This window comes from Aquarana catesbeiana, linkage group LG03, assembly GCF_042186555.1.
Source record: "Aquarana catesbeiana isolate 2022-GZ linkage group LG03, ASM4218655v1, whole genome shotgun sequence".
NCBI classification, from domain to species: domain Eukaryota; kingdom Metazoa; phylum Chordata; class Amphibia; order Anura; family Ranidae; genus Aquarana; species Aquarana catesbeiana.
In genome coordinates this window covers 323621829-323910186 of record NC_133326.1, presented here as the reverse complement: position 1 = coordinate 323910186, position 288358 = coordinate 323621829, and the positions used below count along the sequence as shown (strand labels likewise).

Here is a 288358-nt window from a genome sequence, read left to right as displayed (position 1 = left end):
GGTCCCGCACGAGGAAAGATTCAAAGGATTTTACTCAAACCTATTCACTGTGCCAAAACCAAATGGGGAAGTAAGGCCCATTTTGGACCTCAAGGCTCTCAACTTTTTTGTGGACGTCCGATCTTTCTGTATGGAGTCGGTTCGTTCAGTAATAAGATCCCTGAGAAAGGGAGACTATCTGGCGTCCATAGATATCAAGGACGGGTACCTTCATGTGCCAATCTTCGGTCCTCACCAAAGGTTCCTACGCTTCGCTGTAGAGGGCAGTCATTTCCAGTTTGTGGCACTGCCCTTCGGTCTTGCCACGGCTCCCAGGGTCTTCACAAACATTCTGGCCCCAGTATTGGCTTCCCTAAGATCTCAGGGGGTTTCCATAATAGGATATCTGGACGATCTACTTCTAAGGGAATGCTCTCGCCATATGCTAGTTCGAAACGTTTCAAGAACAGTACGGGTTTTACAACGCCTAGGTTGAGTACTGAATGTGGACAAGTCAGCTCTTTGTCCAACCCAAGCCTTGGTATATCTGGGTCTGGTCTTGGACACCGCTCAAGAAAGAGTGTTTCTTCCGCCCTTAAAGGTCGCCTCTATAGTGGAACTTGTACAGAAGGTGAAGAAAGAACCAGCACCTTCTGTTCGGCTGTGCATGAGGTTATTGGGCAAGATGGTGTCGGCTTTCAGCGCAGTGCCATATGCACAGTTTCACTCCAGAATGTTTCAGAGCAGTGTCCTGAAGGCCTGGGACAAGTCTGCTCGAACCTTGGATCAGCCCATGGTGCTATCTCCACAGGTTCTATGCAGCCTCTCTTGGTGGTTAAAAACCAGCAACTTAAGAAAAGGGAAGTCTTTACCACCAGTGACCTGGAAAGTTGTGACCATGGACGCCAGTCTTCTCAGTTGGGGAGCAGTCCTAGAGGAAACATCCGTTCAAGGAATATGGTCCCAGACAGAGAGGACTCTGCCCATCAATCTCTTGGAGATCCGGGCAGCTCGTCTGGCCCTGCGATTCTGGACGTCCAGGTTGCAGGGTTTTCCTGTCAGAGTTCAGTCCGACAACGCCACAGTAGTGGCATATATCAACCACGAGGGAGGTACCAGGAGTCGGGCAGCCCAAAGAGAAGTAAATTATATACTAACCTGGGCAGAAGAAAATGTGCCGTTTCTGTCGGCAGTGTTTATCCCGGGGGTGGACAATTGGCAGGCGGATTTCCTAAGTCGCCAGAAATTGTTACCAGGGGAATGGGCCCTGCATCCCGAAGTTTTTCTGCAGATTTGCCAATATTGGGGGACCCCAGATGTGGATCTCCTGGCATCCAGATTCAATTCCAAACTAGACAGGTTTGTATCCAGGACCAAGGATCCGCTTGCCGTCGGGACAGATGCGTTAGTGGTTCCTTGGGATCAGTTTTCCCTGATATATGCCTTCCCTCCGATCCAGATTCTGCCGCACTTACTACGCAGGATACGGGAGGGATGGAAACCGGTGATCTTAGTGGCCCCAGCGTGGCCCAGGAGGTCATGGTACTCGGAGATTGTGAAATTGGCAGTAGGGGACCTGTTGGTCCTTCCTTGCCACCCAGACCTGTTGTCTCAAGGGCCCATATTCCATCCTTCTTTACGGTTGCTGAATTTGATGGCCTGGCTATTGAGACCAGGCTATTGAAAGATCGTGGTGTTATGGGTTCAGTCTTGTCCACTTTGATAAACGCTAGAAAGTCAGTTTCTAGAGCTATCTATTATAGAGTATGGAAGTCATACATTTCTTGGTGTGAGAAGAGGAAATGGAACCCTCGTAGGTATACGATTGGAAGAGTTCTCGCCTTTCTCCAAACAGGAGTAGACTTGCAGCTCGCTTTAGGGACAATTAAGGGACAGATTTCGGCCTTATCGTTTTTTTTCCAAAGACCAATTGCATCCCATTCCTTGATGTGAACCTTTGTCAAAGGAGTAACACACTTGAGGCCACCGCTTAAACCACCTTTGTGTCCTTGGGACCTAAATGTGGTACTGTCAGCCTTACAGAGTCAGCCCTTTGAACCTATTAGGCATATTCCTTTTGTCCTATTGACCAGGAAATTAACTTTTCTAATTGCTATAACTTCGGCTAGAAGGGTGTCAGAATTGGCCGCCCTTTCTTGCAAAGAACCTTTCATGGTTTTTTATCAGGATAGGGTGGTCATGCATCCTCGTCCAGATTTTCTACCAAAGGTAGTTTCCAAATTTCATCTGAACCAGGATATCATTTTACCTTCCTTTTTTCCTAACCCTAAAACTAGGGAGGAAAGGTCGCTTCACTCACTGGATGTGGTGAGAGCGATAAAGGTTTACTTGGAAATGTCAGCTCCCTTTCGAAAAACTGACTGTTTTTTTATCTTGCCTGAGGGTCCTAAAAGAGGACAGCCGGCAACAAGTTCATCCATATCCAGATGGATTCGCCAGACTATAGTCCAGGCGTATGGATTAAAGCGCAGGGTTCCACCCCGGGATTTAAGAGCACACTCCACTAGAGGGGTTAGTGCATCATGGGCAGTACGCCGGCAGGTGTCTATGGCTCAGGTTTGCAAAGCAGCCGTTTGGTTTTCAGTTCATACGTTCACCAGGTTTTACCAGGTGGATGTGAGATCCCAAAATGAGATTGGTTTTGGCCACAGCGTGTTGCAGGCAGCTTTATAGTCTCAGGTCCGTTGGGCTTAGGGATAATGTGTCCCCCCCCTCAGATGCATTGCTTTAGGACATCCCACATAGTTATTATTATGGTGCTCTGTGTCCCGTGATGTACGATAAAGAAAAATGGATTTTTAAAACAGCTTACCTGTAAAATCCTTTTATTGGAGTACATCACGGGACACAGAGGTCCCTCCCCTCTTTTTGGGATCGTCATTGCTTGCTACAAAACTGAGGTCCTTCCGGTGTGGGAGGGGTTATATGGGAGGAACCGTCTTACTATTGGTTGCCAGTGTCCAATCACCTAAAGGTAAGCGTAGAACCCACATAGTTATTATTATGGTGCTCTGTGTCCCGTGATGTACTCCAAGAAAAGGATTTTACAGGTAAGTTGTTTTAAAAATCCATTTTTTTCAAGGCACTGTATATAATCCCCCTATGGGAAGCACATTACATCAAATAGTAGACACAACAGCACATTACGATGTAAGTCCCTGGTGCCAAACCTGTGGCCCTTTGGCACTTTTTGTGCAACCCTTGGGGTTCTCTGCAATAATAATATGTGTTCCCCTTTTGGTGATTCCGGCAGTCTCTTAATATGTGACCAGTCAATGACTGTCTCCTGAAGCCTGTTCCTAGTCTCCAACAATTCATGCTGACAGTTTCTCACAGTCTCCTGCAGCATGTCTGCATTCTCTGACCATCTCTTGTGTCATGTCTGCAGTCTCTGATCATCACTTGTATCATGTCTGCAGTCTTTGACCATCTCCTGTATCATATCTGCAGTCTCTGACCATTTCTTTTATCATGTCTGCAGTCTCTGACCATCTCTTGTATCATGTCTTCAGTCCCTGACTCTCTTGTATCATGTCTTCAGTTTCTGACTATCTCTTGTATCATGTCTATGGCTTCTGACTATATCTTGTATCATGACTGCAGTTTATGATGTGTGTCTTCTGTCTCTGACACTGAACCCTTAGATGATGTCAGGGGCCGCACTTGAGGCCCACTGTATCAGGAAATTTGACCACCATTGCTGTAAGTTAAAAACACAAATTACATTTTAGGCACTGCCCACACGCTGTAGCTAACAATCAGAAAGAGAAACATCAAATGTATAGCCTGCTATTATGCAACTCTGCTGAAAAATTTTATCTTGACTGTATTTCTTTTCTTGGAGTTTAATGTTTATAGCTTATCTATCATGACAGGATTTTGAAAGAACTAGTGGTGGTTTGCAGCCAAACTCCATGCTTTCTATGGAAGCAAAAAGGATTTATTACAGATCTGAGAAGAGTTAGTTATGAGTTATGCTAGCCTCGCCCAAGCCATAGACGTAATAGAGACTAGCTGCTCATTTACATAGCATCATAACTAAGGTGTCAGCAATGTAAACACGTATCTTAGGATGAGCTTCTCTGGACTAGTAAAAATAATTAGCTAGCGCTCCATCACAGCAGTTTCCAGGCTCCTCTCATTCTTTATTATCTTAATAAAAGAACAAGACTTTCTGTACTATCAATTTTCACTTTGGTTTGCTGCGTTATTTTTTTTTTTCAGATCCGCATCTACATTTCCCTTTAGACTAGGATAAAATTAATGTAACTTGATTGTAAAAGCTACTTAGAGAAGATGCTTATTTTGTTTATGCCTCTGTTCTTCGTACTCCAGATTCTCTGAGCAGAAAAAAACAGACAAATTTTAGAATGTGCCATACAGTCTGGTCAGACCATGGATAGAGCAAGTACTACATCTGCTAAATTCCTGCTCTACTGACCTCTCCAGCAGTAAATGGGCTACCTGGATACATGTTTCTCCTGTCAAGAACAACAATGTAAGGCTAATTTGAATACGCTAGAAGTGCTGTAAAGCGGAACTGTGCTGAAGGAACGTTGGACTCAGGAGCTCTTACCATAATGTGATGTATGCACAGCATACTTGCATATTATGGCAGACCTGCTTTTTAGTTTGTTCTACTCCAGCACTGGCAGGTCTTTGCTCTCAACGCATAGCTGCCGTCTTCTCATCTGCTTGTTCCCCATCTGATGTCTTTCTTTTTGTTCTCCATTGGGCAGCCATTGATGATGTAGCTCGCTCTTGTGCACTGGCGTTACATTATCCTGGTAACCAGCTATATTTATCAGCATCTCTCAGATGTAAAGGTTTTACACTGCACTGTGAATAAAACAAGGAGAGAGTTCCTTGGCAGCAAAGACATTACAAGTCTCTTCTTAAAGCAGAATTAAAATATATACCGATATACCGTATTTATCGGCGTAAAACACGCACCCCAAGATTAGGAGGGAAGCTTAAGGAAAAAAACTTTTAGGAGGGAAGTTTAAGGAAAAAAAACTTACATTTTAAATGTCCATCAATGCAGCCATATCAGTGTCCATCTGCAGCCTTGCCCATCATTGCAGAATGATCAGTGTCCATCTGCAGCCTTGCCCATCATTGCAGAAGTCTTGAGTGCATTGATCTGCATTTTACTATTGAAGTCAAATGTAATCTAAGCAAAAAGCATCCAAAATCCATGTCATTACATCATATGCTAACACATGCCTGCTGATGTCTACATGTAGGATTGTTAGGCTCATGTCACCATGGAGAGGCATTCCCATGCCTTTTGTAGAAATGCATGATCGTTTTTAAATGTTGCTGCCGAGATAGAGAGAGCCCGATGTCCTGTGTACTCGGCTCCTCTCGCAGTCCCGCCCAGTCCCACCCCTTGGCTCGGCTCCTATGATGGACACAACATGGGTCCAAAAGCGGGACGTAAATGCTAGGAGGCAGGACTGGGCGTGACTGCGAGTGGAGCCAAGTGGAGCTGAGCCTAAAATGAAACACGCTAAGTATTACCTGCAAAGAAGATTTTAGGTCATGGGTGCTAAACCTGTGGCCCTCCAGTTGTTGCGAAACTATAAATTCCACAAGTCATTGCAAGGCTGACAGTTACAAGCATGACTCTTAAAGGCAGAGGCATGATGAGACTTGTAGTTCTGCAACAGCAGGAGGGCCACAGGTTGAGTACCCATGCTTAGGTGATTACTTTTCCTGCTGTTGTAGTACTACTGATAAATCATCCACTAAAGAATCTTCTGAAACCAGCACTTCCTAGAGTTTCAGTTTCTTGGTCCCCCTGCGGTATCCTGTGGTTCCTTCTGCTGACCATTGTGCCACTACAGGACACCATAGTGATAAAGTGGTCAGTGAATTGAACCACCAGGAGCAGCCAGATCTGACACTTTTGGAAGTGTAAGTTTTTGGAGACTCTTCAATGAGCAATGTGAATGTTGATTTCGTCATTATTATATAAGGTAATATTTAGGTTTGGAAAGGCAAAGTTCGACCTTAAATACAAGTGGATATTTTTTTTACCATAAATATATTCAAATCTGCACTTACAAAAGGTATGTTTTATTATTTTGATGTATTAGAGAGCAATGGATATTTCTTTCTGTTTATCTTTTGTCTTGCATTTCCCTACGGTCAGAAAGCAACACAATCTTCCAATAGGAAGAGCAACTGGTCCGGCTTTGAATTTAAAGTGGCACTAAACTCTGGTTTAAAAAGACAAATTTTTAGGTCAAAAATCTCAAAAGACCACCAAAAATATTTCTGCACTAAAGTGTAATATCTTACTTAAAAACTGTACCTATAAATCACCCAGATACCCACAGTGATTTATAAACATATATACACAAATGATAGTGAAAGGTTAAACAGTACTACAAGTGTACAGTACATACAGTATATTCAAACAGTGAAAAAAATCATGCAATGAAAATAATTAGTCCATATACCACAAACATGTAGTGAAACAAATCATCCAATGAAAATAATTAGTCCATATGCCGCAAACAGATGAGATAAGTAGTGTAAAGGAGAGTTCAAATTCTTTTCAGGATAGTAATGGACTCCACTGAATGGAAAGCCAAGTGAAAAAGTTGGAAAATACACCATGCATGCCTGCCCTCCACCACAAAATAAGCCTCTTACCGGATGGTTAAGATCCCCAGTTACAGAGATCACACACGCATACAGAACAACCGACCGCTTCGGGTGTCTCCAAGCTAAGCCAATATGGTTCAATGGGTCCCGGCATGTAATGTTCACAAATATAGTAGCCTCAACCCCGAATCCAATCCAATCCGACTCACACAGCCAAAGGAAATAAAAATAGGACGCACATAGCGTGAATACCGTTAATGTACATTTATTGTTAAAAACAAAGAAAGGTAGTTACATTATTCAAGTCAATCATATGCAGTCAGGTAACAGAAAGCCTCGCTGACAGCTGGCATCGGTGGGCATATGACATCACAGGTTTATAGCCCCGCTGGGCAGGGCTACGAACCTGTGACGTCATACCCACGACGATTACATGCATGTAATTTAGTCATTTGCATGTTGTATAATACCTGGGCAATCCTGCACTGTAAACTGACCATGTTAATCATAGCTGCCTATCCATGATAGTGTGCTCAGTTTGCGTGAACCAGGAATAATTCCTTTTGTTAGCTTTCAACACACAGCATATTTGTGGACTGAGGGGTGTCATCCTCTCAGAATTTGTGCTAGTAGAAGGGATGGGGCAGTGGTATTTGTGCTAGGGAGGGAGAGGATTTATGCTAAGATAGGGAGAGAATTTTTCATAGGATGAGGGATTGGGGAGGTTGTGTTAATCGGTGGGGTAGGGAGGTATGTTGTGTTAGAAGGGGGAATTTGGGGGTTGGGGAGAATTATGCAAGGAGGGGGGGATTTGGAGGGGGGGCGATTTGTGCCTGTAGGGTGGACTGCGAGGGGGATTTGCTCTAGGACAGCAGGATTTGGTGGAAGAGGATTTGTTCTAGAAGGGAGGATTGGGAGGTGGATTTATTCTGGGAAAGGGAGATTGTGGGGGAAGAGGATTTGTTCTAGGAGGGGGGATGATTTGTGCTAGATTGGGGGGTAAGAGGATTTGTGCTAGGAGGATGCACTTAGTTACATAGTAGGTGAGGTTGAAAAGAGACAAGTCCATCAAGTCCAACCTATGTGTGTGATTATATGTCAGTATTACATTGTATATCCCTGTATGTTGTGGTCGTTCAGGTGCTTATCTAATAGTTTTTTTAAACTATTCGATGCCCCCCGCTGAAACCACCACCTGTGGAAGGGAATTCCACATCCTTGCCGCTCTTACAGTAAAGAACCCTCTACGCAGTTTAAGGTTAAAGCTCTTTTCTTCTAATCTTAATGAGTGCCTTGTGTCTTATTAAACTCCCTTCCACAAAAAAGTTTTATCCCTATTGTGGAGTTACCAGTACGGTATTTGTAAATTGAAATCATATCCCCTCTCAAGCGTCTCTTCTCCAGAGAGAATAAGTTCAGTGCTCGCAACCTTTCCTCATAACTAATATCCTCCACACCCTTTATTAGCTTTGTTGCCCTTCTTTGTACTCCCTCCATTTCCAATACATCCTTCCTGAGGACTGGTGACCAGCACTGGACAGCATTCTCCAGGTGAGGCCGGAACAAAGTCTTGTAGAGTGGGAGAATTATCACTTTATCCCTGGAGTTTATCCCCTTTTTAACCACTTGCCACCCGCCGGCCATCATATGACGGCCAGGTGGCGCGGCTTTTGTTCTGGGTGGGTGTCATATGACGTCCGCCCATGTAAACAGGACATGTGCGCAATCGTGTGTGCGCAGCCCTGTACCTTCGAGGGCAGCGTGTCACGGAGACACCACTCGCCACCGAGGAGGGTGAACAGCCATTGGGCATATAAACAATCAATGCAAAATCTGAAACTGTAAATCAGTAGCAAACATACATCAAAGCAGCGCTCCTGTCAATTAATAAATAACCGACTGGCAAGTATATGATAACTACCACATATGCAAAAAAAGGTAAAACAGGTGAGAAGATGTGAATAGTGGTAAGTGAACAGTCTCTAATGGACACAGATGGGATATACAGCTGATAGTTGATGAGTGCACCTTTCACCAAATATTCTTCCACCTCGTGCTCCACACACCCCCAAGGGGTTAAAACTCAAAGGTTATCAGGCCTCTATCCGCATCCTGCGGTATGTTAAATCTGGGTGTCTTTGCAAGATCCTCCGAAATCCAGGGACATGGAAAAAGAGACTCCACATAGTCTAGCTCCGTTTCACCATTTATTAAATAATTTGATAAAAAATATATCCAATGTTCGGTAACACAGTGCCAGTTTCAAAAGTGATCATATAGCTCAAGGTCGGTTCTAGGTGAGCTGCAAGCCAATTCACTTTCCCCAAAAGCTAAAAATTAAAAAGGGCAGAGAGTGCTTCGGTGGAGATCGTGATGATCTCGGGTGTTCAGCACTTCCTCCTTCTGGTTTCAACTCTCCAGATCCTGGAACGCACAGCATCAATGACGTCATTTCCGGTCGCCATAAGATCACGCCCTGACGCGTTTCGGCATTACGACTTTGTCAAAGGGCGTGGTCTTACAGCGCGGCGTCCCGGTATTTATCTGTAAAGAATGTGATTGGGAGTAACCCATTACATGCCTACCACCACTCGTTCCTTGCGGTGCACAACAGTAGCGGTTTTGATACTATTCAAGAAGATATAATACTAACACCTTAATACCAGCCGACATTCAGTTATAGATCATTACAATCTTAACCAATATCCTATCGTTACTGGTACAAAATCGATAGAAGATCATCTGTATTCAAAACTGGGATTAATATAAAATATGAGACATTTAATCAGTTATAATAAACCCATATTAGTTATGAATCTCTATAGTATTAATAGACTTATAAAAACAATATCAGCAAGCTGGGCATAGCTGTTTACCACGTGATCGGCCGCGATGAATTCAGATGGTACCGCCCCATTTTGCACGGCGCATGCGCGGCAGTGCATTGGTGGCGGCGTGTTCCCGGTAACACTGCTTGTCACAGAATGCTGGTAAACAGCCATTGGTTGGCAGCTGTTTACCACGTGATCGGCTGTGATCCTTTCACAGCCGATCACTAAATGTAAACACAGAGCGGTAACGAGATGTTACGAGAGATGTTACCAGATGTTACCGGTATTTGTAAATTGAAATCATATCCCCTCTCAAGCGTCTCTTCTCCAGAGAGAATAAGTTGAGTGCTCGCAACCTTTCTTCATAACTAATATCCTCCAGACCCTTTACTAGCTTTGTTGTCCTTCTTTGTACTCCCTTGGGTGGATCTAGTGGCGCGGGATTTTTTGGCTGGGCGGTGGGGTTGTGTCGCGGTGGGTAAGCTCACTTGCTGGTTGCTGCCTAGCTTACCAGTGCACATCAATGCCGACCACTAAACTGACCTACCTACCTGACATACATCCACTGACCTACCTGACACACATTGACCTACCCGACATACATACACTGACCTACCTGACACACACTGACTTACCTGACATACACTAACCTAATGTGCACATCAATGCAGCCTCACTGTGCCCATAATCGTAGCCTCACTGTGCCCAAAATCGCAGCCTCACTGTGCCCATTAATGCAGCCTCACTGTGCCCATTAATGCAGCCTCACTGTGCCCATAATCGCAGCCTCACTGTGCTCATAATCGCAGTCTCATTCTGCCCATAATTGCAGCTTCACTGTGCCCAAAATCGCAGCCTCACTGTGCCCATAATTGCAGCCTAACTGTGCCATCAATGCAGCCTCAATGTGCCCATAATCACAGCCTGACTGCCCAAAATCGCAGCCTCACTGTGCCCATCAATGCAGCCTCAATGTGCCCATAATTGCAACCTCACTGTGCCCATCAATGCAGCCTCACTGTGTCCATAATCGCAGCCTCACTGTGCCCAAAATCACTGCCTCACTGTGCCCAAAATAGCAGCCTCGCTGTGCCTATCAATGCAGCCTCAATATGCCAATAATTGCAGCCTCACTGTGCCCAAAATCACAGCCTCACTATGCCCATTATTGCAGCCTCAATGTGCCCATAATCGCAGCCTCACTTTGCCCATCAGTGCAGCCTCACTGTGCCCATCAATGGAGCCTCACTGTGCCCATAATCACAGCCTCACTGTGCCCAAAATTGCAGCCTCACTGTGCCCAAAATCGCAGCCTCACCGTGCCCATAATTGCAGCCTCAATGTGCACATCAATGCAGCCTCAATGTTCCCATAATCGCAGCCTCACTGTGCCCAAAATCACAGCCTCACTGTGCCCATAATTGCAGACTCAATGTGCCCATAATCGCAGCCTAACTGTGCCCATAATAGCAGCCTCACTGTGCCCATAAATGCAGCCTCAATGTGCCATAATCACAGCCTCACTGTGCCCATCAGTGCAGCCTCACTGTGCCCATGATCGCAGCCTCACTGTTCCCAAAATTGCAGCATCACTGTGCCCATCAATGCAGCCTCAATGTGCCCATAATTGCAGCCTGACTGCCCAAAATGGCAGCCTCACTGTGCCCAAAAGCGCAGCCTCAATGTGCCCATCAATGTGGCCTCACTGTACTTATGAATGCAGACTCACCATAGCCTGCTCTTGATCACATACACAGTGGACATCTCCTGCTGTGTGTCATGGAGCTGGGTCTGTGTGTTGTCAGCGGCGCTGTAGCAAGGTCCCCCCCCCTAGACCGGCTCGTGTGATAGGCGGAAAACAGATTCAATCTACTATCACACCAGCCAGTCTAGGGGGACCTTGTAACAGCACCGCTGACAACACACAGACCCAGCTCTGTGACACACAGCGCTCCCGCTGTGTGTAACAAAAAAGAGGAGAAGGCGGAAGCGCTGCAGCCTGCAGCCACAGATCAAAGCGGCCCCAGGGCAAGCGGCCTACCGGGAAATTTCCCGGTATCCCGGTAGGTCAGTCCGGCCCTGCACATGCTGACCTACACTGGCCCACATACACTGACCTACCTGACATACACTGACCTACCTGACATACATATACTGACCTACCTGACACACACTGACCTACACAACATATATACACTGACCTACCTGACATACATACACTGACCTACCTACCTGACATACACACACTGACCTACCTGACATATACACACTGACTGACCTACCTGACCAGGAGGGGACATACTTCATGTGTCCAGGTCTTGCAGCAGCAGCTCAGCCATGGTGCTGGTGTGCGAGGCAGCCAGAGGAGAGCCACCCGGCCGAGCGGGGATCAATGTGGCACGGCGGCTGCATTGTAAATACCGCCTTCTGGAGCCTTCTTCCTGTTCCAGTCACAGTGAGATGGGAGAGGACTGAGGTTGGAGGAGTGCAGGCTCTGGGAGGCACCAGGGATGCTGCTCAGGGTGGCGGCGGCGGTGTCTTTTCTCTCTCTCTCTCTCTCCCTCCTGGGCTCTTACCGGCTGCCAGGCCTCCCCCTCCATGTTTGATCCTGCTGCTCTGCACTCCATGCCGCCACCGGACCAGCAGGGGGATGCTCCAGTCCAGGAGTCACAGGCCAGGCCCCACAAGCACTAGCGCAGAGGAGGAGGCAGTACAATCCTCCTTCTCTTTGAATGCTGGGCAGTGTGGGCACAGTGGGCAGGAAGGAAGTTGCGGCCGTGAGGTTACTGGTTGGTCTAGGACCTGTCACAGTTCATCTGAGTACCTGAGTACCTGTCACAGTCCATTTGAGTACCTGAGTACCTATCAAAGTCCATCTGAGTACCTGAGTACCTGTCACAGTTCATCTGAGTACCCGAGTACCTGTCACAGTCCATCTGAATACCCGAGTACCTGAGTACCTGTCACAGTTCATCTGAGTACCTGAGTAACTGTCACAGTTCATCTGAGTACCCAAGTACCTGTCACAGTCCATCTGAGTACCTAAGTACCTGTCACAGTTCACCGCCCTTCAGAGTACCCGAATACCAGTCACCAGTCACCAGCCCATCAGAGTACCCGAGTACCTATCTGTACCCCATCAGAGTACCCGAGTACCTGTCACCAGGCCATCAGAGTACCCGAGTACCTGTCACCAGCCCATCAGAGTACCCGAGTACCTGTCACCAGCCCATCAGAGTACCCAAGTACCTGTCACCAGCCCATCAGAGTAAGTGAGTACCTGTCACCAGCCCATCAGAGTAACCGAGTACCTGTCACCAGCCCATCAGAGTACCCGAGTACCTGTCGCCAGCCCATCTGAGTAACCGAGTACCTGTCGCCAGCCCATCTGAGTAACCAAGTACCTGTCACCAACCCATCAGAGTACCCGAGTACCTGTCTGCAGCTATAGTAACCGAGTACCTGTCTCCAGCCCACACCTCATAGAATATATGTTGGGGTGTTTGCTTTCCAAAATGGTGTCATTTTGTGGGTAATTCCATTGTCCTGGTGCTCCAAGACCTTTAAAAGTGTGATAGGTAGGAATGAAATGAGATGTGTAATTTATGCTCCTAGAACGCCTGAAGGTACTACTTCAATGTTGGGCCTCTGTATGTGGCCAGGCTGTGTAAAAGTCTCACACATGTGGTATCGCCATACTCGGGAAGAGTAGCAGAATGTTTTTGTGGGTGTAATTTTTGCTATATACAGTGGGGCAAAAAAGTATTTAGTCAGCCACCAATTGTGCAAGTTCTCCCACTTAAAAAGATGAGAGAGGCCTGTATTTGTCATCATAGGTATACCTCAACTATGAGAGACAAAATGTGAAAACAAATCCAGACAATCACATTGTCTGATTTTTGAAATAATTTATTTGCAAATCATGGTGGAAAATAAGTATTTTGTCAATATCAAAAGTTCATCTCAATACTTTGTTATATATCCTTTGTTGGCAATGATAGAGGTCAAACGTTTTCTGTAAGTCTTCAGAAGGTTGTCACACACTGTTGCTGGTATGTTGGCCCATTCCTCCATGCAGGTCTCCTCTAGAGCAGTGATGTTTTGGGGCTGTCGCTGGGCAACACTGACTTTCAACTCCCTCCAAAGGTTTTCTATGGGGTTGAGATCTGGAGACTGGCTAGGCCACTCCAGGACCTTGAAATGCTTCTTACGAAGCCACTCCTTCGTTGCCAGGGCGGTGTGTTTGGGATCATTGTCATGCTGAAAGACCCAGCCACGTTTCATCTTCAATGCCCTTGCTGATGGGAGGAGGTTTGCACTCAAAATCCCATGATACATGGCCCCATTCATTCTTTCATGTACACGGATCAGTCGTCCTGTTCCCTTTGCAGAGAAACATGCTTCACAGTAGGTATGGTGTTCTTTGGTTGCAACTCAGCAATCTCTCTCCTCCAAACAAGATAAGTTGTGTTTCTACCAAACAGTTCTACTTTGGTTTCATCTGACCATATGACATTCTCCCAATCCTCTTCTGGATCATCCAAATGCTCACTAGCAAACCTCAGATGAGCCAGGACATGTACTGGCTTAAGCAGGGGGACACGTCTGGCACTGCAGGATCTGAGTTCCTGGATGGGTAGTGTGTTACTGATGGTAGCCTTTGTTACGTTGGTCCCAGCTCTCTGCAGGTCATTCACTAGGTCCCCCCGTGTGGTTCAGGGATTTTTGCTTACCGTTCTTGTGATCATTTTGACCCCACAGGGTGAGATCTTGCGTAGAGCCCCAGATCCAGGGAGATTATCAGTGGTCTTGTATGTCTTCCATCTTCTTATTGCTCCCACAGTTGATTTCTTCACACCAAGCTGCTTGCCAATTGCAGATTCAGTCTTCCCAGCCTGGTGACAGCTCTTCGGTCTTCACTATAGTGGAGTTTGGAGTGTGACTGTTTGAGGTTGTGGACAGGTGTCTTTTATACTGATAACAAGTTCAAACAGGTGCCATTAATACAGGTAATGAGTGGAGGACAGAGGAGCCTCTTAAAGAAGAAGATACAGGTCTGTGAGAGACAGAAATCTTGCTTGTTTGTAGGTGACCAAATACTTATTTTCCACCATAATTTGCAAATAAATTATTTCAAAAATCAGACAATGTGGTTGTCTTGATTTGTTTCCACATTTTGTCTCTCATAGTTGAGGTATACCTATGATGACAATTACAGGCCTCTCTCATCTTTTTAAGTGGGAGAACTTGCACAATTAGTGGCTGACTAAATACGTTTTTGCCCCACTGTACATGCTATGTGATAGAAATATCTTATAAATTGACAACTGTGTGTACAAAAAATGCGTTTTCATGTTTTTACACATTTTCCAAAAACTTCTGGAAAAAAATGAAACCGTTCAAAAGACTCATTATGCCTAATAGATTATAGGTTGCTTTCCAAAATAGGGTCAATTTGTGGGCAATTCCATTGTCCTGTTGCTCCAGGGCCTTCAAAAGTGTAATAGGTGGTTGAGAAATGAGATGTGTCATTTATGCTGGTAGAACGCCTGAAGGTGCTACTTCAATGTTGGACCTTTGTATGTGGCCAGGCTGTGTAAAAGTCTCACACATGTGGTATCGCCATACTCGGGAAGAGTAGTAGAATGTATTTTGGGGTGTAATTTGTTGTATGCATATGCTGTGTGTGAGAAATAACCTGATAATATGACAATTTTGTAAAAAAAAAAAAAAAATCTTCATTTTGCAAAGAATTGTGGGAAAAAAATTACAACTTAAAAAAACTCACCATGCTACTTACTTAATACCTTGGAATATCTACTTTCTAAAAAGGGGTCATTTGGGGGGTATTTGTACTTTCCTGACTTGTTAGTCTCAAGAAATGAGATACATCTGATGTACTGAAGGCCTGATCAGATGTGATCAATTTTCAGTGATTGGCACCATAGTTTGTAGACTCTATAACTTTCACAAAGACCAAATAATATACACTAATTGGGTTATTTTTACCAAAGCTATGTAGCAGTATAAATTTTGGCCAAAATTTATGAAGAAAAATTACTAATTTGCAAAATTTTATGACAGAAACAAAGAAAAGGGCATTTTTTTCACAAAATTTACGTTTTTTTTTTTATTTATAGCACAAAAAATAAAAAACCCACTAGTGATTAAATACCACCAAAAGAAAGCTTTATTTGTGTTAAAAAAAAGGACGCAAATTTCATATGGGTACAGTGTTGCATGACTGAGTAATTGTCATTCAAAGTGTGAGAGCGCTGAAAGCTGAAAATTGGTCTGGGCAGGAAAGGGGTGTAAGTGCCCTGTATTGAGGTGGTTAATGCATGCCAATATTCTGTTTGCTTTGTTAGCAGCAGCTTGGCATTGCATGCCATTGCTGAGCCTATTATCTACTAGGACCCCCAGGTCCTTTTCCATCCTAAATTCCCCCAGAGGTTCACCCCAAAGTGAGTACATTGCATTCATATTTTTGCCACCCAAATGCAATATTTTACATTTTCTACATTAAACCTCATTTTCCATGTAGTTGCCCACCCCATTCATTTGTTCAGATCTTCTTACAAGGTTTCCACATCCTGTGGAGAAGTTATTGCCCTGCTTAGCGACGTCCGCAAATACATAGGGGTGACCTAGCAGTAGTCCCCAGATGGAAAGTGCTCACTGGGACAACCGTTGGTAGAAAGCAGGAGCCAACCACTGTTTATCCCCCCCACGAGATGCACGTATGATGCCGCCAGCTCTGAGCCCTATGTATATGGAGATTTATGGGTACCTACCTGGTATATAGTCCCATCTTGGGTGTTCAAAACACCAGATTACAACACATTACAACCATATACATTAAACGATAATCCTAGGAGTCATCGAAAACAACTTGTTTAAAGGGCTGTTTTGGCTCATGTTGATCCAAATGCTCTAGTTTGCTTTAAGAAGCTATAACTCGTGTCCGCCCCACAGACGTCTTGATGCCACTAACATTTCGCCATATGTTGATAATATGATACTCAACCTACGGGTCTTGAAGAAGCTACGCAATTCAGCGAAACACATTGACCCTTGGAGGATTAAGGTACCTGTACACCTCAAGCTTATATGATATAAGTGCAATAGAAGGTGTTGGAGGGGTTACTGTATCATATTATAGTACATTTTATTCATGTTATTATATCAGAATGTCATTTTTTTAAAACCTCATTTGAACTTTTAAATGTAAATAAAATTATACTTTTATCTAAATGATTTTTGACTCATGTCATGTCATTAAAGTCCAGTACTAGCAGGGTATATCACTGCAACCCCTTTTGTACTATAGCCTGAAGAACTGAAAAAAAAATCCCCCCCAAAAAAATCACACAGTTACTTATGTTTCAATAATTTACACTCTGTACATTGCCAGATTATAAACATTATATACATTTGAGAAAAAAGCATATACAGTATCTCACAAAAGTGAATACACCCCTCGCATTTTTGTAAATATTTTATTATAACTTTTCATATGACAACACTGAAGAAATTACACTTTGCTACAATGTAAAGTAGTGAGTGTACAGCTTGTATAACAGTGTAAATTTGCTGTCCTCTCAAAATAACTCAACACACAGCCATTAATGTCTAAACCGCTGGCAACAAAAGTGAGTACACCCCTAAGTGAAAATGTCCAAATTGGCCACAATTAGCCATTTTCCCTCCCCGGTGTCACTTGATTTGTTAGTGTTACAAGGTCTCAGGTGTTAATGGGGAGCGGGTGTGTTAAATTTGGTGTTATTGCTCTCACTCTCTCATACTGGTCACTAGAAGTTCAACATGGCACCTCATGGCAAAGAACTCTCTGAGGATCTGAAAAAAAGAATTGTTGCTCTACATGAAGATGGCTTAGGCTATAAGAAGATTGCCAAGGCCCCGAAACTGAGCTGCAGCATGGTGGCCAAGACCATGCAGCAGTTTAACAGGACAGGTTCCACTCAGAACAGGCCTTACCATGGTCGACCAAAGAAGCTGAGTGCACGCGCTCAGCATCATATCCAGAGGTTGTCTTTGGAAAATAGATGTATGAGTGCTGCCAGCATTGCTGCAGAGGTTGAAGGGGTGTGGGGGTCAGCCTGTCAGTGCTCAGATCATATGCCGCACACTGCATCAAATGTGTTTGCATGGCTGTCATCCCAGAATGAAGCCTCTTCTAAAGATGATGCGCAAAAAAGCAAACAGTTTGCTGAAGACAAGCAGACTAAGAACATGAATTACTGGAACCGTGTCCTGTGGTCTGATGAGACCAAGATAAACTTATTTGGTTCAGATGGTGTCAAGCGTGTGGGGCGGCAACCAGTTAAGGAGTACAAAGACAAGTGTGTCTTGCCTACAGTCAAGCATGGTGGTGGGAGTGTCATGGTCTGGGGCTGCATGAGTGCTGCCGGCACTGGGCAGCTACAGATCATTGAGGGAACCATAAATGCCAACATTACAGTGACATACTGAAGCAGAGCATGATACCCTCCCTTCGGAGACTGGGCTGCAGGGCAATATTCCAGCATGATAACAACCCCAAACACACCTCCAAGATGACCACTGCCTTGCTAAAGAAGATGCACGTAAAGGTGAAGGACTGGCCAAGCATGTTTCAGACCTAAACGCTATTGAGCATCTATGTGGCATCCTCAAACGGAAGGTGAAGGAGCGCAAGGTCTCTAACATCCACCAGCTTTGTGATGTCATCATGGGGGAGTGGAAGAGGACTCCAGTGGTAACCTATGAAGCTCTGGTGAACTCCATGCCCAAGAGGGTTAAGGTAGTGCTGGAAAATAATGGTGGCCACACAAAATATTGACACTTTGGGTCCAATTTGGACATTTTCACTTAGGGGTGTACTCACCTTTGTTGCCAGCGGTTTAGACATTAATGGCTGTGTGTTGAGTTATTTTGAGGGGACAGCAAATTTACACTGTTATACAAGCTGTACACTCACACTCACTGCATTGTAGCAAAGTGTCATTTCTTCAGTGTTATCACATGAAAAGATATAATAAAATATTTACAAAAAAAGTGAGCGTACTCACTTTTGTGAGATACTGTAGGTCTAATAATGTTGATCCAGGAAAGTTGATTATGCAAAGTTCCATATTGCAGATGACATAATATAAGAACATTTCAGTAAGATTTGTACAGAGAACAAATGTTAACATTAGATCAGATGGGGAAAATCGTAAACCATTTCCATGAATTGTTCTCTATAAAGATCATCTGCAGGCACGACACAATCTACATTTATACAATCACGGGTGAGAGTGATTCATGATCACCCGCTAGCAGCCAGTTAGATGATCACTAATATAATCTTTTATTTCCCCATGTGTTTATGCATTGCGAATATACTGAGCGTTTCCTTGCTGCTAGTTAGGTTTAGGCAATAATCCATATACACCATTTTCTAAGTCACTGCTCTTCCTGTCTTTAATCCACACAACAAAAAGACATAACTCACCAGAAGCAAAGCTTGTTTGCCAGGGATTTAAACTAAAAGAAGGATGGAAGGGCCTGTTATGGACTAAATTAAACTAGCAATAAGGAATGTACATTTGAGGTTTTAAAGCTCAACCCAATGCATTCATGCAGATAACATTATGTTAAAAAAAAATGTATATACAGTGGGGACGGAAAGTATTCAGGCCCCCTTAAATTTTGCACTCTTTGTTATATTGCAACCATTTTCTAAAATCATTTAAGTTCATTTTTTTCCTCATTAATGTACACACAGCATCCCATATTGACAGAAAAACACAGAATTATTGACATTTTTGCAGATTTATTAAAAAAGAAAAACTGAAATATCACATGGTTCTAAGTATTCAGACCCTTTGCTCCGTATTTAGTAGAAGCACCCTTTTGATCTAATACAGCCATGAGTCTTTTTGGGAAAGATGCAACAAGTTTTTCACACCTGGATTTGGGGATCCTCTGTCATTCATCCTTGCAGATACTCTCCAGTTCTGTCAGGTTGGATGGTAAACGTTGGTGGACAGACATTTTTAGGTCTCTCCAGAGATGCTCAATTGGGTTTAAGTCAGGGCTCTGGCTGGGCCATTCAAGAACAGTCACGGAGTTGTTGTGAAGCCACTCCTTTGTTATTTTAGCTGTGTGCTTATGGTCATTGTCTTGTTGGAAGAGAAACCTTCGGCCCAGTCTGAGGTCCTGAGCACTGTGGAGAAGGTTTTCGTCCAGGATATGCCTGTACTTGGCCACATTCATCTTTCCCTCGATTGCAACCAGTCATCCTGTCCCTGCAGATGAAAAACACCCCCACAGCATGATGCTGCCACCACCATGCTTCACTGTTGGGACTGTATTGGACAGGTGATGAGCAGTGCCTGGTTTTCTCCACACATACCGCTTAGAATTAAGGCCTAAAAGTTCTATCTTGGTCTCATCAGACCAGAAAATCTTATTTCTCACCATCTTGGAGTCCTTCAGGTGTTTTTTAGCAAACTCCATGCAGGCTTTCATTTGTCTTGCACTGAGGAGGGGCTTCCGTCGGGCCATTCTGCCATAAAGCCCCGACTGGTGGAGGGCTGCAGTGATGGTTGACTTTCCACAACCTTCTCTCATCTCCTGACTGCATCTCTGGGGCTCAGCCACAGTGATCTTTGGGTTCTTCTTTACCTCTCTCACCAAGGCTCTTCTCCACCGATAGCTCAGTTTGGCCGGACGGCCAGCTCTAGGAAGGGTTCTGGTCACCCCAAACGTCTTCCATTTAAGGATTATGGAGGCCACTGTGCTCTTAGGAACCTTAAGTGCAGCAGAATTTTTTTGTAACCTTGGCCAGATCTGTGCCTTGCCACAATTCTGTCTCTGAGCTCTTCAGGCAGTTCCTTTGACCTCATGATTCTCATTTGCTCTGACATGCACTGTGCAGGTGTGTGGCTTTCCTAATCAAGTCCAATCAGTGTGATCAAACACAGCTGGACTCAAATGAAGGTGTAGAACCATCTCAAGGATGATCAGAAGAAATGGACAGCACCAGAGTTAAAAATATGAGTGTCACAGCAGGGTCTGAATACTTAGGACCATGTGATATTTCAGTTTTTCTTTTTTAATAAATCTCCAAAAATATCAACAATTCTGTGTTTTTCTGTCAATATGGCGTGCTGTGTGTACATTAATGAGGAAAAAAATGAACTTAAATGATTTTAGCAAATGGCTGCAATATAACAAAGAGTGAAAATTGAAGGGGGTCTGAATACTTTCCGTCCCCACTGTGTGTGTATATATATATATATATATATATATATATATATATATATATATATACACATACATACATACATACATACACAGTATCTCACAAAAGTGAGTACACCCCTCACATTTGTGTAAATATTTTATTATATCTTTTCATGTGACAACACTGAGGAAATGACACTTTGCTATAATGTAAAGTAGTGAGTGTACAGCTTGTATAACAGTGTAAATTTGCTGTCCTTTCAAAATAACTCAACACACAGCCATTAATGTCTAAACCGCTGGCAATAAAAGTGAGTACACCCCTAAGTAAAAATGTCCAATATGGGCCCAAAGTGGCAATATTTTTTGTGGCCACCATTATTTTCCAGCACTGTCTTAACCCTCTTGGGCCATGGAGTTCACCAGAGCTTCACAGGTTGCCACTGGTGTCCTCTTCCACTCTTCCATGATGACATCATGGAGCTGGTGGATGTTAGAGACCTTGCGCTCCCCCACGCCCTGTTTGAGGATGCCCCTCAGATGCTCAATAGGGTTTAGATCTGGAGACATGCTTGGCCAGTCCATCACCTTTACCCTCAACTTCTTTAGCAAGGCAGTGGTCATCTTGGAGGTGTGTTTGGGGTAGTTATGTTGGAATACTGCCCTGCGGCCCAGTCTCCGAAGGGAGGGGATCATGCTCTGCTTCAGTAGGTCACAGTACATGTTACCATTCATGGTTCCCTCAATGAACTGTAGCTCCCCAGTCCTGGGCACTCATGCAGCCCCAGACCATGACACTCCCACTACCGTGCTTGACTGTAGGCAAGACATACTTGTCTTTGTACTCTTTGTAATTTGGCAGAACACACAAACACACGAACACCATCAAAGTCTATGGGACACGAACATTAAAAATCAAATGTGCTCATTTTAACCACTTCAATACAGGGCATTTTCACCCCCTTCCTGCCCAGGCCAATTTTCAGCTTTCAGCGTCATACTTTGAATGACAATTGCTCGGTCATTCTACATTGTACCCAAATTAAATTTTGATCATTTTTTTTCCCCACAAATAGAGCTTTCTTTTGGTGGTATTTGATCACTTCTGCGTTTTTTATTTTTTGCGCTATAAACACAATATTTATTACTTTTTGCTATAATAAATATCCCAATTTAAAAAAAAAAAAAATTTTTCCCTCAATTTAGGCTGATATGTATTCTTCTACATGTTTTTGGTAAAAAAAAAAATCCCAATAAGCGTATATTGATTGGTTTGCACAAAAGTTATACCGTCTACAAAATAGGGGATAGATGTCATTTTTATTATTCTTTTTTATTTTTACTACTAATGGCGGCGGTCTGTGATTTTTATCATGACTATGACATTGCAGCGGACAGATCAGACACTTTTGACACTATTTTGGGACCATTAACATTTATAAAGCGACCAGTGCTACAAAAATGCACTGATTACTGTATAAATGTGACTGGCAGGGAAGGGGTTAACACTAGGGGGCGCTGAAGGGGTTAAATGTGTGGAGTGATTCTAACTGTGGGGGGAGGGGACTGATGAGGGGAGGAGACCGATCGGTGTTCCTCTGTACAAGGAACACACGATCAGTTCTCCTCTCCCCTGACAGGACGTGGATCTGTGTGATGAGCAATCGCGGCCGCCGGGCACACGCGTCGGGTCCCCAGTGATGCGGCGTGCGCGCGCTCTCCACAATGCCGGGAAGCCGAGGACGTCATATTATGCCTGCCCGGAGGGACGAAGGGTTCCTGCCTCCGTCATTTTACAATATGGCGGTAGGGAACTGGTTAAAGGCCTATATGCAAGTTATTGTCATAAAAAGTGTTTGGGACAAGTCTTTTATTAAAAGATAAAAAAATAAAAATGTCCAGTGATGTCCATTCTTCTTTTATCACGCCGCCCGGCGAGCCGAAAAAAAATTAAAAAGAAAACCCGCACGGGAGGCTCCCGCCAAGTGACGCTTCCCATTGGTGACAGCTGTTATAAAGCTGAGGGCGGGGCCACCCGGTGACGTAAACGGGTGACCCCGCCCCCTCTGACACCATCGCTGGACATTTTTATTTTTTTATCTTTTAATAAAGGACTTGTCCCAAGCTGTCTCTTGTCTTTTTTACGATATTTGACAACTTTGGTTTTGAAATGGTAGAGGTACAATGTACCCCGTTACCAATTCACATAGGGGGGAGGCCAGGATCTGGGGGTCCCCTTGTTAAAGGAGGCTTCCAGATTCCGATAAGCCCCCGTACGCATACCCCCACAACCACCGGTCAAGGGTTGTGGGAATGAGGCACTTGTCCCCATCAACATGGGGACAAGGTGCTTTGGGATCAGACTCCAAAACACCCTCCCCATGTTGAGGGCATGTGGCTTGGTACGGTTCAGGAGAGGGGGCGCTCTCTTGTCCCCCCCTCTTTTCCTGCGGCCTGCCAGGTTGCATGCTCGGATAAGGGTCCAGTATGGATTTTGGGGGGACCCATACGCCATTTTTTAAAAATTTTGGCACAGTGTTCCCCTTAAAATCCATACCAGACCTGAAGGGTCTGGTATGGATTTTGGGGGGGACCTCTACGCCTTTTTTTTTTTTTTTTTTTTACATTTGGCACAGGGTTCCCCTTAATTTCCATACCAGACCTGAAGGGCCTGGCATGGATTTTGGGGGGACCCCCACGCACTTTTTTTTGAACATTTTTGGTTCGGGGTTCCCCTTAATATTCATACCAGACACAAAGGGCCTGGTAATGGACTAGGGGGGGACCCCATGCTGTTTTTTTCAATGAGTTTTATCTATATTGCCGAGACCCGACAATTCATTACAGCCGCGATCAGTTTTAAATGACAATTTTTCCTTTAGAAATTTTGCCTGAGTCATTTTGCTGCAGTACTATTCTAAACACGGGAAAAATGCACCACTTTACAGGTATACTATAGACACCCCCCGGGCATGATATTTAAAGGAATATTTCATTTTTATTGTTTCACTTTAAGCATTAAAAAAATCACTGCTCTCGAAAAAACATCCGTTTTTTTAAAAATGTTTTGCATTGATACATGTCCCCTGGGGAAGGACCCAGGTCCCCAAACACTTTTTATGACAATAACTTGCATATAAGCCTTTAAAATGAGCACTTTTGATTTTTCATGTTAATGTCCCATAGACTTTAACAGTGTTCCGGTGGTTTTCGAATTTGCCCCGAACACCACATATTGGTTAGTGTTCGCCCGAACATCCGAACAACCAAAGTTCGGCCTGAATGTATGCTCGGGCCAAACCGTTCGCCCATCCCTACTTCTCACCTGGTTGCTGCCACACATGCTTGACACCATGTGAACCAAATAAGTTTATCTTGGTCTCATCAGACCACAGGACATGGTTCCAATAATCCATGTCCTTAGTCTACTTGTCTTCAGCAAACTGTTTGCGGGCTTTCTTGTGCATCATCTTTGGAAGAGGATTTCTTCTGGGTCGACAGCCATGCAGACCAATTTGATGCGGTGTGCGGCATATGGTCTGAGCACTGACAGGCTGACCCCCCCACCCTTTCAACTTCTGCAGCAATGCTGGCAGCACTCATAAGCCTATTTCCCAAAGACAACCTCTGGATATGATGCTGAGCATGTGCACTCAACTTCTTTGGTCAACCATGGTGAGGCCTGCTCTGAGTGGAACCTGTTCTGTTAAACCGCTGTATGGTCTTGTCCACTGTGCTGCAGCCCAGTTTCAGGGTCTTGGCAATCTTCTTATAGCCTAGGCCATCTTTATGTAGAGCAACAATTCTTTTTTTCAGATCCTCAGAGAGTTCTTTGCCATGAGGTGCCATGTTGAACTTCCAGTAACCAGTATGAGACAGTGAGAGCGATAACACCAAATTTAACACACCCGATCCACATTCACACCTGAGACCTTGTAACACCAATGAGTCACATGAAACCGGGGAGGGAAAATGGCTAATTGGGCCCAATTTGGACATTTTCAGTTAGGGGTGTACTCACTTTTGTTGCCAGCAGTTTAGACATTAATGGTGTGTTGAGTTATTTTGAGGGGACAGCAAAATGAAACTGTTATACACTCACCACTTTACATTGTAGCAAAGTGTCATTTCTGAAACTGTGTGTGTGTATATACAGTGGAGAAAGTATTCGTCCCCCTTGAACTTTTCAACCTTTTGCCACATTTCAGGCTTCAAACATAAAGATATAAAATTTTTATTTTTTGTGAAGAATCACCAACAAGTGGGACACAATTGTGAAGTGGAACGAAATCTTTTGGATTTTTGAAACTTTTTTAACTAATAAAAAAATGAAAAGTGGGGCGTGCAAAATTATTCGGCCCCCTTGCGTTAATACTTTGTAGAGCCACCTTTTGCTGCGATTACAGCTGCTTGGGGTATGTCTCTATCAGTTTTGCACATCGAGAGACTGAAATTCTTGCCCATTCTTCCTTGCAAAACAGCTCGAGCTCAGTGAGGTTGGATGGAGAGCGTTTGTGAACAGCAGTTTTCAGCTCTTTCCACAGATTCTCGATTGGATTCAGGTCTGGACTTTGACTTGGCCATTCTAACACCTGGATACGTTTATTTGTGAACCATTCCTTTGTAGATTTTGCTGTATGTTTGGGATCATTGTCTTGTTGGAAGATAAATCTCCGTCCCAGTTTCAGGTCTTTTGCAGACTCCAACAGGTTTTCATCCAGAATGGTCCTGTATTTGGCTGCATCCATCTTCCCCTCAATTTTAACCATCTTCCCTGCCCCTGCTGAAGAAAAGCAGGCCCAAACCATGATGCTGCCACCACCATGTTTGACAGTGGGGATGGTGTGTTGAGTGTGATGAGCTGTGTTGCTTTTACGCCAAACATAGCGTTTTGCACTGTGGCCAAAAAGTTCGATTTTGGTTTCATCGGACCAGAGCACCTTCTTCCACATGTTTGGTGTGTCTCCCAGGTGGCTTGTGGCAAACTTTAGACAAGACTTTTTATGGATATCTTTGAGAAATGGCTTTCTTCTTGCCACTCTTCCATAAAGGCCAGATTTGTGCAGTGTACGGCTGATTGTTGTCCTATGGACAGACTCTCCCACCTCAGCTGTAGTTCTCTGCAGTTCATCCACAGTGATCATGGGCCTCTTGTCTGCATCTCTGATCAGTCTTCTCCTTGTCTGAGCTGAAAGTTTAGAGGCACAGCCAGGTCTTGGTAGATTTGCAGTGGTCTGATACTCCTTCCATTTCAAAATGATTGCTTGCACAGTGCTCCTTGGGATGTTTAAAGCTTGGAAAATCTTTTTGTATCCAAATCTGGCTTTAAACTTCTCCACAACAGTATTACGGACCTGCCTGGTGTGTTCCTTGGTCTTCATGATGCTCTCTGCGCTTTCAACAGAACCCTGAGACTATCACAGAGCAGGTGCATTTATACAGAGACTTGATTACACACAGGTGGATTCTATTTATCACCATTAGTCATTTAGGACAACATTGGATCATTCAGAGATCCTCGCTGAACTTCTGGAGTGAGTTTGCTGCACTGAAAGTAAAGGGGCCGAATAATTTTGCACGCACCACTTTTCAGTTTTTTAATTGCTAAAAAAGTTTAAAATATCCAATAGATTTCGTTCCACTTCACAATTGTGTCCCACTTGTTGGTGATTCTTCACAAAAAATTAAAATTTTATATCTTTATGTTTGAAGCCTGAAATGTGTGCCTTTAACCAATATTTTGTTTTATTAAGGGCTGCTACATTTTACATTGCCCATTTTTTTTTTTTTAGGTGACAACATGTTTTTTTCTGCAATTTTAATGAATTAACAGTTGATTTCAATTACAGAGAACAGATTAATTAATGATTTTATGTAGTGTAACTTGACCTTTGATTCCTAAAGGAACAACCCATCAGGTTATCAATAGTTAAGTTCATTAAATCTCCTACAAATCAGGATGGAAACAATAATTAAACAACTAATTACTCTTAGATTGTACATCTACTATTACGCTTACAGTCTGACGTTCAATGTAATGAAAACATTTGCAAATATAATTGCACTATAGAAAACTTTTTTAAAATGATCCTTTACCATGAGAAGCAATAAATTGTGCCTAACTTAAACATTCTAATTATGTCTATTCTTTGTTCATTAACATAAAGAAAAATTCTGTCATTATAAATAAGGGGATTCTGAAGCCTATATGTCATGTCTATTAGGGATGATCTGAAAGTACCTCGATTCAGTCTGAGGTGGATTCAGCGGGTGTTATTGAAGTTCAGGTGCCAAATCCAAAACCCAGTGAAGTCAATAGGAGTTGATTTGAAAAAAATATAAAAAATGGACGTTTTCTTTGCTAATATGCAAGAGAGGCTAATTTTTTTAAAATTCTGTGTGTTGGGGAGCAGCGATTTTAATAGTGCTTAAAGGGCAATATTGAAAATGTCTTTAATATTTAAATTTACTCCAATCCCTTCCAATAAGAAATGTGCATGTGCAGCACCCTCCTACTTAGACCTCATGCACACTGGATTTTTTTACAGCTGCTTTTACAACAGCGTTTTTTTTTTTCTCGGCCTCTAAATGCCCCTCCATGTTAGTCTATGCGTCTATTTAGTGGCAAAAGCTTTTAGAGGATTTTAGAGGCAGGAAAAAAAAAATCACTGCCAGTGGTCCAGGAGAAGCAGTTTGGGCAGAAAAAATGCTTGACGCTACTAGAAGCTGCTAAATGTGCCTAAACACTAATGCTTGAGTATTAATTTATTTCAATGGCCAGAATAAATTCTTTATTCTGGCCAATAAAATTAATTAACACCCAACAGCTTGAAGCCTGTAAAAGCTCCTAAAAGCTTTAGGCTGGGTTCATACTTAACCAAATTGGATGCGGGGATAATTTGCATGGCAGGAGACTGTAACCAGCTGCTCAATGGAGCTGGTTCACACATCTCCAGGGTGGCTGTGGAGCAGTTTGCACAGGGGTCCTGTGCATCTTTGACTCAGTTTGAGGTCCAAATTCAGGCAAAAATTCGGGCCCGATTCGTCCCTGAAACGGAGAACAGGGACGCACCGGACCCCTGCTGTGGGCCACATCCGATTTTAGTGTGGACCCAGCCTGAGACACTTTTACAAGTGTAGCGGTACCCCCGTGAGGGCTGCTAATAGACTCTGTACCCCACTGATTACCTCGACTCTGCAAATCCTCCATTAGCTCTGACACCCTGGGTTCAGTCATCTTACCAACTGTATAAGTAAATAGAGACTCACACAATATTAAAGAAACATTTCAAGTATGTTTACTGTATTAATGTGAACACAAAATAGGTATATTTCAACTTTGTCAGATAGTAAGAAAACACTCTTACACACAAATATTTTATTTATACTTATCAAAAAGGCAATATAATGGTGCAAAGTTCCTTTAACTGTAAATTAACACAAATATTAACCCAATCACAGAAACCTATGTGAACAGGTTAAAGGGGGAGTCCGGCGACCAATCTTTTTTTTTTTTTTTTTTTTTTTTTAAGTCATTGAGACACTTTGCTAATCCCAAAATAATACTCACAGTTTGGGTGTAATATTTCCGCCTCTGTCTGTTTTTGTACTGAAGAATAACTTAAAAAATGTGATGCTGGCTGTTTCCATCTTGCTTGTGGGCATGTGAAGCCCACAAGCATTGATTTCCGGGATGTGGTGAATGCTGTTCATTCACAGCTTGTTCATGCGCATGTTCATTGTTTCTGCACTGAATCTTGGGAAGCCTGACACTAAGCTCCCAGGAGACAGTTCGGCGCCGGGGAAAGGCAATAAACACGCCTACTCCCATGGGAGGAGAGACAGGAAGTGCCACAATAAAGTACAATATAAAGGTCTTTACAGCGATTAAAAAAAATTTAATGCGGCATTTGAACATCTATGCAATTAACTGAAGGGGGTAAGATTAAGTTAAAAATTTGAGTGGAACCCCGCTTTAATGGACAACTGGCACTATATCTTCTGTATAATAAAAACCCAAGATAGAGTCAAAGCTGCGCTCAGATCTAAAATTATAAACAGACAATTGTGAAAAAGAGAGAAAAAAAAGAGAGAAAAAAGCTGCCAGCACCTACAAAAGTCCCGTATCTGACTCCTAAAATATGATAAACAAAAAAGTGCAGCGCTATATATATAAATGTTACATAGGAAAACATATAATTGAGAACCCACCAAGTGACATCATATCAATCAATCAATGCATAAGTAAAATCAATCAAGCAAAAAGACAAAAACTTTTGTTCACAAATGCATGTGAAAAAAAATATATAATATAAAACAATATATGTGATAGTCCAAAAACGTATTATAGTCCATCAACAGAGAAGGAAAAAACCCTCATCCAGGGGAGGTGTGATGAGAAATAGATGATCCACCAAGGAGTGTGTAAATAAGGTCTGCTTACCAAACAGCGATGACTGCTATTACAGCAGTCTCGCCCAGCATAGGGATTATGGTCTCCCAAAACCACAGGTGCAGAGCGGGACCAGTAACTTTAACAATGTTTAGGTGCCCCTAAGCGGTCACCAAGCTAATACAGCAGTGTATGTGGAGAGCGGAGTCTCAATCTGTCCTAGTGTCTCCTCACAGCGGTGTGCGTTCCAAGCCTCACACCCATATGATCGAACGCGGTAGGAAAGTCCCCAGCAGCCTCTACGCGTTTTTCGCAACAGGGTTTGCGTCATCAGGAAGCCCTGATGACGCAAACCCTGTTGCGAAAAACGCGTAGAGGCTGCTGGGGACTTTCCTACCGCGTTCGATCATATGGGTGTGAGGCTTGGAACGCACACCGCTGTGAGGAGACACTAGGACAGATTGAGACTCCGCTCTCCACATACACTGCTGTATTAGCTTGGTGACCGCTTAGGGGCACCTAAACATTGTTAAAGTTACTGGTCCCGCTCTGCACCTGTGGTTTTGGGAGACCATAATCCCTATGCTGGGCGAGACTGCTGTAATAGCAGTCATCGCTGTTTGGTAAGCAGACCTTATTTACACACTCCTTGGTGGATCATCTATTTCTCATCACACCTCCCCTGGATGAGGGTTTTTTCCTTCTCTGTTGATGGACTATAATACGTTTTTGGACTATCACATATATTGTTTTATATTATATATTTTTTTTCACATGCATTTGTGAACAAAAGTTTTTGTCTTTTTGCTTGATTGATTTTACTTATGCATTGATTGATTGATATGATGTCACTTGGTGGGTTCTCAATTATATGTTTTCCTATGTAACATTTATATATATAGCGCTGCACTTTTTTGTTTATCACTATATCTTCTGTGTCAGGTTTCTCCCTTCTGCCTCCTCAACTCACACGCCATTAAATCTTGCACAATATAAAGAAACATAAAGACTATTATATTCAAATTGGCTGCCTTTAGATGAAGTCCAATGCAACTAAAGTAAAAAAGGAAAAAAGGATAATAAAAGGGTAAAAGGGTATTCCTTGAAATACAGAGGTCTTCAGCTAGCCTCTTTGTGTTGTAATTAAAGTAATCCTTGATAACAGGGTGTAGCAAATTTGGCAGAACTTTAGGTTATCCTTGTTGAGTTGTAACTTCCTTTGATATGATCCTAATGGTGTTATCCAGTATAGCTACTAGAATCAATAATGTGAACTGGGCATAGATGTCTGCTTTCAGTGTTTCATTATAACATAAGATCTAACTTTAGTGGGACTACAAGTACCACCAGCTGAACTGTGTGAATGATGTTTGAAAGGAGTGTCTTTAACAATAAGAAGGGCTATGCCTGCTCACCACTCTGGAACTCAGATACAGTTGGCAAACAATGCAGATGATGAGAAGATTCTAACAGGAACTCTCTCTCTTTCTCTGTATCCTGGCTCTGGGAAATGGCGCCCGCTGCAGCCCATTGGGATCTGAATTGCAGGCGTCTCTGGATGACCTGGAACACCCTCTGGTCCGCTGCAAGGAAGAAACTATGCTGTCCGCAAAGGTCCCTCTGGGTATAGCTGTCTGGCTCCCCGCTGTGTAGGCCGCAAATCATCAGCAACTCACTGTCACACAGACCTCCTGCCGGCAAACGGCATCCCGAGAGGCTGATATAGGACACGCCAGCCCCTTTTATACCCTTTCCCAGCAATCTGTTCTGCCCACTCAGCATTCTGTTAATTGTAGTTCAGATCAGACCTGCTGGCATAGTCACTTCAGCATTCTTAACGACATATCCCATGATGCTTTGCTCTGAATCCTATCAAAGGAAAAAGGAAATTGACACATAGAGTCCAGCAAACACTAGAGGGAGCCAACCTCACGTTAATAACACAGAAATTGTCTCTATATTGTAGGCATAATAGCCAGCCCTGACTACACAAGCATCAGGCATTTTTTCTGCAAAAACACTGCTGGCTTCTAGGAGAATTTAAAAACATCCTGTGTGCATGAGGCCTAAGGCTGCTAGGTAAATTTAGTGTTGGCTTCTGCTGTAATCACAGGAGCAGTGATTGTTTGGTTTGGTTTGCTCAGAGCCTCACAGGCTGAGAGTTTGATTACTTTCCCCGACCTCTAGAAGTTTCTAAAGCTAAGGGCGGGAGGATTTAAATTTCCAATCTGAATATTCATCAGGGCCTAGCTAATCACTGGAGAGGTGTGCCAAGATGGAGATAGGTTGCTGTTAAATAGTCTGGAGCCCTGAGGAAATTGTCTTTGCCCCCCTGTGGGGATGGATCTGTGAGCTCAGAGGAGAAGGGCTGCCAGCCCCTAAATGGACTAAATGCTGAACCACTTTGCAACCTATGGACTGTCTATGTACCAGGATCTAGTGAGTAAAGCCTTTACTTGTGCTTATACTACATCATGGTCCCCAACCATGAACCGTGGACTGTTTCATCCTCCCTTTACCTGTGCTTATACTACTACATGGTCCCCAGCCATGAACTGTGGACTGTTTTAGTCTGCCTATACTAGTGCTACAGCTTCTAAGCAGGAAGTGTCCTCTGCTAGCAATACATTCCATTTTGGAGTATACTGCATCACCCCAAATCCCCTCTCAAGTTTCTACTAGCTAAAAAAACTTCCAAAAGACAACCCCTAGACTGATTAATGAGCTGGAGTGATTGGACTGTTGCTGTGTGCTTGGCTGCCTCTGCACTGTTGGGGAAAGAACCTGTCTAATCTAAAGCAGCTCCTTCTGCTCTAGCTTTACATGTCTGTGGCTTGTCCTTTACCTGCCTGTGAAGTGGAGCATGTTTAAATTGCTGGTAAATTGCAGCGACAGCTTACTATGCTTCAGTTATGAATGAACAGTGAGTGTTCATTCAGGAGGGAGGGACTGGTAAATATTACATATTTACTGGCCCACTCTGCTCTGCATCCTGAAACAATCCAATCGTCTGTCCATATAAAAGAGGCTTGAACCAGTAAATTGAGTATAGAAAGATATGCGTACAAAAAAAAAATAATGAAAAAAGTCACAACAAGAGAATGTAAACATTTGAAGTAATTCACCAATAACAGGGCATTGGCGACTTGAAACAAACTTGTGATTTGATCATGCAGGGCATTAGCTTTGTTTTATTGGTTCTCCCACAAGCAGCACATACTCACTATTCATTTGCTTTCTTGCCACTACATTTAGCAGCAGAGGGCAAAGAAAATGCCCAGTAATTCTATATAGGGATGTGCACTCAATCTCTTCCTCTCATCTGACAATGCTGGTGCTAAGGTCTGACTAGAGAGAGTGACCAGAGCTTACACTGTGCTTTCATTACTGGCTTCTTACAGCTGAAAGGAGCAGTGCGGAAGTGAAGGAAAGGCAAGTATGTACTGCCTTGTCATGTCCTCCTATCTTCCTAGTTTCATTTTAAAATGTCCCTGTCACTACAGAGAGTTGTGGAAAGAGGAGGTATAGGAACCTGTCAGAGGGACTGAAGTTCTTGTGAAGGTTGAGGCAAAGAACAGAGGACCCATCCTATCCCCTGGCTTCTACAGGGTAGCGCTACATAAGTATGTAGCATGTATATATACTTATGTAGCGCTACCCCATAGAAGCCAGGTGATAGGATGGGTCCTCTGTTCTTTGCCTCAACCTTCTTAAGAACTTCAGCCCCTCTGACAGGTCCCTATACCTCCTCTTTCCACAGCTCTTTGTAGTGACAGGGACCTTTTAAAATGAAACTAGGAAGATAGCTCGGCAAATAATTGACAACCAGTTAAGTGGCTCTCCATTGTCAAAATCGGTGTGCTGGCAGCTGGGCCAAAGCCTAATAGCATGCAGCTTCTCTAGAAGACCCAGCTACTGTGGGAAGCATCCCCCCAATTGCTACCAGAGTACTTCTGTTCTAGTGTGGCAGCACTTCTTTGTGCCATGGATTCCTCCAGATGTTCACCTGTGTAACCAGAGCTACCCTGGGCGTCACTGTGAGGAGTTTATGAGGATATGCACAATTATGTGTTCTGAACTGTTTTACTGAAGTAATGATTCTCAGCTTGACTTATTTTGGAGTCCTTTAGAGGCCATGCTATGCAACATCATGTTACCCTGATTGAACCACAGAGACATTGCTGCAAAGAGTCCCATATGTGCAGCTTTCATAATCTGTAATGCTCTCCAGTGTACAGTGCCTTGAAAAAGTATTCATTCCCTTTGAAATTTTCCACATTTTGTCATGTCACAACCAAAAACGTAAATGTATTTTATTGAGATTCTATGTGATACAACACAAAGTGGAACATAATTGTGAAGTGAAAGGAAAATCATAAATGGTTTTCAAATTTCTTTACAAATAACTATGTGAAAAGTGTGGTTTGCATTTGTATTCAGCCCCCTTTACTCTGATACCCCTAACTAAAATCTAGTGGAACCAATTGCCTTCAGAAGTGTCCAAATTTGTAAACAGAGTCCACCTGTGTGTAATTTAATCTCAGTATAAATACAGCTGTTCTGCAAAGCCCTCAGAGGTTTGTTAGAGAACCTCAGTGAACAAACAGCATCATGAAGGCCAAGGAACACACCAGACAAGTCAGGGGTAAAGTTGTGGAGAAGTTTAAAGCAGGGTTAGGTTACAAAAAAATATCCCAAGCTTTGAACATCTCACAGAGCACTGTTCAATCCATCATCCGAAAATGGGAACAGTATGGCATAACTGCAAACCTACCAAGACATGGCCGTCCACCTAAACTGACAGGCCGGGCAAGGAGAGCATTAATCAGAGAAGCAGCCAAGGGGCCCATGATAATTCTGGAGGAGATGCAGAGATCCACCGCTCAGGTGGGAGAATCTGTCCACAGAACAACTATTAGTCATGCGCTCCACAAATCTGGCCTTTATGGAAGAGTGGCAAGAAGAAAGCCATTGTTGAAAGAACGCCATAAGGAGTCCCATTTGCAGTTTGCGAGAAGCCATGTGGGGGACACAGCAAACATTTGGAAGAAGGTGCTTTGGTATGATGAAACCAAAATTATTTTTTTTGGCCTAAAAGCAAAACGCTATGTGTGGCAGAAAACTAACATTGCACATCACCCTGAACACACTATCCCCACCATGAAACATGGTGGTGGCAGCATCATGTTGTGGGAATGCTTTTATTCAGCAGGGAAAGGCAAGCTGGTGTAATGCTTCAGGCAGTGAACTATGTTGGATTGTGTGGATCACAGCTTCGGAAATCTATGAATACTATATTCTTAACAGTTAACTTTAACCTTAACAGCTATCAGGTAGGAAGACTCAGATAAGTTTGGAAATACAATCGTTTTTTTTTTAGAGTGGTAATACACAGCCACGACGGGGAGCTTTAGAGGCAACTTAAGCTTAGTAGCACTACACAGGGATAAAGTTTATAGGAAACGTAAAGATACTTGCAGTAAGTGGATTCCTGGAGATGGGGTCACCCAGTGGCTTCTTGAGAGATGTACTGGTCTCCTATGTGGAAAGAAACAAGTAAGGTTTTCTTTGGGCAAAGTAAGTAGACTGTGGGTAGGGCAGAGGAGAGTCTCTGACTACTAGAGAGGAAGGGGCTCTGTCCAGCCCAACAAGTGGAAGTTGGAGGGGCTCTGTCCAGCCCAAAATTGAGGTGGAAGACGGGGTTCTATCTGGCCCAAAAGTGAGATGATAGTCGGGGCTCTGCAGGAGAAATGTCGGAGCCTCCAGTGGAGGGATAAAGACATTACAGGAGAAATGTCGGAGCCTCCAGTGGAGGGATAAAGACATTACAGGAGAGATGTCGGAGCCTCCAGTGGAGGAATAAGGACATTACAGCTGGTCACAGTTGATGGGAAAATGGACGGAGCCAAATACAGGGCAATCTTAGAAGAAAACCTCTGCAAAAGACTTGAGACTAGGGCGGAGGTTCACCTTCCAGCAGGACTACAAAACTAAACATACAGCCAAAGCTACAATGGAATGGTTTAGATCAAAGCATATTCATGTGTTAGAATTGCCTAGTCAAAGTCCAGACCTAAATCCAGATGAGAATCCATGGCAAGACTTGAAAATTGCTGTTCATAGACACACAGACGCTCTACATCCAATCTGACAGTGCTTGAGCTATTTTGCAAAGAAGAATGGGCAAAAATGTCACTCTCCTAAATGTGCAAAGCTGGTAGAGACATCCCCAAAAAGACTTGCAGCTGTAATTGCAGTGAAAGGTGGTTCTACAAAGTAATGACTCAGGGAGGCTGAATACAAATGCATGCCAAACTTTTCACATATTTATTTGTAAAAAATTTTGAAAACCATTTATCATTTTCATCCCACTTCACAATTATGTGCCACTATGTATTGATCTATCACATAAAATCCCAACAAAATAGATTTACGTTTTTGGTTGTAACATGACAAAATGTGGAAAATTTCAAGGGGTATGAATACTTTTTCAAGGCACTGTATACATACTCTTTGCCATCCTGAACCCATTTTATATTATTGTTTCCAACTTTGCACTTGTTTAGTAAACTGCAAGTTCCAGTTCTTCTCATTGGATCATTCTGCTGATGACGAGATGCGTGACATGAAAAAGCGAATGGAATTTAATACAACTTATCTCTATGCTGACCACTTAGGGGTAATTCATCATGAAGCTTGCATTAGTATTATGCTTTCAGCTTTCCCACTTCACTTCATTAAAAATAAAAAAAACTCTAGTATTGTATTAGACTTATTAAATGTGCATACATAGCAAGTGGTGACTATTCTGTCACACTAATGGCTTTAAAGCTAAACTCCAGTCCCACAGGCTTTTCTTCTATACTGAAATTGTTAACTCTGATTTCAATGCACACCCTGAACTTCTCACAGTGTCTTTTAGAAGCCGAAATGTATTAAATAGAACCTGCCTCATTTCCTGGCTGCAGAATGTCAAGAATCATTAAGGCCATTCCAGGATTGGTCCAATGGAACAAAATTGGTATCATAGGTTTTATCGTTATAATTATTCAGATAATGTATATCAGTTCTTTCAATCATGGAAGCTTAGCATCGCATGTGGGTGTTACCCAGGGTGCTCTCCATGCAAATGCATTCTTCCAGATTGGCATCTACACATCAAGGCATTTTGCATAGCTCTAAAAAGCCAGCCCACTGCTTGCATCATGGCTGAGGACTATTGAGAACTGGGGCAAGATACTTAGATGTTTTCAGTAAGCTACTGTATACACAGCAATATGCCTACCCCTTCCACATGCTATGAACTGCCTGCATTGCATAGAGGAGCACAGAGACATAGTGATGGCATCACTGGGTCTAAGATAATCAGAGCAAGAAAATGTCACCATGGATCTCCAAAATGAGTCCAAAGCTTTATCCAGCTATCACATCATTACAGCAAATAGCAACATTTCGGAGTCTCACAGGACCCCTTCATCAGGCATGTGACCATGATCATCACATGCCTGATGAAGGGGTCCTGCAATGCTCCAAAACATTGCTATTTGTTTTAACTATGTGATCGCTGAATAAATCTTTGGACCCATTCTGGAGATCCATTGTGTGCTGGTGACATTTTCTTGCACTGACTATTTACAGTTCCAGCAGGTGGTCGCTTCAGCACCCACTTACGGTACTCAGGATACATGAGTACACCCCTTTTGAAAAGTAAGATTTAATCAATATCTCAATGAACACAAGAAGAAAATTTTGACAAAACTGAGTCTTATAGAACATTTGTTTAGCTCATTACATGAAAGGTTAATAATATAATATTTTATATGAAGTAAAAATAGAGAAGGGGGATTGTTGTGGTGCTTACAGATAATAATGGAAACCATTTATTTAAAAAAGTATATAATTTTAATGAGAATAAAGTTAAAACAAAACAGGGCCACTTTGTTCACAGATAATCAACATTTCATAGTGAGGGTGGACATTTGGCGAATATTCAGCTCTGACAAAGGTTTCATTTTCGTATAGAAGCCTGACATGTTTCACCTATTAGCTTCATCAGGGGATATACAAATCAAGAAAAAATGTAAAACTGTACAGACATACAAAAGGAAATGAAATAAGTACAAAATATACAAAACATATAAATGTCAAAGAATATAAAGGTATACATCTCTTGCCAATGTCCGCCCCTAGGGAAGGTGAACCTACCGCGCCAGACCTCCTGGAGGTAACCACTGCCAAGGGGAACCAGCTGACCCAAAGGAAAGGAGCCCTGTGTGGCCACAGAAGACACACTCATGTGGTGCCATTGCTGCCAGCATGAAATGGGAAGGGGTTTTCTTTGTTAAGTAATTCCCTTTTATAATCAAGTGTTTGCTGGACACCTGGTTAATCAATAATTAGACTCACCTTATAATTAGGATTTTGTTTTGTAAAGTTTAGCTTTGCTCCTAAGACTTTCATTGGGGTGTATTGATTTTTGCAACATGGTCTTGAATGAATTTGTTAGGAAAAATACTTTTTTGTGTGTGCAAATTAACAAATCTTGGTTGCAATTAATGGCCTGAGTTTGTTGTAGTGTAGTGTCCCATAGAAAATGTTGATTCTGAAAAGAAAGCAAAGGATTTCTGACAAATCTGTTGGAGTGCACTCATTTATGCTGAGCACTGTATATATATATATGGTGTAGTTGGTAGCAATCTCGCCTAGCAGTAAAAATGGTTCGAATCCCAACCATGACAATACCTGCTTGGAGTTTGCATGTTCTCCCTGTGCCTGCGTGGGTTTCCTCGGGGTACTCCGATTTTCTCTCACACTCCAAAGACATGCTGATAGGTAAATTGGCTTCTGTCTAAATTGGCCCTATGAATGTGAGTTAGGGACCTTAGATTGTAAGCTCCTTGAGGGTAGGGACTGATGTGAATATACAATGTATATGTAAAGTGCTTGGTAATTCGGCGACGCTATATAAGTACCTTAAATAATAATCATTTCTACAGAATTGTGTGTGTGTTGGGTCTAAAATAAGGTAAGAAGGGAGAATTGAAATTTGATTAGTATGCTGATGTGGGGGGAGTGAGAAACTAGGAAGATCAAAATATAAGAAGATTAAACTTTAGCTTTAACCTGACCAGCAGTGGCTGCAATTGGAGGTTAGAGATAGCACAGAATTTTTACATATGTGTGACAGGGTTAAACCACACAGAAGAAAGTAGTTCTGCTTTTGCTGTTCAAATGGTATTATCGGCAAGTTAATGAACAGGTTTGTATCAGTTCAGGGTTTATAAAGAGATACAGTGCTGTTTAATGTAATCCCTTGTTTTCAAAAGAGGCCAATTAAACATTGCTTTGTAGAGCTTTGCTGGTCCCCAGTGCTGTGCTTGGGCTTAGGTTATTGTTTTCTAGCATTAGTCCTCAAGGAACCGTAGCAAACCAGGTTTTAAGACATCTGTGCACCAGTGGATCTGTGTATATCCCAATTCACTTATGACACTCTGTCAATATGAAGAAAACATTGTGCCTATAATACATTGAGGACAGTGCCAACCCCTTCTAGATGGCACAGTACACTGTCACGGAAGAGTAGACCTGAAAATCCTAGTGTAGGCATTCATCTGATATGAATTCCGTTCCATAGTATCACAGGCATGTTGAAGTCATCAGGTTGTATCCTTGTAATTATATGAAAAACATCTACAGATTCCCAATATTTACCATATATAAATCACATAATTTTATTTAAATTTATATCATGTGTTAGATAATATTAGTAAAGTCGGCCAGATATTCAATTGAAGCTGAATGTAAGTACATGATCTGACCATTTCTTGGCCAGCTTGGGACAGAAATATGCATACAAGTATTAAGCAAGCATCCATATCTATACAGTAAAGCCAAGAAATTCCAGCCTGACCAGTTGACCTCTTCCTGAGAACAATCAGCCAGAGGTGTCTAATAAGATTTCAAGGTGCCCATAGACATAGCAATTGTTGCCAGGTTGGATCTAATTCGGATTGAGAGATGACAAAAGGCTGCTATCAAGACAGATTTACATACTCATGCTAGTTGTATTTAAAAATAAATGTAGATGTTTTTAAAGTAATGCGAGACTATATTTTTGTATATATATCAGACAAGTTCAGCTTTGAACTACATACCATTCACAATCTTTTTATCTTCTAGTGTTCACTACCAAATATCTTGACTGCAGCAGGGATCAATGCCTGTCACATCACATCTACTGAAAACTAAGCATTTATTAGCTGGCATATAGAACATCCTAAGGCTATCTTAGAATTCAATACTTACTATAAGAATATGTAAGAAGAACAATGTGTAGAGCAGTGACAGGAAATGACTCATATCAACCAATTAAAAATAGCATATACATACCTTACTTAAAGCTGACCCCCTTCCATTTAAAAAATGCCAGCACTGTAAAAAAAAAAAAAAACATTGATAAACAATTGCAATTACATATGTCTTTGGGCCTTTTTGTTTACATTTAGACATTTTTACACTGCTTCACTACATACTGTGTATGTGCGAGAAAAAACGCATGTGCCCTTGTCTCATGCATGTAGCCTACAACATCATATTCATTTGTCAAAAAAAAAAAAAATCTTCCGCAGAGATCCTGCGTGATCTGTTTTTACACCAACAGCTGAGTGTAATGTCATGCAACGAATGCACAAGATGAGGCACATGGCGCCATGTGATTCCTCTTGTGCATGCACAGTAAAAGTTTATTAACAAGATCTGACCTCAACCCAATCGAACACCTTTGCATGAATTAGAGTGAAGACGGCAAGCCAGGCCTTCTCATCCAACATCAGTGCCTGACCTCACAAATGTGCTTCTGGAAGAATGATCAAACATTCCCATAGACACACTCCTAAACCTTGTGGACAGCCTTCCCAGAAGAGTTGAAGCTGTTATAGCTGCAAAGGGTGGGCCAACTTAATATTGAACCCTATTGACTATGTCATTAAAGTTCATGTGCAAGTAAAGGCAGGTGTCCCCATACTTTTGATAATATAGTGTATATCAGGGGTAGTGAATTAAAACATTTTTGGGCCGAGGTCTGAATCACAAGTCTGTGCCATGAAAGATTGTACGTGTCTACTTTCCTTTTATTGGGCGCAAGTCGCACTCTCTGGCTCTTTGTTTACCGTTTCCTCCACACACTCTGCTGATACTCTGTAAATGTCCCCAATAGTGTTCCCCCTTACATTGGGTGCCCCTACCAGAGTAATTCATTACATTGGGTGCCCCCATCAGACTACCCCCATAAATCAGTTGCCACGTCAGAGTATCCTCTTATGTCAGGTGTCCCCATCAGAGTGCCCCCTTATAGCAGGTATTCCCATCAGAGTGCCCTCTTACATCAGGTTTCTTCATCAGAAGGCCCCCTTAAATCTGGTGTCTCCCATCAGTGTGTCTCATTACATCATTTGTCCCCATCAGAGTGCCCCCTTACATTAAGTGCCGTCATCAGAGTGCCCCTTTACAGCAGGTGTCTCCACAACATCAGGTGTGCCCATCAGAGTGCTCCTTTACATTAGGTGTGCCCATCAGAGTGCCCCTTTACATCAGGCATCCCCATCACAGTGCGACCTTACATCAGGTGTTCCCATCAGAGTGCCCCTATACATCAGGTGTCCCCATTAGCATGTCCCCTTAACATAATATGTGCCCATCAGCATGCCCCTTTAACATAAAATGTGCCCATCAGCATGCCCCTTATTTTATGTTAAGGGGCACGCTGATGGGTACATTTACGTTAAGGGGTATGCTAATGGGCACATTTTGTTGTGCCCATCAGAGTCCTGCTTAACATAAAATGTGCCCAGAAACATGCCCCTTAACATAAAATATGCCCATCAGAGTGAGTGCCCCTTAACATAAAATATGCCCATCAGGATGAACCTTAACATAAAATAAGGGGCATGCTGATGGGCACATTTTATGTTAAGGGGCACTCTGATGGGCATATTTAATGTTAAGGGGCACTCTGAAGGGCACATTTTATGTTACGGGGCATGCTGATGGGCACAACAAAATGTGCCCATCAATGTGCCCCTTATTTTATATTAAGGGGCACATTGATGGGCACATTTTGTTGTGCCCATCAGAGTGAACCTTACATTAAATGTGACCATCAGTGTGCCCCTTAAGAGAAAATGTGCCCATCAGTGTTCCCCTTATAAGAAAATGTGCCCATCATCGTGCCCCTGTAAACACCACACATACCTTGTGGCAGGCAGGGATTGGGAGGTAACAAGCTGCAGGGGGCAGGAGCTGCGTCGGAGTCTTGCTGAAGGGGGCGGGCGTGCATATCACATCATACCTCGCAGATCCTGGCTCTCACTCAACGATAACAACCAGCAGGGGGCGTTGGAATTCACGTGACGTCACAGCTAACCTCACGGCCAGATAGTAAGCAGCAGGGGGCGGGGCACACACGTGACGTCATTGGTTGCAGGGCACCCGCGGTCCCAGCAACCAATGACTGCTGAGCGGAGGAGTGGGGATGTGGTGCTTTACACTGGCGGCCTGGCGGTCCGTACAGGAGCGTCGCTCGGTCAGTGTGTGGACCGCCATTTAGTGACAGCTGGTGTATATCATGCAACTGTATTTTGTTTGTTATTTTTTAAATTCTCTAAATGTCTTATTCCTGCAGTGCTGTTATGTGGTCACATGATCTTTCCCTGTTCTTTGGTATCTGCAGGGAAAGATCTTTGGGAGGGGCTTCTGTTACTCTGTTGATGTATGCTTTCTACAGTGTGAGTCTGTGTCTGGCTAGCCCTGATTGGTGCTGTTCCGGTCACATGACTAAAAAAACTGTTTCAGAAGAGCAATCAGATATGCTTCTGTTGTCTTGTTTTCACCACTGCATTTTCTACATTTTTGGATGAAGGGGAAAACAATATTATACAATGTTATAAAAATATTCTTCGCCGTCATTAGGGTTGAGCAGCCTATTTGAGTTTTGTGGCCTTATAGCCAGCCCCTGGCTCCTCCAAAGGACCACTTAGTGCATTTTCAACTTTGTTTTTGTGAAAAAGATGTTAAAAATAGCAGCGTTAACTATGGTAGCTGAGAAGCTTACATATACATCAGCAGTAATAATATTGAAAAATAAGCCAAAAAAGCTTATTCGCTGGTCCACTTTTTGTGCTACCAGCTGGGACTCACTGTTTAAGCTGACCTTCATCCAATAAAATAACTTTTTCTCTAATGGTTCCGCTTTATTACAGAATTGAAAAACATTTTATTGTTTTCAGAAACATTCAGTACCCTTTATTTTTTGCAGTACATCTGCTTCCTGGCCCTGGCAAGAATTACGTAGGGACCCCCACTGCTTCTGTCACACATTACATGAGATTCCCTGCATATGCACACATGACAAGGTTTTCTGCCAGGCATCTGAAAACTAGTAGAGACCTACAGCATGTCTGCGCAATTGCAGGGCATTCTCACACATGTGTAGGGATGAGCCGAACACCCCCCTGTTCGGTTCGCACCAGAACATGCGAACAGGAAAAAAGTTCGTTCGAACACGCGAACACCGTTAAAGTCTATGGGACACGAACATGAATAATCAAAAGTGCTAATTTTAAAGGCTAATATGCAAGTTATTGTCATAAAAAGTGTTTGGGGACCCGGGTCCTGCCCCAGGGGACATGGATCAATGCAAAAAAAAGTTTTAAAAACGGACGTTTTTTCGGGAGCAGTGATTTTAATAATGCTTAAAGTCAAACAATAAAAGTGTAATATCCCTTTAAATTTCGTACCTGGGGGGTGTCTATAGTATGCCTGTAAAGGGGCGCATGTTTCCTGTGTTTAGAACAGTCTGACAGCAAAATGACATTTTGAAGGAAAAAACTCATTTAAAACTACCCGCGGCTATTGCATTGCCGACAATACACATAGAAGTTCATTGATAAAAACGGCATGGGAATTCCCCAAAGGGGAACCCCGAACCAAAATTAAAAAAAAAAAAATGACGTGGGAGTCCCCCTAAATTCCATACCAGGCCCTTCAGGTCTGGTATGGATATTAAGGGGAACCCCGGCCAAAATTAAAAAAAAAAAATGACGTGGGGTTCCCCCTAAATTCCATACCAGACCCTTCAGGTCTGGTATGGATTTTAAGGGGAACCCCGCGCCCAAAAAAAAAAAAAAAAAACGGCGTGGGGTCCCCCCAAAAATCCATACCAGACCCTTATCTGAGCACGCAACCTGGCAGGCCGCAGGAAAAGAGGGGGGGACGAGAGTGCGGCCCCCCCCCCTCCTGAACCGTACCAGGCCACATGCCCTCAACATTGGGAGGGTGCTTTGGGGTAGCCCCCCAAAACACCTTGTCCCCATGTTGATGAGGACAAGGGCCTCATCCCCACAACCCTGGCCGGTGGTTGTGGGGGTCTGCGGGCGGGGGGCTTATCGGAATCTGGAAGCCCCCTTTAACAAGGGGACCCCCAGATCCCGGCCCCCCCCCTGTGTGAAATGGTAAGGGGGTACAAAAGTACCCCTACCATTTCACTAAAAAACTGTCAAAAATGTTAAAAATGACAAGAGACAGTTTTTGACAATTCCTTTATTTAAATACTTCTTCTTTCTTCTATCTTCCTTCATCTTCTGGTTCTTCTGGTTCTTCTGGCTCTTCTGGTTCTTCCTCCGGCGTTCTCGTCCAGCATCTCCTCCGCTGCGTCTTCTATCTTCTTCTCCTCGGGCCGCTCCGCACCCATGGCATGGGGGGAGGCTCCCGCTCTTCTCTTCTTCTTCATCTTCTTCTCTTTTTCTCTTCTTCTCTTCTTCATTTTCTTCTCCGGGCCGCTCCGCATCCATGCTGGCATGAAGGGAGGCTCCCGCTGTGTGACGGCGCTCCTCGTCTGACAGTTCTTAAATAACGGGGGGCGGGGCCACCCGGTGACCCCGCCCCTCTGACGCACGGGACATGACGGGACTTCCCTGTGGCATTCCCCGTGACGTCACAGGGAAGTCCCGTCAAGTCACCGTGCGTCAGAGGGGGGCGGGGTCACCGGGTGGCCCCGCCCCCCGTTATTTAAGAACTGTCAGACGAGGAGCGCCGTCACACAGCGGGAGCCTCCCGCCATGCTAGCATGTGTGAGGAGCGGCCCGGAGAAGAAAATGAAGAAGAGAAGAAAAGAAGAATAGAAGAAGATGAAGAAGAAGAGAAGAGCGGGAGCCTCCCCCCATGCCATGGGTGCGGAGCGGCCCGAGGAGAAGAAGATAGAAGACGCCGCGGAGGAGATGCTGGACGAGAACGCCGGAGGAAGAACCAGAAGAGCCAGAAGAACCAGGAGAACCAGAAGATGAAGGAAGATAGAAGAAAGAAGAAGTATTTAAATAAAGGAATTGTCAAAAACTGTCTCTTGTCATTTTTAACATTTTTGACAGTTTTTTAGTGAAATGGTAGGGGTACATTTGTACCCCCTTACCATTTCACACAGGGGGGGGGCCGGGATCTGGGGGTCCCCTTGTTAAAGGGGGCTTCCAGATTCCGATAAGCCCCCCGCCCGCAGACCCCCACAACCACCGGCCAGGGTTGTGGGGATGAGGCCCTTGTCCTCATCAACATGGGGACAAGGTGTTTTGGGGGGCTACCCCAAAGCACCCTCCCAATGTTGAGGGCATGTGGCCTGGTATGGTTCAGGAGGGGGGGGGGCCGCACTCTCGTCCCCCCCTCTTTTCCTGCGGCCTGCCAGGTTGCGTGCTCGGATAAGGGTCTGGTATGGATTTTTGGGGGGACCCCACGCCGTTTTTTTTTTTTTTTTTTTTTGGCGCGGGGTTCCCCTTTAGGGGGAACCCCACGTCATTTTTTTTTTTTTAATTTTGGCCGGGGTTCCCCTTAATATCCATACCAGACCTGAAGGGCCTGGTATGGAATTTAGGGGGACTCCCACGTCATTTTTTTTTTTTAATTGTGGTTCGGGGTTCCCCTTTGGGGAATTCCCATGCCGTTTTTATCAATGAACTTCTATGTGTATTGTCGGCAATGCAATAGCCGCGGGTAGTTTTAAATGAGTTTTTTCCTTCAAAATGTCATTTTGCTGTCAGACTGTTCTAAACACAGGAAACATGCGCCCCTTTACAGGCATACTATAGACACCCCCCAGGTACGAAATTTAAAGGGATGTTACACTTTTATTGTTTGACTTTAAGCATTATTAAAATCACTGCTCCTGAAAAAACGGACGTTTTTAAAACTTTTTTTTGCATTGATCCATGTCCCCTGGGGCAGGACCTGGGTCCCCAAACACTTTTTATGACAATAACTTGCATATTAGCCTTTAAAATTAGCACTTTTGATTTCTCCCATAGACTTTTAAAGGGTGTTCCGCGGCATTCGAATTTGCCGCGAACACCCCAAATTGTTCGCTGTTCGGCGAACTTGCGAACAGCCAATGTTCGAGTCGAACATGAGTTCGACTCGAACTCGAAGCTCATCCCTACACATGTGCACACATGCCGCAGGCCTCTACATGGTTCCAAATGACAAAGGCATGTTTGCGCATGTGTACAAATCCCCTGAATGTGCATAGACATGCCAAAGGTCCCTTCCAGGTCCCAAATACCTAGCAGAGACCTGCAGCGCATGGACAGGATATTCAAAGATGGCAGCAAACAAGAGCAGTGGAGTAGAATATCACCAGGATAAAGTTCTTCTATAGGGCCCTTTTAGATGGACGACGTGCATTCCAATCAACAGAGGATCTGTGAACAGGCCCTCTGCTAAATTAAAGCAGAATGGAACAGATGTCACTATTGTGGCATCCACGTCCATTCATCTTGCAATTGAGGGAACAACAAAGCTTAAAATGATTTTAAAGGCAGAAGATTTTTTTATCTTAACGCATTCTATGTGTAGCACCCTGGTTCTGAACAGGGCTGCTAAAAAATCCAGTTGTGCTAGGTGGTAACTAGCCTGGCTAATTGGTAGTCTTTGATCCACTGATTTCTGTCCTAAGTCTCAGTTTAACGTGTGGTCTCTCTTCTGTCATTAGGTGGCACTGTTGCCTTTGGCATTAAGATGATGGATTACAGTGAATTCAGATGATGGATAAATAAGTTGTCTCAGTCAATCAGCAGGAGTTTCTTTTGGCCACTGTGCATGCTTAGATAGGCTATTTATTTGGCAGGAGTCAGGTGATCAGGGTTCTTCCCAACCAGGGCTGTGGCCTGAGTCAATGTGTGTCAAACAGCTCCTGACTGCTAGGCCTGAAGCCCGAGGCCTATCCAGGAGTCCAACCGGTTCCTAGGTTTATATGAGGCCTATCCAGTAGGTCAGGGTTCCCCAAAGGAGGGGCAACAAAGGTTAAGCCTGAAGCCTGGGGCGGAACTGCGTGTGTTAAAGGCTCAGCCCGAGGGGAGCCTGTTCATTGCCAGAGGTAAAGGAGAAGCAGTTGCCAGGATGACCACTCCTGTTACCAGAGGCAAGTTTGGAAGGGATGAAGTTCTGAAGGAGTACTAGAGTAGCTGCTTCACTAGCCGGGGATGATGAAGTAAGTGTGAAAGCTTTAGTGGAGACTCATCCAGGAATACAACTGATAGCTGTGAGTGAAGCTGAAGGGATCCATCAGGTAGCTGAGAGTCCAAGAAGTCTAGTGAGAGACAGCAAGCTGAGCTTAAGGATCTACAGTGGGATACTGTGAAGTAATCTGGAAGATCTACAGGGGGATACTGTGAGTTAAACTGGAAGATCTACAGTAGGATACAGTGAGAGAAGTTGTTGCTATAGGAGACGGCAGTTGCTACAAGATACAGATTGCTGCATTCAGCTAAAAGGCCCTTTATCTGTATTGCTGTCTGTGTAATTCTATTTTTGTTTAGGGAGTTAGTGCATTTGCCTAAGGGTGTCCTGAGCTCTAACCTTTTCTCCCACCATTCCCGATAAGAGAAATATAACTCATTTTTATAAAAAGGGACTGGCGCCCAATCTTTTCACCTTGCACCACACCCACTATGCCTAGTAACCTGCACCCTAAGGAGGAATGTCAGTTCTCCCTGGCTCTGGGGGACACCATCAGGCCCTTGGAAGTCTGGGAGACCGCTACATATGCATTAAGATAAAAAGCCTTCTGTGTGCAGCAGCCCCCCTCAACCCCCCTAATACTTACCCAAGCCCCATCTCAGTCCAGCGATGTCCACGAATGCCTCATTTGGCCGGGACTCTCCCTCCTGGTTGGCTGAGACACAGCAGCACTGTCAATCCAGCTCAGTTAGCCAATGAGGAGAGAGGAGGCGGGGCTGAATCGTGGCTCCGTGTCTGAATGGATACACGGAGCTGCTTCTCAGGTGCCCCCATAGCAAGCTACTTGCTGTGGGGGCATTGAACAGGAGGGAGGGGCCATGATCTCCAGCCAGGGAACTGAGTAGAGGAGGATCTGGGCTGCCCTGTGCAAAACCACTGCACAGAGCAGGTAAGTATGACATGTTTGTTATTTTAATAGAAAAAAAAAAAAGAGACTTTACAATCACTTTAACATACCCATAATAGATATACAGTGGTAAAGTATTCAGACCCCCTTAAATTTTTCACTCTTTGTTATATTGCAGCCATTTGCTAAAATCATTTAAGCTATTTTTTTTCCCTCATTAATGTACACACAGCACCCCATATTGACAAAAAAAACACAGAATTGTTGACATTTTTGCAGATTTATTAAAAAAAGAAAAACTGAAATATCACATGGTCCTAAGTATTCAGATCCTTTGCTCAGTATTTAGTAGAAGCACCCTTTTGATCTAATACAGCCATGAGTCTTTTTGGGAAAGATGCAACGCGTTTTTCACACCTGGATTTGGGGATCCTCTGCAGATCCTCTCCAGTTCTGTCAGGTTGGATGGTGAACGTTAGTGGACAACCATTTTTAGGTCTCTCCAGAGATGCTCAATTGGGTTTAAGTCACGGCTCTGGCTGAGCCATTCAAGAACAGTCACGGAGTTGTTGTGAAGCCACTCCTTCTTTTAGCTGTGTGCTTAGGGTCATTGTCTTGTTGGAAGGTAAACCTTCGGCCCAGTCTGAGGTCCTGAGCACTCTGGAGAAGTTTTTCATCCAGGATATCCCTGTACTTGGCCGCATTCATCTTTCCCTCGATTGCAACCAGTCGTCCTGTCCCAGCAGCTGAAAACCACCCCCACAGCATGATGCTGCCACCACCATGCTTCACTGTTGGGACTGTATTGGACAGGTGATGAGCAGTGCCTGGTTTTCTCCACACATACCGCTTAGCATTAAGGCCAAAAAGTTCAATCTTGGTCTCATCAGACCAGAGAATCTTATTTCTTACCATCTTGGAGTCCTTCAGGTGTTTTTTTAGCAAACTCCATGCAGGCTGTGTCTTGCACTGAGGAGAGGCTTCTGTCGGGCCACTCTGCCATAAAGACCTGACTGGTGGAGGGCTGCAGTGATGGCTGGCTTTCTACAACTTTCTCCCATCTCCCGACTGCATCTCTGGAGCTCAGCCACAGTGATCTTTGGGTTCTTCTTTACCTCTCTCACCAAGGCTCTTCTCCCCCCAATAGCTCAGTTTGGCCGGACGGCCAGCTCTAGGAAGGGTTCTGGTCATCCCAAACGTCTTTCATTTAAGGATTATGGAGGCCACTGTGGTCTTAGGAACCTTAAGTGCAACAGAAATTTTTTTGTAACATTGGCCAGATATGTGTTCCTTAGCCACAATTCTGTCTCTGAGCTCTTCAGGCAGTTCCTTTGACCTCATGATTCTCATTTGCTCTGACATGCACTGTGAGCTGTAAGGTCTTATATAGACAGGTGTGTGGCTTTCCTAATCAAGTTCAATCAGTATAATCAAACACAGCTGGACTCAAATGAAGGTGTAGAACCATCTCAAGGATGATCAGAAGAAATGGACAGCACCAGAGTTAAATATATGAGTGTCACAGCAAAGGGTCTGAATACTTAGGACCATGTGATATTTCAGTTTTTCTTTTTTAATAAATCTGCAAAAATGTCAACAATTCTGTGTTTTTCTGTCAATATGGGGTGCTGTGTGTACATTAATGAGGAAAAAAATGAACTTAAATGATTTTAGCAAATGGCTGCAATATAACAGAGTGAAAAATTTAAGGGGGTCTGAATACTTTCCGTCCCCATTGTAAGGGCAAGCAGATGTAAACAGACATGCATCTGTTTACATTATTTTGCCTCTAGTCTGTCACATTTAGGCTGCTTTCACACTGAGGCACTGTAGTGCAAAAATTGGCTCCTGCATAGCGCCTGTGAAGAGCCTCTCCTCTCACTCCAATGTGAAAGCCCGAGTGCTTTCACACTGGAGCGGTGCGCTTGCAGGATGATAAAAAAAGTCCTGCAAGCAGCATCTTTGCAGTGCTGTAGGAGCAGTGTTTACACCACTCCTAAAGCTCCCCTGCCCATTGAAATCAATGGGCAGCGCCACGGAACCGCTGTCAAAGTCCTGCTGCAGCAGCGCTTTGCCGGCGGTTTTAAACCTTTTCGTCCGCTGCGGGGATTAAAAGCGCCCCGCTAGCGGCCGAATAGCGCTGCTAAAACAACGGTAAAGCGCCGCTAAAAATAGCGGCGCTTTATCGCTGACGCCTCCAAAGCCTCAGTGTGAAAGCACGCTTAGGTCCAAAAAAACTGAAAAGGACACAAACCTTCTCGCTCCTATTTCTTTCTTTCCAATTTTTTTTTTTTTTAAACATCCGATTACCTTGGAAGTAAACAGACGCACATTTGTTTACATCCAGATGCCTAAAGACTTAAAAAAAACTGACAGGTAGATCTAATCAGAGAGGCTGCCTGAAAGGGGCCTTAAATATTATGTATTTGTTATGATCTAGACCAGCATTTCTCAACCTTTTTTCAAACTAGGCACCCTTTAAAATTTTGCACAATCTTAAGGCACCCCATTCTAAAATGTAAAAAACAAAACTAACAGTTTTACATAAGGCAGCAACATCAACATACGCTGGACACCCAACGTCAGAGGTGATTTATTTTTAAAAAACACCTTTGCACACTGGTACTGACTAGTATTCCAATGTTTCTCTTCCTCACTTAACTAATGTGACCTCAGTGCTGACAGAGAGGGGCAGGGGTGGGGCAAACAAGGATGTCCTCAGGTGCCCAATGTCCTCCTTATCAACTGATGACATAATTTGTTGTTAGGACGTCAGCAGCTAGAAGGTTGTAATGGTGCACAGTGACAACTTGTGGCTTTGTGTAACTAAAAGGCAGGCTTCATCCACCTGCTGGCTTGTATACAATTTTTGTGCAATTTTTAGACACTTTACCAAGGCACCCCTGAAGAAACCTGAAAACACCCCAGGCTGCCTGGACACCTTGATTGAAAAAGACTGATTTAGGCTGTTGCTAATCTGCATGTTTTCCAATCAACAGTAGTGTCTTTATTTCCACCTATACGTTTTTGATGAATGTGGTACAGACAGATGAAAATTTCATTCAGAGGAATAAATGTTAACCTCTGCTGCCAAGTTATTAGTGTGGAATGTATAGCCCATGTTATTATCAGCATGAAACATTAGCTATAGATCTTGGTCAGTCCAAGGGTTAATCAAGCAATATTCTTCCACAAAGAGCGAGTCATTAGAACAATCCTTTGTGAACAGAAAACCTCCTACATGCCTTCACACCATGCCCCCCCTTCCCCTTTTATCAGCTGTAATTCTATGGAAGGATTCTGGGCTGCAGTCCGAATCCTTTGCGTGGCCTCCTGTAACACAGCGGGGACGCAGGCACCATTACCTGCCCTGTAAAAGCTTCTTTGCAGTTCTACATTACAGCTTTCTGTGAAGTACTATTAGAGCAGAGAGGCACCCACTGAGAGACCATTTTACTGGAGAAGGTAAGTCTAAAGTAAAAGGGGGCAAAGTGGCAACCCCATAATTCCTGCTGGTTTAGAGGACAGAAAAAGAAGCATGGATCTAGCCAAAGAGAGGGAGAGGGGAAGAGAAGCAATATGAATGGCTGTAGAGACCTCTGCAGTCTGAGAAAGTCATGCACCAGAAAACCTTGAGAGATGGATGTGTTATTCTATTGCATGTCCACATAACATAGTGGAGTAATGTACTCTTTGAGGGATCAATACAGTTATAAATGCTGTAATAATGGAAGGACAAAAAGGGAGAGGGATGAGGAGTGCATTATGGGCATATGTGGCTATCTCACAATTAATGATAGGGTATTAATGATTATTAATGTCCGTTGACATAAAAGGAATTCACTTATGCAGAGAACTGTAGCTCACACTGGCTTGCCACCTATTTAAAAAAAAAAAAAAAAAAAGAAACCATCATGCTTTCACAGCTAAGCTCTTCTTATGCGTTAACCATTTTTTTACTAGTATGGTTCGCATATCTTGGTAACACGCACACAAATATTTACTGCAGAAAATACAATCTTTCTTTTCAGTTTATTTTCATTCAAATGTACTGCCTGACCCTCGTCTTTTCTGCCTGCCAGCGATATAGATCCTGTATTCATTTTTCTCATTCCATGGATCAGGAATTGAAAGCAAATATAGGTGACTAATAAAGTCAGATGGTGAACTCCTAGATCTAAATGCTAATAGGGTGACATTTAGTTTGTTAAAGCACACTATTTCTTTTCATGAAATACTGTTTCATCTTTTTTTTTGCTCTTTTTTGCCTCTTAGGGATGCTGATCCTCTCCAGCTTCTTTTAGTCACTTCCAGTCTACATGCAGTTGCTTCAGTCTAGGCTGCAAATCATTGGGCTGGACCAGCTTCTTGATGGCGACCGCACAGCCATTTGTAGTCTCAAACAGAGATGGATGTCACAGAGTGACAAAGATGGAGCACAATTGTGAGACAGTTGTCAACCCATAACAGGAAGTGCTTGAAAAAAGGGCCTTCATTGCAGGATCACAATGAAAGCTACCGATTTAAATGGATTGAAAAGAATATAAGTCTAATTAACCACTTCAATACCAGGCACTTAGACACCTTCCCGTCCAGGCCAATTTTCAGCTTTCAGCGCTGTCGCAATTTGAATGACAATTGCGCAGTCATCCATCATTGTACCCAAACAAATTTTTTATCATTTTGTTCCCACAAATAGAGCTTTCTTTTGGTGGTATTTGATCACCTCTGCGGTTTTTATTTTTTGTGCAACAAATCAAAGAAGACCGAAAATTTTTGAAAAAAAACAAGTTTTTATTTGTTTCTGTTAAATTTTTTTGTAAATAAGTAAGTTTTCTCCTTCAATGATGGGCACTGATATGGCTGCACTGACGGGCACTGATACAGCGGCACTGATGGGCACCGATGAGGTGGCACCAATGAGGTGGCACTGATGAGGTGGCACTGACGGGCACTGATGATGGGCACTGATAGGTGGCACTGGTATGCGGCACTGATGGGCACTCATAGGTGGCACCGACAGGCACTCATAGGCGGCACTGATGGGCACTCATAGGCGGCACTGATGGGCACTCGTAGGTGGCATTGATTGGTACATATGGGTGGCACTGATGGGTACTTATGGGTGGCACTGATTTGTGGCACTGATGGGCACTGATAGGTGGGCACTGATGGGCACTGACAGGTGGCACCGATGGGCAATGACAGGTGGCACTGATAAAACATTGGGGGCATTGCTGGGCAAATCTTGGACATAATGGTGCCAATCAGTGCCCATTTGTGGGCACTTATTGACACAGATTGGGCACATGTGGATGGCCATGGGGTACATACCTGGCCACCCACATGTTGCCCATTCCCTGGTGGTCCTAGTGGCGATCCCTGGTGGTCCAGTGTGGTGATCTGAGGAGGGGCTTGTCAGGAAAGGGTCCATTCGCTGGTAAGTTATATTATTTGGCATGCAGTACTGGGGTCCACCAGCAGGTGTCTCCTGGCAGTGTTGAACTGTCAGGAGAATATTTCCCTGCTGGTGTCCTGTCATCTTTTGGCTGCAGTACTGATGTCCACCAGCGGATGGATCCTGGCAGTAGGGGGCAGACAACACTCCCTGCGCTCAGGTGTAACTTGAAGCCAATTAGTCAGCCCTATAAATACCCGGCGAGCCCTCACTTGCTCGCCTTGGTATCTCTCTCTCTCCCTGCACTCTAACCTTGCTGCCCGTTACTTTGACCTTGAGCCTGCATCTGCCTTGTCCTGACCTGACCTAATCTTATCCCATCCCTATCCTGAGCCTATCCCCTCTGTTCCTGGTTACCTTGGATCCCTGCCCTGTATCCCATCCATCCACCCTCTTCCTGTCCTGCTGGTTTGATCTCCCTGTGTATGACCTTGGCCTGGCTTTGTTTACGATTACGGTATCTCCATTTCCTTGTATATATTGTTGTTTGTAGTGGGTTTGTTGTATTGGTTTTGCACTGTTTATATTTCTTTTACTTGTCACTTATTTATTAAACACCATTATTTCACTTATATGTGTTTTGGGTTTCCTCTGTGCAGTCCACACAGTTTGGTCAATTAGATTCTCTGACAGTATACCAAGGCCATCCCTGACCAGACGTGGCTGCATTGAGGAAACCATCCTGGTTTATCGGGTCTGCTAATATGGATTTCGATGAAATCCTTTATTATTCTCTGCTAGCAGAAGAGGATGGTGAATATTGTCGCCAGATTTTAAAAGGGTGGACTAGTGACAGGCTGATGGAAACTATCCGATCAGCTCATTCCCTAGTGGATCAGGGGTATATGTCTTTTGAAGATGTTCAGCCCCTGATCCAGTTATGTGCAAAACCAGCCCTGTCATGCATTCCCGAGGGAAGTGATGATTTTTCACCCCCCTTCAATTATGGCCAAGTTGAATCCCTGGTTTGGTTGTTAGAGGATGATCCAGCCTATTTTATGGAACATTATTCCAACTGTTCACAGCAAGTGTTGTCTAATTGCATCCAGTCAGTGCAATCCTTGATTAGTCAGGCTGTGTGTGAATCAGCGTTTGTTCAACCTGTGCTGCAGGTATGGTCAGATCTCCTGTCTTTTGCTAAGCCACAATACTCCAGCCCTGCCATTAATCCTCTGTCTCCCCAAAAATGTATCTCCCCGTCGCCTATGGCAACCTCAGCTACAGCCCAGTTTATCAAACCCCCTACCAAATACTACTACCCAGTCTCCAAGTGTAGCACCTATCCCGCCTTCAATCCACCTGTCTCTTCTCCTCCACCTGTAACAGTCCCACAAAACCCCTCTCTAGCTACAGTTCCTTGGTCTTCCTTCGATCCAGCTACTTTCTTTTCTTTCAGCCCTGCACCTACATACAAGGCTGCACGGGCTAAACCAAAAAAGAAACAAAAATTCTTTCCTACCCACACGATCCTGCCAGTAACCCAACTTGCTTCCACACCAACTAACCCACCTGATTCTGTCAAACCAGTGCCTGCTACCGAGCCTGATGCGCCAGTGTCTTCTACGCAACCTGTTGTGCCAATGCCTGTGCCTGCTGTCCAGTTTGATGTCCCTGCCTTCCAGTCTGGTGTGCCCACCTTCCAGTCTGATGCACCCGCTCTCCAGTCTAATGCACCTGCAATCCAGTCCGATATGCCTGCCTTCCAGCCGGATGTCTTGAAGCTTGCCTTCCAGCCTGAAGTCCCGGTGCCCGCTTTTCAGTCTGTGCCCCCTCCCCAGTCTGATGTCTTCACGCCTGCCTCCCAGCCTGATGCCCCGAAGCTTGCTTTTCAGCCTGATGTCTTGGTCCCTGCCTTCCAGCTTGATGTCCCTGCCTTCCAACTTGATGTCCCTGCCTTCCAACTTGATGTCCCTGCCTTCCAACTTGATGTCCCTGCCTTCCAGTCTGGTGTGCCCACCTTCCAGTCTGGTGTGCCCACCTTCCAGTCTGACGCACCCGCTCTCCAGTCTAATGCACCTGCTATCCAGTCTGATATGCCTGCCTTCCAGTCGGAAGTCTTGAAGCTTGCCTTCCAGCCCGAAATCCCAGTGTCCATGTTCCAGTCTGACGCCCCAGCGACTATTGACCAGTCTGATGTACCTGCTGTTCTGCCCGATGTGCCAGCGCCTGTGTCTGCTGCCCAGTCTAAAGTTCCAGCACCCGCTGCCTGGTCTGATGTCTCGGTGCCGGCTTTCCAGTCCGCTTTCCAGCCTGATGTGCCAGTGTTTACGACTCAGCCAGTTGTGCCAATGCCTGTGTCCGCTGCCCAGTTTGAGGTCCCAGTGCCTGCTGCTCAGCCCAAAATCCCAGTGTCCATGTTCCAGTCTGACGCTCCAGCGACTACTGACCAGTCCGATGTACCTGTTCCGCCTGTTGTGCCAGTACCTGTTGTTCTGCCTGATGTGCCCACTGTTCAGCCTGATGAGCCTGCTTTCCGGTTTCATGTGTCCATCCTCCAGCCTGATATCCTGGTACCTGTCTTCCAGCCTGATGTCGTGATGTTGGTATCCCAGCCTGAGGTTTCGGTGCCCGTGTCTCCGCCTGAAGTTTCGGTGCCCGTGTTTCAGCCTGGAGTTTTGGTGCCCGTGTCTCAGCTTGCTGAATCGGTGCCCGTTACCCAGTCTGTTGAATCGGTGCCCGTTACCCGGTCCGCTGAACTGGTGCCCGTTACCCAGTCTGCTATACCGAAGTCCGTCACTTGGCCTGTCAAGCCAGTATCCGTTATCCGGCTTGCCAAACCAGTGCCCGGTGTCCAGCTCGCTGAGTCGGGGCCTGTTACCCAGCCCACTGGGCCAGGGTCCGTTACCCAGCTTGCTGAGCCGGTGCCTGTAATCTGGCCTGCCCTTACGGTGCTCGCTGTTCGGCCCAATGTTCCAGAGCCTGCTGCCCAGCTCGATGACCCGGAGCCTGCTGCCCAGCTCGATGACCCGGAGCTTGCTGCCCAGCTCGATGACCCGGAGCTTGCTGCCCAGCTCGATGACCCGGAGCCTGTTGCCCAGCTCGATGACCCGGAGCCTGCTGCCCAGCTCGATGACCCGGAGCCTGCTGCCCAGCTCGATGACCCGGAGCCTGCTGCCCAGCTCGATGACCCGGAGCCTGCTGCCCAGCTCGATGACCCGGAGCCTGCTGCCCAGCTCGATGACCCGGAGCCTGCTGCCCAGCTCGATGACCCGGAGCCTGCTGCCCAGCTCGATGACCCGGAGCCTGCTGCCCAGCTCGATGACCCGGAGCCTGCTGCCCAGCTCGATGACCCGGAGCCTGCTGCCCAGCTCGATGACCCGGAGCCTGCTGCCCAGCTCGATGACCCGGAGCCTGCTGCCCAGCTCGATGACCCGGAGCCTGCTGCCCAGCTCGATGACCCGGAGCCTGCTGCCCAGCTCGATGACCCGGAGCCTGCTGCCCAGCTCGATGACCCGGAGCCTCCTGCCCAACTCGATGACCCGGAGCCTGCTGCCCAGCTCGGCTTGTTCCTGTCTGCTGCCCAGCTCGGCTTGTTCCTGTCTGCTGCCCAGCTCAAGTTGTTCCTGTCTGCGGCCCAGCTCAAGTTGTTCCTGTCTGCTGCCCAGCTCAAGTTGTTCCTGTCTGCTGCCCAGCTCAAGTTGTTCCTGTCTGCTGCCCAGCTCAAGTTGTTCCTGTCTGCTGCCCAGCTCAAGTTGTTCCTGTCTGCTGCCCAGCTCAAGTTGTTCCTGTCTGCTGCCCAGCTCAAGTTGTTCCTGTCTGCTGCCCAGCTCAAGTTGTTCCTGTCTGCTGCCCAGCTCAAGTTGTTCCTGTCTGCTGCCCAGCTCAAGTTGTTCCTGTCTGCTGCCCAGCTCAAGTTGTTCCTGTCTGCTGCCCAGCTCAAGTTGTTCCTGTCTGCTGCCCAGCTCAAGTTGTTCCTGTCTGCTGCCCAGCTCAAGTTGTTCCTGTCTGCTGCCCAGCTCAAGTTGTTCCTGTCTGCTGCCCAGCTCAAGTTGTTCCTGTCTGCTGCCCAGCTCAAGTTGTCCCTGTCGTCTGCTGCCCAGCTCAAGTTGTCCCTGTCGTCTGCTGCCCAGCTCAAGTTGTCCCTGTCGTCTGCTGCCCAGCTCAAGTTGTCCCTGTCGTCTGCTGCCCAGCTCAAGTGTTTCCTGTCGTCTGCTGCCCAGCTCAAGTGTTTCCTGTCGTCTGCTGCCCAGCTCAAGTGTTTCCTGTCGTCTGCTGCCCAGCTCAAGTGTTTCCTGTCGTCTGCTGCCCAGCTCAAGTGTTTCCTGTCGTCTGCTGCCCAGCTCAAGTGTTTCCTGTCGTCTGCTGCCCAGCTCAAGTGGTTCCTGTCGTCTGCTGCCCAGCTCAAGTGGTTCCTGTCGTCTGCTGCCCAGCTCAAGTGGTTCCTGTCGTCTGCTGCCCAGCTCAAGTGGTTCCTGTCGTCTGCTGCCCAGCTCAAGTGGTTCCTGTCGTCTGCTGCCCAGCTCAAGTGGTTCCTGTCGTCTGCTGCCCAGCTCAAGTGGTTCCTGTCGTCTGCTGCCCAGCTCAAGTGGTTCCTGTCGTCTGCTGCCCAGCTCAAGTGGTCCCTGTCGTCTGCTGCCCAGCTCAAGTTGTCCCTGTCGTCTGCTGCCCAGCTCAAGTGTTTCCTGTCGTCTGCTGCCCAGCTCAAGTGTTTCCTGTCGTCTGCTGCCCAGCTCAAGTGTTTCCTGTCGTCTGCTGCCCAGCTCAAGTGTTTCCTGTCGTCTGCTGCCCAGCTCAAGTGTTTCCTGTCGTCTGCTGCCCAGCTTGAGTGGTTCCTGTCGTCTGCTGCCCAGCTTGAGTGGTTCCTGTCGTCTGCTGCCCAGCTTAATGACTCTGACATGCCAGCCGTCTGCCCAGATGTGCCTGATGACCAGCCTGACATACCTTCCTCCACCATTCTGCCTGATGCCATAGACCATGGACAATTAAGACCAGTTGGAGCGTCCGGAGGCCGCTCCTTTAGGGAGGGGTACTGTCAGGAAAGGGTCCATTCGCTGGTAAGTTATATTATTTGGCATGCAGTACTGGGGTCCACCAGCAGGTGTCTCCTGGCAGTGTTGAACTGTCAGGAGAATATTTCCCTGCTGGTGTCCTGTCATCTTTTGGCTGCAGTACTGATGTCCACCAGCGGATGGATCCTGGCAGTAGGGGGCAGACAACACTCCCTGCGCTCAGGTGTAACTTGAAGCCAATTAGTCAGCCCTATAAATACCCGGCGAGCCCTCACTTGCTCGCCTTGGTATCTCTCTCTCTCTCCCTGCACTCTAACCTTGCTGCCCGTTACTTTGACCTTGAGCCTGCATCTGCCTTGTCCTGACCTGACCTAATCTTATCCCATCCCTATCCTGAGCCTATCCCCTCTGTTCCTGGTTACCTTGGATCCCTGCCCTGTATCCCATCCATCCACCCTCTTCCTGTCCTGCTGGTTTGATCTCCCTGTGTATGACCTTGGCCTGGCTTTGTTTACGATTACGGTATCTCCATTTCCTTGTATATATTGTTGTTTGTAGTGGGTTTGTTGTATTGGTTTTGCACTGTTTATATTTCTTTTACTTGTCACTTATTTATTAAACACCATTATTTCACTTATATGTGTTTTGGGTTTCCTCTGTGCAGTCCACACAGTTTGGTCAATTAGATTCTCTGACAGGGCTGCGCTGATAAACAATGAGCGCAGACCCCCCCTGCCAGGAGAGCCGCCGATCGGCTCTCCTCTACTCGCGTCTGTCAGACACGAGTGAGGAAGAGCCGATCAATGGCTCTTCCCATTGACAGCGTGATCAGCCGTGATTGGACACGGCTGATCACGTGGTAAAGAGCCTCCGCTGGAGGCTCTTTACCAAGATCGGTGTAGCGGTGTGTCAGGCTGACACACCGCTCCGCCGATCGCCGCGATGTGCGCCCCCGGGGGCGTGCGGCGGCATGTTATCCTGCTGGACGTCATATGACGTCCAGTCAGGATAACAGAACCACTTCCCGGACGTCAATCCGCTATAGGGTGGGCGGGAAGTGGTTAAAGTGTTACTAAACCCACAACAGTAAAATCAGTGTTTATATAAAGCATGCTTGTTATACTCACTGTTGAACCTAAGGGATTAATCCTCTGCATTGTATAAAAAGATTGTTTGATCCTGTCTTCTCTGATCCTCCCCTTTTTCCACAGTTCCCAATCTACTGATAGTACAGAGCCTTGGGGGCAAGCTGCACATGCAGCTAGAGAGTTTTTTGTTTTGTTTTCTCTTGGGAGAGTGCATGTAATAAGCACGGGGCCAATCAGCACTGTCCAGACAGAGGTTCAGGGGTCCTGCAGCCTCATAGGACAATCAGAGGAGAATGAAAACTCCTCTTACAAGTTTTAACCAGACACTGATAGATGTCACAAGACTGCTCTAACTGCTGATGAGAAAATGCATTTAGCATTTCTATATTTACTAAAATAATTGCATTTCCATGTTCTGTGCATTGTGGGAGACCAGATATAGTGAATGCAGGGTCCTGGGTTTAGTACATCACTTTAATTTATGAGACTAAAACATGAGTACTTTAAATATGACACCTAAACAAATGTGAAGAAGCCACAGGAACTGAGAGGTTTTGTGCAGCGCTACGTGTAAATTGCATCCCCTCGTTAATGGTCTTCAACATGGGCAGCACAGTGGCTATTTGGTTAGCAGCACTAGGGTCGTTGGTTCAAATCCCATTAACAGCACTACCTGCCTAGATTTTGCATGTTCTCTCTGTGCTTGCGTGGGTTTCCTCCCATAAGCTAAAGACATGCTAGTAGGTTAATTGGCTCCTGTCTAAACTGGTCCTGGTATGTGTATGTATGAATGTGAGTTAGGTACCTTAGATTGTAAGCTCCATGAGCGACTGATGTGAATGTACAATATATATGTAAAGCGCTGCAGAAATTGACCTCACTATAAAAGTGCCTGTAATAAATAAAGGTTTAGAGTAAATACTCTATCCTAGGGCTTGACAATCTACCCACTGATCATGTGATGGAAAATTGTGTGCCCATCACTTCTGAGCAGAGTTGGGTGAAGTCCTAGGCTCCTCCTTAGTGCTGATATGTCATATAATACAGCTGAAAGCAGTCCTGGGAGGATTTCCCTCACTCTTTTGGGGGAACCACTGCATCTGAGATCCGGGGGGGGGGATTTTACAAGGGGAGGGGAGAACTTGTGCAATGGGCGATTTTAGCTTAGGGGGTAGATGTTTGTACTGGAGGGGGAGATAATTTTGCTTGTGGGTGGGAGATGTAAGTTATTCTTGATCTCGGCACTGTGTGTTACGTAGTACCGAACTCTGTGTTACTTACTACTAACCCCTTCAGTCTGCATTATATAATACTAAAGTCCTCGGTATTTATCATTCACCCCTGCACTTTGCGTTGTTTACTCCTGACCTCTGAACTCTGATTTACTTATTACTGTCTCCTGAACTCTATTACTTAACTCTTCAAACCTTACTTTTTGAAAGGGCCTTGCTAGATTATCTCTTAAAAAAAAAAAGACCCTGGCAATTTTTCATCTCTTCCATGTTGTTCAGTTGAGATCCCCACCTGTCCTGGGTTGCCTCTCCCTGCCCTATCCTGTATATGTGATATTGCTGCCTTCAGATTATTTACTCAAATTAAATTCCTTTTGGCAGAAATAGCTCCGCCTTTTATAAATGGATTCTCTTTCCTTCAGCTTCATAATGGCTGCAGACAACCAATGCCTCTATCTTCATTAAAGCTGAGTTCCACCCCATGTTAGAAGTTCAGCCCCCGGCGTTGTTGATCACAGTCCCATTATTGTTCGGAACGTTTTTTTTTGTAAAGCATATCACCTTTTTTGGTCAGTAAGTAGCTCCACTTCCTCTGTGCCTCGCCGGACGCCGGTTGGTTCTTGGGATATATGTGTCATTAAGCCCTGGAGTCAATGGGCATCTTCCACTTCAATGAGTGTCCTGTGCTTTGTACCCACTGCGCATGTGCAAGATTGGGAGGTGCATGTTAGGTAGCCAGCAGCACTGTATCCCGGAAGAAGCTACGAGCGGGCTTCAGATGCCCACACTGAAGATGGGAGTATTCTTGTTACAGAGATTACTGTGAGTACATTGCATAACTATACAACAAAAAAAGACTACATTTACAACATATACCGGAATGGATTTCATAATCTGCGACTATTGCAGCAGTGTTTTTTTAGAGGAAAAAAAAACCTGACTGGAACTCCGCTTTAAGCAAGAACCAATGATTATTCAATATATGTCTAATACCATAGAGTTTCAAATCAATGTTTCTTTATGATAACTATTTCTCTCCATATGTGTTCTTACATGATGAATTAAATTGACCCTCTTACTTGCCTTTATATATGGCCTTCTAGTGTTATTACAAATATAGGGGTACATGTACTAAAACTGGTGCACTCAGAATCTGATCCAGCTGTACATGGTAGCCATTCAGCGTCTAACTTAATTTTGATCAATTAATCTTTGACAGTAAAACCTGGCAGCTCATTGGTTTCTATGGAGAGCTGCACCAGATTTTGCACCATGCAGTTTTAGTAAATAACCCCCACTGTGTTGATGAACAAATAACTTTTGTAATTTTATAGTCTTCTGCTGATTTGTGCTATTTCTTGGAATTGTAAATCATTGGCCAATAGGCATTTCCTTAAAAAGGAATTTCAGACGGCTACTTACTTTTACCATCTAAGATGCCATTGGTTCTCTAGCAAAAACTCAATAAGTTTATCTAGTATTGATGGTACACACCCATGTCGATTAATTGTAATTAACTGTAAATTATTTAAATTATGGTTAAAAATGTGATGAATCCAGAAGTAGGTCATTACTAACTGACCAAAATATCAATATGTCATCTATGTACCCATTCCAGGCTAAAATGTGGCACAGGAACATAAATGCCTCCTCTGTTGCATGAAATCAATCAATCCAATTCTTACTATGTACAGGCTGGCTATGAATTGAGCATAATTTGTGCCTATGAGACATCCCTGAACCTTGTTGAAGTGGGAGGACCCAAGCATGAATGTGTCATGAGTTAGCAAAAACCAGCAACTGCAGTCCTAGGTTGTATCAGCTTTGGTTTTAGAATTCCAAGTCACTGACCTAAAACATTGACATATAAGTACTAAAGCCATAGGGTCAGTATACTGCCAGGAAACTAGATTTGCAAAAAAATTCAGTAATTAAAGTCTATATAGTTATCTCAGTTCAGATTTCCTATCATAAAATCAAAATCTAGACTATATATTGAATGTCATTCCACAAGAGGAAGCCACATGTAATAGAGGTAAAGTATAAATGTTACATCAATATGTGAGGTTTACATCATTCAGACATGTTTATTGTTCTACATCTGTTGGCTATGACTAATGTTGTTTACCACTCGCTGCCTTGCTGCAGTAAGCTTTGTAAAGAGCATTACCCAACTTATGGAACATAATATTTAAAGCGTATATGTTGTAAAATAAATATAGTTGTCACCGAATGCAGGTTAAAAAAGTCAATCCCCAAAGAAGCGTACAACACTGAGTCTATAAGAACAAAATGTGCAGGACAGTTTAAACAAGCACACAACTTGTGTATTCAGTTATTCTCTTAACTGTTTTAGACCTTGCATAATAACATACAGGTCATCTGGCCTGGACCACCAGAGACAAAGCAAGAGCCAACCTCCACCTTGCAGGCTAATTATTATTAAACATTCTGTAGGCGCAAAGATAAGAACTCCAGAATTCTGCATACTGCGTAAAGCATGACCAGTGTAGATCAGATGTCCCCAACTTTCCTTTTTCCTGCCTGACCATAAGTACTCACCCCTTCTCATTACCTAGATTAATAAGACCAGACATGAAATGGAGTACAAACGGCCATAGCAGCCTTTTTATTAACCAAAACACTTATTGAAATAACATTCTTTACATCAACATCTGAAACCTAAATAAACAGTCCTCAGGCCTGTTGGTCTGTGACGGCAACCCCAACATTCCAAAACATGTTCCACTGCGGGACCTTTACCATAAGGCCTCCATCCGTGAACACCAGCTTGGAGACAACCCCACTACATGCAGTGCAACCTTTACCGTATGCTAACTGGAATCCACCAGAGGGGCACATACCACTGATTAGTCCCCCACACTTCCATCTCGTAAGTAATTTCTTACACCGTCACAGACCAATCTACCGCCACTGCCCATAAGGGTGACACCTTACCCTTAAGGGCCCCTCCACATCTCCAAGGCATGTTGAATCCCATCCTGCAAACCCAGGGACCACAAATCTATCCCCACCACCGATAGATGATAGATAGATAGACTCCATCCCCACTTAGGTACATCCTGGTATCAGATTATGATCTGATAATTCGCCCTATGGCGAATTACCCTGCCCCCATTTCTCATTAAAAAATCGGCCCACCGCTTTATTGATTTTAATTCGAGTCTTGTTGAGTCTTGTAACTGACCTTGCCATGCGCCAAGTCATCAATACCAGCATATCGGGGAATGCCGTACGGAGCCACAGGAAATCTAACTTGATGTCCATAATAGGCTCCCTACTAGAACGAATCCCCAGATCATTCCTTCCAACGTGGAGCACTATAATGTCGGGTGACCTGTCAAGGCATGCAAAACAATGTACCTCCGCCATCACCCTGTTCCACATCATCCCTGGTACGCGTAGCCAGCGAATACATGCCTCCCTCCTGGAAATACGTAGCTGTCTGCCATCCGGCCTAACATCAGCTCGCCTGGCCCCCCAAAATACATATGAGTGGCCCAAAATCCAGACGAGGCGTGTCTGCACTCCATCTGAAAGAAAAGAACGAGAACCACAGGATAACACAAAAACACCATGAATACTCACCCACAAGCAAGAACCACTACGACCCTTCCCCCCCATGATCCTAATTGGTTAACAAATGCGGGTGAATGTAGGTACGAAATCTCCTTGAGTCCCACCTACCAATCCTCCTCACAGATGCCTCGTCCAGCCCACACCAAGCGGCCTCCGTGGCCGCCCTGATACGGAAGCAGTGCGAGGCATACTGTTTTTCTTCCAGACCCGCCACCTGAAGACTCTTCCTGAATATTGCAATGAACTGAAACTTGGACAACAGTGACCCATCCCTGTGTAACAGAAAGGGCCCTGCCACACCCGGGAGCGCATCCAAAGATTCCCGTACAACCCCCACCGGACACACCATGGAACCCGGCAGTTGAAACAGCTGTACCCATGCGCCCTTGCCAGTCTGGTCCGTCTGTGACCTGCGTAGCAAAACCTGCACCCTGTCCTTCTCCCGTATCACATACCTCACCAAGATTCCCCCGGAACCTTCCAAGAAGGACTGACCAGCTCACTTATCCAGAATGCCCCAAAAATTGCCAAGGAAAAAGCCGCTTTAAACAAGGATACCTCATACCTGGAAGTACAGATGGTGCCCAATTGCACAAAAATGGCCTGCAAGATAGCAAAGGACACGGGCCACCTAGCATCCTTGCATGTATGCAACTTCCAATACCCCTTTAAAGCTTGTCGGACCCAAAAACCTTTTGTAAAATCAACCCCGCCCCAATTTAAAGAAAAAGGCCAAGGCCGCCAGTTTCCGCTCAATGACAGACACTGACACGCCCCACTCCAGGTTCCTGGAAACGAAGTAAAGGACCAGCAGCCTTACCTCCGAATCCTCCCGAATCCCTTCTGCATTCCTCACCAACTCCAACCATTTCTGCCATACCTTGGTATATGCCACCCACGTGGCCTCACTCACAGACCTTCTGATCCATCCAGTGACGGCTCCAAGGCAATCTCCCACAACCAACCCAGACAAGGAACCCCCCGTTGTTCCGCCGCTGGTGCCAGCTCTCGGAACCTGTCCCACTGAAACCAATCCCCAGGAGGTGTACAGCATACAGAAAAATATTCATCTGCAGGCAGCTCAGCACCATGTTGTGCAGCAGTCGTATCACAGGTTTGCGACAACGCTGAGATGCAGTTAATGACTTGCACCACACCCAGTTTTTTCGCAATTCAACCAAAGTTTCAAATTCCTAAATGATTCATCCCAGATTTCCATCACCAGCACTACCGGAAAAAGCTCCAGGAACACCAGATTACGAAGGAACCCCACGTCTGACCATGAACCCGGCAAAGGTTCCGTGCTCCAGTTACCCTGGTAGATTGCCCCATAACCTGTTGACCCTGCAGCATCCGTAAACAGCTCCAAATCAAAATTACTCACCGGTCCGGACATCCAAACCGATCTACCATTATAGCGTTCCAAAAACATGTGCCACACTCGCAAATCTTCCCGATGTTCCCTAGTGAGATGAATAAAATGTGTAGGGGACCTAATCTCTGCGTCGCTGCCGACAGCCGTTGGCAAAACACCCTGCCCATAGGAATAACGTGACATGCAAAGTTAAACTTTCCCCCCTATCCCCCAAATCTCCATCTTGAGTGCCAACAATTTATCCTCTGGCAAGCCCAGGAAACTGAGCATGGTCGTCGGACCCTCCGTCTTGTCCTCAGCCAAAGGAATACCAAAACTCCCCGCAATGTGCCGCAACGTAGATAAAAGGATCACAAACACATTAGAAGCCAGCGGCCCATGAAAACAAAATCATCCAAATAATGAATGACAGAATTCACCCCCGACAGATCTTGAACCACCCATTCTACAAAAGAACTGAATGTTTCGAACAGAGCGCAGGGAATGGAACAGCCCATGGGCAAACAGCAATCGACATAAAGTTCATCCTGCCAACAGCACCCTAACAAAACTATCAGGATGAACTGGGAGCAGACGAAAGGCAGACTTAATGTTAGATTTTGCCATTAAAGCCCCTTTGCCGTAGCGGCGAACCCAGCTCACCGCTGCGTCAAAATAAGTATACGACACCAAACACGCTTCCGTATCGATTGCATCATTAACAGAACCTCCCTTCGGGAAGGATAGGTGAACAGGTTTGGTTCCTTCTTAGGCACCACCCCAAGTGGCGAGACCACTAGTTCTGGCAGCGGCTTCACTGCAAAAGGCATCTCGTTGTATTGCCAACATATGCCCCATTTTTTTTTGACCGGTTGTACAGTGGATGCTGCACCACCACCCCCCCCCCCAGGAAAAAACTGATTAGGGGCCCGTGCCGAGGACATGAGCTGCATCCAGAAGCTAATGTCCTTGTAGTCCCAGTGAAGGGATGGTTAAACTTCTCTAACGGCAGTAAGGAAAAGATCTCCACATATTCACTCTTGCAAATCCTTTCTCAAACTTCCTGTTTTAAATGCACCCCCAACGGATCTTCAAAAGCATACATAAACTTTACATTTTGCCGCATCAGCTAACCGCACTGCATCCGTTTCTCCTGAGACCTCCTGCAACGATCCTGTCTTCTCAGGCACCACACTAGCTTCCCCTGATGCCAAAGGCGACACAGAAATCCCTGTAGTTACCGGGGCTACCACCGGGACTGAAGGGGAGGAGTGGGCACAGCACCGGACCCTGGACTAGCCCCATCTAACACTGCCCCTCCACCCGGCTGGAACCAAGGGGACACCTGCGGGGACTGTAACCCTGTTCCCCCCACAAAATGCTGCATGAGATCCTGCAGTCCTCCTAGCAAATTGCGCAGCTGTGCATCTGTACCGGAAGTGGCAGGTGTATAACCTGCCCCTTGCGGACCAGCCGCCAAGCCCCCAGCCTGTGGTGCGGCCCTGACATCCATCGAATCCCCCCATGCCTCACAGCCAACAACCCACCCAATGCAGCATTAAAAGAGGTAGTAGACAAAGAGGCAGATTAACCTCGCTGACCAGGGGAGCCCCAAACAGCTGCCGATTCCGAATCCACCGGTGGTTCCGAGACTTTTCCTCCTCAGAGCATGACAGCTCTCCCTCGGACCGCTCCTGGAAGTTGCTGCTCCTCCACTCTTGGCACCCCAGGCATGGAGGGCCTGGAGGGCCTGGATATCGAGGACCTGTGCCAGTGTTGGCCTCTTCTTGCAGCACTGGATCCGCCCCTGCATGGCTTCTGAGTTGTTCCACCCTTCCGTTGCCCCCGGAAACCACCGGTGCTCTCTTGTAGCTTCTACCCCTTCTGCCTCCTACAGGGGGAACTGGCCTGGTGTTGGAGCCGCCAACCACATCTGGTGATGGCCCGGCAGCTGTGGCTGATCGTCTCCCTCACAGGGACCCCCCCTGCTGCTGCGTCAGAGGGGACGGAGTCCGCTGGCTCCCGACAGTGACGTCGAGCGGGCGAGGAGTTTGAACGTGACCCACCACCTTGCTTGTAGAGCTCCACCTCCGATGAGGATTCCATCCAGGTGATCCACCTGCTGCAGCCGATGGTGGCCCAGCAGGTGTGCCTGACGGGTCCCGCATGGGGCTCCTGACCTGGCGCAAAGCTTGGGGGGATGTACCCGCACGTGGAAGTTCCTGCCCCCCGCCCCTGACCCGAATTCCTGATCCTCTATCAGGGACGCTACCTAAGTAGCCACTCTGGTCCCCTTGTGGCAGCAGCCGCCCACAGCTGGGCCAAAATCCTGTCCACCTCTGCCATAGCTGTTGATTTTTTAGCAGCATGTAAAACTGCCTGCTTCTTCCCCTGCTGACCCTCCACTAATGCCGAGAGCCCCGCCTCTCCCTTAAGTAAACTAACAGACCCCTCCTTTTCCTGCTTTTCTCAGCCAATCCGCTCTCCTTCCTGCTACTACAACTTTAATTTCCTTAACCCATTCATTTCCATTACATTCCTATCGCTCCGGGCCTCACTATATGGCTGTGTGCACGAGGACTAAAGCTGTACTAAGGCTGGAGATAAAGTTACGCTTGCAATAGGTTCCTCTTACTGTAAGGGCCAAATGCTAATTTTGTCAAGTATGGGAAATACTTACCTTATGTCTCACTCTCACAGGTTTCCTTTTCTTCATAAAACCAGTCCTATGGAGCCGCCCCTCTTCGCTGCCCATCTGGTTGCAGCTCTCCTACATTATTACATACATGAGGATGCTGAGAGGATGCTGGGAGCCCACCCTGAGGACTAAGGTAAATATAGTAAATGTTATTTATCATCTTATTGTTCAAAGGAGCATTTACAGTAACCCTTGCTTCCAAGATCCAGATCTGAACCCAGGACCTCTGCTTTGTCTGGCTGTGGCTCTATTCGTGGTGTCATCTGAAATGCTGGATAGCTTTCTATGTCTTTGTCAATAAATATTTACACTTTTTATGAGCAATCACCGGAGTGCGGATCATCTTTTCCTCATTTCCCTACTCAGCCAGCGACTGTGGAACGAGCACATCTCTGCTTTCTATGTGATGTATGGGTAGTAGCACTGACTTTTTTGTTTATATTCTGAGCTTTCTATGTAGTCCTGTGGACATTCCTTCTTTATACCTTGTCTCTGCTGAATGTTAAACTCTTTACTCCTCCCATGAACTTCCTATTTAAGCCATACCTTTGCATTTCCTGTTTGCCAAATTATTGTGCTCTCTCCAGCCAATATCATGCCCCTTGTGTTCCTGCTACGGTCCTTATCTTTGCTAGCACTCAATACCGACCCTTGGCTTGTTCATTCACTATACTTCTGCCTGATCCCAGCCAGCTACTACTCTTTCCTGACCTTTTGGCTTGTATGTTTCTGCTTGTTCCCTATATGCTTCATCTGCTACCTTACCCCTGCTTGTTTCCTGGAGGGCGATCCAGAGGGTTGTGATCTGGCATTAGCTTGCAGCGAAATGCATGTCTCCTTTCAGGAGCTCTGTTGAAGTGCTTATACCCCATGCATTGGGTGAGCCGGTGTTTTCCGCCAGGGGCATCTGCTTGTGTATTTATCCAGCTGATTACTGCATGAACCTCTCTACTGTTACAGCCACTGGCCTCCGATCCTAACTCCAGGCCATGACACTTGCAATGTAGAGGGTGACCCACTGCAAGGGTAATGTTTTTCTCCAACTCCAAGTTCATCATTAAGAGTTAAGCGTCACCAGCTAGCCACCAAAAAAGTAGGACCCTCATCTTTTTAACTTTTTTAGCATTATGTTTTCTAATTACAACACAATCTGGCATTCACACTCTACATTTTTCATTCGTTACATTTTTGATTACCATGTGGTGTGTGTTTGTATCACAATAACTGTCTCTATCCCTATTAAACATGGCATAGTTTCAATGAGGATAACAGTTTCTCACACCAAAAAGCTTTGGACTTTCTGTTGTGCATACAGTGTTTTGTACCATATAAATGTATGCAGTGCTTGTGGCCCTCCTTGAATCTAATATGGCTTAGTTAAAAAAATAATATCAGCTAATAAAATAAGCAGTTACTGCCACTACTGTGCAATTATGAGTGCATGGAATACACATTATTGCACAATTAGAATGGGAAAGGGGGGGGGGGCAGTATATTGAATAAGCATATATAAAAAAAGACACAAAGGCCTCTCTGTATCCATGAATACATCATTGACTATATATTTTTATGCAAGCAGACTTATAATTATTATTATTATACAGGATTTATATAGTGCCAACACTTTGCGCAGCACTTTACAATGTAGGGAGACACTACACCAACAGTACAATTCAAAACAAGAGGGTTAGAGGAGCCCTGCTCCTGCAAGCTTACAATCTAAGAGGGAGGGGCTGGTGAAACTAAAGGTAGGGACTGTGAGGGATGAACTCATGAGGCGAGTAGAAGATTTGGTTGTTAGCTGGAGGCAGGATAGGCCTCCCTGAAGAGATGAGTTTTCAGGGATCACCTAAAAGTGGACAGAGTAGGAGATAACTGGACAGATTGGGGTAGTGAATTCCAGAGGATGGGAGAGGCTCTGGAGGAGTCCTGGAGACGAGCATGGGAGGAGGAGACACGGGAGCTAGAGAGCAGAAGGTCTTGGGAGAAGCGGAGAGGACGGTTTGGGTGATATTTGGAGATAAGATTGGTGATGTAGCTCGGGGCAGAATTGTGAATGGCTTTGTATGTTATTGTTAATGTTTTGAATTTTATTTGTTGGACAATGGGAAGCCAGTGGAGAGATTGGCAGAGAGGAGTGGCAGACACTGAACAGTTGGTAAGGTGGATGAGTCTGGCAGCGGCATTCATGAAAGACTGAAGAAGGGATAGCTTGCAGAGAGGTAATTAAACTGGTATCAGCCTTTTGCAATCCCGGTAGAGCAGAGCCTGGACTAAGGGAGACAGAAGCAGCCAGTTAACTATACTGCAGTGCTCATGTGAGAACGAGTGATATGCTGATGGGAGAAGAGAGTTCAGTGACAGAGAGTTCAGCTCATCAGACTGCAACTTCTCCTTTCAATGTCCAGTCACAGGTTGGGAGAGGGACAAGACCTTTAAGTGTTACTTAAGTGCAGCAGAGAATAATCATATTGTTTTCCCCTACAGACAAAGCAGTAAAACTCAGGAGAGAATAGACATACTGTAAATACAAATGATTTGTCAGGTAAAACAGTTCATAATGGCCTTGAGTTCTGTTTTAAAGACAGACCCACTTTGAAATAGAAACTGGCTTCAAATAATGGCAACAACAACCATATAATAGGGGTATTATAGCATGAGGAATAAAGGGATTTAAAAGCCTGATGGCCCCATGTCAGAGGATAACACCACTGTCTCAGGCACACAGACAGCTCACTCGCTAAAGCCAAGACGTAGATAGATACAGAGGTAGCTCAGCGGAACCTCATCACCACGTTCCTGTAGATGAATGTTTTTGTCTAGCTTTCCTTGCTGCAGAGATATAAATCAGAGCAGCGATCCAGCTACGCCGCTTCTGAAGAAAACAACCGTCTCACAGAGTATGTACTTGTGTAAAGGGGAAGGAGGTTATATGCAAATAATCTTTATAACACTACTCTTGTACATGGCAGTGTTACAAGTGTAATAAATCCACAACTGAGATGCTGGCAGACTGCTATTTCTCATACATACACATTGGCTTATTTAATAAGGAAGTGCAAAGAGCAATGATGATGTGTAAAGGGTCACTGCATCCAGTCACATTCTGCTGTGTTCAACGTAGTGCAATTAAAATAAATACAAGCGATTACTGTTTGCTATGGTTGCATTTTAACGCAACGTACTGCAACGCACCTTTGCATAACCTTGTGGTGTGAACGAGGCACATAGAAAACCATTATGCCCTTGCAGTGACCTGCGTTGATCCAGTGCGGATAAATGCAGGTCACTGCACATTATGTGAATGAACCCTATAAATTTACTGCACCTATTGCATTATACAGTAAATAACCATAGCAACCAGATTTCCCTTTTGGGTCCAGAGCAGTTAGGACAACAAAAGATTATTTCTGATTTTGCACCTCTGGGTTAACAGACTCTCCACAATGTCCTTTTCCTAATTAAATAAATGAAAATAGGGATTTGGGGCATTAGGGGTATGTAAATAAAGTATAAAGGCCTCTTCTATTTCTACACACATGTATGTATTTATACACAGTCTTTGCAGCGGTCTTTAGCTTTTGTTCATTGCTCCGGAATTTGGGAGCTCAGTCTGTGAATATTAAACAGCTGTAATTATTAGCAACGCTAATATATGTGAGCCTGAGTCAGCTGGGTGCTGCAGTGTCAGGAACAGAGAGGGGAACAGATGCAACGTGCTAAAATTCTCCACATCCGTTAATTGTGAAATGGAGAGAAAAAAAAAAAAATTGAAGACAGGAAAAAAAAAAAAAAATCTGGAAGGTTGTAGATCTGTGACAGGATCCTCCTTCCTAAACTGACTTCAGGCACGTTTTCCTTATAGCTGCCTCTTTTTTGGATGGTAATACATGACTGCCTCCACTGGTCATTACAGCATTAAATAAAATCTTGCAAACTGACCTGACATTCACCGGGAACATTAGCGATGTCCAGATATCCAAGGTTCATACTTTTTCCAGTTACTAAAGTGGGGTATAGAAGAGACAGTGAGCAGCAGGGGTCCAGGGCTGTGAGAGACCACACAACTATTTCATTGAGATTTATGGGTATAAAATCTAAGTCAAAGAATATAAGGATGGAGGTGTAAAACTAAATCACTTTCTTATTATTTGTTTACAATTACTTGATCAATTTAAATATCTTGTATATCAGTTGGTTCAATAGGTGAATTAACAAACGTGATTGTTTCACTAAACAATACAAAACCCTGGGACTTTTTAGGTACCAGTACACAATACTCATTTATAAAATTCATAATTTTATCAAATGCTTACATATATCTACAGGGATGTCTAAATGGGGTTTAATTAATAAAGCTGAAGAGTGCAAAATCAGACTCACTTCTGCATAGAAACTAATCAGCTTTCAGGTTTTATTGGCAACACTTAACCACTTGCCGACCGCTGCAGGCCGATATACGTCGGCACAATGGCAGCGGTGGGCAAATGGGCGTACCTGTACGTCCCCTAACCACTTCCCTACCCAGCCATAGACATATGACGTCCACAGATGGGATCTCCCATCCTGGGTGGACGTCATATCACGGCCTGGGACTCCCGGCCGTCTAGGGGGTGCGCGTGCGCCCGCCGCGTTGCTCGGGACCAGGTGCGTGTGCCGGGCACCTGCGATTGCCCGTTAACCGGCCCGGACCGTGGATCTGTGTGTGTAAACACACAGATCCACGTCCTGTCGGTAGTGAGGAGAGCAATCTGTGTTCCTAGTACAGCGGAACACTGATTGGTCTCCTCCCCTTGTATGTCCCCGCCCCCTACAGTTAGAAACACTCCCTTAGGAAACATATTTAACCCCTTGTGTCCCCCTAGTGGTTAACCCCTTCACTGCCTGTCACATTTACACAGTAATCAATGCAATTTTATAGCATTGATCGCTGTATAAATGTGAATGGTCCCAAAAATGTGTCAAAAGTGTCCGATGTGTCCGCCATAATGTCGCAGTCACGAAAAAAAATCGCGATCGCCGCTAAAAAAAATAAATAAATACAAAATACATTTTTTTTTAAAAAATGCCATAAATCTATCCCGTATTTTGTAGACACTATAACTTTTGCGCAAACCAATCAATATACGCTTATTGTGATTTTTTTTACCAAAAATATGTAGAAGAATACGTATCGGCCGAAACTGAGGAAAAAATTTGTTTTTTTTTTTTTTAAATTGGGATATTTATTATAGCAAAAAGTAAAAAATATTGTGTTTTTTTCAAAATTGTCGCTCTTCTTTTGTTTATAGCAGAAAAAATAAAAACCGCAGAGGTGATCAAATACCACCAAAAGAAAGCTATTTTTGTGGGGAAAAAGGAACGTCAATTTTTTTTGGGTACAACGTCGTACGACCGCGCAATTGTCGTCTAAAGTGCGACAGCGCTGAAAACTAAAAATTGGCCTGGGAAGGAAGGGGGTGAAAATGCCCTGTATTGAACCGGTTAAGAGGACGACAGCAGGCACGCGTACAGCGGGACAGTGCCCGCGGGACCGGCGGACTCGATGTCCGCCAGTCTCCCGGCGATCGTGTCACGGAGCCGCAGAACAGGGAAGTGTCTATGTAAACAAGGCTTTTCCCTGTTCTGGCTTGTGTCATGACAGAGATCACTGCTCCCTGTCATTGGGAGCAGTGATCGCTGTCATGTGAGTTGAAGCCCATCCCCCCCAGTTAGAATCACTCCCTAGGACACACTTAACCCCTTCACTACCAGTGTCATTTACATAGCAATCAGTGCGTTTTTATAGCACTGATTGCTGTATAAATGACAATGGTCCCAAAATAGTGTCAAAAGTGTCCGATGTGTCCGCGATAATGTCGCAGTCCCGATAAAAATCGTAGATCGCCGCCATTACAGGTAGTTCCCAAGTTCCGAACATCCAAGTTACGAACGACTCCTACTTACAAACGGCCTCAAATGCCGGCCACTTGTGCTCCACTCTGGTCCTGGATACCTTTTGAGCACCTCCGGACACATCCCACACTGCCGTACTACGCCCCAGATAACATAACAAGCGCCCGGAACATCCCACATCCATGCACAGGCGGCACTTACACTTATGAACACAGTGTTCCAACCGGAAGTTACACCTACAAGTGCGACTTACGAACAACTTCGACTTACGAACAAACCTACAGTCTTTATTGTGTTCGTAACTCGGGGACTGCCTGTACTAATAAAAACAAATTAAAAATGCCATAAAACTATCCCCTATTTTGTAGACGCTATAACTTTTGCGCAAACCAATCAATATACGCTTATTGCGATTTTTTTTTAGAAGTGAGCCTGATTATGCACTCTCCAGCTTTAGTAAATAAACCCCAATGTGTCTTCTATATACACAGTGAGGGAGAAAAAAAAATGATTCTTGGCACATTTCATGGACTTTCATCAGCCATTTCCTCAGGAGATTAACAGGGTAAGCTCTATTTACCGTATGACATCACTGCCCAGACACATCATGTGCTGGCGCTGACCGATCAGAACTTCCCTGTTCTGTCCCAGCATTTCTAGGGAAAGAAGAGGATAAACAGAACAGTTCCCAGTCAGCAGGTAGAAAGAAAAAAGTGGACCTGATTTAATGTGGATTTGGTACTCCCCGCTGTGTTATTGTATTCTGACAGTGAGGAGACTCCCCAAAAAGTCAGAATGCACAGATCAGCACTATAGCTTATTGCTTGTGCTGTTGATCAAGCAAAAATCTACCAAAAGGTTGGTTGAACAGAGGTCGATCGGTACAGTGTCCACAAGTGGATTGAAATTTGTCGTCCGGTCCTTGCTCAACCGACCGATTTTTGATCTATGTATGGCAGTTTAAGTCCACCTTTTAGTTTTTTCTGAAAAGGTGAACTTACACTTTATGGCAGCCAACACAGTACAGTATATATGTTGTGGAGCCTTGAGTTTTGTGACAATGTGCGCTGAAACGCATTAATTAATGTGCAATGCATTATCAAACTGCATGGCAATGTGTTGATTTGCAGTGCCATTCATTGTGAATGGCACCCCAGTGCATTGTACAGTATAACCCAAGTGAGAACTGACACCGACTAAGGACCAGAGAAGCTTGTGTAGCAATAACTCACGGTGGAGCTGCTGGTTTAAGCGGGCCTGTCCTCTTTGCTCTGCACCCTTCCTAAATTGTTCACTCCCCTTGACACAACTGTAGTGCAGTGTTGAAACAATATGAGCATTAACTTTAACCCACAATATACACTTACAATTAGGATTACCTGGGTGCTGGTAGCTCCACCTGTAGGAGAAATGACAACATTGCACACAAACTTCAATAATGACCAAAAATAACTTTTTTCTTTGAGTAAGTAATATATTTATATAAAGAGTTATTTCAATGAATATACTATCACACCAACGTAGTGTGATAGTACAAGAAATGATTATGACAATCAATAACAATCACAGAAATGTATATATTGGTATGAATCTATACCCGGGAGCTCCCCCTGCTCTAGACCTTAAAGTCACTATACTAAAATGCAGGGCCCTGCAATGAAAAAGGTAGTCCAGACATCTTCAGTCTTCGCTAGCTTTTATAATTGTAATCCGCAAAGGGTTCCTCCTGGGTGTTGCGCAGTGTAGTATAACACACTAAAACAATTGTAATCCAACAGAGTGACTAGGTGTCTTTATATGAAGAAACAAACATCTAACATCCGCTCTTGAACACTGAAGTCTATTCAGATGTAATGCTCTCGGACTTAACTTGTTCCGTGGGACTATCAGTCCCAGCAACACTCTGTACAGTTCTAAAGATGTGTGTATAATACTCAAATAAACTTCTGGGTGTCAACCCTCTCACCACACAGAATCTAAGCAGGTGGATGTCTCCGGTTCAGCAGTTCTCAGTTCCGTATGGAGGCACCACCACGCCGTCACACTGTTCCGTTCACAAACGACCAGGAGTCCTCGGTTATCTCCCCACAGGTCTTCCGGAACAATCATGTCTCTTGTCCAGCCCACTGCGATGCGATGGCAGGACACTACGGCTGCTCTGCTCCTTCGCCAGGTAGGACGCAACCCTGTGGGACACACACACCCACAGAATTCTGCTGGCAGGCCACGCGTCCCAGGAACAAGAGACCTAAGATGGCCGCTCCTTACCCTTTTATATCCTCCCACAATGCAGTTCAGTTTTCACCTTGTCCAGGAGCATTGTGGGTGGGTCAGAGCTAAAGTTCCGAAGTAAACAATGAATCACTTCCATGTCATTTCACTTAGTCATGAAACGTAAACGTATTGTACTTTCTCAATTGTCCACAAGATGGTACTAACACAACCTATGTACTGTATAATACACATAGAGCTAGAAACAAAGGTTATCAGCGCTACATACTCCCCCTGCTTTAAATCTTTGGTCCCCAAAGATATTTAAGACCTTGTTCCTGCTACACATCTTAGCCTTTAACCGAGTGCACAGGACCGACAGAGGAGCCTCCCACCAATTCTCAGGTGTTGGAAAGCTACTCTGTGTACCCACAGCTGTCACCTTAGCATCAGATACAGATGTGTCAAGGGGTGAAACAGGGCTCTCATTGTCCAGATGACTGAGGAGGAACTAGGCTCATCAATGTTCCCTTTGCTGGTAATCTTGGTTGTTTCAGAACACTCTCCCAAGGTATCGTATGTTAGTCTCTTGGGTGGGCGAATGTTCCTCTTTTCCCTGGTGTGTCCCCTATTTCTGGCTGGACACCACTTTCTTCTACTTCAGTGGGAGATAAACACTCTTCAGCTCTTCCAGACAATGGCACAAACTCTGGAGCTTCTGGCCTGAGGGCCTCACTACTCTCCTAGGCTGTGGGTGATGAAACACTCGCTTCAGTTTCGGGTATATTAGATGACCACAACCAGCTAATGTCCATCTCTCTCTCCTCACTGTCTCCAGTTGCTGAAGTCCCAGACTGGGACCTAGTTACAGGTCGTTGTACATCCTCTGATGTAGATGATAACTCCTCCTCGGGGATTATCCTGACTGCATCAGTGAGAGGCAAAAGGTGATTCCGATGACAGGTCTTAGTTGGTCCAGCACTTCCTTCTGGCCTGATTTCAAATACTGGGAGTCCTGGGAGCTGTTTACATACAACGTATGGCTGTGATCTCCAGCGATTCGCCAACTTGTGTTTCCCAGGAATACCCAAATAACTTAATAGGACTCGATCACCTGGTTGAAGATCTTGGATCCTCACTTTGAGATCAAAGTTTCTTTTATTTCTACTCCCTCTGCTTTCTAACATAGTCCGGGCCTTCTCATAGGCAACTTTCAGACTCTTTCTCAGCCTATTTGCATATCCTCGATGAGAAGCCTCCGAGGTGTGATCCAGAGAAGTTCCAAAAGCTAGATCCACTGGTAACCTAGCCTCACGCCCAAACATCAGCCGATAAGGTGAATATCTGGTGACGTCACTCTTGGTGCTGTTATATGCATGCACCAAAGAGGCAATATGCTTACTCCAGTTAGGCTTTTGTTCAGAGGTTAGTGTCCCTAACATATTAAGAAGAGTTCTATTAAACCTCTCCGGCTGAGGGTCTCCTTGCGGATGATAGGGTGTATTTCTGGACTTTTGAATTCCTAATAGATCCAGCAACCTCCTGATGAGTGTACTCTCAAAGTCTCTTCCTTGATCTGAGTGTATCCTCTGTGGTAAGCCGTAATGGACGAAGAACTTCTCTACTAATGTCTTTGCCACTGTAACGGCCTTCTGATCTTTCGTGGAGAAAGCTTGAGCATATCTGGTAAAATGGTTTGTGACTACCAGAATATTTCCTTGCCCACTCAAGTCAGACTCTAGACACAGGAAGTCTATGCAAACTAGATCCATGGGGCCTTGGCTTGATAAATGTCCCATTGGGACTGCCCGTTGTGGCAGCGTCTTTCTCTGGATACACCTATGGCAGGAGTGACAGTAACTCTCCACTTCTTTCTTCATGTAAGGCCAGTAGAATCTATCTCTTATCAACTGCAGAGTTCTTTCTGACCCCAAATGCCCATGACAATCATGCAGAGTGATTAACACTGTCTCTCTGTGCTTCTCTGGCAGCAACAGTTGCCACTTCTCCTCCGGATCTTCAGAGGGGCCCCTTGGGTAGACCACCCCTTGCAACAACTGCAACCGATCCCACTCTTTGTGTAACAACAGAGCTTCTTTTCGGGTGCTTTTCAAAAGTAGATCAGGGTGTTTACCCTCTAGAGCTTCCAATACCAAGCTGCAGAGTGGATCCTCTTGTTGATCTTTCCTAAGATCTTTCCTTGATAATTTAGGTAAACCCTCTGCAGCAATCTGGGAGACATTGCAGTAATACCTGGGTACTCCTGCCGTAGTCACTCCAATCTCTTCAGCTCTGGCTCCACCTTTCTCCTGCTTTACTGCTCCTTCACAAAGGGCTCTTACCCCATCGGGGGGCAAGTTGAGTCCAGTCCTCCTGTGAGCTCAGGGGACTGTGGGGTCTTCTTGACAGCGCATCTGCATCTCTGTTGCCCACTCCCGGTCTGTATTTCAGGCTGAAAGGGAATGTTGAGAGAGCAGCCAACCACCTATGGCCTGTGGCGTCCAATTTTGCGGTGGTTAATAAGTATGTGAGGGGTTTGTTATCTGTTCTAACTACAAATTCGGCACCATACAGATAATCTCTCAGCTTGTCCACTACAACCCACTTCAAGGCCAGAAACTCAAGCTTATGAGTTGGGTAGTTCTTCTCAGCAGGAGACAAGCTTCGGCTCACATAAGCAACAGGCCTTAATTGTCCATTGTGATCCTGATAGAGCACTCTGCCCAGCCCATCTCAGCTGGCATCCACATGCAGTTCATAGGGCTTGGTAGGCTCCGCATAAGCTAATACTGGAGCAGTTGTAAGACTCTTCTTCAATAGACTGAATGTCTCTTCACATTCTTGGGTCCACTGATCCATAATAGATTCCTTTTTCTTCCGAGGCCCTTCTTTTTGTCTCCCAAGTTTCTCCGAATCCACATCGGCCTCTTCCTGATTCTTCAGTAGTTCTGTAAGTGGGTGAGCTATCTTTGCGAACCCCTCCACAAACCTCCATTAGTAGGAGCAGAATCCTAGGAATGACCTGAGCTCAGTCACATTCGTGGGTCTTGGCCAAGAGGTAACAGCTTCCAATTTCTCAGGGTCAGTTGCTATCCCTTCTTCAGACACAATGTGCTCCAGATAGTTCACTGAAGATTGGCAGAATTGACACTTCTCCATTGAAAGTTTCAAACCCTCTTCATGTAACCTCTTTAGAACTTTTTCCAGTCGCTCTTCATGCTCTTCAATAGTTCGGCCAAACACAATGATATCGTCTAAGTATACTAAGACCTCAATCAAATTCATGTCACCTACTGTCTTCTCCATGAGCCGCTGTAAAGTTGCTGGGGCCCCAGACAGAACTTGTGGCATCCGGTTTAATTCATAGAACCCCGCGGGGGTGATGAAAGCAGTCTTCTCCTTATCCTCAGGACTCATGGGGATCTGATAATAGCCACTCTTCAGATCTAATACACTGAACCACTTCGCCCCTGACAGGCTCTGTAGGGCATCTTCTATACGGGGGGTATTGTATTGATCAGGAATGGCCCACCGGTTCAGAGTCCTGTAGTCGATACACAGCCGGAGTGACCCATTTTTCTTCCTCACCACCACTATCGGAGAGGCGTATGGACTCCTGGACTCTTTGTTAATCCCAGTCCTCTTCAGCTCAGCAAGCTGTTCTCGGAGGTCTTCAAGATCTCCCAGCGGGATCCTCCTGACCCTTTCCCAGAAAGGTTTGTCTTCCTCCAACCGGATCTTGTGCTCTGCACTCTTGGCATACCCCACATCAAACTCGCTTTTAGAGAAAACTTCCTTCCATCTCATGAGCTGGGCTTTGGCCCTCTCCATCCATGCAGGCGTAAGGGAGGTGTTTTTCGGGTAAAAATTCTCTATGGGAATCTCCTCTTCTGGCCCCTTTTTCACATCTCTCAGTGAAACCGGGGTTACTTGATTCACCTGCCCAAGTAGCATTCTTGCTGGTATCTTCATAGGCAAGGCTGTCGTGTTCCGAACACTGACTGAGACTCTCCCCCTGCTTCTCTTAAGCGCCTTAGTGGATAACACTTTTGGGAGTATCTCAAGACCCACATCTTCTTCCTGAGTGTCCGTCTCTAAGACAATAAAAGGACCAGGTTGTCTCCAACTCAACTTGACAGAGGCTCTCATGCATACCACTTCACCCGGTTGTAGCAGTTCTTCATTTCGGTCCAAACGCCAAACTTTTCCCACCCCTTCTGGTGGGGCCTTTTGTTTGTGTACTATATTCCTGTACACTTGGGTTAGCATGGGATGCATCTTCACGGCCGGAGCACTTCCCTTCTGTACAAGCGGTGTCAGGAGTCTTCTGACCAGATCGGTATTCGTTCCGATAATAAGGGAACTTTTATGAGACCCAGGGGGTCAGGGACACACAACCGCCAGGGTGTCGAAAGTCTCTGCCTTCCCAGCCACACTTGGGTCGAAGGTGAGTTTTATAGGGATATATCCCTCATAAAGGAAAGTTCTGGGTATCTAGACCCCATATCTCCAATTCTTCCAACTTTTGCAGGGGCAGATGCTGGAGATACTTCATGTAGAAATCTTTGTATAATAAGGTCACTTGAGCTCTGGTATCCAATAGTGCCTTAGCGTAGATTCCTTCTACCTGGATTGGGATAATCAGAGAGGGTCCCACTAAGTTGTGGGGAAATTCACCCTGGGTTTTCGGCTTTTTCTGCCTACTAGAACGTATCTTGACTCTTCACTTCCACGAACGTCCACTCAACTTCATTCCTCCCTTTACTCTCAGAACTTTGGGAACTTGGGTTTCGTTGGGGTTGACGACAGTTACAGGGCGCCCAGCTGACTCCTTCACTGGGGCCCTTTGAAGTTTTCCGCCGGCTTTTGGCATTGTACTGCTGCGCTTGGACTTGTGCACACGCTTCCAAAATGCCCAACTCCTCCACAGTTGAAACAAAGTCTAGATCTGCTTCTGAAGGTGGAATTTGATACTTTCTTAAATTTTTCTGTTCCTTCATTGGGCGAAATTGGGGGTCTCGTGGTCAGTAAAGCCATCATTTCCATCAACTGAGCTACCTGAGTCTTAGGAAGCTCAATCTGGGGATCATCCTCCATCACATTCACTGTTCGGACTCCAACAGTGTGCTTTGGTTCTTGAAGGTTCTCCTTCTTCCTTTCCAGAATGGCTTCTTCCTCCCGTGCAATCCGAATTAGATCTGGGTACTTTAATATACCTCCATCTTGGCGAGTTCTTAACTGGAGGGTGATGGGGTCCAAAGGCTGGGCACCCCTTAAGACCTGTTTGGCTCGAATTTCATCTACTTTACAAGGATCTAGTCCCTTCTTCAGTAATATCTGATGAATGACCTTGTCCAGCCGTCTCATATAGTCCGACAACTTCTCTCCAGCTACCTGATAGGTGTGTTCTAATTGGTAAATTAGGTCGGAAACCTTTTCAGTACTTCCAAACACATCTTGCAGGATATCTAAGCAGTCTTGGTCTACACAGTTCTGTTTGCTGAGCTTTAGATTTCGAATGGCCTCGGAAGCAGGCCCTTTGAGACTCTCAGTAATCCGCTGTTTCTTCTGAGTTTCAGGGATGTCCCACTCATCCAATACCTGCGTGGTCTGCTCCAACCATTCTTCAAAGGTATCTTCTCTTTTGGGTACAGGCCGTTGACCCGAGAAGATGCCCAGTTTTCAGTACCCAGTCCCTGAATAAGTTGGGTTCCCTTTTTGACATTGGGACACCAAATTTCCCAGGGCTGTGATGAGTTCTGGCTCAATTGCAGCCGGCGCTGACTGTGATGGAACCTTGATTCCTGTGGAACTCATGGGTGGGTCAGGTGGAATTTGGTCTTGTCAGCGAGTTCAACACTTGCACCCTTGAAATTTTCCGGAACTCCCTTCCTCCATTCCAATAATGCAGAGGTGCGGAATGCCTCATGATCAGGCCTTACTGCGACCACTTTGGCTCTTTGTCCTGGGGATAGTGTTTTTACCACTTGGTTGATGTGTTCCTTCTCCCAGATATCTCCCCAGAGTTCCATGGCCACGCTCGCTTCTGAGCGGACACCTTCCGCCTCACACCACTGTGCCACAGTGGGGGGATCCATTTTAGGGTTCTTAAGAGGGTGCTTAGCTCTAGAGCGACAGTGATCCCGGACGAGCCCCCACATGTAGCAATAACTCACGGTGGAGCTGCTGGTTTAAGCGGGCCTGTCCTCTTTACTCTACACCCTTCTTAAATTGTTCACTCCCCTTGACACAACTGTAGTGCAGTGTTGAAACAATATGAGCATTAACTTTAACCCACAATATACACTTACAATTAGGATTACCTCTACCTTGGTGCTGGTAGCTCCACCTGTAGGAGAAATGACAACACTGCACACAAACTTCAATAATGACCAAAAATAACTTCTTTCTTTGAGTAAGTAATATATTTATATAAAGAGTTATTTCAATTAATATACTATCACACCAACGTAGTATGATAGTACAAGAAATGATTATGACAATCAATAACAATCACAGAAATGTATATGTATATATTGGTATGAATCTATACCCGGGAGCTCCCCCTGCTCTAGACCTTAAAGTCACTATACTAAAATGCAGGGCCCTGCAATGAAAAAGATAGTCCAGACATCTTCAGTCTTCGCTAGCTTTTATAATTGTAATCCGCAAAGGGTTCCTCCTGGGTGTTGCGCAGTGTAGTATAACACACTAAAACAATTGTAATCCAACAGGATGACTAAGGGGCCTTTATTTGAAGAAACAAACATCTAACATCCGCTCTTGAACACTGAAGTCTATTCGGATGTAATGCTCTCCGACTTAACTTGTTCCGTGGGACTATCAGTCCCGGCAACACTCTGTACAGTTCTAAAGATGTGTGTGTAATACTCAAATAAACTTCTGGGTGTCAACCCTCTCACCACACAAAATCCAAGCAGGTGGATATCTCCAGTTCAGCAGTTCTCAGTTCCGTATGGAGGCACTACCACGCCGTCACACTGTTCCATTCACAAACGACCAGGAGTCCTTGGTTATCTCCCCACGGGTCTTCTGGAACAATCATGTCTCTTGTCCAGCCCACTGCAATGCGATGGCAGGACACTACAGCTGCTCTGCTCCTTCACAAGGTAGGCCGCAACCCTGTGGGACACACACACCCACAGAATTCTGCTGGCAGGCCACGCGTCCCAGGAACAAGAGACCTAAGATGGCCGCTCCTTACCCTTTTATATCCTCCCACAATGCAGTTCAGTTTTCACCTTGTCCAGGAGCATTGTGGGTGGGTCAGAGCTAAAGTTCTGAAGTAAACAATGAATCACTTCCATGTCATTTCACTTAGTCATGAAACGTAAAGGTATTGTACTTTCTCAATTGTCCACAAGATGGCACTAACACAACCTATGTACTGTATAATACACATAGAGCTAGAAACAAAGGTTATCGGTGCTAAACTTGTAACATATTTTCCATGTCTATGTGGCTTCTGGTATACTTCAAATGGGATTTGATATGGGATCTTTCAGCAATGAATAAATAAAATAAAAAATGTAGCGCATAATGAATAAGTGTGTAATCAAAGACACAGAAATTCCTTGTTTGTACTTCTATCTAAAAAAAAGTAGTAGCGAAACATCAGCCAAATGGCATGTGTTAAACATAAAGTCACTCAATAAATATACATATGAGGGATATAATGTCCCAATGCACAAAAATATGGATGTGCTTCAGAGGGTGATGGTGTTCAAATAGTTGGCAGAAGTTTGACTTCACAAAGAAAGGACACATCAACCAGATGAGACGATCATGGAAAGGATGGTGTGTAAAAAAACTCTTACCAGATCCCGTGGATTCCCGTTTCAGCGACAGGGAATCGCATGAGCAGTGTGCCTCCAAGGGCGTGGAAAGGGACGTCCTGTCACTCCAATCCTCTAGGCTGGACTCTGCATGGATCTCCGGGGACCACCAGGTAGGGCCAATTTATCATCCTCCATGTTGCCCGCTCTCTTTATTTCATTGTGATCAGGTTTTTACTGTAAAAAGTTTTTTTAGAAATAAAAAACACCCCTCTTTTATCTGCACCATGTGGAGGCATATTTTTTCTCTCCACACACCTTCGGAATGAGGTCAAGTGTTTACTACAGCTCCACAAGTGTTGCCTTTGTTCGTCTGACCCACATCCTGGTTGCCTGCCGTGAGGACCTACCTGGTGGTCTCCTGGTGAGATCCATGCAGAGTCCAGCCTAGAGGGAGTGACAGGACGTCCCTTTCCACGCCCTTGGAGGCACACTGTTCATGCGATTCCCTGTCGCTGACACAGGAATCCACGGGATCTGGTAAGAGTTTTTTACACACCATCCTTTCCATGATCGTCTCATCTGGTTGATGTGTCCATTCTTTGTGAAGTCAAACTTCTGCCAACTATTTGAACACCATCATCCTCTGGAGCACATCCATATTTTTGTGCATTGGGACATTATATCCCTCATATGTATATTTATTGAGTGACTTTATGTTTAACACATGCCATTTGGCTGATGTTTCACTACTACTTTTTTCATATAGAAGTACAAACAAGGAATTTCTTTGTCTTTGATTACACACTTATTCATTATACGCTACATTTTTTATTTTATTTATTCATTGTTTTTGTCAGACTGTATGTAGCTGCTTCCCCTGTTTTCACTTGTTAGCGCAGTGTTTCCCATGCACCTTTTTCATCTTTCAGCAATGGTCTCTTTCGGTTCACTCTTCCATAAAACCCAGCATTGTGGTCCATCCAAATTATAATAATTGCATAGACAAATTCTCAAATTTCAGATCGCTGACATTCGTTGTTTGCTTGCTTGTCTGATAAATTATTTTCTTACTCAATTACTAAGATTCATTAGATGGATTTCTTAAAACAAAATCACAGGTGTGCCATATTTCTTACTTTTTTTTCTATTGGATTTAGCCGTTTCTTTTAACCCAATCCTGGTCCCTTATTTTTTTAGAACCTTATCCAGTTTTTGTTTAAATAGCTCATTGGTCCGCAGCTTGCTAGTTAAAATGGGGTTTCCAGGAAAAAAAAGTATATTTACTTTAAAAACACTTTGCTTCCATGTATTATGTGACTTTTTAAAGCAATTAGTTGCACTAGAGCAGTGATGGCCAACCATGGCACCTCAGATGTTTTGGAACTACATTTCCCATGATGCTCAACTAGACAGCAGAGTACATGAGCAAAGTGGAAGCAAAGAGCATTATTAAAGGTTTCAAATTATATATTTATAGTGCTACCCCCAAAGAAGCCTCCTGGCAATTTGGGCTCTCTCTGCTGCGCCTCGACTCCAAGAACACCTTCAGCCTCTCTGACACACCTGGTTGAATGAAAGTTACTGCAAGCACTTATAAGAATACGAGTATAGATACCTTTAACTTGGCTGTGAATTAGCACCAGGAAATAGACACACGACTATCTAGTGGTAAATTAACTCAATGTATTGGTGCGGGTTATAATAAATGAATAATAAATAAATAAATAAATAAATGAGCAATGAACACACAGAAGGCAGGTTAAGACAGTCCATTAGATCGATGTTTCTCAACTCCAGTCCCCAAGGTGCCCCAACAGGTCATGTTTTCAGGATTTCCCTCAGATGAAACAGCTGTGGTAATTACTAAGGCAGTGAAACTGATCAAATCACCTGTGCAAAATTATGGAGAGCCTGAAAACATGACCTGTGGGGGAGCCCTGAGGACTGCAGTTTGCAGTTGAGAAACACTGCACTAGACAGTATAATCACTATGCCAAGATAACTCTATTCTAAGTTATGTACCACTAGACTGGAATCAACACATAAATCAGCAAAGTCAGCAATAAATGGTGCATATAAGCATTAACTGTAAAATGTACAGTATAATAATACAGTTACCAGTCTAGAGTACATTCTAGGAGAATGGCTAGAATATGTTGCAACATCCACTGAGAGGTACCTCTTAGCATAAGCAATAGGTAAATGTCTCTGTGTAGCAGCTGTAAAGGAGCAGTCTTTCATCCGAACTCTTCAGCTGGCTAGCATTGGGGCCCAGTTGTACCACTAGTGCACATGAGAATAGTGCCAGTCAAGCCTGCAGGCAGCAATAAGGTCACTAGATGACTATATGGTCAGTTTCTAAATAGCTCATTATCTCTAGCAACAGATCGTAAATCCCCACAGCAGCAGATTAACAGCCCCAGAGATATTGAAGCTCACCATCCAGTCACACACAGCAATTAGTTCAACTCTCTGCTACGTACACAGCTTGTGTTTCTATTTTGCACATAATTAACTAATTTTTTTATTTGGGTTGCGCATCTATTTTCTCACATTACCCAGTGACCTAAAACCCAGCTAAATACATTTAACCACTAGACATCCGCGCTATGGCCGAATGACGGCCACAGCGCGGACCTGCATTCCCGGGAGGACGTCATATGACGTCCTCCCCTGTGCACGCTCCCTGCGCGCGCCCTGCAGGGCGCGCGCCGGGCGCGCTGTGATCACCGAGTCACTGAGACTCGGCTGATCACCGATCTGAGTAAGGGGCCGGTCCTGGCCCCTTACCATGTGATCAGCTGTCAGCCAATGACAGCTGATCACATGATGTAAACAGGAAGATCGGTAATCGTTTTTTTTTTACTCGCGCTGACAGCGCGAGTAGAGAAAAAAGCCGATCACCGGCTCAGATGTCAGGGACATCGGTCCCGAAGTGGAAGCACAACACATTCCTCATCAGTGCCACCCAAAAGTGCCACCTAACAGTGCCCACAGTGCCACCTAACAGTGCCCACAGTGCCACCTAACAGTGCCCACAGTGCCACCTATCAATGCCAACAAGTGCCACCTATCAATGCCCACAAGTGCCACCTACCAATGCCCACCTGTAGTGCCAATCAGTGCCACCTGTCAGTGCTGCCCATCACTGCCACCCAACAGTGCCCATCACTGCCACCCATCAGTGCCCATCACTGCCACCTATCAGTGCCCATCACTGCCGCCTCATCAACGTACATCAATGAAGAAGAAAAAGTACCCGTTAAAAATTTTTTATAACAAAATATAAAAAAATTTTTTTTTTTTTTTTTTTTAAAAATTCAGGTTTTTACATTTTTTTAACAAAAAGTAAAAACCGCAGAGGTGATCAAATACCACCAAAAGAAAGCTCTATTTGTGGGAAAAAAATGATAAAAATTTCATTTGGGTACAGCGTTGTATGACCGCGCAATTGTCATTCAAAATGCGTTAGCGCTGAAAGCTAAAAATTGGTCTGGATAGGAGGGGGGTTTAAGTGCCCTGTAAGCAAGTGGTTAAATTCCAGAATTTACTAGTAAAAAATGGAGGTGAATACTTTTTTAGGGCACTGCATACTAGCGGTATTAAAAATCAATGTAATGACTTTAGTTGATACAGAATGGAATCAAATGTTTTGTTTGCTGGGAGTACAGGTTTAATGGTAGATAAAAATAAATAAAATGTAAACTTTTGTAGCGGTGCCCCCGTGGGGTCGCTGTGTGTTTCAGCATCCACACATCACCCTGCTGGTCAGACATCCATCCATTTTAGGCACACTTTCTCCAGTCAATGAACAGTCTCTTGCTTGTTTTTGTTGTTTTTATTAGGGGATTAAACTTGAATGGGGAAAAGGGACATGGGATGCCCAAATGATAAATCTTTCTTAGTAGAATAAAGGTAGTTGAATCCAAATTGACAGTCTCTGCTACTTCATATCTCCTCCAGCACACTACTTGAGATCACTTGCTTGCCTCTTACTGTGCAATTCTAGATTCCTGTCACCGTTAGCACATGGCTAGGCCTCACTCTAAATAAGTCCTAACATGTTCCTAGTAGCCATTTTAGATGAAGAAGATAATTGTGCTAACTGATCCTTGGTGGACTACTGATCCCAGCACGTCCTATGCAAATCCTGCCAACCTTCCTGGCTGCAGCGACTTGACTTCAACAACACCACAGTCTCTCCCTCTGGCTCCACATTCAATCCTGGCATGTCTCTCCCAGAGCTTCTCACTCACCAACCTTCGCATGGATCCCTCCTGAATGACTTTCCTGGCCATGCTCCCCGCTGTCTTCCTCCTGCTCCTGTTCCAGGACACCTCTCAATGACCGTGTAAAGAGAGGCTTCCTCCCAGCTCCCGAGCTCCAGGCCCGAGGTCATCCCCTCCCCCCAGAAAGGGGGTCCCTCAAGGGCCAACACAGCCTAACACGCCATCACCTCAGTTCTTCCACCCGACAATTGGGGATTGGTCAGGGCTCCTAAATACACCCCATCTCACTCCAACCCCCAGCCCTGCCTCTTTTCCAGAACCTTCTCACTGGAAACAGAGGAGGCGCCAGAGAGCTGAAGCACATGTCAGTCACCTGCTGCTGCGCTAAACCACTCCCTTGCCCCCAGATCAAAAACAAACAGGCCTAGCTCACAGCTAGGCCTGCATAAATTTACCTGCACTGGCAGTAAAAACACAAACACTACTCTATCACCTACCTAAGGTAGAGGGTGCTACACTTTGAAAGCATTATATCTTTGTCAGGAATAATTATAAAACTTGCATTCTATTCGTTTTTAATAGTCATTGGAAGGTAACTGTTACCCAAATTTTTCTTTATTGCTACTCAAAAGTATTCTCCAGTACCAATGAATTAAATACATAGGAAAAAAAATCAACAGACAAATACATTGTACATATCTGAAAACTCATTACAGCATACTTTCCGACAGTCCAGAGTATAAAATGAACAAACTACAAATGACTCGATCTCAGTAAATCCTACACTATGCTCAGCGTACAGCCTAAGCACAGAAGCTGAATATATTCAAGTGATGCTCAAACCACTTTAATACATTTTAAATGCCATGCAGCCATTTGGAAGCCAGACATTTTGTACCCGACCCGCACTTTAATGCGAACATAGCAGCAGTTGAACTTCCCATACTATATTTCCATAATACATATAAAACCAATTACTTTCCTTTTATATTGGTGACCTTGTAAATAAATGTGCTGATATTGTCTCACTGTAATGCCCCGTACACACGGTCGGACTTTGTTCGGACTAGGATTTTTTCCGACGGATGTTGGCTCAAACTTGTCTTGCATACACACGGTCACACAAAGTTGTCGGAAAATCCAATCGTTCTAAACGCGGTGACGTAAAACACGTACGTCGGGACTATAAACGGGGCAGTGGCCAATAGCTTTCATCTCTTTATTTATTCTGAGCATGTGTGGCACTTTGTCCGTCGGATTTGTGTACACACGATCGGAATTTCCGACAACGGATTTTGTTGTCGGAAAATTTTATATCCTGCTCTCAAACTTTGTGTGTTGGAAAATCCGATGGAAAATGTGTGATGGAGCCTACACACGGTCGGAATTTCCGACAACAAGGTCCTATCACACATTTTCCATCGGAAAATCCGACCGTGTGTACGGGGCATTAGTGTAATATGAACCACTTAACATCAGATTATAAATTGCTGTTAGAGCATTTTTTTTGCATCAATTAGTTGGGTTTAATGTTGGAAGATGGTATAAATGGTCCTGGTACTTGATATAAAGGGAATTTTTTAGAATACAAATATCTGTTTTGCCATCTTCTTTATCTATGACTGTGCCAGAAGAAAAAAAAATCCCCTTTGTTTGTGTGCATGACTGCGATAACCTTATGGACTATGATGAATAGCTCAATGTACCCTGTATAACGTTCTGTGGTGTACAGTAATTTTATCAAACAAGTTTCCAAGTGGCAGTCCAAATATGCTAAACTGGTCTCTGCACATGATTATAAATAACACAAGGAGCAGTCTAATAAGTATAGCAGTCCAATGTTATAACAGTGCTAGTGTTGGATAATATTCAGTGTCCAACTCCACATTCAACGTATGATGATATGACAATCGAATCCTAGATGTTTGGTGATCCTAGATAACAGTCAGTAAGTGCACCCGACATGGACTCCCAGTCTTCACCACGTGAGGCACACTTCCCCCAAGGGGATAACACTCACTAGAACGTTCAAAGAAATCAGCCTTCATTGATATCATTTGACCAGATTCCAATCGACAGCTCAAGAGGTTATTGTATGATGTACTCCAAATGGGATCATAAAATGCAAGAAACACCAACATAGCGTAACCCTATTTTATTAAAAGATTCCCCCAATACAAAGTAGCCCTCCTTCCTATATACGTACAATAAAAAACTGTCCATGAAACATAATAACGAATCAAGTGTAGTCACCGTTCTGCTGTCCCCCATCCGCCTGTGTAATCTACACGGCGTTTGGATTTACTTCCTGGTCGGGATCAGCTGCTGGTGGAACGCACTCATCACTTCTGGATTAGCTGTGGTAGTCACGCCCTTACATGTTTCGTCATATCCAACTTCAACAGAGGGCGTGACTACACAGCATTATGGCAAGGATTATATAGTACCACCTCCTGATTCATTGGTCCGCCATGCATGATTTATTTCCACTAGTAGGTGCATACCAGCGTAGCTTTATACGGCACAGCTGACCAGCCAGAAACAAGAGAGCGGGACAATCACCCACGCTGCACAGTACAATAAATATACATTCACATTTTAAAATAACAATACGTTGCTTTCATAGCAGCCTTTCTATGTCATACGTATTGACACTATAGTCTATCATAAAATACATATAACCTTATCAATAAAAATAAAGACCTTTTAGCTACGAATGCATAATGTAGATAAAACACTTAAAGAAAATAAATTTTCCCACGCTGCACAGTACAATAAATATACATTTACATTTTAAAATAACAATACGTTGCTTTCATAGCAGCCTTTCTATGTCATACGTATTGACACTATAGTCTATCATAAAATACATATAACCTTATCAATAAAAATAAAGACCTTTTAGCTACGAATGCATAATGTAGATAAAACACTTAAAGAAAATAAATTTAAAAAATAGAAAAAACATATTAAAAAAAAGGGGAAGATGTAATGCTGTAAATAAATAGAATACAGCATAAGATCTTTACTTAAGCGCTTCCCGACCACATCACGCAGATATACTGCGGCAGAAGGGCAGGTACAGGCAGATTAACATACCTGTACGTTGCCCTTTAAGAGGCGGCTTGCGGGCAGGTGCGCCCGGCAGGAGCCCCGTGACCATGATCGGGGGTCCCGTGGACTCAATGTCCGCAGGGATATCCACAATCGTCTCACAGTGAGGAAGAACGGGGAGATGCTAATGTAAACAAGCATCTCCCCGTTCTGCCTAATGACACTCTCAATGATCACAGCTCCCTGTAATCGGAAGCGGTGATCAGTGTAGTGTCACACACAGCCTCTCCCCCCCAGTTAGAATCACTCCCTAGGACACACTTAACCTCTACAGCACCACCTAGTGGTTAACCCCTACACTGCCAGTCACATTTACACAGTAATCAATGCATTTTTAACTCACTGATCGCTGTATAAATGTGAATGGTCCCAAAATCGCACCAAAATTATCCGACATGTCCGCCATAATGTTGCAATTACGATAAAAATCGCCGATCGCCACCATTACTAGTAAAAAAATAAATTATCAATAAAAATGCCATAAAACTATCCCCTATTTTGTAGACGCTATAACTTTTGCGCAAACCAATCAATAAATGCTTATTGAGATTTTTTTTTACCAAAAATATGTAGAAGAATACGTATCGGCCTAAACTGAGGAAAAAAAATGTTTTTTTATATTTTTTGGGGATATTTATTATAGCAAAAAGTAAAAAATAATGCTTTTTTTCAAAATTGTCGCTATTTTTTTGTTTATAGCGCAAAAAATAAAAAACACAGAGGTGATCAAATACCACCAAAAAGAATGTCAATTCAGTTTGGAAACCATGTCGCACGACCGCGCAATTGTCAGTTAAAGCAACGCAGTGCCGAATCGCAAAAAGTGCTCTGGTCTTTGGCCAGCCAAATGGTCCAGGGCTTAAGTGGTTAATATTAAATCAATTCATCAGCAAAAGTCTCATGATTATTTCCAGGATTACACAGTGAATGAGTGTAAGCAACCAAACTACATATATCTCAAATAGAAGATTATATTGATTAAATTTATATTTCTCTTATATTAAATATAAATATATAAAAATCCACATAACATTTATCTATAAAAATTGGATTAAAATCATTATATATTATAGACAATCTTAAAAATGTCTTAAAAATGCAAAAATGGAGCACAGTAAGTAATTAATAGGCGCTTAAAAAACAATTAATATCGAGGTCCACATTTAATCCTTTGGGCGATAAAGTGTCAGTAAGGAAAATCCATTCTGTCTCTCGTTTCGATAATTCTCTGACAATATTTGACCCTCTCCATATTGGTTTAAGGTGATCGATTCCCCAGAATTTTAACCCAGAAGGGTCTTGTTTATGAAATAATTTAAAGTGTACTGAGACATTATGGTCTTTAAAACCTATTTTGATATTTGCCACATGTTCTGCAATTCTGATTTTTAAGGCTCTTTTTATGCAACCTATATACATTAATTTACATGGGCACTCTAGAGCAAACACCACATGTGAGGTATTACACGTGATAAATTCTTTAATGGGAAACTGATAAAACTTTCTAAAGCTCTCATTGGTCTTTTAACTTCCCTACATGCCATCTTTATCCCTAAAGGAGGGAGGTCTAGTGGGTGGATCTAAAACTTTTTTGACTAATCACCAACATTTGGAGCCTTCCTGTAGATAAACCTATGATTGATTGGTAGAACTGGTTTTAACACTTTATCTAGGAGTAGTACATGCCAGTGGGTCCTGAAGATATGCTCAACTTCTCTAAATTGGACATGATATCCTGAGATAAAGTTCCACTCCTGGCTATTTACATCCTGGGGGGGACCTTATCTCTTAGACACTCTTCTCTCAATACCATTGAGAGGTCTTCTATTATTTTCTCTAAGTTTCCTTCTTTATAACCCTTTTCCACAATCTTTTTTAAGATCTTTGCCTGGGTATTATAATCTACATCATTGGAACAATTTCGCCTGATCCTCATTTGCCCTTTGGGTATATTTTTTAACCACATAGGGCGATGTCCACTCTGAGTGGGAAGGTAGCTGTTAGAGTCTGTTGGTTTAAAATATACTTGTGTTCCCAATTTATCATCCCATCTGTATATATTAACATCCAGGAAGTGAATAGTATGCTGATTATATTCACTAGTAAGTCTGATGTTACAGTTATTGGCATTACGTTTGTCCAGGAAATTTGTGAGAGATGGTTTTGATCCTACCCAGATGAAAAAAAGGTCATCTATATATATCTTCTATATAGGATCAGTTCTTCCCTCTCTACAGAGAAAATGGTTTCATCTTCCCACTCTCCCATAAAGAGATTCGCTATACTCTGTGCGAATTTCGCCCTCATGGCCACGCCTTTTTTCTGTGAGTAAAAATTGCTGTTATACCAAAAGTAGTTGTGGCTTAAACAAAATCGAAGGCATTTCGAAGGAAGATTTTTTCTCATTCAGAATGTTGTCCCTCTTACACAGTGCCCAATTCAATGATAACAAAGCATCGTCATGCTGTATTATTTGTGTAGAGGGGCGCAACATCTGCAGTAACCAGATATACCTCACTCTTGCCAGTTAGATCTATTCCGTCCAGAAGTTGTAAAAGTTTTTTTGTCCTTCAGATATGCTTTCGTTTGCGTCACACTTTTCTGGAGGAATTGGTCCAAATATTGTCCCAGCCATACTGCTACTACTACTGCTTGGTACTAGAAATTTCTTCTCTTTGATAGACAGTACTCTTTTGTCAGGATTACTACCCCTCCCCCTTTATCTGCAGGTCTTACGATGATATCTTTTCCTTTTTCCAACATCTCGATCCCTTCTTTGATATGGTGGGGGTTCACACTTTTTTGGTATTATCTGCTCTAATTCTCTCAAAACTAAACCTTTGAACACATCTAGGTGTTGGTTAGCTCCATTTAAAGGATTAAAAAGTGATTTGTTTCGCAACCCACTATCTACAGATGCCGATGAAATATTAGTTACTGGATGGGAATTTTTGTTCAAAAAGTATTTTTTCATGTTTAGCCTCCTCATGTATTTATGTACAATAAAGACGTCAAATTTACTTATTCGTTTTTTAAACCACATTTTAAACCCAGATGTAAAATGTTGGTTTCTTTATGGGTCAGTGTAACATTACTCAAATTGAATATGCCACTCAGTCCAGTTCCCTCCCTTTTTTTGGAGCCTTCATCCGGCCCTACAGCCCCTGACTCTTCTCTCCTTGGGCCTAGTTTCTGGGTTCTGTCTCTCTTCCAATGGGGCTGTTCTCTCCATTGTTGTTCTCTGTATACCGGTGTCTGTTGGTAATGTGTGGGGGGGCCTCCCTCTGTGGGGAAAGGCACCCCGACCCCTCTTCTGCCATCCCCTCCCTTTCTCTAAAAAAGGACGGGGTGATTGGTATCTTTCTCTGTTTTCATATTCCCATAAAGGGTCATACCTGTTATAGACTGGCAGGTGATACTGATTGTTAGGGGGCAGATAGTGTTGGGAATTAGTTTGTCCTCCTCTTACCGCCCTCCCTCTACCATAATTAGTATCATTCCTGAGAGGTGTAGAGTGGCCTGTCAGGGGATAAGTAGATACTTCAACCCTCTGATTTTCCACTATAGGGGGACCTCGATTCCTAGACTGCTGCGGCCTCACCTCATTATTCTCCCTCTGGGTGTTCTCCATACTATTATCTTTATTATTCATGTCTCTGGACTCCGCACATGCCTCAAGTATACATGCTCAAATTTAGAGATTAAAAAATGTAAACAGAACATTTCATATTCCTGATATGTGCCTGCTGTACCATGCTCTTGTAAGAAAATGTATCTGTTCTCTTTGTATTACTTCCTTTGTGTGAAAATACCTGGTGATCCTGACAGTCCCTCCGCCTTCCTATGATAAACTGACCACACTGGGCATGAGAGCACAGCAGTGCTGACAACTCAGTCTGCTCTCCTCTAATGATCAGACTTGTCCTGACACGGACCCCCCTGCACAGCTATTCACTGGGAAGATTAGTGTGCTGCTGTTTCTCCTCTTCCAGCTGTGTGTGTGTGTGTGTATGTATATTTACACATATATACACAAAACGTACACACACACACACACACGGGCATTTTAAGCCCCACATTTTAAATTCACGGTAGGCTCTTATCTGACATCCTTATTAGTAAAATGAAATAGAAACAAAGAAAAAGAATGGGACTTTAAATGAGGCTTATTGTTGCAAAAATTAGTGTATGAAATAAATATATGATATAACCTTTATTGTATCAAAAACAATTCCGTGGTCTAGAAATGCATGATAACGTTTTCAAAACATACATAACCATATACAAAGGCTGATATTTTGGTAAAAATATACCATAAACACATACACTGTATACAATGATGATACATAATTATACATATTTATAACTGAGTACATGCAATATAAAAGCCAAACTGTCTTGGCATCACATGAATAGAAAAACTCTACGTGTTTCGTGAATCACATTCAGGAGTATGGATGCAAAAATTAATTCACTGCAAGTACAGAAAAATCATAAAAATATAAATATAATAAACCCTTCATAAAAATGAGGGAGGGAAAACTTTCTGAACGATACAAAAAAGTTCCCTTAGGGAGTATTTGGATATACTAATACTTATAGATCAGCCCAAGAACTAAACTGGCTCATGTGAGGATGAAGGAAGTGGGAGAGGGGGTCTCCATCACATGCCCAGCCCGGAGCTGAGGCAGGAAACCCAAAACCAAGTCAAGGGGTCAGCTCGTAGGCAGGTTAGGTCATCACAATGCAATCCCAGAGAGAATAGATGATCTAATAACAATCTGCACCAATCTGGAAGATAATGTATAAATTTATTGTAAGGATGTGCGTTGTGTATATAAAATGTATAAAAATAAAAAATTGAAAAAATGAAAAAAATCTGAAATAAAATTATAAATGTAAAAAAAATAAAAAAAACCCTAAGCAGGAAATGAGAAAAATGTGTGAGTGGAGTCAAAAAGGACTCCTGCCTATCTTGCACGTGTAAAGGTAGGTAGGCCCCTGCCTTACATAGTTAGTGGTAGACAGCGCCCCCCTAATCTACATGCAGGGTGTTGGACAGATGGATTTCAATGGGTTATTTTTTTGAAGCACATGATTAGAGCCTGAGGCTCTAAATGGCTTTAAAAAAGGGGGGCTCTGGGCGCAGAGCATTGCTCCCTGAGCCCACCCAGTTGTGTCACAATAGCGAATTAATATTCGTTATTGTCTTCCTGATTCTCTTTCTGGCCAATCGGGAAGTTGGTCCTGAGAACCGATTGGCCGGGAGTCTTTGGACTCCCGGCCAATCAGGTCTCGGAACCCACTCTCAGTTCCTGTTCAGCCTGGAGGAGAAGCCCCGGCTCTTCCCTGAGCTGGAGCGAGGAGCAGCAGCAGCCCTACCCCTCGTCCTTGATCCTCGTAGGTAAGGCCGCCTTCCCGTCTGTCGCCCGCCAGGGGGGGGTGTTGCCGGATGCGGAGGTGCAAGGGAGGGGGTTTTATTTGCCGCCTACCCCCCCAAAGAATATTGAGCACCAGCCACCACTGGTGGTAGATCTAAAGGTGATCATACAGTATATGTTCATCTACAGACCCCTCCAACCATCTGTTTCTTAAACTGTAGATGTGCATATTCTCTTGGGCAGTTGTGCATCTGTGCCTTTTGCTTTTTCTATCTTGTATCCCTTTTGTTCTCTTCTTTCAAGACATTAGTGGGCAACTTTGTATGAAATATCTACAGTTTCTCTGTGGATAAATCTCAGTGTCACTGATCTGCAGCCATCTACATGCATGTATTCCAGTTACCATCAGAAAGGCAGCCATAAGAAATGCTATTCAGCTGTGACCACAAAGGACAATTTAGATGGATAGGGACAATGTACTTCTAAATAATGATGCAGCGCACCCTCTTTGAAAACAAAAAAATTGTGATCAAATCCTATTTAGTGTAAATAACCTGTGTGTGGAATGGATACACACACACACATATACAAAACTTCACATCAACAATGCAGTGAACATTAATATTAGCAGTCCACATCCTCATTAAAAATATAATAGCGATGATATTGAAATATAGACCCAAAATGGCGTGTCCACATCACGATCTCCTCCACTGCATGCTCAAATATTGCAATGTATCCACAAAGCCATGCAAGTGTATCCCACCACCTTCACCTCAAGTTTTGGACCTAAGAACATACGTTGTTAGGTCTAATGCATTTATTCCCCCTTGGGATATGAATATGGTGGTCCCCCTCTTCATAGATGTCCTTATGGGATAGTACTTTCCTTGGTGGTGGTGAGTGATAGGTATCTCTTTAAGAGATGCTCAGCCTCTATTCCTCAGCTCCCTGACACTTAAATGAACAAAGGTTGGCCTCCCATAGTGTAGTATATTATAAAATACCAGGGTTATTGAAAGAAATGCACTTAAATTAAAACAGACGGTATTAAAACTATTTGTGCAGCCGCAATCCAAACACTTTGGCGGCTGTTGGCATCACCTGGCTCCTCCCACACGTTACATCACTGTCCTTGTGACTTCTTCATGGAAAACTGGGAGTGACAGGGAGCTGAGGAACAATGTACTGTTATCCTTTAACAGGAAGTGACTGAACATGGATCTTTATGGCAGGATCACTAGATAATATTTTAATAAAAAACTGCCAAATTAAAAAATTAAAAAGATATTTAGTGTATACAAGGGTGAGTGACCACCCTATATATATTAGTAAAATGTGTATTCATCAGACATGTGTATGGTGATGTTTAAAAATCACAATAGTCATATAGAGCGTGAATTCCAGTTATCACAATAATCACATACGACATAAATTCCAATTATTATAAATAATGTCCAAAATGTGATGAAAAACTCATTGCCAGCAGCACTGTAATATGCATAATAAGAGGAAAACATATGTGAATCCTTAGATTGAGCAGGTAATCCTCATACATTCGAACTCCACACGGAAATGAAGGGGTAAATGCACTTACCAGAAGGGATGGACACTCTCACCGTACGGCGGGGTGTCATACAGGCTTACGGATCTATAGATCCCAGGGATGTTTGTTGGAAGCTTGCTGGAGGGTGCTGGTGATGGATCCCAGTAAATACATCTGAGGCAGCCTCTGGAACAGGGTGGTCTGTATATCCTTGGATGGATGGATGGATGCATTGGTTCCCCTCTTGGAACACACAGATGACCAAACGATACAGTTCTCACCCCATCAAATGAAATCTGTCACTCTGACTTCTGTCCTAGATCCGTAAGCCTGTATGACACCCCACCGTACAGTGAGAGTGTCCATCCCTTCTGGTAAGCGCATTTACCCCTTCATTTCCATGTGGAGTTCGAATGTATGAGGATTACCTGCTCAATCTAAGGATTCATATATGGTTTCCTCTTGTTATGCCTATTACAGTGCTGCTGGCAATGAGTTTTTCATCACATTTTGGACATTATTTATAATAATTGGAATTTATGTCGTATGTGATTATTGTGATAACTGGAATTCACGCTCTATATGACTATTGTGATTCTTAAACATCACCATACACATGTCTGATGAATACACATTTACTAATGTATATATAGGGTGGTCACTCACCCTTGTATACACTAAATATCTGTTATATTTCACCTAGCGCTGCATTTTATTATTTTTCAAATTTTTACACGGTTACTACACTGGTGATGCTGGCGGCTATTACACTTTAAAAAATTTTTAGTAGCGCAACATTATTCCTGTTTTTTGTTTAAAAAATTAAAAAGGACTTTTGAAATACTTTAACATAGCGGTTTATATATTTTGTTTATTATTAGGACATTGAAGAAATGGCTGGTAAAAATGAGGCTTTGCAGTCTTGCATGAAAAATAAATTATAATTTTAAGCATTAATAACCATATGCATCATTAGTTATGGCTTGACAATATTTTCAAAACATAAAGACATTTCAGTGATTACAAACATTTGAATGCTTGTAATTGTACAGTGTATTAAAATGTGTGCATGTATTATGCTTGTACTGATAATAATAATAAAAAAATAATCTTCATTAACTAACCTTTGTTTTGTGGACGAAACAAAATGCCATTCAAAATCACTTAGGGTGCTTTCACACTGCTCGGTTGAAAAAAAAAAAAAAAGCATTAAAAACGCATATGCATTTTTGATGCATTTCCGGGGTGCCTAACTCCCAGCATGCACCTGTGAAACATGGACGTATGACTCAAAACATTCACCAAAAATGCAAACTGCGTTTTTTACGTGTTTTCTATTCATTTCAATAGTGAATTACGTTTTTGGGGAGGTTTTGAAAAGCGCACCAAAGATGCAGCATGTAGGAATTTTCAAAATGTATCGCACCTATCACAGCACAGAGGTGTGAAGAGTCCCATAGGATTTAAAAAGGAAATATTTTTATTGTGTTTTTAGCAATTTAAAAACGCAGCAAAAAAAACACACCACTGTGAAAGCAGCCTTATGATGAGTAGCATAATGTTAGACATTATGATGTAACTTACTAATCTAGTTGGACCGCATAAAAGCTTTTCATTTCATACATCTTTTTTTTTTGGTGTTTATACTTGTGTTACCTATTACGATCTCTGCTTTTGTTACATATATTCATTCCATCATTACAACTGGATGAGCATTCATTGATTTGCCCGGATGAATAGAATTAGCAATGTCTCTTGATTCCCAGGTAGAACAATTAAATTATGTCACTGCTACTAGACCATATTTGTATCACAGTTTTAATCAGTACAACCAGCTTGAAACATCTGCTCCAAAGTGGCACCTTTTTAAAAACCGCTTACAGTGAATAATGCTAAAACAGACATTTAATAACGAAGTTAGGAACGCTGATGCCAGTACTAATCAACCAGCTTTCATAATTTAAAAAAAAAAAAAAGGGACTATTTCCTATCATGTTAAAAAAAAAAAATAAGGACTCTGTTCTTGGCAAAAGCTGTCATTTTTTTTCTCCCGTTTTTTTTTTTGAAATTTCCTCCAAAAAGAGTCGTTTTAAACCCTGGTAAGCATTACTATAAGGCCCTCGGGCACCAAAAGCCAGAAATCCATGTGTCACATGCCTGGTGGTGGGGCCTGATGTGCAGAGGTAGGTTTCTCTGGCTCAGGAGCCCTGGTAAGGTAACAGAGTGCCAGAGCACAGAGTGGCACGAGTGCCTGAGAAGTCTTCCTCTGGTGGGTGCTGGCTGTGCATCCCAGAGGCAGCAGGGATGGTGGACTGACTGTATAATCACTAGCAGATAAATTGGACAGAGAGTGAGGCTTAGGTTAGTAGGCACATATAGGCACATATACAGGAACAAAGTCCATAAGCAGAGGCAGGCAGTCCAGGTCAGCAACTAGCAGGCAGATCAGGTGCAGATGGCAAGCAGAAGAGTAGTCAGGAGTCAGGCCAGGGTTGGTAACAGTAGGCAGATAATCAGAAGGAGCAGGCAGAAGTGTAATCCAACGGCAGGTCAGGGGCCAGCGCAGGGGGTATTCAGGCAAGGTTTGGAATAGGATCAGGTCAGCAGTAGAGGATCAAACGCAAGAACGGGTAGTAGATCACACAGGGAACGTAGTAGACCAAATGGCAAGAACCTATTGCAACAGTCCAGTTTAAACTGCTTACCTGGCACCTGTGCGCACCCGCAGATCAAATACGATCAAGATCGCTGTGGTTCTGCACCTGCTCTTTTTCTAACACCGTGGGGTTTTTATTTCACCGATTAGGTTTTACTTTTTTTCAGAGAATGACCTAGAACAGTACAAGCAAAACCATTTATGAACTGGCTCCGTGTCACTTCTGTCAAAACTAGAACTGAGGTTAAGTAATGAAAAGTATTCAGAACAATGGCCTTTGCTAGTTACACGCATAGTTGCCAACATCTGAAAATAGCTAGAATGGAAATCTTGAATGAGACAAATGCAGTGTGACCCGTAACCAAAAATGACAGGTGGTGCTCAAGGCTCCACCAGGTCCCCTTGCATGCAAAGCCACTGGGGACAAGGACAGATCTTGTCCCAGCTCTAAATTCCAGTAGAGAAAGAGTCCTAAAGGTTGCACAGAGCTTAATCTCCTTAATGCTCCAGGGGTGGACTAAAATGTGTTGGTGGGGCGGCCTGGTTGGAGCCTATGCTGAGGCGATCATACCTTTTCACAGGGTTCTGCTGTAAGGTCTGACCTTTAGGATTATTTTTCTCTACTGAAAAATGCAGTGTGCTATACACATACACACACAGCCACAATAATAAACCCCCAACATTAGAGTCAATGGCCAAAAAAGTAACGCCCAGCATTGCTGTTAATGACCGCAATAATAACCCCTAGCATTGGCGACAATGGGATCAAATATAACCCCTAGCATTGGAGTCAGTGGGATCAAAAACAACCCCTAGCATTGGTGTCAGTGGGATCAAAAACAACCTCTAGCATTGGTGTCAGTGGGATCAAAAACAACCTCTAGCATTGGTGTCAGTGGGATCAAAAACAACCCCGAGCATTGGTGTCATTGACATCACTTCTAAACCCCCAGTACTGGTGACAGTGGCTGTATTACCAAACCCCCTATAATGGTTGTCGGTGGCAGGGCTATTAAACTCGACCCGTTGAATTGGAATTCAGTGGTTTCACTTATCTGATTACACACTCCGCTTCTCCCTGATGACGTCAGGACCATACGATAGTTTAACAGTTTGGTGTTGATCAATCTGCCTGATAGTATCAGATTTATTTCTGTGCCAGGTGCTGGAACACAGAAAGCACTCCAGCACCCAGATGCCATTCAGCTAAATGCCAAGTTTACTAGATCCTGCAGGACAATGCAGGGATTTTGGACACAGTCAGTGACTGGAGCCATGTCACAAAAGTGCTACAGATCACTGTCATTACAGTTTCCTGCATCATGCATAGAATCTCTAGCTAATCCTGTAGCATTTCCGCAGTCCAACAGCGTTCTCTAATATTACATATACTAAATATAATGTGTGGCCCTTTCTTCACAATGAGACTATTCTGTGATCTGCTGCAAGGAAAAAAAAAAGTACTGTACTATATATAAAACCAAAGAACTCAAACAACTGTTAAAAATGCAGCAACTGCAACCCAAGCAGATGCTTTAGGATTACTTTTAAGCATACAGTGATATTTTCATCCAGGTAAAAATTGCATTTCAGAAGAAACTTTCATTTACTACCCTGAGAGACAATCTGGTTATCAGGAACATCTTCGATTAACCCAAGGAAATCGATGGGGTCTGTAGTGATCAATATGTCTCACTGGCTTCGAAAAAAGACACAAAGTACAAAAGTAGAGCATCTCTTTTATACTGTGGAAGGGTAGTTGTTTTATTTTCTTTTAGACAGACTCTGTAATGTTCTGTTAAATTATAGAGAGAAGCCTAGATTCACTATCATCTCAGACAAATAAGATGCTTTGTAAAGGCTTTTGCTGAAAGAACACCTGCATACAGAAAAAAGTTTTAAGTGTTACATTTTAACAACACTTCCATAGACATTGTAATGCTAGCCATTTTTTTCTGGATAAAATGTGGAACCTTGTTTTGAATTTTATTATTGTTCCCCTCATTTCCCTAAAACTGGCTAGACTTTGTTGTTCAGCCCCACTGGCTTAAAACAGTAAAATCAGTCTGTATATGCAGCAAAGCATGCTGGTTATACTCACCGTGGAACCTAAGGGGTAATCCTCTGAATTGTGTAAAAAGGCTGTTTGAACTGGTCTTCTCTGATCCTCCCCTTCTTCCACTGTCCCCAATTCATCTCCTGATAAGATAGAACCTTTGAAATCACTCTTCACATGTTCAGTTTGGTGTGCATTGCTAGAAAGTTTTGTTTTGTTCTTAGGAGGGTACACGTGATTGGCACAGAGCCAATCAGCACTTTCCAGACAGAGGGCCAATCAGCACTGTCCAGACAGAGGGCCAGGGGTCCTGCAGTCTCATAGGACAGTCAGAGTAGAATGAAAACTCCTCCTACAAGCTTTAACCAGACGCTGATTGAAGTCACAAGACTGCTATATACTGCTGATGAGAAAAGATATTTAGCAGTTTATATTTACTAAAACTATTGCATTTCCATGTTCTTTGTACTGTGGGAGACCAGATATAGTGAATGCAGAGTCCTGGGTTTAGTAACACTTTAATTGGAAAATCTGAAAACTGCTAAACAGCATGGATGGAGGAAGCTTCTGCTGCTGGCTATTGGATTTTGACAAGTGGCACCTGCAGATGCTCCCTGAAACATCAGTCTCACAGAACTCTCACCTCATATAATAAAGTAAATCGCATCAGTATGTAGGTTGAAATCTCCACCTCAACCTACTTACTGATGCGATTTACTTTATTATATGAGGTGAGAGTTCTGTGAGACTGATGTTTCAGGAAGCAATCTGTGAAGTTATCTATGGACATTTATGGTCACCACATTTATGGTCCCCCACTCTACGAATCCCCATTTCTCCTGTAGTACCTATTCTCCTTGGAAGAAAAACACTGATCGATTTTTTTTTTTTTTTGAAAATTGTCCTATGCACATGTTTATTTATCATCACTTCATTGCAGGATTTTGTACACGAATTGGACACTTGGTATTTTTTTTGCACAATTTTTGTGCTCTTTTGTGGAGCTATCACTACTTGCACTTTAATGCCCCGTACACATGGTCGGACTTTGTTCGGACATTCCGACAACAAAATCCTAGAATTTTTTCCGACGGATGTTGGCTCAAACTTGTCTTGCATACACACGGTCACACAAAGTTGTCGGAAAATCCGATCGTTCTGAACGCGGTGACGTAAAACACGTACGTCAGGACAATAAACAGGGCGGTGACCAATAGCTTTCATCTCTTTATTTATTCTGAGCATGCGTGGCACTTTGTCCGTCGGATTTGTGTACACACGATCGGAATTTCCGACAACGGATTTTGTTGTCAGAAATTTTTATATCCTGCTCTCAAACTTTGTGTGTCGGAAAATCCGATGGAAAATGTATGATGGAGCCCACACACGGTCAGAATTTCCGACAACAAGGTCCTATCACACATTTTCCGTCGGAAAATCCAACCGTGTGTACGGAGCATTAGACTTTGGCACTTATAAACACTCCATTTGAGAATTGCACTTATACCTTTTTTATATTGCACTTTATGAGTTTGAATGATTATTTTTAATTCTGTGTGAGATCACTTTATATATGCTTGATTTTTGTGTACTGTGAACATTATTAGGTTTTGCTTCAGGTTTATTTATTTATTCTTTTCATCATTTTCTTTGTGTTTAGGTAGATGTACCTATTACCCTTAGTAGCGCGAGGGACACTTTGAGACCTGCAGATGCTGCATCCCCTGTTGGCTTACAATTTTTCATCTGACCTTTATTTTCACATAGAGGGATGTTGGGTGGGAGGGTGCTGACAGGGCCATCCATAGCTCAAATTACTAGCCAGTTCATCAGGAACTATGATGTGTTCCATGCTTGGCCAGCTGTTGTCCGGGTCAACAAAAGTCCAGTAAAATTTAACCACTTCATTCTCTTGTTTTGTCTTGCTCCACAGAAGATTTATTTTAAAGATGTACAGGCGTACATAGATAAACAGACATCCAAGAATTCACCTTGACTTGTTTCTCACATATGCAGAGGCAAGAAAAGTAGACTTTACTGCCCAACCGCCATGCCTATACATTTAAGGTGGCCTGAGGTTGTGTGTTGAGATCATGGTCACTGCACACTCCCAGAACAATGAGATTCCCCGAAGCTAGCAGAACAGGATCATGTAACCACTCAGAGCCAGTCATGGGGGGGGGTCCCATGATATAGAAGCCGCCTCCCAAAACTCCCTAAAGGGCCACTGGCGTGAAGGAGTTAATCATAAGAATAATGTAGATCTAGCTGTCAGCTAGCAGGAAACGATGGGGAAAAAAAAATTTACCTTATAATTAAAGAACAAGTCCTTTTTCATGGAAAAAAAAAAAATTGCAAATAAAAAAATAATATAGCATATACAATTGCGACACAAGTCATATTGTAATTGAAGGTTACTAAAAATTACCTTTCCTTTTCATTCTGCAGCTCTGTTTTTTTCTGTAAAATGCAATGCAATATGGCTACCTGGAGGCGTTCTGTACACAGATGTTGTACAGAACTCCCCCTGAAAATGTAATTTCCTGCTTGTGTGATTGGTTCACCGATTTTCCCAGAAGTCTGCACTAAGATACTAATCAGATTTTTGGCACCTCCTGCCAGGGGCGTATCCGGGGTGGACAACGTGGCAATCACACCCCCCCCCCCCCCCCCGAGTGGCAATTGCACCCCCCGAGAAATTAGATGTGGGCAAGAGAGCGGGCGGGTGAGAGTGGGCGACCCCGCGTTGTGCAAAGATCGGTTTCCCCAACAAAATCTGTTTCCCCTGGCTCTCGGTCTCGACTGAGATCGGAACTCCGCCTCTCCAGACCTCTGCACTGCTGCTCCTCCTACTCTCCCCCGAATGCTAATCATCCTTCTACCGTCCCGCCCCTGTGTATTCGGGGGAGAGTAGGAGGAGCAGCGGTGCAGAGGGCTAGAGGGGCGGAGTTCCGATCTCACCTGAGACCGAGAGCCAGGGGAAACAGATTTTATAGGGGAATCGACATCATCTCTCACTGCCCGCCCTCACTGTGCAGGCAGCTGCAGGCAGCAGAGAGATTACATCATCTCTCTGCTGCCTGACTCTGGGACACAGCAAAAAGACAATCCCCACCTTAGCAGCAAGTGACAGTCCGCAACTTGTGGCAGGTGACGTGGCAAGTGACAGTCCACAACTTGTGGCAAGTGACAGTCCGCGACTTGTGGCAGGTGACAGTCCGCAATGTGTGGCAGGTGACGTGGCAACTGACAATCTGCAACCTGTAGCAGGTGACGTGGCAAGTGACAATCCGCAACGTGGCAGGTGACGTGGCAAGTGAAAATCCACAACATGTGGCAGGTGACGTGGCAAGTGACAATCTGAATCTGGCAGCAGGCAAGTGACAACCAGCAACGTGTGGCAGGTGACGTGGCAAACGACAATCCACAACCTGTGGCAGGTGACGTGGCAAGTGACAATCTACATCTGGTGGCAGGCAACGGTGGCAAGCTACACCACGCTCAGGGCTCCCATTGATCCTGCATTATGGAGAGTTGAACTATTTCATTTTATATAACAATGTAATAATAAACGAATGCGCTTCAATCATCCTGACACCATATAAACTATGATGCCAGGATGATTGAAGTGCCAACACCAGCCACTGCCCCGAAAAATTGCCTGCAAAAAAACTTCTTTTCTGACAGTGACTAGACTCTGGATCCACCCCTGCCTCCTGCAACAAAAATGTCAATTTTGGTGAGATGCTCCCAAACGGGACTCTCGTCTAGAGGGATGCAAAGACTGCTAATTTCCTCATTAGAGCCCTGCAGGTGCAGCAGCTGCTTGAGCATTATAAAACCACTCCCATACAGATTCACTTTGCACATGGACACATACAGACATCTAGTTCTTTAGCGTAACAAAAGGTTTGGAATCTGTAACAAAGTTTGATAAAATCCTTGCAATGTACACAGATTACCCAGACAGAGAATTTTTTTTTTTCTCAACAAAAGTTAGAGAAACGTTAAAGAGTTACAGTGCAGCTGAAATGATCATAATAATAGATGTTTCATTTATAAGTATCGAGAGTTCAAAGAACAAATACAATTAAAATCATTTACAAATCAAATACAAGTTACTTTATCCGCTTCCCGACCAGCCGTTGCAGTTATACTGCTGCAGGTTAGCTCCCCTGGGCGAGCCGTCGTAGCTGTACATCGGCTCTTTAAGACGCTGTAGCAGATGCGCACCTGCAGCATGTCCCCCGAGCCGATATGCGTGCCCGGCGGGCGTGATGACTACCGGTCACCTGCGATCACTCGGGACAGAGCGAGAATCGGGATCTGTGTGTGTAAACACACAAATCCCGGTTCTGTCAGGGGAGAGGAGACAGATCGTGTGTTCGTACTAAGTAGGAACAACGATCTCTCTCCTCTAGTCAGCCACATTCCCCCCACAGTTAGAACACATCTAAGGAACACAGTTAACCCCTTGATCGCCCCCTAGTGTTAACCCCTTCCCTGCCAGTGACATTTATACAGTAATCAGTAGCTATTTTTAGCTCTGATCGCTGTATAAATGTCACTGGTCCCAAAAAAGTGTCAAAAGTGTCCGATGTGTCCGTCGCAATGTTGCAGTCCCCATAAAAAAAATAAAAAAATAAAAAAATCGCAGATCACTGACATTACTAGTAAAGAAAAATAATAATAAAAATGACATAAATCTATTTTGTAGGTGCTATAACTTTTGTGCAAACCAATCAATATACGCTTATTGCGAATTTTTTTTTTACCAAAAATATGTAGAAGAATACATATTGGCCTAAACTGATGAAGAAATTTTTTTTTTTTTTACTATTTTTTTGGATATTTATTATAGCAAAAAGCACAAAATATTGTGTTTTTTTCAAAATTGGCACTCTTTTTTTTGCTTATAGCGCAAAAAATAAAAACCGCAGAGGCGATCAAATACCCCCAAAAGAAAGCTTCATTTGTGGGGAACAAATAACATAAATTTTGTTTGGGTACAGCATCAAACGACTGCGCAATTGTCAGTTAAATCGACGCAGTGCTGTATTGCAAAATATGGCCTAGTCAGGAAGTGGGCAAATCCTTCCGGGGCTGAAGTGGTTAAACAACAATCATTTTTCTTTCCCTATTTTAAATGTTAACGCCTAAAACAAAGCAACAGACTGATAGCAAAGCTCTTAAATAGAAGAACACATTTATGGGACAAATTGTACAATATCAGAGGCCTTATGGAGACCCCTAGTGACCAAATACCTTTATTACACTTGATGTACACAACCGTTGAACCCTCAACACCAAAATGAGTCTCAAAATACACCCACAAATCTTCCTTGTTAATTTCTGGAACTCCCTAGAGAGATTATTTATTAATAATTTAATAATAATAATAATAATAATAGTCACATTCAGAGTTTAACCCCAAATGGTCTCGGATCTCCATTTTTAATATCCAAAGTGCCTCTCTGAATATCTAAATTGTGGTGAAGAGGTGTTATGTCAACTCCTTACTGCCCTTTTTAACCCCTAAAAGCTTGCACCACTGTTGTGGTATGGCCCCATCCACTTGAATGGATTGTGTTCAGTGGGGATGTCTATACACTCATACTGCTGCCTTTGAAGTTTGAGAGGGCAGGGGTGAAAAAAACAAAACGCTGTTCAACTGTTTTTACTGCTCCCCAACTGCAAATGTGAACGAGGCCTCACGGCATTTCACAAAAGCATCTCCCCCATGAATGTGAGTGGTGACTCTTTCTATGCTTTGTACTAAAACCAAATTGATATCTGCATTATGCTCTTGGGCAAAATGTTTTGCTGCATCCCATACATTCACAAGCTTTTAAATAAGATATTATTTCTTGTATCACAATTTACACTATATATTGCCGTTTTCTCAATTTTTGTCCAGTAGTGGCAGTACTAAAACATTTAGTGGCAGTAAAATGGTCACAGCATTGGCATAATTTATCACCACATTTACAGGTGCATCTCAAAAAAATTTGAATATCGCTCTTCCTCGCCGAGTCTGTGGTGAATTTACAAGGTGTCCATCGCCAACATCTAAAACTCCACAATGGGAAAGGAAAAGACACACATCAACATCATTGCCATTGGATACGTAGATTCTGGCAAGTCCACAACAACTGGGCATCTCATCTGCAAATGTGGTGGGATCGACAAGCGTACCATCAAAAAATTTGAGAAGGAAGCTGCTGAGATGGGAAAGGGCTCCTTCAAATATGCTTGGGTGTTGGACAAACTGAAGGCTGAGCGTGAACGTGGTATTACCATCGACATTTCCCTGTGGAAATTTGAGACCAGCAGGTACTATGTCATCATTATTGATGCCCCTGGCCAGAGACTTCATCAAGAACATGATCACTGGTACTTCTCAGGCTGACTGCGCCGTGCTTATTGTTGCTTCTGGTGTTGGTGAGTTTGAGGCTGGTATCTCAAAGAATGGACAAACTCGTGAACATGCTCTTCTGGCCTACACTCTGGGTGTGAAGCAGCTTATCGTTGGAGTTAAAAAAATGGATTTCACTGAGCCACCATACAGCCAGAAGAGATACGAGAAAATTGTAAAGGAAGTCAGCACTTACATCAAGAAAATTGGTTACGACCTAGATACCGTTGCCTTTGTGCCCATCTCTGGTTGGAACGGTGACAACATGCTGGAACCCAGTATCAACATGCCATGGTTCAAGAGATGGAGCATCACCCACAAAGAGGGAAAAGGCAGTGGAACCACTCTGCTGGAAGCTCTTGATAGCATTCTGCCTCCTAGCCACCCCACTGACAAGCCTCTTCGTCTGCCTCTGCAGGCCGTGTACAAGATTTGTGGTATTGGTACAGTACCAGTTGGTCGTGTTGAAACTGGTCTCCTGAAACCAGGTATGGTGATTACCTTTGCTCCAGTCAGTGTAACAACTGAAGTCAAGTCTATGGAAATGCACCATGAAGCTTTGACCGAGGCTTGTCCCAGTGACAATGTTGGTTTCAACGTAAAGAACGTTTCCGTTAAGGATATCCGTCGTGGTAACGTTGCTGGTGATAGCAAGAATGACCCACCATTGGAAGCTGGTCAATTCACTTCACAGGTCATTATCCTGAGCCACTCAGGACAGATCAGTGCTGGCTATGCACCTGTGCTGGATTGCCATATTGCTCACATTGCCTGCAAGTTTGCAGAGCTGAAGGAGAAAATCGTCCGTCGTTCTGGCAAGAAATTGGAAGAAAATCCCAAGTCCCTGAAATCTGGCGATGCTGCCATCATTGATATGGTCCCTGGTAAGCCCATGTGTGTGGAGAGCTTCTCTGACTATCCTCCCCTTGGTCGCTATACTGTGCGTGACATGAGGCAGACTGTTGCTCTTGGTGTCATCAAGGCTGTCGAAAAGAAGGCAGCAGGTACTGGCAAGGTCACAAAGTCTGCTCAGAAGGCCCAGAAAACTAAATGAATATTTCAACAATCCAGCACCACCTCAGTCCTAACCAGCGGTGGAAGATCGGTCTCAGAACTGTTTGTCTCAATTGGCCATTTAAGTTTAATAGTAAAAGACTGGCTAATGATAATGCATCGTAAAAGCTTCGGAAGCAAAGGAATATTTTGTGGACCTTTTGTTTGTGCCAGTTTTAAGTTAGTAGTGTTTTTAAATCAGTAATTTTTAAGCGGGAACAATTTGACCAAAAACCTGTCACCAAATTTTTTGAGACCATTAAACAAAGTTAATGAGAAAAAAAAATGAATATCAACAAGTTAATTTAATTCAGTAATTCAATTCAAAAAGTGAAACTCATATTGATTCATTGCACATAGTGATATATTTCAAGAATTTCTTTCTTTTAATAGTGATAATTATGGCTTACAGCTAGTGAAGACCCAAAATACAGCATCTCAGAAAATTAGAATGTTACATAAGACCAATTAAAAAAAAAAAAAAAATTAATACAGAAATGTTGGCTTACTGAAAAGTATGTCCATGCACAGTATAGTATAGTATACACTCAATACTTGGTCGGGGCTACTTTTGCATGAATTACCGCATAAATGCGGAGTTGCATTGAGGCAATCAGTTAGTGGCACTGCTGAGGTGTAATGGAAGCCCAGGTTTCTTTGATAGTGGCCTTCAGCTTGTCTGCATTGTTGGGTCTGGTGTCTCTCATCTTCCTCTTGATAATATCCCACAAATTCTCTATGGGGTTTAGGCCAGCAAGTTTGCTGGCTAGTCAAGCACAGTAATACCATGATCATTAAACCAGATATTGGTACTTTTGGCTGTGTGGGCAGGTGCCAAGTCCTGCTGGAAAATGAAATCAGCATCTCCATAAATCTGGTCAGCAGAAGGAAGCATGAAGTGCTCTAGAATTTCCTAGTAGAGGGCTGCGCTGACTTTGGATAACACACAGTGGACCACCACCAGCAGATGACATGCTCCCCAAATCATCACTGACTATGGAAACCTTGTCTCTGGTTCAGGAGTGGCTTGACCCAAGGAATGCAACAGTTGTAGCTAATGTCCTGGATATGTCTGTGTGTGGTGGCTCTTGAAGCTCTGACACCAGCCGTAGTCCACTCCTTGTGAATCTCCCCTTGCTTCACAATCCTCTCAAGGCTGCGGTTATCCCTGTTGCTTGTGCACCTTTTTCTACCACACTTTTTCCTTGCACTCAACTTTCCATTAATATACTTGGATACAGTACTCTGTGAACAGCCAGCTTCTTTAGCAATGGCCTTTTGTGACTTACTCTCCTTGTGGAGGGTGTCTGTCAGACTTCCACGTACCTGACCAATAAGCCCGATACAACAGGGGAGGGTTCAAGGCCCCTGGTAGTATAAACAGGAGGCACAGGAGCACAAAGTGGTATGAGAGCCTGGCGGGTGACTTGCGGAAGTAGAGGCCCAGGATCTTGATGCAAGTGGGTTGGAGATCACTAGTCAGCTGGAGCACAGGCAGCAGATGCAGAGCAGGAGCTGAGCAGGCAGGTCCAGTCACAGGCAGAGTTGGCAAACAGGCGGGCAGCACAGTACAAAGGAGCAGGCAGGTTCAGAGTCCAGGTCACAGGCAGAGTTGGCAACAGGCAGGTAGCACAGTACAAAGGAGCAGGCAGGTTCAGAGTCCAGGTCACAGGCAGAGTTGGCAACAGATGGGCAGCGTAGTACAAAGGAGCAGGCAGGTTCTAGGTCAAGGAAAGGCCGGGGGCAGATTCAAGCAGAAGACAGAGTATCCAATGGACAAGCCGGGTAGTAAGGAGATCAGACGTCAGACAGGTTACCGGTAACACAGATACCAGAAGCTGCAGATCGGACAGCACCGAGCAAAGTGCACAGGCAGCTTAAATAGGGCGATTGGCGCCAAGCGCCGTGCACGCCGATGCGCACAGGCACGCGCACACATGCACGCACGCACCCACACAATAGTGCGCATGGACGCGCACCGCAGCACCCTAGGGTTCATGGCACTGAGCCTATTCTGGGAACCTCTCTGACAGTGTTAATGTTGTCTTCTGGACGCCTGTCAAATCAGCAGTCTTCCCCATGATTGTGTAACCTACTGAACCAGACAGAGGCCATTTAAAGGCTCAGGAAACCTTTACAGGTGTTTTGAGTTAATTAGCTAATTAGAGTGTGATGCCATGGGGTTGATTTAAAAAAGGCAATTCCACTTTGCACTACAAGTGCATTTGGAAGTGCAGTCGCTTTAGATCTGAGGGGAAGATCTGAAATGAAGGGAAGCTCTGCTGATTTTATCATCCAATCACGTACAAGCAAAAATCATGTTTGCTATTCCAAGTGCACTTGCAGTGCAAAGTGGATTTGCCTTTAGTAAATAAACCCCCATGAGTCTACAATATTGAACTTTTTCACAATATTCTAATTTTCTGGAGATAATGAATTTGGGGTTTTCACTAGCTGTAGGCCATAATCATCACAATTAAAAGAAATGGTTGAACTATATCGCTATATAATATATGAGTTTCACTTTAAGAATTTAATTACTGGAATAAATTAACTTTTTGATGATATTCTAATTTTTTGAGATGAACTTTTATGTGGTGTGGGTGTCTGCACTAAACTAGGTGCCAAGGTTATTGGCTTTCCTCGCAACCATTTTTACACCATTTAAAAATACATTAATGTACTCCGGATTCCTACAACGTGCCGAGGAATGTTTTTATATCTATAATTCTATTTATTCAAATTCCTACAAAGAGTGGAAAACATTGTAGAACCAATCTCTTTTCCTGGTTTTTAATTCTACCATCAGCCTTACTAATGAGACATTTATGTTGAATATTAAGGGCAAGGTTATATGTTATTTTTACCAATCACAGGGTATAACCTTTATTTTAAAATTCCAACTTCAAGTGAGAGCCTGCAATTTAAAATCAAATGTTTTACTACAATTTCTTCTAAGAGGAAGATATTGTCTAACCAGTACTCTCCTAATTATTAGTTCTTTTGTGTCATGAAGTGTTATGCAAGAAGGGTGTTTCCAGCTTTCATTCCTGTACAAAGTTGTCTCCACACTCTGGGAGTCATCATGTCCACAGAAGGTTACATACAAAAACATGTTGACAGAGTTACTTGTACATCCTGTGAAATGCAAATTCATTTAAGTATTATTTAAGGTATAACTAAAGGAAAAAACTTTTTTCTAGTTTTGGATAGAGTGGAGAGGACTTAGAACACACGTCAGGTTTTTGTTGCTGTCTGTGCCCCTATTAGGGAGATTCACCCTCTTTGTTTGTCCAGTTTACCATTATCATTTGAAGTAGAAGAAAATTCTAAATTTTGGGTTGTCCCCAGAAAATAAATGGGGGGACACTAGTTCTGGTGACCTGGGGGGCACCAAGGGATTCTGTTAACTTTCAGGTGTTTCCTCTCACTTTCTGTTTTTGCTATGGGACAGGAAGAGAAAGTAAATCTCCCCGATGGGCAAAAAATAAATAAAATCTGACGGGTTATAACTCTCCCTTACTTTATCCAAAATTTTTTAAAAAAGTTTTTATTTTAGCTCTACTTTAAATATTACAAAAAGATATCCATCACCAAACAAAATCACCTCAAACTATAACAAAATCATCAGAATGGTGAAATAAATATTAAATTTGTGCTCTAAATGGATTGTTGCCAAAAATAAAGTGATGTTCCAGAAACCCTCATAAAAAATGACCAAAAATAGGTGAAAAGGGAGCATAGAATCTGTAAATAATATTTTCAAAATAAAACTGATGTGTTTAAAGATACTGAAAGTAGAACTTAAAGCTGCTAAACCCAGGACCCTGCATTCACTATATCTGGATTCCCATGGTACACAGAACATGGAAATGTAATTATTTTAGTAACTATAAACTGCTAAACACCTTTTCTCATCAGCAGTATATAGCAGCCTTATTACTTCTATGGTTAAAACTTGTAGGAGGAGTTTTCTTTCTGCTCTGACTTTCCTATGAAGTTGCATGACCCCTGACCCTCTGTCTGGACAGTGTTGATTGGCCCTGTGCTCATCACATGCACCCTCCCAAGGAGAAAAAACCCTAGCAATACACACCAAACTGAGCATGTGCAGAGTGACTCCAAAGCTCTGTACTATCAGGAGATGGATTGTGGACAGTAAAAGAAGGGGAGGATCAGAGAAGACAGGATCAAACTGCCTTTTTACACAATGCGGAGGATTAAGCCATTAGGTTCCATGGTGAGTATAACAAGCATGATTTACTGCATATACAGACTGATTTTACTGTTGTGAGTTTAATAACACTTTAAAGGCAAAACTTTTGTTTTCATTTTGGATAACCCTGTGTCCCATTGGGGAGATTGCCCTTTGCTTCCTGTCCCATAACCAAAACAGGGAAGGAGAGGAAATCCCCCCAAAGTGAGGGATTTTCTTTTTCTTTCAGCAAAAACGGTAAACAGGACAAATAGAGAGAATGAATATCCCCAACAGGGGCAAAGACTGCAATTAAAACCTAATATAGTTAGCACACATATTGACCTCAGCATTTTAATGGGGTCCTTTTCCAAGAGCAATGCACAAATACGCAGAGAAAACCATTACACACTGATGTTTTGGGTCAAGGCAGACCCCTTTCTTAAAGTGACAGACAGAAATAAATATTTGCCTTTAGTTATGTTTTAACAACTTGTAGACTGGCCACTGCATTAAAATGGCCAGTCCTCTCCCTTATTGTACTGAGAGTATGTACCTGTATGTCCTTGTTTGTTTACATGCATGCTGCGTGTGCACAATGCCAATGCTCTTGCTGTCATTGGACAGAAGATAGTATCAGCTGAAGGCACAGTTGTACACAAAAGAGAAAGGAGGATTTAATGAAAATCAATTTCTTTAATCCTTCAGGCACAGTCATTTAATTGCAATCAGCAATGCTGGAAACACTGGTGCTGGCTGCAATCAGCAAAGCTGGAAATATAGGCACTAGCTGTATTGCAGCCAGCAACTGTGCTTATAGCATCGCTAATAGCAGCCAGCACCAGCGTTGCAGCTTCACAATAATGTGGTCATTTTTTTACAATGTGGCGTTTCTAATGTCCTGGTACTTCAGGGCCTTTGAAAATGAAAATGTGATTTGGTCTGGAAATCAAATGTTTAATTTATGCCTCTCAAAAGCCTGAAGGTGCTTCTAATGCTGCGTACACACGACTGGTTTTGCCGTTGGAATAAACCTTGATTGTTTCTCCGACAGAACTCCGACGGAATTCCATTCAAGCGGTCTTGCCTACACACGGTCAACCCAAAGTCCGACCGTCAAGAACGCGGTGACGTTCAGCACGTACGACGGGACTAGAAAAAGGGAGTTCAATAGCCAGTAGCCAATAGCTTCCGTCTTGTACTTGCTTTAGAGCATGCGTCGTTTTTGGTCCATCGGAACAGCATACAGACGATCGGTTTTCCCGATAGGAATTGGTTCCATTGGAAATATTTAGAACATGTTTCATTTCTAGGTCCATCAGAATTTTCGAAAAAAAAAAGACCGATCAGGCCTACACACGATCGGAATAGACGATGAAAAGCTTCCGTCGGACTTTTTCTGTCGGACATTCTGCTCGTGTGTAAGCGGCTTTAGATTTTGGTCCCAAAGCTAGGCAAGAAAAGTATTCCCATACTCCGGGGGAGTGTCAGAATGTGTTTTGGGGTGTATTTGTAAGCATGTCTATGTGACGTTTGAAAAATATCCTATTAAAGTGACATTTGTGTAAAAATAAAAAAAAAATAAAAAAAAGTGTTAATTTTCTTAAAATGTGACAAAAAAAAAAAAAAAAAAAGGAGATCTTCAAAAGACGCACCATGGCTCTTAGAAAATACCTTGGGGTATCTGCTTTCCAAAATGTGGTAATATTGCAGGTGTTTCTACTGTCCTGCAACTTCAGGGTCTCCACCAATGTAATAGGTAGTTAGGAAATAAATGTGTAATTTATGCCCCTTGCAAACCTGGGGGTGCTCCTTGGATTTTGGGCTCCTCTATGCAGGCTGCAAAAAAAAGTCTCATACACGTGATGTGTGTGTGAAAAATAACTTGTTAAAATGTCAACTTTGTGTAAAAAACATGAAATGAACATATTTATAGCGCGTGTGTGTGTGTGTGTGTGTGTGTGTGTGTGTGTGTGTGTGTATCTAGTTTTACTTTTTTTTGTCATTTTTAAAAAAAAATTTCAAAAAAATCTTCAAAAAAACTTATCATGCCTCATACTATATACTGTACCTTGAAGTGTCTGTCATTTTGGCATGTTTATACTGTCCTAGCATTTTAGGTTAATTGCTTGAGTTCTGACTCTCTTCTATTTGTTGTTGACAGTGTCTCTATTAGTTGTGCCCTCCCAACAAAAAGAGATATGAAGAAATGCGATCAGGATATCAGGGTTCATAAATTGTAGTTATATCTACCATAGTTTGTAGACTATAAATTTGCACACAGTCTAAATATTATACACTTTTTTTTTTTACCAAATAAATGTAGCAGTATACTCACCAGCCACATTATTAGGTACACCTGTTCAATTGCTTGGTAACACAAATTGCTAATCAGCCAATCACATGGCAGCAACTCAATGCATTTAGACATCAAGACATGGTGAAGATGACTTGGTGTCAAACCAGGCATCAAAATAGGGAAGAAAGGGGATTTAAGTGACTTTGGATGTAGCATGGTTGTTGGGGCCAAACGGGCTGGTCTGAGTATTTCAAAAACTGCTGATCTACTGGTATTTTCAAGTACAACCATCCCTAGGGTTTACAGGGAATCATGGAAAAAAAAGGAAATATTCAGTGAGCGGCAGTTGTGAGAAGGAAAATGCCTTGTTGATGTCCGAGATGATAGAAAGGCAACAGTAACTCAAAAATCCACTCGTTACCACCAAGGTATGCAGAATACCATCTCTGAACGCACAACACATCAAACCTTGAAGAAGATGGGCTACAGCAACAGGAGACAACACCGGGTGCTACTTACCGTCAGCTAAGAACAGAAACTGAGGCTACAATTCGCAAAGGCTCAGTAAAATTTGACAATAGAAGAATGGAAAATGTTGCCTTGTCTGATAAATCTTGATTTCAGCTGTGACATTCAGATGGTAGGGTCAGAATTTGGCGTAAACAACACGAAAGCATGGATCCATCCTGCCTTGTATCACCGGCTCAAGCTGGTGGTGGTGGTGTAATGGTGTGGGGGATATTTTCTTGGCACACTTTGGGCCCCTTAGTATCAATTGAGCATTGTTTAAACCCCACAGCCTACCTGAGTATTGTTGCTGACCATGTCCATCCCTTTATGACTACAGTACTTTCCACATTACAATAGCTGTTCTGCCACTTAAAATCATCAATTTTAGAAAGGAACAGATTTTCTCTCTCACATAACTGAGTAACCCCATTAAGGTTTCTTTGAAGTCTGTTTCTGTGCATGGCTGTACATCTTCACTATAAATCTTACAGTCAGGCAAGACAAAACTGAAATAGAGCAGTTTTCTTTTATTGGAATTTTTGTGTGGAACATACTAGAACCAGGCAAGGTCCAAAAGCGGTGATCCTTAAAAGGTGGGGTATGTAAAGCAGGATGACTTGTCACTGAGACAAAATGATTGGAAATTCGAATTTTACCTTTTGTCGCACAAACAGAAGGGGGAGGGGGCTTACTGAGGCACCTGTTTCAGGACAACTGTCTTAACCACTTCAGCCCCGGACCATTCTGCTGCCTAAAGACCAGAGGACTTTTTCCAATTTGGCACTGCGTCGCTTTAACTGCTAATTGCGCGGTCATGCAATGCTGTACCCAAACGAAATTTGCATCCTTTTCTTCCCACAAATAGAGCTTTCTTTTGATGGTATATGATCACCTTTGCCATTTTTATTTTTTGCGCTATAAACGGAAAAAGACCGAAAATTTTGAAAAAAATTGATATTTTCTACTTTTTGTTATAAAAAAAATCCAATAAACTCAATTTTAGTCATACATTTAGGCCAAAATGTATTCGGCCACATGTCTTTGGTAAAAAAAATGTCAATAAGCGTATATATTTATTGGTTTGCGCAAAAGTCATAGCGCCTACAAACTAGGGTACATTTTCTGGAATTTACACAGCCTTTAAATTTATGACTGCGTATGTAATTTCTTGAGGTGCTAAAATGGCAGGGCAGTACAAAACCCCCACAAATGACCCCATTTTGGAAAGTAGACACCCCAAGGAAATTGCTGAGAGGCATGTTGAGCCCATTGAATATTAATTTTCTTTGTCCCAAGTGATTGAATAATGACTAAAAAAAAAAAAAAAAATTACAAAACGTTGTCACTACATGATATATTGCTCACACAGGCCATGGGCATATGTGGAATTGCACCCCAAAATATATTCAGCTGCTTCTCCTGAGTACGGGGATACCACATGTGTGGGACTTTTTGGGAGCCTAGCCGCGTACGGGGCCCCGAAAACCAATCATTGCCTTCAGGATTTCTAAGGGCGTAAATTTTTGATTTTACTCCTCACTACCTATCACAGTTTTGAAGGCCATAAAATGCCCAGATGGCATAACCCCCCCCCCCCCAAATGACCCCATTTTGGAAAGTAGACACCCCAAGCTATTTGCTTTGAGGCATGTTGAGTCCATGGAATAATTTATATTTTGACACAAAATGCGGGAAAGTGACAAATTTTATTTTTTTTTTGCACAAAGTTGTCACTAAATGATATATTGCTCACACAGGCCATGGGCATATGTGGAATTGCACCCCAAAATACATTTAGCTACCTCTCCTGAGTATGGGGATACCACATGTGTGGGACTTTTTAGGAGCCTAGCCGCGTACGGGGCCCCGAAAACCAATCACCGCCTTCAGGATTTCTAAGGGTGTAAATTTTTGATTTCACTCTTCACTGCCTATCACAGTTTCGGAGGTCATGGAGTGCCCAGGTGGCACAAACCCCCCCAAATGACCCCATTTTGGAAAGTAGACACCCCAAGCTATTTGCTGAGAGGCATGGTGAGTATTTTGCAGCTCTCATTTGTTTTTGAAAATGAAGAAAGACAAGAAATTTTTTTTTTTTTTTTTTTTTTTTTCAATTTTCAAAACTTTGTGACAAAAAGTGAGGTCTGCAAAACTTTTAAAACTGTAACCGATTCCAGGTTCAGGTCTCTCAAAATGCGATGGCATCTTGGGAGACCCTGTGAAAGTGTGCCTAGTCTGTGCAATGCTGTACCCTACGCTAATACTCAACTAGTGTATGGTAGCGTTCAAAACATTCACCAATGCAAAGACCAGGATTGTCAGGATAGGAGGGACAATAACACCGGGGTGTCACACCTATATCCGCGCTTGCTGTAGACATGACATCTTTTTTTGGGGGGTTCGTTGGGGTAGGGGTACTCGGGAGGGACATAAAAATGCCTCTCATGCAGCCGACTGCATTTGGTTGGGGATGTGAATGGGGGAAGTACGGGTGCTGCAAAAGTGGTGGGTTCCCAATTAGGATTGGCGAATGCAGCAGGAAGGGCATTATGGGCACGACGGGCCTGTTTGTCTTCTTCTTGGTGGCAGCGGGGACACTACTTGTGCTTGCCACCTCACCAGCTTGAACTGCACTTATGGGACTCGCCACGTCACCAAGTGTTACTGCAGTGCTGGTTTGACTACAACCGGGGTGTACTAGGCCGCTGGTGCTTGCCAGTTCACCAAAACGCTACCAAAAAAACTGTTAGTGATCGCAGGGATCAGGCCTGACTCTGCGAACGCTGCAGTTATGCGTTTAGTGTTTTATAAGTGACAGTGATCGATCGATACTGCACTTGGGTGGGCTGGGCAGGGCCGGCGGAGGGGCAAAACGCAGGTGCTAGCAGGTATCTGGGCTGATCCCACTAACACTGCGTTTTTGGGAACCCTAAACTGCTGGGGACGCTAGTATAGATCTGATCGGATCAGATATTGATCCGTTCAGATACTATACCACTAAGGGAGGTGTACGGTGCGTGCGTGGGTGTTAGTGGTACTGGCGCTAACCTGACGCTGCCTGGGGCTGGTGCTTGCCAGTTCACCAAAATGCTACAAAAAAAAAACTGTTAGCGATCACAGGGATCAGGCCTGACTCTGCGAACGCTGCAGTTATGCGGTTAGTGTTTTGTAAGTGACAGTGATCGATCGATACTGCACTTGGGGTGGACTGGGCTGGGCCGGGCGGAGGGGCAAAACCCAGGTGCTAGCAGGTATCTGGGCTGATCCCGCTAACACTGCGTTTTTGGGAACCCTAAACTGCTGGGGACGCTAGTATAGATCTGATCGGATCAGATATTGATCCGTACAGATACTATACCACTAAGGGAGGCGTATGCTGCGTGCGTGGGTGTTAGCGGTACTGGCGCTAACCTGATACTGCCTGGTGCGACGCATATCACCGTCGGGCGATCAGGGGGCTAAACCTTTTAGATAATAAACGGCGGGTGCCCTGACACTATAAAAAATAAAAAAACTAACCAGCGTCACCCGTAACAGTTATACGGTGATCAGTGGTAAAAGGGTTAACTAGGGGTAAATCAAGGGGTTAAAACATTTATTAGATAGTATATGGTGGTCCCTGATGCTATAAAACACTGATGGCGAACCTAAATATTTATCTCACTAACTAGCATCACCAGCGACACTAATACAGCGATCAGAAAAATTATCGCTTAGCGACACTGGCGACGGGGGGTGATCAAGGGGTTAAAACTTTATTAGGGGGGGTTAGTGGGGTATCCTAGACCTAAAGGGGGCTAACAATAACTGCCCTACCACACTAACTGTCACAAACTGACACCATGCAGTAATCAGAAAAAAAAAAAAATAAAACTGCTTGGTGTCAGTGTGACAGGGGGGGGGAGGGGTGATCGGGGGGTGTAAAGTGTGCCTGGCATGTTCTACTGTATGTGTGTGTGTTTTCACTCACATTTCAGCCTTCTCTCCTTGGCGCCGGAACGAAAACTGCCGAGCCGAGGAGAGATGACATCACATCCTCTGCCTCTGTGTACTACACAGAGGCAGGGGAAGATTCCAATTGGCTGGGAGCGATCGCGAGGGGGGGGGCCATGAATGGATGGCCTCCCCCTCATCTCTGATCGCTGTCAAAACAAAGCCGAACGCCTCGGGCAATCACGTACCAGGTACGTGATTTTGCCTGCCTGTGCCATTTTGCTGACGTATATCAGCGTAAGGCGGTCGTCAAGTGGTTAAAAAGTGGAACTAAACCCATCAATTTAACAGTTTCCCCAAAACTGTTCCGTTCGAGGTATGCTGTGATTAATAATTGCCACAGATGCTTGTTCTCGCAACCAAGCTGTCAAGCCATTAAATGGCTAGTGTCATAATCGATCACATGTGCAGCCCCATGGCAATTGCAGATCAAACCGAGGCCAAGATGGCAGCTTTCTTGGCTGTAAAGGATAAGAGGGTGGATTTGCTGCTTCACTGATGTCACTGGCAAGCTATAGCAACTTCTCCCCTTTCACATCCTGGGCCTGCAGGGACAGTCTCCTTGATAAAAGCGAAAGTGAAAAAAGCATTTCATTTATTTTGTGTTACAAAATTTACAGAGTATTAACATTGTATGCCTCATTATACCCTGCATTAAAAACAAAAAACAAAAAAAAAATGACAGTCATCCCCTAGCAGCCAGATTCCATCTATATATGGGCAGGCTGATTGTACCAAGTTGATTGATTAACTTGGGTACAACGAGCCTGTCGGAATTTTAATGCGAATATTGCCAGCGGCTATAGCCGATAGCAATATTCACTGCACGTTCCCCCCCCCCCCATGGTTGCAGGAAAGAAAATTGCACCATCTATGGGCATCTTAAGGCCACCTAGCAGCAAAGTTTATACAAAAGAAATATATAATTATATTATATCTATCTCTCTCTATAATATTTATATATATATATATATATATATATATATATATATATATATATACATACATACATACATACATACACACACACACACAGTAGTAGGATTTCATATTAACCAATATATATTTTGTTATTCATATTAATTTGCATATGTTTTGATAATATATTATTCATATTATTATTATTATTATTATTATATAGTTGTGGTTTTATCAATATTATTATTCAATAAGTAAAGCAATAGTTATTAATCTCTTTATTAATGTATACTATGTTTTCCATAGACATAGAAAGTCTTCATTTTTAAATGTTGAACTTTAGATGACCTCTCTGCTTCTTTCTGATATTTTTTATAAGATAGTTTACTGGGTGAAAGTTCATTAGGATAGTTCATTTTTAGTTTTTTAAGTAAGCAATAATAGAAAAGAAAACACTTGACAGCAGATTAATTACAGCCTGATAAGATAAGAACATCTTATACAGGTGGTTTAGAAATAATTATGTGGAATATGGGAAAGATATGTACAGTACATTAATTAAGTTCGACAGGGTCAAAGAAAGGTCTGCTTGTGCCCTCATTAAAACTGTTAAAATAAATTGAATAAGGAAATACTGATATGCAAGTATATATTAATAATTAGACAATATTGAGTAAAGTAATTGGCTTTGTATAAAATATATTTCTATGTGTGTGTGTGTATAATATATATATATATATATATATATATATATATATATATATATATATATATATATATTTATTTATTTATTATGTAGATGATGCAGTACTTTTTTGTGAAACCCATATATGTATACATGCGCATAGGATTGTATAGTGAAAAACATTAAGACATAACACATTTGGTGGGGTTATTGAAAGTTAATTCTCCCAAAGTCGTAAATCTGTTATCCTTGAAGTTCTGAAGTCTTATCAGAATGAGGAGGGTTGATTTAACGCAGCTGGGTGTCATACTGTCTCTACACAGGTGTTTTTAATTGGACAAAACCAGTTATAAATCACTTTAATGAACATATAGGAATTCTGGGAATGAATAGGTTTGTCTGGTTGTAGAACAGGTGTCAGATTTATGGATGGTTAAATTGACGTAGATCTTAGCGACCAATCATATCTAGGAGAGATGGCTAAGATAAGGCTTGTAAAAAGGGTATATAAATGCAAGTTTTACAATTGTTAGATAGACAAGTCAGATAGGAGCTCATAAGGCTAAACTCTATGTATGCTGCCCTATTGCACGGGTCATAGAGGTTAGGGCCAATGGGCAAATATCTGTCCTTTTATTGTAACTTCTCTCCTGCATCACTGAAGTCCTGCCTGGCTCGATACGTTATTATTCTACTTCAACACACACACACACACACACACACATATATATATATATATATACAGTATCTCACAAAAGTGAATACACCCCTCACATTTTTGAAAATATTTTATTCTATCTTTTCATGTGACAACACTGAAGAAATGACACTTTGCTACAATGTAAAGTAGTGAGTCTACAGCTTGTATAACAGTGTAAATTTGCCGTCCCCTCAAAATAACTCAACACACAGCCATTATTGTCTAAAGCACTAGCAACAAAAGTGAGTACACGCCTAAGTGAAAATGTCCAAATTGGGCCCAAAGTGTCAATTTTGTGTGGCCACCATTATTTCCCAGCACTGCCTTAACCCTTTTGGGCATGGAGTTCACCAGAGCTTCACAGGTTGCCACTGGAGTCCTCTTCCACTCCTCCATGACATCACGGAGTTGGTGGATGTTAGAGACCTTGCACTCCTCCACCTTCTGTTTGAGGATGCCCCACAGATGCTCAATAGGGTTCAGGTCTGGAGACATGCTTGGCCAGTCCATCACCTTTACCCTCAGCTTCTGGCAAGGCTGTGGTTGTCTTGGAGGTGTGTTTGGGGTCGTTATGTTGGAATACTGCCCTGTGGCCCAGTCTCTGAAGCGAGGGGATCATGTTCTGCTTCAGTATGTCACGGTACATGTTCGTATTCATGGTTCCCTCAATGAACTTTAGCTCCCCAGTGCTGGCAGCACTCATGCAGCCCCAGACCATGACACTCCCACCACCATGCTTGACTGTAGGCAAGACACACTTGTCTTTGTACGCCTCACCTGGTTGCCGTGACACAATCTTGACACCATCTGAACCAAATAAGTTTATCTTGGTCTCATCAGACCACAGGATATGGTTCCAGTAATCCATGTCCTTAGTCTGCTTGTCTTCAGCAAACTGTTTGCAGGCTTTCTTGTGCATCAGCTTTAGAAGAAGCTTCCTTCTGGGACAACACCATGCAGACCAATTTGATGCAGTGCGCAGTGTATGGTCCGAGCACTGACAGGCTGACCCCCCACCCCTTCACCCTCTGCAGCAACGCTGGCAGCACTCATACGTCTATTTCTGGTGTCGGCGAGTGGCAGGCACAGTTGGGAGAACTGGGAGAGACATGCCAGAGAGGACTGGGAGCATGCAGTTGGAAAAGGATGTAGAGCCAGCAGGAGAGACTGATGTTACTGGCAAAGTCGGGCTGCTGCAGCTGGGAGAGCTGTCAGGGTCTGCAAAGTGCAGACTGGGATCAGTAGTCCACCAAAAAGGTCAGCTAGCACTAAAGAAATTTTCTATTTTTGTTGCTGCACTAAAGGGGTCCGTGGTTTGCTAAGGCCTGGCTGAAACCAGAGTTAGGCCAAACCATTTGCTAGCTGAGACTGACGAACTGTGCTGGAGGGAAATGGAGAGATAGTCTGCAAGTGTTGTGCAGAAGGAGAATATCTGAATTGTTCCATACCATGCAAGAATCATTTTCTGGGCATCCCGTGAATTCCTTTACCCTATCCAAGTTCCAATCCCTCAATAAAATACAAAAACAAAGCTGATAGACTTGTTCATGGTCTTGAAGTGTCTGGAAGTGAATGCCAGGCTGGGCAGCGTGACAGGTTGGCCACAATCTCTCAGCAGCCCCTACCGGGATACCGCTACATTTGGGGGCTTGTCCGGGACCACCTGTTCACGGGTAACCTGCCAGTCGTTGCCCCTAGTAACTGAGGTTGACCGAGCCGGGGAACTCTGCTTTGTTCCGCCACCATTGAGGATTGAACTCTGGGGAAGGACTTGTGTGCACTGCCTATTGTTTCAGTGCTGTAACAAGTGCCATTGTCCATAGCAACCAACAAAAACTATTTATAGTAGCTGCTTACCCAGTCGCCCCAAACGGTGCTGGGATGGACACCTGTACTAATCCTGAAATTCAGGAACTGTATACTATGTACTGTGTACTAATCCTGCAATTCAGGAACTGTGTACTATGTGCTGTCGTCCATAGCAACCATGCCAGGTAACCGCACCTATGGATTACAAATACGTCCAGCATTCTGCTATTACTGGGCGTTTCACTGTAGATTACAAATATGTCCGGCATTCTGCTAATGCTGGACATCTTGAACTTTTGCTCCAAACTCCTGCTCAAGGCAGTAAAGTAAGCCCAAGAATGTCTACTGTTGCCCAGGGTGATTGGAAGTAGCCTGTGGGTACCTGCGAGCAGGACTATGTTATATCAGTTCTCTACAGGGAGGCATTGGCTACCATCTTTCTTGTTGCTATCGGCAACCACCGGACATTCATCAACACTCAGTTGCTTAGGCATGGCTGGTGCCAGGCAACATGCCTGGACAAGTCCTGCTAGCATCAGCATTCCTGCAAACTTCAATTCATCTAACAAGGGGTTACAGCAGCATGCCCAGGGAGGAATTGCCTTATCAGTTCTATTGGCGCCAGCTCGGCTGGAAGTGAGGGGGTGGTGCCACGCCCTGGAGGAGACCAAAAGTTTCCTGCTAGCAGCAGACACATCAAGGCAGCGGAAGATGGTGGAGGGTGGTCGACTATTGCCCACTCTACAGTTGTTGCCTGATTCGCAGGAGCGGGCTCTGGTGGACACTGGCGTCCAGCTGGAGCCTCGCGGAAGGCTCGCCTTGGGAGTGATTGATGGAGCAGAGCAATTCTGCCTGCTCTGTCCAGAGTGCCAGTGTCCGACCGCGGTGGTCACTGCTTGGGCCCGGTGCAGTCATTGTCGGGAGCCACTCACCCGGCTGGGACCCATCCAGCAGGAGCCACAGTATTAAAACGTAGACCTGCCAACATAATCCTGTAAACTGCAGCCGCAGAAAAACCAGAAGGCCAGAGAAGGCCTAGGATCACCCTCTAAAAGGGAAGTTACAGCCTGGCGACTCCTCCGTGAAAGCAGGGGACATTAGCAGGGAAGAGACTGCGGTCACCTGTAGCCTGGCCAGGGACCTGGTGACTGAGTACTACAGTACAGGAGCCAGATGCAGCCCCTGAAGAGCCGGCTAGCTCTAAGTCCCTTGCGATACCCATCGGGAAGGAGCCATTGCTGGAGGTGGGTGCGCCTCCAGGTGAGCTGGATGCGGTAAACGAGGGCCAGGTCATTGTTTGGGGTTCCCCCAGAGTGCAAGCCGAATTTGGGTCCCTGGAATGGCTGGCGGAGTGGTCGTCCCCCTGTGAGAGTTCCGAAAAGGAGTGGGAGACTGGGAAATCCCAAGTCCTTGAGGCAGGAGATGGATCAGAACCAGCAGTGGGATGTGATCAAGCTGCAGGAACCCTGACAAGCAGCAGGCAACTCTTTATGAACAGGCCCTCCATCACCCAGACCAGGGCGCCCACCTACCGGCAGTGGGTCATCCAGGCCCCGAATGCCTGCGTCCTGCCAGGAAAAGGGAATCCGAGGGAGCTGCCCAGATTCTCCCGATTCCAGCCGGAAGTACAGCAGAGGGTAGCCTTGGAGTGGGGCCTGGACTTCCCCTATGTTCCTCCCTAGATCATGGACGTCATAGAGAACTCCCGGGGAGGATGGGAGGACGACCCAATCTGGGACTATCAAAACATAGCCAAAGTTTAGTAACCGGAACGGATAGTCAGCAAGCCAGAAGTCAGGGATCAATGTAGTGGAACAGCAAGCAGGATCTGGAGCCAGAAGGAATGTCAGCAAAGCAAGTCTTGAACAGGATCGCAGGAGATGGTTTCTGTGAGGATGACCAGGTGAAGGTAGAGCTCCTCTGGACTGGACAGCTTAAGTAGGCAGGACTGATGAGCAGGATATCATCAACAGCTGAGTAACTTGTGGAGAGATAGGAGCTTTCAATTAGCCGACAGCTGAGCAGCCAGCTCAGAGAAGGAAGGGCTGAGCCCTGCCCTGACAGATAGATATTCGGGAAGAATGGAGGCTTGGTCGGGCCATCTACAAGGATTGACTGCTCGTGTTCAAGGTGGGTCTGTCTCTGCAGAGCCACTCGGTCCCCAGGGAAAGAGCAGAAGGGGACTGGCAGAGATTGCCCAATCCCCATTTCTATCCTTAGGAGCTAAGCTACATGAACTGCAGGAGAGACAGACTGTGCTCATTTCTTTCTTTCCCTGACTTGCAGTAACAAACTAGCCTGCCACCCTATGTACCCGATAGAGGAACTGGCTGTCGCAAGGACATCTGGGGTGAAGTTTGTTCTCAACTAACCCTTCGGAACCTGTTTGTTTGGGGAGGGGCTCCTCCCATCAAGAATTCCAGAGAGGACTGATCCTTTTCTTGTACATATGTTTTTTTGACAGAACAAGACAAGAACAAGACAAGAGAAATGTATGTGCTTTGTTGCTTCAATATTTCTGTGTGGCAGGATGCTAACCCCCTTCCAACAGAAACCATGTACGGTGTGAAGAGTAGGTTGCTGTGTTTTATGTTCTCTTTCAGGAATCCATGGGATTGGACGGCTGTCTATCCCCTCCGGCTGGAGTCAAGTTTCCTCTGTTATTTTCTGCAGGCAGAGTATCCCTCCTCAGGGAGAGATGCTCTGGCTAAAAAAAAAAAAAAAAATTATTGTACAAAAACCAAATGCCTTTATCTTTCTACGGATATTTATTTGTACACGTGTTTCCCCTTTCCAAGTTCTTGCCCTTCTCCCCTGCAATTTGTCTTATGGGATGCCTTTGCTTCTGGGCCATTTTTTTTTCAAAATTCTTCAGCTAAGGGACCAGCTGATTTCTGGTGAGTGTAGCACCCTCTACTTAGGTAGGTGCTAGAGTTGAGATTTTTGTCAGTGCAGGTAAATTTAGGCATTGAATCTCCAATAGTCAAAATCACTCACAAGAAAGATTGAATATTATCGATCTATCATCGCACACACTCGCACCAATAGAACAGGTTTTGTCTTTGAGTTTATCCTATTGTCCAAGTAAAAGTACAGTACTGAAAAAGTACTGATAGGTTTCAAACGGTTAAAGATATAAATTTGTTTGATAGTTATTTAAAATTATGCCTTCAAAACAAAATTAAAAAAAAAAAAGGAAGAAGCGGCACCGAACCTTAGAGCAGCTGACTTTGGGGCGATCCGAGACCTAAATCTGCTGCTACAGGAAAGTAACAGCATCTGGAAGCATGACTTGGATAGTGAGGAGGATGATGAAGAAATTTCAAATGTAGTCCAACACCCAAAAAAAATAAAAAAATAAGAGGAAATCAAACTTCTTCTATTGAATCAATGCCCCACTCTAGCACTATTTGCGAGACAGACAACAAGGGAGATAGAAAATATGAGGAATGATAATTCCACAAAAAATTTGAGTTCCGAAACAAAATCTGGCACTTAAATCCTTGGAAAACAATTCCACAGCCTGTGGGGGGATTGGAATAAGATTCTACTCCAGCTCAAGATGCGATGGATTAGATTTCTTAATGCCACTACACAGCCGGGCCTCAATGAATGAGAGAGTTTTAGACCCTTTTTTTAGCCCCCATTCACACCTATGTGAATTAGATGCGGCTTACACCGCATCTAATTCGCAGGACATTTTAAAATACATTCATATGAATGCATCTGGTTCACATATGTGCGTTGCATTCACGCTGCGCATTGCACAAAAAACGTATGCGTTTTCTGGGCATTGCGGTGCGAATTACGAGCTCCTTATCTTCTATGCTTCTTCATATGCTTCGCAGATGCATTGCATTCTGAACATGAATTTTCTCCTTCTCCTCACTACACCTCCCCCTCTCCCTGCTCTCTGATCCTGAGCTAAAACGCAGATGAACCTTTGAACAGCAGATTTTTATCTCCCCAGTGAAACCTGAGCTTCAATTCGCACCGCACATGTGTGAACCCAGGCTTAGGGTTTCTGTTCCGGAAAAAACTGACTAATTCTTATACAAAATGATCAGTTTCTTTATTTCATGTACACATCTTGATGCTCTGTATTTTTCACTTTCATTCTTTTTCTTGTTCCTTGTTTCCTATTGACAATGCTACCATGGTTTGGTGGATGAGGTTGAGTGAGGTTCTGGATAGGATTTCCATTCCTCATCTTGCATGCTTATTCTCCATCTTTGGATTGATGGTTTAGATTAAGATGGTACGTTATTGGGTCAATCTTTAATATATTTATACATAATGTTCCACATTTGGGCATGTATAAATTATGTTTGGCAAATTACATTGCAAAAAAATAATTTGTAATAGCAGGGGCACTGCTAACTGTGTATAAGAGACCTGTAATTCCATTGAGATTTGGTTTATTTTTTCTTTCAATGATTTTGTAAATTGGGTATGTTTCACCCTCCCCTATGTCTGTATACACAGGAATTTTTTCTTCCCGTTTATCTCCATTATGGCCGCCTCCCTGGTCTCCGGATATTGTCATCCTGGAGGCTTACCCGTGCATGCGCAGTACATTAGGAACACCGGCAATTCTAACCGGCGCCATTCCTTCCTCACATTTGCAGGGCATGGATTCCTACAGATGTGGAGCCATGCTACATACCCCAGGACCACCAGCATCGCATTGGTATTTGAATACAGCCATCATCTGCACATTGAATCTATCTTTTAAATGCAAGATTGAAAAAGGGTTCATACAAGCAAGTTCAATTTTTGAATTCAGGTAGTTATTGGGCCAATGTTTTGGTGAACATCAAGTAGGTTGACCCAGTATCCCATGGAATAGATACAAATTATCTTCCTAGGGATTTTTTCATCATTTTTTTCTTGTTTTGTTTTCCTTTCCTCTCTATAGTGCACATTTTTATTCCCCTTTGGAGGTAATGTGAAGCTGGTGGCCGATTGGTCCCTGAATTTGGTGAAGAGTATTGATATATTGACATATGGTTATCTTGTCACCTCAAGGAGTGCTCTTGTTAAAAAAACAAAAACAAACATTGTAAGTGTGTATACACGAGTATGGATAATCGTTTATGCTTATGTGTATATTGCAGATGTAATTCCATATATTCGTATACAATATTTGTTTTTTAATTTAAACAGTTTTTTCAGAAGTCGTATTTCCTGAAGATTTGCTTATATTTGCATATTTCGAAACGCATTGGAGATCTCCACCTACTTTCTCTAATCATAATCCACCGATGAAGAAACAGCAATTAGCTGGGGACTACCACTTCATGTTTAGATCCTAAATGTTTATGTAATGTGATGTTTTGTATTTCCAATTTGGAATTACATTCAGATTTGAATACATGCACTTTCAGCCCATATCCTTATATAACTATAGCTTGAATATGTTTTGGTAAATACTTGAAAAACAAAAAAATAAAATGAGATATATCTTTAAATCTACACACACACACACACACACACACACACACACAATATAAATTGCTGAATATGCAACAAAAAATATATAAACCACCCTGTGAGAAGTGTGAAAAATAGAAGAACAAATAGTCTATAATAAAATCTTCCAGTATTTAAAACTCTATGTGATATCTTCTTAAAACTTCCACCACACCACTATGTGACAGTGATTCCTCTCCCTTCCGATAGCGCACTCACCAGCTTCCAATGCCTTACACTTCCGTGCTTGGCAATAGCGCTTTTACCCATACACACACACACACACACACACACACACACACAAAGGGGTTAAGTGAATTCCAGACTCCAGCCGTGAACATCAATCAGGATCTCTCCACATGAAAATAATAAAGTGCTCCAGATAGTGTAATAACGTAAAACTAGTTTAATTAAAACACTACAACATCTTCACTCATTAAATTCACATTAAGCAAAATGCATAAACAGCGAAAAGTGAAAACACAGCATTCCTTCAAGCAAATGATAACAGCAGTATGTGGTGGTCACGGCGGACCCGAGGTATGCAGAAAACAGATTCGCTTTCACCCGCCCCTCAGGCTCAAGACTAGTCTTCACTTCCTAGTGCAGTGTGCAGTGTGCAGTGTCAAACGTTACACGTGATTGCCGTACAGCCACTCCCCGGCATGTTTCGTCATATCGACTCAATCATGGAATTTGGCTGTACAGCACAGCAATCACACCACTTGAATAAATGAATGAATGAGTGACTTGTATAGCGCTACCTATGCGAACTGAATCGCCTCAGGGCGCTTTTTGCTGCCAGTGTCCATCTGCGGTATAGCGCGGTCCTTTACCCCGTAGAGTCCCGACGCGCTTACAAACACATGCACATATTTTTGGCCACTTTTTAGACAGGATCTAATTAACCTACCAGCATGTCTTATATCCGACTATTGATTTACTGGCGGAAGTGATTGTACAGCGCATGCGCACACCTCGTGTCCCCACGCTCCAAATACCCCTTATTGGAACATGGGGACACGAGGTGTGCGCATGCGCTGTACACTCCCACACTTAACCCCTTCACTGCCAGTGTCATTTACACAGTAATCAATGCATTTTTATAGCACTGATCGCTGTATGGTCCCAAAATAGTGTCAAAAGGGTTCGATCTGTCTGCCAAAATGTCGCAGTCCCAATAAAAATCGCAGATCGCCGCCATTACTAATAAAAAAAAATTAATAAAAAAATGCTATAACTCTATCCCCTATTTTGTAGAGGCTATAAATTTTGCGCAAACCAATCAATATATGCTTATTGCAATTTTTTTTTTACCAAAAATATGTAGAGAATACATATTGACCTAAACTGAGGAAAAAAATTTTTTTTTTATATATCTTTGGGGGACATAGCAAAAAGTAAAAAAATATTGCTTTTTTTTTCAAAATTGTCGCTCTTTTTTTGTTTATAGCGCAGAAAATAAAAACCGCAGAAGCAATCAAATACCGCCAAAAGAAAGCTCTATTTGTGGGAAAAAAAAGGACGTCAATTTTGTTTGGGTACAACGTTGCACGACAGCGCAATTGTCAGTTAAAGCGATGCAGTGCCGAATCGCAAAAAGTGCTCTGGTCCGGAAGGGGGTAAATCCTTCTGGGCCTGAAGTGGTTAAATGATAGAGAGAATATCAACCAAAAAACACATGATACAAATGTTATAAATTGAGTTGCAGTTCAGAGAGTAAAATAAGTATTTGATTCCCAGACTGCCTCCCACAGTCTAGCTACAGTATGTGCTCATGTGGTACACAGATTAATCCTGTCAATTTAAGAAGGTGCTCCTAATGACAACTTATTGTGTGTATAAAAGACACCTGTTCACAGAATCTCTTTCATCCATTCAAATCCACCATCATGGGCAAGACCAAAGAGCTGTCAAAGGACATCAGGGACAAGATTGTGGACACACCTGCTCACCTGTCAGATGAGACCAAAATTGAGCTCTTTGGCATTAACTTGACTCACTGTGTTTGGTGGAAGAAAAATGCTGACTATGACCCAAAGAACACCATCCCTGAGGTGGAAACATTATGCTTTGGGGCGGTTTCTCTGCTAAAAAGGTACAGGCTGACTTTTCCACATTGAGGGGCCACTATTGTAAAATCTTGGATGAGAACCTTCTTCCCTTAGCCAGAACACTGAAGAGGAGTTTTGCTGGAAGACCCATCCACGGCAATGACCCAAAACATACTGCCAAGGCAACAAAGGAATGGCTCAAGAAGAAGCACATTAAGGTCATGGAGTCGCCTAGTCAGTCTCCAGACCTTAGTTCTATAGGAAATGTATGGTGGGAGCTGAAACTTCGAGTTGCCAAGAGACAGCAAAGAATCCTTAAGGATTTAGAGAAGATATTTAAAGACAAGTGGACCAAAACCCTTCCTGAGATGTGTGCAAACCTGGTAACCCACTATAAGAAAGGTTTTATCTCTGTGCTTGCCAACAAAGGTTTCTCCATCAAGTACCAAGTCATGTTTTACTTGGGGATCAAAATACTTATTTTACTCAGTAAACTAACTCAATTTATAACATTTGTATCGTGAGTTTTTTTGCTGGATTTTTGGTTGATATCCTGTCCCTATCATTTAAAATACACCTATGATAACAATTATAGACCCTTCATTTCTTTGTAAGTGGGCAAACTTACAAAATCTGCAGGGGATCAAATAATTATTTTCTCCACTATATGTATTTTAGTTACTATAGGCACTTAACCATTCAGACAAGCCAAGAGCCATATAAAACTATAAATAATAGTAGCTACAATATTGAATATTCAAGCACTTCCATGCGATAAAACAGTCATTAATACAAATATCAAACTACTGAATAAAAAAAAATAAATAAATAATAATCACTATATGTAGCATTTGCAAATTATGGGTTTTATGTCACAAATCAATGCTATATATATATATATATATATATATATATATATATATATATATATATATACACGTGTATCTCATACACACTGGTGTGGTAGTATCTAAGCCCAAAGAACAAAAATGTAATAAACTGCAGAATACCAGTTCTCCCCCCCACCCCACCCCCGTTTTCATTTGGTGGTCCAGTCATTAACATGTTCCTATGGGTGATTACACTTACTCACTGTACTGTATCTATATCCAGCAGCCTACAACAAAGAGTGTATTAAAGCGGAATTAAAGGCTTTTAAAAACAGACTGCAAGCAGGCAGGCTAATGTCTCAGAAGAGACATGTAATGGGGGTGATTTACTAAAACCGATGCACACAGAATCTGGTGCAGCTGTGCATAGCAACCAATCAGCTTCTAGGTTTTATTGTCAAAGCTTAAATTAACAAGCTTAAGTTAGAACCTGATTGGTTACTATGCACAGACTCTGTACACCAGTTTTCTTAAAATTCCCCCAGTGATAAAATACATCTACCAGGCTGCTTATTTATTTATTTATTTCAGGTACTTATATAGCGCTGTCAATTTACGCAGCGCTTTACATATACATTGTACATTCACATCAGTCCCTACCCTCAAGGAGCTTCCAATCTAAGGTCCCTAACTCACATTCATACATACTAGGGACAATTTAGACAGGAACCAATTAACCTACCAGCATGTCTTTGGAGTGGTTGCTTGCAGTGTTCTGCAGCATGCGCAGCTCAGGTACGTCAGCCGCAATGTCCCAGTGTGCCAGGATGACTGACTACTGCACATGTGTGGGAGTTACATCATCCTGGGGTGGCCAATGGAGATATCCAAAGACCAGCATTCAGGGAGAAGACACTTACCTCGGCTCTAATGGTTCAGGGCTCTCATAAGTTTAGTCCTGCCTTAAGACCAGTGTTCATTTTGGCAGCAAATCTCGATTTAGTTTTAGTCTTAGGACTAAAATGGCATTTTAGTTTTAGTCCCAGTTTAGTCTACTGCAATTGTTTTAGTTTTAGTTGTATTTAGTGGATTAATTCTCCAGTACATTTTAGTCTACTAAAATGCTCTACATTTTAGTTGACTAAAATCTGCAGTAAATTTTAGTCATCTAAAATCTGATGGGTGTAGTTAAATTGTAATGCATTATTTAAGCATTTCTCTACAATTTCCAAACTCATTATATACTGCTGGAGTAAAAAATTGAATATGTTATTTATGGTATTGAGGTTTTAGTCTTAGGCTTTTGACTAAAATGGCCTTTTAGTTTTAATCCCAATTTAGTCTTTTGACTAAAATGCCATTTTAGTTTTAGTCGTGTTTTAGTCATCTCAGTTGTTTTAGTTTTAGTCGTATTTTAGTCGCCTAAAATGGTATTGTTAGTCGACTAAAATGTTTTATGTCGACTAACACTGCTTAAGACTACAGAACACCAACCCCTCTCATCTAAATACCATGGGAAGGAGTTGTTTTACAGTACATAGATGTAGATAAAAAACCTATAAACCATGCGCTTACTCCAAAAAAGTCATAGATGTAAGCAGCTAACACAACAAATAGAACATTTGTAATAAATCATATATAACCAAGTGTAGCGCTAAAAAATGAGAAAGAAAATATTGCTATACCACATATAATAGCAAAATGAATTGTGAAAAGATAGTGTTTTGTATACTTTGTGAACATTCATACATATAGAACACTTATGTTATAAAGCCTTAGGGTCACCAAAAGTGATAACAGGATGTAAAAATGGCAATAAAGTCCAAAACTGAATGTGCAGATACGGTGAACATAAATTTTTCAATGGTGATAAATTCCAAAACATATACTCGTGAGAGATTTCTGTATGTAATCCAACATGTGCTGACAGACCCTTGTGCGAAACCGCCACCTAGGATGACTGGAGGCTTACCAGAAAGTTGGGACCCACCTAGCATACGCTATATGGGTCAAACAGGCTTGGATTGCTCACTGGCAATGAAGGTAGGGAACCAAGGGCTGGTGAATGGTGAAGTTGTAACGTTGCTATCCCAAAGAGGTCTTCTTCATATGGAAGCTCGGACACCAACGGACATTACCCACATGTAATGAAGAAGGGGCTCATAGCGTAATTCCGTAAACCATAAAAAATTTATTAAAAGGAAAAACACTTACATTTCAGAATAAAAAGCGCTTGCAAGTAAAATGGCGACAGTGGAGTCCTCCCGACGCGTTTCGTCATACAAGACATAGATGTAGACAGGGTCCATTTTGTTGCCCATTTAAGTGCATTGTGCTTTTAAAATCCTTCCCGGAATTAAGGCGATTTGATTTCCTTCCTGGCAGGTTATCTTAAATAGTTCAGGCAGAACTTAGGTCAAGTTGTGCTGGCTATGGGAAGAAGGAGAGCCATGGGAGAAAGCATAATTTATGGACAGATTAATTCTTTCCACTCCCCCTTGAGAGCGCTCCCCTGAAGCCGGGCACAAGAGGTACATTACCACACTTAAAGGAGTTGTAAAGGCAGAAGGTTTTTTTATCTCAATGCATTCTATGCATTAAGATAAAGAACTTTCTGTGTGTAGCAGCCCCCCTACTTACTTGAGCCCCATCTCTCTCCAGCGATGTCCATGAATGTCCAAACCCTCCGGGACACTCCTCCTGATTGACTGAGACACATCAGTGGTGCCACTGTTTGACAGCCGCGGGAGCCAATGTCAGTCAGCCAATCAGGGGAGAGAGGGGCCGGGTCGGGCTCGGTGTCTGAATTGACACAGGGAGCTGTGACTAGGCTCCATTGCCCCCATAGAAAGCTACTGACTGAGGGCACTCTATAGGGGGGAGGGTCCAGGAGCAGAAGAGAGGGACCCAAGAAGAGGAGGATCCAGGCTGCTCTGTGCAAAACCACTGCACAGAGGAGATAATACAAGTTTCTTATTTTTTTTAAAAGAGCCTTTACAATCACTTTAAAGAGACAACCACTTCAATACCCGCCTATAGTAAAATGACGTCCTCTACTTTGTGGGGTGATATCTGAATGATGCCTGCAGCTAGATGCATCATTCAGATATCATTCTTTTCAGCCGCCGATTCTGTGCATGATAAGAACGATCATAGCGGCAGTGCCACCGCTTGATCGTTCTTATAGGCGACGCCATCCGGTGCTTCTCTGGGCTCTCCCGTGCCATCGGGGGCCCGGAGAATGAATCGGCCGGCGCCGGATGTTGACGATAGAGATGACTGGTGAACAGATGGTCACCAGTCATCTCTATGACCGTGGGAGGCCCGGGCGCGTCGTTATAACGTCATGCCTGGGTACCCGGAAATAACCGAAGCCGCAATCGGTGAATTTTTTTTTCCGATCTCATGCTTTCCAGCCTAGAGGAGAGATGTGGGGTCTTATTGACCCCACATCTCTCCATAAAGAGGACCTGCCACATAGATTCATATTACAAGGGATGTTTACATTCCTTGTAATAGGAATAAAAGTAATCAAAAAAAAAAAAGTTAAAAAAAGTGTAAAAATAAAAAAAATGAAGTAAAAAAAATAAATAAAATAATAAAAAAAAAATAAATAAAATAATAAAAAAAAAAAATTAAAACGCCCCTGTCCCCGGTAGCTCGCGCTCAGAAGCGAACGCACACGTAAGTCCCGCCCACATATGTAAACGCCGCTCAAACCACACATGTGAGGTATCGCCGCGTGCGTTAGGGCGTGTGCAACAATTTTAGCACTAGACCTCTTCTGTAACTCTAAACTGGTAACCTGTAAAAAATTTTAAAGCGTCGCCTATGGAGATTTTTAAGTAATGAAGTTTGGCGCCATTCCATGATTGTGCGCAATTTTAAAGCGTGACATGTTAGGTATCTATTTACTCGGCGTAACATCATCTTTCACATTATACAAAAAAATTGGGCTGACTTTATTGTTTTGTTATTTTTTAATTCATGAAACCGTTTGTTTTCCAAAAAAAAAGGCGTTTGAAAAATTATTGCGCAAATACCATGTGAGATAAAAAGTTGCAATGACCGCCATTTTATTCCCTAGGTTGTCTGCTAAAAAAAACATATATAATGTTTGGGGGTTCTGAGTAATTTTCTAGCAAAAAAATTATGATTTTTACATGAAGTAGAGAAGTGCCAGAATAGGCCAGGTATTGAAGCGGTTTAACCTAAAGAAAGGTGCAAACCATGGTGGGCTGAGGTGATTTTAACCACTTTATTGTTATACTGTTATAAAATTGTGGTGGACCAAGCCTCTAGCTGCTTCATGTGTCTGAAGTGGATTCCAGTAACCTTGCTGCTGAGTACCTGTCATGTACCTGTTTGGAGGCTGAGGTGACAAGTGGGCTCCCTTTGCAGCTGAGTTCAGAGTACCCCTGAAGGTGGTGACAGAGGGTGCCATGCCCAAAGAAGCATGGGTTGCCGATGGTTGAGCTACTTGATGGTTCCAGATCAGAGGACACCCTAGAGCAGAGAAGTAGACAAAGCAGATGAGTCTCTGGAAGAAATGGTGGATCTTGACAGATGGGTAGAGCAGGAAGCAAAGTCAGAAGCCAGAGCCAGGGGTCAAACAAAGGAAGCCAATTAGGAGGGATACAAGAACAAGTCAGGGATAAGCCGGGCCAGTAAAGGGTATTCAAGCAGAAGCATGGCACAGGATACAAAGGCTGACAATAATCCAGCAATTGATCAGGAGGACTGCCGTCCTTATAAAGGTCACTGGATGCCGGCAATTATATATGCCAGGTCTTCTCCAAATTCATTCCTGACAGTACCAGGAAGCACCATGTTAACCTAAGCTAGATAGTGCATCCCTTAGAAAAACCCACTTGGTGAAGAAGAATCCCAGTGTATACAACAATATTGAAAACCTGGTCTAGCTGTGGGCCAGTGGTGGATAGGAAGAGAGAGTTGCTATGCTGGAACTACAAGCAACCCTCAGACATTAAGTACCTGATATCCCCCACCCGAAAACATGTTTTTGTCAAGAGACCAGGAGCTTGGTCAGTAGGATTTACAGTTTAGCTCCACGTCACTAGCACACCATGCATGTGGATGGCAGACAGATTCATAAATCTGCAAAAGCACTGGTTGGTACTCGTGGCCGATGTGGGAACCCTGTGTGCTTAGCGGGTCCCATGGAATGAGTAGTGGCCACTTCTGGTGTGAACGGGTGGCCCCACCCACATGGAGAACCGGGTAGGGTTGATAACACTAAATTATAGAACAGCATCAGAAGAAAAGTTACAAATTCCATGAAGTTTGGCAGAACAACAGGTATTTGTGTGAGCTTATCAAACAGTTATAGCAACACAGGTTAAAAGGGAGCAATAAGTTATTATCGGGATTTATATACACCAAGTATTTCTAAGGAGCACTGATGTAAATGGGGAAAATTTACTCGATGACAGGAATGTATTTTTTACAATTTTTTTTTAAATACAAGAAATAAGGAATAAGGAATAAGCACAGAAACAAATTGTACTAAACATCCAATTTCCTCTGTTCCATAATGTCAGTCTCAACAGCCCATGATAAATAAACTGATGGACCATTGCTAATTAAACATTCCACACACCAGGAAATATGTTATCTTTCAGCAAAGAGAGAGCAAACAAGCCATTTCAGGAACACTAGAAGGTCTAAAAAATAATAATTTTAAAAACTGTTAAATAAAACAAGATGCCTGACTGGTAATTTGTCTTTCTTGAAATGTATGAACTCCAAGGCAAATGCCCACCAACCAAGAGAGGTTTTAAATATGCATTTGTTGCTGAAGTCAGTCACAGTGCTCTCAGCAGGGTATACAATTAGCATAATTGTAAGTAATAAAATGAAAATTGAATTCAGATTAAGAAAAAAAAATGTTAAAGCTATTTACCACAAAACATTTCTATGAAATCAATAAACTTTGCCCAACAGTAAGTGGCCACGTTTCCCAATCAAGGGTACATTCCTTATGCCACTGTTGGCGTATTCAGACAAATTAACTATTTTTAAGCATACATATTTTACCACTTACTACAGCTGTAAGGCGATTTTTCATATTTTCTATGTACAGGACAGTGTAGGTATTTATAAATGCAACAACTGTTTTTTGTGCCCTAAATACAGCATTTTCAACAGGCTCCCTGCCAGCGCCTATATCAGCCAAAGTGAAATAATTTCCTTACACAAATTCGGCTAAATTAACAATAGTTTGATTCAATTATCAGCCAGATATTGACCTCCCAAGCATTTTATTAAATTACAAGGCTGCCGTTTACTTTTTTTTTGTGTATTGAGGCGCATTGTGTTAAGGCATCCTCTTTTTTTAGTAATCAATTACTGCACCACAATGCAAGAGGAGAAAAAAATATCTGCCATTTTTGTCAATGCAGTGCACCACAACACACAGCATTCGCCTCTGCATTGTGGTATGTTATAGCACAAAACAATGAATGACAACAGACACAGAATGCATTTTTTGAAGTGTAATAATGTGCAAAAAATTTTTCTTTTCAATGCACACAGATGTATGAATGGGCCCGACTATGTGCATAAGGCTCCGTTCACACTTGTGTGACTTTTAATGCAACTTTGGATAAATGACAAGTGGCAGCTTATTGTTTTCAATGGCCCCTGTTCAGATCTATGTGACTTAAAGTTACAGGGGCTTTGAAGGTTCCTGCACTACTTTGATCTGACTTGAGTGCCATAGAATGAGTGTAAAGTTGCATCAAAGTCGCATTCCAAATTTGCACTGGAAATCGTGCAACTTTGGAGTTGCACAAGTAAATGGAACCAATTTAACAGAATTCATTATAGCAGTCAATCAACATGTAACATGTTCCAGCAGCTAATCCCAAAATATGCTACAGTGAAAACTCTAACAGTCTAACTCTAACATTAGCAGTGCTAAGAAACTGCAGCAAACAGCTGTAGTAATTGTGTCCAGATTTTGATACATGTATCGTAAGTCCAACATCCATATGAACTTTGGATGATGGACTTATGATACATGTATCAAAATCTGGACACAATTATTACAGCTGTTTGCTGCAATTTCTTAGCGCTGCTAATGTTAGAGTTATCACTTATGTTGTTTGTATTAACAACAGCGCTGGGGGAGGTACCATTCATTTACATTTGATTATCTCTCATTGATTAGATGTTCCAGCAGCTGCACCCCCCCCACCCCACGACAGAGCGTAGGGGATCTTCTCCCCCTGCCGCTGTCACGATTTAAAAATAACACGGCTATGTCCACGTCATTCAGTTTCCTGTAAATGCACAAACTACAACTACCATTGTGGCTGATTGCTTGTAGTTCTGACTGGGAGGTTGCTAATGAGCAGCCTCATTCCACCAGCCTAAACACATTTCGCCCCTCCCACAGGGCATCTTCAGAGTCTCTGAAGAGGACTTGCGAGAGGGGGTGAAACGTGTTAGGCGGAGACAAGCCATGACTTCATATCTGACTGGTGGAATGCACGCTGGTGCGTGACTTCTGGTCCGGCGTTCCTAATGCTTTTACTGAGTATTTTAAATTGAAGTATAACCAATTTGAACATTTTCACAATAAAAACGTAATTACGCTAATTACGCTATGTGGGCACTTCTTGCCATTCCTTCTATTATATGAGAATCCAACAACCCTCTGATTCCTGGCGATGCAGTGGAGGAGCAATTGATCAAAGGGAATACAAATCCCAGCGATCCCAAGAGATTCCTCACAAAGGCGCTTTTGACTCTTTACAGCATATAGGAGTCCACAGCTGTCAGCAAGAACACAGGAGGGAAGCACCGCACAGTGACTTTGGCACTAAGGCTGGGTTTACACTGCAGCATGCTCTGGCACATAGCAGGGGTCCGGTGCGTCTCCATTTACTGTTTCAGGTCCGATTTCAGCCCAAAAAGATGCACGGGACTCCTGTGCAATTCGAACAGGAGCCACTGTGGAGATGTGTGAAGTGGTCACAATCTCCTGCTATGCAAACCCAACCTTATTTATTTGGAAAAATTTGCACAACTTCACTATAGATGGCACAATCGTTTGAACTTTATTTTTAATATTGTTTAAAGCTGAATGAATTATATAGGGCAGTGCTTTGAGCTATAACATTTTGTTTCTTTTGACAAGAAGGGGATATCCCCCATCTCAGTAGCAGCCTTATTTACACAATGTTTGTGGAGGATTATATTTATTGTGGTTTATGAACGATTTTAAAAATTTGTAGGATTTTGGGGGAGATATAGGAGTAATTTTTGTTTCCAATCCAAGCTTCACTGATCACGGGTGCAATGCTTTCCATGCCCCATAGGTAAAAAAAATAATGCACATTTTTTTTCTTACAAAAATACGTGCATTTATAAATTTTGTCTCCAAAAGGTGAACTTATCCTTTAAATCTACTTGACAAACAGGAAGGAAGCTGAGTGCTTACAATTTGTAACACTCATTGCCAAGTCCAATGTAATTGGGCTGAATTAGTAAAATAGCTGAGATTCTTTATACGAATTGTGCAAATATCCACTTCAATTATCCAATCATGTGCAGACAAACAAGGTAAACAGGAATTTGCTAGATTGGGTAATTGAAGTGAATAATTCCTTTCTTCCTATTGCTTGCTAAAAAAGCTGCATATAACCTATGGTTGAAGACTAAAGATCCTGTCTCCATACTACTTCAAGAAATTGTTTACTGGTAACTCAAATACTTCAGTCCCTTCTCAATACCAATCAAACAGTACAGGACACAGGATTTTAGTCTAACTATGAAACAGCCAAAAGCAGTGCAACCAAGGTTGGGCCACAGTAAATGCCAATCGACCACAGGAACAGGTAAAGAAGGGCCTTGACAGACGCAGAGCAGCTTGTAGCACCTAAAATGGCATCAGGAGGAGCCATTAACATCCACTTGGTAAAACCTAAAACATATCAACTGAAGACCAGGTGACAGCCTTGCACAGATTCCTAATGCTGAAAAGCCCATGAAGCACTAACAGATCTGCTAGCATGCCCCCCTAACAGAGAAGAGAGGCACCTTATCCTTTAGGCCAGGGATCCCCAACAGCTAGACGGCAAAGGCTGCTCTGTCAGTGGTGCAGCGGGCAAGCAGAGAGATGACATCTCTCACTGCCCACCTCGCATCACTGCTGTTCCGCCCTTAAAGCAGGCCCTAGAAGGCTGCTCTTGACAGAGCTGCAGCCATGGGCGAGCAAGCCCCCTAACAGAGAAGATGATTACATCATCTCTCTCTGCCCGCCCTCACTCATGTGGAAGTTTACCCACTCGGGCGCCACGGGTAAAAGGCTGCCTGGTGGCTGGTGACACGCTCAGGGCTCCCACTGATTCTGCATTCTTGGGAGTTGAGCCATTTCATATTGTAATGCATTTATTTACAATATGTGGGTATTTATGTTGGCAGTCATCTTAGAGTAGATATGGAACAAAAAATGAAATATTGATATTTTGATATGACATTTAGCGTTTCACAAGTAATTATTAATATGCCTCCCCATAACTTTTGTTTTTCTTGCAAATTCAGACCAAACAAAAAGGCGGGAATATAAACGATGTTGTATGCCTTTGCAAATGGCAGATTAGACCCAGAGGCCCAGGAGGTCTCAGATCCAGAGTGGTGTAAATGACAACATATATCCCCCCAGCTCGTTCATTGCAAAGAGGGCTTCTAGGCAAGCTTGGGAGTGCAGGGCTCACAACGAAAGGCATTAAAGCATTAAACCTCTGTTTGAAAGTGGATGTCTGAGCAGTAGTAGCCATAGCAGTAGAAGACTTATGCCGTGTACACACGGGCGGACTTTTCGATGGGACGAATCTGTCGGACAATCTGACTGTGTGTGGGCTTCATCGCACCTGCAGCGGAATTTTTCGGTCGAAAATCAGACGGACTTTAGATTTGGAACATGTTTCGAATTGTCCCGACGGACTCGAGTCCGGTCGAAAAATCCGCGCGTCTGTATGCTAGTCCGACGGACGAAAACCGACGCTAGGGCAGCTATGGGCTACTGGCTATGAACTTCCTTATTTTAGTCTGGTCGTACGTCATTACGTACAAATCCGCCGGACTTTGGTGTGATCGTGTGCAGGCAAGTCCGTTCGTTCAAAAGTCTATCAGAAAGACGGTCAGACCTTTGATGCCAAAAAGTCTACCCGTGTGTACACAGCATTAGGCTTTTTGTGTGGCAGGAGTACTCAGACCCCCTCCCTCCCCAAGTAAATTCCTTGAAGAAGTTATAAAGGTATTGCCAAAAATTGGCAGTCACCATCAAAAAGCATGCATGAAAGGAGCTTTTACAAGCATGTCCAGCAAAAAGGTTTTAGCCACAACATCCTGCACATATGCAGAGATCAGGACATTCTAAAGAGTTGGTTTATTAGAACACAATAGCTCAGCAGGGGATAGAACACAATAGCTCAGCAGGGGATATTGCTGTACTAACATCACATAGTTAGTACAGCAGCTCCACCTGAAAGCTTCAGTTTTTTTTTTTTTTTTTCAGCCCACTGGGTTACCAGGCTTTACATGCTCTAGAATGTAAACACAAAATAATGAGGGCACCAGGTGTGTTCCTGGGCTCTATGCATGGGTCTTGTTCAGTTAGAAACAGACAGACAGGGCAGCAATAGCTCTCTGCAGGGCAGAAATTGTTTGAGAACTGAAATGTTAGAATCCAGAATCCAGTACCAGAACAGTGGATTTCTTCTTAAATTCCTTTCCTGTGGATAAATGTCAGCAAAAAGGAGGCACTTAGGAGGAGAAAGCCCTCAAAAATGCACAATTTGTGCATGTATTATGCCCCATACACACGATCGGACATTGATCGGACATTCCGACAACAAAATCCATGGATTTTTTCCGATGGATGTTTTCTCAAACTTGTCTTGCATACACACGGTCACACAAATCTTGTCGGAAATTCCGAACGTCAAGAACGCGGTGACGTACAACACGTATGACGAGCCGAGAAAAATGAAGTTTAATAGCTAGTGCGGCTCTTCTGCTTGATTCTGAGCATGCATGGCACTTTGTGCGTCGGAATGGTGTACACACAATTGGAATTTGCGCGAATGGATTTTGTTGTCGGAAAATTTGAGAACCAGATATTAAATTTTGTGCAACAGAAATTCCGATGGAAACTGTCTGATGGAGTCTACACGGTCACAATTTCCAACAAGCTCCGATCGCACATTCTATGTCGGAAAGTCCGACCGTGTGTACGCGGCCTTAGAGAAATCTTTCTTGGTTTAGCGAGTCTTTATTTTTTTTTTTAGCGCCCACATGGACTTGTTTGAGCTGCTTGTCAAAGACTAGTGCACAAAGATTGGTGTACTAAAACTGGAGAGTGCAAAGCAGGTGCAGCTACGCATAGCAGTCAGGCTTCTAACCTCAGGTTGTTCAATTAAGCTTTGATTTTTATTTTTTTTTTAATAAAAAACACAACACCTGGAAGCTAATTGGTTTCTATGCACAGCTGCACCAGATTTTTAAACTCTCCAGTTTTAGTGAATCAATCCCAGTGTCAATCAGGGCTCATTTGCACTAGGGGTGGGTTGAGATGCACTTTTATCACCACCCCCTTCCAACAGCAGACATGCTTTTACACCCGTAGGCCCCAGCCACTGCAGAGGCTGGGGGGTGTACACCTGGTGGTGCACTTTGCTTAGCAGCAGAGGCAGGAATTATGCCCCTTCTGCTTTTGGGGGATCAGGTGAATAGGGTCACGCTGCATTCAGTCTAGTTGCGGTGTGCTAGTGCAGGGTTAAAAGAGGTTAAAGCTGGAGATGGCGGCAATGACACCTTAACACCTATCAAATGGCAAAGTTATTGTGAAGGAGCCCTGTGTGTCCACAATAGAATGTAATTGGGTCTGAGACTGTAGCTTGTACCTCCAAAACGCAGGGGAAAGAAAATCCTCTGCAGTCTCCTCACTACTTTCCTCCATAAGGAAAGGAGGTTCCGCCTTTGAATCCCGAATAGGATCGAGGGAATAGAGGATGCATAGACTTTCTGCCTTCTGGCCAAGAGTCTAAAAAGTGTTTTCCAAAGAATTCAGACAGTGGCAGAGAAATCTACTTTTATCAGAGTCAAATAGGGAAAGGTGTGTCATAATAGAATATAGAAGTTTTTTTGTTCTGGAGTAATCACTCCAAGTAGTTTGAGTTTCCCATAGGCCATCCACAGAACACATGCTATTTGGCTCTTTTGTTGAAGCTCCTTTGCACCTGTGATCTATCATTACAAAATGAGAGGCGCCACAGTGGGATTCTTATGGAATGGAAGTCAGAATGATGTGGTTTTGCATGTCTGGATACAGGTTCCTGGGGCTGTGCATGCGCTGTGCAAGGGTTAATTGCTTGTTTTGTCTAGAGGCACGTGGAAACATTTACTTAATCCTCCGCTCCCATGGCAGATGGTGTTACATGGCATCAACCCATCCAATACAGGGCTATGGACCCTACACCGTTGGAGCGTGGAACCAGTCTAGCAGCAGGAGTGGAGGTTCAAGTAAGTAAATGATCTTTAGTTATCCTAGACCAAAAATAAGCAATTAACCATTGGAGTGTAAGGTAGCCCCACCGCAAGTTGCCTAGAGTTGGGCTTCAAAGCCAGCAGAATAGCATGGCTCTTAATCTTTTCAAGATACCAGAAATCGCAGCCCACCTGTCTTACATTAAAAAGATAAAATGTATAACTCCTGTGTAACCTATAGGATGGAAATATAGTGCAATACTCCTACTCGCCAAAAATTGAATAAAATTTATGAATAAATGCAATTTAAATAAATAGATAAGACAACTGAACCAATCAGGTGTTCCTGAAAATTAACTGGCTGCTGCCAATACACCAAAACGTGTTCCCACAAAATACTGCAAAGTGAGTAGATAATATTTTATTGTTTTGGCAGTGCTACATCACATATGAAGAGTAAAGTGCAATGATGGGGGGCGTTTCCAGGATGGCGACGGGAGAGGACGCTCAGTAACAGAGCTCCTGGAGTCCAGCCATCTATCCTCACTTTAGCCCGGTGCCAAAGCGGTAAAAGTGTGGAGCAATTGCTCAGGGGATTCGGAGGAAGAACCGGGCCATGCCCAGTAGCAAACCTAGGAGATCCAGGTCAGCAGTGGCAGACTCAAACTGAGCTAAGTCCAGAGGCCAGGCCGCCATTGCAGAGCACATGGCATCCCAGACTGAGGCAGCAGATTCTCCTCTGGCCACAGCGGCTGACCTTGCAACGGCCATGCAGACGATTGCCACAGGTCAGGCCGCGTTGATGGACAAAATTGACCACATCCAGACAAATGTGGGATCTTGACTCCTTCCGCGGCGGGGTGGCGGAGGTGGAGCAGCGGGTCTTGATGGCTGAGGACACAGTGAGGGACCATTCTGGTGATTTGCATTCATTAAAGACCAGAGTGAAAGCCCTGGAAAGCCGTGCAGAGGATGCAGAGAACCGCAACAGACATAACAACCTGCGCATCATCTGCCTCCTGGAGGGAGCTGAAGGTACAGACCCCACTGCCTTTACTGAGCGCCTCCTAAAGGAACTGCTCTCCAGGGCGCGTTTCTCCCCCTTCTTCACCATTGAGAGGGCTCATCATATGCCGGCTATGCCCCCCCCTCGCACTTTCATTTTTAAATTGCTGCACTTTAAGGATAGAGACATAGTTCTGAGGATGGCCAGAGCACTGCAAGAATTGAAATTTGAAAACGCACGGCTAATGATTTTCCTGATTTCTCCATGGAAACCCAGCGCCAGCGAAAGTCGTGCAACACTGTTCGCGCCAAGCTGCAGGCTAAAAGGCATTAAATATAGTATGCTCTTTCCAGCAAGACTGCGGCTGGAAGATGGGGAAACAACCCGCTTCTTTAATTCACCAGCAGAGGCTTCCTCCTGGATAGAGACAGTGCGCAGACACTAAGAATTACCCTTGTTTCTTTTTGGTCTTACATTCCTCCACTCCTGAAATAAACACTTCTCCGGAACAGCAATATTATCAGCTTGCTGAGCAAGATTGACGCACTGACCTGGGGAAGCTCAGCATACAACACTGTGCCTACATCCTTGGGAGGTCCCTTGTATGACGCTGTTGGGAGAGCCTCTGATCCTGGAGGTTCCCCCTACATAAATTTTTTCTCCTTTTTTGTTGTTCCCCCCTTTTTTTCCCCATTTTTTTTTCTCCTGTTTTGATTGCCTGCCCCCCTGTCCTATAGGGATCCTGACATTTACGCCTTTGTTGGTCCTGGGGGGGGGGGGCTGGGGGGATGCTGATGGGTTAAATTGTGTGGAGCTGTAGAGTTTTATACAAAAATATGACTCCCCCTCATTTCTCAGCCTGTCGGGGTCTCTCCCCTCCCCTACATCCCATCTACAATTAATGGTATTTGGCTACCCAGGGGGAGGTGGTGGGGATATGCTGTATACTTCCCGGGCCCCTGCACTCCTGGGTGGGGGTGGTGGGAATATCACTTTGGTACTTCTGCAGATTGACCCCTAACTCATTTCTGTTATGTTCTGTTTGCAACCAAGTTTATGTGCCCCCAGCCTGGCTGGGAGAATGCTCAGGTACTTTATATTCCGGACTCCAATACTCGATCCATGTATACCAGAGGACAGGACTCCGGTGCCTTCTTGCACACTGAACCCCCACAGAGGCCTGTTGCCTCTATCTTCTTTGGGCACAAAGCTCCCTCCGGTTGGGTTGGGGGGTGGTGGGGAATGTTGGGGTTTTGGTTTTTGTTCAGTTTATTCACAACACAGCTTATAAGAGTCAGATTGGCCAATGTACTACATGTCTGATACAATGCATGAAGTTTGATTTACAGGTTAATGTAAATGCTGAGATGGTGGGCGGCCGGCTTTCTAGGGAGATACTCTCCCTTGTTTTTGACGCGGTAACATGGTACTATGTCTCTGATTAAAATGGTGTCCTGGAATACCAGGGGCCTGAACTCTAAGATTAAAAGGTCACTGGTTTTCCAGTTTCTGCAGAGACAGTCTCCTTATATATGCATCCTCCAGGAGACTCACCTGATGGGGGGGAAACTATGAGTCTACGCAGACCATGGGTAGGTCACGTATACCACGCCACATATTCTAACCTTCCAAGGGGAGTGAGTGTGCTGATAAGCAAGTCCCTCCCCTTTCGCTTACTGGCACTGGAAGTGGACCCTGGGGGGCGGTATGTAATCATCCATGCAAATATAATGAGTCTGGAAGTGGTGATCGTGGGGTTGTATGTTCCCCCTCCGGCTTTAGTCTCTTTCCTCTATTATTTGGTCTCTAAAATTTCACAATATGCCACAGACAGCTGCTGGGGGACTTCAACATGGTCCGGGATCCTGGGGCTGATAGAATGTCTCGGTCATCTGGTTCTGCCACTGACCTAAAGGCATGGGCGGAGGCTTTTGACTTTACTGATGTGTGGCGGTGGAAACACCCCCAACTGAGGACATTCACTTGCCACTCAGCCACTTACAAAACTTTCTCTAGGATAGATTTGGTTTATTCTGGGGGCTCTGTCCTTTTTAGGATAAAGGACATCACCATCCTCCCCAGGGGGATCTTGGATCATGCCCCGGTCTCGCTGCAGCTTGAATTGGGGTGTCCAGCTTCGGAGGGTCTGTGGCGACTCGCCAGATTCTGGCTGTCTGACTCGAGGGTAGAAGCTGATATGACGGAGTTTTGGAACACTCAAGACAGGTCTATCCCTGTCCCTGATATCTGGGATGCATTCAAGGTCTGTATGAGGGGTAAATTTCAGGCACACATTAGTAACGTTTGCAAAGGAGCTCGTAAGGAGCTTCAGGAAGCGGAAGCTAAAGCTGGGGCATTAGAGGCTGAGTACGTTGGGAACCATTCCCCTCAGGCATATTCATCCCTTCAGGAAGCCCTCATATGCATATCCACCACAAAAATACATCTCCTCCATCAGAGTCAGAGGATTTTTGAGCAGGGTGAGAGGAGTGGTCGCCTGCTGGCCTGGTTGTCCAGAGAGCACTCCTCCCCAGCGTCTATATGCCGGATTCAGTCTTCTAGTGGGGAAATCCTAACGGATTCTTCCCACATCAATGACCAATTTGCAGCTTACTATCAGGCGCTTTATAGTTCTAGAGCACAATTTACAGAACAGGAATTGCAGGCGTACTTGGAAAAGGTAGATTTGCCATGTCTTAGAGAAACTACCAGGGAGCGGCTGCATAGCCCTCTTACCCTTAAAGAAATCCAGGTGGCGGTAAAGTCTTTGCAGAGTGGGAAGACGCCGGGACCCGATGGGTTTCCGGCGGAATTCTACAAACAATATGCGGACAATCTTCTGACCACATATCGAGAAATCCTGCTGAAGGCCCTTGAGAGTGGTGCCCTCCCCCCCTCTATGTCAGAAGCAGTGGTAGTTGTCCTCCCTAAGCCTGGCAAAGATCCCGAACTGTGTTCTTCATACCGGCCAATATCCCTTTTAAATGTTGACATAAAAATACTTGCTAAGGTGTTGGCCGGTCACTTGAATTCAATAATAACAGCTTTAGTCCACCCTGATCAGTTGGGGTTCATGCCGGGTAGGGGGACAGACAAACATACGCAGACTCCTGCTAAATATATACATTGCTTTAGAGGACAGTCCGGGGGGTGGAAGTGTCCCTGGATGCCGAAAAAGCGTTTGATTCGGTTGAATGGGAGTACCTCTGGGCTGTCCTTCGGAAGTCAGGATTCGGGCCAACATTTATTAAGTGGTTGCAGATGATGTATGCCTCCCCCAAGGCTAAAGTGCGTACTAATAACTCGGTCTAGGGGGATTTCCCGCTGGGCAGAGGTACCAGGCAGGGGTGCCCGCTATCACCTGGGTTGTTTGCCTTGGCAGTGGAGCCCCTGGCATCGAGGATATGGGCAGACCCTGCGAGCCGGGGACTTCAGATGGGAGTGGTGGAGGAGAAAATATCCTTGTATGCGGATGATACAATCCTGTACTTAAATGATATCTCCTCCTCACTCCCGGCTGCCTTGCAACTGGTCATTGAGTTCGGGTCATACTCCAGGGTTAGGGTGAATTAGGGGAAATCTCTGATCTATCCCTTAAACCCGGCTAGGCCTAGACCCCCTATTCAGAGCCAATTAGTTTGGGTGGACAATTTTAAGTACCTTGGGATTCGTATGGGGGGGGGGGGGGGGGGGTGGCTAAGTATATGGAGCTTAATCTAAACCCCCTATTGACACAGTTTTCGAAGCGCTGCATGGAGTGGAGGTCTCTCCCTTTGTCTCCAGTAGGGAGAGTCAACTTGATTAAGATGGCCTATCTCCCAAAGTTCCTGTATCTGTTCAGGAAGAGCCCAATATTAATCCCGGCATCATACTTTAATAAATTTAAATCCATAATCACCTCATTCCTGTGGTTGGGTAAAGTGCCCAGACTGACAATGTCCACACTACAGTTGGCAGTGAGGCAGGGGGGGGTTGGCCCTTCCCAATTTTCAGCATTATTGGGCAGCCATACTGGTAACAGCCCAGTAGTGGTTCTCGCAGCCCAAGGACAACCCAGCAGTGACATTGGAGGCTGCAATTCTAGGATCATATGCTGCACTTAGTAACTTGGTGTGTCGTGGAGTCAAGGCCTCTCCCAATTTGACAACCCTAATGCGTACAATGGTCACAATCTGGCATAGGGCTAGGGCGATTTATCGCTCTCCGGGGAAAATCTCACCTCATACACCCTTGTAGGGCAACTCCAACCTTCCCCACATGCGTAGGGTGCCTGACCCACAGGTGTGGGCAGCTAGGGGTATAGCGGGATTGAAACACTTGGTAACGGAAGATAGGTGGAGTACATTCCCGGAACTTAAAGAAAAATACAAATTACCCAATTGGATGTTCTTTTGCGTTCTACAAGTGAGACATGCGTTCCAACATCAGTTTCCCGGGGATGTTGCCCTGGAGTCAGACCCGGTAGAAAAACTATTGACCACCAAGGTTTTGACAGCACCCCTTTCATCCATTTATTTTCACATATCAACATCCATGCACACAAAACTTACTAAAACATTTGCAAACTGGAAACGGGATCTACCGTCCCTTGAGGAGGAATGGGAGACCTGCATCTCCTCATATGTTTCCAACTGCTACAGACCGCTTCTTGCAAGTAGAATTCTTGCACAGGGCCTATTACATGGCACGTAGACTGGCTGCTATATACCCGGAGAGATCCCCAGCATGTCCTAGATGTGGAGATCCAGAGGGCTCCTTCATACACATGACATGGTCATGTCCCCTATTGCAAGTGTTTTGGGAACAAGTCCTGGCAGATGTTAATCAGGCGGCTGGAACTTCTGTCCCATTGTGCCCCCAGGCCATGCTATTAAATGTGATCACAGACCCTGGTATAGGGAAATATATGAAACTGTTTATAGCATATTCTACCTATTATCCCGGTAGGGAAATTATGCTGAAATTGAGCACACCGCCCACCATCACCAAATGGAGATCCACTCTGAACCTGGTACTACCTTTATATAAGATAACATATTAACAGGAACTGTCCGAGTAAATTCGACAAAATATGGTCCTCATGCATAGACTCCTGGGGATCACTGCCATTGGACGTCTCTCCACCTAGCCCAGAACCTGACCCTTAGCTTGGATGGGCTAAAGCCCTGCAGTGTTCAGGCTGGATCCCTTCTCTTCTCCCCCCCCCCCCCCACCATTTCCCCCTCTTCCCTTTCCCTCCTCCAATATCCTCTATACCCAGTTTAGACTGGTTCACACCCCTTCCCTCCCCCCTTCTGTTCCCCCTTTCCCTGGGGACAAACCTTTCAATATAACTATTTATAACTCACTGGTTCGGGTGAGAGAGTTCTTCTAGTAATGTCCTACTGAATGGAATCTTTGAATCTACTGTAGATGATTGGTAGTTGACAATACAGTCACCTGTAAATAACGTGTATGTAATCGTACTAATTTTATGTACCTATGCATTATGCTGTGAACAATCAGCTTACAATAAACTTACTTCTTGTTAAAAAAAAAAAAAAAAGTGCAATAATACACAATGTGCAAAAAAAAAATTAAGGATTTTTAAAGGAGTATCCAAACTTAAAGTACGGTTATAACCACTGTCAGTTTATTTATTTATTTATTTTTAACGCCATCCCATTGCAGAGTTTTTACACTTCCTGTCTCATAGCCAAATAGGAACTGAGAGCAAATCCCTACAAATTAAAGTGGGGGTTCCACAAAAATTTTGAACAATATCTGTATGTATTCTCTTCCTTGCCTAGATACTGACATGCCGTTTAAAAAAAATGTAATTGCCTTTTATTTTTCTATTCTTCTTTGCACTTCCTGGTTCTCCTCCCCTGGGAGTAGGCGTGTTTCTAGCCTCTCCCAGACTCCTGGGAGCTAGTCTCAGGCTTCCCAGGATGTCACTGAGCATGTGCAGGAACGAGCGGTGAATACTGGGAGCACAGCATTCACCGCATCCAGGAAATAAATGCTTGTGGGCTTCAAATGCCCACAATGAAGATGGAAACCGCCTGCAGTGAATAATATAAGTTTTTCTTTCTGATGAAATCTGACACAGGTGGACATATTACACACAATATGTGAGTATGTAATGCTGAGAAGAAAAGTTTGTGAATTAAAACACACACAACAACGATAGATAGGTGGACCCCCACTTTAAGGGAACGCCTTGGGGACCGCCAGGGCACCAGAACTAGTCATAAACCAGCTACGATCTTGCAAGCAACTGTATCCAATGTAATGATCTAAAAAACAGCAGCTGCTAGAACTTCTCACATGCCCATATTGGTCGGTGTGCATCATAATTGAACAAAACATAAAATGTGCTGCACTTTTGCTCAGTGCAAAATACTATGAAGTAGAATTTCTGCAAACAAGTGATTAAAATGTATCCAGATCCCTCTCTGCATGATTACTCATACCAGTGTAACTATACAACACTGTTACCAATAAACCATATAACTAAAAATACAAAACATATAAAAAGTAATACAAATATATACACACACACACAGTATAAGTGCTTAAAAAAAAAAAAAAAAAAAAAAAAAAGCGTGTGTTGAGATAATGAATAATAGCGTCTCTGATGGAGACATCCAGTGAAGACAATACTATTTAAATTGCCATACGGCTATCCACCAGTGACCCCTTGTGGTTTTCACTTCATTCTCTTTCAGCCGTTTTACGTACTTAACTAAACTGCCAGTGCACCACCTCACTCATGCTCCCACTTTGGATGTGCTCTCACCTGCACAAATGTGATCCCACATTTAAGTGGGGTCAAAGAACGCTTACTAGTCCTACCAGGATTAAGTTTGAATTAACTCCTTGTTCCCCCTCCTTAATGCCACTGCTGTGTCTCATCACATCATGATGGTCTCACCTAGGGTTGCCACATCATCCCTTTAATCCAGGACACACATTATTTAAAACGGGTTCTGTGGCCGATTAAGGTGGTAATTAAACTCACTTGGTGCCTTATCTGCATTAAATCAGCCTCAGAACCTGTGTAATTCATACATGTCCTGGATTAAATGTATGATGTGGTGCCTGCTGCCTCTCCCCTATGTGTTACGCCACTGGGACATGTGGCTTTCTCAGGGAGAAGCCGAGACAAAGGAGTGAAAACCACAAAGGGTCACTGGTGGATAGCCATAACATTTAAATAGGATGGTCTTCACTGGAGGTCACATCAGAGACTGCATTATTTATTCATCATCAACACTATTTTTTTTTTTAGCATTATATACTGTGTATATGATTAACAAGAAGGGATCGGCGCCAATATGTGAATATAATAATCATGAACCAGTGCTAGTCCTAGAACTAGTGCAATACTAATAATAGAATAAAATGAATGAAGAAAAAAAAAAAAAAAAAAAAAAAAAGGGGGCACCAACTGATCACATAAAAATTCCAAAACGGTGTATATTCAAAATAAATGTCCAAAAATGTGAAAGACCAAGAAAATATATTAAAATATAAAATGCCAAAACAAAAAAACTTTGAAAAATCAAATAATGAAATATGAATGATAACAGTCCAATGTATAAACTCCAACACACTGATTTCGTGAAATAAAGCGCTTTATTTATCAAAGTAATGCTCCACTCAAAGTGAGATATACAAATTCGGCCAGCAAGTGACCATCAGGCATGGATAAGAGAAGTATGAAATTCCCTTCAAGCGATAGAAACGGTTATTGTGGTGATCATACCCATCGATTGAAGGGAATTCATACTTATCTTATCCATGCTTGATGGTTACTTGCTGGCCGAATTTGTATATCTCACTTTGAGTGGAGCATTACTTTGATAAATAAAGCGCTTTATTTCACTAAATCAGTGTGTTGGAGTTTAAACATTGGTCTGTTATCATTCATATTTCATTATTTGATTTTTCAAAGTTTTTTTGTTTTGGCATTTTATATTTTAATATACTTTCTTGGTCTCACATTTTTTGGACATTTTGAATATACACTGTTTTGGAATTTTTATGAAATTAATTTATCACTAGATTGATCAGTTAGCGCCCTTTTTTTACATTATACTGTGTATAGATTAGTATTTTATTTATATGGTGTATTAGTAACATTGTTGCAACAGTGTTGTATAGTTACACTGGTGTTCATAATCACTTGTTTGCAGAAATTATACTTCATAGTATCTTGGTAATTTGCACTGGGCAAAAGAAGCACAGCACATTTTAGGTTTTGTTTACCAGAACTAATGTGCCTATTGGAAGATTTCCTTTCTATTACTTTTTTGGAGACAACTCAAAATTTGGGATTTTTTTTTTTTTACTTTCAATATTGGTAACGGACAAATAGGATGGGCGAATCTCCTTAAAAGGCCCCTTTCACACTGGGGCGGGGGCGTTGGCGGTAAAGCGCCACTATTGTAAGCGGCGCTTTACCGTCAGTATGCGAGAAAGGGTTAAAACCACCGCAAAGCGCCTCTGCTGAGGTGCTTTGCCAGCGGTATAGCCGCGCCGTCCCATTGATTTCAATGGGCAGGAGCGGTGAAGGAGCGGTATACACTCTGCTCCTTCACCGCTCCGAAGATGCTAGCAGGACTTTTTTTCCCGTCCTGCTAGCACACCGTTCCAGTGTGAAAGCCCTCGTGCTTTCACACTGGAATTAAAGCAGCGGCACTGTCGGGTCGGTTTGCAGGCGCTATTAGCGCAATAGCACCTGCAAACCGCCCCAGTGTGAAAGGACCCCAACAGAGGCACAGAAAATAAAAACTGACAATATCTCCGCATTTTATTTTTCAAGTTGGGAAAATTAGCAGGTACTGAAAATTTCAGTTAACCTTTAAATGCAATGCTCTTGCAACTTCCTGGGAACCAAACAAAACTTAAAGTGGCGTTCCAGCCTGGGGGGGATAAATACATTTAAAAGTCAGCAGCTACAAATACTGTAGCTGCTGACTTTAAAAATAAAGAAACTTATCTGTCCAGGGAGCCCACAATGTCGGCACACCCCAGGCCGATCCGTCCATCGGCTCCGGGTGCAGACACCCTCACTAAGGGAAACGGGGAATGAAGCCTTGCGGCAAGTTGCACTGTACATTCTGAATGGTTCTGCTGTCTTTTGGGACTGGTGTGTCTCCCTAAAATCGGGTGGAACATGCAACATGTTCCCAAAGGTGAACTTATCCATTAACATTATCTTCTGTGAACAAATACTCTGCCTCCTAGGTTATGGTAAACAAGGGAAGCGGAAGTGTTTTGCAGGCTTAACACTTACTGTATTAGAACTAGACACTGCTGATCCATAGATAAAGCAGTTTGAGTGCTGTCACCCTAGAAAAGACAAAAAGACATGTGCTACTAGCAGGATCACTGGCTAGAAATAAAGGGGGGGGGGGGGCAGAAAACCAATTCAGCCACTGCATCTAAGGACTGGTTAGCTGTAATGCCAAACATGTTTTAGATCGCAGACATTATGGGGTGTATTTCTAAAATATTCACAAAACTCGTTGCCCTGTAAAATTGCAAGCACATTTGTTCTGTGCAAATAGAGGGAAAAAAAAAAATGAGTTATCAGGCCATTTTCTCTTCAGGGTAAAGGTTTTCCATTCATACAGAACAAAGTGAATCAGGCAAATACCACACTATGGCCACTAGTTGAAGCCAACAATCATAAATCAGTATTATTTCCTATGATCATCAGCGCCATCTAGTGGCCATGATGCAGTATTCTCTGGTTGTCTATATTGTGTATTAATAAAAACATTTGAGCTGAAGAAAAAAAAGCCAGTTTTCACCCCCATTTGCATAGCACAAATGTACATGCTGTTTCACATGATGAAAAACTCTGCAAAATGTTTTCTTCTATAGGCAATGACAAGTCGCAAATCTCCCCAATGTCAATTACTTCAGGTTTGGAGGGGGGGGGGGGGTGCCCAACACAACCCACACTTTTGAAATCCTCTTATACAGATCTGTATAGTCAGCTATATGGCACACTGCACCTTCACTTGAACTAGTGAACCTGAACTCTGCCATATTAGGCAAAGTGTCAGCTGTACTGAAATCATCATAAACAGTATGTATAATGGCTAGTATGAGCAAAGTGAAAGGTTGGTTTTTAACAATTCAAATGCACTAGGCCATAATGGATTAGTATTTTCTATCAGAATGGATTTCAGCAAATCCGAGTGAGATGTGAAAATGGCCACATGTCTGAAAACAGCAGTCATGGCACATGACCACATGCATTAATGCTTAGTGAACTGAACCTTATTATTTTGATATTAAACAGGCCAATTGCTCCATACCATTGAAGTTAGTTTTGCATATGGTCATAAAACCCCATATGGTCATAAGTCCTAAACCGTTTAGAAATACAAAACATTTTTTGCTTATTAAAAAAGACTTTATATGAATTTAAATCTTTCAGTAATATGGGTTTCAGTAAACTCCAAAATTACTGCACTTAGTTGTCTCACTTAGTCTTCTTTATGGTTCATGGTTCTGAAAAGACCAGTCTCAAAAAGAAAAAACCTACAGTAGAAGGAGGGAGGCTAGAACTTATTACCAAAATACATTAATTATCCATGGCATATTACAATTCTGTTACTTAGTACAGAAGTATCCAATGCAGATTTACACCTTGGCCAAGCAAGAGTAGTACGCTGGTAAGCAGCTCCCCCCAGTGGTTAAATGCGTTTTACTAGCATAATGCAATTGTATGAGAAATGCAAAGCAACTAATCTGTCAAGCATGATTTTCTTGCTCCAGTAATAGACAAGAAAAAAAAAAAAACACAAAAAAACAAAAAAAAAAAAAAAAAAAACACTCCATAGTAAAGTCTTAGGACTTTATTTGTCAAACAATTTGTACAGTAACATTGCACTGCGATTTCCTGATTATCCTCTGAACTCTGTGCAGCGGTATGAAGTGTGGACGGCTGGAGAGGTGATCGTTCAACTTGTCAGTTAGGACTAGCAAGTCTTGGAACTCGTGCACATTTGAAAACATTCACAATTTTTAGGGACAAAAGAAAGGTATAAAAAAAAAAAAAAAAAACGCAACACACAGCATTTTATTTACTTCTACAGGAAAGCAGAAAAATTGTTGTCCATTGTGGGACACAGGAATTTCAGCTATATAAAAACAATTTACACAGTGCTTTACATGTTGTACATTCACATCAGTCCTGCCCTCAAGGAGCTTACAAGCTAAGGTCCTTACCTCACATTTTTACACATACTGGAGCCAAAATTTGGAAAAAAGAGCCAATTAACCTTCCAGCATGTCTAACATAAGGGAAGAAAAAACAGTACTCAAAGGAAACCCATGCAAGCACTGGAAGAACTTGCAGACTCATTACAGATAGTGTCCCCCAACCAGTATTGAACTGAGTACCTCAGTGCTGTAAGGCAAAAGTGCTAAGCTACTAAACAATCCTTTTTTTCCAGAAAGAAATCACCATGTTAAAACCGCTGCCTGCAGAAGGTTGGGACACTGGTAAATAGAAACATTTTAAGCAACCCTATATAACCCCTTCTCTAGCAAAAAAAAGAAAAAATATTATATTATAATATATATATATATATATATATATATATATATATATATATATATATATATATATATATATATATATATATATATATATATATATATATATATTATATATATATATATATATATATATATATATATATATATATATATATATATATATATATATATATATATACACACCGACAACCAAAAAATAGAGTGGGACCAGTATCGCTTAGAGATCAGCAAGAATACAAATTTTAAATGGCAAGTATAAAAATTGCTTATCCATTGAGGGACACAAGAATTTAGAAACAGTCAAACAGTCAGGGTGTGTAAAAAGGCAGCCCCAACTGTAGTATCCACTGACCGATCCAAGATACTGGCAACCATCTGTAATAGGAGGTACCTTAAGGACCAATGCCCAAATTATCACATAAAAAAAAAGTAGACGTCAGGAGGGGGATCAACCTGGTGAGCCAGACCAGAGATGCCCCAGCCATTGGCAATGACCCTACCTGAGGAACACAGAGCCCAACACCGTGGGAACCCACTAGCAAGCTACCAAAACAGGTGGGTCAATGCAGAACTAGACAAATACCACCATGTGGAAAGAAAGACAAGTATTAAAATAACAGATCCCCAGAAAGGAGTTCGGTCGACTAAAATAGGTTCAAAAAGGAATATTCCAGCTGGTCTATATGAGAAAGCTGAAGCCTTATAATGCTAACCCTTAGAAACCAAAATGATAAGAGAAGAGATTTCCAGGACAGGCAACCAATCTTGCAGCAAGATATCCACAAGACATGAGAGCCCTCGCAGTAGGATATTCTCCATAGATAGCCAAATAACCCCTTAAAATCAAACAAGGTACCCACTCTTCAACTTAGACTGACTGAAAGAAGAAAATTGTGAAAGGAGACACTGGCACTAGGGTAGGCAATAAGAATATTGCAACCCAGACTGGTGCACAAGATACCGGAAGAACAAAGGGAGGAGCAGGGATCCATCCACCTAAATAGCTGTAGGCATCTCTAGGTCTGACAGAGGCACTTTTCAAACCTGCCTACCATGCTCTTGGAAGCATTTGGCCCACGATTACCCACCAAAACATCCTCAGCCAAGGGGCAGGATGCTTAGCCTTGCTTCTGAGAAAATTTACCTGCTTAAGGACAGGAATGAAGGAAGGAATCTGAGGGACTTCCAACTATGCTTCACATCAGCCACTGAGGGGAGGACCCAACTTTAATTGAAAAAAAAAAAAAAAAAAAAAAAAAATCCTATAAAAAGGTCTCCAGATATACACCAATCCCATCAGGGGCCACTGACAGCAGGATCCCTATGTGTTCTACCTGCAGAGAACCCAAGGGAGCACTGGGCCATCTAGTGATGAATACTTCCTGTCACACAGGATATAGACACACATGTGCTGTATCCCCTTCTGTCTATGTGGAGACCCCCAAAAACAGAGGAGGGCTAGATGATGTCTTGCCTTTAAAAAGGAAGACCGTGCAGTCATGTGTAGCACACTTTGCATCATCCAGTGAGGGACTGCCTAACCCACCGAACTTCCTGAGATGAAGGCTCTGAAACACTTAAGTGATGTCCAACAGAGACCAGGCCAAAATACCGCATCTTAGAATCCCCTGAGGAAGCAGAACCAGATTGAAGCCCTAAGCATAGGGATGCACCCACAGGCGATGTCCATACAGAGTGGGGAAACCACACCATGAAGGCTGAAAAGGACTGAGAATCAGAAGGAAAAAACAAAAATACAAACCAAAAAAAAAAAAAAAAGAACCAAACACACACATTGGGAGGGTATTCCTTTGGCACTCTACAAGCCCTGAAAAAGTGAAGGGGGAAGAATTTTCCCCATGCATAAGAAAGAGATCACACTTCTTAAGCAAAGATGTGAGCCAAGAAACCTTGCCTGAAGGTGAGCCACAGCCACCCACACTCACCACCTGAGAAGCCTGATATATTCGATGCTTGTAAATATTAGGCTTACCTGAAGGGTTCTGGAAAACTGACCATCTTTAAAAGCTGGTCATTCCAAATTTGGAGGTGCCTGAAAAAAAAAAAAAAAAAAAAAAAAGGCACTAGGATGGACATAGTCCAGTCAAGCAGCAACAGAAGGCTCTGAAGGAGATCACAAAAGTCCTTATTACAAAAGGGAATAGCAGGAATGGATCCCTGCTGATCTTGTAGGTCAGGAGGTTCCTCAGGAGCGGAGCAATTCTAGGTGTCCAGAGTACAATGAGAGTTTCAGCAGCATCTGAGCATTAACAATCCTGAATGGGAGAGTGTAAATCCATGCAGGGTACCATTCTTTAGGGCCAATTCCTACCAGTATAGAATGAGGGCTCCTGTGAACTAAGGAACTAAGATCAATCTGTGTAGACTGCTGAGAAAAAAAACAAACAAAACACACCGCAAAAGATCACGGTGCAGATAAACACAAACAAACACTCTTGAATGAAAAATGGTAAAGTAACTTGAGCAGGGCATTTCATCAGGATTACCCATCCAATGTAAATTGGGTCACACAGACTGATGTTGAAGACACTTGTTTCTCCATGGCTTTTGTAGTGCACACTTCAGAGGTTACCATTCCTGGAAACATCTCTCCTGTTGTTGGCTACCAAGTGAGAACATCTTCAGCATCTGACTGACATGGAGGGGTATTTCTGATAATCTGCCCTGATCAAGCCACTTTATTGCAGCACTACCATTGTTTATTAAAAGGTGTTATCTACATAATCCAGTGTGCTCAGTTTTGTGTTTGTATTTTGTTTCTTATATGGTCTTTGGACATATTTAGTGCTTCCCAGGACTCACATTTGCCTCGGTACATATGAAAGAGACCTTACTCATCAGAAACGGGGTCAAACCCTAGGCTGTGGACCTGGCTATAACCTAGATGTTTATGGAACGCAAAAGGAAAATTAAAAAAAAAAAAAAAAAAAAAAGTCTGGCTTACATTTTTTTCTGTTAGCCAATGTCCCATCTCCTGTAGGCAACAGTATAACCCAATTGTCAAAGAATTCCTGTGTCCCTTAATGGATGAGAAAGTGTAGTGTTTACTGGCCTAATTTGCAAGACAACCAAGAACAAAATCTGTATAACAAATACAAAAAAAAAAAGTTTGAGCTTTTCCTAGTTTGAGTAGTAGTCACAAGAGGGCAATATTTGATTATTTTCTTGCGTACATTTTTTTGCAAGATGTTCTAAATGGATTGCAAGTGAAGTCATCAAAAGAAAAAAAAAAACCCACAACCTTTTGTCATTCCAACAGTGCATATAAGGTGAGCCCAGTCTAAACACGTTCACATCATTCACAGAGTGAATAACATGGTTACAGCTTACAAAATGGCAGTTTTGACAGGAAATGCAACTCATCTATCTAGGACTCGGTGACAGAGGCCCTATGGCATTGTTCTTAGAGGATTCAAAGTCTACATTCCACTAAAAGGCTACTGCCACTGTTTGTAAAACTGCCTATTACAATTTACATTGGCTACTGAGCTTCAGTTCAAAACCTGCTGCAAATATGAAGGCTCCCGTGGCATCACATATCTGAATAGTTGATTACTTTAGAAAAACAGCTGAAAACCCTTGACATGGGCACAAATCTGAAAAGATAAAAGGGATGCTTATAAAACGGTCAAAATGTTTTGTGCAGAAAAATGGCTGTGTAGATTTAAAATGCAGCATAAAAAAGTACAACCTTGGTCATTGTAAATGGAATGTAGCCTCAAGGTATGGAATGATTAATTTGGTCTATACGACTCACCAGGGAGCTAGGTTGACACATCACACAATCAAAAACACAAAACAAGAAAAAGAAAGAAGGTGTCAAAACAAAAATACTACATATCTCTAAGATATAAAAGGGAACAAAGATTTGTCCAATACAATCAACTGGCCCGTTTTATTGTCAGGCATCCAGGCTTTTCATAAAATATGGTGAACAAACAGCTGGCTGCTAGCAGTTAAGAAAGTTAGGAAAAAAAAAAAAAAAAAAAATTGTAAACAATTTTATCATTAAGATGGCAGTAAATGTTTATATAGAGAGTAAACCATGCAATTACGTTAAGGGGAAACCAAGGCCATTAGGTAAGCACATATTGGGGGGGTGGGGTGGAGTGAAGATCCAAAACTACTCCGTATCTGGGCCGTTCTAGTACAAAGAAATCCACACACAAATGACAATCACCCCCCCACCCAAAAAAAAAAAAAAAAAAAAAAAAAAAAAAAAAAAAAAAAAAGGAGAAAGAAGGGGTGCACATCAGCAGCTCTATTAAATACCAAACTATAAAAGCTGCAACAGCTCCAGTGTTTGACAATCCAGGGTTCAGAGGTGGACACTCCACACCATCCTGGAAGCAGTTTTTATACAAGGAGGAGTCCCTTCCAGATTCATGGCTTAGAAGACATGTCAGGTCCAAATGGGGTGTAGTCTCTCCTGTTTGTTATATAGATATACAATATATTTATAAATATAAATCACTGTCACACTGCCTTTTCTGTATGATACATGCACATATATTACACCTTTGCTTCCAATGCCGGCCCCTCCAAGGAGGGGAGGAAGTTTGGATTTATGTGGGTCTTGTTGCACAGATAGACGTCATTGTTCCCCAATCAGCAGGACAGAACACGCTGCATTTATATCACCTCATCCACACTCAAGAACATTCCAATCAATACTATGAAGTACAAGGAGGTATTCCAGTATCAGTTCATGCTGAGTAGTCTCTGCTGTTACGGTGCAGTCGTGTAAGGCAGGCTACAGTGTCCAGGAGGCTCATGGGCATTCAGGGCAATGTGTCACCAGTTTGCCTTCACAGCTCTAATGTCACTAATTAAATTCTGAGCCAAGCAGATCCCAAAAATCTGAAAAACATGACAAAAGTAAAACAATATTTCATGCAAGTTTTTTTGTTTTTTTTTTTATTAAAAAGTCAAATTATATCCATATTTTCCAAAAATTACCATATACACATCCACTACATAATGGCCCTGTAATCCAATTTAAAGGAAATCCTTTCTTCCCATTTTTCTGTCTCTTGTAACATCTTCCATGAACTTTCAAGCCTTTGCCTCCCCCTCACTTCCATTTGTTTGAAAACAGCCAGTGCATATTAGTTGGGTTCATGTGCATTGCTCTACGCACACTACAAATCGCAGGTCCATAGTCCCCAGTCCATCTGTCTGGAGAGTAAAGAGAAGGTGGCTACATTCCTACGTACAGTGGGACCATGGAGAACAAAGGTAGCTGCCCGCCAACAGAAGTCAGGTCACAGTAGCACAAAAGGAGTTTGGGGATTTGAAGGAAGCCGAGAGCAATAGAAGGTAGATTTGCAAGAAGAAAAAAAAAAAAAAAAAAAAAAAACACAACTTTATACTGTAATAGATTTTCTGCCTTTTTAAAAATCAGAATTTAGTGTCACTTTAATGAGAACCCCACCCAAAAATCAAACTCTTATCTCTTTTGCAAAATTTATAAAACGCCCAACTGAAATTTGCATCTCTGCTTCATAATACTGGTGTTTTAATCCTGGTTGCCTTCTACATAAAGGCCAAGACCTGTCCCCTACTAATAAAGGCACATTTCAAAACTGAACTTGCATAAGATCTAACCATCAGTGTCTGCAAGAGTTTCAAGAAGCCGGTGAAGATTCTAACCAAAAGTTCAAACAAAGTTGAAATAACCAGAATAAAAGCATTTTTTTTTTTTAACCTATGCCTGAAAGCCATCGCCTCACCGGATATGGAGGCAAACTAAGGAGAGAACATGGGTGGAGCTGAACTGCGCTATGTGGACAGAGCTTGGAACAAAGCCTGTACAAGTGCCCCCATAGCAAGCAGTTTGATATGGGAGCACTTGGAGGGAGGAGCCAGGAGCAGCAGTGAGTGGCTCTCCAGAAGAAGATTGGGGCTGCTCTGTGCAAAACTATTGTACAGAAAAACAAGTGTGTTTGTCTTAATAAAAATATTTTTACACTCACTTTAATGCATATAATGCATTAAAGCAGAAGTAAAGTTGTGGGGAAGGGTTGGGACACAACACACAACCTTCTCCCTGCAAGGTAGAGGCATATGAAAAAAAAAACAAAAACAAAAAAAACAAAAAAACAAACAAACAAACTTGCCTTAATCTGGCCATACACCTATAGATTATCTGCAGATTTTCTATGGTTAGATAGAAAATGTGCAACAGATCTCTCCATGTTTGCTAAACTGTGTGGATGGAGGAATCTCCCACTTTTTCCATCTAACCATAGAAAATCTGCAGATAATCTATAGGTGTATGGCCAGCCTTAAAAGCGAAGCACTCCAGAAGCGTTCTGTCACCGCTAACAGGAAAAGGCATACTAGCACATTATGGAAAATGTACCTTGAAACCAAGCCATCCAGTGGCCCGCTGTCGCTGCTGACAGGGCTTCCATCCTTACCCAGCCTTCCTTCTGGCCAAGCCATATCACGCGAAGAAGGAGTCACAGTTTACAGCACTGGACTCTGAAGGAATGGCACAGGTATGCCGTTCCTTCAAAGCATATGCGCCTGTGATGTCACCGGCTGCAGGGACACTGAATGTCTCCTAAATGGTGCACATTTAGGAGATATTCCTTGTACCTACAGGTAAGCTTTATTAGAAGCTTACCTGTAGGTAGAAGTGTCTGGTGGGGGATTTACTGCCACAAAACCTTAAGCCTTTAGAACCACTTTAAAGTCCAGGCAACACCTAACTCGCTGTACTTGCCTGTTCTGCAGTCAATCGGGTCCGGTTTCCAGCGGCAGAAGCTGTGTGCAAGAGAGGACCTACAACGGCTGTGAAATGGAGTCACCCAGAGACTTACTATGGGGCTTCCGTTGTCAGCCGCCTCTCCTGCACCTGCCTCCACACTGAAGCCACCGCTGACAGCTGATGCTGGGACAGACCTGCTCGGCTGCAGAATAGGCAAGTACAGCAATTTTTGCTTTACAGGGCTAGATGTGGCAGAGAGCAGGTTTAGCGTTGGGTTTTGCCTGAACTTCCACTTTAAGACTAGTATCAATATAGACACATACGCAGAGCACCCACAACAGCACCTAGGTGAATATATAGATTGTCCTTTCAATTTGATCCACTGTAACATGCTTTAGACTGAAGCCACTGTAAAATTAAAGGGCTAGAGTTGGGGGGAGGGCGGGGGCTCATTTCAAGGCCTTAAGGGGACCACAAGCAAATGGAGCAGCACACCCCTGACCCAACATAAATGGTTAGCACACCCACTCTGCGCATGGGTGCTACTCATTGCAAGAAGACTGATGTAGGGAAATAACACTTCAATGAACAGATCCTATTACTTGACATCAGCCTCCAAACTGTGTGCAAGGCAGGCACACTTTGACAAGACAGAGCACCAATTACTCAGCTTGATGCAGGGAGATTTGAAAGGGCAGCCAATGGATGCCTACAGTGTCACAGTGCCTTACACCGTTTAGATCTTACTTAAATATTTTCACTTTACCAGAGTGGACAGCATTTCTTAAAATGCATCTGAAGTGTTTTACCTACAGCAACGGCAGGTATGTTGAGAGAGATTGATGTGATGTGAGCACAGATATCAGCAGTCAGAAAATTCACAGGAAAAGTACACCAATGTCTGCACGAACCCCAGTGACTCTGAATGACCGTTCAACACATAGTCAGAACAGAAATAGTCACACGTTTGGTTGGATGCAGCTGTGACTCCCCAGGACACAGGAGGACCAGTGTGACAGCCAGTAGCTATAGTAAGATTTCATGCACAAATAACACTTTAGCAGTCATCGATCATTAACAAGTTTAGAAGAAGGGCCCCGAGATGGACAGTAGAAAAAAAAGGTTTTAGATGTTCAGGTAGTTAACGAGCCATTAAGCTATATTGCCATTTAAAACAAACGTGTCAGAATTCTGACAAATTACTTTCAGTAACATTATGACTGGGTTGTTATAAGCAACTGAAGTTCTACACAAATTATAAACTTCGCCATGAAAAATGTAGCCTATCTTCCCATCTTGTCCTTAATAGGTGGTCCCATTGACCATATGGGAGATTCACGTGCAACTTCAGAAGTCTACATTCTCTGAAGATACTGATCGTTTTTAACCATTTTCTGGCTTCTGCTGAAGTTAGTTTGCTTTGCTTATATAATCACTTTATACAAGACTCAGCTTGAGTTGCTCAAGTCTACTTAAAAACGACTCCAAAAAAAAAAAAAGAACAAGTGCGCATTTTAATAGTGAATGTATGTTTGTAGGAAATCCTTGTTTCATGGTTTTCATAGCCATTATATATCAGTCCAGATAAAAATTTAGTAATATTTATTTGTGCAGGAAAACATTCTGAAGCAGTGCTGTGAAGTCCATTTTCATAACTAATACTTTACTAATCTGAAAAATCGGGCCATAGTCAGGGTCAAGATATAGGCAAACACTTCGGATGCAATTGATATTTCAATATCGTTGCAGCCTTGGTCCACAACCCATGTCACCAAGAAGTCTCCATCCAGCACTGGTGTTTTTACAGAAGGCATGGAGCACTAAAAACCCACAAATAAACCCCTGTACCTGTAGTAACGTCACACACATCTACATCCAGACCAAGATGCCCTGCAAATGGACAGTGAAAAGTAGCCGGGAAACTTTTTTTGTATCAGTTTGAATTTTAGATATCTGCTGCCATCTACTGTGCACTGTTAAAGTAACACTGCCAAAAGCATACATTTTAATTGGTTAGTATGTAAACCGAGTCTTCATTATGTATAAAATTACATTCTATACACAGATAAAAAAAATAAATGCAAACATTTGACCAGAATGGAGGATTTTTCGAATACAAACCTGCAATAATGCAACTGCCACAAAAACTGCAGCTACTATTATTAAGTTGTCTTGTAACCACTTCTCAAACTGGCCCACACATCCCTTGGTGTAAATATAACTCTGCTGCTCCAACTCCTGTTCACAAAGGATAAATAGTTTATTATAAACACAAAACAAAAGCACCAAAAATACAAACTATACTGCTAATGAGTACCACATGTAGAAAAATTGATTTAAAATCAAGACGATTTACAATAAATCACTAGTAAAAATACTTGATTTAAATTTTTAAAGAGCAACTGTCATCTGTCCCGCAGCAGCTCCTTCTGACCCGCTATTCACTCCCCAACAGTCCCATTCACTTTAATGAGATGGCTGGTGATGCAGCAGTGACAAGGTGAGGGATGTGTCAGCAGCAGGTGAGTGGATTCCCATCAACAGGCGCTGCCATGATGGATCTAAAATGACAGGTGCTCTTTAAAATGTAAGGACTCATTCTTGCTGGTAGTGTGAATGCATCAATGCAGTGCATGTTATCTCAGCTTGCAGAACTTGGATTCATTGAATGAGTTTACAAAAAATGTAAGTATTGCAGAATATACAGACTCATGCTACATAAGCTCCATTTCATGTCGAATAAACTAAAATTATAAATCTAAAATTAGAAAACCATCTTCCTAACCCAGTCACCCAGGGCTGAAGAGAATTGTCCCAGACAGAAGCATACCAAGCACCTAATACCAAAATTAGCCATAACTTTATGACCACAAATCGGTTCACTGAACATTGATTAACTCATTACACTGGTTTTCAAAATGTGGTGGAAAACATTAGGCAGCAAGTAAACATGTTGTCCCTGAAGCTGATGGCCAAAAATGGCCATCGCAGTATGAGGGCTGCATAGCCTCAGACCATGCAGGGTACCCATGCTGACTCCTTTCCACAGCCCAAAGTGCCTACATTGAGCATCAGATCTAGACCATGGAGCAATGGACCAAATTTTCATCTGTACCATGTGGATGGCTGGGTGCATGCAAGTGGCTTACCTGGGGCAGAGGAGGCACCAGAACGCAGTATAGGAAAAAGGCAAGCTGGCAGGGCAGAGTGATGCTTTGGGCATTGTTCTGCTGGAAACCTTGGGTCCTGCCATTCATGTGGATGTTACTTTGACACATACCACACCGTAAAAATGGTTCATGAAATAGTTTGAGGAATAAAAGTTTGAGGCGTTGACCTGGTTCCTCAAGTTCTCAATGCAGATCAAGCATCTCTGGGATCTGCTAGAAAAACAAGTCCAATCCGCAGAGGCTTCACCTCAAAACTTAAAGGACTTAAAAGGGTCTGCTACTGGTGACTTGGTGCCAGATACCACAGTATACCTTCAGGAGGTCTCAATGGGTCAGGGCTGTTTTGGCAGCAAAAAGGGGACCTACTCGATATTCGATGGGTGGTCATAAAAAGGTATGGCTGATCGATGTGTATATACGCTGAACCCTAGTCTCAGAAGAGAATGTTTCATCTTTTCTGCAGCCCAATGCTACTGGCAAATGAGCAGATAATGGTAGGCTTATTTTAGCAAGATCATGCTTCACAAAAGATAACAGCCTTGTATAATCTAGTTTCCAGTTTTACCCTGGTAAGAAAGGCCAATAAGCCATTTGACCTAAAAACACATGCAGACCTTCACATAATGAGCAGCCATTTTTGCCAGATCAATTATATCTTTGACAAAAACCTTACCAGCATGCCTCCAAGATACCCGCACTTCTACAATCTTGAGGTAATTAATTGCAAAGTAAAAAGAGCTTCAGAGAGTTCCAAGTATGTTAGATATAAAATGCTAATAGAGATATTTAAAAGCAAGTGCAAAAATACATGGGCATTCAAGCCAATAACTAAAAGGATTGAAAATCATTCCAAGCATGCTTTCAATTCATGATGGCAGTGACAAAAATACTACCAAGAGCCAGCCTTACCAGCTTCAGCCTAACATCGTATCCACACTGAGTGTTGGGAACATCCTCCTGTGGAGAGAAAGAGGATGTATATTTAGAAACACAGCTTGCTTTTTTAACTGCTAGCCCACAGGGTGTAAGCACTGAATATGTGGCACCTCTGGGATACTGATAACATTCCACTTAGCAAAGGAAGCTATAACCAAATGTGCCATGCTACACACAAGAAAATCAGAAGCAGAAATATATACAAAAAAAAAAAAAGCGTGGTATTCCAATACTTTAAAGAATGCAGTCAAACTTCAGTGGTTTCAGTAAACTCTGAAAACATCCCACAACTTGTTTAGTGTTGTATGGCAAGTCCAGATTGGATAAAGTGCAACAGGTGATTTTAAATTCTCAGGAGTCATTCAGGCTGGGTTCACACTGGTACGACAAACGCTCCGACATTGGGAGCTCATGTCACAGGACGTGTGAAAAATCAATGTTTCACCAGCGGGAGCCGTCTTAACTGGTCCGACACAAGTCGGTCCGACTTTGAAAATGCTCCCTGTACTGCTTTGGTCCGACTGATCCTACTTCAGCCCATTGAATATCGCCATATTGACTACGGCGTGCCCCCCCCCCCCCCCAATCCATTCCAGACCCTTATCCGAGTACACAGCCTGGCAGGTCAGGAATGGGGGTGGGGACAAACGAGCACCCCCCCCCCCTCCTGAACCATACCAGTCCACATGCCCTCAACATGTCTTTTTCCCACAAATAGAGCTTTCTTTTGGTGGCATTTGATCACCTCTGTGGTTTTTATTTTTTGCCATATAAAAACAAAACAAATTTTTTACTTTTTTCTAGAATATCCACCAAATAAAAAAAAAAAAAAAAAAAAAAAAGCGAACTGTAATAAGCGTATATAGATTGGCTTGTGCAAAAGTTATAGCGTCTAAAAACTATGGGAAAGATTTATGGCGTTTTAATTTTTTTTACTAGTAATGGCAGTGATCTGCAATTTTTAGCAGTACTGCGATGGACAGATCGGAGACTTGACACATTTTTGGGACAATTGACATTTATTGTGATCAGTGCTATAAAAATGCACCGATTATTGTATAAATGTCACTGGCAGGGAAGGGGTTAACACTAGGGGGTGATGAAGGGATTAACTGTGTTCCCACTGTGTGGGGATGGGACTAACCAGGAGAGATGACAGATCGCGGTCCCTACTTTGTAGGAACACACGATTTGTGTCTTCTCTCCCTTGACAGCACAGGGATTTGTGTGCCCCCCCACCCCAAAAGCACCTTGCCCCCATGTTGATGAGGACAAGGGCCTCTTCCGGACAACCCTGGCTTTTGGTTGTCAGGGTCAGCGGGCAGGGGCTTATCGGAATCTGGAAGCCCTGTTTAAACAAAGGGGCCCCCTGATCCTGCCCCCCCACCCTATGTGAATGAGTATGGGGTACAAAAAAAAAAAAAAAAAAAACCACCACCACACACCACGCAGTACAAAAAGGTTTTTGAAGTAATTTATTAAGACAGGTCTGGCTTCTCTTGCGATTTCTTCTCCCTCCTCTGCTGACGTCTTCCAGCCCCCTCCGGTTCTTCTCGCTCTTTTGCTGGGTCTTCTCCCCCTATTCTTCCAAAATGTTGACTCAATGAGATCTCCCGGTGTAATGCTGGGGCCGCCGTGTGCAATGACTTATATTGGCATGGGGCGGGACCATCCGCTGACATCATACGGAGGCCCCTTTCCTTTTGACGTTATCGCCCATCATGCCCCATGCCACGTCAAGCAAACCAATAGGCTAGGTGATCGTGACTGATTACTCCTCCGCGAGGCATATTGGATACACACGCTGGAAACGATACAGCCTGGTGGTCTCTACACCAATCTCTCTCTCAAGTTTCCTTGACGACAGATAATGATCTCTTCATCATTTTATCGGTTTTCTTTTGTTCTTCTTTGGTGTATTTGTCCTTGATAAACACAATGATGAGACACCTGTACAATACATACCGATGTCTAGTCTGAGTAGGGTTTGATCAGGTATAGTACATACCATGTAAATATCTTATTCTCTCCTTGCTTGTACTCTTTTCCTTTGTTTCTCACACCCTATGCTTACCTGGAATACTCGCTTAAGGTAGCCAATAGGTCATGGTCACCTGTGGTTTTTCCAATAGACTTTAATTAAGAGCTTAATGTGTCTATTTTTACCAATGGCTCGCACATTTTTTACAACCATTAAGCTAATACCATTGTTATGAGCGTAGAGTGCTTCACATAGGAGCCATTCACTTAGGTTTCTCTTTTTTTCTTCATGTCTATTTTATTACTTTTTTGGATCTAGTGATTTTTGTTACTTGTAGTTCTGTTTTTATTTAGATTGTTTTGATTTTTTTTTATATTTTTAATCTATATCTATTATTTAGACTTTCGTTTTTCATCATCATTTTATTTTAATTTTCTGCGCCACCTTTCCCCCCCCCCCCTCTTCTCCCTCCCCCCCCTCTCTACTTTTTTTCCCCCCCATTTTTTGCTTTTGTTCTTTTCATCTTTTTGCTCCCCCCCCCCCTTTTTTTTTTTCCTATTTATCTCCTTTTATTTCAGGTTCTCTCACCTTTTCTCCTATCTTATCACTCTTTAGTCTCTTGCCTTTCCTAGCTTTGCCCCTACACGCTTACACATCTTCTATCACTTTGGTATACCCAATGCGGTGCCGGCCTGACGTCACAGGTTTCCGTGGTGACGAAGGCCCCGCAGGTAGGTGTCCTCCCGTTACCCTGTCACTATGAGCACATGCGCAGCATACGTGGCACGCCGGCGTTACTGAAAGACAATCTAACCGCTGGGTCCTAGTGGCCTGTTCATACTTAAGCCTGTTTAATGTTACAGGGTTACCATTTGTGTAATGATTTTTGGCAGGCATTGACGTTACAGGGTGGGGGCGTTACCATTTTTTTCAGATTTTTGCATGTTCTGATTGGTGGCTGGTGTATTTATATTCTGCTTTGACATGGTTAAACTTCATCACATGCCTGAGGAAGGGACCTGCAGGGCTCCGAAACGTTGCACTTCTCTGTGATGTGATCTCTCTCAATAAAGAAATCTTTGGACGGTGATTGTTGATCCATGGTGTGCTGGCGAATATGTACACTTGCTTGATGGTTGCAGGACCCAGCATTATATGAGCCTTATTTGCCAGGTACGTGTGCAATAGGAATATTGACAAAGTATTTGTGGGGTCATTTGCGTCTTTTATACACACACCTGTATTGACAAGCGTTGCTTTCGTCTGCGGTCCAGTACGTGAAGAAAAAAAAAAAAAAAAAAAAAGCAGTACCTTTCACAAACTGTGCAATAGTGTAAATAGGCTCATTAAAGTACATTCATGTTACTTGCATAGGTGTTTGTTCTGCTCCTAAAAACAGATTTGAGTGCACCCAGTGTACACAAGCCCTAAAAAGCAAACTGCAGCCACATGGCTAAAGTTTAAAAAAAAAAAAAAAAAAAAAAAAACCCACCACAAACACTGCTGTGCTGTAACTTTAGAAATCTGCAGTGTTCACTTCAATGGTTTTAGGAGCCTAGAGCTTGGGGCTTGGAGGAAAGCCTGGTCGAGTGACATGTCCAAGTCCTCCCCACACCGCAAGGGTTAAAATGCTCATGTGAATTTTTTTTACTTCTATTGTAAGATTGATATATGCGGCTCCTTGCCAAGCTGCACGGGGCCAGCTGTCCCACATAGAGACCATCTCTTGTCAGGGTGGGTCAATGCCTGTAGAGTCTCCTTCCAGTTGGCACCACACTATAGTTTTAAAAGGAAGATTAAGAACCCACCCCAAAAAAAAAAAAAAAAAAATTTAAAAAATATTCAACTAGGTACCGTATGTCTTAATCGTCAACATGCAATATCATACTAATCATTTTCCTTCTAGACAAACTTCAAAAAGGCTCATTCACACTTAACCACTCTGTTTTAGTATATTAAATAGATACGGGTTAAAGGATTGCGTTGGGCAGCTCATTCATTACATATGGGCTGCCAACACAAAACAATGAATGAAACCCTTGCAAGAACCTTTTAACAATGCAGCGCACCACATGACACAGCCGATGCATTTTGTAATGCGCTGTGCTGTACAATGTGTTGGGATGCCATACACAATGAATGGCACTTAGAGCAGGTACCTTTCCATGTTTTATGGCAATGAGCATTACCGCGTACAACTCACAAGTGTGAAAATGCATAATATTGAATACAAAATCAACTATGTTCACCAAAAGTGCACTGCTATAAAATTACTGCTATGTGAATCTGTGGATTGAGGATTATACAAAATCCCAGCTATCTGAAATGCTCAGATAAAGAAAATAAAGAATGTGGAGCTTCTTACTGCGGGGTCCTTCACACAGCAGGAAAACGGGACTCCACAGCGCTCTCTGCTTGGATTAGAGTCTGTGCAATTGAAGTAAATATTGAGGTTCCAGTCATTGGGTCCATGAGCACCACAGCAAGACCACTGAAAAAAAAAAAAAAAAAAAAAAGTTATACAAATATAAAGTGCAAGTCAATGTCCACCAACAAACAAAAAAAAAAAAAAAAAGCCACACACTCGGGTCCCTTAGGACAGGGCTTGACAAATTTGCTTGGAATCTAGGAGCCAGCTAAAAAAGTTAGGAGCCAGGTTTTTTTTTTTTTTTTTTTTTTTTAAACGACCGACAATGGTTAATTTTTATATTGAAAATAAAGCTATCTTAAATTTACACGGAGACGACTAGAACGAATGTGACTGCTTTTATTTCCTGCCATGCAGGGACACAAGACCGCCATATCCCCGCTAAGGGTCCAATCAGGTCCGCCTGAAAAACTGACAGGCGAACCTGATCAGACAGCCCGTGTGAAAGGGGCCAAGCAGGGAGATGACAAATAATAAATTCATTTTAATTAACCACTTCCTTCCCGCAGGACGACTATATACGTCCTGTCTTTGAAGAGAAATACCGTTGTTATGGTAGCAGCTAGCTACCATAACCCCAGTATCTTCTTCAAGAGCCGGCGGTTCTCTTTCAGATAAAAGTGGTCTCTGCAGTAGATTCGCAGCGAGATCACTTTTATCGGCGGCAGGCATTTTTTTTTTTTTTTTTTTTTCTTTTTTAATGCAAATATGAGATCTGAGGCCAGATCTCATATTTAAGAGGTCCTGTCATGCTTTTTTTCTATTACAAGTGATTTTTACATTCCTTGTAATAGGAATAAAAGTGACCTTTTTTTTTTTCTAAAAGAACAGTGAAAAAATAAACGTTAAAATGAAAAAATAATAAGAAAAAAAAAATTAAATGTGCCCCATCCCTTGTAATAGAAATAAAAGTGACACTTTTTTTTTTTTTTTTAAACAGTGTAAAAATAAAAAATAAAAAAGTAAAATATATAAGAGAAAAAATAATTTTTTTTAAACGCGCCCCGTCCCGCCGAGCTCGCTTGCAGAAGCGAACGCATATGCGAGTAGCGCCCGCATATGAAAGCGGTGTTCAAACCACACATGTGAGGTATCGCCACGATCGTTAGAGCGAGAGCAATAATTCTAGCCCTAGACCTCCTCTGTAACTCAAAACATGCAACCTGTAGAATTTTTTAAATGTCGCCTATGGAGATTTTAAAGGGTAAAAGTTTGTCGCCATTCCACGAGCGGACGAAATTTTGAAGCGTGACATGTTGGGAATCAATTTACTCGGCGTAACATTATCTTTCACAATATAAAAAAAATTGGGCTAACTTTACTGTTTTCTTATTTTTTTAATTAAAAAAAGTATTTTTTCCCAAAAAAGTGCGCTTGTAAGTCCGCTGCACAAATACGGTGTGACAGAAAGTATTGCAATGACCGCCATTTTATTCTCTAGGGTGTTAGAATAAAAAATATATATAATGTTTTGGGGTTCTAAGTAAAGGGAAGGAGATGAGCAGGCAGTGAAAACAGGTAGGGAAAGCTCCATTAGCATTGGTGGATGTCTTGTCATACCAACGGCCACCACCAGAGGGCACCCGATTGCAGAAGGAACCATAGGACAAGGACTGCAGTAGGCCGCAAAGCCGGGGCCTCAATTACCGGCGCGGCCCAACGCGATCGCGCCGGGAGGGGGGGGGGGGGGTGTCGAACGGACACAGGATACCCCAGCTGTGCCGCCCCAGGCGCCAGGTCGCTAATTCTAGTCGCAAATGCGACCTGGCGCCCGGGGTTTGTCGAGCCCTGCCTTAGGACATACTAGGGTTTCCAGAGAAAGGGAGGGGTGCTGCGCTAACCAGAGGGTCTATACCTCATTAGTTGTGGGATCAAAGGCCTCAGTATAATAGAATACATACACATATAAAATCGCATGAGTTGGAGTATATAAACCGCACTATTCCAGGACCATAACTAGATACATCCAGCCAGCAATTAGGATCCTGTAGAGTCGGCAAGCGGGTACATAGGGACGCAGTAGAGACCCAGGACCTTGCGATTATACAACATACATGCGGTTGACCTAGCACCGCTAGGTAAGGGGCCATTACCTACACTAGCGCATGCTGCATGAAGAAGACACAGAGTGTTTTGTCTGCATAGCATCACCTCACTGTTATATATTGCTGAGTTTGAGCACTTTTTTTTTTGTGCACCATTGATTAGATTCGCCCTGAGTTGCACTTTGTTTTTGTTTTGGACACTTGATATAATTTTTTTGGACACTAGCAAGTATTTTGTCTACTCACTGGATTACCCACACTGAACTTTCATTTTTGCACTTGCAGCAACACGAAGATTTTGGCGATTATGCCTTTCTCATTTTTCATGTGATATATTCTTCTCGTGCAATTTTGTTCTATTTATTTATTGGTCTATAGCACATTGCATTATTTCAGTTTACTTAAGGCACGAGAGCACCAGCACTTTAACATATTGGACATTATTGGACTGAATGAATTTTAGTCAATGTTTTATTGTTTATATTCATCACTTGTTTGGACCATTTTATATATATTGTTTATACTTCTATCACTAACCACCCCTCCCCCCAATTTCTAGATACCACCTTTACCTATGCGTTTTATATACTCCAACTCATGCGATTTTATATGTGTATGTATTCTATTATACTGAGGCCTTTGATCCCACAACTAATGAGTATAGACCCTCTGGTTAGCGCAGCACCCCTCCCTTTCTCTTTTTAATTTTCTTTCTGGGCTTATGTTTGGGCCCTGATTTTGGTGCATGCAGCTGTCCGGGTGTAGATGGTTTATATACCTCTTGAATTGCAGTTAGAAGTCTACACGATTACTACACTTTTTTCCAAATTGGTAGCGCAGGAATAGCTCCCGTTTTTCCATATACTAGGGTTTCCAGCCAGTGATGCTGAATAAAGTAAAAGCGATCTGCTGGATCGCCTTTACAGGTAACAGAGAGGTGCCCCCGCCCTCCGGGCCACTCCCGTTTCAGAGAGCTAGGGATAGAATACACCCCAGATCTCTCCATAAAGAGGACCTATCACGGCCCAAGCCATCACATGCTATCCCTTGTGATAGCAATAAAGTTGATCAAATTAAAAGAGAAGTGTTAAAAAAAAAAAAAAAAAAAAAAAAAAAAAAACTGAGCACACCACCCAATTAAATTTATCTATTACAGGTATGATATTGTCGCAAACATCATAGCAAGAGCAATAATTCTAGCACCAAACCTCCTGTGCAACTCTAAAATGGTAGCCTGAAAAGGCTTTTGAAGAGTCACCTGTAGAGATTTTTAAACACCATAGTTTATCACCATGCCATAGGTGTACACAAATATAAAGTGTGACATGTTATCCATTTACTCCATGTACCATCTTTTCTATTAAACAAAAAAGCGGGATATTGCGTTTGTATGCAAGAAAATTCATTAAAAGTAATCCCCCCCCAAATAAAAAAAAAAAACTTGCATTTGAAAAACTGCTGCGCAAACATTGTGACAAATACAACTACCAACATTTTTTTTCTGTTGGGCCTTTGTTTGTACAAAATATGTTTGTGGGTTTTTTTTTTTTATTTTTTATTTTTTTTACTTAGAACAAACTTAAAAAACCTCCCCTCTGATTTTTACATATATGAGTGGCAGAATTGGCTTGGGTGCTAGTATGTAAAAACAATACACATTTTTGTACCTAGTTGCTACAAAAGTGCATTTCTCCAGAGTTTACACTAGAGGGCAGCAAAGGTGTGGCACTGAACTACATAAATACGGACATTACAGCAATCCAAATTAAAATAGGTGCGGGAAAAAATATGCAACAAGAAGCTGGGACAGTCACTGACAAAGTACAAATACATACTTACATATTCCTGAGCAAAATCAATGAGGTTTTGCAGGTCTATATCATCACGATATGCCTTCACATTGTTGTTAATAAAGAAGTTGAGTTGATCTTTAATCCAGTCCTTAAATACAAAGGCCAGGATCCCTGCAGTCAGCTCAAGGAAAAAGATAAGCCCCAGGAAGACCGAAAACTGCAAAAGTGGAGAAAATAGGTGATCAAAAAAAAGGACCTGGTAACCAATTACTCTGCATTCAAAGCTTTTTACTGTACTTCCAATAGCCAATCATTGGACACCTGTGAAGAACATACATCTGCTTGGATTTTGGGACATGTAAAAGCTGTTGCTCAAAATTAATAGTAAAAAAAAAAAAAAAAAAAACACCCCATCTCACACACACACACAGTACATCTCTACAATACCTGAACATTTCCCAACATTTTCTCGTAAAACACTACAAGTACAAAAATCCCTGTATTTTTCAGAAATGCAGTGTGTTCCTTGAGCTTAGTTTAAAATTTGGGGATGGGTGCCAGTGAAAACAGGCTGTTGAGCTGTGTTTTTACTGTCCACCAACAGCCCACTTAGGTTGTAAAAGGTTCCAGTTTTAATTTTTTGTTTTTATATATTTACCTGCTTTGTGCAATGCTTTTGCACAGAGAAGCCCTGATCCTAGTGTCCCTCCGCCCTGCTGAGTGCCCCCAGAGCAAGCAGCTTGCTCTGGGGGAAAGCGTGCATGCTTGCTTGCTCCTGGGCCACCTGTGTGTGTGTGTCCATGTGACACAGAGAATTGCTCAGGCCCATCCCCCCACTCTTTTCACACTAGCTGTGATTGACAGCAATCAGGAGCCAATAGCTCACACTGCTGTGTCTAGGTCAGTGAGGAGGCAGAGACTTGTGAGAGCTTCTGCTCTTGTGCACATAGCCGTATCGGGAGCTCAAGTTCAGTATAAGGTAAACCTTCAGCCTTTAAAACCACTTTAAGCTACAAACGGAGCCAGACTGGGATGTACCTATGTCGAGGATTTGCGCCGTAGTGGGGTGGGGGAGGTGGGTGAGGAGGTCCGGGAGGCCACTACATATGACTATAGGAGTCAGTGTCTGGAGGACCCAACCCCCTGAAGTATGAGAACTGTGTTGCAACTGTGATCAGAAGAAAAAAAAAAAAAAAAAAAAAGAAGTATAGAATCCACTCCAGATAGCCTTTTACAGGCCAACACATTGTAATCTTGTGTTGTCAACCTTGCCCAGTTCTCCTCTGCTGGACTATAGAATATCTTACCCTTTAATTATGGAGAAGAGGAAAGGAAGAGGTGTTTGAGGCGGTCGATGAGCCAGGAGACTTGGGCAGGGCTGATAACATTGCTTGCAATTTCAGTGCATTATAGGAAATTAGAAGCACACTTGGATTTCTGTCTGATGAACATTATGGAACACACAATTGGATCTCCTATAGTTCCAGGCCAAGATATGCATGTTGTGACCCAGTTGAAGGCCCCTTGTGTAAACACTAAAAACATGTGCACCGGATGTACAATGCATACAAGGCCGTCATTTCCTCTGTTCATTTTTTTCTTAGGTTAGGTTTGTGTAGGCCTCAAACAAATGTAGATTTAATTGCATGTGTTTTCTGCCTTTATTGGCTTCCTTTTCCAATTCTTGTTGTCAGCTGTTGGTATTTTTACCACTGTATTCCTTTTCTTACAGCTTCTAAACAAACAGCTTTCACTGAATAGTCTTTTACAGGTTGTAAAAAAACAGTTTTACAGTTGAAAAACATTTTATTCTTGGGGCCGGATGTACTGTAAGGTTTGTTTAAAGGAGAGAAATAGGAAGCAGTTAGGCTGCATTTACACCTGAGCGTGTTTTTGCTGCAATTTTGTACAGGTCAAAAAGGTCAATGTAAAAAGCAAACACACCAACACATGTTTTAGATACACTAGGGGGTTGATTGATTTACTAAAACTGGAGAGTGCAAGGTCTGGTGCAGCTCTGCATAGAAACCAATCAGCTTCCAGGTTTTATTGTCAAAGCCTAATTGAACAAGCTGAAGTTAGAAGCTGATTGGCTACCATGCACAGCTGCACCAGATTTTGCACCTACCAGTTATAGTAAATCAACCCAGAGGTGTGAATAGGGCCTTATAATCTTGACAGAGGTTCTATAACTTCCACTATACTAGATTTTTTTTTTTTGCTTTGTCCCCACTAATGGAAGAAGGGGTGGAATGGGGTCCTGACAGTTTCTATTGGTAAGGCAGCTTATATAGCCAAGAGTCATTACAAAAAGTATTAACATACTGACAGAGGTTCTTACACTTCCACACTATACAGGTGCTAGAGGACAGTCTTCTGAAGTTGAGTTTGATTACAGCTTTTACAATCAAATCTATACAAAGACACTACATAGGTGAAAAATAATTAAAATACATTAGGGCATGTATGGCTTTTAAGGGAATCTTACATACGATGGCATTTCCCCCAAGTACTTGGCACACATGACATTCTAGCCGGTACTATAAAGAGGCAGAGAATTGAGAAACTCTGCCTTGATACACAATAGGATCATCAGTGGGTGAAACCTATACATTTGGATATTTTGTCTGGGACTTGTATGGAGTACTTTTGCGCAAGTTTTATTTTATTATGGAGGAGCTCTCTCAACTATCCCCCCCCCCCCCCCCCACTGCTATATGCCCATTCTGTGCCGCCAGGACCTATGGAGTCCTGTGTAAGTCACCGCAACATACGCAATCCCACTCTCTACTCTATGGACAACCGTTCGGAGTGCCACACACCATGCCAGAGCAAGATGGACAGTGCAAAAGACTCACCTCTCCTCCTAAGCAGCTTAATTCAAAAGTATGCAAGTTGGTTTGAAAATGTATTTTCCTTAAAATCAGATGTTAAATTATACCTGTGGTTAGGTGTAAGTAGAAATTACCCATCTCTTCAACCTAGGTATAAAGAACTCAAAACTGCAGAATACTTCCAAGTCCTACTTTGGTAACGGAGCTACTTGCACTGCAGTGTTGATGCTAAAAACTATGCAGCAAAGTCCATGCACTTGGTAAAACACACTCTAATCAGAGAACGTGCATACAGGGAACTTTCTTTCTGCAACATGATAAAGAAGAAAGGGTCTGACTGGTTGATGTGGGCAAAATGTGGAAATAGTTATTGAAAGGAACCAGCCGTCCAATGCAAGCCAGGCTGGTTCATTTATCCAAGGATTTGTGACAAATTTTGTGCACACGACAGATACAATTTCCAAACTATTACTCACTGAACATATACACAAGCAAATATTAAATCAGGTACATGCATAAGCTGGGTGATTTTTTGAACAATGGTTATTGAATTTAAAGGCTTAATGCATTTTATAAACCTTTCTGTAGAAAAAAAAAAAAATCTTGAAGGAATGTATCATTTTGCCTTTTAGTGGAGGAAGTCAGAGGTATGAGACTTCTGCCAAGCCTAGATTCATATGCATCCATGACTAGGTACACTGGGTATAGAAAAGAAATCACCTCCACCTTAAAATCAATTTTGCTGCTTTGCAGCCTGAAATGAAAACAGGCGACATTTGTTTTATCCAGCTGTATTTACTCATTGCAAAAAAAATGTGATTTTCTATACCCACTGTATTTGTACATTCAACTTTTTTTGCATTTATCATTGACATACCACTACTCTAGATTCTGAAGTTTTGCCTTTATTTTCCTTTTTCTACACTTTGGGCCAGTTCACACCACATGCAGTCCAGTGCGGTATTTTTTCTGCATCAAAAACGCATGGAAAGTAGGTTATATGGCTTCAAAAAGCATAATTCACACCAGTGCAGTCAGTTCCAGGGCTTTCCAGTAAAAAAAAAAAAAAAAAAAAAAAACCACAAAACACCCCACGCACTGGACTCTATAGTGGAAAAAAATAAAAACACGCATGCAGAAACGCATCCAGAACACGGTTTAGTGGTGTGAGCCAGCCCTTAATGCCTTGTCTTAACTGTGCCTACATATAAACATTAAAGTTCACTTTTCGCTGTAAATTACAATAAAAAAAAAAAAAGAAAAAGAAAAAAAAAGTCGCTTTTTATTAAACATATATTTGTATCTTTGTCTACACTTTGGTAATAGCCGGGCAAGGTTGGTTGAGCTAAAGCTAAGGTTACTATTTATAAAAGACCTAACACAGTAGGGCATTTGGATTTCATATGTCAAACTCAGGCCACAAGTCTATCGAGGTTAACCTAATTAAAATGTTGAAAGTTCAGCCACACCCCTTGATGCATTCCACCTCTATGACGGAGCCCAATCCGGGTAAAAATATGTCAGAGGGCAATGGCCAAAGCTTGAACTTTTACAATTTGAGCAAGTTAACAATTAAACAGAAGTATTGCCTACGTTTGTTAAAGCGTTTGCTAAACAAAAAAAAAAAAAAAAATTTTAAATAAAAAAAATTATTCTTCCTGTTCCCATAAAGCATGTTATACAGCACAGTGCTTGTGTTGTGTAATTTGGCCCCTTCTATCACCTAAAAAACCTGGCTGATTCTACCTGGCTATGTCCTCCCCTTTGTAAACTGACCATGGTGTATCATGACTGCTGAGCCCTGACCCCATGGCCCGTTTAAGTGCCTTCATCATCCGCAGCTTTCCTGTCATCCTCTGTCGTCCTCCCCTCCCCCCCGCCCGCGCGTGCCGCTTGTTCACTCCTGTGTCAGTGCACACCCCCTCCCCTCCTAATGCTGAAGTTTCATTTAATGTTTTATCTCATCCTGTCGAATAATCCTATGTGCCCCTGTGTCTGTTTTATTAAATAAGCCGTTCTTTACCTCATCTCAAAGCGCCGATAGCGTGACGACCCACCGCCTCTCTCCTCCCGACAGCGGGGAATCCTTGGCCATAACCACTGCAGCTATCAGCCGGGGAGAGGAGAGAGCTGACGGGTCACGTTAGCACCGATCGACACTCTGAGTTCAGATAAACGGAGGTTTATTTTAATTAAACCACAGACACAGTGGCACATAGGAACAGACAGGATGGGATAAAGTGGCTTAATAACCACTTGCCTACTGGGCACTTTCACCACGTTCCTGCCCAGGTCAATATTCAGCTTTCAGTTCTGGTACACTTTGAATGACAGTTGCACAGTCATGCAACACTGTACCCAAAGTTTCAGTTTTTTGTGACAAAGCTTTCTATTAGTGGTATTTAATCAATGGCTTTTTTTATTTCTTGCTAAAGAAAAACGAAAAAGAGCCAAAAACCACACCACACTTTACTGTAAATGTTTCTCATGCACCAATGAGGTTGCACTGATGATCAGGACACTGATGATCAGTGTAGATGTCCCCTTGTGCGGACTGACGTTTATCGGCTCTCCTCACGTGCTGTCAGCGTGAGGAAAGGACTGCCGATAACTGGCAAATCCTGTTTACACTGATCAGCTGTGATTGGACACAGCTGGTCACATGGTAAAGAGCTGCTGCGATTGGCCCTCTACCCCAATCTGTAGCTCTAAGCAATCATTTGGCTATTGAGCGGTCATGAAGAGGTTAAAGTGGTTGTAAAGACTGAAGGTTTTTATTTAATCGTCATGCAGGAAGGTAAAAAAAAAAAAAACCCTCGTGTGCTGCGCCCTCCCGAATACTCACCCGAGCCCCTTCTTGACCCAGCAATGTGCACAAGAGCATCAGCTGTCCCAGGACTCCCTCTCATTGGCTGAAACAGACGTGGGAGCCATCGGCTCTGCGCAAAACCACTGCACAGAGCAGGTAAGTATAACTCTCTCTCCCCCCTCCCCCCCTTAAAAAAAATCAATAAATATAAAAGTTGAACCTTTGACACCACTTTAAAGATGGAAAAATGGAAGTGCATTCTATAGGGTGATTGCAGGTTCTCCCTGTAGGACCAGTGTTGTAACCATCAAGTGCACTCCCAACTGCACAGCATCTGTAAGTACAGATGTTCTGAATCACAGGGGGTTTGCATTTTAATCACATCCTCACTCCACCAACAAGTTAAACAATAGCAGCTCCATTATATAGGATTTTCCTAGCTAGTGCTTTGCGTTCTATTAGCAAATCTAATAGGAGTTCTGACAAATCATATTACAGACATGGAAGGATACTAACATGAAACAAATAAAAATGGCTTAAACAAAAACCATGGGTCCACTAACCTAGAAAAGTTATTTTGAAGACCTTCAGAGACAAATAGCTGCAAACAAATGATTTCTGTATATCAATATTTCTGCACCTACACCAACATGTTTGTCCCATTTTTCTTGTGAAAACCACTCCAGTTGACACGGGTTTGAAGGATGCCCTTCAGGACTGCACATTTCAACCCCATACATACATTCAAACATACAAAACATAATCCAGGTCAGGGCTCAGAAGGCCACTTCAGATCAATGTATACTTAAAAAACAAACAAACAAACAAAAAAAAAAAAAACCACACCCCAAACACACACACACACACGTACATTTATATTTTGTGTTTTATTGGGGGAGTTTCTCTGACCACCACTTTTTTTTTTTAATATATAAATACCCAAATTTGGACTATCTTGGTCTGGAGCTCTTCAATTACTGCATGCATTTCTTCCAGAAATCTGCTGGGTTACCCACTGGAGGGTATCCTTGTTGTGAGCAGCCTAACCTGAGGCAGTGAGCTCTGTGATTTAAGTTTGTACAAAGCGATAGGACCAGCTTGCGGTGGCTCTTTTCACCCGTGGGGCTGATGGAGGCTCCGATGTCACTGGATTAACCCTGGCGGCCGAGCGAAAGCTTCAGGCATTTGCGGCCATCTTACAGAGCGCTCACCAAGCCGCAATTACGGTGACGATAGAAGAGCAGGAAACCCCCCACAGGTTATCTACATGGTGCTGTAATGTTAACATTTTGCAGGATAAGGACTCCTCTAAGGTTATCTTTCAGCATCTCTGGGAGTTTTTCTCCTTAAATAGACACTGTTTCAGACCCTTATGTCCTATGGCTATGGTCCGCACATAAAGACTTTATACGAGGCATATGTATCCAGCTAAGCTCCAGGGCTAAGAAACAATAAAACCTCACACTAACCAATCTCTTTTCAGAAATCCACAACCTGAAAATTAATAATAAAGTCACACCCTCCCATTATACATCTGCTTCCCTTGCTAAATTACGAGGGGAACTGCAGACCCACCTCACAGAACAATACGATAAGCACCTTAAACTTAACTTCTATGCAGAATCCAACAAAGCGGGAAAATATCTAGCGAATAGGTAAAAAAAAAAAAAAAAAAAAAACAAACAAACACACAAACACACACAAACACACACCTCAGGCGAGGACTCGCATTTCACATCTCATTCACCCCACTCTCAAACACTAGATAACTAACCCACAGGAAATTGCAAACAAATTTGCTAATTACTCGGGTGCACTATATAACCTCAGCAATGAACCCCAATACCCCCCAGCCTTCTTCATTTAACATGCAACACTTCTGAACCAACTTAAATCCCAACGCTGTCAGATGAGCAACTCCAGGTGCTTATTGCTCCAATTTCTGATTCAGAGATTGCAAAATATCATCCTCTACACCTAATGGCAAATCCCCTGAACCTAATGGTCTGCCAAATGAGTACTACAAAATATGTAGCTCCATCCTCTGTCCATACTTAAATGCAATGTTCACTAAAGCGATTCAAACCTCATTTCTCCCAGAGATGCTGAAGGCTCAGGTGGTAACTTTAGCCAAGCCTGGGAAGGAGCCCACCACCCCTGCCAATTTTCGTCCGATATACAGTGGCTTGCGAAAGTATTCGTCCCCCTTGAACTTTTCAACCTTTTGCCACATTTCAGGCTTCAAACATAAAGATATAAAATTTTTATTTTTTGTGAAGAATCACCAACAAGTGGGACACAATTGTGAAGTGGAACGAAATCTTTTGGATTTTTGAAACTTTTTTAACTAATAAAAAAAATGAAAAGTGGGGCGTGCAAAATTTTTCGGCCCCCTTGCGTTAATACTTTGTAGAGCCACCTTTTCTGCGATTACAGCTGCAAGTCGCTTGGGGTATGTCTATCAGTTTTGCACATCGAGAGACTGAAATTCTTGCCCATTCTTCCTTGCAAAACAGCTCAAGCTCGGTGAGGTTGGATGGAGAGCGTTTGTGAACAGCAGTTTTCAGCGCTTTCCACAGATTCTCGATTGGATTCAGGTCTGGACTTTGACTTGGCCATTCTAACACCTGGATACGTTTATTTGTGAACCATTCCTTTTGTAGATTTTGCTGTATGTTTGGGATCATTGTCTTGTTGGAAGATAAATCTCCGTCCCAGTTTCAGGTCTTTTGCAGACTCCAACAGGTTTTCATCCAGAATGGTCCTGTATTTGGCTGCATTCATCTTCCCCTCAGTTTTAACCATCTTCCCTGTCCCTGCTGAAGAAAAGCAGGCCCAAACCATGATGCTGCCACCACCATGTTTGACAGTGGGGATGGTGTGTTGCGTGTGATGAGCTGTGTTGCTTTTACGCCAAACATATCGTTTTGCATTGTGGCCAAAAAGTTCGATTTTGGTTTCATCGGACCAGAGCACCTTCTTCAACATGTTTGGTGTGTCTCCCAGGTGGCTTGTGGCAAACTTTAGACAAGACTTTTTATGGATATCTTTTGAGAAATGGCTTTCTTCTTGCCACTCTTCCATAAAGGCCAGATTTGTGCAGTGTACGACTGATTGTTGTCCTATGGACAGATTCTCCCACCTCAGCTGTAGTTCTCTGCAGTTCATCCAGAGTGATCATGGGCCTCTTGGCTGCATCTCTGATCAGTCTTCTCCTTGTCTGAGCTGAAAGTTTAGAGGGACAGCCAGGTCTTGGTAGATTTGCAGTGGTCTGATACTCCTTCCATTTCAAAATGATCGCTTGCACAGTGCTCCTTGGGATGTTTAAAGCTTGGGAAATCTTTTTGTATCCAAATCCGGCTTTAAACTTCTCCACAACAGTATTACGGACCTGCCTGGTGTGTTCCTTGGTCTTCGTGATGCTCTCTGCGCTTCCACACAGGTGGATTCTATTTATCACCATCAGTCATTTAGGACAACATTGCATCATTCAGAGATCCTCGCTGAACTTCTGGAGTGAGTTTGCTGCACTGAAAGTAAAAGGGGCAGAATAATTTTGCACGCACCACTTTTCAGTTTTTTAATTGCTAAAAAAGTTTAAAATATCCAATAGATTTTGTTCCACTTCACAATTGTGTCCCACTTGTTGGTAATTCTTCACAAAAAATTAAAATTTTATATCTTTATGTTTGAAGCCTGAAATGTGGCAAAAGGTTGAAAAGTTCAAGGGGGCAGAATACTTTCGCAAGCCACTGTATGAACACGGATGTTAAGGTTTATGCTAAATTCTTGGCCAAACGTCTGATGCTGGTCTTACCCTCCCTGATCAAGAAGGACCAAATGGGTTTTGTCGTAGGAAGACAGACATCGGACGCGACCAGGAGAATCTTGAATGTTACATATCACGCTGAAAAAACACGAACGCCCTCTCTGCTTCTATCAATTGACGCAGAGAAGGCGTTCAATAGGGTGCACTGGTTATACAGGTCTATGGTCCTGGAAAGATTTGGTTTTAGGAGGGCCAATATTGTCTGCTACTCTGGCATTATATTACAATCCCTCCACACAAGTTAATGCCTCTGGTTTATTGTCCTAACCCTTTGGTACATCCAATGGTACCTGACAGGGATGTCCACTGTCCGACGATCTTCAATCTAATGATTGAGCCGCTAGCTGAAGCCATAAGCTCAAACGCACTTATTACAGGTTTCAAATGTCAAGACTCCACTCACAAAATTAATCTCTTTACGGATATTATTCTCCTCTTGACTAACCCTGACCGCTCCCTTCCTCAAGCATTCTGAATCTTAACAGAGTTCAGTCAGTCACATATACTACAAGGTGAATGCCACAAAATCTGTTCCTGGATTTGGGTGTCAAAGAAGCCACAACAACTAGCCTACAATCTCAGTATCCATTCACATGGAGCTCTGAGGGGATCCAGTATCTGGGCATCACCCTCACAGCCACATCAAAATCCTTGGCCCCTACCAATTACAAACCCATAATTTCTAGGATGGAGAAAGCGCTCAAAACGGAAGGCACAATTTGAATTGTCCTGGTACGGCAGGTTGGCGGCTCTGAAGATGAACATACTCCCCAAAATCTTATACATCTTTAGGTCTTTACCAATACCCATCACGAATAAATACTTTACATTCCAGTCGGGTATCATCAGGGAGTTTCTAGGGAAAGGAAAAAGGGCCAGATGTCCATACTCATGTCTGATTAAACATAAATCCATAAGTGGATCAGGTCCAGACCTCAAGGATTACTACTGGCCGGTTATCTTGGACCAGATTAAATACTGGTTCCAGTCTAAGGACGGCCTATTGTGGGTAGAGATGGAATCGACCCTTACCCACAATGGTGATCTCTACTTGCTCCTTTTGAGCGACAGCTGGCGGAAACAAGATCTTATATCTGTACATCGATGCTGGCCTGGAGGTACCTCAACCCCCCCCCCCCCCCCCCAACCAGAACACAGTGAACCTATTCAACCATCACTCCCAATCGATATCTTTGAGATTTTGATCCCCTCACTCTCCACTACCTCCTTGCATCACTATGGTATTTCCAAAGTATCAGATCAACTTCATGGAGACTCCCCTATCCATACGTGAACAGCAAAGGTTCTCATTTTTAGAATGCTCCACCTATTATCCAATACCCCACTCCTAAGCTTAACCTCCATTGCAAAGCCTGGCGCTTCTATAACGAGCCCAATACAAGAGGCATTACCCTCTTTTATTCCATTCTCCAAGACATACTTACCTTCAGTAAATCTAGGGCCATGTCATTATGGGAGAATGATCTCCATATTCCTCTAAACAATGACTAATGAATTTGCATTTTTTTTGTGGTATACTGTATTTGATGATTCTGTACTAGAACTTGTGCAAGGTTTGTACGGTTTCTTTCTAGTTAAACCAATAAAAACCTATTCAGCAAGAAAAAAAAAAAAAAAAAAAAAAAAAAAAAAAAAAGTCAAGTCAGAGGCTACAAGACCTGTAGATTATGACTTTTAAACAGCCACTCACCTGTCCCACAATCCAGCGCTATGCTCACCCCAGCCGTTTTCACTTCCCACCTTCTGTCCCCAGCGCTGGTAGCCTAAAAGTAGTATGGTTTTACCCCCCCCCCCTGCCCAATTAGGCTATGTTTCCACTATTGCGTCCCCAAAGTTGCGCGATTTTTTACCGCGATTTGAAGCAACGCCTGTATCTATGGACCTCAAGTCGCATCAAAGTGGGACCAAAGTAGTGCAGGGACTACTTTGAAGTCGCTGCGACTTGAAGTCGCACAGATATGAACGGTACTCATTGGAAATCATGGGATACAATTTGTCATGCGACTTTTCAGTCCCAAGTCGCATGAAAAGTCGCACTAGTGGAAACATAGCCTTATACTTTGCTATGTGGATGCAGCATCAGTCCGATGCTGCATCTGTCCCCTGGCACCTCTGCGGTGCCTGGACTGATATCAGTGACCTCAGCAGAGAGCAGACTTCAGCCAGCTCTGTGCTGAAAACGGGTCACAGGAGTGCAAAACGAATTGCACTCCTGTTTAGTTTGGATAAGATTGCTAGCTACAAACTACCATCATTAGTGATTTGTTTCAGCAAATGATTGCCCCACTGTAGGCTGCGGTTAAGTTATTAATGCAGTGGTGGCCCCCCAAATTACATGGGTTACATATGCTCATTTAGCTAAAAATAAATGACAAAATACCTTATTCCTCACTACCACAGGTTTCCTCTGCTCTGTGCAAATCATCCCACAAAAGCCACATCAATTTGCTGTCTGACAAGCCGCAGCTCTCAGACATCACAAACAATGTAGGACCAGCAGAACTAGCCCACAACCTGAAAGGATCAGACAGAAGGAAAGTGCTGGCTGCCAGGGAGCGAGATATAGGTAACCATTTGCATGCATTCCCCAACCAAACAAGCATGTAACCATAAGTTCCAACCTATGTGCGATTTTATGTCAGTATTACATTGTATATTCCACATCCTAACCACTCTTAAAGTAAAAAGAACCCCCTACGCAGTTTAAGGTTAAATTGCTTTACTTCTAAAGTTAGTGAATGGCCACGTGGTCTTATTAAAAATTCCCTTTCGTGGAAAAGCTATTGTGGGGTCACCAGTATGGCATTTGTACATTGAAATCATAACCCTCTCAAGCATCTCTTCTTCAGAGAGAATAAAGTTTAGTGCTTGTAATCTTTCCTCATAACTAAAGGTCCTCCAGACCCTTTGTAGTTTTGTTGCCCTTCTCTGGACTCTCTCCAGTTCTAGCACATCCTTCCTGAGGACTGGTGCCCAGAACTGGACAGCATACTCCAGGTGCAGCTGGACCAGGGTCTTGTAGAGTGGGAGAATTATTGCTTTATCTCTTGAGTTAATCCCCTTTTTAAATGCATGCCAATATTCTATTGGCTTTGCTTAGAGCAGCTTGGCATTACATGCTATTGCTGAGCCTGTCATCTACTAGGACCCCCAGGTCCTTTTCCATCCTAGGTTCCCCCAGAGGTTCTCCCCCAGTAGATTGCATTCATATTTTTGCCACCCAAATGCATTATTTTACATTTTTCTAAATTAAAGCTCATTTCAATCCATGAACTCACCCTATGGCCCATGCCAATGGACCTTTCTTTGTACAGTAAACATTTATGGGAAACTGTATCAAATGCTTTTGTAAAATCCAGATACACCACACCTACGGGCCTTCCTTTATCTAGATGGCAGCTCACCTCCTCATAGAAGGTTAATAGATTGGTTTGGAATCAATGGGGAATAAGTACAGTGCTGCTCCAGTGATCTTTATAAAAATGGTTACACAATAAGCAGCTAACACGCCTCTAAGACACAAGTAGAAGTAAGCACACTGTGCCTCGTCATTATAGGGAATTCCATGATCGAAACCCTGCAGGCACCCAGTTCCTCATCATTGACAAATATGTGGCTCCTTGGCGGGGCGGGTCAACCCTTAGGGGGGTCTCCCGTCTGGAGACCTACTGGATTTATGAATTGGGTTCCCATTTTCCGCAAGGTATTAACGTAAAGTGGGACATCAATTCATTTATTAATCAGGCATAGTTATTACATTTATGATCCTCCTTATTTTTATCTATATTTTTATTTGATTTATTTTTTATTTGTAATGTATTTTTTCTGCATACGTTTACATGAGTGTACCATTGTTAGTCAGACCCTTGGTTATTGACACCTATATATTGTGCTAATCTTCAATAGTTCTTATATCTTTAAATTTGATATTTGTCTCCTTCTTGTAAGATTGTCACTATTAGTTCTCCTTATGTGTTGTAATATATAGGATGGAAGGGATGTCCCTTATTGGGAGTGTCACTTTCTATACATATCACTCTTTTTAAATAATGTTTTTAATGAACATTCTGTTAAGCCCATTGCCTTTATCCAGCATTTTATTACTCTATTTTTGCCGGGTATCCAGATCTATGGCATTTGGTTACTGTTATGTGATTGCCCAATTTACATTTACACCACCTCTGCTGACACTTTTGTTTTGCATTGCGAGGTTGCTGAGACTGTTCCGGTCCTCTCTACCCTATCGCGGCTTTCCTCCCTTCATACAGGAAGTATATATGCCGCTGATGTGGACGAGAGGCTTGGCCCTGATATTGGAACGTGGGCGCGCCGCAAGTGACGGAGGCGGGCCACGTTCTTCATGCAAACATATGACGTATGATCCGGGGGCGGGGTGTGACGGCGCCCCGACCTATAGGATCCATTGGTTGAATGTGAGGCTTGGTGCGCTGGCGGACTTCCCTGCGAGGGTTCCGCTATTGCGCACGGCCTCAGTATCTGGCCGAGTTCGGTGGGCGGAGCGCGAGGGTGCTCTAACCTATGCGATCTGGCCGTGCCGAGATGGAGGCTTGGTATTTACCCTGAGCACTTCCGGATCGGCTAGCCACAACATTAGCACCACTTGTGTCTTTATAAGATATAATTTTCGTTTATCCCTGATTCATAAGTTTAGTGTTAGCGGTATAACACCGCTTACTGTATTCTTTATGTTCTATATTTTACATGTACTAACACAAATTTGAGAACCGGAAGTGACATCAGTCGGTCACTTCCTAGGTCAGGACACTCCCAGTGGGGGTCATTTCTGGTTTAAATAGCGGTGGGATAGGGGGGCTCCACACCCCAGATGAAGGCTCGTTAGCCGAAACATGTTGGGTGGACCCCCTATGATCACCGCGTTTGATACAATTTGAGCTGTTTACGATCTTATATCATGTGAGTGTTCCTTTTTATTATTTTAATAAATGCATGTTTTTAAACGATATCATGCCATGTGAGCTTTATTTTTCTCATGGCTTTTAAAAACATCCGGTTGGCCTGTTGAAACGTCTGGACGGTTGAAGCTGTTCAAAGATCTTCCCTTCTCCCCCATTGGAAGTTGCAGATATCCGATGATCCATCTTGCCAGCCCTGGCGGCTAATTAAGCTTTGAGACTTGTAAGACGTATGTCTTTAAGTCCCCTGCTTCCGGTAAGCCTCCTCAGATACTCTGGTAATGGTCCTGTCATAGATTTAGACGCCTCATTTCATTTGGTGCTCCACTTTTTTATCTACCAGAAGCTTTCCATTGCTGTTTTCACCAGTTAACCCTCAGACTTTTGGTGGTGGTTTTTGATTTTTATCAGGAACACATTTTCTAACCTTTATGGACTTTTTTGGTTGATTTTTTATTTTTCTACAATTTGTTCTCGTTCTCCATTTCTTCACCGGTTTATTGTAATCATATTTTGCATGTCATTTTGTAACATACAGTGCACTTTTGATTGTATTGAGTCACTTTTATTTAATTTTGAAGTAATTTTTGTCCACTTGCTGGCCATTGAGAGATGGCTCAAGCCTAATTCACTGTTTTCATACCTTTAATAGATTGGTTTGGCAAGAACGATTCTTCCTGAATCCATGCTGATTACTGCTAAATGATACCGTTGTCATTACTAGAATCTTGTATATAGTCCCTTATGCCCTCCAAGAGCTTGCATACAATTGATGCTCAGCTAACTGGTCTAATTCCCAGGCATGGATCTTGGCCCTTTTTTTAAATATCGGTGTTACATTGGCTTTTCTCCAATAAGCTGGTAGACTGTTCGTAAAAATTAGGAACAATGGTCTGGCAATTACTTGACTGAGTTCCTTAAGGACCCTTGGGTGCAAGCCATCTGGTCCCAGTGACTTATTAATATTAAGTTTTTCAACTCTTCTAATTCTGTCCTGTTAGCCATGAGGGTGCTTCCTGTGACATGCAATGGAGGATAAATATTGCGATCTAACAAAAATATTTCATAATGAGCTAGTATGCAATGCGTACTAGCTCATTATGCCTTTGTCTTTCAGGGGTTATTTATTTTTTGAGTTTACAACCACTAGCAGCAAAAAATGTGATTTTATGAAAAGTACCATGTCACACTGGGGAATTTGCAGCAAATACATACAAGTACATAAATAGAATATTGCTATAAAGAGTGAATAACCATACTTTTATTCTTACTTCATGCGGATTTTTCACTGTAATGTCTGAGTGTGGAGGAACCAACAGAATCTCTACGAGAACGGGGCACACATTGGTTTTACTTAAGTGCAGCTCATTACATGAGGTTAGATGGAAACAATTATAAACTGAAGAAAAAAAAAAAAATAAATGAACTGCTGTTTATTACTACTTTAAACTATGCTTACAGTTAGCGCACAGTTTTTGCACAGCAAGGTAAGATGCACCTCAGGAAGTCCAAGCCACACATTATTGCAATGAAAGATTGAATGGCATGTTGGGAAATCTCCCAGCATGTCCTGGCTTTCCAGGATTAATAGTACTGCACATGTACTGTTGCCGGGCAAGTATCACAGGAGATGGCCCTGTTGCCTTTTTTGCATCATGCATGCAAGCAAAGGCAGACATTTCCCCAACCAATTGTTCCTGGAAAGAAGCCTTATTGTATTATGGAAAGTATCTGGCCACACTTCTATTTCATTCAGTCTGCAGGCTTACAGATTTCTGTATCCATGCTAAACAAGGTAGATGGAGGAATGCTCCCTGCCAGAGATCCTATTCTGACAGATAGCACCAGCAGCATCAGAACACCAAAATAGTAGCTGCATCAGATTAGAAGTGCTGTTCAGATCCACGGCTCAAATTATGTCCTAGCTAATCAGGAACCAGGGGAAATGCCCTCTACGTATGGACAGCTTAAGACAATTCTTTAGTCAAGCACTCTTAAAAAAGGTAAGAAATCATGGGAAGGAAAAAAAAAAAAAAAAAATAGATAAGGACAGGAGGTATAGGAGATAAACATACAAACTTCAGAAGTGAGGTGTTCTCCCGTAGAGCTCCAATGCAGCCTGCGAATCCCAGCACAAACATAACAGCCCCCGTGACCATAAAGAGCCACACAGGGTCAAATCCACTCAGGTCTGTGATGGATGAGATGTTGGAGAGTACTCCCTGTGAACAAAAACAGCCATAATAATATTAATGCTTCTTAAACCAAAGTAAATATATTTTTAAAATTGGGTTCTAGACAGCCTACCCAGGAGTTTTAAAAATAAAGCATAAATCCAACATGGAGCCTGAACCCTTCATAATACCCACAGCGGGTATGACCCAAGATCTCACCAATCAAGCATCCAAAAGACACAAGAAATGGTAAAGTGGCTTGAAGCGAACTGACATGCAGAAAAAAAAAAAAAAAAAAAAAAAAAAAATTAAAATTCCTAGAGAGCTAGACTGCTTTTTTTTTTTTTTTTTTTTTTTTTTTTTTTTTTTTAAATGTTTTGGATAAGAGCTTGCCCTTTATTTCCTGTCCCCGGGATACTACTAGAGGCCATGGAAACATTTTCATTATCTATGGAAAACAGCAACGCTTGTTCCATTCAGGACATCAGGTCTGTCTCTTTACTGTTAGTCTTGGAACGGGATCTGTGAAAAGCCATTCTTTGGATTACAACCAAACCTCTTTCTGGAAAATGCTTTGAGATAGTGTCTCTGGCCTTTAAAATCTTTATTCTTTAGTTCGAACTGGTCAAATAAACAGGGCATCGAACTATTGATTAAACTATTGATGTACACATAGTGAGCTTTTCTTACACAGTTTAGTCTCCTATGGGCTATTGCGTGCCAATCATGGGAACAGACCAGACAATTTGAAGAACTTAAGCACAATCAAAGAAAAAAAATATCCCCAACCTCAGGCCCATGCTGACACAAAAAATAAATAAACAAAAACCACACCCCCTCTCAGTAATGATCACACTGCTTTTTATTGCAACATACAGTGGCATATTGGCCATTTATCCACTCCAAACTACACAAATGGACGGTCTTTTCCCTCTGAGTAATAACTTTGTAACCTCTCCGTATAAAACATGATCTGCGATAAAGTCAACAGCCAGCCTCTTCTTCGTTCCCACCAAAAGATTTACAAAGAGAGTATGCTGTAGTGTGATGAGCTACAGTAGATAGGGCAACTATAACAGTTTCCCACTGAAGCTAAGACTGTCAAAAATTAGAAGAATTTGCTTCAAAAAAAAAAAAAAAAAAAAAAAAAAAAAAAAAAAAAAAGCTGCCTGAATCCAAACCGAAGATGTAATCCAGAAAGTGAACTGGGCAATTTGTGACAAAAAAAATTGTGCACAATGGTAAAACCAAATTTGCAACTAGTAAAGGAACTTGCAACTAGCTTTTGGTCAGAGCAGCTTTATTGTATACAAGATTACACAAAAAGACCCTATAGACCAACTTGACTTTAACGGTACCAGGTGATTAAGTGGCGGTTCACACAGGGGCGGCATGACGTGCAGGTCGCCTCACCGAGGCGACCTGCACACGACTTCTGTATAGCCCCTTCCCGCTGACCGTACACGCAGATGTGCGTACTCCCGGTACCGTTGTTCTATACGGATAGCCGATCGCCTGCTCGAAACAACCGATGCGGCTAAAAGACGCTCGGCTGTTATACCGGAGGAGCGGGAGGGGACGCCCCCCCTCCCGCCGCTCTTACAGGGCCTCCCGTGCGATCGGGAGGCTCAGTGTCCAATCAGTTGCCTCCGGCAGCTTCGTTCCAGCCTTCTCAATGTAAACGCGGAAGCGACATCATGACGTCACTTCCCGTTTACTCGGCTGCCAATGGCACCGAATTTTAAAAAATACACAGTATTCAGAATCGCCGTTTTCGGCGATCTGAATACTTTGAAGTGCGGAGGAGGGATCGGGGGGTCTTTTAGACCCCCGATCCCTCCATAAAGAGTACCTGTCACCACCTATTACTGTCACAAGGGATGTTTACATTCCTTGTGACAGCAATAAAAGTAAAAAAAAAAAAAACCCACACACTTTTTTTAAAACACAATTTATAAGTATAAAAATAAAATTTTTAAAGCGCCCCTGTCCCCGTGAGCTCGCACAGCGAAGAAAACGCATACGGAAGTTGCGCCCGCATATGTAAACGGTGTTCAAATCACACATGTGAGGTATCGCCGCGATCGTCAGAGCGAGAGCAATAATTCTAGCCCTAGACCTCCTCTGTAACTCTAACTCTAACTCCTCAGGCACACTTTTCACCCCCGTCAGTGACACCAATAGCAGTTTTTTTTTTCTGATTGCATTGGTGTCATTTGTGACAGTTATAAGTGGTAGGCCCCTTTAGGTCTAGGGTATCCCCCTAACAACGTTTTAACCCCTTGATCACCCCCCCGTCGCCAGTGTCACTAAGCGATCGTTTATCTGATTGCTGTATTAGTGTGTCACAGGTGACGCTAGTTAGGCAAGTATCTAGGTTCGCCGTCAGGTGTTTATAGCATCAGGGACCCCCATATACTACCTAGTAAAGGTTTTAACCCCCTGATTGCCCCCTAGTTTACCCTTTCACCAGTGATCACCGTATAACTGTTACGGGTGACGCTGTTTTTTTTTTTTTTTTTTAGTGTCAGGGCACCCGCCGTTTATTACCTAATAAAGGTTTAACCCCCCTAATCGCCTGGCGGGTGATACAAGTTTTAGGATCAGATAGGGTCTGCGTCGCCCCAGGCAGCATCTGGTTAGTACCAATACCACGAACACCCATGCACGCAGCATACACCTCCCTTAGTGGTATAGTATCTGAACGGATCAACATCTGATCAGATCTATACTAGCGTCCCCAGCAGTTTAGGGTTCTCAAAAACGCAGTGTTAACGGGATCAGCCCAGATACCTGCTAGCACCTGCTTTTTGCCCCTCTGCCCAGCCCACTATCGATCGATCACTGTCACTTACAGAACACTAAACACATAACTGCAGCGTTCGCAGAGTCAGGCCTGATCCCTGCGATTGCCAACAGTTTTTTGGTAGCATTTTGATACAGTCGCTAACACAGTCAGGAGCTTTTTTACCTGTGAGTCTCACTAGTGTACCACAAAATTTAGAGCCCAAAATGGCAAGTCGAAGGTACAGTAGTCAAGAGGCCTACATGTTTCTGAGCATGACAGATTGACAGATGAGTGACTTCCTCTTCACTAATTCAGGCTCAGAATACGAACCTGTAGACAGCAGCGGCTCCATGACAGATAGTTCTTGTGGCCCCTGCCAAGGTCAGACGTACCAGACCCTAATCTTCTTCTGCTGTGGAGGTGCAAGAACCACAGAGCTCTTGTATGGAGCAGAGAAGTACTAGTGCCACTATTCTTTCTGGTGAACTGGCAAGCACCAGCAGCCTAGTACATCCAGCACTGCAGTAACACTTAGTGACGTGGAGAGTCCCATAAGTGCAGTTCAAGCTGGCAAGCACAAGTTGTGTCCCGCTGCCACCAAGAAAACAAACAGGCCCGTTGTGCCCTTCCTGCTGCATTCGCCAATTCTAATTGGGAACCTACCACTTCTGCAGCACCTGTACTTCCCCCATTCACTGGCCAACCTGGCATTCAGGTGAAAACAGTTGATTTTACGCCACTTGATTTTTATTTGCTGTTTTTTCACCGAAGATCTCTATAGATCTATTGTGGACCGAAGCAATTTGTACACTGGTCAACACATTGCCACTATTCCCCAGTCCTCCCTTGCCAGAGATTGGAAACCAATTACGGTCTCCATATTTAAGATCTTTCTGGGCCTATCCCTCCTCATGGGCATAACCAAAGAGTGAGTTGCGGTCATATTGGCCCACTGACCCAATTCACCATGCCCGTGTTTTCTGCTTCCATGGCCAGGGCACGATACGAGCAGATTTTGCGGTTCATGCACTTCAACAATGAACCCTGTCATCCTCGTGGAGACGCTGGATACGATTGGCTCTACAAAATTCGTCCCCTCGTAAACCACTTCAACCAACGTTTTACAGACTTGTTTACTCCCCATCAAGTTGTCTGCGTTGATGAGTCCCTGATTACGTTTTCTGGCCGCTTGTCATTCAAACAGTACCTTCCCAGCAAGCGTGCCAGATACGAGGTCAAGATGTACAAGCTCTGTGACGTGGCCACAAGCTATACATGTAGTTTTGTGGTTTACGAGGGAAGAGATAGTCACGCAGAGCCGACAAACTGCCCTGACTACATAGGAAGCGCTGGCAAGATTGTGTGGGACTTGGTGTCACCCTTATTGGGAAAGGGGTACCACTTGTACGTGGACAATTACTACATTAAGAGCGTGCCACTTGTCACTTGTTTGATCATCAGATTGGGGCATGTGGCACCGTGCGAGCTAATCGCCGGGGCTTTCCCCAGCGGCTTTCCAGTCTTAGGCTGGGGGAGAGAGCCTGCTTGAAGTGTAATAACTTGCTCGTTGTGAAGTGGAGGGATATTAGGAATGTTTTCGTTCTTACCTCCCTTCATGCAGACACGACTGTCCAAATTACTATGGTGACTGGTGTTGTGGAGAAACCCCTCTATATAACCAAAATATGGGAGGGGTGGACCTCAACGACCAGTTGTTGGCGCCGTACCTAGTTGCCCATAAGGCCAGACGCTGATATAAAAAAAAAAGTGTCTATATACTTATTTCAATTGGCTTTGCTCAACGCTCGTGCTATACAGAGCTTCAGGACAGACTGGATGCTTCCTTAAATTCCAGGAAGAGATCGTCAGAGCCCTTCTGTTTTCCAGACGGTGCTCCACCTCACCTTCCCCAACCAAATGCAGTAAGCCAGCTGCATGAGAGGCATTTTCCTTATATCCTCCCGAGTACCCCTACCCAAAGAGCCCCCCAAAGAAAATGTGTCTGTAGAAAGCGTGGATATAGGCGTGACACTCGCTATTGTCCCTCCTGTCCTGACAATCCTGGTCTTTGCACTGGTGAATGTTTTGAGCGCTACCATACACTAGTTGGGTCTTAGCGTAGGGTACAGAATTGCACAGACTAGGCACACTTTCACAGGGTCTCCCAAGATGCCATCGCATTTTGAGAGACCCGAACCTGGAACCGGTTACAAAAGCTTTTTTTTTTTGTTATAAAACAAACAAACACACACAAAAATAGTTGTCGTTTTATTGTTCCCTCCCCCCCTCTTGCTCTTTTTTACTGTATTCTATTATGCAATGTTTTATTGTTATTATGTTTTATCGTGTTTGCTTTTCAGGTATGTAATTCTTTTATACTTTACTGTTTACTGTGTTTTATTGTTAACCATTTTTTTGTTTTCAGGTACGCCATTCAGCTGCAGCACGGATTTATTCATCGCAACAGCATTTGCTCCCACAATACACAAAGCCATGACTCCAGCGCGCTGTAGGGGGTGATTTTACCAACACAGAAAAAAAAAAAAAAAGTGGTTATACCAGAATGATGCCTGCAGGTTTAGGCATCATCTTGGTATCATTCTTTTCAGCCAGCGGTCAGCTTTCATGTAAAAGCAATCCTAGTGGCTAATTACCCTCTATAATGCTTTTACAAGCATTCCCAACAGGGAACCCGAGAATTCAGCCGGTGATTCGACCAGCTGACCATAGAGCTGATCAGAGACCAGAATGGCTCCAATCATCTCTATGGCCTAAGAAAATCAGAAGCTATAAGCATTTCATAACTTAGATTTCGCCGGATGTAAACAGCGCCATTGGGAAAGCATTTTAATCACACCGATCTTGGTGTGGTCAGATGCTTTGAGGGCAGAGGAAAGATCTAGGGTCTAATTGGGAACCCCTTTTTTTTTTTTTTTTTTTTTTTTTTAAATTGTTATCTCAGGGAATGTAAATGTCCCCTATGATAGCAATAGGTCGTGACAGGTACTTTTTTTTGTTTTTTTTTTTAAAAAAAAAAGAAGGAGTACCTGTCACTACCTATTGCTATCATAGGGGATTACAATTGCACCATGCATGTGAGGCATCACCGCGAGGGTCAGATCGAGGGCAGTAATTTTAGCAGTAGACCTCCTTTGTAAATCTAAAGTGGTAACCTGTAAAGGCTTTTAAAACGTATGTAGCTTGTCACCACTGCACGTTTGTGCGCAATTTTAAAGCATGTCGTGTTTGGTTTCCATGTACTCGGCCCAAGATAATCTTTTTTATTTCATCAAACATTTGGGCAATATAGTGTGTGTGTATATATATATATATATATATATATATATATATATATATATATATATATATATATATATATATATATATATATGGGGGGAGACACTTTTTTTTTGCACAAAGTTGTCACTAAATGATATATTGCTCAAACATGCCATGGGCATATGTGAAATTACACCCCAAAATACATTCTGTTGCTTCTCCTGAGTACAGGGATACCACATGTGAGACTTTTTGGGAACCTAGCCGCGTACGGGACCCCGAAAACCAAGCACCGCCTTCAGGATTTCTAAGGGGGTTGTGCCATCTTAGCATGTTATGGCATTCAAAATCGATAGGTAGTTAGGACTGAAATAAAAAATTTACACCCTTAGAAATCCTGAAGGCGGTGATTAGTTTTCGGGGGCCCGTACGTGGCTAGGCTTCCAAAAAGTCCCACACATGTGGTATCCCTATACTCAGGAGAAGCAGCAAAATGTATTTTGGGGTGCAATTGTGCATATAACCATGGCATGTGTGAGCAATATATCATTTAGTGACAATTTTGTAAATTTTTTTTTTTGCTTTTTGTCATTATTCAATTACTTGGGACAAAAAAAAATAAAATATTCAATGGGCTCAACATGCCTCTCAGCAACTTCCTTGGGGTGTCTACTTTCCAAAATGGGGTCTTTTGGGGGGGGGGGGGGGGGGTTGTACTGCCCTGCCATTTTAGCACCTCAAGAAATGAAATAGGCAGTCAAACTAAAAGCTGTGTACATTCCAGAAAATGTACCCCAGTTTGTAGACGCTATAACTTTTGCGCAAACCAATAAATATACGCTTGACTTTTTACCAAAGACATGTGGCCGAATACATTTTGGCCTAAATGTTTGACTAAAATGGAGTTTTTTTTATAACAAAAAAGTAGAAAAAAAAAAAAAAAAAATTCTCAAAATTTTCGGTCTTTTTCCGTTCATAACGCAAAAAATAAAAAAACCGCAGAGGTGATAAAATACCATCAAAAGAAAGCTCTATTTGTGGGAAAAAAGGACCCAAATTTTGTTTGGGTACAACATTGCATGACCGTGCAATTAGCAGTTAAAGCAATGCAATGCCAAATTGTAAAAAGTGCTCTGGTCAGGAAGGGGGTAAAACCTTCCGGGGCTGAAGTGGTTAAATCAATGACAACAGAAACTACCCAAATGACCCCGATCAAAAGTTTACATATCCCAGTTCTTAATACTGTTTTGCCCCCTTTAACATCAATGACAGCTTGAAGTCTTTTGTGGCATTTGTGGATGAGGCTCTTTATCTTCTCAGATGGTAACTCCTCTTTGCAAAAAGCCTCCAGTTCCTGTAAATTCTTGAGCTGTCTTGCATGAACTGCACGTTCGAGATCTCCCCAGAGTGGCTCAATGATATTGAGGTCAGGAGACTAAACCTTCATTTATTCTGCTGTAGCCAATGACAGGTTGACTTGGCCTTGTGTTTTGGATCATTGTCATGTTGGAACATCCAAGTACGTCCCATGCGCAGCTTCCTAGCTGATGAATGCAAATGTTCCTTCAGTATTTTTTGATGACAAACTGCATTCATCTTGCCATCAATTTTGACCAAATTTCCTGTGCCTTTGTAGCACACATCCCCAAAATATCAGTGATCCACCTCCGTGCGTCACAGTAGGAATGGTGTCCATTTCATCATAGGCCATGTTGACTCCTCCAAATGTAGAGTTTATGGTTGTGTCCAAAAAGCTCCATTTTGGTCTCATCACTCCAAATGAGTGGGTTTGAGGCTTGTCTCTGTGCGGTTTGGCGTATTGTAAGCGGGATACTTTGTGGTGTTTGCGTAGTAATGGCTTTCTTCTGGCAACTCAACCATGCAGCCCATCTTTTTTCAAGTGCCTCCTTATTGTGCATCTTGAAACAGCCACACCACATGTTTTCAGAGAGTCCTGTATTTCAACTGAAGTTATTTGTGAGTTTTTCTTTGCATCCCCAACAATTTTCCTGGCAGTTGTGGCTGAAATATTAGTTGGTCTACCTGACTGTGCTTTGGTTTCAACAGAACCCCTCATTTTCCACTTATTGATTAGACTTTGAACACTGCTGATTGGCATTCTCAATTCCTTGGATATCTTTTTATATCCCTTTCCTGTTTTATACAGTTTCAACTACCTTATCCAGCAGATCCTTTGGCAATTCTTTTGCTTTCCCCATGACTCAAAATCCAGAAATGTCAGTGCAGCACTGGATGAAAGATGTAAGGATCTGTCAGGAGTCCAGAAACTCATTGACCTTTGAACAAACACACTAATTACAAGCAAACAGATCACAGGTGAGGATGGTTACCTTTAACAGCAATTCAAACCCTTGTCAACTTGTATGTATGTTATCAGGCCAAAATCACCAGGGTATGTAAACTTTTGATCAGGGTCATTTGGGTAGTCTGTTGCTACTATGATTTAAAAAGAGTAAACACAGTTGATTAGTGTTTGGCTGAAGCCATTTATTATCAAACATGAGTGAAAGAAAAGTTCGTGCTATCATTCATATTCTCTGAAAAATAGCAAAGAAATCATAAATTCTGCCGGGGTATGTAAACTTATGAGCACAACTGTAAAATCATTTCATAAGGACATAACATAGTTTTTTGGACCGAGTTATATTTATACTCCACAATGTAGAAATGGATCATCAACCCTATTAGGATCGGGTGATGAAGTAGCTTGCTGTGACTTCCAAAAGTTTTAAATCACCTGGTACCGTTAAAGTCCTTAAATTAGTCTAAAGGGTCTTTGTGTAATCTCTTTAATAGGATGTGGTATCAGACATCTATGTCCAAAACGTTAGAGGGCCCTCTGTTCTAGGACTGGAAATTTGGGGGAAGGGAGAGGATTTGTTCTGAGGGGCGATTGGAAGAGGATGTGCTAGGAGGGGTGCTTCCAAAAGAATAGGCTGATATACAGATCCCATCAAGTCTAATCTAGGCAAGCACTTGCGGCGCCACAGAAAACCCAAAATCCAAAAACATATCTAGTGAACTAAGCAGTACATATAAAATCATACAAAATAACACAGGTGATCAAAACCAGTGCAAACACAAGCGTCCAAAAAAACCTTGTAAAAATAAAAGTGCAGTACAATGTAAACAGTGGGATTCATTTACTAAAGCTGGAGAGTGCAAAATCTGGTGCAGCTCTACATAGAGGTCAAATCTTACTTTAACAAGCTGAAGTTAGAAACCAATTGGCTACCATACACAGCTACACCAGATTTTGCACTCTCCAACTGCAATCACAGTAATATATATATTTAATATCTCCCACTTCAAATAAAAGTTCATATGCAAATAGATAAACTAGTTCTCCACCATCCAATCTTAACTGGCTGCAGATCTTCCATACATACACTAGAATGGGCATTCACAAGACGCCAATACTACAATAAAGGTAGCCAAGCTTAAGGATTTGAGTGACTTTGACAAGGGCCAAAATGTCTAGACTGGGTCAGAGGAACTACTAAACTGCAGCTCTTGTGGGATGTTCCCGGTCTACAAGCTCACCTTATGCAGAAAGTGTTTGCTACAGCTTTATGAATTAAAAATAGACTGGTACTTGCCTTCTCTGCCCATGCCCACAATCCAATAGCCAGGAAAGAAGCTCCTAGTAACTAAGAAAAAAAAACAAACAAAAAAAAAAAAAAACACAGATTAGAATATACAACCTACAAACTCTCAAAGCCTAAAATATTATTATGTTACAAAAACATGTCCAAAATATACATTTTAAAATTACAAGATCTTAAATGGATCCAAGCATACTTCTAAAATGCAGTGGGGGGGGGGGGGGGGGGGCTAGAGAAACACACACCACCAACCACACAAAAAAAAAAAAAAAAAAAAAAAAAAAAAAAAGACACCACTGTATGCAGGCAAGGAGTGCTTTTTTTTTTTTTTTTTTTTTTAAACCACTTGCCTACCAGGCCAATTCTGGCATTTCTCTCCTACATGTAAAAATCATCATTTTTTTGCTAGAAAATTACATAGAACCCCCAAACATTATATATGTTTTTTTAGCAAAGACCCTAGAGAATACAATGGCAGTTGTTGCAACTTTTTATCTCACACAGTATTTGCGCAAGAATTTTTCGAACGTGCTTTTTTTTTTTTTTAAAAAAGGCAAAACAGTAAAGTTAGCCCAATGTTTTTGCATATTGTGAAAAGTTACGCTGAGTAAATAGATACCTCACATGTATGGTTTGAACACAGTTTTCATATGTGGGCGGGACTTACGTATGCGTTCGCTTCTGCGTGTGAGCACACAGGGACAGCGGCGCTTAAAGAAAAGTTTTTGTTTATTGTTAATTATATATTTTTTTTTTTTTTTTTTATTTTGACACTTTTTTGGAAAAGATTTGACCCAAGATTTGATACATGGCCCGGCCATCGTCCCTTTGATGCGTTGAAGTTGTCCTGTCCCCTTAGCAGGAAAACACCCCCAAAGCACAAGGTTTCCACCTCAGTGTTTGACAGTGGGGGGATGGTGCTCTTGGGTTCATAGGCAGCATTCCTCCTCCAAACACAGAAACACAGCGAGTTGAGTTGATGCCAAAGAGCTTGATTTTGGTCTCATCTTACCACAACACTTTCACCCAGTTCTCCTCTGAATCATTCAGATGTTCATTAGCAAACCAACCAACGGGCTGTACATGTGCTCTCTTGAGCAGGGGGATCTTGCGGACGCTGCAGGATTTCAGTCCTTCACGGCGTAGTGCGTTATTAATTGTTTTCTTGGAGACTATGCTCCCAGCTGCCTTGAGATCATTGACAAGATTCTCCCATGTAGTTCTGGGCTGATTGCTCACCATTCTCATGATCATTGAAACTTCACGAGATGAGACCTTGCATGGAGTCCCAGACCGAGGGAGCTTGACAGTTATGAGTTTCTTCCATATGCCAAATAATCGCACCAACTGTTGCCACCCTCTCACCAAGCTGTAGCCAATTCCATCCTTGTGTAGGTCTACAATCTTGTCCCTGACATCCTTGGACAGCTCTTTGGTCTTGGCCATGGTGGAGAGATTTGAATCTGATTGCTTCTGTGAACAGGTGTCTTTTTTTTTTTTAGACAACACCTGGGAGCCAGAAATCTTGCCTTTCTGATTGATAGGGGATCAAATACTTATTTCACTCATTAAAATGCAAATAAAATTTATAGTGTTTTTGAAATAAGTTTTTCTGGATTTTTTTCTTCGGTCTCTACTTATTCATAGAAACCTACCATTAAAATTATAGACTGATCATTTGTCAGTGGACAAATGTACAAAATCAGGAGGATCAAATAATTTTCCCCTCACTGTATGGCCAGCCTAAAGATGAATAATGTTCTTGCTACAGATGTAGGCCATTTACAAACCTCATGAAGCCTGCCTGGAAAACTCCCAGGATGTTGCCAAGCAAGGCCTAGTCATTACTGCTCACCTCCACGGAAGTGAGCCCTTCTATTCAAACCCCCTCACATGCTTTCTCTCCCCGATGCAGTAGTTCTGAGCTCAGCATTTGAGAGCTCACTCCGGTGATGGTGGAGGCGAGCAGTAATAACTAGGCCCTGCTTAGCAACGTCCTGGGAGTTTCCAGTGAGGCTTCATGCGGTTTGTAAATGGCCTACACCTATAGCAAGGGCATTATTCATCTTTAGTCGGAACTGAACATTTTTTTTTTTGGAGGGGGGGGGGGGGGGGGTTGATCTACAAAGGCTCCTATTATCTGTATAGGCAGTTTTTGGTAATGGTGAACTTGCCCTTTAAGCACCTTTTTACAGCCAGTGACTGAACAAAGCAGCTGCTGGTCACTGAAAGTCAGCCAGTCTTCTTTTCCCCTCCATCCTGAAAGCATGTCCACAGTTATCACCGCTGGAGAGCAAAGTAAAAAAGGGTGTACTTCCAGAGAGATCCTGAGCAGAGAATTCCCAAACTTGCAAAAAGTTGCTCTTGCACTGTGCTGGAGCGTTTTGTGAGATTTGGGATTCTCAGCATTACTAGGATGCAATGGAAAGATCGTGACACCGATGTAGGCGCACTGCGCTCTCAATGGACAGTGTACCATCAACAGAGAGCAATGTGCAGGAGTGACGTCATTGCGGCTCCGCCAGACGGCGATGGCCCGCAAACCCAGAAGGAAGAGCAGATGAAGAAACCCTGTCAGCAGTAACAGCGTGCCCCTGGAGGTCTTAGTTTTCAGGCAAGTCTTTCATAATGTGCCAGTATGCAATACATACTAGCACATTATGACATTCATTTGCAGGGAGATTTTTTCCCGTTTACTACTGCTTTAAGAGGGAAAGGGGGCACTACATAATAAGCAGAGCTTACCTTTTAGTGCAAGAGTTGCTTTAAAATGTTAATATTTCTTTAAAGCTATAGAAGTAGAAAATTAACTTTTTAAATATTTGCCACCAAGAGTTCAGAAATCTCTCCTCTTCCTCAGTAAAAGAGTTGAACCTGCCTATAACCACTTTCCTGGCTATGTCAATCCAAAAAATAAATAGCAGTTCTTAGATTCTGTATACTTATTCCAGAATGGTTTGTGAATCAAAAGTTGTAACGTAAACTCTCAAATTCACAAGCTGCATTACTTATTTTTAGCAGACAAGCTTTGGGGCCAGACTGTCAGGAGGTAGTCAACCCCCCCCAATAAACAAATATTAAAATAATAAACAACCCAAAACATTTTTAAAAAGATTTTGCATCGTTTAATTCAGCGGATAAAGAATAGCATGTTACAACCTGACCTTTACAGAACAAAAGGCCATAGTTCTCTCACAGTGCAATATTCAGCACTGCACAAAGAATTTACTCCCACAACACTATCACATTCTAAAGATCTTGCTTTCCCTTTTTGTCCTACACAATTGCCCAAAGAAAAAAAAAAAAAAAAAAAAAAACAACCCAACAATGAACACAGTGTAGACATTTTATCAGCTCTGTACAGAAACGGTTAATCCAAAAAGGTAACAAGAAAATTTTTAGTAGTATACCATTAGTCATGCAGTCTCCTAGAACTTTGCATATCACTGTCACAGACTAAAGCCCCAAATGGGGGGGGGGGCCCAGTATCGGCCAGTTCAATAGAAACCGACCGACATTCGGCCCGTGTGTGCAGCAGCTGGTCCGGCTTCAGTCAAAGGGGCATGACCGAAAAAGGTCTGCCGATCGGCATCCAAACAGCACTCTCAGCCAATGTCCTCCAGTCAGAACACAATAGCTCGGGGGGGGGGGGGGGGGGGGGGGGGGGAGAGAAGAGAATCACTGTACTAACATCACATACTTAAGCCTGGTACACATTAAAAATTCTCTCTTCATTCAACCCTGTGGGCCCAACGAAAAAAAAAAACTGAAGAGCTCAGAAGGAGATCCTGTACCAAAATCCAATGTTAGTACAGTGACACCCCCCCAGTCAGCCATTGGCCGAGAACGCTGAGCGGATGCCAATCAGCAACCCTCTTTCGGTCATGCCCCTTCGTCAAAAGCCAGACCGTCTACTGTACACAGGCCAAATGTCGGCTGTTTTCTTTTGACCTGCCTGATGTGTACGGGGATTTAGTACAGGCTTTCCTCCCAAGCGCTTCAGTCTTTTCCGTTCAGCCCACTGAGTGTAAAGAAAAAAAAAAAAAAAAAAAAAAAAAAAAAAAAACACACAAAACAAACTCCTAGCGTGTACTAGGCTTAAAGCGGTTCTGTAGTCATTTTTCGGCCAGTAAATTCCTTACACAGCCCACTTAATTTTTCTTGTCTGGTCATTAGCCTAGGCTTATGACATCATGCACAGCTCTCTTGTAAGAGTTTGCCAGGAAGGAGGAGGGGGTAGGAGTCATAAGAGGGCCAATGAAAGCTGCAGGGCTGCAGAGTTGGGGAGGTGTGCCTCTGTAAAGCCAGGAAGTGAACAGGCAGCAGCTTCAGCTGCCCACAGTTAAAATGGATGCAGCCAGACTTCGTGGAGGGAGATTTCTGCAGCATATTTGGCAAGTACAGAATATATAAACTGTATATAAAATATGAAAAGTGGTTGGAGGGAAGCTTCAGAATGGCAAAAGTTAATTTTTATTACAAATTATGTGAGTAGACTGCAGTTCCCCTTTAAAGCTGGCCATACACTGCAACATTTGTCAGAAAAATTCAGTGAATGTTCTGAATGCTAGAATTTTCAATCGGTGGGATCAAACAGACGTTCGGTTTCAGCCATAGTGACAAGCAAATTCAGAGGAGCAGGATAGAAATTTTGCAAACAAAACTTCTAACAGTGAATGTGACTTGTTAAAAAGTCCATTCACTCCATGCTGGAGAAACTGTGCATTTCACATATTTTGGTCATGCCCAGTGATATACGCCTTTTGGATCACAATCTTTAGATGAAGATCACAAATCCTAGGAATACATATCCCACTATCTGCAGGTTTGGCCATCTTATCCCTGGGTATAGAGTCCATCCCAGCAGCTTCAAGAGTCTACTAAGTGCTAGACTATCAATAGTGAGACATTGGAGGGATCATGCTACGCCCTCTTTAAAAGTGAAGTTGTTAAGATGACCAATACGCACGCCACATAGGAGATAATGTTTGCCTCAGCACAGGGTAAATACTAAATAATGTGTTCCCATTGTAACCTGTGTACTGCATGGTATAAAATAAGAAGTGCTGATTACTAAACATAACTTATACATTCGAGATTTCATTATGAACATTTGAACATCTACTAGTGTATGCTCAGTTTAAGGAACCATAAGAGAGGAGCTACTTCAGGAGGCAAGAGAAAAACAAATTAGGCTGAAAAAAAAAAAAAAAAAAAAAAAAAAAAAAAAAAAAAAAAAAAAAAAAACACACACCACGAGAACAAAACCTTGCACGTGCACCATTATTTTGCATGCTGTCAGTGCCTTTTGGCAGGTCAACACATACTAGGTTGACCACCAGCTGGGGGAAATTTTACCATCCTGAACGCGATTCTTCCGTGTTCAGGAGAGGGAGGTTGAACCTCCCCTAACCGCAGCAACTTCTAAACTTATGTAAAAGCCTATGTGTACATGGACACATGGAGTTTAGGCACTGTGGCAAAAAACGCCAAAAGCTCTTAAACTCATGTTTAAAAGCTGTAGCGCACATAAGCTCCAAGACCCTCAGCCCTAACTGCAAGGAAATGGTTTTGGAAGCATTAAGGCCAATGCTAACTTTATTGTTGTGTGGGTAAATTTCAAACTTCTCCCCAAACACCTGGCACAGGAAGGAAGATCTCCCAAAGTGACACAAAGTAGAGGCCTAACAAGTGCCAAACGATAAAATCTATGCCCAGACCCCTACCCTTAAAAAAGGAGAAACTTTAAAATGGCTCCACTGCTCTGACATGCGGTTCACACAGGGGCGGCACGGCGAGGCGACCTGCAAACAACTTCCGCGGCGACTTGCAAAACGACTTCTGAAGAAGTCTATGCAAGTCACCCCCAAAGTAGTACAGGAACCTTTTTCTAAGTCGGAGCGACTTGCGTCGCTCCTATTAGAACGGTTCCATTGTACAGAACGGGAGGCAACTTGTCAGGCGGCTAGGTCACCTGACAAGTCGCCCGTGTGAACCAGCTTAAGGTATCCATGTTCCACTAGAGATGGCTGCTAGATACAGTGTAAAAAAAAAAAAAAAAAAAAACCCACACAAGGCTCCCAGTTTCACCAGAGTAAAGCTGTTCCACTTGGTTGAACATTCTCAGCTAAATACTTACACAAGTATACAGAAAAGATGGTGCCTAGGCCATTAGGTTATAGATCGCATATAGGCTTAAGCCTAGTACACACAATGAGATCAGATGAACGACTGTCTGTTCTTTTGCATGCTAGTCTCCATCGAAAGGTTACTAAACTACAAAAATTTTTGTATGACAAATAAAAATTCGGATGTATTGGTATTGTATTTTTCGGATAAAAAACAAAAATCATACAAGAAAATATTTTGCGTTTGTCCCTTAGGATAACTTTGGATGAAAAGCTGTGTACTAACGATCAGATTATCGTATGATCACTTTGAAAGTGGTATTTTTTGTACGATATTCTGATCGTGTGTACTAGGCTTTAAACTGCACAACTGATTGTGTCGCAACAGGCACTCTCTGCCTGGGGTAGGATTCCAAAGGCATATCAGGTATTGTAGTTGTACCACACCCAGTCCAAATCTGAACTTCCTTACAGCAGACAGCTACATTACTCAGCATGCCAGAAGGTCAGATGACAGTGGTGTTTAACCTGAAGCACTTACGTTCCTATACCTTTCATATGAAGTGACACACACACACACACACACACACACACACACACACACACACACACACACTACAGGAATGTGTCCAAATACTAAAAAACAAAAATTTGGACTGTCAGTACTTTGTACAACTTTACAAACCATTCAACAAATATGGGACAGTAGGTAGCAGCGCTAAGCCTAATTGTAAATGACAGCGACACCAGTGTTTACAGTGAACAATATCGATACATAAATGTGGAAATTATAAAGGATAGGAGTCCATCTATATATGATAGGCAGTGCTCAAAATAGTTAGCCAAAAAGTGGATTAAATTCAGTTGGTTGGATAAATCCTCCACCGCAACCCCAGTGATGACACCACACAAAATGCTCACTTACCAAAAGGCAAGCTCTATGAGCCTGCGACCTGTAACCGGCCAGGGCCTTTATCCAAAAGGAAACCAAGAAGGCGATTTCTAGGCAAACCCCACGAGGTGGTCCACTTTTTGGCTAACTATTTTGAGCACTGCCTATCATATATAGATGGACCCCTATCCTTTATAATTTCCACATTTATGTATCGATATTGTTCACTGTCATTTACAATTAGGCTTAGCGCTGCTACCTACTATCCCATTTACTTCTGTGTGTATCCCACTTCTAGCAGCTGCTTTTTTAGTTTTATTATAAATTGTTTTTTATAATTTTCTGCATATCAATATTTTTTCTCACCTAAGTCTTAAGAATATTTTATCTACAGCGCGGTAATTTTTACATAACCATTCAACAAATATGCTTCATATCTGAACAGGTGTAAACTTACAAAAACTACACATTTTAACATTTGACTTTAAACCAATGTCTTCCATTCTTCTGCATATAGTTTTGTACCTAAAATATAGCAAACTTTGTTTGGTTCTGTAAATGTTCACTGAGCTTTTGAAGACTTTAAAAATATATGCACACACATCCCCTACCCCCCAATTTCATAAAATAAAGTCCTCTTTTCTCATAATACACTGAGCTCTGAGGAGGACTTATTAAAAGCAGCTTTTGTAGAGCAGTGATGCATGGTGAGGGATGAAGACTTGTAGCATGTAATGTTTAGCCGAGTGTTAGTAGGAGGAGGGGTGAACACTGAGGAGCTATGTATGAAGACTGCTTCACACCAGGGAAAGCCAGAGCTGGGGGTTGCAGGGAAAGATTTCCCACAGTGATTGCAGTCAGTAACCATAGAAACAAACTGCCCTCCCAGCCCATTCTGTTTAGCCTGTATCCACATATCCTCCAAACTCTTACATAAAAGGTGGGTGTAGCCTACAGATCCACCTATGGATAACCAGCACACCAGGCATCAGCCAACTCCCTGCAGTCTAGAAATGTCACTGTCCCCGATACAAGCTCTGTAGAACTGTACACAGCCTCCTAATAAAATGTTGTGCTGGGCATGGTCAAAACACAACTACAGACAGCATATGTGTTTTAGGCTTCAAAAACCATGTAGAAAGAAAGTCACAAACTATCCAAAAGGATTGTCACAACCACAAGACGTGGCACATGTCACACCAATATAATGGGCACACATGAGAGAAAAACAAACCAAACCACAGGTAAACTATACTGGCCAAATAGTTTCAAAATCCTAGACTGGCTAAAAACAACTTATCACATCTGATGGCCAACTGAAGGCAATGTGTGCTTTGGGCATTAGGATGTGCTCACCATCCCTCACTGGGATTTTCCTTTCCTGCTCTCCTGTGCCATCTCTTGTCCACTGGCAACTGGTCCATTAACCACAGGGGGGAGGGGCCTGGGTGGTGGAAGTAGTGGTATCCTCCCATCTCCAGCTAGCCAGGTGGCTTTGAGAGGCTTGTCCTGCTGTTTACACAGGCGGCCAAATATGGAACAACAACAACCTGTATTCAACCACTGCAGCCAATCACATTACGGAGGTCTGACAAGAGGTTCTGAAAAGTTATGGGTATTGTACAACTCTGCTGACAATTTTATCATCCAAATCATCCAATCATGTGCAAGCATAAATGCAGTTTTATTTTCCTTGCACGTCCCCCTCAGATCTACAGCGACTGCACTTCCAAATGCACAATGGATTTGCCATTAATAAATAACCCCAATAGAATGATTAAGCAGCAATTCCTAATTTGTGTGCACCTGATATAGGTTAACCACTTGCTTACTGGGCACTTAAACCCCATTCCTGTCCAGGCCAATTCTCAGCGCTCTAACACTTCGACAATTGCGCTGTCATGCGACACTGTACCCAAATTACATTTTTAGCATTTTTTTTCACACAACTAGAGCTTTCTTTTGGTGTTTTTTTTTTTTAAGCAAAAAATTTCATAGGTTTGTTATAAAATTTTGAGCACAGGTATTTTTACTTCTTCATTGATGTGCGCTGATGAGGCAGCACAGATGGGTGGCAGCACTGATATGCACCTGTAGGCGGCACTGCATAGCCACAGTGCCTCTCCCTGTTCAGGACCAATGTCCCTCCTTCAGAATCCGGTGATCTGCTCCCCCCCCCGGGGGAAAAAAAAAAAAAAAAAAAGCTTACCGATCTTCTGTCATTGGCTGACAGCTGATCAAGTGGTAAGGGGCCAGGATCTCATTGACTCGGTGATCACAAAGCATGCCCTGCAGGCAGCTCATGCACAGGAGGACATCTATTAATTGTGCATCAAGGCCCACACTGTAGCTGTCATTCGGCTATAACATGGACGGGAGGTAGTTAAGATGAACCTTCAGCCGTAAGAACCACTTTAACACATTCTAAGCATGAAATTTAAAAAACCTTGCGTGCAGCAGCCCCCCCAGCACAATCTCGATCTAGCGATGTTGCACGACCGCCGTGGCTGTCCGGGGACTCTCCCTCCCGATTGGCTGAGAAACAGCAGCGGGTGCCACTGGCTCTCGATGCTATTGAGGTCAGTGATCCAATGAGGAAAGAGGAGGCTGGGCCAAGCCGCAGCTCCGCGTCTGAAAGAACACAGAGCAGCGGCTCGGCTCAGGTGCCCCCATAGCAAGCTGCTTGCTGTGGGGGCACTCGGCAGAAGGGAGGGGACAGGGCCCCAAGAAGAGGAGGATCAGGGCTGCTCTGTGCAAAACCACTTCACAGGGAAGGCAAGGATACGTTTTTTTTTTTTTCGCTTGTTTTAAAAATAAGTCTTTAAAAGCAGAGCTTCACTCAAGTGTGGAAGCTCCGCTTGTTCGCAACCTCCTCCAGTCACCCTTGCCACTTTTTTTTTGGGGGGGGGGGGGGGGGGGGCGCAAGATACCTGTAAAACCAGGTACCCATTCCCACCCCCCCTGGTAAGATCGCCACACGATTCGGCGATCTACGAAAATTTGTAAACCACCAGCCACGCATGTCTAAATGTGGCAATCCGCCGACTCCAGAGAGTCTCCCACATATTTCTGGGCTGGCAAACTGTAGATTAGATGTTAGGCAAGTCTTTCGTTAAAGCTGAACTCTAGACTGGCATAAAAAGCAAAAATCGATGCAGTTCTGTAAGCCTCATTAAACTTTGGTTTTTAACTGCAAGGATAGGAAATACAGAATCAGTTCTTATGCCAAGAAGAAGCATGCCGATAGGGAGAGGAAGCAAAATGAGCTCATCGCTATGTCACAGATGGGGCAGTCAGGATGACCTGGGCTAGGTGGAGGTGGGTTTGATGATTTCAGCCATCACTTTTACCACATTTTCAATAAAGGACTTTACAAGAATCCATTTTCCACTTGACCATATAGTCTGCATCCAGAGTCGTGGGTATACTAAGGTATTTGCATAAATGCACTAAATACAACAATGTCTGCCATATCTATGGGTAGTTGTGTGCACTGGTTGGGGAAACATTAACATTTTTTTTATCATATAGCCCCAGGCAATTGTGTGCATGGAACTAAAAGAGGAAAACTAATGAACCCACCACATCTATAGACTTGTAAAGCTGCAGCATACTGTATAACGATTTTTGGTTGCGACACTTTAAAAATGGATTTAACCGTACTCCTAAAAAGGTTATTGTATCCATCCCCCAGTATAATCAATCAACTTGCGTACAACCAGCTAGCCCATACTTAAAAGCAATTGTAATGATTTTTTAAATGAAACTAACATGTTATACTTATCTGCTCTGTACCATGGTTTTGTGCAGAGCAGCCCTAATCCTCCTCTTTTTGGGTCTCCCCACACCACTTGCTATGGGGGCACTTGTGCACGCCCGCTCCCGCATCCTGCTCTGTATATCCTTTGGCACAATGTGGCTCGGCACTGCCCCCTCCCCACTGACTGATTAGCGGCAGCAGGATGATGTGCATGTTGCTGGATTCAAAAAGGGAGAAAAAAAAAAATTAAATAAAATGTATATTTATTTATTATAGATACATCAGTCCGCAATACTCAGCCATGTATTTAGAGCATTGGCAGTTAACACAAAAAGAAGCGGGCTTCCTTATATTTCCTTAAATAACGCATGTGACTTGTACAGACTTTAGTCATGGATTGGGAAAGCCATTAGGACTATGCTGAAAATCTGCAAGCATATTTTAATAGGAGCTCAATTACCTTTTATCAACAGAACTAGAAAATATCTTGAAGATCTAAGAACACTACTCCACATAGCTTCCTCAAATAACTGTAAAAGTAAACCATCAGCTCCAGGCAATTTTTCACAGCAATCACCACTCAGACGATCAGTCTTTTCGCTTCAGACACCTGTACTTGCTTATGCTATGAGCGGGATTTGTTTACATCATTCACCAGAAGTTTTTGTTTTTTTTTTTTTTTTAAAAAGGGGGGGGGGGGGGGTAGAGAGGTAGAATATTACCTTTGTGACAGGTCTTCTAAAGCTGATCTACTTCTTATTTTGTCAGCTCCTCCCCTAGCATGCAACCCAAGACTCAGTGGGGAAATAGTCAAGCAATGAGTCATGCACCTATCTATTGCAAATCTGGCATCAATCATCACATTAAAGTGAACCTGTGATCTGCCCATGCTAGGTACAGCATGTAGCATCCTTAAGGCCGGGTTCACACTGGTCCGACAAACACTCCGACATTGGGAGCTCATGTCGCATGACGTGTGAAATTCAAGGTTTCCCTATGGGAGCCGTCCTAACTGGTCCGACAAGTCGTTCCGACTTTAGAAATGCTCCCTGTACTACTTTGGTCCGACTTTGATCCTACTTCAGCCCATCGACTATCGTTGAAGTCGGATCAAAGTCAGATAACCGTCTCGCATGATCCGACTTCGGCATGCGACTTGTGCAACTTGCCGGCTCCTCCGCTATCTTCTGCAGCTCTTTTGCTAGCGGTGGCCTGGACTTCTGCCTTCTTGTCTTCAACATTGGAAGAAGAGAAGAGGGAAGACGACAAGAAGGCAGAAGTCCAGGCCACCACTAGCAAAAGAGCTGCAGAAGATAGCGGAGGAGCTGGCATAAGATCAGGACACCGGGAGGAGACGCCGGAGAGACCCCCAAAGCTAATTTTTTATTTATTTATTTCATTTCAGGTACTTATATAGCGCCGTCAAAGCGCCTGAAAAGCACCACAACACGGGCGCTTCCAACTCCTTCTTCGGTCGCTAGTGGGTGTTAAAAGCGCACCACTAGCAGAGAGAGAAAAAAAAAAAAAAAAAGAAGGAGGAGGGGTCCTGCCTGCAACGGGGCGCCTTGCCCTTTTTTGGACTGCGGGAGAAAGGTACTATTCCCCCCAGTATTATCTTTTATAATGTCGTCCAGAGTGGCTCCAAATAGCCGCCCACCCTGGAAAGGAAAATCCACCAGAGCCTTAGACGCTTGGTCCGCTCAAGCCAAAGCAGCCAGTGAAGAACCACAGCTGACACGGAGATTTTAGAAAGTAACGGGGGCCGTGTCCAAGGCAGCATCAAACCCTTGCACTAACTGGTCTGGCAGTTCCACACAGACCGGAGAAACTTGCTCATTACCCAACTCAGTAAGTGAACGAAGGGTCGAACCTGCCATTGTAAACATAGACCGAGCGACCGCCTAAGCCTGTTGGCAGGGTCCTTGAAAGAAAAAGGGCCCCTCCACCAGAATCATGGTCGCCTTGTTCAACCTAGATACTGGAGGATCAATGACAGGAGGGGGAAGCCCATTTCTTCAGCAGACTCTCCTCAAAAGGGGCAATGCACCAAAACATAACGCCTTGGGACTGAAAAAGGACCGCTGCGGGCGTTCCCAATCCTTCTAAATAAACCTATCAAAATAAAAGACAGGTAAGGAAACCCCTTAGTGGTGCCCAACTCCGGATGAGAGTCCTCCCCAGAAGCCAGAAGACAGAGAGAGGGTAGGGGATGTTTTTTACCCACCGCACGCCACCTCAACCCGGGAGATGAAGGATTCCAGGACCGTCGGCAAAGCGTCCAGGGGAACAAAGGAAAAGGAAAAGGAAAAGAGGGGAAAGGAAAAAAATAAATACATTTCCGGCTGAAGAGCTGGTACCAGATCATGGCCATAATAGTGGCTGCCATGATCCCAGTATAACCTCTCATGTGTCTTGCATTGAGGAGAGGCTTTCGTCGGGCCACTCTGCCATAAAGCCCCGACTGGTGGAGGGCTGCAGTGAAGGTTGACTTCCTATAACTTTCTCCCATCTCCCGACTGCATCTCTGGAGTTCAGCCACAGTGATCTTTGGGTTCTTTACCTCTCTCACTAAGGCTATTCTCACCCCCCCCCCCCCCCCCCGATAGCTCAGTTTGGGGTTCTGGTCGTCCCAAACATCTTCCATTTAAGGATTATGGAGGCCAATTTTTTTGTAACCTTGGTCAGATCTGTGCCTTGCCACAATTCTGTGTCTGAGCTCTTCGGGCAGTTCCTTTGACCTCATGATTCTCATTTGCTCTGACATGCACTGTAAGGTCTTATATAGACAGGTGTGTGGCTTTCCTAATCAAGTCCAATCAGTATAATCAAACACATCTGGACTCATATGAAGGTGTAGAACCATCTCAAGGATGATCAGAAGAAATGGACAGCACCTGAGTGAAATATGAGTGTCACAGCAAAGGGTGTGAATACTTAGGACCATGTGAGATTTCAGTTTTTCTTTTTAATAAATCTGCAAAAATGTCAACAATTCTGTGTTTTTCTGTCAATATGGGGTGCTGTGTGTACATTAATGAGGGGGAAAAAAAAAAACACCTTAAATGATTTTAGCAAATGGCTGCAGTATAACAGTGAAAATTTTGAGGTCTGAATACTTTCCATCCCCACTGTATATAATGTAATATATTGCAGCTTACCAATCCTTATGTGGTGGCTGTATTCGTTTTCTTAAGTCTCCAAAGGGCCCCTCCCCCCCCACCCCCGTGTTGTCGCCAACAACGTGCAGACACAGATGGAAATGCTTATATACTGTGCTGCACCTACAGAGGAGGACCAGAGGAGGACCAACTGATTTACACATCCCCTCTCATCTCCCTTACATAAGGAGGAGGTGTTGTGAGCTTGGAAATCTGAAGGTTTAAGATTTCAGATAATTACACAGAAATATAAATACATACACACAAAATTTATAAGAAAAATTTAAATTACTTTGGAATATTTTTGAAGTACATGTATAACAGCATTTGCCATTCAGTCTTGCCTTTTTAAAATATTTGCCTGGAGCGTGGCATCGATCATATAGTAGCCTACCAAGCTCAAAGGATCATTTTTAAAATTACTTATGTAAACTTTTTTTGCAACATTTGTAAAAAAAAATAAATATTGCAATTCTATTTAGGTCCTAATCATTTACAATTATGTCTCTCAGCACCCCCACGAAGGAACAGAAAAGCCAATCAGCCAGTGACTACAGCAGCTTTTGTTTTAAGTTTATTAATGGCCCTTGAAGTCAAGCCATCCATATCTGATGCAGCAAAATAAAATGTAACTCTTGTGGGAACGCAAGATAATTCTCTGACCAATGGAACTAGAGAAAGGGGTTTCCATAGAAACTACATACATAACTTCAGCTGAAGGAATGTTTAGAGAAAAAAAAAAAAAAAAAAATCAAAGGCTTTCGGCTAAATCCAGTTATTACTTGGTTGGTGGTTTTATTAGAAGGGTAACTGCTTAGCCTAAGGGGATGTGTGCCGTCAAACATCTGCACATTATATATACACATACAAAAGTGTCATCCTGCTAAGGATCCTCAAGGCAGAACTTTAAAACAAAAAAAAAAAAAAAAAAAAACAACAACTAGAAATGCAAACACTGGAAATAACCATATCCGGATGCATAATAATTGTGAAAATACAGTGGAACCTCGGATTACGAGCATAATCCGTTCCAGGAGAATGCTCGTAATCCAAAGTACTCGCATATCAAAGTGAGTTTCCCCATTGAAGTCAATGGAAATGAAAATAATTAATTCCGCATTGACTTCAATGACATGCAATACCACATGCGGCCAGAGGAGGGGGGGTGCCGGAGAGCCTTGGAAAAGGCTGGAAAAGCCAGAGGACACCTCGGCTAACCTCAGAAAGACTCCGTTACCAAGGTTTACCATCACCGAGCTGTCCTTGGGCCTTTCTGTGCATTTCCGAACGGCTACGATCGGCACTGCTTGGATCCGGCACCCTCACCACCTGGCCAAACGCGGTACTGCACATGCTTTAGCCTGAAATCATGCGCGTTTTGCGAGACAACACTTGCAAACCGAGTTATGATTTTTAAAAATATAGTGCTCGTATTGCAAAACGCTCGTTAACCGCGTTACTCGCAATCCGAGGTGCGATAATCCATTAAAAAAAAAATATATATATCCCCATCTCATTCTTTACTTTGACTCGATATGTTTACCTGGCAATATCAGCCTCAGCCAGCACATAAACATGTCTATTCACAACACGATGCTCAAACTTCGGTTGACCAAGTTCAGTCTGCATGGTCCTACTGTATGTGTGAATGTAGCCACCCTCCTCCACATGATCCTGAGACACTACATTAGTGTGTGCCAACCCATCCAGCGCCAACATTTACAAGCAGTGTAAACCTCCCATTGATTACATCTCCACCCACACAGCACTGTCCTTAGCATTTAGGAACAGCAACAGTGTTCCTGCATTGTCCCATCCATTTTCTTTCCTCCAGACTATCCACTCTTGCTTCCATTAGAGTCTAGTGTACGAGTTACCTCTCTCCATTGCCAAGCTTGCACTTTGAATCATGGACCATGTACTCTTACTCCTTAAGGCTACATTCACACCCAAGTGTTTCGGGGCCACAGGCAGAAAAGTGCATACACCTCTGGCTTGCGGGGCCCATTTTGATCAGGCTGCTTTGCTACTTAATGTGGTCCTGAGATGTACTAAGTTATAGGGAACATTCAAAATGTTAATTCTGCCCAAGTAGTACCCTGAAATTGATGGGACTTCCCTTTTTTTGAAAAATAGCAACACTTCCTGGTACGTTAGGGTGCATATGCAATTCTGTTCCTACAGCCTCAGCTGGATCTCTGCAGTTTAAAATCTGCTTATTTCAGGGAAATGGACACGTGATCTAAAAGGGCCTGTAAGATGTATTGCACTGCAGGATCATATAGACCCACTTTTTAGGCAGATAGGCCCCATAGGCAGTTTTATACATGGCTACAGGAAAAAAAAAAAAAATACAAAAAGTCACACCCAAACACATAAAATCCCCCCCCCCCCCTCCCTAAATATACACATGCACATAAAACGCATGGGTTGGGGTGCCTACACGTGAAGACATTGATTACAATACATGTTACATTTCGCTGTGAATGCCGGTGAGAGCAATAATAATTCTAACACAAAAGACCACTGTAACACTAAACTGATACCTATAGGGAGCCTTTGAAGCGTCGCCTATAGAAAATATAGGGTACTGAAGTTTGACGCCATTTCACAGCCACACGAATTTTAAGTTTGGCATGTTGGGTAGCCATTTACTCCGTGCAACTTTGTCTTTTTTTAAATTTGGGTAATTTATTGTGCATGTTTTTTAGTGGAATTTTGCATTTCCTAGACCTTTGCGGTAATATCGTGTGACAAAAAAAAAAAAAAATTAAATAAATAATATTGGAACCACCACTATTTTATTCTCTAGGGCAGTGGTCATCAAACCCACTAACAAGCCAGGTTTTATGTATTATCTTGGGGAGATGCAGACTAGAATACTGCAATCACTGAGCAGCAAATGATATCAAACCTGGCCTGTAAGTGGGCCCTGAGGACAGGGTTGATGACCACTGCTCTAGGGCCTAATTTTTTTTTTTTTTTAAATGCGTGCAAAAAAAACCCCAAAAAACTGCTCTGGCAGCGAAACGGTTAAAGCCCAACACCAACTTTTGGTGGGGGGGGGGGGGGGGGTGCGCAGAATGAAGAATGTAGGACAGTGATGGCGAAACCAGAGTGCCCAAACTGCAACACAAAACCTACCCGAGTGCCCAAAGTCTGCTATTCTGGAGACCCAACCTCTGTATATCTAGAAACACAGTTAATGTACAAGTCATTACAGACCTCCCTCTCCACTCGGTATAGACCCCCTTCCTGGTCACTCTGTCCCCCTTCAGTATCCATCTACAGTAAAATAAACTTGGTACAAACCTCAGAACAGCACGAGTATCCTTACTCCGGGCTGTGTAGATATACACAGCCAAGGAGGGGGAGACGGATTCTGTCCACAACCACTCTGCTGTGCAAGACAGACCGCAAGAGATGCGGCATCCAACCCGGCAGTACTGCTTCGTCTTGTCCACACCCATCCCAGACACGTCACCCCTGGTTCCAGAGCCCTGTGGAGAATGTAATTCTATGGGGCAGGTGTGCGGTGTGGACGAGATTCACCTCATACAGGATGGCCGGCTCTTCATCTTCGCGTGCCCACGGAGAGGGCTCTGCGTCCCAGCTGTGGCATGCATGCCATGGGTTCACCATCACTGGTGTATGATTAGCGTTTTGTTTTAAATGCAGTCTGTGCTTCTAGAAGAGGAAGATCACATTCACTTCCAGTACTAGTGACACCAGAGCAAGAAGGTAACAGAGCAGATGTCAGCGGGACAAGGCAAAACAAGCAATATATTTTAGGATGACCTAGTTTGAGAAATGTTTTGACTTGTCAAGCACATGTCTGGCATATAAGCATTACACCAGCAGTTCAGAGCGCAAGTACATAGCTGGATAAGGAGACAAGATCTAATGAGTAGTTTGTAAGGTAGCAGTGTGATGCAGAGTGTATGGGGGTTTGGGAGACTTGGGTCGATAAGTGCCGATCTCTGTAGGTATGAGACGCTCGCAAAGTGCACGAGACATACAATCTTCCGGTATGCGTCCCACTTACCCTTGCTTTACGACTGTTCTGTTGATATTGAATGCCATCAGTAGCGCATGTACAGCTACAGTGGCTTTTCATTAAATGCCATTTATGTCGATATAGGTCGCTTCCTTTAAATGCATATGCACTATTCGACAGCGAGCATTTCATATCAACAGAACACCTGTCACAAGAGAGCTGGAGCATCATGTGTATAAGACCGTGATGGCGAACCTTGGCACCCCCAGATGTTTTGGAACTACATTTCCCATGATGCTCAGCTACATTGCAGAGTGCATGAGCATCATGGGCAATGTAATTCCAAAACATCCGGGGTGCCAAGGTTCGCCATCACTGGCAGTAGTGTATTTAGGTTTTGTGCTGCCCTAGGCCTGATTAAACTCGTGCACCCCCTAATTTAAATATGACCCACCCCTTCCTGTCAAGGCCACACACTACCATGGATGGACCACCACGCCATCAAAAATTAAAATCACCACCAACTCCATCCTCCAAAAACAGAAACATTCAAACACACTGGAACAGATCCCAGAAGAAACTGCATTCTGAACTCTTCAAAACCACATTATCAAACAAAATACAATCGCTAAACTTAAATCTACGGAACAAACACTCAACTCCCTAAACAAGGCATTACTACAAACAGCAGACTCAGTAGCACCAAAACGCAGAACACTCATACGCAAAAAAAACTTGAGATGGTTCAACGGCACTCTCACCCTACTCAAGCAAGAACGTAGAAGAGCTGAAAGAGCATGGAGAAGAAATCCTACCAAAGGAAAACCATACAAACTACAAGATACTCACTGTGAAATGCCACAAAGCGATTTTTTTTTTTTTTTTGCTGTGAAAACCACCACACAACATTTCTCGAACACCATCTCAACTGCCTTAAACCGGCCGCGGGATCTTTTCAAAATAGTCGCCCAATCAATGAACCCAACTTGCTTAGAGCCGCCAGCAAACGATACTCAAGAATTCTGCAATGAGTTATCTAAATTTCTTCAGCGACAAAACTCGACAGCATTCGGAAATCAATTCAACAGAAAAAAGCAACCAACCTTACCCAACCAAAGCAAAAAGAGGACATTGAGGCGAACAGTACACAACCGCCAGACTTCTTCTTGACCCCGATCACCACTGACACGACTAAACATTACGAGAAGCCTTCGAGACAGCATATCACCAAATGACATAATTCCCAAGAAACTCCTGAAAGAATGCTCCGACATCCTGGCTCCCACTATAACACACCTCAAATCAGTCGTTCAAACAAGGGATGGTGCCAACCGCCCTCAAGCAAGGCATCGTCAAACCCCTGCTAAAGAAACCCAATCTCGACCCTAAAGACCCTAACCACCGCAGACCGATAACAAGCCTCAACACCGTCTCCAAGATTATGGAGAAAGTGGTAGTACAACAGCTACAACGCCACCTAGACACGCATCAATTTCTGGACACTCTACAATCAGGTTTCCGCCCAGGCCATGGCACGGAAACTACACTTCTAAAAATATGGGATGCTGCACGCGAAGCAGCAGATGACGGAGAATCACGTCTCCTGGTACTGTTAGACCTCAGTGCAGCATTTGACACAGTGGACCACAATACTCTACTTGTCCGGCTCACAGAAGTAGCAAGAGCCACAGAGTCTAGTTTAAAATGGTTCGCATCCTTCTTAGAGAATCGCTCAGACAGTGAAACTAGGAGCATTCACCTCGGAAATCTGGGCAATCTCCTGTGGAGTCCCTCAGGGTTCACCCTTGTCGCCAGTGCTATTCAACAACATCTACATCCGCCCTCTCCTCAAAATAATAAAAAAAAAAAAAAAAAAAAAAAAAAAAAACCACACAGACCTCTGCTTCCACTCATACGCAGACGATACCCAAATCTACTTTCGGATCACCGGACAAAAAGACCACCATCAGCAACTAGAGAAATGCCTCACTTTAATAGATGACTGGATGACCATTAGTTCCCTCAAACTCAACGGGTCAAAAACAGAACTTCTCTACCTACACGCTAACCAAAATCCCAAAACCAAGACTTCATGGACACCTCCCGCCATCTTTGGACAAACCATCTCTCCAAGCACCAAAGCCAAAAGTCTTGGAGTTATCTGACTCAGAAATGACAATGGATGCACAAATAGGATCAGTAGTTAGCGGATCTGACCATCTCCTCTGCCTGTTACGCAGACTCATCCCCTTCATCCCAGAAGATGACAAAGCAGCAGTAGTTGGAACAATCATCAATTCCCGTCTTGACTACACAAACTCTCTACATAGGATTACCCCAATATCAGCTTGCTCGCCTACAGGCCATTCAAAATGCGGCGGCAAGACTGCTAACAGGAAAAAAACCCTGGGAGTCCATCTCCCCATCCCTGAGGAGCCTACATTGGCTAACAGTAAAGAATCGGATCACATTCAAGACCCTCTGCCTCACCCACAAATGCATACAAGGTAACACCCATCAATACCTCCGAGAGAAAACAAATCATTACAACGAATTGCAATCTGCGATCATCTAGCCTAAACCTCCTCCTCGTTCCCAAATACCGCTACAAAGCAAGGGGAGAACGAACATTCGCAGTCAAGGGACCTCGGCTATGGAACCCTCTTCCGACTCACATCCGCATGGCAGAAAACCATCTGGCCTTCAGGAAAAAACTCAAGACTTACCTCTTCTAATGAAGCTGACAACACTAACGCAATAGCGCCTTGAGGCGATTCAGTTCGCATTTGCAGCACTTTACAAATCATTCATTGCTGTTTAAGACTCACCCTGAAATTTTCGAGTGGGGACAACAATTCCCTTAATTTGCAGAGATTTCCTCTCACTTCCTGTTTGGCTATGGGGCAGAAAGTGAAGGGAAATCGCTGTAATGAGACAGGGATAGTAAAAAATAAACTGACAGGTTATAACCCTCCCTTACTCTATCCAAAATGAAAAAAGCTTTGCCTATAGTTCTACTTTAAGTACAAATTTCTAATAATTTTATGGAGAGTGCTAAGAAGATATAACCATGCCAATGGTGCAGCAGAAAACATAGTGAGGTGAGGAAGGTTTGTGGTCCAGGATGAAAGGACAGTCAAAATTAGAAGCAGCGCCCCCCCCACAGTTGTGGAATGCCAGCCGCCCGCATACCGGAAGCAGTGTGGCCGCTTTATGGGGGCGCTAGACAAAATTTACCCCTCAGCCCAGTCCGCCCCATAAGACTGGTGCTACACTAACAGTGTAGCGCAAGCAGGCGGGGACTTTCCGTGCTGCCCTAGGCCTGGGCCTTGTCAGCCTAGGCCAGGATACAGTGTTGATCACTGGCATAAGGCATGTAAAATTCGTGTTGGTGGTCCACGGGATTCAAAATTGTGAGATAAAAAATAGTCAGTGAGGATGGAAAGGTTGGCTATCATTGATCTAGGGTCAGCATCTACTTTCTGGCCAGAGGTAATGATCATAAATCTAGTGCAGTTCTTGATACAAAATAGTAAAAAAAAAAAAAAAAAAAAAAAAAAAAAAAACCACACACACACACACACACACACACACACACACACACACACACACACACACACACACACACACACACACACCACCACACAAAGCCAACATACACAATTCAGTTATTTCCCCTCCCATTTACTGTACATAGTCTAGTTTGAAACCATATTGTTTATGAGGCAATATGATCGTTATCGGCCACAATAAAAAAAAGGTAGAGCGGAAACAGGTCATATGTTGTTCAAGAAATCATACGTAGGTGGTATTAAAACAGTGTGCTGTCCAACATGCTAACAGGGCAAAGAGCAGAGGTCTCTGCTAGGAATGAAGCTTGGATGAGTAAGTTTTAAGCAAACATACAGACACATCTGAAAAAAAAAAAAAAAGGGGAGAAGGAGTGAAGCAATTAGCTGGATGTCAATGATCGCTTAGCTAGCTTTTTTTCCTAAACTAACAGATTCTTTAATACATGCTGCACAGCACGTATGGACAAATTTCTACTGCAGCCTTTGCATTTTGACAGCTGGCCCTACCAGCTGTCAAAATCAGACCAGAGTCTGCATCTGACTGGAATGCCAGGCAGGAGGGTGCTGACTGGGCTACCCCACAAGTTTCAGCTGGTGTCACCAGGAACTGGCTGAAATTTGCTATGTGCATGACCAGCTTTACCCCATGAGTCAGACAGGCTCCTGCACTGTTCTCTATAGCAGTGGTCATTAACTCCTGTCCTCAGGGCCCACTAACAGGCCAGGTTTGCAAGATAACTGAAATACATCACATGTGATATCATTTGCTGCTCAGTGATTGCAGTATTCTAGTCTGCATCTTTCCAAGGTAATACATAAAACCTGGCCTGTTAGTGGGCCCCGAGGACAGGGTTGATGACCACTGCTCTACAGCCTGAAGCGCCAGGCAGTATGTCGGCCTTAAAACACAGCTATTAAAGCCATTAACATTGGATTGTACATGCAAGCACTGTGGAAAGAAAGTTTGCATGATTGTCCCATCAACACAAAACAGTGTTAACAGGGGAATCAGCAATGTTTTTTCCTGGCTGGTGTTGGGGGAAGTTGTCCTTGCTGAGAGAAGGCCACGATTATTAACAGCTGCTAGCAATCGCAAGAGAATGATCAACGTTGGTACAACCTGCCTGCTGCAATCAACTTGGTACATTCAGCATGCCCATTAACGGTTTGAACCTTTGCCGGATCCTACTGGACCAGCCGAGATTCGAACAGTGTATGGCCGGCCTAACGTCATTACATTAAAAGTGATAAAGCCCCTGGCACAGTCTTCAGCATTTGACGCTTCTGAGTGAATGGAATGTCTACAGCCCCCGTCCTTCACTGCGGTGGCTCTTGCTGTATGTCACTACAGGAGAGTAGCAACATAGGTGCCAACATGAGAAACCACCTCCAACACACAGGTGTGTTGTATAAAGCTTTACTGCATAAAACAAAGCGGAGTTCTGACTCAATGCTAGAGTGGTAAATACTACCATTCTACTAATGAAGAGACCATTCTTTGGATTTTCTTTGTGAAATGACAGAATCTAATTGAAAACAGATTTTGGCAGTGCGATTGAGCTACTAAATTGCCTGTGTAGCTCTGATTTGTCTCCCTTCACCCACAGTTGTGTTTTTATTTCAAATAAGGTTGATATTATAATAATAATACAACAAAAGGAACCACGATAACAATTCCACAGTCAATGTTTTGTATCAATACGAGTTAGACTGCATACCTTTGATGGTTCATACAGGAAACCCCACAAAGAAAATCTGCTGCCTTCCTAACAATAGCAGGAAATGGAGAGGAAGAAGAGGTGCAGTGCAAGGGAAAAAGATGACAAATTTACATATTCAGGAGGGACAACAGAAAGAAGCATGCTTTGGTGGCCGACAGAATTGCCTCAATTCACCAAACTAGAACAAGTAGTTTTTTTGCACAAAAGAGGACTGAAATAATCTTTGCTGGAAATATACATTGTATCTTAATAAGACTTGAGCCGCTTGCAGACCGTCCCACTGTAAGAAGACCGCTGCGGGGCGGCTGCTTTGCACTGGATCACATACATGTAGGTACGCGTGCCACCACATCTCCACTGTCAGTCATTACAGCACAAGTCTATCATCAGGTCCCAGACAATTATTTATGGCCAGGACCATTTTGTAGGGCTCTGGCAGTGCTCATCCTGTTCCACAAAAGCAGCAGATACCGGTCACGTTGATGGGTTAAGGACCTTCTATGGCCCTGTCCAGATCTCTTAGAGTAACTGCCTGTCTCATGGAATCTCATCCATGCTCGAGACTGTTTGGAGACACAGCAAACCTTCTGGCAATGGCACATCTTGATGTGCCATCCTGGAGGAGTGTACTACCTGTGCAACCTCTATAGGGTCCAGGTATCGCCTCATGCTACCAGTAGTGACACTGATCCTAGCCACATGTAAAAAAAAAAAAAATGTATACATTTTTTAAAAGTGTTGTATGACCGCACAACCGCCAGTTAAAGTAGCGCAGTGCCAAATAGCAAAAACTATAAAATCTGAATTAGGGGATTGGCGCTGTTCACTAGTATGAGATAAAGAGATCCACTATAAACAAACTGCTACTCCAAGGAAAACATTTTACCCCAATTATAAATAAATGAAAAATGTAGCACAGTGTAAATGCTGTTAGAAAAATAAAAATAAGTGCTAGGAATGGTCACCAAAATGTGCAGACTACCCAAAGTAAAAAAGAATATAATACATAAAAAATGGAACTCCAAACAATGAGTGATCGGTCAAGTGTGTGTAGAAAGTGGTTGTCAAAGTCCACTGAGAATGAATGATGTTTATGCAATAAAAAGTGCGATAAAAAATATAAGTGAGTTATACCTAAAAGTGGGGAAACACACTGTTGCCCACTATAAATAAGTGTGTATACTAGTGTAGCCAAATATTAAAAAATTATATTGTTTGAAAAAAATGTGTTGAAAAAAATGAAAAAACACAAAACAAAAATAAAAAACAAAATAAACATAGGAAAAAAACAAAGTCCAGGTACCACAAAATTGTAATCAAAAAGCAACACAAAAACAACAGGTGCCGTGAATATTAGTTCTGTCGTTCAGTAAAACAGTTCTAGTGCAACAGGCTAGTGCATCTTCAGAGGTTACAGGTAAGTCCGTCCCAATAGTTGTATACTGTCCAGGGTGGAGTCCCCTCTAGTGCCCCCACTCACCAGAGTGCCCAACCCCTGCAGGGGTAATGAGCATGTAGATCCAAATCTGATGATCCAATCGGTCGGTGTCCCCCTCACCACCTTTTATCACTTGTGTCACCAGATCGTTCTCAGAGGACATCCATCCGGAACAGTTATCATTACCTCCTCTGCCACCAGATCCTACAGTGTCTTCTCTCTATGTCCTATTAAATGGAATGACATTCCATTTAATAGGACATAGAGAGAAGACACTGTAGGATCTGGTGGCAGAGGAGGTAATGATAACTGTTCCGGATGGATGTCCTCTGAGAACGATCTGGTGACACAAGTGATAAAAGGTGGTGAGGGGGACACCGACCGATTGGATCATCAGATTTGGATCTACATGCTCATTACCCCTGCAGGGGTTGGGCACTCTGGTGAGTGGGGGCACTAGAGGGGACTCCACCCTGGACAGTATACAACTATTGGGACGGACTTACCTGTAACCTCTGAAGATGCACTAGCCTGTTGCACTAGAACTGTTTTACTGAACGACAGAACTAATATTCACGGCACCTGTTGTTTTTGTGTTGCTTTTTGATTACAATTTTGTGGTACCTGGACTTTGTTTTTTTCCTATGTTTATTTTGTTTTTTATTTTTGTTTTGTGTTTTTTCATTTTTTTCAACACATTTTTTTCAAACAATATAATTTTTTAATATTTGGCTACACTAGTATACACACTTATTTATAGTGGGCAACAGTGTGTTTCCCCACTTTTAGGTATAACTCACTTATATTTTTTATCGCACTTTTTATTGCATAAACATCATTCATTCTCAGTGGACTTTGACAACCACTTTCTACACACACTTGACCGATCACTCATTGTTTGGAGTTCCATTTTTTATGTATTATATTCTTTTTTACTTTGGGTAGTCTGCACATTTTGGTGACCATTCCTAGCACTTATTTTTATTTTTCTAACAGCATTTACACTGTGCTACATTTTTCATTTATTTATAATTGGGGTAAAATGTTTTCCTTGGAGTAGCAGTTTGTTTATAGTGGATCTCTTTATCTCATACTAGTGAACAGCGCCAATCCCCTAATTCAGATTTTATAACTACTGGATCGCACCTTTGGGGCTTTCTTTATCTGGGGGGCTGCAGTTCAGTCACAAGCCCGTCCTAAGCGCAGAACACCACCATATACGTTTTCTAAATAGCAAAAACTGCCCAGGTCATGAAGGGGGGGGGGGTGGGGTTTGTTTTTTTAGCTAAAAATAACACTTTACAAAACACGTTATACTTACCTGCTCTGTGCAGTGGTTTTGCACAGAGCAGCCCAGATACTCCTCTTCTCGGGTCCTTCGACGCTCCTGGCCTCTCCCCCTCCTGTTGAGTGCCCCCACAGCAAGCAGCTTGCTATGGGGGCATCCGAACCACAGCTCCCTGTGTCTAGACATGGAGCCACGGCCCCACCCCCATTTCTCTCCTTGTTGGCCAACTGACCGAGTGACAGCAGCAGGAGCCAATGGCACCACATGCAAGTACCATTTCTGGTGTGGATTTAAAAATGAAAAAACACTGAACTTCAGCTTTAAAGTATTACCCCCCCCCCCCCCCAAAAAAAAAAAAAAAAAAAAAAAAAAAAGAAGTGGGAATATAGTACAGCTTACCCATCCTTAGATGTGGTGGCTGTAATGGCCTTGGAAAAAAAAAAATAAATAAAAACTAAGAACATTTTCAGCAAGAACAGAAAACACCTGTCGATTTTTCCAGAGATGTTGCGTCCTTTTCAGTTTCCGTGAGCACAAAAGCATAAAGAAATTTTTATTGTGTAAACTGCTAGTCCAATCAACAATGGGGATGAGCAAAGGCAGACATGTTTGAAGTCCAGTCTATGTGACCACCATGGCCCCTTTTAACAATACAATGGGGAAAGAAGTGTAAATATCATGGACCAGGAAGTAGAACACTTGCAGGATTATAAGGTTAAATAAGAGAAGCAAAGATTGAAAAAAAGAAAACCAATTCAGCCACGACATCTAAGAACTGGTAAGCTGCAACAGATCAATAGATTATTTTAGCGTGTGCATATGCTTTAAGCAGACTAACTACTGTATCTTTCAATAGATTCCCTGTAGCAATAAGTAGGACAATCACATCAGTTGTGTCCCCCCCACGTTAGTCTATGGAGCGTCGGATGTCAGCGGAGACATGTCCGCTGACATCCGACCCCGTCCGATCCGCTCAAAGCAGACGGATGGCCCTACGTCCAGGTCCGTCGCTGGCGGATCGGACGAGATCTGATGAAAACGGACATGCTGTCCGTTTTCATCCGATCCCTCAATAGGCGGCAGCGGCGCCTGACAAGCCCCACCCCGCTCAGTGAGCAGAGAGGGACCTGTCATCCGCCGGCTAGGCGGAGATCAATGGACAGATCTCCCGCTGAGCCGGCGGACTCCGTAGAAACGGAGTCCACCTCGTGTGAAAGGGGCCTTAAGCCTTGTACACACGGTCGGATTTTCCACAGACAAAACCTTGGACTTTTCTCCGAAGGAGTGTGCTTGGATTTTGTCTTGCATACAAATGGCAAGGAATTGTCGGCCAACAAACACGAATGTAGTGACATACTACATGGTTTTTCAGCTCTTTAATACCACCCTTTGGGCTCCTTCTGCGAACACCAGACATGTTGCGGAATCGGAGGAGATAACATTTTTTTTTTTTTTTATTATTGGCCTTGAAGTTATTGCTTTGACCCAAGTCCAGTCCAGGAACAGGAGGAGGAAGAGGATTTCTTGGACCAAAAATTGGTTACTTTATTAATCGTGACCAATTATGTCATATGGCTTTGCTGAGGGAGCTCCAGGAAAATAATCCAGAGATAATTCCTAAAAACATCTGGATGACGGTCCCCTGCTTTCAGCAACTCTTGTTGACCCCCTATATTAAAAAGCAGGACACATGCATGAGGTTTTTATTTTATTTTTTGGTTGAATAATAATGATTTGATTTTATATTTTCTATATTTTTGGATTCATAGAATGCACTTTTTGGTTAAGTTCTATTGGCAGGTAGCATGTCTAACTTTGTTTTTTTTAATGCACAATTAAAAAAAAAAAAAGGAAGAAGTGGAGAAATCTTGGCTGTGTTTTACTTCAAATGAGTTTGTATTTTTTTTTTTTTTTAAATGTAACTGCCAACTCCCAATGTAAAATTGACAAGGGACACCAACATAGTTGTATCTTTGATCTTAAAAACTACGAGATAATGGTGTTGTGGTAAATTAAAAGCGCCTTTGAAAAATCATTTGCAATAACTCCATCAGTAACACCAGCAAAGCAGCTTCATTATTATCCCATTAAAGAAGAAGAGAATTTGCGCTGCATTTCGAGATTTCATAATTTGCCACGACGCAAATGTTAATTCTCCATTACAAACGCTAGTTTACAAGACCGACCGCTTCTGGCTCGTCTTTGCTTCCGAGCATGCGTGTTTGTACTTTGGACTTTAGCACACACACAGAAAATCCGACAGACATTTGTCCGCGGAGAATTTTAAAACCTGCTATCCAACATTTGTCCAATGAAGCATACACACGGTCGGATTTTCCACCAACAGTGTCACACAATTCCCATCGGAAAATCCGATCATGTGTACGAGGAGAGAGATAGAGAGATATATATATATATATATTTATTTATTTATTTATTTAAACCCCATTCCACCTAAGGGTAGGTTTAGACAACACCAAGTAACTGATCCAACATAAGTAAGCTTATCAGGAAAGTCAGGAGTGTGAAGCTCACTATTTGCATGCTGGTTCAGGAGTTATGAATGGATGTCACCCCAACATTTCATAATGTGCCTGTGTTACCATGCACTTTATCAGGTTCTATTTGATACGCTTCTTTTCTTTAAAATACTTTGTGATCCTGCCAGTCCCCCTGCTTTACGATTGCAAACTGACCATGCCATAAAAGCAGCATACCCATATGCCATGTGGTCAGTTTTATTTGTAGTCTACTTGGGAGCACAGCCTATACATACATAAATACATACATATTCCCTCTCAACCTTTTCAAGGCAAAGGGCCCCTTGAAATATCTCCCTGGAAAATTTCTGTATCTACAACTCATGATACATTAGTGTGATGGTCAGTGGGAAGAATTACTCCCTACATAGATCTAAAAAGATCAATTGTGTCAGTGGGAACTTGTCTGAAAAGACAGAAATTGCTCAAGGAACCCCTGGAGGAACTCTAGGATTCCATGGAACCCTGGTTGGGAAACCCTGCTCTAGACACACATCTTTTTAGTCACAGTGAAGGCCATGAGATCTAAAACAAATGAATGCTTCCACTGTCCTAGAACAGAACATGTCAGACTTATGCTGGCCATAGATGGATCTATATTTCAAGCCATCAATGGGCAGGCTGGTCGTACTGAACTCTTGATCAGAGTCAGTACAGCCAGCCTATTTTTTAATTTAATCACTGCCAAGGTGAAGGATTATGTGCAAAAGGCACAAAAATCCATCTCTGTGCAAAGAAATCCCCCTCATCAATTTTATATTAAACTTTGACTCATGATAGACTGCCACCACTGGCATCCCTTCTAGTAGTGGAAATTGGTGATCCAGTGCTGCAGAGTATATGCCAGCGGATCCCCTCATAATATGAGACTGCATTCTTTGAGAGTCAAAAGGACTGTGCCACTGTACAACCAATAAACGTTTCCAGGTAATCCAGCAGCAAAGTGGCACACCCAAAGTAGGACCCTCGCTCACTACAGTGAGGAATAGGGAAGACTCAGGAACGGGTACGTCATTGTGTCTAAAATATTAAAGAAAGAAAAAAGTGGCTTTTAGATTAGTATACCAAGAGATCAACTTTAACTGATGACATCAGTTTAGTGAGCACTAAATTTCCAGATTGCTACAGTTTTCTGCATTTGCACTTGTACGCTATCTCTTGAAGAGATTATTATTAACTTAAAAACAACAACCAAGTTGAAAACTTAGCAATTTCAAGTGCATGCACATTAACTAAGGTCTTACACAATTGCAAATATTTGCATTTGCTTTTCTTCCTGTGACCACGGTAATGTATCAGTGTCGAAACAGTAGCAAGGGGAGTAAAGTGCACAGTGGAAGAAAAGTTAGAGTATTCAATTGCATACACCGTGAAAAAAAATAAAATAAATCTATCATTGCAGGTATACTACTAACAATCATTGCTTCAAAACGGGAAAAGTGATTGTTCTAAAAATTACAATTAAGTGGACTTCAACATCACAAGGATGACCAGAACTAGATCTTCCCTAAACCCATGCAGAAATGCTTTCCCAGTATCGATCTATATTTATTTTCGGGACACTTGCAATAAGCTGTGCTAAAGTACTGCAAATTGTCTTTCTCCCCCCCAATTCATGTCAGTTGGATAGGGTAGTGGAAAACTGAAAAAGCAAATCAGAAAAACACACAGCATGCATGCATTTAACCACTTGACCTCTAAGATTTACCCCATCATGACCAGGCAATTTTTTGTGATGTGGCACTGCATTACTTTAACTGACAATTGCACAGTCGTGCGACTCTGTACCCAGATAGGATTCAAGTCCTCCCCCCCAAATAGAGCTTCCTTTTAGTGGTATTTGATCACCTCCGCGATTTTTATTTTTTGCGCTATAAAAAACAAAAAATCCCAATAAGTGTATGTTGAGTAGTTTGCGAAAAAGTTGTATCTACAAACTTTGGGATATATTTTTTTTAAAGTAATGGCCGTGATAAATCGACTTATAGTGGAACTGTGACACTGTGGCAAACATAGCGGACATCAAATTACACTTGATACTTTTTGGGGACCAGTGACACCAATACAATGATAAAAAATATGCACTGTCACTGTACTAATGACACTGGCAGAAAAGGGGTTAACATCAGGGGAGAGCAAAGGGTTAAGTTTGTTCCCTGGGAATGCTTGCAAACTGTGGGGGATGCCAGAGATCCGTGTTACTGCTTAAGAGAAACACAGGATCTTGGTCTTCCCTCCTAGCACAACGGCGATCTGCCTTATTTACATAGGCAAACCGCAGTTCTGCCTCTGTTGGGAATGATCAACGGGTACGCTGCACCTGCTGATTAGCTCTCACTGTGTCCAAGCACAGCAGGAGCATGTTGCTGGCTAGTGTGTGCGCGCGCCGCGGACCCAGAACGGTAAAATGACATACCTGTACATTATTCTGCCCAGAGGAGCCGCCGCCCCGCAGTATATTTACGTGGGGCGGCCGGCAAGCGGTTAAAGATGTAAACCAAACATAGCAAATTCCTGATATGTGCCTGTTGTAACATGTATACAAATATCCTGTTCTCCTTGTATTGCCATCTGTGTGAAAACCCTGGTGATCCTGCCAGTCCCTCTGCTTTCCTTTTTAAAACAAACAAACCAAACACCTTACCACAATAGGAATAATTACAATGTGAACAGTTTTCTAGCTGTGCCAAGAACTAAACCAGCTCTCCTCCAATGATCAACCCTTTCTGCACAGCCTTTCACTAGGAAGTTCACTGTACTGCTGTTCCTGAGAACAGAGGCTATGGAATCACTTAGAGGAGAAGTCCAGCCTCCCTCTTAGGCAGGGCTTCTCCTCTGGGTCACAGGAGAGCAATTTGTTTTGCACTCCGGTGACCCGTTTTCAGCAGAGTGCAGTCTGAAGCCCGCTATCTGCTGAAGTCCCTGCCATCAGTCGAGGCAGTGCGTCATCCCGACTTCCAAGTCTGGATCCGTCAGCGGCCTTGATTGATGGCAGTCTCAACGAGCTGTTGAGACAGCCTCTCCCCACCCCTCCACAGCTCAGCACTCCAGTGAGCGTGGAGAAGCAGAGAGGAGAGACGCTGACTGACAGTCAGCAGCTTTCCTCTCGGGGATCTGTGAGAACTGAGCCATCGGTGATGTTTGGTTCTCAGTGCAGAGACGGCAGGGGACAGCTGCAGCATCGGTCTGATAGTTCATCTACCGAGGTGAATGAATGAAGTTGTGGATAGAGATCTATCTATCTATCTATCTATCTATCTATCTATATATATATATATATATATATATATATATATACATATACATATACATACACACACACACATATATATACACACATATATACACACACATATACACATATATACACACACACGTGGCTGCAGGAATCTCCCCCACCACACTATCGTATTCCAACAAGAAGCCAGTACAGCATTTTCTGTTGATCAGAGGGGTACAAAAGGATCCAAAATTTTGCCAGCTCCTGCTGAAAAACAGCTGAATTTGAATACATGCCCAACACCACACCCTACACTCTCCCCACTACCAATCAGCACTGATGAAAGCAAATTTTTCCAACCAGTACATTAGATCGTTCGTTAGATCAACTTCTCATAAATGGGAAAGGCCATTTAAATTTGGCCGGTTCATCTATTTATGGCGAGCTCAAAAATCTTAGCAGCATCTCTTAACTCAGGATAGCAGAAAAGGATGCAGTAGGAGTACATATATGCATTTTCCAATTCTGGAACTAGGACTTCCTATTAACAAAAAACAATGCACAAAGGCTCCATGCAATGGCAGGTATGGCGCATATGCAAGTTTTTTTGCACACATAGGGCAGCCCGCCTAAATGAATGGACTGCCCTACGCACGACAATGTAGCTCATGCAAGTCCTGCAAGCCACATCTTTGGGGCGCTGTGTATACACCGCTCCTAAAGCATCCCTGCCCATTGACAATGGGAAGCGCTTCGGCAGCGCCGCTCTGCGGACGCTATTAACCCCTTCATCTGCCGCTAGCGGGGGTTAAAAGCGCCCCTAAGACGACTGCTTCTGTCTCTGAAACCCTCCCAATGGGATCTGCAGTGTCTGGGAGGGAAAGCATGCGAGACAAATCAAGAATCTGGCTCAGTCAGGCAAAAGTATTTTTATTTTATGAGACTTGCGCATCATAGTAACTGGATGTGGTACTTGTTTAGACCAATGTTTCTCAACTGAAGTCCTCAAGGCGCCCCAACACGGCATGTTTTCAGGATTTCCCTCAGAAAAAATGGCTGTGGTAATTACTAAGGCAGTGAAACTGATCAAATCACCTGTGCAAAGTAATGGAAAGCCTGAAAACATGACCTGTTGGGGCGCCTTGAGACAGTCATACAGGAGCCTTTTAGATGTACTTCAGGTTAATCTGCTGTAACGCAAAGACAGTATCCATATGTTAACCTCCTCATATCTGCTCTATAGCCGAATGACGGGGCGCCGTCATATGACGTTGTCCCCTTTCAGCGCTCCCCACGCACCCTCTCGAGCATCGGGGAAAAATTTGTGATGGCGGTGTCCTTTGGACACAGCCAATCACAGAGGCTATTTACTAAACGATTGGCATGTCCAATGAGAGGTGATCTCAAAATGTAAACATTTGAGATCATCTCATTGACCGCTCTCCCTCACACAGACAGCGTGTGAGGGAGAGCAACCTGTGCTGCAGCGTGCGCAATTGCTACTATACACCGCATACAGTGGCAACACCAGTGCTATGCCTCGTACACACGTTCCGAATATCGTATGACCGTTCTTGCTTAATAGTCGCAAGTAGAAACTGAATAGCTAAATAAAGTCATGAAAATTCTCGTACGACAGACAATAAAAAAACCCAGAAGTGATGTCATGCATTTGTATTTTCGGACGACAACTATACTGACTAAATGAAAATCGTACAAGGAAAATTTTCGTGCATGTCCGATCAAATAATATCGGATGAACAGTTGTGATCGGCTGTCGAAAGTAGTGTACACACGATCTGAATATCATACAATCCTTCCTCAGACGACTGTTTGCGACACAGACATATCTTTTAGTGCAGCTGATGAGAGCAAGGAAGAGCTCTTTACTTCAGATTCCAATCCGAGCCAGTCTTAAGTAGTGGAACACTGACAGACTCCAAGGAAGATAATCTGCCCGCAAAACGATGGTATTCTGGGGAGGAGGCAGTGCCATGGCAAGAACAGCCAAGTACCAGTGGGGCGTCACCTGAGCCCCAAAAGGGTTAGGACCCATGCCAGCCTTCCCTATGCCCTTCAGAACCCCTTGTGGCTTCCTTCTAACTCAGGAGAAGCTAACATTCCCCCTTTCACTGCCCAGCCAGGAGTCCAGGTGGACACAGAATTTTTTTTTTTCCCCAATCGATTTCTTTTTTTTTTTTATTTATTTATTTTTTTTGTGTGAGTTCCATAAAGAATGTGATGCCAAAAAAAGACCAGATATCTCACGATTATGAGGTTCCTACATATCAATGACAATACCCAGTGCCCTCCCCGAAATGACCCAAATTACGATAAGCTTTACAAAATTCAACCACTTCTAAAAATTTTTCTGAAAAATTCCCTTAGTTGTTTACCCCAGACCAACACGTGTGGATGAGTCAAGCAATTTATCCCCAGCAAAAGGGCCCGCTATGGGGTGAAAGTGTACAAATTATGTGACCGAGCCACAGGGTACACATATGCCTTCATAGTAAATGAAGGGAAGGACACCCAGCTTTAGCCCCCCCAATTGCCCAAAGTACATAGGATCAAGCAGAAAAGTTATTTGGGACCTCATATACCCACTACTTGAGAAATGTTACCACCTGTATGTAGTCAACTTTACACGACTCTGCTCCTGTTCCAAAACCTTCACCGGAGGAAGACGCCAGCATGTGGTACCGTGAGAAAGAAAAGGAAGGGCTTTCCACAATATGAAGTTGAGAAGAGGGGAGACGGCGAGTCTGCAAAACTGGCAGTGAAGTGGAGGGACAGAAGGGATGTCTACATGCTGTCTTTGAGCCACTATAAAACCTACATGGAAATCCCCAGAAGGAATGGCCTCATCCAAAAGCCAACATGTGTCCACGAATACAATTTGTTCATGGGGGGAGTTGACTTCAATGACCAAATGCTCAAAACCCTACCTTGCCACAAGATGAACATAACATTGGTATAAAAAAAAAAAAAAAAAAAAAAAAAAAAATGTATAAGCAATTCTCCACCCCCCCCCCCTCCATTTGGCCATATACAATTGATATATAAATTTACCGGAATTCCACCAAAAGCGCCGCAACCGCCCCCCCCCCCTCCACCACCAACCAACCCTTCCTTGGCTACCAGGAGGAAAGAATCACTGCCCTTATATTCCTAAATGGCCCACCAGAAAACATTTGATCCAATGTTCTTAGTAGACTCTCTGAACGCCACTTTCCTGATAAAATCCCTCCCAAACTAACAGGCCAAAGATGTCAGAAAAGATGTAAGGTGTGTACCAGTGGAGGTGTTCGAAGAGACCCCTTTTATTGTCCCCAGTGTCCTTCCCAACCAGGCCTCTGCATAGGTGACCGTTTCCGCCGTTACCATACTTCAGTAAATTATTACTGAAGTATGGTAAATGTAATCCTCAGTGTTCCTGCCATTTACCTTCACACCCCTTGGCTTGTTATTCGACCACGCTTCTGCACATCTCTGATACTGACCCTAGACTGTTTGATCATGTTTTTTGCCTGCCTCCTGGACTGATCTTGTACCCTGCCACTGGACTAGTGTGCAATTTATGCTCCTAGAACACTTGATGGTGCTCCCTGCATGTTGGGCCTCTCTATGTGGCTAGGCTGTGAAAAAGTCCCACACGTGGCATCAGGAGTAGCAGAATGTATTTTGGGGTGTCATTTGTGGCATGCACATGCCATGTGAGAGAAATAACCTATTACAATGACAATTTTGTGAAGGAAAAAAAAAAAAAAAAAAAAAAAAAAAAAAAAAAAAACACTACCTACCTATGCCTTTTACTGAATACCTTGAAATGTCTACTTTCCAAAAAGGGGTCATGGGGTGGGGGGTAATTTGTATTTTCCTGGCTTGTTAGGGTCTCAAGAAATTAGACCACCAGTATACCAGGTGTGATACATTTTTTATCATTTGCACCATAGCTTGTAGACTCTCTGGCTTTCACACAGACCAAATTTGGTTATTTTTAACCAAAGATATGTAGCAGTATAAATTGTGGCCAAAATGCATGAAGAAAAATTACTAAACTTGCAAAATTTTAAATCACAGAAATTAAGAAAAAAAAATTTTTTTTTTTTTTTTTTTCAAAATGTCCAGTCTTTTCATTTATAGCACAAAAAATAAAAAACCAAAACTCCATTTGTAAAAAAAAAAATTTGGGTACAGTGATGCATGACTGAGTAATTGTCATTCAAAGTGTGAGAGCACTGAAAGCTTAAAATTGGTCTGGGCAGGAGGGGGGGGGTGCTAAGTGCCAGTAAGCAAGTAGTTAGACGCTCCCTAAAAACAAAAATATGGCAGCTAACTAGTCCTTAGATGTTGTGGTTGCAACAGTTTCAGGCCAAGAACATTTCATTAAATACAAAAAACACCTGTTGATCTTGCCACTTCCTGTAAGCTGAAAGGACTTGTGTAAACTACTAATCCCATCATTTACCATGTAAGGGAGATAAAACACAGATGTTTGCTTAGTCCAACCTGAGTGACAACCATGGCTCCTTCAATCATCTAAAGACTGGTAAGCTGTAATACATAACATTTGTTTTCTGGGTTTCGATGGCTTTGGTGCATGCGTTTTCTAGCACAAACAAGCCCAAATCACACTGGCAGCAGAGGTAATAAAACAAAACAATTGCGTTGGTTTGAACTCAGGTACAATGCAGCCCATCAGCAAGATTGCCTTCTCATAAAACATCTGACTCAAAATGGCTTTTTAATCAGTAGATCATGACAAACTCAAGACAGAAAATACTAGTTGATCTGAACATTAATATTTTCCAAGTCACTAACCAGGAAGCATGCAAATCTGAAGTCACAAGGGCATTCATCCCCGTGCAACGCAGTTTGTTTAGGTTTTGTTTTGTTTTTTTGTTTAAGGGATCGTAAGGGCTCTTTCACACCGGCGAACTACTCCAGTGGATCCACCTTCTCATTTCTTCGCTGATCAGGCGGATGACAGGTCCGTGTCCGCACTAGTTATGCAGAGTGGACAAAGACTCAGCCCACTCTCCTCTATGGGCAGTCAGATGTAAATGAACATGTGTCTATACATCCGACTGCCATCCGATCCCATCTGTCCATTTACATCCGGCACTCGATAGAGCTTAATGGATCGTCCGATTGGGTCTGCCAAAAAAAAAAAAAAAAAAAAACACTGACTGGTCCATCAGTGTGATAGGGACCAAAGACTAATTTTTTTTTTTTTTTTTTTTTTTTATTATTTACAATAAAAAGATATTTATACTTACCTGCTATGTGCTATGGTATGGCACATAGTGGCCGCTTACCTCCCCTCCTGGGGTCCCCCGCTAACTCTACTTCCCTTCTGTGTTTGCGCCCCCATAGTAAGCCATCAGCTATGGGGCACACATGCAGGCTCACTCCTAAGCCAGACTGTGTGCATCCATAGACACACATTACGGCTCAGCCCCATCCCCTCCACCCGAGATTTGATAGCAGGAGGAACCAATGGTTTTTGATGCTTTTAGCAAAGCCTGGGAGAGCAGGGGAAACAATTTCCGCAGCTGGGCACAGCACTGGATTTTTTTGCTTTACCTTTATGCAGAGAATGCATTAAGAAAAATAAAACCCAACACACACACTCTTAGAGCCCATTCACACCTGAGCGTTTTGTAGCTTGAAGCTACAAAAACGCTTGAGCGGAAAAAAATCCATTATTCTCTATGGAGATGGTTCACATCTCCACTCCAAGTCGTGCGAATTGGGCAGATTTGGGCGTTTTGAGCAGGAAGCAGATGACAAAATGATCATTTTTCCTATTGGCTAATAAAAAAATTCCCAAAGCTCAAAAACGCAGGACAACGCTGCATGGAAACGCGCAAATATATCGCGCGACAAACCGCCGGAAGAAACACTCAAAAACGCTACGCTCAGGTGTGAATGCAGCCTTACAGTTTAGAACCACTTTAAATAGGGCTGAGCTGCATGCAGACAGCCCATTTTGTGAAAGGATACACAAGTGGCTGTACAGGCTCACACTGTTACCAGTGGCGGCTGTCAAATTTGTACTCTGCACCAATCAGTTGCTGGTGCTGTTAGCATGTAACCTTTCATCTGATTGGTTATGTGTGACTGAACAGAACCTCTGACTGACCCTGGAAGCAGACAGTGCGGCCAGGGTCTGCGTTTGACCACAGCTGTCTGCATGCAGCCAAAAAAAAAAAAGTCTTCCTGCATCCAGAGAAGGCTTTTAGCCACCTCAACGCAGCAAACCATCCGCCCCTGACCGCCTGTGTAAATACAAGCTTATAACACAGTTAGCTGTAAAACAAAGATAAGCTGTGGTCTCATAACCAATTGCAGATCAATGGGTTACACCTCCGATCCAAACGATCTGACACATCTGCTTGTCCAGAGACCACTATAAATGGATTTTTGTTGCACAGTATTGTACACAAAACACACATTCATTGGTCCAGCTTTAAAGCATCAACGAGCCAGAAAACAATAACCCAGGAAAGGATTATGGTGGAGTTCCCATAATAGAATCAATTATGGATGCGAAAACAATGCACGTGCGTTTAGTACTTCTAAACAATGCACAGCACTTAATCTGATCAACCCCCTCAAAAGCCTCCACAATGATCCAGGATGCCTACCAGCCCCCATATTAATGCTGGATCCCCCCAGTCACCATAATGATTCTGGATGCCCTCATACTGACCCTGGATGCCTCAAAAGCTCCCGTTACAATCCTGGATCACCCCAGCCCCATAATGATCCTGGATCTCCCCCCCAGATCCCCAACAATCATGGATGCCCCCATAATAACCCTGGTCCCCTCCAGAAGCACCTATAATAATCTTGGATCCCCCCCAGCCCCTACAATGATCCTGGATCTCCCCAACTATTCTGATCGCCACAACTATCATGGATGCCCCCATAATGACCCTGTCTGGTCCCCACAGAAGCACCCATAATAATCTTGGATCCCCCCCAGCCCCTACAATGATCCTGGATCTCCCCAACTATTCTGATCGCCACAACAACAATCATGGATGCCCCCATAATGACCCTGATCCCCACAGAAGCACCCATAATAATCTTGGATCCCCCTAGCCCCTACAATGATCCTGGATCTCCCCAACAATCATGGATGCCCTCCAGCCCTTACGATGATCCTGGATCACCCCAGCCACATAATGATCCTGGATCTCCCCAACTATTCTGATCGCAACAATCATGGATGCCCCCCATAATGACCCTGGACCCCGCCAAAAAGCACCCATAGTAATCTTGGATCCCCACTCAGCCCCTATAACAATCCCAGATCCCCCATAACAATCCTGAATGCTTCCCCCGAGCCTTTGTAACACAAGCCAGGATCCCACCCCCATAACTATCTTGGATCTCTCCCAGCCCCCATAATAACCCTGGATCCCCCTCCCCTCCAGCCCCCATACCATAGTGACCCCTGACCCCAGTCTCCTCCCACCATTTACAATGTATCCGATATCCAAACACAGAAGCCTGGCTCAGCTGTCAGAATAGGAGGTGTACCTGGCTCCCCAATCCTGAGCCACAGATAGAAATCCCCAGTGTGTGGATAGTATGGATTTACAGCTGGGGGGGTGAAAACACTGCCACCCACATACATACATTACAAGTTAATCACATCCTGACCAGCCCACAGAGCTTACATTCCTCGTCCATTGGAAGCCCGACCTATGGGCACATTATTCCAATACTAGGTCTGTTCTCTGGGTGCAGTGCTGGGCACACACTGGCCAATTTAAAGGCCATCTCAGCCATTTCCAATGACAGCGCCCTCCTATCATTGGTTAGAATAGGAAGTGTTGGCGGTCAGTGGAAATCAGTTGAACCAATAAGAAATGTGGTGTGTATGAGAAGACTAGCGGCGGTCTCCTAGAAGAATAGGTTAATGGCTTTCCTCTCACATCATTACCCCAAGCAGGAAGAAACAATGGGAAGTGTCCAGGAGAAAGGCCAGCTCCCCCCCTGTCATCCATTCCTCTCCCCCCCCCCCACTGTCATCCATTCCTTCCCCCCCAGACAAAGCCTGGCTCCCCCCACCCCCTCCACACTCACCCAGAACACGATGTTGAAGGCAAACAAGAAATACTTGACACAGCAGCTGACTTCAGGCCCCTTGAAATGCTGGTGTTTGCCAGACATGGCTTGGCTCCCACACACCAGCTAAGGCAATAATCACACACAGCCGCAGCGAGCACCACCGACAGCCAGGGGGCACCGTGCACGACTGGGGGGACTGGACGACGACACCCGCCAACCTGCTAACCCTGGCATTGGGGAGCGCAGGCCGGGCTATTGTTCCAGCGCTTCCTGGGGTCCCAGGCTCGGGAGATCCATGACTGCTGTGTAGTCTTATCGTGCTTTATGCAGTGCTCAGTACAACTCCTCCCTGCCGGGGGCGGGCCCGCCTGGCCGCTCCAGCGACATCTTGTGGCCGTAATTCAGTAGAACACCCGCTAACATGACATCAAGGATTTCCAAGTCTACAGGCTGTGTGCGCTGAGTTCAAAATCATGGCCAGCGAGTCAAACTGGCACTTTTCGTTTACAAATTGAAATCGTTTTTTTTTGCTAGAAAATTACTTAGAACCCCCAAACGTTATATTTTTTTATTTTTTTTTTTTTATTTAGCAGAGACCCTAGGGAATAAAACAGCAATCGTTGCAATTTATATCACTGCGCAGCACTTTTGCAAATGCAATTTTTTGGGGAAAAAATAATTTTTAATGATGAACTGGTTCAATACAGGGCATTTTCACCCCCTTCCTTCCCAGATCAATTTTTAGTTTTCAGCGCTGTTGTACTTTAAATGACAATTGCGCGGTGGTGCGACGCTGTACCCAAACAAAATTGACGTCCTTTTTTTCCCACAAATAGAGCTTTCTTTTGGTGGTATTTGATCACCTCTGCGGTTTTTATTTTTTGCGCTATAAACAAAAGAAGAGCGACAATTTTGAAAAAAAACAATATTTTATACTTTTTGCTATAGTAAATATCCAAATTTTTTTTTAAAAAACAAATTTTTTCCTCAGTTTAGGCCAATACATATTCTTCTACATATGTCTGGTAAAAAAAAAATCACAATAAGCGTATATTGATTGGTATAGCGTCTACAAAATACGGGATAGATTTATGGCATTTTTTAAAAAAAATGATTTATTTATTTATTTATTTTTTACTAGTAATGGCGGCTATCTGCGATTTTTTTCGTGACTGCGACATTATGGCGGACACATCGGACACTTTTTGACACATTTTTGGGACCATTCACATTTATACAGTGATCAATGCTATAAAATTGCATTGATTACTGTATAAATGTGACAGGCAGGGAAGAGGTTAACCACTAGGGGGACACGAGGGGTTAAATGTGTTTCCTAGGGGGTTAAGAGTGATTCTAACTGTAGGGGGTGGGGACTCACAAGGGGAGGAGACCGATCGGTGTTCCTCTGTACTGGGAACACAGATCGGTCTCCTCTCACCTGACAGGACGTGGATCTGTGTGATTACGCAGATCCACGGTCCTGCTCGGTTAACGGGCAATTGCGGGTGCCCGGCGGACATCGCGGCCGCCGGGCACACACACCGGGTCCCGAGCAACGTGGCGGGTGCACGCCCCCTAGACAGCCAGGAAGCCCAGGACGTCATATGACATCCACCCAGGATGGGAGATCCCATCTGTGGCCGTCATTTGACTACGGGCTGGTATTGAAGTGGTTAAAAAAAAAAACAATATATACCTCAATTTTTTTGTAAAATGTGAAAGATGATGTTACACCGAGTAAGTAGGTACCTAACATGTCACGCTTTAGAATTGCGAATGCTCGTGGAATTGTGACAAACTACGGCATACTTCCCAACTGTCTCTGATTTGGAGGGACTGTCCCTGATTTGGAGCAATGTCCCTCTGTCCCTCTTTCTTCCTCATTTTGGTCAGATCTATATAGTTGTATATAACATGCACTTTTTGTCTTTCAAAAAGTGTTTCCCAGTGCTAAACCTTTCATCCAAATTATAAATTGCTGTATTTATACATTTTAAAAGCTAATATAAAGGAATAGTAGTGGTAAAACAAAGCACTTGTGGATTTAATTAACCTTTTTTGGGGGGGGTTATTTCTCCTTTAAGAGTTTGCTAGTAGGTGTCCCTCATTCCCATCTTAAAATGTTGGGCGGTATGCTACAGTAAATTAAAAATCTCCATAGGTGTCGCTTTAAACACCTTTAAAGGATACCTGTTTAGAGTTACAGAGGTGGTTTAGTGCTAGAATTATTGCTCTCACTCTAACATTTGCGGTGATACCTCACATGTGTGGTGCAGATACCGCTTACATATACGTGCACAACTTACGTATGTGTTCACTTCTCTGCATGAGCACAGAGGGATGGGAGCGCTTTATTTAATTGTTTTATTTTATTTATTTTACTTTTTATTTTTACACCATCCCTTTAATTGTTTTTATAGTATATTTTTTTTGTATCACTTTTATTCCTATTACAAGGAATGTAAACATCCCTTGTAACAAAAATAAGAATGACAGGTCCTCTTTATGGAGAGATCTGGGGTCAAGACCCCAAATCACTTCTTTACCTTCTTTACAAAAGATTAAAAAAAAAATGTTTTTTGATCTTTGATCTTCTGCTTTAAAAAAAAAAAATTATATATATGTAGCGCTGTTTCCTACACTGGAACTATGGCACATTTATGCTGACAAAGTGGTCATTTGTAGACCAGGAAAAGATGATGTGGTGTACTTTATCACTACAATGGATAAACAAGGAAAATCACTGACATTGCCAGATCCTCGGTTCTACTGGTGATAATGGATAAAGAACTGTGGGGTATGTAGATAGTGTCAGTGTTCAGAGATCTTCGAGGTCAAGATTTGGTGTTCAGCTCTGTGTTTTTAAATCCAAGGCTCGGTTTTTCGCTAGCTGGACTTCTTTCGTACAAAGATATAACATACCTAATTATTTATAGGGATGGACTCCTCAAGTTATTCTAGTTGGTTCCTTAGTGGGAACATAGGAAAGATTATAGGAAGAGAGTTTCATTTTTTTAAGAATGAGACTTTGCTCGTAAAACTGTATATATCTTGTGTGTGTGTTTAACTTTGTTTTTTTTCCAGGAGCAAGTGGACCTGCTATCAAGCTGTTAGGCTTTTCAGCTAGATAGATAGTGGGGTTGCAACAGTATTAATGTGGTTTTGTTTACGGATGTGAACATATTGTTCAAAAGAAAAATGTTGAAATTGTAATATATCTCTCTACTGTCTTCTTCTCTTCTTTACTTTAAGCCAAGTTTTAAGCTCAAATAAGTGCTCTTAGGCTTGGGAGTTATTATTATTATTTTTTTTGACAGACGTTGAGGACAACGTCTATTGTAGTGGGGGGAGTATGTAGCGCTGGTAGATTTTTAATCTACCGCTGATAGGTAAATCTTGTGGGTTACTTGTTAGAGGAAGTTAGATTTGCCTCTGTTCCAGCTTGGCTGAGTTGCGTGTAGTTCCACACTGTGCCGGTGGGTGTCGTTGTCACCATGGGCTGGTGTTGGAAAGGCAACGTGTTGAAGCGTATGAGTGCTCCTCTGTCCCGGAGACAACTCGGTGGAGGTGGTCCTCCGAGTTGCATTCTGGGAGAGGGTATTTATGGGACAGACGCCATGTTTAGTGGTTCGTTTTCAGCCACCTGCTGGCCCTCCTGTTAAGAGTACCACCTCGTGGTCCTCCGTTCCGGAGGCCCACATCACTGCGGCGTGTGGGTGGGCCCAGAGGCCTGTGTGGGGCCTGCCACAGTGGCAGAGGAATGGTCCTGAGCTGTCTATCCTGAGTGAAGAAGCTGGACAACCGAGGAGATCCCAGGGGAGGACCCGTCATGGAAGGATCATGCAGAGTGCTGGTCTGGAGAGGGGCCTGGTGACTCGGTTGGAGGACGTATCCTGAAGTAGTCTTACTGCATAGTACTGCCGGGTTGGCTTAAAGGTTCAAGTACTGTGTCTGACATTCATCGCAAACCAATACATCCTGTGGCAGAGGATCGTACGGGTTTTATTCCAAACAAGTCTGTGGCAGAGACTTTTGTTCATGCTACGTGCTGGATGCTAGGCAAGTGAGAGAGGCCTATCTAGGCGGGCAAAGATTGAATCCCACAAGGGGAGCACATTCAACTACAAGTTGTCAATTCCAAAGAATACTAAGGAAAGGTATTTGAGCTTCCCTGCAACGTCTGCCTCTTTCCTGCTACTTCCTTTATTACTTGTTCATTAAAGCATTTGAAAATATACTCAAGTGTTTGGTGCTTATATCGTCCAGAGGTAAACTCAACGGGACCCTAGACCCGGTGCCGGTGAAACAGAGGTATCGAGAGTGAGGGTAACAAGCCCGCTTTAAACCAGCAGCTCCACCGAGAGTTAGCGCTACATCCATTGAAAATGTCCATTTGATGACGAAACGCGTCTGGGTACGCACGCAGCGATGCTACCACGTGACCAGGAAGTAGGACGAGCTCCGCTCCCATGTTTTTATGCCGGCCGGCGATTTGTACTTTATGCGATACAAGTTCTTTTATTCTGTAAGTGCATTACCATATTCATTAAATCTGGTTTTAAACGTATTTCACCATGGAAAGTTTATCATTTATATTTTGGGTTGTATACTGATGGTATGGATTCCTGGCTAATGTGGATGAATCAAGTGTTCCCTGTCAACCATCAATCAGTTCCTAGTTTGACATAGAGCCTGGTTACCACCGTGAGTCGGTAAGCGCGATCTACAGCCACGGTGGTGGGTTTTTCACTCCCCCCCCCCCCCCCCCCCCCTCCTTTTTGTTGTTTGTTCTTGTGTGCTCACCAGGGTGTTGGTATGTCTGCTTGTCCATGCTTAACATTTGATATACTACACTATGGCCAGTTTTTGTGTTGTTTTTTCTCCTGTATCCATTGAGGGGATTACTTTTTGAAAACGGACGGTGCAGATTGTTTTTTTCATCCCAAAGGCCCTGGCTGGGTTTAATGCCATCCGCTCATTGTTACTGATGTTCTGGTAAGGGCAATCTTAGCTCATTCTTGGATTGTTACCTGTAATAAGCTGAACATCCTGGTATTTGAAGATTGATTCCATTTCAAGAAATATCTGGACTTTTTCTTTGCCTTTAAATATTGAATTTTGTATTTTTATTAATATTTGCAGGTGGTAGGTAAGACCTCCACCTTACCAACTGTATATTAATTTTTGTTTAGCGCGGTTTAATTTTTCTATATTTAAATTGGTGTTGTCGCACTGTTTACTGCTGCTTAATTTATATGTAGACCTAGCGCAGAATTTTTTTACTCTCTATATATATATATATATATATATATATATATATATATATATATATATATATATATATATACACACACATACATACATACATACACACACATACATACATACATACACACACACTATATATATGCGTGTTATACGCCGTGGGTGCGTGTTATACGCCGATCCCCCGCCGATTGTGAGCTTTTCGGCCGCTCTTAGCGGCTTTGAAAATGGCGCCGCTGTTCTCGGCGGCTCTCGCCCACCTTCGGCCATTCTCGGCGGCTCTCGGCCATTCTCGATGGCTTTCGCCCATTCTCGGCGCCTCTCGCAGTCCCGCAGGAGCCGCCGAAAGCCGAGTGTGTCCGAGAGCCGCGGAGAATGGCCGAAAGTGGCCAAGAGCCGCCGAGAATGGCCAAAAGCGGCCGAGAACGGCAGCGCCATTTTCAAAGATGCAAACAACACAGGCTACAGAGGGACACTGACAAGGCTGCAATCGGGGACAAGGCCGCAATCGGGGACAATACTACAGATGGACATTTAAATGTAAGTTTTTTTTCCTTAAAATTCCCTCCTAAACTTGGGGTGCGTGTTATACGCCTATATATATATATATATATATATATATATATATATATATATATATTTATTTATTTATTTATATATTTATATTTATATTACACACACACACACACACACACAATTTATTTACTTTCAGCATTGACTAGAAGTGACTTCATTCCAGTCCTCCAAGGCTCTAGAGGCAAAGAGTATCTACTGCAGCCAGTCACACCACCGGATCATTTATTGGGTGAATTGCAACAAATGGTAAGCCCAGGAAACACCGGAGACTAGCGGGCGGGGGGCATCCCCTCTCACAAAACACTCCAGCGGCTCATGGGGACCTTCAGCCATAATCCCAGTAAACCATTTCAAAGTCGCAACGTATATATGGGCAGGGGCAGCCAGGTAGTTGAAAAAGCAGGCAGTTGAGCCGTAGTTTTGCCATCGACCTAAAAGGGGGCATGCAGCTTCTCAGGGCTGTACATATGCCAGAGCCACAGAAAAAATTACTCCGCATGTCACATTCATTGAGTCTCCAAACCAGCCACATTACAGCCATCCTGCAATTGTATGCAATGCACTCAGTTGCATTTTGGTGGATTGGCATTTTCAGGGTTCTATCATGGATCACTTTTCAGAGAGGTAGCAAGGGCTGCTGCATAACAGAACAATCCGAGTGCTGGTTCACACTGCAGCGGTGTCTGAGATCGGATGTGATTCGCACCGCACTGCAAATCAAATGCAATTTCTGTGCAATGCAATTTTAGCCATATAGACCGTATGGCCGAATTCGCATCGCATTCGGCCAAACTCACACAGGACCCTTTTTTTGGTCCTCAGCAGAATCGGATGGCATGGGTGTCCGCAGAACTTTTTTTAGGGGCATCATTTTAGGGTTACCCATGCGCCGCCCCTTTTCGACAATGTCATTATCACATTGTCATGGTCAGAGACAGCAGGTGTAGTACAGTCCCTAGGATAATAATGGATAACGGACAGGTCCTCTAACCAGCCCAGCGAAACTACAGCAGGGATCCCTCCGGCTGGACGATCATGGTCAGTAGTGTAGCATGTCTGTACCCTGGCAGTGGCTCAGTCTCTCTCTCTCTGGTGGCGTTGGGCAAAGTGGCTCTCTCTCTGGTGACACTTTGCAGTGTGGCTCTTTCTGGTTTCCGCCCAGCCCACACCTCTTTCTTTGTCCTGTAGCACTCACTCCCTCAGCTTTTTTTCAAGGCTGCAGTCTCCCAATCTCTCACTTGACCCCCCTTGCCCCCATCTGAGGATGCCCATGGGTATGGGTGTGCACACCCATGCCATCTGATTTCTGTCCAAATTTGCATATCGCACTGCCATATGCAAACTGATTTAGGGGCATCATTAACTTTTAATTGACACTTCCAGCAGTTCGTATAGGGCAGTGTGAACTGGCAATGGGAGACATGCGATGCGGGAACCCACAGTGGATTTACAGGTTCCCACATCGCAGCAGTGTGAACCAGCACTTAGGGAGGATTATAAACCTTGTCCGTTTTTGTTTTTTGCTATTTGTATCCCATTGGGGAGATCTTCCTTCACTTCCTGTTCTATAGCCAAAACAAGAAATCCCTCAAAAGTGAGGGAATTCCTGGTTGTCCCCATTGGAAGATTTCTGCCTTACTCCTGCTCTGGTGGCAACCCACATTTTGGGATTTCCGTTCACGTTCAGTGATAATTGTAAACAGGACAGATGGAAAGAGTGATTCTATTTTGTGGCGCACAGACAGCAATAAAGACCTGACAAGGGTTCTAACCCCTCTCCACTTTATCCAAAAAAGGGTTGTGCTTTAAGAGAAGTATGACCAAAGCTTTTTGGTCTTACTTGTCATGTGGGTCTGGTGGTTGCTGAATATGGCAGAGAGAAATGTTCCAACACCAACCATCTAAGAAGCTAGAAGACATCCTGTGATAAAGGGCTGGGAGTTGCATACCAGCTGATGCTGGAATGTGTGAAAAGGTGTCACAATGAACAATGTCTTTTACCCACCTTTCACTATGCCCACCAGTCAATGAGGGTTTCTTTAGCTCACAGAACCTAAAGCAACCATTAAAGGGCTTGTTAGTTGTGCTTGCCCACAGGCTGAAGGCCCCAAGTCTTTATGTTTTCTCTTTTAGGCCTTGTTCACACCTGCTCAAAATACTGATACTTAAAACATCTATAGAGCCAAAGTTAATGTTGTTCATTGAGTTTGCATTATTTTTAACACGCGTTAAAAGGAGAGTTAAAAAAGCTCTCCAAACGCCGTGTGTGTGTTTGACACGCATTCAAAATGCACCCCCAGGACCTATTTTTTTTTTTTTCATGACTGCTGTGAACAAAGCCTAACTCGCTGCAATCACGCCACAAAAATCGAAAACTCCCTGCAAATGTATAGCATACCATTGACTTCAACAGCTGAGATGCTTTAACGCCTTCCAAACTCCATATGAAGCTTCATTTTTGAAGCGCAGCAAAGCAACACGAAGCAAACGCCTTTGAAAGTTTGAAGAGCACTATGGGGGTTATTTACTAAAGGCAAATCCACTTAGATCCACAGCGACTGCACTTCCAAGTGCACTTGCAGTGCAGAGGTGGACATGCAAAAAAAAAAAAAAAAAAAAAAAAAAAAAAAAAAAAAAAAAGCTTTTTAGCTTGCACATGATTGGATGATAAAATCAGCAGAGCTTCCTATCATTTCAGATCTACAGCGATTGCACTTCCAAGTGCACTTGTAGTGCAAAGTGGATTTGCCTTTAGTTAATCAACCCCAATGTGCTGTCCATATTATCAATTGTAGACTACTTTACTAGGAATTGGAGGAGAGTTAAAAACATGCCCCAAACTACTGATTTTAAAGGGTTTGTTACCCCAGTATTTCATATTCCTGATATTTTCCTTCTGTACCATGTACTTGTATGAAAAAAAGTATCCTGTTCTCTTTGAATTGCAATCTTTGTGTGAAATCCCTGGTGTTCCTGACAGTCCCTCTGCTTTCCTATTAAAAATGGACCACACTATGCATGAGAACACACTGTGGTCAGTTCTCTAGCTGTGCTGGGAACTCAACCTGCTCTCCTCCAATGATCAGATTTGTCCTAACACACCCCCCCCCCCCCCGCACAGCCTTTAACTGAGAAGCTTAGTATACAGCTGCTTCTCCTCCCCACCCAGCTCTTATGCAGTTGAGAACAAAGGGAATGTGATCACTTATATTAAAAAAAAAAAAAAAAAAACCATACTTGCCTGCCTAGCGGATCCATCAGTCTCTTGTTGTGATCTGCTGTTCGAGTGTCAGAGCCTCCATCTTGGTCCTAGTCAGCTGGCAGCCTCTTCCAGGCAGCTCAGCTCCCTGACACTCTGTGAATGGGCTTCTGCGGCTTCCTGGGATATGTGACAAGGTTATTTCAGGGGGCTGCTGGAGCATGGCATGTCATTCTGGCCAGAAAAACAGTTACTAGCCCCTCAAAAAAAAACAAACAAAAACGTGCAAAAGTCACTTTTGTGGAATATAGTTCAACATCCATGTAGTTTCTGAACCTGTGGCACCCCTAAAGCCTTGACAAAAATCTCCCAAATTATTTGACAGTTGTATATTCGCACAGGATCCCTGGTTCTTTTCCCCTCTGTCACAGAAATGCTAAGGATCCCAAGTTTCACAAGAAGGTGCTCTGGCACATCGCGATGTCACCCTTTACAATGCAAAAGCCAGGAATAAGGTAAGTATTCTTTCTAACTTTTTTTTTCTCCCCTTCTTCCCTTTTTTTTTTTTTTTTTTTAATAAAAGGAAGGGAAAAAGGGGAGAAGGGGAGAAAAAAAAAGTTAGAAAGAATACTTACCTTATTCCTGGCTTTTGCATTGTAAAGGGTGACATCGCGATGTGCCAGAGCACCTTCTTGTGAAACTTGGGATCCTTAGCATTTCTGTGACAGAGGGGAAAAGAACCAGGGATCCTGTGCGAATATACAACTGTCAAATAATTTGGGAGATTTTTGTCAAGGCTTTAGGGGTGCCACAGGTTCAGAAACTACATGGATGTTGAACTATATTCCACAAAAGTGACTTTTGCACGTTTTTGTTTGTTTTTTTTTTGAGGGGCTAGTAACTGTTTTTCTGGCCAGAATGACATGCCATGCTCCAGCAGCCCCCTGAAATAACCTTGTCACATATCCCAGGAAGCCGCAGAAGCCCATTCACAGAGTGTCAATGGAGCTGAGCTGCCTGGAAGAGGCTGCCAGCTGACTAGGACCAAAATGGAGGCTCTGACACTCGAACAGCAGATCACAACAAGAGACTGATGGATCCGCTAGGCAGGCAAGTATGGTTTTTTTTTTTTTTTTTTTTTTTTTTTTTTTAAATAAGGGAACTCAGCATAACAGATAAGTTAAGTTGCACTTTAAGCAATATTTTTAAAAGCTGCACAGATTTTTTTTTTTCTCCTGCTGGGGCACCATGACTGTATAGTCTTTTTTAAGCAAAAGGTGAACTTAGCCTTTAACGTAAAATGCTGCACACTCTGCTCATGTCATCTACACCAGTCAACTATAACTTTATGACCATCCACTTATTAAAAAAAAATAGGTCGTACTTTTGTCACCAAAACAAACCTGACTTGTTAGGCATGGACACCACTAAACCTCTGAAGGTATGCTGTGATATCTGGCACTAGGCCATCAGTAGCCAATTGTTTTAGTCCTGTAAGTTGTGAGGGGGGGGGGGGGGGGCCTCCATCAACTTGCTTTTCCAGAACATATCACAGATATGTATTAATATCCAGATATGGATTAAGATCTAGAGGATTTGGAGACCAAGTCAACACTTCAAACTCATTGTTGTGTTCCTCATACCATATTTGCAGTGTGGCAGGTACATTATCCTGCCGAAAAAGGCCATTGCTATCAGGGAAAACTATTTCCATGAAGGGGTGTATTTGGTCACCAACAAGGTTTAGGTAAGTGGTACATGTTAAGTAACATCCACATGAATAACAGGACCCAATGTTTGCTAGCAGAACATTGGCCAAAGCATCACACTATACATGTTGGCTTGCCTTCTTCCCGTACTGCATCCTGGTACCATCTTTATCCCAGGTAAGGGACGCACACACCCCTGGCCATCCACAAAAAGAAACCATGATTCGTCAGACCAGGCCACTTTCTTCCATTGATCCGTGGTCAAGATCTGATGCTTACATGTCCATTGTAGGAGCTTATGGCAGTGAACATGGGTCAGCACAAGCACCCTGACCAGTCTGCATCTTTATAGGCTTATACACAAACTGCAATGCCAATCTTTCCTGCTTTCAACACCTCAACTTTAGGGACAACATGTTTACTTGCTACTTAATATATCCTACTGACTGTCAGATGCCATTGCAACAAAACAATCAATTATTCACTTAACCTGTTAGTGGTCATAAAAATAACAGATTGGTGTATAACCCGTTTCAAACCTCAGATCAAGAACAGACTTGGAAACACAGGGTTTGATTTACTAAAGGTTAAGAGACTGTGCACTTTGCAAGTGCACAGTGGCGTCCATGTGTGTGGTGCATATGACCCCCGAGGGGGCGTGGGGCCCATGGTGTCCTTAATTATCGTAATAAGGCAAATCTGTGGACTACATCTATCAGCAGCTCTGTATGCTCCTAAAAAATAGCATATAAATAAAAAAAAAAAAAAAAAAAAAAAAAAAAAAACCCAAACACAAACACACCACGTGGCCAGTTGTAACACAAACAAGATGTTAATGATCAGTATTGAATCAGTCCTTCATTCCTTCCTATATCTAGTATTTATAACCAGACAAACCGGCCGACATTCAGCCCGTGTGTATGGCTGCCGGTCAAACAGAAGGCGGCCGAACAGCTGACTTCTGTCGAAGGATCACGACCAAAAAAGGTCTGCTGACTGGCTCTCGATCAGCGCTCCCAGCCATCAGAATACAATAGCACAGCAGGGAAGATTGCTGTACTAACATTGGATTGTTAGTACAGCGGTTCTGACCTAAGCTGTCAGTTTTTTTTGTTCAACCCTAACAATCCGATGTTAGAACAGCGATTGCCCTACTGTACTATTGTGTTCTGACAGGGGGACAGCTCCCCACCAAAACACTCCTGTCAGCACTGTCATTGGCTGAGAGCACCAATCCAGAGACGATAGTATGTATACACACACTATTTTTTTTGTGTAGAATTCACTTTTAAAGGGGGTGTGGCAGGCGGTTTGTCTTGTGCTTACATATGTTTGCCAAGAGGCCTCCCTTGTTCCCATCTCAAAAAGTTGGGAGGTATGCAATTATATACAAATGTACAGGCAACAAACAGTCCAAATGTTATAAAAAGTGTGGCAGTAAATGAGCAATATTGACGATATGATGATAGAACATCGCTATTGTGACAATAGTTGGGAAACAGACAGGCACTCGCGATTATGGCACATCAGAACCAAAGTGGCGCTTAGGAGGGCTTCAGAAGACCATTGTATCTGAGAACGGACTGGGCCGCTAGGCATATTACATCCACAGTATGTAGGTGGTGATGCTGACAATGAACAGCTGAACTTATGGCTTTGTAGGCAGTGGCGTAGCTAGCACATCTGGCACCCAGGGCTGGACAAGCCACAAGCAAGTATGTAGCAGACAGTAAAAACCTAAATATGCTCATTTTAATAAAATAAAACTGTTCTTTTGCATAACCTTTACTTTACACAGCTACCCTTAAAGTGATATTGAAGTCTTGTTTGTTTTTTTAACAATAAACACACACGTTATACTTACCTGCTCTGTGTAGTGTTTTTTTTTTTCCTGCACAAAGCAGCTTGGATCCTCCTCTTCTTGGGTCCCTTGCCAGCACTCCTGGCCCTACCCACTTGCTGGGTGCCCCCACAGCAAGAAGCTTGCTATGGGGGCACCAAACCAGGCACGCTCCCGAGCCACAGCACTGTGTGTATTCACAGAGCCATGGCTCAACTTCTCTCCTTCCCTCTTCTGAATGGCTCACAGGCTGTGACTGAGCAGTGGGAGCCACTGGCTGCCACAAGCCAATCAGGAGAGCGAGTCCCCGCACAGGCAAGGCTCTCGTGGACATCGCTGGATTGAGAGGGGGCTTAGGTAATTGGGTGGGGCTGCTGCACACAGAAGGTTTTTTTACCTTTATGCATGAAGAGTAAAAAGCTTGAGCCTTTACAACCATTTTAACAAAGAACATGCTGTACTTAGAATGCTGTAGTCAGGAGTAAGAAATGTAAAAAAAAAAAACAAAAAACAAACAAAAACACAGTGAGGGCAATTTATCAAAACTGGTGCAGTCAGAATTTGGAACAGCTGTGCGTGGCAACCAATCAGCTTCTATCTTCAGCTTTAAAAATAAAAGCTATGAGCCAATTGGTTGCCACGCATAGCTGCTCTAAATTCTGTCTGCTCAAGTTTTGATAAATTCCCCAAAGGACTCAGACAGGCGCTGAGACAGGTCCTGTATGCTGAGTCACTTTTTGTTGGTTCTGCATCTACCTGCATCTATAAGTGGGTGCACAGATCTGAATGCAGACAGCGTGCATTCGGAAACATGCATCCCTTCCTGTCTGCATGTCAAATTTTGACATTCGACTAGGTCCATTCAGCTGCTTTGTCAAATTTGACTTTGACTGGACTGCCTGCACCAAACACCAAGTATCCCCATGCGGTACACGGCCATCACACTGGGCATGGACGCATATGCTCCATATGTTTGAGGCTCAACTGTCATGTGGGCCAGATAGCAGGAAAGAGGAGATGTCGGGCAATTAAAAGAGAAGTATGAGAATTGTATGAATCATACTTACCTAGGGGGATGCTGCATCTGTCCCCCCGCCTGCTCTAAGGCTGAAAACCAAGCAAACACAGCCGATCACTCAGTTCTCACCGAAACATTGGGCTGTGGAGGGGACAGGAGTGGCCGGCTCAGGCTCTCAGCAGCTCGCTGAGAGGCCGAGCTGGGTGCTGGTCCAGGCATGTGAGCAGATCCAAACCATATGAGTGCGATCTTTCCCTAGCCTGGACCGACTGACATTAGCCGAGAGAAGGGTTAAGCCCGCTGTAAGCTGAAAATTAGTCACAGGAGAGCAAAACAAACTGATGTAATCAACAGAAGTACAACGAAACAGGATTTGGCTGTACTTCTCCTTTAATAAATCTATCACAAGACCTGTCTCTCTGCTCCTGTTTGGCATTACTTGCAACAATTGATAAAATGTCCCCCATTTATGTTGTGAACTCACTCTCCAGGGCCCAGGTAGGCTCTTCCTCGGTCCAGGCTCTTTGTCCCTGAAGCTGAAAGGTTCTTCAGGCACCCCCTTTCCTAGTCCAGAGGGCCTCCACGAACCCCCCTCTCATAGTCCAGGGCCTCCAGACACCCCCTCTCATAATCTGGACCTCCACGCACCCCCTCACCTAGTCCAGCATCTGCCTTGTATTCCCTCCTATCCAGGGTCCTTTGCCACACCAACCCCCATTTTCTAGTCAATGGGCTCTGCACTCCTCTCCCAGTCCAAGGCCTCCTTTACAGCCCACCCCAACTTAAGAGCCTCCTCTGCACCCCCCCCCCCCTTCCTCAGCCCAGGGCCTCCTCTGCACCCCCCCAGCCCAGGGTCTCTCTCTCGAAGCCTCCCCTTCTCTGGGATGCCTCACGCAGAAAAGACATAAGCCATTTGGGCACTGGGCAGGGATAGGAGGGAGACCTGCCTGTCCATTACACTTGATCGGGTGGCAACGACACCCTTGGAGCAGCGGTTCCCTGTACGGGTGGGGGCAGCACCCCCCTAGATGTGTCACTCGGGGCAGGCGTGCGCCCCCCTCCCCCTCGTTTCAGCCATTTGTAGGGACCCTCTGCATGTGGGGGGCAGGCAGTGGTGCAGCCCTTGAGCATGCCAACCTGCTCCATGTCACTAGTAGTCCAAAGTGCAGGCAGGGTCTCAATAAATTAGGCTATTGATATCACTTTTTTTTTTTTTTTTAAAACCATACTGGGAAAAAAAAAAAAAAAAAAAAAAAAAAAAAACTATATTCAACACTGTTGAAACCTTGAGATGAGAGATATAGATACACACACACATTCATATATATGTGTTCCACAATGGACACCTTATGACAGGTTTCATTCATTGGATGGAGACACTATATAAAAAGAGACAATTTTTTGTGTCATTAATACTGGCTAAGTTCCTGAACATGTATACGTCCAGATATTTTGTTTATGTATCTGGTCTATCAGATCACATTTTTATGTATACTTCTCATGTATGCAAAGAGAAAAAAAATTAAAGGGTACCCAGAAGTTTTGTTTGTGTTTTTATTTGCTCAAGGAACATAAAATTAAAGCTCTTTTGTCGACAACAAAAATGAAAAAATGTGTGCACAACATACAATTGAGATTTGTATGAGGAGTCTTCACACCACAAACTTGTTCTTGGTAAGGGAACTGCTCTTTGTGGCTGTATCTGCATGTGCTTGATAACCAATGACTGCCTTGGAAGACAGGCCTAGTCTCTCCTTATAAACACGGCTAAAAAAAAAAAAAAAAAAAAATCTAATTAAAATAAAAGACAGTAGCATTTTAGGTCATTTTATCAGATCTCATTTCCCATAATGAACTCAGTCATACCTGCTGGATATACATAATCTGCACATTTGTTTAATTAGACCAGATAAAGAAGCAGTGGCAGACTGGCCATTGGCAGGTCTGTAGGATTCCTCTGGTGAGCCTCATGTATCCTTGTCCAGAAGAGGTTTTATTTGCCTCCCTACCCTCACAGCGGTGTAACCAACCAGCTACCATTTAGCATACTGTTCCTGGGACTGACAGGGGTTGCCACCTTTTCTTCAAGCCAAACCCGAACACTTTAGCGGCACAGGGCCAATTTTTTTTTTTTGTGTGCATAGTATACACACACTATAGGATTATAAAAGACCTGGGAAACCTTTGGGTGCCCCAAGGAGAGTAGTAATGCGGTGCGCACATGGGGGGGGGGGGGGGGGGCGCGGGGGACTCATGTCAAATGCAAGTAACAAATTTAAAAAAAATAAATAAATAGACAGTTACTTACCGGTAACGGTTTTTCTAGGATATCTTCCAGGACGGCACACCTGAGAGATGAGAGGCTCCTCCCTACAGGAAACACAATCAATCGACAGCTGTTTTAGGTCCCCACCCTTCCCCCTGATCCTCAGTTTGTAGAGAAGTAACTCCTGAACCTGGTTCACAAGGGAAAGCATTCCTCATAGGCACTCACCTTCTAGTGTTCTACCATTTTCCCTCCTCCAACGGGCGGGAAGTAGGCCTGCCGTCCTGGAAGATATCCTAGAAAAACAGTTACCGGTAAGTAACTGTCAATTTTCTCGTAGTCATCTTCCAGGACGGCACACCTGAGAGGATAATCAAGTACCTCAGGCCTACCATAGGGTGGGACCACTGCAAGACCCTCTTGGCGGACCTTGGTTCTGCAGTGAGTTTTACCTCCACTCCATATGCTTGATGAAAGTATTAAAGCTGGATCATGCGGCTGGTCTGCAGGTCTACTTCACCGATGTCCCTGCCTTCTCCGCTTCGGATGCAGGATCTAGGTGGAGTGGGCTCTTAAAGATGGAATCAGAAAACATGTTCAACTTGTAGGTTAGCAATGTTGCCTGTCTCACACATCTAACAACCATGGCCTATTGTGCCTGTAGGTGCTACTTAGAACCCCTAAAGATTAAATCGGAGACCTGTGTTGTAAGACAAGGACACTACATTGATCACCAAGAGGGCCTGTCTTAACACTACCCTGTTCAGGTAATTAAAACTGCAAAAAAAGGTAGGCCCCTGACAACCATTTTTTTGTTCATTTTTATCTTTACATCAGCAAAGACTAAAGGGAAGCCTACTTAAGGGTAATAGATTAACCGAGGCTTGATCCCTGGGTTTAAGGCATGCCCACTCTGTGGCTTTACTTACGCCTCAGTGCCTACTTCAGGAGAATAAAGTTCATAGCAGGAGTATAACACTTATACTGCTACATCTAGTTCTGCTAGAAGGGTGAGATGAAGGCCATGCACCGAGCCGTAAACTATTCGGTCGGGTATACATCTTTATACTTCATCTTCAGGTCATAATACTCCTCTGAACAGAACTTCAAGTTCTTACTAAGCAGGGTGATTATCGCCTTCCTCCAGTGTACTATAACCCTACTGGGCTTCAGCCCTAGGAAATGGTTCCAGCATTCCTGAATGCAAGGGGCTGAGGCTTTCTGACATGTGACGTCTGCAGCCAGAACTCCTGGCCCCTCCACGGAAAAGAGGGCTGAAATACAAAAAGGTAATACATGCATTATTAATATCACAAATTAAAAAAAGATCATAGATTGTGGACACAGCACAATAGATTTAGACAGAAAGGACACAAGCATAGACAATAATGTGTATCCGAGTGTGGCTAGCTAAACCAACATATCAAATATGGGAGAGACCCAAATCTGAACTTCAATGTAGACAAACAGTCCTCACAGTCTGGTTTTCTGATGTGCAGCCAATATGTAAAAACATTAAGACACACGCAAACCCTCAGCCTCGGTTCACACTGGGACGACTTGTCAGGCGACCTAGTCACTTGACAAGTAGCGTCCTGTTCTGTGCAATGGAACCGTTCTAATCGGAGCGATGCAAGTCGCTCCGACTTTGAAAAATGTTCCTGTACGACTTTGGGGGCGACTTGCATTGACTTCTATACAGAAGTCGTTTCGCAAGTCGCCGCTGATTCGTGTCCTGGGTCGCCTGAGGCAGTCGCGCTGTAAGTCGCGCTGCCTCAGTGTGAACCGACCCTAAATGCTGCGTGTTTCTGAAGTGCAGCTAGCTAGGTCATAACTGATATATATATACATAAAGGACGGGAGCCCTCTTTACGGTGGAGTTTTACTGATGTACAGCAAAACAGGGCCATAAATATAAGACAGAAAGACCCAAACTTCTATGTTGCGCATTTCTGAAGAACCACCAAATACAGTTAAAAGATCAATATGGCACACAAGACAATATCTTTTCTCTGTTATGCAGTTCTGTAGTGCAGTCACATAGAACCAACACAGAAAGGACCCAAGCAACCTGCAGCATTGTGTTTTTCTGAAGTGCAGTAAGGTAAGGGAATCTGAAACAGAAAGCACCAACAAGCTTCAATGTTGAGTATTTCTGCTGTGCAGCCACATAAAAACAGACAGCCTTCCTAGCTGCGATCTTTCTGGTGTATTGCAAAGTAAGGCAATAACTCCATGATGTCTATTCTTGTTGTGTAGCAAAACCTCAACCAGAAGGGACAGATAAAAACTTAGGGCTCCCACACCTGTGCGACCCAACCTGCAACCGCAAAAACGCAAGAGAAAAGTCATACGCTATGGCTTCCAATGGCAACCATTCGTGTCTGTGCAACTCCAGGTCGCAGCGCCACCAAGCAGGCCCTGCTTTCTGGATCCACAGACCTCAAGATTACACAGGTCGCAGGTATTTCTGATGTACAGCAATATACCCCTTATGAGCAGAAATGTCACAAATCTCAATGTGTATTTCTGCTGTGCCACAAAACATCCCAGCAAGGACAAACCTTCACTACTGAGGTCTACTGGTGTGCAACCAAGGAGGAGTCATGGTGTAATAACCAAACAAAGCTATTTGATCCCTAGGCATAGCCTGGGCTGTAGATACTAACACTTCACCCCCAGCGAAGGAACAATCCTAAAATGGTTAGACACCTTACTATAGTAGCTGTTGTCCTACCTTACCTCCGTAGACTGAGCAAACGCTGGCCAGTTCACACACAGGTGGGGCTGATCAGAAACTAAAGTCTCAATGAGCCCAGCCCTAGAGACCAATTTAGGACAGCCTCTAGAAGAGGTGGTCACCAATTTAGCCTGGAGGAAAATAGCCACCTGCAGGCCTTAAACAAGCAATCATGTATCTAGCTCTTGCATATGTTTGCACAGAAAATCCTTAAAGGATACAGGAAGCGATTTATGGTAAATCGCCTTTAGATCTGTCACTGAGTTGCCTGTAGCCCAAACCAAGAAAAAGGTTTTTCTTACCTCCTGCACTAGAATATAACCACAATGTAAAAGGTGGAGTGGGAGGTTGGAGCTTATGACTTCAGATTCCTAGCAGCTGGGCTAATGGGGCCATATAACCTAGTGCACCTGCTGACCAGGAGAGCTTACTCCTGAATCCTTCAACCATTGCACAATCCATAAATTGTTCAGTGGTATACCTGGCCTGTAAGGAACTCTTTGTATCTACCAGGTCCCCCCCCTTCGCTCTATTCATCCCTACTAATGTCCCACAACCGGACATGTAGGGAGAGGCTGGCAACCTACTGTTGTGAAAACCACAGTGTCTCTGCTGTAAGAGGGAGCTGTGGCTGGTGGTTTTAGCAGTAGCTTCTGGGCTATTTCGTTATACAGACCCCAGGTCCTGCACTGCACCACTCAGTAAATACAGGGGGAAGGGGAAGAAATGCCTTACCTACCTCTTTCCCATCTGAGGTGGTTTAGGCACACTCGCTCCTGTGCACCATTTGTCCACCATACAGCATCTCTGATGTAAGAGGGAGCTGTAGCTGGTGTTTTTAGCAGAAGCTTCTGGGCTATTTGAATCCAGACCCCAGGGGAGATTATCTCAAATGCCCAGAAACCATCTGGCTGGTATTGGGGATTTTGCAGCTAAATTCCCAAGGCAAAAGAAAGTACTCACCGTTGTCGTCTTCCCCTTTTGCCACAGCCACCAGGCTTGCTTTTCCATCCTTATGGTCCACACGCAAGGAGGATAGCCACCAAAGTGCCCCCCCAACTGCTGTCCCCGTAGGGAGCTACAAGGTTAGGCTGTGTCCTGCCAATCAGTATATACACCTGGGGGGGGCAATGCCGTACGTTCCTCATTGCATTCTGAGGTGGTTTAGGCAGACATCCACCGTAGTGAACTGGTGCCTCCTCGAAAGGAGGATGTGGGCGCCTGCTCCTGCTGACTGTCAGCCTTCCCTCCTGGGTAAGAACATGGGTCGTTCAGGCGGCGCCCTCCCCAGCAGCCCACGCGAGCTACCAGGGGCCCTGGAAAGAACCGACAGCCAGCACCCCTGTCTGAACGGACACCTGGACAGGTAATGGCGGGGGAGGGGAGACAGGAAAAGGCCCCTGAAGTTCTGGGGACACCACTGTACCCACCCAGGGGCCTTCAGCTCTCAGGGGGGCTCTTCCAGTTTCTGCTGCCCCCCCTAAGGATAGGGGAACCCCCCAGGAAGGATAAATATATCCGGCCAGACCCAGAGGCCCATCATGTACTAACCAGGCCCTACCCTGCTTAGCCTCCGAGATCATACGAGATCGGGCAGGCAGCGCCCTCTTTCGCTTTCAGGGTGATGTGGCCGTAGGCCTTCCCAGGCATTTGGTCCGGCTCCCAGGGGGAGACCACCAGCCCCAGGCTTCGGGTCATTTGGAAAAAAAAAAAAAAAAAAAACAAAACAAACAAACAGTTTCGCTGTGTAGGGAGAAACACATCAAAAACTGAGGATCGGGGGGGGGGGGGGGAACGACTTAAAACAGCTGTCGATTGACTGCGTTTCCTGTAGGGAGGAGCCTCTCATCTCTCAGGTGTGCCATCCTGGAAGATGACCAAGAGAAAAAAAATGGTTTAGGCTTTAGAATATTGAAGTCAAGTTAGATGTGAATTGACACACACACACACGGCTCTAGGCCTTAGGAATACATGAGGCCCCACTCACGCCCATAACGGGAAAAATTCAAGCGACAAAAATTAATTGTATTAAAAAAAAAAAAAAAAAGGAAGTAGTATATATTAAAATGCTTTAAATCCTATGAACTAGCTAGGTCCTTATGGGGTGACGTGTGTTGATGCAACGTCACTCCTCATTGGCTGGTGGGCGGAGTTCCAGAAGTCTTACGCCAGGCTCACACATATCTGGTGTGAATTCCCCATCTGTTTTCACTGCGAATTTCCAAAGCAGCTGTTACTTCCACATACGGTTCAGGTGTGAATTTTCAGAGTCGGCGGCCACTGGCCTCTTTAATAGCTGGTTTCCCTTCTGACAGCTGAATGTTAACCAAAGAACAGCCAGCAATGGAAATGAGAGGGGGGTGGGGTGGAGGTCTCCCCAATATCAATACCAGACCTTTAGCTGAGCATACAGCCAGGCCTGGCAGGAAGGCCCCACCTTGTGCCCGAAGAACCCCACACCCACCTCAAGACTGGGGTAATGCATTAGGTAAATTAGGGTGCCTGCGAGGTCTTAGGTGACCACCGAATTAAAGAACCGCCACACTCACACTTTTTCTTCAATACTTTCAGCACTAAAGCCTTGTACACACGATGAGACGATCGGACGAATAATAGTCTTTTTTTGCAGGCTAATCTCCATATCAAAAATTAAGAGCTTACTGAACTTACGAAAATTCTAATACGGCAGAATACAACTTCAAAGTGATGTAATGTGTTGTATACTTTCATTTCCGAGCATGCGTGGTCTTGCAGGGAAGTTGGAAACCTTTTTCCTGCAGGGTTTACTTCCTCTTTAAAGGAGGAGAAGAAACATGGACAAAACAATACACAACACTTTCAAGCCAGCCAGAACAGTAAAAAAATCCCTTGGCCTGCTGGGAGAACCTATATATTTGAGTGGAGTCAGGTGATCAGGGTTCTGTACCACTTGGACAGCTGTCTGGGTGGATGTGTGTTGTACTGCCCGGGCTGCTAGGCCGGAGATTAGGCCTATCCCAGGCACATCCGGCTGCTAGGCTGTCCAAGGGCCTATCCAGAAGCAAGAGAGCAGCACAGGGTTGGGATTGAAGCTTGCAGTCCAACCAGAAGTGACAATTCTGCCAGCTGGAGAACCTATTGTGTTCGGCAGTAGAGGGGAAGCTGTCGCCACTAAGGGACTAACCACATTATTACTAGGGACCACAGTGAGTAGCTGAAGAAAGTACCAGAGTAGTATCCTCAACAACCAGGCACAGTAAAGAATCAGGCCAGTGGGGCGAAGCTTGAGAAGTATCTGGAGTGCCAAGCTAGGGACTCCGTAGAGAAGCAGGGTGACGCTTGAGGAAGATACTACCGTGGAGATTGGAGGAGCTCACTGGATTCAGTGGCAGTGAATCATCTAGTCTAGTGTGATAGAGACTGGGAGCTCGGTGGGCTGAAGAACTATAAGTGAAGCAACTGTTACGTTTGTGTTAGGAACTGTTTAAAGACTGTTGCCATAGGAGACAGCACTCCTACACATGCAGATGTGGCGTCTTGCTGGATGCCTTTCTTTGCATGGCTGTCTTCCTGTAGAAGTCTTTTTTTCACACAAATAGAGCTTTCTCCTATGGTGGTATTTAATCACCGCTGGGGTTTTGTTTTTTTGTTTAGCAAAAGAGAATGAAGATTTTGAAAAAAAAATAAATAATCATGTTTCATAGTTTGTTATAAAATTTTGCAAACAGGCAATTTTTCTCCTTCATTGATATGCGCCGATGAGGCAGCACTGGTGGGCATTGATAGACACAGATAAGGTGGCACTGATGGGCAGCACCGTTGATGAGGCACTGATTGGTGACACTGATAGGTGGATGAGCTTGCGGGAGCCCTCCTTGATCAGGACCGATGTCCCTCCGAGAGCCACCGGTGATCGCCTTTTTACATCACATGATCAGCTGATCACGTGGTAAGGGGGTCGGGATTGACCCCTTACTCTGATCAGCCGAGTCTCAGACTCGCTCAGAGGCGGCTCTCCAATTAGGCGGTGGCCTAAGGCCCCGCACTCTCAGGGGCCTCGCAATCACCTAATTTGCCTAATTGCAGAGCCACCTCTGCTGACAAACAATGCCGCTGCGGTGGCGCTGCGCTCCGGCCACCAGAGCTGCCTGAGCTCCGTGGAGAGAGAAGACGGAGCTGTGGCTGTGTCTTGGGGAGAAGGCGTGGCAAGCACTGTGTTGTCCGGGGGAGGAGAAGGGGAGGCGACTCATTACAGCAGCCGGACAATACAAATATTCCCGCTGCTCCGGAGCTGCAGATCGCCCCCCCTCACCTCCCACTCAAGTGCTCCACTGAGTGATCCCAGCACACCCGGAGGAGTCATCCGGCGCCTGACTGGTAAGCAGAGAGGGAGCGGAGGGTCCCGCCGGGGAGGAAGCCTCGCCAGGGCTGTACTGGAGCCGATAGAAGGTGGAGGGAAGAGAGAAGAGCTGAAGAGGTGTCCAGCCGCCCTGGGGCTGTCAATCAGTGCGGAGGTGTCAGGATTCTGGGCTCCAGCTGCAGGGAGAGGCACATCTACCATGCCACAACCCCTTCTGCAGCCAGCCACCACTATCATCAGAGAGAGCCAACCCCTCACCCCTGCTCCTCTAGCATCCCTCAGCCACAGCCACTTGCCTTTATTTCCACCCCTGCCCCATCCCCTCCACTCCCTTCTTCTGGATAATCTGTGCCACAGTCAAGGCAGCTCAGTCCTGTGCCAGTGTGCCAACCTATGATTGACAGCCCCTGACCCCTCCCTCCACCCTGCCATTACCCCCACCTATGCAGGGCTCCACTGCGGGTTCAGGACATCCCAGCCCAGTCCAGTGCTGATCCTCAGCCATGGTGGGCCGGGTGCTCTTCATCCTGCGCTGGCAATGCCTGCTGATTGGCTTCTCCACTGCTATCTCCTTCACCGACACCAGCACCGAGATAGAGACCACCGACACCAGCACTGGCATAGAGACCACCGACACCAGCACTGGCATAGAGACCACCGACACCAGCACTGGCATAGAGACCACCGACACCAGCACTGGCATAGAGGACCCAAAAACAACTCAACCCACACGCCTCTTTTACCAATTTGAAATGAGGTGCATTATTGGCTTGAACAATGCAGCAGAGTAAAGATCAGTAATACAGGTGATTAGTACAGAGTTGTAAAATTTTCTATTTGGTTTTACATTTGAGTGCAGTAATCTATAAACAGGTTTATGCAAGTATAAATGATATTATTACAATACTGGCAATGAAGAATTTTACTATACCACTTACGTACCTTTACTAAATACCACTCAGAGAATCGCATGTGGTTTGACGTGAGCCATTCTGTATGGCTCAAATCACACCACATCAATATCGTGCAGGACCTTTTTGCTGCACCAGAATTGGATGGCATTCACACCCATGCCATCCAATTCTGCAAATTGCATTGTGTTTTGTGAACAGGTTACAGGGAAGTCCTTAATATACACACCCGCAGCTGTTCACATAAACGGGTTTCAATTTGATGTGCTGTGGAAACCACACAGGATTCGCTGCAAATTCTGAACCAGGGCCTAAGGCTTACCTCTAAATATTTGATCTAAAAGAATGATTACGGAGCTAGGACTTACCCAATGTAAGTGACAGCCTCTCTGTTTTCCGTCTCTCTGGTCCAGAGTGCTATTTTGTCACCTTTCGCACGAATGTTAATTACAGCTCCACAGACCTCCTCACTGTATTCATCAAAAGCTTCACCAATTAGACAAAGCAGCTGAGAATAAAATGGTGAAATATGGATTTTTTTTTTGTAGATAGCAAGCAATGTATCTGAAAAGCTTTCTGTACAGAACATTTGGGTACATGGGAGATGAGCTGTGTAGGTTTTGTATAGAAGTTCATACAGCAATCAGCTCATTAAATCCTATAGGAAAGCACCGAACTGTTTGTTTTTTTCCTAGCAAACATAGAAAAAAAAAAATAGCATATATACAAAATGTGACACAAGTCATATTGTAATTAAATGTTATTAAAAATGTCCTGCTTGTGCGATTGGCTCACTTATCTTCCCAGAAGCCTGTCCCAAGTCAGATTTCAGGCATCCCCTGCAACAAGTTTTTTTTTTTTTTGAGATACTCCCAATAGGAAATTTGGTCTAAAGGGACGCAGGCCCAGCAGCTTTCCTCATTAGAGCCATGCAGGTGCTGCAGTTGGTTGATAATTATGAAATCACTTCCATTAGACTTTCCCACATGGACACAGAAACAGGGGATTTCTTCAGAACCAAAAAAAAAAAAAAAAAAAAAAAAAAAAAAAAAAAAAAAAAAAAAAGGAAGAAGAAGAAGAAGAAGTAGTAATCTGAAACAAAGTTTGTTAAAATCCTTGCAATATACATGGGTCAACCAGAGGGGAATGTTTTTTCATAAATAAAAGTGAAGCTAAACTTTAAGTATCTGAATGATGTTGAATAGGTGGGCATTTTGTTCATGCTTCTGTCTGCACCATTTTCCAGATATCGGCATGTAATACATGGATACATTGGTTCAGCTTGGACCAAGTAACTATGCACACATCATATTTGGCTGATGCTCCTAAAACAGGGGTAGGCAACCCCGGCACACAAAGCCTCTTGCCAGCACTCGATTCCCTCCCCATCAGCAGAGCACCGCAGGGAAATATCAGTGAGACACTAATGCATTCCAATTTCAGAGTTCCCCACACCACATCTGCACTGAGGGGGAGGCACTGTGCCCCAACACATTGTAAAAGATGGGAAACATTGTTTGGTTCTCCAACGTCACTGTAGCTGCGATCGTCAGCTTTTGTGATGGGGGAAGAGATTTGGTGCAGTTCTGTTAGGGGTTCCTGTTTCTGTTTCCAGGAGGAGTAGGACATTGGCCACTGCTAAAGCCAATCACAGTCCTGCTAGCCCCGCCCACCATCTGGAGGAAGATGACTCTCTTGGCTGCCACTACCAATCTCAGATTGTGGTTTTCTCAATCAGTGAAATCCCTCCAATCAGGTGAGGGTTTGTGAAATTACTGTTGAGCTTCTGGGAACTTTGTTGAAACGATTCCTGAACCTTTGCGTCACTTACTACTGAACTCCTGCACTCTGTGTGCCTTTAAGGATAGATAGATCTGAGGTGTGAGAGTGCAAGATGTTAAAACATTTCTCACTACTAAAAAAAAAAAAAAAAAAAAAAAAAAAAAAAAAAAAGGGAAGGATTGCCTACCTCTGCTCTAGAAGCATCACTGAAGTAGACACCACTACCCCAGTGATCTACACTTGCTTCTGGGTACCGGCTGCTCTTCTGCACTGTGAACACAGGAGGTCAGCTGTTTGGTAATAGCGCCATTCAGAGAATGCTTTATGTTGTTTTCTGAACGAAGGCAAAAGCAATCTCTGATTGGACAAGGTGGAGAGGTAGGGCAGCGATGCTACAAATTAGTTAGGCTGCAAAAACCAGTATAAGAATTAGAAGCAGTCAAAACTGTTGACTGGGCCGAAACTTAAAAGTTGAACCTGCACCAATTCCTCTGTTTTGCAACTGTGAACAATTTAACAGATAACATTTATGTTACATTCAAGTTGCAGACAAGGACACAATGTGTCACCAGTTTCACATTGGCCAGTGATATTTTCCATACCATGGGAGTCTTTGCATTCTTAGTCAACACTATAGCATACACACAAATAAAACATTCCAGTTACCACACCCATCTAATACTGAAGGACTATAAAAGTGCTAAAATTGGATCCATGGGCTACTGCACCCTACTAAAGAAGACAAGGTTGTTGTACAGCACTATCACACCTACCGTCTCCAGCCAAAGGGTGTCCAAGTCACTGTGTCTTTGCTGCTTGGACAGAGTGATGAGCCATCTCCCCCCTCTTTTGTTCCTACTGTCTTCCCACATGGGTTCAATGCCATCCTGCACATGAAATTACACTTAACAGCATTACAGCAATGACTAACATTCTGCTTTTAGTTTAGCATATACATTTTTAACACTCCAACTTCACACAGTCTCTATGTACAAGTTTTGGTCTATGGACACAAGTTGGGGGGTCCCATTAAAATGAAGGGCACTTGTGATACTTATGTTCGCATTATAACTTTCTTTATGTCTTGTAGGCCGTGTTGGCCAAGATCTGTTTCTAGTTTCAGGGATTTTCGGAATGTATTTTCATATGTCAAAACCAATAAATACCATTGAAAAAGAAAATGAATGGCACACTAAACACAACATGAAAAAATTAGCACACAAAATGTGAATGGGTCCCAAATATCAATACTTGCTCTGGGCAAACACATCCCTGTAGAATATCCATTTGGCCTGCCCAAACAAGCATTTTTCTGAGGGCTGGTAAGTCAACGCCCAACACTTTGTCTCGGATAAAGTTGGTAGGCATTTAGATTCATCTTAATTTTTTTAAATGTCATTTGTGTCCTTACCTTAAAATTTTACCTACTTCTGGTCTGATAATACAACAAGATATTGCTCCAAAGTACGGGCAAATCCCACATTTGCCAGTTGTCACCAACAGACACTTACTGGGAGATGTTAACAGGACAGGTATTCTACTTGACTGCAAGTGCGACAGCGAGACACTCAAGCTGTGTGAAATTTACTCTGCCTGTTGCCAGATATAAAATCCCATAGACTATTGTGATTTGACTGGCATTAGGCTGTCTCCTGCACACTTTTTTTATTCCACAAAAAGGGATGAGGGGGGGGGGGGTTTAGGGGTCTCCCCCCATCTGCGCCTGCACTCCAACACCCTCTGGACACCTGGTTGAATGGAAATCACTTCAGACTCACAAGCATAGATATTTTAGATTTGTAGTGAGCCAATACTAGGAAATTGGAAATTAACAGGGAGGCCCTTTATCAGTAAGGCAGGGTTCACACTATTGCAAATTGGATGCAGATTTTTTTCGCATGTCAGGAGATTGTGACCGGCTCTCTATGGAGCCGGTTCACACATCTCCAGAGTGGCTCCGGGGTGAATTGCACGAGTCCATTGCATCTTCTGGTCCATTTCTGGTACGAATTCAGCCAAAAATTCGGGCTGAAATTGGACCTGAAGCAGTGAACAGGGACACACCAGACCCCTGCTGTAAACCGCTCCGTGCTGTGGTGTGAACCCAGCCTAAAAGGATCTCACTGTATTAGTATAGGTTAGAGTAAATGGTGGTTTGAGCATAAACAGAACTGGGTTTTGACACAGACTGCTAGATAGTAGAATCATTCTGCCCAGAGGAGGTCTACCACTAGACTGGAATTAACACATAGATCAGTAGTAAACAGTGGATATAAACATTAACGGTTGTGAACAAGGATATTGCAACTGCTTGGGGTACAAACAAACAGAATGACCAAGTCCCGTATAGCAGCCCTTGGAGGGGTAACCCTGAACTAGCAAAAAGGTCAATGTCACAACTGTAAATGGGCAATCTTTTGTCCTGAACCTTCAGTCGGCTAATGCAAAGGCCCAGTTGTACTGTTGGTGCACATGAGAACAGTCACGGTAAGGCTTGCAGGTAGTAATGGTCTACAGGGCAGCTGTGTAGTCAGTTCCTAGAGGGGGGGGGGGGGGGGGGGGTTTGTCTCTCCATTTGCAATAGGCCCTGGTCACAAGGCCCTCTCACCAGAGCCAGCGACTCAGCTCAGAAATCTGACTGTAGGGGAATCCTATGTCTTAGTTCAGTGTGGCCCTAGGCATTAGTTCACCCGATAGTACTGCTTTAGCATGGGAGCAGCACAGGGTCATAGCCCCATGCTCTCTGATCCCCTCTCCCCCCTGTGGTCTCAGTCACATTCCTGAGGGCTTAGCTCTAGCAGGCCTGAATGTAAGGGGTGTTTGATCCAGCCTCCCATTACTAACCCCCCCCCCCCCCGAATGTAAGGGGTGATTGATCCAGCCTCCCGTTACTAACCCCCCCCCCCCCCCCACACACACACACATTTCAAAGAATAGCCCAGGAAGATACTGCTCCTCTTTCCTCCTGTCTCAGTCTCCTCTACAGAGGCCCACAATAACTCCTCCCCCCTTCTGCTAACAGGAGTCAGCAGTGCATTGAAGTCCAGCTTGTCTGTTCGCTCCCAGTGCATAGTTAACGGCTTACTCCTTGAAGCCCGGTACTCTGCTTCATCTAAATGTGGAACTCATGAAAATTCAAAAACATCTGTATCACCTGAGGCCAGCGACTTCACTGGGTATATGTAAGGGTTTACAACCACTTTAATTCAACTTGTCATGAGAGAAAAAGAATTGACGCTGCGACTGTGGACCCCCGCTTTGGGAAACGAGAGATGTCCTGTCATTCCAACATTCTCCCTGCAATACTGCAGCCCAGTTCTCTCATGAAATGTTTAAATCAGACACTGCATGCCTGGCTTTATGCTCTCACCTTAAATATCGAGTAGTCACACCCAGAGGATAGCTTGCTTGCTAGCTGGACATGTGTGTAGAGTCTAAGGGAAAGAAAGAATGAATAATCAGTAAAAATGCTTAATGTTCCTGTAAGGGGGGGGGGGGGGGGGGATATTATATATACACAGATTTGGGGGAAGAGGTCACTCTGACCCCCTAAGTGACCAAGTCTTTGATCAAATGACTAAGATTCATAGAAACATTCTGTTTTTTTGGAAGTGCAGAACCTCTAGCACGCCCCTCCCTCAACCCTAAGCATTTCAGCTGGAATTCAGTTACAACTGCCCCTTCCAGTAATGACATTTTACAAGCTGTCTGACTCATTGAAAAACAATGTACCAACCGGGTCTAGGGTCCTCGTTATCAGATAATATAGGCAACAGTCACTTTAGTACTTTTTCAATGCTTTAATGGGAGATAACTGGAAGTAGCAGGAAAGAGGTAGAAGAAGAGTTGCAGGGAAGTTCAAATACCTTTTCTTGGTGTAGCATGAAGGAATTGAAATCAAGGGTGAATATATCCTCCATTCAGGATTAAATTTTTGCCCGCCCGGATAGGTCTCTCTCACTAACCTAGCAGCTGGAACGCAGCACGAACAAAAAGTCTCTGCCACAGACTTGAGTGAAATAAAACTGTACGATCCTCTGCCACAGGATGTAGTAGTTTTTGATGAAGAGCAACAGTACCAGAACCTTTAAGCCAACCCGGCAATACTTGTGCGATCGATCAGGACACAGGAGCATCCCAGCGGTAGCAGGCCCCAGACAGGCTTCTGGGTCTACCCGCAAGGCTGCCACAACGCAACCCTCCAGACCGGAGGGCCGCGAGTTAGAACTCACTAACACATGCCTCTAGGCCAGGAGGTAAAAGCTCCCCAAAACAGAGTCTCTCCCATAAATACTCTCTCCCAGAACGCAACCCGGAGGACCACCTCCGCCGAGTTGTCTACGGGACAGAAGAGCACCTATACACTTCAGCTTGTTGCTTTCCAACACCGACCCATGTTGACGACACCCACAGGCAGAATGTGGAACTGCACGCAACACAGCCAAGCTGGAACAGAGGCCAATCTAACAGTAAATTGACTCTGAACTATGTACAGCATAGACGACCCACTAAATTTACATATAAGTGGTAGATTGTAAAATCTACCAGCGCTACATAGTCCCCCCACTATAATAGAAGTTGTCCTCAACGTCTGGCAAAATATGACTCTCAAGCCTGAGAGTAGGTATTTGAACTTTAAACTTGGATGGGTAAGAAAAGACAGTATAGAAATGTTATAGTTTCAAACATTTGTACAATAACATATTCGTATCAGCAAAAGAAATCACGTTAGTCACAAAACCTCACTATCTAGCTGAAAAGCCTAACAGCTTGATAGGAGATCTAATTGTTCCTGAAAGAAACAAAATTTAAAACACACACAGAAATGTTCAGTAATAGCGAACAATTTTAGGAGCAAAGCCACATTCCTCAAAAGAATGACACTCTTCCCACATATTTTGTTTCTAATGAAAATGAATTAAGGCAACTTGTCATCCTTACCGGGTCTGCAAATGACCATCTTGTCAGCATAGATGTGCCGACCATAGTTCCAATGCAGCAAACATCCATAGCAGTAGAATGCCCAGCTTTCCGGAAAGGTTTTGGTACAGACAAAGTCCCAAACGGCTTCACGGTATCACTGTTCCCGGTTGGCCTCAATTTCCTGCATAATTTCCTGAGTAACATAGGGAAATTCCAGACCATATTCTGTGGCAACACGTTTGGTGAGCACTCTCTGTAAAACGGGCAAGTCTAGGCAAAGCTCTGTTTTTCCCCAAACCAGGAGGCACACAAGAATTTTGTGATTTGCGCACCATAGATCCGATGGGTGTCGGCTCAAAAGCAAGCAAACTAGCAACTTTCGACAAGGTCCCTTTGGTAGTACTGTGCGGCTCCACACAAGGTGATGTCTTCCCAGAATCCAGGACTATCCATTCTGAGAAAGTAAGGACAGAAGCAACATCTTCACCCTGGGCCCACAATAGCTCCTGTGACATGGTCTCCAACAAATCATCATCACCGGAGAGATTTGACATAGAATCTATCTCCGAGTCTCTCAACTCTTCCGCTGGCAAATATTTACCACCCGTTCCTGACGTGGACTTCTCCCGATCCATATACTCCTCTGGCTCTGGTTCAGGTAGTCTCTGGGGCAGGCCTTGACCACGGCCGCGGGAAGCCTTCACATATCCCACCTTCCTCTGGACAGGTGCAGCGGGACAGGTGTAGTAGAAGTTGAACAAAAGGTTATGTCCGCTGATGAAGCAGTAACAGCGACATCTCCCTCAAGAACACTCACGGTAGCAGACGAGACCACAGCCTGCTGCTCTCCAGCAGTGATGGCAGTAGTTTCCACTGTGGCAGTCCCTGTAGCCCAGTCCACACGATAAGCACAGGGTGACATTGTGGGTTGTTCCACTATGAACAAATATTCTCTGCACTACAAACAGCAAACAAATGGACGGAGATGTATAACCAGTCCTTCACACTTGTGGCAAAGCATGCCCAGCCCTTCAATAGCTCCAACAGTGTATAGTACAAACTGCCCCTGCAGCTTCAAACGAATGCCGGTATCTGTCAGCAGGGTTCCGGCTAGCATAGCACCCACAGCGGTACTTTTAGGAAACATCTTGGATCCCATAATCGACGGTACCAATGGAAAGGAAGACATGCCTGCACTCTGATCTCTCTCTTCTGGCGCCAAACACACACAACCGCGTCACACGCGGCAACAAGTAGATTAGGCTCCTCCCACTTGTTCCTCTGATCACGTAGCTCCCAGGCTTTTACTTCTCGCCCGCAGCCTACGCAGTCAGAAATAAAGTCCTGCAATTTAACCCCTTCTTTTCCTGGAGAAAGTGACAAAGTCCAGAAACCTCTTTTAGTATAAACGCTCGGTGAAATACTTCTCAGGGCTGCTTAGGGTAACGGCAAACAATCCCGGACGAGCCCCCACATGTAGCACTCACGGTGGAGCTGCTGATTTATTGCGGGCTGTTTCAGTCACCTTTTTACCTGTGGTTTCACCAACACCGGGTCTAGGGTCCTCGTTATCAGACAATATAGTCAACAGTCACTTTAGTACTTTTCCAATGCTTTAATGGGAGACAACTGGAAGAAGTAGCAGGAGAGAGGTAGAAGAGTTGCAGGGAAGTTCAAATACCTTTTCTTGGTGTAGCATGAAGGAATTGAAATCAAGGGTGAATATATCCTCCATTCAGGATTACATTTTTGCCCGCCCGGATAGGTCTCTCTCACTAACCTAGCAGCTGGAACGCAGCACGAACAAAAAGTCTCTGCCACAGACTTGAGTGAAATAAAACTGTACGATCCTCTGCCACAGGATGTAGTTGTTTTTGATGAAGAGCAAACAGTACCAGAACCTTTAAGCCAACCCGGCAGTACTTGTGCGATAGATCAGTCTAAGATGCGTCCTCCTATCGAGTCACCAGGTCCTTCTTAAGACCAGCCTTGCATGGTCCCTTCCAAGATGGGTCCTCCCCTGGATCTTCCACATTGTCCGGCTTCTTCCCACAGGACAGACAGCACAGGACCATCCCAGCGATAGCAGGCCCCAGACAGGCTTCTGGGTCTACCTGCTCGGCTGCCACAACGCAACCCTCCAGACCGGAGGGCCGCGAGGTAGAACTCACTAACACATGCCTCTAGGCCAGGAGGGCCACAAGGTAAAAGCTCTCCGGAACATGGCGTCTGTCCCATAAATACTCTCTCTCAGAATGCAACCCGGAGGACCACCTCCGCCGAGTTGTCTACTGGACAGAAGAGCACTTATACTTCAGCTTGTTGCTTTCTAACACCCACCCATGGTGACAACGACACCCACAGGCAGAATGTGGAACTGCACACAACACAGCCAAACTGGAACAGAGGCTAATCTAACAGTAAATTGAATCTGAAACTACGTACAGCACAGATGACCCACTAAATTTACATATAAGCAGTAGATTGTAAAATCTACCAGCGCCACACACACACACACACACACACACACACACACACACCACAAAAATATTAATATATATATTATTTTTACTTTTTAATTAAATGTAACAAGCATGTAGAAATATGAAAGCTGCAACCGGAACTACCTTCATGTAAACATCTTGGCTTTTAAAGTGGTAGCAAACTGTAGTTGGGGTGGGGTGGGGGGAGTTCCCCTGCAAGGCAGGCGTGGGAGCTGACCTTCAGAGATCATGTGCCCATGACCTCACCGGCTGCATGCACTCCGAATATCTCCTAAACAGTTTAGGAGAGATTCACAGTACATACAGGTAAGCTGTAGGTGCTGTATAAGTGGTAAACAGAATTTACTTACTACCACAAAGACCACCAGATTACTCCCTTAATGTTTTGCCACCTTGCCCCTGCCTAGGAATGCATATGAATTGATTTTTAATTAATTTTACAAAAGATTATGGTTTCAAGAGAGGAGGAGGACATGGATTGCAAAAAAAAAAAATAAAATAAAAATAGTGGATGCTTTAACCTATAAAAATGGATCACAGAGCTTAAATACATACGCCCAGAAGTCTTCCACTGTGTTGAATGTTGTCACAAGACGTAAATTACACTGCCATGGCTGGCTTCTGACATTTTTAAAGAACCAAAGTGCCCACCTAACAAAAGAGAAATATAGTTAAATTGACTAGTCACCAGTATTACTTGTGGATCCCTGCAGTTTTTTCTGTCTAACCATACCTTGTTCTACACGGTGGCTCTAGGTGAAGGTGGTTATTTTGTTAAAGGCAAGGTGTTGCCTACATATTTAAAAACCTCCAGCAAGGAGCATACATACATGTATTATTTTAGGCAACCTCACATACCAAGAAAGTGCACTGTTGCTTTCAAGGAAGGAAGGAAGGGTAGGAGAAAAAGAGAAGGGGGTACCTCTTAGTTACAACTGACTTTTCTAGAGAGCCCAGCACACTTTCCCTCCCTTTACTTTCACTTTGCTGAGGATGACGAGCTCCCTCACAGTGTTGATATACAGTTTGGCAGGGAGTCAGGAGATCGGGCTCATCTGACAGCCCTCCTTTCCCCTGATCCCGTGGCACACCTGAAGACCTCTGGCGGCACACTGGTTGAGAAAGGCTGGTTTAGATTACTGACAAAATTTCCAAGGAAGGGAGTTTCCTCTGTTCACAGGAGGACCTTCCTGGGTGGAGGCACTGCCAACTTTGTTATCAATCCCATGCTTCTACTTAGCAAAGGCTCAGTTTATCTTATTGGGGAGGGCCATTTGTCATAACCTTTCACCTTCCCTAAAATAAGGTTGCACAGGCATGCCAGCAGATGTATTGGGACATCAACAATTCTAATCTTTTTGGCTCTATACACCACCACAATGGATTTGAAATTAACAAGATGTGCTGTAACTGCAGACTTTCAGCATTAATTTGAGGGCATTTACATCCAAATCAGGTGAACGGTGTAGGAATTACAACAGTTTGTATATGTGCCTCCACTTTTTAAGGAACCAAAAGTAATGGGACAATTGGCTGCTCAGCTGTTCCATGGCCAGGTGTGTGTTATCCCCTCATTATCCCATTTACAAGGAGCAGTTAAAAAGGTCCAGAGTTAATTTCAAGTGTGCTATTTGCATTTGGAATCTGTTGCTGTCAACTCTCAATATGAGATCCAAAGAGCTGTCACTATCAGTGAAGCAAGCTATCATTAGGCTGAAAAAAAACAAAACAAACCCATCAGAGAGATTGCAAAAAAAACATTAGGTGTGGCCAAATCAACTGTTTGGAACATCCTTAAAAAGAAAGAACTGTGGTGGATGACCGAAGAATTCTTTCCCTGGTGAAGAAAACACCCTTCACAACAGTTGGCCAGATCAAGAACACTCTCCAGGAGGTAGGTGTATGTGTGTCAAAGTCAACAAAATCAAGAGAAGACTTCACCAGAGTGAATACAGAGGGTTCACTACAAGATGTAAACCATTGGTGAGCCTCAAAAACTGGAAGGCCAGATTAGAGTTTGTCAAACAACATCTAAAAAAAAGCCTTCACAGTTCTGGAACAACATCCTATGGACATGAAGCGCACTACCCCTGTAGGAGCTGCTAAAAGTTAGTTTCTCCCCTGAAGTGTCTTCCGTTACCCCCTTTCCCTCAAAAGACATGACACGCAGACAGCCATTGAGCAGTTGAACTATGTACATCTTTATCGTGGTTCCATGTTAAATGCTGCACTGCACCGGAAAGTCACTCCGAATAACTTCCAGTGTTTTGAGTGATGAGAAATACAACATTCAATCCAGAACAAAGCCTTCGTTAATAAAACTTCCATCTTGCATAAATTCTCTGTTGTGTAATACATCTTTCCTTCCTCCTGTTAGTCACCACTTCCTGACCGCACAGTACTTCTATTTTAACTCCATGGACAATACTCTGAATAAAGTCCAGGAGATGACTTTGGATTCCTCCAGGGTATTAGTTCTCTAAGGCCCAGCCCTGTTCTCCTGAACCCGCACACTAATCCCTATAAAGTCTTTAGAAGCACTGTTCCCCTGGGTTACACTCACATGTGTTGCCGAGCGACCATCCATGAAGCACATAGAAAAGTCCTCTCCCAGTCTCCTTTTTGTGTCAGTATAGTGACTGTCCCATAAAGAATCTCCTGCAGTCTCTTCACCTCATATTTCTTCAAAGCATGCTTCCCCTCCCCGCAGGGGAGAGCACCAAAGCTGTACCCGAACTACATCCTTCCTCCTTGATCTCTCAGCTCCATAGATCAGACCCCCAGAAAGCATGTGACCAAACCTTTTATAGAAGTCCCGCCTCTGCCCAAACAAATTAATGATTGGTCCAGAGGGGTCTTCCAGAACTACCTGTCACTCTAACTTGTATTCCTCCCATCCTTCAGGTCAAATCATTTTGGCCTTAGGCTTGTCCTGACACACCCCCTCTGTGTGTATACATACATACATACATACACACACACACACACACACACACACACACACACACACACACACACACACACACCTTTCATTCTGAATGTTAATTTTCACCTTCGAAAACAACCCAATCAATCACTTTAAGTAGTGGAGTGCACAGGAACAGCAGAAATAGGCAGGCAGATGATCCCAAGTCAGGGTCGTGAAGATGGCAAGTATGAGGATGGATTAAAAAAAAAAAAAAAAAAAAAAAAAAAAAAAAAAGGGGGGGGGGGGGTGGGGGGGAGCAGTGGTGTGGAAGATGGGATTTTACCATCTAGTATAGTAGGTTAGCAAACTGGACCTTAAATGCGCATTTAAAAATTAGAGAAAGTTATCAGAAAGAGGTGGTGGATTTTATGGTATAATAAGATAAGCAGACACAGATGCTGGCAAAGTGGAGCGCTAATGCTTAGTGTCTTTATTGGGCACGGTTATTTTGCTGTGAGATATTTTATGCATATGCTATTTCAGTAGTCAAAAAAGGATTTAGGATTTCTCAATTCTGTGAAACAATCTGCAGAAACAACTTGTCTGAAGCCCCCAAGATCCACAGTGCAGTGTTCAAGGGACTCTCGGAGCGACTATTAGTGCCTATGAGATGACCATCTTTGTAAGGTCACTTTTAGGTCTTTCACAGTCCAGGAAAGAGGTGTACCTGCTTTGGAGAGGATGTTTGTCCACATTCTCTGTAGTAACCACGTCCTTTTTCTTTCTCCTTTTTTCATTGTCTCTTCTGGGAAGACCTTTTAATGTTGACTAAAGAAGAAGAAAATTTCTTACCAAGACACATCATATACAACTACAAGATCCAAGTTCAATATGAACACAGAGCAGTTTGCTTATGTTTTGAAATGTATAAAATCACTGGATAGGAACAAGAGGCTGCATGTAGGACAATTCCAAGCTAGTTTCTTAGCTTATCAGCCTTGGTTTTGAGCAAAACTGGCCAAAAAAAAAAAAAGACAAAGTGCACCTGTGCTGGGTCATGCAAAGCACAGGTGCACTTTAAATTTTTCCAGTTACATGTGCCTATGGCAGCTTTTTACATCCAGACATTCCTTTTTGTTACCCACACACAATAGATAGACATGGGACGGTGCCACCATCCAGCCACAATTATTTTATAGTTATGTGTCCTGTGCACAATGTGCTCTTGGGGGGGGGGGGGAGAGCAGTCACTTGGGCAGCTTAGAAAACCTTCTGTATTGCCATTGTTGCCCCTGTAAAGAATGTCAGCAGTTTCAGCCAGTTCTCTCTCTCTCTAAAAATGGATGTTCAGTCAAGCTTAACATACCAGTTTACTGACCTGCATGCAAATTCCACGGTCCTGTGGGCAATATCTATTTATTTATTTTTTTAAACATTGCGGTGCCATTCCTTTTATAATGGCAACCAACACATCTGTCTAATGCACACCAGAGCAGTAAAGTGAACTAACATGTTGTAGCGTGCTGCACTGAAATAGAAAGTTGTAGGTGTGTGTTACATCTGGCATTGTATTGTGCATGCTGACACACTGACACACCCAAAAACATTAATCCACCCTTGGCAGGGTGTAGAGAATTAATATATTTATAAAGTTTAGCAAAACTAGCAATGTTGTTGAAGAGGGAGGGGGAGTAAAAATAAAAAAAAAAAAAAGATAAAATAATGTGGTTGCATAAGAGTGCACACCCTCTTATAGCTGGGGATGTAGCCGTGTTCAGAATTAAGCAATCACATTCAAACTCATGTTAAAATAGGAGTCAGTACACACCTGCCAGTGTTGCCAACCCCCCAAACTAAAAAAAAAAAAAAAAAAAAAAAAAAAAAAAAAAAAGTACAAACAGCACTATTTTTTTACTGAAAAAAAAAATAATAATAATAATAATAATAATAATAATAATACACTCATGAAATTTACTGGACAGAGTTGATTTTTTTTTACCGACGTTGCACAAATATTTAAAACTATAAACATGTAGCTAGTGCTATTAGCAATGTGTTTAAGTTAAACAAAAGTCAAACATATTTCTCCATTTGCATGGTCAGATTAATATAACCCAGTCAGCACAGAGTTCCTCCATACATCAGTGTACAGAGGTGGTCAGAGCATGCAGACACGGTACAGAGGTGGTCATGCGGACACAGTACAGGAGATAGCAAGATAGAGATGAACAAACATCTAACCACTGCCATTGTTGCCTGTGGGCATCACAATAGATAGCAGCCACTAGCCAAGCAATGGATTGATAAATGCAGGTCAAGGGTTCAGCGGTGGGAGTCCAGCAGTCAAGGACAGATAATGCAGACAGGGGCACAGTGCTGTGGTGGTGAGAATCCTGAGCTCTAAACAAGCTCCTCCAGCCATGGTGCACTGCAGCAGCAGGCTGGGGTTTGGCCTCCTGCCCGCTCCAGTGATGCAGTGCCGAGACACGCCGTCCATTCAAAAATGGCGCCACTTTTACGTCACTCATTGCACATGTGCCCACCCGAAAAAAAAACAGTGTGTATGAGCCCAGCGGCCTTGGGAACAGCGTTTTTTTATTTATTTATTTTTTTTTTTTTTACAGGGAGCCTGGAAAAGGATAAAATTTACAGGCTGCCAGTAAATTAACAGGCGGTTGGCAACATAGACACCTGCCATCATTTAAAGTGCCTCTGATTAACCCCCCCCAAAAAAAAGTTACTGTTCTAGTAGGTCTTGCCTGACATTTTCTTAGTCGCATCCTACAGCAAAAGCCACAGTCCGCAAAGAGCTTCCAAAGCATCAGAGGATCTCATTGTTAAAAGGTATCAGTTAGGAGAAGGGTACAAAAGAATTTCCAAGGCATTAGATATTTCATGGAACACAGTGAAGACAGTATGGCACAACAGTGACACCACCAAAAACTGCACATCCCTCCAAAATTGATGAAAAGACAAGAAGAAAACTGGTCAGGGAGACTGCCAAGAGGCCTACAGCAACATTGAAGGTACTGCAGGAATATCTGGCAAGTACTGGCTGTGTGGTACATGTGACAACAATCTCCTGTATTCTTCATATGTCTGGGCTATGGGTAGAGTGGCAAGATAGAAGCCTTTTCTTACGATGTAAAACATCCAAGTCCGGCTAAATTTTGCCAAAACACATCTGAAGACTCCCAAAAGCATGTGGGGAAAATGTGTTGTGCTCTGATGAACCAAGATTTAACTTTTTGGGCATAATTCCAAAAGATAGGTTTGGTGCAAAAACACTGCAAATCACCAGAACACCACCATATCCACTGTTAAGCATGGTGGTGGCATCATACTTTGGGGCTGTTTTTCTTCAGCTAGAGAGGGGCCTTAGTCAAGGTAGAGGGAATTATGAACAGTTCCAAATACCAGTCAATATTGGCACAAAACCTTCAGGCTTCAGTAGAAAGATGAACATGAAGAGGAACTCCATCTTTCAGCATGACAACAACCCAAAGCATACATCCAAATCAACAAAGGAATGGCTTCACCAGAAGATTAAAGTATTGGAATGGCCCAGCCAGAGCCCAGACCTGAATCCGATTGAAAATCTGTGGGGTGATCTGAAGAGGGATGTGTACAGGAGATTGCAAAAACACTCACTCTTGATTGTGAGGTAAAGAAGAGTGGGCAAATATTGCCAAATCAAGATGTGCCATGCTGATAGACTCATACCCAAAAAGACTGAGTGCTGTAATAAAATAAAAGGGTGCTTCAACAAAGTATTAGTTTAATATTTATGCAGCTATATTTTAGTTTATTTTTACTTCCCTACACCTAAAAGATTTCAGTTTGTTGTCCAATTGAGTTGTACGGTTTATAGGTCATGTTAAAAAAGATGAAAATATTTCTGAAATGATTTATCTTGGTCTCATTTTTTTACATCGCAGAAACCTGCCATTTTAACAGGGTGTGTAGATAGAGATATAGATATAGATACACACACACACACACACACTATTCACAATGGCAGCTTATCACAATAGAGTGCATGCTGTAGTCCATATTGAAAAACGTGGTCTTTATTCATTAAAGTGGACCTTGCATGCAACATGCACACCATTAAGGCAGCCCCTAAGGCTGGGTTCACACTATTGCGAATTGGATGTGGATTTCTCCGCATCCAATTCGCATGACAGGAGATTGTGACCAGCATTCAATGGAGCTGGTTCACACATCTTCGGGACAGTTGTGAAGCGCACTGCAGGAGAGTCTTTGGCTCCATTTCAGGTCCCAATTTTTGGCTGAATAATAAATTTAAATAAGTCGGACGTAAAACTGAGTGGGGACACACCGGACCCCCTGCTGCGAGCTGCATGGCACATGGTGTGAACCCAGCTTAAATGAATGGAAGGGGGGGGGGGGGGGGGAGAAACACCCACACACCAAACACACACAGCATTACAAGAAAACAAAAGCAAGTATGTGTATTATATATTTTTTTAAAAATCACAATTCTTGGCAAGCAGCCATGGTTATTTTAGTAAAAGCTGTCCATTTAAAAAGGATTTTAAACTGATTTTTAAAGCAGTATTAAACCCAAAACTTTAATATCTTGCAGCTTACCAATCATTAGATTTAGTGGCTGCATTGATTTTCTTTTTTAGCGCCCCCCTGTTTTTACCTGGTAATCTGGCCAGTAACATACCTCCTGAGTGCCTCAACTGGATGAAGGAGCACATGGGGCACCTTTGGACAGCAGCATTGTCAGTGTTAGTGTATCTAAATCTGCTAGTGCATCTAACAAATTAAAGCCAAGCTCCAATACTTTATAAATCAGTTACAGCTTTTTTTTTTTTTTTTTTTTTTTTGGGATAAAGGTTTTACCCAAATAACAGCTGTAAGCACTGGCAGCGTTTAATGCTTTGTCTCATCTCTGTAACTGATACAGTCTGCTGGAGAGCTTGTTCTTTTGAAAAACTGACTTACTGGCTAGATCAGCGTTTCTCAACTCCAGTCCTCAAGGTGCCCCAACAGGTCAGGATTTCCCTCAGATGAAACAGCTGTGGTAATTACTAAAGGCAGTGAAACTGATCAAATCACCTGTGCAAAATAATGGAGAGCCTGAGTGCCGGTTCACACAGGGGCGGCACGACTTGCAGGTCGCCTCAGCGAGGCGACCTGCAAACGACTTCTGAGGCGACTTGCAAAACGACTTCTGTATAGAAGTCTATGCAAGTCGCCCCAAGTCGCCCCCAAAGTAGTACAGGAACCTTTTTCTAAGTCGGAGCGACTTGCGTCGCTCCTATTAGAACGGTTCCGTAGCACAGAACGGGAGGCGACTTGTCAGGCGACTAGGTCGCCTGACAAGTCGCCCCTATGTGAACCGAGCCTGAAAACATGACCTGTTGGGGAGCCTTGGGAGGACTGGAGTTGAGAAAACCTAAAAACGGAAAATCAATGCAGCCATCACATCTAAGAGATGGCAAGCTGAAAGATCATAAAAAAGGTTTGCTTTTTCAGGTTAATACCAAATGAATAAAAAATAAATTGTTATTCAAAATTTGCTGGCATGCAAGAAGTTAGGTGCGACCAGGTGTATGCCACCTTCTGAAGCACTGAGTATATCAAAATATATATATCATCAGCACACAATTTAAAAAAAAATAATATTGTAAACAAAAAAGGGAGAACATTCCAGGAGATGACATACACCTTGTTACTTAATTCCTTGTATGCCAGCAGATTTTAAATGCAAACTTTATCCCATACCTTCTTTAAAAAAGGGCTTGTTTACACTGCAATAGCCACATTTAGTGTGCAGTTCCCTATGAGTTTAGCGAGGAGAAAAAAAAAAAAAAAAAAAAAAAAAAAAAAAAAACACACCAACACACACCACACAATTCATAGCATTTGGCCATTTGTTATTTTTTAAACTGGTGCAAACCTCCTTAAAAGACCACAAAACGTGTAGGTTACATTCACACTTTCCTGCAATGCACAAAAAAAAAAAAAAAAAAAAAAAAAAACCACCACACACACACACACCCCACCACGCATCCTTTTACCAGACGCACAGCGCTGCTATTAATTCCTAATGGCACTCAGCCACATTTTGCTAACATGGGTGCAAAAATGACAGGTAAAGTACCCTGCGTTTTGATGTGGTGCAATTTAAACAAGAGCCAGAGACTTCTTTTGTGCATGCAAGGCAACCCATTGACATGAATGAGCTGCCAAAAAACGTGTGTGCTCCGTTATACAGCATGGTGTGAATTGAGCCTTTGGTAGCATACAACCAAATTAACAAAGCAATAGTTTCTGAGACAAAAAGAAATCATGTACTAAAATAAACATTCTCACCTAAATCAAGAAAACAAGACTCAGCAAAATAAAATGTTAAAAAAAAAAAAAAAAACCCCACCATAAAGATGATTTAAACCCTATATGAAACCACTTTAAATCCAGTTTGTGAGCATGGCCTAAGCAACATATTTCCATTTGCATGCTTCACCTTTTGTTTTCAGGCGTTAAATTAATTAAGGGGAAAAAGGGGAGGGGGGAGGGGGAGGAGGATGAAAACAGATTTGGTTCCCCAAGGCTTGCAGTCATAAAAAAAAAATAATAATAATAATTAAAAAAAACCACAAGAAATCCATATGGATGCAACCTGTTGGTTCACACAATATAAGTTTTTTTTTTTTTTTTTTTAGTTCATGTGAGACTGACGCAAGTTCTATATTACATCATACAGCACTAACATCAACTCTCTTTTTTTTTTTTTTTTTTTTTTTTTTTTTTTCCTCCCTTACGAACCAGTGAGTACTTACTCCTTCAGCTGCAGCCATCTTGTTATCACAGAGGATATCCTACAACACACCATCTGGTCCATATTTATACGATGAGCTGCACACCTTAAAGAAACAGAGCACTTTATCCGATTCCATATATTGTGCATGTCTTTCACTTTGTGTGTGGATCACATTCGTATGAGCACACAAGCAGTTTTTCTTGCTATGTCCTTGCTGAGACCTGAAGTATAACTAAAGGCAAAACGTTTATTTATTTATTTATTTATTTATTTTTTTTTTAGATAAGTAGAGAGCGATTAGAATGCCTCTGTATTTGTCATGTTTACTGCTATCACTGAAAGTAAAAGTGAAAGAAAATCCTCAATTTTGGGTTGTCACCAGGAACAGGGATCTTCTAATGGGAATACTAGCTGGTGACAACCAGGGATTCCCTCACATTGGAGGGATTTCCTCTCACTTCCTGTTGTGGCTATGGAACAGGAAGTGATGGGGAAATCTCCCCAATGGGACACAAAACAAACAAAACAAAAAAAAATGGCAGGGGTTATTACCCTTCCTTACTCTATACACACACACACACACACACACACACACACAAAAAAAACCTTGGTTCTACTTTAAATGAAACACAGGATGGTAAAATAAGCTCTCCATAACCTTCTCCTAGACAGGCAGTAACCATAATGGATGGCTCTGCTATTCAGAAAGGGGTTTACCCCATAATTTGTGAAAATGTACCATCTGTTTGAGAAACACTGTGTACATGAGAAACGGAAGGTTTCATTAAGGAAAGAAGTCGTGTTAATGTGGGTAACATTAATAAACAGGTGTTCAATATGTGCTGGTACCTGGGCTCCTTCCAAAGGAATATAGGTGAATGTGCGTTTCATCCAAGTCTTTCGTTCGGTGTGTTTCCGTTGTACAGTCTGTTGTGGTTTCTAGAAATACACATGGCAGCTCTGTATTTATTATGAATGATAGACTGTTTATTTTTTGGCTGCAGTAGTCCTCAGCTGAGATTTCTGTGTTTGTTTATTCCATCTGTTCCTTATGTTCTCTGTTTCTGAGATATGACTACCATAAAGGAGCCAGAAATAGAATCACAATGTGTTTTTTTTTTTTTAGTTACTTTTATTGGAAAAAGCTGATGGAGATATAGACAGATCCACAATACATGAGGCACAATTCATGTATAATATCATAGATGTAGCGCTGGTAGATTTACAATCTACCACAGATTAGGTAAATTTAGTAAATTGTGTGTTAGGAAGGTTAAAAGTTCGCCTCTGTTCCAGCTTGGCTGACGTTGTGTGTGCTTCCGTGCTGACCGGTGGGTGTCGCTGTTACCACTAGTCAGGGTTGGAAAGGCAACGTGTCAAAGTGAATAGATGCTCCTCTGTCCTGGAGGCACGCTCGGTGGAGGTGGTCCTCCGAGTTGCATTCTGGGGGAGGGCATTTATGGGACAGACGCCATTTTTTGTGGTTCGTTTTACAGCCACCTGCTGGCCCTCCTGGCCGACAGGTATGCGTTAAGGAGCTACCTCGTGGTCCTCCGATCGGAAGGCCCACAATGCTACGGCGCAGGGGTGGGTCCAGAGGCTTGTCTGGGGCTTAATGTGTTTCCCGTCCAAACT

The 288358-nt window shown here is 43.3% G+C and overlaps 3 protein-coding genes across 4 annotated transcripts; 1 reads left to right on the top strand and 2 right to left on the bottom strand.

The window, feature by feature from the left end:
* The first annotated feature begins 108759 nt into the window (after positions 1 to 108759).
* LOC141132253 (elongation factor 1-alpha, somatic form-like) lies at positions 108760 to 110348 on the top strand. The gene is given in 2 exon segments (XM_073620467.1): positions 108760 to 109099; positions 109101 to 110348. Coding segments are annotated over 2 exon segments (1386 nt in total). The 5' UTR covers positions 108760 to 108818; the 3' UTR covers positions 110206 to 110348.
* Positions 110349 to 159992: 49644 nt separating this feature from the next.
* TSPAN17 (tetraspanin 17) lies at positions 159993 to 244307 on the bottom strand. The gene is made up of 8 exons (XM_073620466.1): positions 243957 to 244307; positions 204134 to 204184; positions 194348 to 194494; positions 177892 to 178062; positions 173945 to 174070; positions 169572 to 169619; positions 167614 to 167730; positions 159993 to 163637 (listed from the first exon to the last, which is right to left on the bottom strand). Exons 1-8 carry the CDS (start codon positions 244041 to 244043, stop codon positions 163572 to 163574), a joined length of 813 nt encoding a protein of 270 aa, XP_073476567.1. The 5' UTR covers positions 244044 to 244307; the 3' UTR covers positions 159993 to 163571.
* Positions 244308 to 259102: 14795 nt separating this feature from the next.
* On the bottom strand, positions 259103 to 287206 carry EIF4E1B (eukaryotic translation initiation factor 4E family member 1B). 2 transcript variants are annotated; one of them, XM_073620464.1, is made up of 7 exons: positions 286743 to 287206; positions 280652 to 280752; positions 277572 to 277667; positions 272960 to 273023; positions 270363 to 270476; positions 268176 to 268315; positions 259103 to 259318 (listed from the first exon to the last, which is right to left on the bottom strand). In XM_073620464.1, exons 1-7 carry the CDS (start codon positions 286758 to 286760, stop codon positions 259204 to 259206), a joined length of 648 nt encoding a protein of 215 aa, XP_073476565.1. In that variant the 5' UTR covers positions 286761 to 287206; the 3' UTR covers positions 259103 to 259203. The 2 variants fall into 2 exon arrangements, with proteins under 2 accessions (XP_073476565.1, XP_073476566.1); XM_073620465.1 differs by lacking the exon at positions 286743 to 287206 and adding an exon at positions 281303 to 281452 and having other exon boundaries at positions 259104 to 259318.
* Positions 287207 to 288358: the final 1152 nt, after the last annotated feature.

Excerpts from the sequence above, each read along its gene's own strand:
- EIF4E1B (XM_073620464.1), bottom strand. Across the intron at positions 268,316-270,362 it reads ACACCCTTTGGCTGGAGACG|CTGCTTTGTCTAATTGGTGA; the intron begins GTAGGTGTGATA and ends TTTTATTCTCAG. Across the intron at positions 259,319-268,175 it reads GAGGCTGTCACTTACATTGG|CCGTGTTTATAAGGAGAGAC; the intron begins GTAAGTCCTAGC and ends TTTTTTTTTTAG.
- TSPAN17 (XM_073620466.1), bottom strand. The coding sequence starts at position 244,043 with ATGTCTGGCAAACACCAGCATTTCAAGGGGCCTGAAGTCAGCTGCTGT. Across the intron at positions 194,495-204,133 it reads TGTGGGCATGGGCAGAGAAG|GGAGTACTCTCCAACATCTC; the intron begins GCAAGTACCAGT and ends TTTTGTTCACAG. Across the intron at positions 174,071-177,891 it reads TTGATTTTGCTCAGGAATAT|TGGTCTTGCTGTGGTGCTCA; the intron begins GTAAGTATGTAT and ends TTTTTTTTTCAG.